The 288,358-nt window shown below is 33.3% G+C and overlaps 7 protein-coding genes across 7 annotated transcripts; 1 reads left to right on the forward strand and 6 right to left on the reverse strand.

Moving 5' to 3' along the window:
* The first annotated feature begins 9,324 nt into the window (after nt 1-9,324).
* LOC145330768 (SCO-spondin-like) lies at nt 9,325-56,718 on the forward strand. Its single transcript, XM_080175433.1, has 46 exons — nt 9,325-9,383; nt 9,674-9,778; nt 19,477-19,584; nt 20,075-20,138; nt 22,593-22,719; nt 23,555-23,632; nt 24,289-24,363; nt 25,379-25,489; nt 25,940-26,002; nt 26,120-26,188; nt 27,587-27,647; nt 28,083-28,167; nt 28,505-28,567; nt 29,759-29,867; nt 30,252-30,397; nt 30,574-30,742; nt 31,114-31,162; nt 31,473-31,580; nt 31,901-32,052; nt 32,611-32,685; nt 33,816-33,909; nt 34,503-34,657; nt 35,076-35,314; nt 35,537-35,620; nt 35,971-36,524; nt 37,058-37,193; nt 37,681-37,838; nt 45,358-45,510; nt 45,799-45,855; nt 46,332-46,425; nt 46,789-46,831; nt 47,008-47,111; nt 47,311-47,439; nt 48,727-48,815; nt 49,383-49,491; nt 49,747-49,817; nt 50,307-50,400; nt 51,172-51,256; nt 51,430-51,514; nt 51,931-52,025; nt 52,470-52,599; nt 52,790-52,881; nt 54,088-54,130; nt 54,745-54,814; nt 55,653-55,780; nt 56,046-56,718. The coding sequence occupies exons 2-46, from the start codon at nt 9,706-9,708 to the stop codon at nt 56,072-56,074; spliced, it is 4,905 nt and encodes a 1,634-aa protein (XP_080031559.1). The 5' UTR covers nt 9,325-9,383; nt 9,674-9,705; the 3' UTR covers nt 56,075-56,718.
* Nucleotides 56,719-60,775: 4,057 nt separating this feature from the next.
* On the reverse strand, nt 60,776-87,392 carry LOC145330769 (carbohydrate sulfotransferase 11-like). Its single transcript, XM_080175434.1, has 14 exons — nt 87,292-87,392; nt 86,855-86,958; nt 85,955-86,016; nt 85,462-85,497; nt 83,505-83,556; nt 82,738-82,862; nt 81,791-81,865; nt 77,481-77,588; nt 66,503-66,610; nt 65,827-65,934; nt 64,861-64,903; nt 63,908-63,976; nt 61,292-61,335; nt 60,776-60,973 (listed from the first exon to the last, which is right to left on the reverse strand). Exons 1-14 carry the CDS (start codon nt 87,350-87,352, stop codon nt 60,922-60,924), a joined length of 1,047 nt encoding a protein of 348 aa, XP_080031560.1. The 5' UTR covers nt 87,353-87,392; the 3' UTR covers nt 60,776-60,921.
* A 1,043-nt stretch (nt 87,393-88,435) lies between these two features.
* Nucleotides 88,436-98,477, reverse strand: LOC145330770 (uncharacterized). Its single transcript, XM_080175435.1, has 5 exons — nt 98,392-98,477; nt 92,425-92,484; nt 91,866-91,932; nt 89,048-89,082; nt 88,436-88,640 (listed from the first exon to the last, which is right to left on the reverse strand). The coding sequence occupies exons 1-5, from the start codon at nt 98,433-98,435 to the stop codon at nt 88,436-88,438; spliced, it is 411 nt and encodes a 136-aa protein (XP_080031561.1). The 5' UTR covers nt 98,436-98,477.
* A 9,240-nt stretch (nt 98,478-107,717) lies between these two features.
* LOC145330771 (uncharacterized) lies at nt 107,718-189,539 on the reverse strand. The gene is made up of 22 exons (XM_080175436.1): nt 189,511-189,539; nt 187,858-187,956; nt 186,985-187,093; nt 186,546-186,609; nt 186,271-186,348; nt 185,252-185,316; nt 184,536-184,664; nt 183,417-183,480; nt 182,452-182,495; nt 169,044-169,118; nt 168,204-168,294; nt 167,755-167,868; nt 167,229-167,282; nt 166,562-166,614; nt 166,218-166,263; nt 165,805-165,849; nt 130,653-130,738; nt 127,573-127,617; nt 112,399-112,445; nt 110,526-110,590; nt 109,607-109,663; nt 107,718-109,526 (listed from the first exon to the last, which is right to left on the reverse strand). Exons 2-21 carry the CDS (start codon nt 187,867-187,869, stop codon nt 109,618-109,620), a joined length of 1,332 nt encoding a protein of 443 aa, XP_080031562.1. The 5' UTR covers nt 187,870-187,956; nt 189,511-189,539; the 3' UTR covers nt 107,718-109,526; nt 109,607-109,617.
* Nucleotides 116,419-118,378, reverse strand: LOC145329931 (uncharacterized). Its single transcript, XM_080174401.1, has 3 exons — nt 117,777-118,378; nt 117,438-117,527; nt 116,419-117,264 (listed from the first exon to the last, which is right to left on the reverse strand). Exons 1-3 carry the CDS (start codon nt 118,235-118,237, stop codon nt 116,730-116,732), a joined length of 1,086 nt encoding a protein of 361 aa, XP_080030527.1. The 5' UTR covers nt 118,238-118,378; the 3' UTR covers nt 116,419-116,729.
* Nucleotides 189,540-194,004: 4,465 nt separating the features above from the next.
* On the reverse strand, nt 194,005-231,074 carry LOC145330772 (uncharacterized). The gene is made up of 8 exons (XM_080175437.1): nt 230,608-231,074; nt 224,307-224,375; nt 218,012-218,054; nt 209,420-209,508; nt 206,007-206,064; nt 201,776-201,819; nt 200,094-200,138; nt 194,005-194,107 (listed from the first exon to the last, which is right to left on the reverse strand). Exons 1-8 carry the CDS (start codon nt 230,850-230,852, stop codon nt 194,005-194,007), a joined length of 696 nt encoding a protein of 231 aa, XP_080031563.1. The 5' UTR covers nt 230,853-231,074.
* Nucleotides 231,075-263,265: 32,191 nt separating this feature from the next.
* On the reverse strand, nt 263,266-272,726 carry LOC145330773 (uncharacterized). Its single transcript, XM_080175438.1, has 4 exons — nt 272,664-272,726; nt 265,228-265,283; nt 264,847-264,944; nt 263,266-263,523 (listed from the first exon to the last, which is right to left on the reverse strand). The coding sequence occupies exons 2-4, from the start codon at nt 265,274-265,276 to the stop codon at nt 263,266-263,268; spliced, it is 405 nt and encodes a 134-aa protein (XP_080031564.1). The 5' UTR covers nt 265,277-265,283; nt 272,664-272,726.
* Between the last annotated feature and the right edge of the window lie 15,632 nt (nt 272,727-288,358).

Below are 288,358 nucleotides of genomic sequence, written 5' to 3' on the forward strand. Positions count from 1 at the left end.
TTCGTTTTCTTTGCAACTTTGAGGACTTTTATTGAATTGTAATTGGTTGGTTCATTTGGATAAGTGTCCAAAAGTTTCAACAATAATTTTTATTTACAGAAGGGGTAATTTTGTGTTTCATCATTGGCTATGTACATTAACTTATCGGCCATTGTTTTACCTTTTAGATTTGTTTTACCTTTTAGATTTGTTTTACCTTTTAGGGTTATTTGAAAAAATAAAAAATTAAGATTTAATTGATATTAATATTGTTGCGACACTTATGGATATTACTGTATTAGCTAATCTATATTTGTATCACCTATATTTCTAGAAAAAATGTGCTCCCCCCCCCCAAAAAAAATTCCTTTTGTTTCTTAAAATTAAAATTGAAAGTGAAGGGTATTCCGTATTCTCTCTGTCTGTATATGTGTGTATACATATATTGCGTTCCTGTTTAAAATGCTAAAGAATATGTCATTAATACCAGGGAAAAGGGGAAAGGAAAGTAAAATTTAAAGCAATAACATGATTTTGGCTGTCGGGGGAGGGGGATGTGTAAAAAATGTCTCAAAAAATTATAAGAATAGTTATTTCTCGCATCGTATTATAAACGGCTTTCCGCGGATATAGAATGTACAATTATGAGATTAAAACTAGATTTTTTAGGCCCGAGGTGCCGAAGGCACTTGCTAAAAAAACTAGTTTTAATCTTTTGATTGTACATTTTTATATTCATAGAAAGCTGGATATAATACGATGCTAGACATAGATTTTTCGTATGGATGAGTACCGGTTCCTATCCACCGGATTCGAATGAATACGAGAAAAAATCTTAACAATTTATGAGGGGAGAAAATGTAATATTCCAACTCCCTTGAGGGAGAGTACAAAATCCTCACCTCATAGAGTGCAAAAGCTTCAGAAAAGAATTTAATTGGGCTGAGATTTATGTATTCTCAATTAATCTTTCCATTACCCATCCTTTTATCTCCAAACTAAACCCATACTTTCTATCTTTAACTCATTATGTGTTGCATAAAATTAATGCTAAAGACCGAGGCATAGGACTTTTTTAAAAGGTTTCTAAAAGATAGTGTATTTGAACAAAAAAATATTTAGTGTTACTTAATTTAAGACTTAATCGACCCGCTAAGAAATAGCTTAAAACTATTATAGGACCAGTAGGTTTGTTTCCTAAAAGCAGAGCCTTATCGGATCAGGGGTTACCAAGATCTTTAGTTTTAGACAGACGGACGGTCAGAATTGAAAATTTATTTTGTAAAGTAAAAAGATCGTATTGCCGTTGATAATAATATTTAAATGTGAAAAATATTTAATAAAAGAAGTATAATATTTTTAAAAACATACACAAAATTACAAAAAGTTGAAAAATTTCTAATTTTATTCTTTTGTGTCGACTGATTACATTTATGTTGTGTATGATGGTAGATAAATGAATACGTGGTGATTTTACACAATGTGCCAGTTGAGCAATTAAGAACCCCCACTGATCCCAGTGTTAATTTTAAAGAATTGTGGTCCTACTTAAGGTCAAGTACTTACTATCAAGCAACCTAACCTAACCTAAAGTGATAAACAAACAAACTAAAAACTACCCCCGCTCCTGATTACAATTCATTTCGTTAATAGGAGAAGGACGGGGAGGGGTTATCAGTGCTCCACAAGATACTTTGTGTGAATGCGACGGATTTCTTGGCATAAAATTAAGAATCATGCCTACTTACTACGGGCCAGGCCCACAATTTACAACTTTATTGTCATGCATATAAACATAAAAGATGTCAAAAATATAATACTCTAAAAAATAAGTAAAAATCAAACAATTTGTACTTCCATTTTTTCAAATATTTTTCAATGATGTCTATTTAATGTATTGTTTATGTTTATGTTGTTTATATATTTTCATTTTAAAAAATTGAAAGAATTGATAATCTTAAATGAAAAATACCAGGAAATCTAATTATTTAGTAAAAAATCATATACCTATGGCAGCTATTTTTAAAAAGTACTAGAAATACCAAGAAAATTTTGAAAGTCTGTTAACTTTAAAGTTTGTCTTTTGTCTTTTTTTTACAGTATACATTGCGTTGGCTTACATTTAGTATATTCGCATAAGGCGCTCAAATCATGCATGAAAGGGAAAGATTTTAGGAAAAATTTTTTACAAATTTATTCTGTATAAAAGGATAATTGTATAAAGATAAAGACAAAGAACAAATTATGTCAAAAATGATCCATGTGACGTCATAAAATGAGGGATTATTCATCTCTTTTTTAGGGGTTTTCTTTTCCACTTCTCCTCTCTTCTCCCTCATTTGTATGACGTCACATGAATCATTTTTGGCACAATTTGGGCTTTGTTAATATGTACAATAAGTTAAATTTATATTATTTTTTTGGTAAAGGATGGGGAATAAGGGCGTGCGAAATTAAGGGGAGAGTAATTTTTGTTTAATTTTCTCCTTTTTCTCCGCAAAAATTAACCTTTTTCAACATCCCCCACATTTTTAGGGACAAGAGACCAGAATTCTGACAAACAATTTATAGAGAAAATTTACCCACAACCATTTTAACCCACTTCCCTTTAGTTACGATACAAAATAAGTTTTACACCAACATTACACTACAAAATATCTAAATTTTCAGGAATTTCAAGTGGAATTATTTTGCTGAATCACAGAACCTGATAGAAAAATAAATAGAAATATGTAAAGTTATTGCCGGAGGACGAGGGGGGGGGGGGGGGCTGTTAACAATAGACCAAAGGAAGTAATAGGGATATTGTTAGAATTAATTGTTCACCACTACGGGATCCATTCAAAATCATATACGATTGGAAAGATATCAACACTACGAAAGGAGCAATTTCAGGATATATAATTGATTTCTTCTAAATCGTGATTTTCTTTTATAAGTTTCTAGTTCTAATACTTTATAAAATCACAAAAATGTAGATTATAAAAAGATTGATTGAAGTATTATTGACCTATAATCATGAATAGCAAAGAAAGTAATAGCAATAAAGCGCATGAACTTAGACATTTTTGAGTTTTCTTTGTTTTAAAGTCTGTGTTGGCATTGGTGAATCTTTTCCACCACTTTTAGACATCTGTTAAGCAGTAGCAGCTTTCAAAATTGTAATAAAAATGCAACTGAGCTATTTGTGCTTTTTCTCCAATTTCATGATTTCTACCACACATAGCCTTCTTATTTATATTTTGGCCTCTGAAGAATACTGTAAATTTGTTGGACCATATCCGTTACCTGTCCTGCGGGGCTCATCTAACCTTTACTTAACCAAACTTAATCAACAATAAGCATAAAAAACGGTTTTTTAATCTCTAAAAAAAAATTAAGGTATCCGTCTAAATTTATTCTTTTCCCATTAGGATTACAGTATATTTAAATTCTAGCAGCCATATTAGGAAATTATGTAAACAAACAATTTCACTCATCATTTGGCCTTATTTCACATTTTTTAGAAGCGCAGCAATTCTAAATATGTATATATACATAGGTCCGTAAATAATAAGGGGTTTCTTTTGAAACTGTTATTGAACAAGACAACAAAAATTATTGCATTGGGAGAGTTTTAGCTGTTTGTCCCTGAACTTCGGTGATTTGTTAAATTTTCAAGCAGAAATTGATTGTATATTAAAAATTAAACTAATAATATGCAATTTATTTTCATGACTCTGCATCATATGGATATATTTAACCTTGTTAAACATGTCCAATATTCCGTTAAAATTTTTTTAAAAATTTATTTGTAGCTTTTATTAATCGATAAAATCATGCTTGCAGCTGGCTAATATAACGATACCCCTCAACTTCCCTTTTATATCATCCTCTCCCCTCCTACCGGATTAACGAACTGACCAATAAATGAAGCCTATATTAAAAATATAAATTGTCGACAAAATTTCCCCTGACAATATAACCACGTATTCATTCTTCAATTTGATATTTTTGATTCATAATTTTTTTACTTCACAAGAAAGAAAACATTTATGATTGCGAATTTTCAAACAAATTCTTATTTTAAAAAAGGAACTTGGTATTCTTTTCTAATTTCAAAAATAAGACTAACTTGACATACAGACTATCAAACTCTAAGGATCGAAAGCTTCTCTTTTTAAAATCAATAGTTAATAGCCAGTAATTTTAGTAAAATATTATATTCTAAATTTATTAACAAAAATGACTTTTCAATATTATTAAAGTATCATCAAATACATGATAACCAGACACACAATGAATATTTAAAAGGCTTATTCAAATAAGTAATTATTTAAAATTCTAATAAATGACTATAGCTAAATATAAGCAACGATGCAACTCTATAAATCAAACTCTTTATTTCCGTCTATCTGTCTGTCCATCCGTAAAAAATGTTATGTATTTTCTATCTACGAATCAACGCACTTTGTTTAACTGTCTGTCTGTTCAGAAGCAGCTTATAGAAAAATTACGTCCTACAATTTAAATTACCAATGCTAGGCCCGTAAACATTTTACCATTGGTAAATTAAAATGTATATTGGCCTATCATTGGTCAGCTAATCTCCTACTCTATAAATCACTTGGTCATTCCGTCGGTTTATCGAATCTTGGCATTTTACCATTTATATTTCGTAATTTAATTAAAATTCAATTTTCAGACATTGGGCAAACAAACCCTTTCTCCACTTCTCTTTTTGTCTTTTTAAAAAATCATTTTAAATGAGACATTTTCTTTGTATGGTATTGAGATTTTAGACTAAAGACATAGTTACATGTTTCTGTTTTCTGTAGACCAGTGGCTTCCTACCTAATATCTAGGACTTTTTATTAAAAGATTAGGGATGGCTAATCTATATATTTTTAAAGTATAGTTTTGCTCCACTCTAAACTAAAATGATATCTGTTTGGTTTAACGTTTTACAAGATCTTAGTGGAAATAAACATAAAACTTGGCGAATTCAATTAAAGACCTTGCCTAACATAAAAAACCTCTTTATTTTGAAACATGGAAATGAGAAAGGGAAACATCTTCGTTTTGTTACTCTCTGTTAAGTTAGGTTATATTGGGTAGAGGATAGCCACGCAGGTTTAAAGCACTACAGGTATAGGACCCGCAGGGCTATATACAACCTTAGGATTAAACTGCCAATCCACCTTTATTCAATTTAATTTAAAAAACAAGAGGGGGATCTTGCTGGCAAGGTTCTTTTAGGGAATGCTTTCACTTTATATTTTAGGATTTAATTTATCATTATCTTAAAAATATAGAACACACGAATCTAACTAAAATTGTCTATTTTTGTTTGAGACATTTTTTTTCTTCAGAAAATTAAGGATCAAACAGAAAACCGATGCGGGGCTTTATTCTGAAAAATAAAAAAACAGTCTAAGGAAAAATTCTTTGCAAAATATTTTTCATTTCAACATGACAGAATTTGCATTTTTTATTTATAATAAATTAGCGACTGCGTCCTTATCTTATAAGGTGAGAGAGATCTTAATGAAAAAAAAACTATAGGAAAGTAGCTGACCTATCTAAACCATGCACCAAAAAAAATTATGATTTACTAATATTAGATTACCTATCCCTTAAGTAATATGAATATTTACATCTAAAGTGGATTCATTTATTTTTTGTCTTCTTGATTTCTTTATAGAAACAGTGAGAAGCATAAAAAGCGGCACGTTCCCTGGAAGCATGTATAATTATATAGTAAAACACACCCATAATTTATCTTGAATTTGACAAAAATTTAAGTAAATATTTGGTAAAACTGGTTTAAAAACTGTTGAAAACAGCAGACGCTCTGAAATCCACTATTTTTTTTTTTTGGTCCACCACAGAAGCTCTTAATGGTCCCTAGAACCAAACTCAACATAACCCTGCTAAGGATTAGTACTTTTGTTTTTATAAGTAAGGCCAAGTAGGCATGGGGAGGGGGGAGGTGTATGCTCTAATGTGTGCTACGAGGAATATTTATAAAAAAGTTAAATAAGAAATGTTTTTCTATTTACTTTAAATAAGGGACAGTTTACATTTAAATTTAATAGATTTTTTGGGTATAGTCCTTTCCAAGACATCCCTCCATAAGGAGCGATTCTTCGTATTTTTCACAGTAGCTTTTCTCCTATTTCTAGCCCCTGCGGGGGGCTCTAACCCTGCGGGGCCAATTACCTACCCCTGTGGGGCAATCACCTAACACAATATAACCTAACCTAACCTAAAATAACCTATAAAAAGCCATTTTAAAAATACGAAGAATCGCTCCTTATGGAGGGATGTCGTAGAAAGGACTATACCCGATTTTTTTTAACTATTTGATGAGTTTCATCCTATGAAACTGACTGACAGACAATAAAAAATATATACAGTTAGACAAATGCTCACATAAAATATAAAGACATACAGACAAACAACTATCCTATTACTTTGTGCCATAAAAACTTACACCGTCCCTTTTCTGATAAATGAAGGATTGTTAATGAAAAGTGATTTTCATGTGTTTTTGTCCTCTTTTTAGGTTTCATATTTATCATTCTTTTGTCAAATAACTACAAATAATAATATATATGCTAGAGATATCCGATGCATAGATTTTCTACAATACTATAGATATTTTGGATAGTCTGTTTAACAGTCACAGACTGATAATTGCGATACAATGTTATAAATAATACAAATAATGGTCTTAAAAACACGATCTCTCAATGGTTAAATTAAAACTTTGGGAACTTATAGTAGATCATGATAGGTTAATCCTAACAAATAGTGTTTAAACTTTACAATCAACTTCTTTTGTCTATGAAAGGTATAAATTTGTTTATCATCAATGGGTTAGACATATATATATGATATCCTTTTTCGATAGCGATTATGACAGAAATTGTGATTTGTATTATGTTATAGTAAATTTAGGCCATGCTGTATAGATTTTATGCAACTATCTCTAATAGGCCTTATTTATAAAGTAATGATTTATTGTGTATGAATGTTATATATCCAAATCAATGAGAAGACATGGCTAAGACAATACCACTATTAAGTAGCGAAGCAATGAAGTATAGAAAATAATGGACTAACATACAAAAATAAATGTATATGTTAGATGCTCTTTGGTTAGATAGATTATTTGGAATGCTAAAAAATATCTGTACCTAACTACTACAGGAATCACAATGCAAAGTTTGAAATCGAAAGTACAATTCTAACATGCCTAAATTAACGAAGAAAGACATCCGTCTCGGACGGACAGACAGACGGACCTACCCTAATTATAGAAAAGATTCGCTTTTAAAAATTGCTACAACCAATACCGCCAGCCAGGCGGCAAATAGATAATGTCATTGCATTTCATACGTAACAGATTATTGTTACAACAGTATATAATTAACTTATAAAGCCTTTCATAAATTTGAAATATTTGTTCTTTAGTATGTTCATATGGAATCATCAATGTAAAATAAAGTTACTAATACTATACTTAAGATTTGAAACATTTTTAACATTATATCTTTAATTTACATATTTCCTTAATTAAAATCAAAGAAAAAATCAGAGAAATTAATTTTTAAATAAAGATTTGTATATGTGGTGTTAACTCCCTCAAGAAATACACCCCCTTGGCAAAACCCTGTGCACACCATTAAATAATTTAGATGTAAAGTGATTCTTCGAAATTTACCTATGGGTGTTCGTTCAATCCTTTTGCCTCTACTTAACACTCTAATAGTTTCATAGTCATCGTTTCATAGTCAGCTTTCCGCGGATATCATAATGAAAAATTATAAGATTAAAACCAGTTTTCGAGTGGTCGAAGTCCTGGGCTAAGGATACTGTTTTTAATCATATGATTTAATCTTAATATTCGTGGAAAATTGTCTGCAATACGATGCTATACATATTTTATTTCATTAGGGCAGAGAACCGGTTAGAATCCAGCGGATATTAATCGGTTTCGAAGCTATACTGGAAATATGTTTGATATATTTGTATATCTGGATCTTTGTACCGAAGCGACTTGAGATTACAATAAGTCCTTAACATCGTACTTACAAAAGACAAAATAACAAAAGGCCTAATAATTGAGATTTAATTTGGGATGTGTATTAAACACTTTACACTATTGTTATAGAAGCTTTAAATTATTTCTTGCTTGGCCAGTTTAGGTATTCTTCGAGGTGTCATAATATGTAAAAAAACATAATTTATTTTAAATAATACAAAATTGCATATTTTACAAATAAGCTGTCATTTAATGAAGGATTTATAAAGTATAAAATAGTTAAATGACATAAAAATTATAAAATAAAATTTGGTTCAATGTGACTGACCCCTTGTTTCAAAGCCCTATGACATATAGATACACTTTTACTTTGTGAAGAACATCTGTATAAATGATAACAAAACCTTTTTGACCATGGTTTTTAAAATATGTATATGGCAAGTAAATCCCTAAAAAAAATACTTTCTTTTTTATTCGTTTAATAAATAAATTGGTAGACAGTGAAGCATTTAGTTTTCTTTCTTATTTTAGAAATTTCATTTTGTATTTTGATTACTGGTTATTATTTTTTATTCAATTATTCATATTTTTTTCTTATTAGCAGGGATAGGCTATCTAAAAAGTACGACGTTTTCTCTCACAATACTGTACAATACAGAAGTTTGCAGTCACTTTTTATTTGGCGCGGCTGCGGCTGCCGATCCCTGGAAAACTTTACAAAGTGTTTTTATTCTAAAGTGATGTTTAGGTCAGCAAAGCCATGATTTTTAATGACAATTTTATAATCCATTTACCTATCCATGTATGCCATGTAGATGATAAGAGGAGCACATTAAACAACATTTATCAATTTCAGATATGAAAAGGTAAAATAATGTGAGTGTCTTCTGTGCGAAGGAGAAGTGTTAAGCAAAGACTAGGAAAGTAATAAGGATTCTAAATTCTTATATAAAAGTAACAGGATCTGTGTGTGTGTGTCTGCCTCTTGGGGCGTAGCCGCTAGTAAGGATTATGAGTACCACATACAACCTAATATTCAAGTTGTTACTTCTTATAAAAGAGTTGAGATGTTTTTTTGTCCTGTTGTCTTTGTGTGCCTATAAAAATATTCAATGAAATTTCTAATATCAAATTTGGACTAATACAACAATAAGAGGTAGGTTTTAAAAATGTTAATCATGGGAATGTGTACATTCATAGTATAAGAAACACAGAGAATAAGACTAGCGTTACAGAGAAACAGCCAGACAGACAAACGAACAATAATGTAAATTTGTTTACAAATAAAAACCAGAATCATTATACCTAATTGTGTCACCAGAGCTGTGTGTTAAAGAATCTCAAACCGTTATCCACCAAAATATTTTTTGTTACTAGGGATGTACAGATATAAAGATAACTGCTATAGTTAGTTCAAGTCAAAATCAGAAAAAGAACATGTCTTTTTCATTTTCATCTAACATTAGAACAGGAATTATTTCTGTGAAACCTTAAGCAATAAAAAAAAACAATTTTAGAAAAGTGGTTTTCAATTATATTTATTCTGTTGTCTTCTACATAATTATTTGGTTTGATAATAGTATTGCAATAGTATTGATCTGTAATTGAAGATGACAAAAACAAAAATTAATCCTATAAACCTATCTCTACATGCCCGGTAATTACAGTGATTTGGTTGAAAATAAGAATCTCACAAAATGAATCTCAAAGTGACCAAATTGTGTCTTTCTGTTCTGCTTTGTCAACAAGTATTCTTCGTAGAAGCGAGAGGTAAATAATAGTTATTTCTCGCATCGTATTATAAACGGCTTTCCGCGGATATAGAATGTACAATTATAAGATTAAAACTAGTTTTTTTAGCCCCGAGATGCCGAAGGAACGGGCTAAAAAAACTATTTTTAATCTTATGATTGTACATTTCTATATTCGTAGAAAACTGGATATAATACGATGCTAGACATAGTTTTTTTGTATGAATGAGAACCGGTTCCTATCCACCGGATTCGAATGAATACGGGAAAATACTTTATAAAGTTTGAAAAGCGAAGCTGTTCCACTAGTAGGGTAGCTGTGTCCGTCCTTAACTAATTGCTATGATAGTCAACTCGGTTATAATCATCCTATCGAAATTAAATTTTGAATAATTAGAACGTAACAGTTAGGTCAGAAAGTTCAGAATCAATTAATCATAAGATGATTCGATTATTCGATATGATAAGATTATATATAATTTATATTGATCAAAGGATTCTTTAAACTTTCATTTTTATCCTGCATTTACGACGGACCGTCAGACAAAGTTAGTTATAGAGTATCTACGCTACGAACAATTTAGATTTTTATAAGTTTATATTTTTGACCTTTAAAATGTGAAATAAAACATTTTGAAAAAAAATGTTTTAATAAAAATTTCTTAACTAAGATCTCAAATCTTGTTTTTTTTGTGTGTGTGAGTGTTTTAGTTGATTCAAAGTTAGATTAAGTTTTAATTTTAGTGTTTCAACTGTGAAGTTAAATTTGAGAATAAGTATGGGATGTGGCTCCTTGGGAAGTACATTATCCTCAAAAAACATTGTTTTCTTAAATTTAACTGTAATGTGATAAATTTTACCCCCACCCTTTTTTGAACGAAACTCGTTTTAGCAGTTTACTTTTGTCTCTCCGACCATAAGTCAGACTGTAACGCTATGGGGGAAATATGCATTTATCAGCTGCTATTCAAGATTGACGACTGAATTTTTTTGTGGAGATTCCCTACACCAATGGGCATCCAGTTTGTAATTTCCGTTAATTTGTCAGCCAAGCTTTAAAATACAAATATATAAAACATAAAAATATTTTATAAGGTTTCGTGATTTATTTCTGTAATATATTTCTATTCTTGATTTATTCCCATCCATGAATTCTTATGCTTCGCTACTTATGGATGTTGTCATTCTTTTTAATTTAATAAAGTTTAATTAGTTGTTTTTTAGATACATCTTTTGATTGTTTGATCTTATAGAATGATAAAATTCTTTTGAGGTTTATTAATTTGGTTATTTTGTTCATTTACACTTTGAAAGTAGTTTCATCCAGGGATAAGTTATAATCTATTGTATAAAATTATCGGTGGAAAAGTTTAGATACAGTTTTTACCAATTTATTAAGATTTATTAAATGTGTATAATTTAAGCGGATGGCCCTGTTAAAAACGTTTGGGGATCAGCATACTAACTATTAGCTAACTAAATCAACATTTGCTTAAAACGCGATCTGTTTGAAGTTAGAAAGGTGATAGGTTCTTATCCCATCCCAAAATCTTCATTTTTAGAGACTTTAAAAATTGGACCTACTGTACCTATTAGATTAGAAGGAATAACGCAATTCTTTACCATGCGCAGCTAGGACTTCACGTTAAAGGTCGTACAATCAAAAGAATTATTGACTGTAATATTTCTTAGGGACTTACTGCAAATTTTCAAACCAAAGCTAAGTTTGTGGGTTGCCCCCCCCCCCCCCCTCCCTAAGAACATTTACGAATTATCTAGGAATAGTCATAAGGGTTATATTCCACAGAATTACAATAACATAAAATTGCCTAAATAATTCAAATGTATGTGTTTATCCATGTAAATGTAATTATGCTGAAAATTGCATACATAAAAGTTGGGATTTCGGTACTATATCACTAAAATTGCAACCTGATTTATCTTGCAAAGATTTTGGTTATTGAATTAGTTAACAGCTGCCAGACAAACAGATCTTTGATTGAACAGCCTTTATCTATAAGTATTAGCCGTGCATAGGAACGAGATGAGCCAAGTTACAGGTGAAGGCATTTTCCCTAATCTAGATATTTATATCAAGTGCTAGACATATTACTAACTGTTATCATTTTAATATCTCTAATATGACGTGGTGTGGTCAATACTGACCCTGTCAAATTATTTACAAATCTTTAAGTAAAAACCCCTTGGTGCTAACATGCCTCATTTCCACGTTTTACATGGGTTAAAATATTTTTTTTCAAAGCAAAGATTTTCTAAATTTTGGATAGGTCTGTCCAAACATGGCAGGATTATTCTGTTACCGGCCTTATCTATAATTTAATGCCCCCTCACCTCACCCTTCCAGTATAGGTTTAATAAATGTTTCGTCCTTCTTATGTATTAATTTCAGTATATGCCAGGGCTCGGCCGCTGCACTTCAGAGGCCAGTAAGCCTCAGGAAATTCAACCTTTGACAACTTTAAAATTCAGCTTGAAGTCTAAACCTGACTCAAATATTGCAATTCTTGGTATATAGACTTAATAATGTTTAATAAGTAAAAAGAGGTAGGATATCAGACTCTCTAAATGTAAAAATTCAATTATTAACTATTTTTATCTATCACAATGTCCTTGCTAAAATTTGTATTTTCTCTGCTTATAATGTATGCGTAGACATTTTACAAAATTGTGGAAAATTTGGCATTTATCTAAAACTTCTTTTGGAAGGTTCATTACCAGAATATTTCCATTGTTTTTATTAGGTGCCCCCTTACCCCCATATTAACATATATTCGTGAATAAAACAAGGATGACAACATCCTAAAAGCGAAGCTCTGAAACGATATGACAGACGAACATTAACTTTTGTTGAGTGTCAGAACTGAATATACAAAATATGAAAATATGAGGTTTGACAAAATTATACCAACGTATATTGTTGCAAAACTTCTTAAATACAGAATTCTGTTTAAGGACATACTGACATTTTTAATACTTGATTATAGAGATGCTTCGCTCATAATATTGTACCTCATTGTAATAGGAATCAGTAATCAAAAAAATCAGATCAATCGGATGTTTTTATCACATAAAAAATTGTTATTAAAAAAGTAAAAAATCAACATGTTTAAAATGGACGTACGGACATTCTGGTAATGATTATAGAGTTGCTATGCTTTCTAAATCGTACCTAACTACTACAGGAATCACCATGCAAAGTTTGAAATCGATAGGACAATTATAACATGCCTAAATTAACGAATAAAAGCTAACTATCTCGGACGGACGTACGGACCGACCCTAATTATAGAAAAGCTTCGCTTTAAACAAAAAAACAATACTCAAGAGGGTAGAATAATATTCATTTAGGAGTTGTAATAGTATCCCCTTGCAAAATAGCATAAAACATGACTAGGTAGTTATTTATCAATCAATGAACCTATCCAAATTTCTTTTTAGGACTTTAAGATAAAAGTTAATCCAAGAGTTGGTTGGTTAAATTGTTTAAATTTTTCGAGTATTTTTTAACACAACTAGTACAGATTTTAATATTCTATTATGTATTTTCTTCTATTTTTAGCTCCTTTATTTTATAATTTCAAGGAGCAAGGTGTAAAATAGGATAATAGTTATTTCTCGCATCGTATTATAAACGGCTTTCCGCGGATATAGAATGTACAATTATGAGATTAAAACTAGTTTTTTTAGCCCCGAGGTGCCGAAGGCAGCGGCTAAAAAAACTAGTTTTAATCTTATGATTGAACATTTCTATATTCGTAGAAAGCTGGATATAATACGATGCTAGACATAGTTTTTTCGTATGGATGAGAACCGGTTCCTATCCACCGGATTCGAATGAATACGAGAAACATATGTACTTCAAGTTGTATGATGCTAAAGATGATCAATATAAGACACTAATATTTCAAATTTTGCAAATCGTGACAGAAAAAACGAACACCGTAAAAGTGTCTGACTATGACGTCAGAAAAAAATAACAATTAACTAATGAGAATCCAGTATTCACAATGGTAAAATATATAGCGGCCTCTCATTGGTTGATTGTTAATTTTTTCTGACGTCATATTCAGACACTTTTACGGTGTTTCAGAAAAACAACGGTTGTTCTGAATACAAAAAAAATGATTTGGAGGAGCTCTAGTATTAATAGTTTAAGATTAGAATATTTAATAGTAACCATATTTTGTTAAATAGTGCTTACTGGACAGTGCAATTTTATAGCTTTAAGTTTAATTATAAAATATACCATTAATGAGTGCTAGGCTTTGATCATCGATGCTTATTTGTTGGGGGGAAGGTAAATAGTAAAGAGGCCTGGGATGATAGGCCCATAAGGAAAGAGCTCAGGGGGGGGGGGGATGCGCGTGTTGACCTAAGCTTTGACCCTTTGACACCTTCTCTCAAATTGAGCTGTGGATATTTGATAGATTAAAACTATGTACAAAGTACTCAATAAAAAATTATGATTTATTATGGTCTGATAATTTTTCAATCTTAATCAGTAAATTAAAAAACGAAACAGTCTTTTAAAAATTTACAAAATAAAGGCAAAACATTTATCAGAACATTATACCTTATTGTCCAAATAATCACAATTTTTAAAGAAAAATCCATTCGATATTTATAACATTTCAAATTTAGTGTAGAAAAACCAAAAACAGGCATTTTTTATGAATAAGTTAGACTCAAGTTTTCTAATTGTACTTTTCTAGTACAGGAATCTTTACACAAATAATATGGTAATTTTAAAATGCTTTCATAGACATCTCACCTCTCAAAAATAAACATTTAAATGTAAAACAAAATATAACATTTTTTGGGCTTGCCTATAACAAATCATTGACACTTCATAAATTAAGTTTTAAAATCAGATTATGTTAAAAAATGCATTAGTTATTTTTTTAGGGCAATATGATATCTAGGAGTGGATATAAATATTCCATAAAATATATAAAGATCATTTAAAATTATGGTATAAATAGAAAAAATATATCCTCATATCTTCTGCCAATCATGAATAACTACTTGATGTTTTCTTGTTTTGTTTTTGTGTTTATTGCATTCTAATGTAAATTAATATCAAATTAGTTGAATTTGTTTTAACTTTTAATATTGATCATTTTGCTAATAATAAGGGATTTGGCTAATAACAATTTTATATCAATACTTTTATAGTAGATTCTTAGACACTTTCAAATAGTTGCAAACAACCATTGCTTGGATTACACGACCTTTGTCTGTAGGTACTAATTGTGCATGTTAAAAATTTACGGCTATTTAGTTATCCTTACCTTTTTCAATAATAATAAAAAACAACATAAATTATTTCCATTTATTTCTCCGCATAACTTTTCCCTTCCCTGAATATTCCGATTTCTAAAATTAGTTTAAAAAATGTATTCATAGTTCATGGGAACAACTGGGTCGGAATTTTACATAAAAAGAAATCTAAAAATAATTTAACATTTCGATAGAATTATTATTTTGAAATTTCCAAAATGATTTTTATTATTTAGAAAATGGACAAAAATTATAATTTTAACTTTGAAATTACTTCTAGATTTTATATTTTAGAAATCAAAATTCCTGTTTAAATGATTTGTTGTTGATTTGCGTGACAAGTGCAATAGAACCCTTTGCACCATTGTCGTGATAAAAACATTGTCTTTAGCTACAACCCCATGAGCTTAAAAAAATGTGGAGGTTTGATTTTTTACTAGAGTTGGGCGTCAACATGGGTAATAGCTTAAAACCATCATAGGACCAGTAGATATAAAGTATTTTTTCCTACTTTATGAAGAAATTGAAGAATAGACTTGCATTAATGAGAAGTAAGGCCTTAATTTTTTTTTCTAGAATATTTCACGCCTGAAATAGTGGTCCACATTATATTTATTTAAGATTTGTACATTATTTAGCCCGTGCCTTCGGCACCTTTGGGGCTAAAAAACTGGTTTTAATCTTATAATTGTACATTCTATATCCGCGGAAAACTGTTTATAATACGATGAAAGAAATAACTCTTAGAGGATTCCTCCCCCCCCCCCCCCTCCCTATATTAGCTTTCTCAGACCTAAAACTTAGCTTAACAGGAAATTGTGGAGCTTGATCGGTCAATAATTTGATCGGATTTGATAGTTATACTATAACCCACACAATAATATACTTTAGTAAAAAAGATATTTTAGCTATATTTTGTATACTCTTATTTTGGGGGGGAGGGAGGCTAACTCAAAACGCAATTTTTAAAAAAAAATTTGGGTTGTCTGCCCATTAAATTTTATTAACTTCTCAAGGTAAAACTTTGCACATGCCACTGATCTAAATACAAACAACAACAAATTAAAATGTATAAAACTTTAACACACCAATAGTGTGTCAAATTATAATCTAAAATGGAGAAATTTGGAAAAATGTTGAAAGAAAGATGGAGTGTGTCTGTCTGACTGGTCAAATTTACTCAGACGGGACATTGACAAACATATATAAAAGATTTATGTTATGGGGGGAAAAGCTGCTTAATGCAAATTTAACAACATCGCAAGTGGTAAGACTTAGGAAATATTTTATGTAGAGGATAATTCGTTTCTTGAAAAAGGGGTAATCCAAGATTCTTGTTGTTTGAATTATCCTGGTGTCTTTTGAAGTTATCATTTGGGCAAAATCACATTTTCCTCATAGAGTTAATGACAACAGACGGGCAGACACACAAAATTTGATTACAGAGTTGCTTCGCTATCAGATTATTGGCCTTACATTTTATAAAACAAAATAAAGACATGTATTCCTTTCTCTGGGATTAAACTAGACCCAGAACTAAAATTAAGGGATAAAAAAATCGTAAAATGAAGAAAAAATGTGCTATAGTTTCCAATTTTAAATGCATTAAAAAAAACATAATTAAAACTGGTATATTAAATGCAAAGCTGTTTTTCACAATTGAATGTTAAAAAATATGTTAAAAATGTTAAAAATAGATTAATAATCAAATGTAAGATTATTATCATTATAAATCTACTACAAAACTACTTGTACATTTATCTCTGAGTTATATATTGATGTTATGATTTATTATGTATTAGATTTTTTCATATTTCTCGAGTGATGATTACATTATTTGAATTAAGACGGATATACAAAGGAAGGATTGTTCAAGCGCTAAACTTTCTGTAATACGTCAGTAACGGAAAAATTGGTAAATTTGGGCATGTTAGAACTGTCCTGTGGATTTCATACTTAAATTTAATGATTGCTGTAAAAGTTATGTACAGTTTAGAAATAAAATGGTCATTCAAGGCTTAAGTTTTAATAATGATGCAGCCAGCAATTTGCCTATAAGCAGACTTTAAAGTTATCAATAAAGGCCTTGCTTCCTAATTAAAACTTGATGTAATTTTATTTTTAGTAGTAAAGTATTTCTACTTTTAGTATGTCATCGTCTGTAAATTCTGACAGCATTATCAAATTTAGGCCACTTACATTTTAAGCGCCATAGAAATTATCAGAAATTTTTTAAACAGAAATAAAACATGTCTCAAGAATCCGTATTAATTTCGATTGAATTTTATTAAATTGTTTTTTTTAATCATTCTGTTAAAAGTTAAAACATAGTCAGTGACTTTAACAGTGAATAACAAAGTATCGTAAATTAATGTGTTGTTATTTAGCTTTATAAAACTTTTCAAACAATAATTTGAATATTCAGAAATTAATATTTTAATCAACATAATAATCATCTTTATGTATAGTCCAATGTCTTATCCTTTAACATCACTAAATAATGAAAATAAGTAAAGGACAGAAATATCTATAAAATAGTTAGACTCTGCAAAGAACCTTTATTTGGTCTAATGAAAGTTCAAAGGATTATGACTTATTACAACTTATATTTACAACGAAATTAATTTGGAAAAAAATTACGATACCTTTATGTAATTTCAGCTGCCGTTGGGGGTCAACACATTGTAGAATATACCACCTCTGCTAGTTATGCCCTATTCCTATGTTTATTAGCCTTTTTACCTATACAAGGGGACGAAGCCGCTAATTTAATAAAGTCAGACAAATATTTTCTCCAAATATACTAAAATCTTCCGTCTCGACTACTTAATCTAAATTTTATCTAAATCCTATCTTGATTCAAACCAGGGATGCAGGTATAGATTAATAAAAAAAAACAAATGCATATTCCATAAAGTTAAAAGATTTTAAAAGAAGGTAGGGTGGGGGTGGGTTATTTCATTTCACTATCTTTTCAATAGAATGAAAATATGGAGTAATTAGATTCTTGGATTGAAAAAAAATTAAAACTTCTTTTTACAAATCTATAAATCCCCGATTTAAACACAGAAAGAATTTAATACACAATTCAACCAAATTCATCCAAATTCGCTCATAGGGCTCAGCAGCTGCGACACAAGCATTAAGGCAGCGACTGAAAAAAAAACTGAGCAGCAAGTGTCTTATTTGCCTTTTCTTGATTTTAAAACTTCACAACTTCTAGCAGTTGGACAGAATTCCATTAACTGCTGATAATGCAGCTGAGCAGAATTTTAACATCACCCGCGGCTGCCGAGCCCTATGAACATACAAATAAGAGAAGTCAATCATGAGAAAGGGATATTTTATGGCAGGGGTGTGGACCTTTCAAATGTTTTTTAAAAGATAGAAATATGATATTCCACTGAAAAATACTATCCCTTGCTAGCTTAAAACTATTAAAGCTGAATCCTGATTGGTTTATAAAAAAGTAATTGTGTTAAAACTTTTACATTAATGATTAATTTACATCAGGGTTAATTATGTTTATATAATTATGAGGCTTGTGGGATACATTATTTAACTATTCATTTTCAATTTTTCATATTAACAGCAATTAAATCAGTTTACATCAATTAGTCAGGAGCCACATCTCTGGAACCAATATTAGATATAGAAATCTGATATTATTGATCAAATCTGAAAGTTAGGTTTTTAAGCTGATTTTAGAAAACAGTTCTACCCAAGAAAACCTGTCAAAACAAACTATAAGCTTCCTTTTGTTATCAATTCAGGCGTAAAGGATTTATATCAAAAACCCAGAATTTTTAGTAGCAAAGCTTCTCTTTTAGCCTTTTACGTTATCGGTCGGAAATTCTGTAATACAGCAGTGAGTAGTAACTTTCCTATATGTTTATGTAACATAAAGTAGTGTTTATATCTTCTTCTATTATTGCGTTATCTTTTTATCTTTATCTTTCTTTTTCTGTCAAGATTTTACTTAAAATTTTTCTCATCTTTGCAAAAAGCAAAAAATATCGGTGTGTTCTTTGGTCGTTGTTTGTATTTATTTTGTGTTAAAATTGACCAACCGATATTTGTTTGAGTTACTTTCAGAAACTATTGAATATATCTGCTAAGATATCCTAAACTGGTGGCCCGTGTTACTTCTTCAATTTTCTATGAATTTTACTAATAATTCAGAGAAAGTTTTAGTTATATATTAAGCCTTGGGAGGATGGAAAGGTGCATCCCCCCAAAAATGAGACAAATGACCGATGATAGACCAATATCAATGATGAAATGTATACTGGCCTATGATTGGTCGTTTGTATTGTATGACGTCGTTTTTATTAGGCAATTTAGGCTGCTTTAACTAGAAGTACAGCAACTAGTCAAGCTGGCTGGCAGCTAATCATAATTATTGTATGTTTTTAGATATAAGAAAACTAAATCAAATTCCTGAGCCTTTCCGACGAACAGTGCGTAGAACTGGACGAGCCATTATTCCTTTCTCAACTAAATATCCAGATCAAATTATTCCAGGTAAAATTTACAGTTTCATGGTGCTTTTCACAAAGGGCCAAGTGAACCCCGAAACCCTTGTACTTGCTAATTTGAAATAGAAAAATAGGAGGATTATAGTTTTACGGCAAGACTGCCTGAGGGGGAGTATTTAAGTTAAAATATATAAAATACATAAAGTACAATCCTATTAAAAAATTGCGGTTCCTGTAAATGGCACATACAGTCTTCAATATTTTTTTAAAAAACATAAATGGTGTCTTAGCTTTTGGTATCAAGGACTCTCTAAAACACTGGTCCCAAAAACTCCTAAATATTCCGTTTTCATCTAATGTTTAAAAAGTGGTAAGCAGAGGCCTATTTAGCAGTTACACAGATCTTAAAATGGACAAAGAGGGATTAGATAATTATAGGGATTAATAAAAAGACAAGACAATAATAATTTATGAGTCATCAGGAAAATAAAAGACTTTCTAACCAATCAAGAGATTATTAAAATTATCAATTTCAGACGAGAGTGTATGTCTTCCAAGAGTAGATTGCTCTAAACCACGTTTAACCCAACCAAATTTGAGGTAAGCATATTTTATTCCAGTATGAACACAGTAATAGTGTCTGACTGATTATGACGTAACAAAAAAATTAGCCAATGAGAGGCCGTTATTGACCAATGGTAAAATTTATAGTGGCCTCTCATTGGCTAATTTTTTTTGTTACGTCATAATCAGTCAGACACTATTACTGTGTTCTTCCAGTATGCTTTAAAACCAAATAATATCCACCGGAATTAGAACCTATTCTGAATCATGGCGAAAAAGCATATGTCGTATCGTGCTTTTTATAGGGACCAACAAAACTGGAAATTATCTTATAATTCATCATAAGGCTTCCAAATATCTCAAGCTCTGTAAATTAATATCTCCAAAAACAACACAGAATTCAAACTGAAATTTGCTGATTTGAAATATTTCATTACATTTGGGTAAATCAACAACTATAGTTTACTTAAAAATCCAACCATACATATATTTGTTAAAGTAAGGAATAGTTATTTCTCGCATCGTATTATAAACGGCTTTCCGCGGATATAGAATGTACAATTATTAAGATTAAAACCAGTTTTTTAGCCCCGATGTGCCGAAGGCACGGGCTAAAAAAACTGGTTTTAATCTTATGATAGTACATTTCTATATTCTTAGAAAGCTGGATATAATACGATGCTAGACATAATTTTTTCGTATGGATGAGAACCGGTTCCTATCCACCGGATTCGAATGAATACGAGAAAAATATTTATTACATAACATAATAAGTAGCGCAGCTTCTTTTAAATGAAGACTATTTTTTTATAAAATCATTAGAATCATATACTACCACTTAATGATTAGCTTCGATAAAAAAAAAAAAAAAAAAAAAATTCAAAATATGTTTGATATTTTCATAAAAAGTTTGAAAAATGCGTTCATCTGCCTGATTGTTATAGTAAGGCAAAAAAGCTATTACCTTATTTGGTGATTTCTTCATTATAAAAAGGTTAATTTATTGTTGGGCCTTTGCAAGGATAGAGGGGCAAGTTTATAAAAGATTAATTAACTTTTTATTTATGCCTATTACTTTCAGTTACTTAGATTCAACCCCCCCCCCCCCTCTTACTATTTAAAAGAAATAAAATATCATATCTAATGTGTGTGCTTATTTGAATGAGGTTAGATGAAGTAAAATTTAAAGGAATAAACCGTAGAAATTAAGTTACTCATTAGGCTAGAAATAAATACGTTCAAACCAAGTCTTTGGAAGTCAGGGAGAGATAGGATTTTGGAATTCAATTTTACTGGTACCCAAAGTTTTATAAACACGTTCTCTCCTCCGTTGGCTAAATAACATTTGGAATATTTATTATTAATTGGAGAACCTAGCAATAGTGTCTAACTTTTTATCTTTGTGACGTAACAAAAATCGAAGGATGAGAGGGGAGGTGGGAAAGGAAACTCCTAAAAAGGAGATGGATTTTTGTTACGTCACAAAGATAAAAAGTTAGACACTATTACTAGGTTCTTAATTGGATGGTTTAAAATAATATTGATCATTCTTGAGGGAGTGAACGTCTGTAACAAAAAAAGTCCTATTTATTGCTAAGAAAGAGTACAATTGAAAATATATATTGTGTAATAATTTAAGTTCTATTGGCCAATCCCTACATTCCAAAGCTTTTCTAATATGATCTAACTTGTTTTTGGTTGTTTGCATGTGTGTGGGCATATTTCTAAAAAAAAATTTAAAAAAAAATATGATTTAGTTTTTAATGTAAATTTCTAAGTTTTCTCTTTTTATCATTCTTATTCTCTCTATATTTTTAAAAGCGAAGCTTTTCTATAATTAGGGTCGGTCCGTACGTCCGTAACGGATAGCTTATTTCGTTAATTTAGGAATGTTAGAATTGTCCTATCGATTTCAAATTTTGCATGGTGATTCCTTTAATAGTTAGGTACGATTTAGAAAGCGTTGCAACTCTATAATCATCACCAAAATGTCCGTACGTTCATTTTAAACATGTTGATTTTTTTTACTTTTTTAACAACAAATTTTTATGTGATCTTATCATTCGATTGATCTGAATTTTGGTATATTGATTCCTGGTACAACAAAGTATAATGAAATAAGCGAAGCAACTCTATAATCAAGTCCTAGAAATGTAAGTATGTTCATAAACATTATCCTGAATCAAGCAGTTTTTCAACAAATTTACTCACAATTTTGCTTTGACTCTTATACATTTATATTCTGATTATTCAGTTCTGACACTATTCAAGTGTTAATGTCCGTTTGTCCTACCGTTTCAGGGCTTCGCTTTTATGGATGTTGTCATCCTTGTTTAATTTATCTCTCTCTTTCTCATTTTTTAATTATCTATCTCTCTCTTTATCATTCTTTTAACATACTCAACCTCTTAATTAAAATCGCTATCTCTCTCTTTTTATCATTATTTATATTACTATTTTAATATATCTTTCTACATAATGTATTTTTAGAGTATCCCTAAATTCTGGCTCCCAGGGGCTGCTGTGGACAGGTCCAGAGGATGGTATCGAGGAGAATGGACCTGTTGACTTGCCTCCGGGAGCTGAACAACCAGATTCTACAGATTTTCTCTATGATGTAAGTTCATTGGTACATTGTTTACACTACACAGAAGGGCAAAGCAAAGACAACAGTAAAATGGTGTTTTGTGGGTAAACACTTTTCGTCATCAATATGAAAAGAATAATAAAATCAGATCGGGAATAAAACAGGCGGAAATAAGTTATCTATAATACAAAGTAACATGATGTCTGTCTGTCCATCTATCTGTCCCCACAGATCTCGGTAACCACTGAACCGATCGGATTCTAATCTTCTGGGTATATACCTATTGGTCCTGTGGTGGTTTTAAGCTTTTTTAATTTTTTTTTAAATTTTTAAATTTATTTTAATTAGCTCTTGGGGCAAAGCCCCTAGAGGCTGGGGGCGAAGCCGCTAGTAGAATATAGAGTAATTTGCAGGGCTTGCATCCGATTTATGCCACAGAGAAAACAACCATTCACAATATAAAATAATCAGCTAGAGGTCAAAACCTGATCCATCTTAGGAAATTTCCAAATGGGTTTAAATTTAAACCTTCGTTGGAACCTAGTAATAGTGTCGGACTGATTATGACGTAAGAAAAAAAATTAGCTAATGAGAGGCCATTATTGACCAATGGTAAAATTTATAGTGGCCTCTCATTGGCTCATTTTTTTTCTTACGTCAAAATCAGTCCGACACTATTACTAGGTTCCTTCGTTGTTTCAGCTTAAAAATACCAATCCCGATAAATTTTAAATCCAACATTTCCAAATTGACAGGCCGATGGATAATGTCTGTTAAACAGTAGTCGTAGACATCAAAAAGCTCACTTAGCCTAGAAATTGACATTTCTTACATAGAGAATAAACTTTTGATTTTCTTCTTGTAGGACACCAATGACATACAGGCAGTTGTTTCTGAAAATGAGAATATTCTTATTGAACAAATGGAGCAGGAATGTTCAAAGGTAACCTTATTTTGTAAATTGATCAGCAAAGCAGCAAGCCTCAAAGGGCACTAATAGTCGGAGGGGTGAGGGGGGGGGGGGGTGAAGGTGATGCCCACAATTTCACATCTTTAGTAATTAAAAAAATGTAAATCAATAAATTTGGTGGGGTTAATTTTTTTCTAGGGGTGATTTCACCTAGAAGGGGGAACATACCCTCCGTTAAAATAGTTGTAAACCTTTCTTAGACCTAGAAAAAGCTTTTCTTTAAAGTAGAACCGTATAGGTTAAGTGGTTAGCGAGATCCATCGCTACAGACAAAAAATTAAATTTTATAAAGAATAATAGATAGTTTCTGGAAAGTAAAATGATAAACACAAAAAAATAAAATAACCAAGGTTCCAAATAAAATTGTAATAAAAATTATAATAAATGAAAGGTTTCGTGAATATCTATCTAATTTAAATAAATATCAATAATTTATTTTGGACCTATAGTATTATAGTGCAGGAACATTCCGGCCACTATATTGGTTAAAGAGCGTGCACATTTTCCTGATTTTAACCGTCGAAATGCTTTGATTAAAATCTTGGGAAAATTATATATTATGAGAAAAAGTATCTAATAATTTAAGGTAATAAATCAATATTATATTAGATATTTTTTTCTGATTTTAGGACAGATCAGATTACTGTGGGAAGGATAAATCTGGGAGTTATTTGAGCAGCATGCATACTATGTGTACTTTTTGTGTAAGTTTTTAATTTTATTCTTTTTAAACAAAAACAAGGATGACAACATCCATGAGTATTGAAGCTCAAAAATTATGAATAGAAATCCGAAAAAAAGAACTATAGCGCATCGTTACTAATCGATCTAGCAACCCAACTAATAGACAAATATCAATTAAACTTGATGAAAATAGGTAGAATGTGAACTAAATCCCTGAAAATTTCAGCTGTCATCTTGAATAGGAGCCGAGAAAATCACGTTTCCTGGACGGACAAACAGACAAAGTCAATTAAAGAGTAGCTGATCTACTAAAAATGAAAGAACTTTTTATTGTATTATTTGTTACAACGATTATTGTATACACATATATGTATGGTCGGTCCGTACGTATTTTAAGGGTAGTTCTGATAATTTATTTTGGCATTGTAGAAATTCGTTTGAAATATGTTAAAGAGACACACGCTTTTGTTTGTTTACAGGATGTATAAAAATGTTCGAGAAGAGAGTGTCAAGGGACTATAATCCCTAAAAAAGAATTTTAGGTTGCCGTAGGTTAAAACCCCCCAAAAAAATATTACCCCCCCCCCCCCTCAAAAATAAAGCTTGGAGATGCTTAAAGATGTATATTAGTACAATTCCTAAAGCTTTGTTTGACATCCAATGCAATTTAAACAACATATTCATTTCTTTATTGATTGTTATATTGATGTTTTATTAATTGATTGATTTAGGGCATAGGAGAGAAATGCCCGCACTATATAGATCAAGCTAAGAATGATCTAAATAGTTAATTATTGATTGATTTAGGGGCTAGGAGAGAAATGTCCGTACTATATAGATCCAGCTTAGAATGATCTAACTAGTTAATTATTGATTGATTTAAGGGCTAGGAGAGAAATGTCCGTACTATATAGATCCAGCTAAGAATGATCTAACTAGTTAATTATTGATTGATTTAGGGGCTAGGAGAGAAGTGTCCATATTATATAGATCCATCTAAAAATGCTCTAACTGGTTAATTATTGATTGATTTAGGGGCTAGGAGAGAAGTGTCCATACTATATAGATCCAGCTAAGAATGATCTAACTGGTAGAATTATTAACAACAGACAAACTCAAGAACTTATTGTCCAACTTCATAATGAGGTAACTTTTTTAATGTTTAATTTTATCTGGTGCCATGATTCTGCAATAAAAAAAGTTATTATAACTATTATTCAGCGAATTGATTGCATTTGAATTAGTGCCGTAAAACTTGTTTTGCCTGTAACTAAAGGGAAGTGGGTTGAAGGAAAATTTTCACATAGAATTATTTGTCAGAATCCTGGTCCCTTGTCCCTGACTATTATTAGAGTAGCAGCATGTTAGAATTGTCCCATATATTTCAAAGTTGACTCGATAATTCCTGTCTCGGTTAGGTACAATTTAGAAAGCATAAAGGAACTATAAAAGTATTACCAGAAAGTCCGTATGTCCATTTTTACCATGATTATTATTACAAATTGCGATGGTTTGATATCAATGAGTTAACCTTTTAGTTTTGTAGAATTGTAGAATTCTAGTACGTTTTTAATTGTTATGTAATCTTATTTTTAGGTTCGAAGTAAAATTGCAAGAGGTGCCTGCGGCCAACCCAAAGCTGGATGTATGGGTCCACTAGTAAGATCTTATTATCTTTCTACCTATCTATCTATCTATTTATCTATCTATCTATCTATCTATCCATCTATCTTTCTATCTATCTATATACATATATATATATATATATCTGTACAGGTATGGGATGATGAGCTGGCACGAGTGGCACAGAAATGGGCAGACCAGTGTGTTGACGTGGATTATAAGGTAGCTGTGATTTAGTTCATATTTAAAAGAAAAGATAGACAAACACAATTATAGGGAAATAATTCTAAAGTTTTTGTTAGTGATAAATTTCTATAATGGAATATTTACATATTTTTCTAGAAATAAGGAGAATCCAAAATATTAAAGTAACAGGATGTCATTGTCATTTTTGTATGTACGTTATTATCTCGCAAACACTCAACGTACTACAATTCTCAGGAAATTTTATTATTGGTCAGGTTTTAGGCTAGTTGGCAGGAGGGAAGCTCGACAACGATCTTAATGAGCTGAAAAGAGTACCTTTGGGCTAGAGCGGACCAATTCTTTTTATTGAAAAGTATATTGATAATATACTTTTAAGGCATTAAAACTAAATTGATTGATAAGAAACGTGTGTGCATATGTATGGAATATACAGGGTGCAGTAAATAAATGTCCAATTAAAAAAAGAAATAAATAAAATTCAAAAACGTAAAATTCATTAAATTTTCAAATCACAAAATCAAAATCTTAATGTAAATCAAACATTGCATTTGGGTGAAGAAGGGGGTTTCAACACTCCCTTAAAATTAAAATTTGGGAGGCTTTTGTTTTAGTTTTTCCCTCAAGTTTTATAACTCCTTGGCAAATTACCGTGCACGCCACTGAAATCAAGATACTATTATTCAAAATGTCATTTTTTGCTCAAAATTTACACTAATTAGGGTTTATTTATAATGGGTTGTAAAGGATAATAATATTATCACTTTTCAACAAATAATGTTTTTTTGTATTCCTGGCCAATAAAGCCCAGAACCCTGTATTTATATGTTTGTGCGAAATCAAATTATTAACGCACATTAGACAGGCTTGTCAGAGATTATTTAATCTTCGGTGATTTCAATATTGTATACCTATTCTAAACTTTTACTTTTTAGTATTGAAACTACTCTATAACTTAAAATGTCTGACTCTATGTATCTGGAATGCAGTTAGGGGGAACGTTAATTTAAAATAGACTGCTGATTTTTTAAAGCCTTTAACAGTTCTGTTCGTTTGCAATGTCATTAAAGATTACTATGACAATCAATCAGTCTAAACCTGTATTTCTATCTGTCTATTTGCGGTATAAATGTATATATTTCTCAGCTGCTGTAGCAACTCTATAAGTAATTGTCTGTATGTCCTTCTGTCTGTCTGTAACTTCGATATTCATTAATTGCAGTGCAGAAAATTTTCCTTTCTTCAGTCCCCATTCAATTCCCTTTCTTTTCCCTTCTATTCCCCTTTCATTTTCCTTTCTCTTTCTATTCCCCTTCCCTTTTCCCTCATCTTCCCCTTCCCTGTTTCCTCTTACTTCCCTTCCCCTCTGCATCAATAATTTTTTTTTATTTGGAATTAATTTGATTTTGAGTCTAGGATGATTACAAGCGAAGAGATCCAAACTTATATCATGACCCTCACCCTCATAGAAAAGTTGGTAAGTAAAATTTAAAATATTTTCATTACAAAAATACTTCATTAAAATTAAACACACTTAATCATGATTGTGCTCTAAATTGCCATGGAAATATATTTATATAAAAAGTCACTAACCCTTTCACATATGATGATACGTTCTAAATTAATATCTTTATCCCTGATTGACAGACCGACAGACCAAGTAAATTATATATTGGAGGCTCATTGGTACATAGATTCTTTCTAAAATATCCAATGTATATATTGAAAAACAGCCAAAAAATCATATTTCACTCATAGCGATAGGAACTGACGGACGGACAAACAGACAGACAAATGACTAATAAAGTAGCTTGGCTATAAGAGAGAATAAAATGCAAAGATATTTAGGTAATTTAATTAATTGTTTAAAGAGTAGCTTCGCCCCTAAAACTAAAATTTCATATGCTTGCAGAAGACTTCAGTGATTGGCGCGGAGTTGGTCAAAGCGTGGCTAGAGATATTTCAAAGGGTTTCAAAGGAGTTTTCAATGTTACAAAGTAAGTTCATTTCTAACTAATGAATCTATTATTATAGATGATCAATCAGGCGCAATAATATCCGTCCAATTAAGATTCATTCTTATAATATGAGCACTAAATTTTTAGATAATGCTAATTTAACAATCAAAAGTTAATCATAATAAGTCCTACAATTTATAGCCAAAATGCGGCTTTAATGTAATTGTTTTTTTCTACACTTTTTTCATATGGGTCACCAAAATATTTGTATATTATTTACCCCTTATAAATAAAATAATATAGTATTGCTATTTGCATATATTAAGAATGAAAAAGAAATATGAAATATACATATTTAAAGATTATTATTTTTTAGTTTGGTTGGGCACTGGTTCAGACAAATAAGGTTATTCGATCCAGAAGGAGTTAAATCTTTTGGGTAAGTAAAGTAAATGGATATATAATATACGAAGATATATTGATAGGGGGAAAATGTCGTCAATTTTAACATGGACTTCATTTATTGGTCTGTTTAGTATGAGGGGAGGGGATGAGGTAAAAGGTGTCGATGTTGGGTATCGTTATTTTAGTCAGATGCGAGTTCACTTAATTAGAGTGCGTGAAAATCTGGTGCAACATCCAAGAAATAATATATCGATTGTAAAGTTTTTTTTGTAACTTTTTTTGACCGGACGAAATCAGTTATGAAAATTGGCTCTGAACTTACATATCCTAAGTTATCTAAAATTATATTTTCTATTTTCTTAAAGGCATAAATGTACTTTTTTTACAACTATATGATTATTTATATTATATATATACTTATATTTAGAACTGGTAAACAGTGTAGTCTTGGAGTTGGTTACTATACCCAAATATTTATATTATAACTGGTAATCAGTGTAGTCTTGGAGTTGGTTACTATACCCAAATATTTATATTTAGAACTGGTAATCAGTGTAGTCTTGGTGTTGGTTACTATACCCAAATATTTATATTTAGAACTGGTAATCAGTGTAGTCTTGGAGTATGTTACTATACCCAAATATTTAAATATTTAGAACTGGTAATCAGTGTAGTCTTGGAGTTGGTTACTATACCCAAATATTTATATTTAGAACTGGTAATCAGTGTAGTCTTGGAGTTGGTTACTATACCCAAATATTTATATTTAGAACTGATAATCAGTGTAGCCATGGAGTTGGTTACTATACCCAAATATTTATATTTAGAACTGGTAATCAGTGTAATCTTGGAGTTGGTTACTATACCCAAATATTTATATTTAGTACTGGTAATCAGTGTAGTCTTGGAGTTGGTTACTATACCCAAATATTTATATTATAACTGGTAATCAGTGTAGCCATGGAGTTGGTTACTATACCCAAATATTTATATTTAGAACTGGTAATCAGTGTAGTCTTGGAGTTGGTTACTTTACCCAAATATTTATATTTAGAACTGGTAATCAGTGTAGCCATGGAGTTGGTTACTATACCCAAATATTTATATTTAGAACTGGTAATCAGTGTAGTCTTGGAGTTGGTTACTATACCCAAATATTTATATTTAGAACTGGTAATCAGTGTAGTCTTGGAGTTGGTTACTATACCCAAATATTTATATTTAGAACTGGTAATCAGTGTAGTCTCGGAGTTGGTTACTATACCCAAATGGTTTGGGAGAACACAACCCATGTTGGCTGTGGTTGGACCCAGTTTCAGTATCGTGGTTTTCCTGTAAGTTTTTGTTTTAAAAATATCTACAGATAATTTTACATAATATTAAACAAGCTACTCTTCGACTCCAAATCACTGTCATCTCAGCTGTTATAAAAGATAGATTAAAATTTCTCTAAATCTAAGATTAGAATTATAGCTATAAAATTTTCTATTTGAATATTGTGTGAAGATCCTCCTAAGTCCTAACCAATAAGCTTTTATAAAACATTTGTCTTTCTGTCATTATAATAAATTTGCTAATTTTAAGTGGGAATGTTGTTAACTCGGCTGCTATTTGAAATATTAATCATCTATATCTACTTACATTCTTACTTTGTAAAAATATTTTTGATTCAGAAACTATCAGTAATAGTTAAATTTCTAGACACATTTATGATTTAGGGATATTTTGAGAATTTCCTAGTGTGTAACTATGGTCCTGCAGCTAATATCTGGAAGGATCCAGTGTACACCATAGCAGAGACCCCCTGTGATTGCCCCTGTGTAGACTGTGACTCTGAAACTGGACTGTGTCCTGCGAATCCAAGGTATAATTTGAAGTTATTTCTAAAGGACGTCCAATAACCGAAATTTTCTAACCATAGACACAATTTAGTTATTTATTCCAAGGAATCTTAAGTTAGCTCCCGGGGATAGTTTGGCCTATTTCATTTGTAAATCAAAGCCCTAAAGTTAATCAATGATAATAAATTTTTCTTTCCAGATACGCCAGCTGGTCATCTTGGGGTCAATGGGGAAGGTGCAGCCGGTCCTGTGGTGGGGGAGAGAGAGACAGAAAGAGATTGTGTACAGCCCCCACTGAGGATGGGAAGGACAGAGAGCCATGCCCCCTCTGTAAAGGAGATGGTACTGAGATTGAAAAGTGTAATACTAGGAATGTTAAAATCAAAATAATTCTTAATCTTAAAAAGTTCCTTTTTTATGTTAACCATTTTCAGTAAATACAAGGCACGATATACAATAGCCACGAATGAAAACTACAATTGTTCAAAACCACAGCTGTAGCTAAGAAACTGAAAAATTAGGCTGAACAGCATCTATTAATATTTATTTCTATGATAAAATGTTACCTTTTAACAGTTTAGATGTAAAAAAATTATCAATGCCTAGTGGTTGTAGTTAAATAAAAAAAGGGCAAGTAGTACGCCTTTTAAAAATTGATCTGCAAAGCCAAGAAATAAACCTGATTCTTAATTGGTATTTCGAATATTTAATTTGTTTGATTTTAACAATCTTACGTTACAGAAAATGCCCTGAATGGTCACAATGGACGCCCTGGTCAGAATGTTCAGGTAAATAATAATCAATTTTCTTCCAATCTTATTTTATTGTATTTTTTATTTTAGACTATTTCAAATTTGGTTTTTAGTCATTCTATGTATCTAAAATCTGCCTGCGGGGCCCATACCTGCGGTGCCCTGAACCTGTGGGGCTACCTGCCATTAAACTAACCTAACCTGACCTTAATTCAAGTAAAGTAATCCCCATTCCTCATTATTTTTAATATATTTTACATCTAGGTTGGAAGGGAGAAGGGGGATTATGAGTACTCAATGGGATACTTAAACTAAATTAATTAATATTGCAATTGTAATTATTTAGTAACCTGTGGAGAGGGAGATAGGACAAGACAGAGAGTATGTGGAGACGGATCAGAAGAACCTGGAGCGTGTCCTGGCGAGGCCATAGAATATGAACCTTGCAATCCAGGTAAAAAAACACTTTTTTCTATCAAATAAGTTACATGCGATTTTTATGAAAACAAGATAGATCTTCAAACTGAATTTTATATTAGCCATTATCCAATGTATTATATAAAAAACAATTCTAGCTGGTTTATTATGATGAGTAGGGAGGAGGAAGGAACTGACATTGTTTCTTTGCCTAGAGTCACGCAATATTTCTTTGCCTATAGTCAAGCAATGATGTTCAATTATGTCACAGGGGAATTTTAGGCTATTTTCCTACCTATAATGTTTCCTAGTTTATCCAGAAATTGTTACAATATCATGTCTAATAATCTTCTTTAGGTGGATGTCCCGCCTGGACCACGTGGACTCCATGGACTGAGTGCTCTGCTACCTGCGGGGGAGGATCCAGACAAAGGTTGAGAGAGTGTACAGTACAGAGATCAGCTGATTGTATTGGGGAACCAGTAGAAAAAGAGGAGTGTAACACACAGGTGATGCATTAAGATTTTGGTAGAGTGAGAAATATTTACAGTATTACCCCAAATACCGCCTGTTGAGCAATGAAACCCTACCTTTTCTTTTCAAATAAATGTTGAATAAAGGGTAGTGGAAAGTTTTTTGTTTCTTACTTTTTGGAAGATTAGGTTAGATTATATTGGATACTGGTATTGGATCCGGCGGTTTAGGAATAGGAATAAGCACTTATCCCCTCAGTTCTCTTATTTTCAATGTATTTTTAAAATAATGGAGGGGGGGAGGAAGGTCTGTATTCAAAGTTACCAGAGCTGGATCTTTAAATCACCACTAAAATGATTTAAAGATCCAGCTCTGGTAACGTTGGGTAAAGCACCATTTTTATATACAGCATAAAATAGCTCATTCAAGAAAAGTTTTTTTTTTATGCTATTACAAAAAGAAGCTGATTTTTCTAGACAACCAGATAATTAATTATTATAAAATGCAATATGCAAACAACAATTTTTCATCATATTTTTTTTTAATGAGAAATAATTTGAGAATCCAAAAGCTGACTGATTTTCTTACTTTAGGCCTGTCCTATCTGGACTGAATGGTCAGATTGGACTCCATGTACCAAGTCTTGTGGAGGTGGATCTAGAACTAAGGTAATATTATATCCAGTATGGCTTCGAAACCGATTACGATTACAACCCCTGGATTATAACTGGTTTTAAGCCACACTGAAAAACCATGCATCGTATCATATGTTTGAGAACTTTCCAGGAATACAAAATTGAATACTTATAATTTAATGAATACCAGCTTTGTTATCCCTGTTTAAATCTTATAATGATTTATTTCTTATTCGCGGAAGCGATAGATAACTATAATCAACCTTAATTCCTTATCCTTTATAAAAGCGACGCTTTTCTATAATTAGGGTCGGTCCGTCCGTACGTACGTCCGTCCGTCCGTAACGGATAGCTTTTTTCATGTTAGAATTGTCCTATCGATTTTAAATTTTGCATGGTGATTCCTTTAGTAGTTAGGTACGATTTAGAAAGCGTAGCAACTCTACAATCATTACCAAAATGTCCATACGTCCATTTTAAACATGTTGATTTTTTTTATGTTTGATTCCTGGGACAAAGTATAATGTAATAAGCGAAACAACTCTATAATCAAGTCCTAAAAATGTAAGTATGTCCATAAACATTATCCTGAATGAAGCAGTTTTTTCAACTAATTTACTTACAATTTTGCTTTGACCCTTATACATTTATATTATGATTATTCAGTTCTGACACTATACAAGTGTTAATGTCCGTTTGTCCTACCGTTTCAGTGCTTCGCTTTTATGGATGTTGTCATCCTTGTTTATAGTGTATAGACCATTTTAAACATATGTAAGAGATAGCACTGATCTTAAATTTAGCAATGTTATAATTGTCCTCTCAATTTCAAACTTTGTAAATTAATGATAGTACACTGTACATAATATTTTAAGAACGTTGTACCTCTAGCTATAATATTTTTTGCTATTTTACAAGTTTTAGTTATACTATTAACTTGAATTATAAAAGTTGAGTAATAAAATAAAGGAAAATGTACACTAAGCAAGTTCTAATCTCTTTAAATGGCCTTCTTATTAGACATTTGGAAATTTAAATTTCTCTTTCGATGATATCAGTTTATTTTTAAATAACCTAATACTTTTTTAGAAAAGGGTGTTTGATTTATATAGTAAGTTTTTTTAGCTCACTATTTTTTAACTTTATTGATTGAAATATTATAGGTTAGGGAGTGTGTATTACCCAAAGACGGAGGCGCCCCTCAATGTGATGGGGAAAGTGAAGTAACTGAACAATGCAATGAACAGGAATGCCCAGGTACGATAATTTTGCAAAATTCTTTTATTATTTACTTTTTTAACGGAGGTTTGTGTGTTTTGATGTGAGCCCTGTAATTAATTGGATTTCTAATAAAAATAAATTGTTAATAATTTTGAATTTTTATCTTACTAATTTGTAAGATTTGTGTATGTAAGAAAGAACCTTTGTTCTTTTACAAAGTTTTAGCTAGTTAATATGCTTGAAATTATTTAGTCTTTTTTGTAGCCCTTTCCTCTTCACTTTCACAATACTAAAATCATCAATAATATCTCATTCAAATTTTCTGAATGCATTGGATTAAATTAAATTTCGTCTTTAATTAAGCTGTTTTTTTTTTCTCAGTTGTTTAGCTTATAGAGGAACCAGAATAAAGTGCCTTTAAAAAATGACATCATACATTACAAATGACCAATGATAGGCCAGTATACATTTTACCATTGGTCAATTAAAATGTATACTGGCCTATCATTGATCATTTGTATTGTAAGACATCATTTGTATAGGCACTACAAGCTGCTTCTTAGTGAGACTGATTGGCCATCTGGGTTGATAAATCTACTGTCTAGTCTAATTCTTTCAATTGTTCTTAGATTGGACCCCTTGGAGTGAGTGGACCTCTTGTAGTGTAAGCTGTGGTGGAGGGTCCAAATCGAGGCAGAGAGATTGTGTCCTCCCAGAAGATGCCAGAGCAAACCTGTTGGGATGTATTGGGGAAGATTTTGAATCCATGGACTGTAATACACAGGTAATGTTTGTATTAAATGTATCTAAAGTTTTTCAGTAACAATTTCTATGAAGGTGTGTGATATTTATCTTTGTAAAGTTTTAAAAGCTGTTGATCCATCTCAACCCAAGTCTACTTTATCAAACTAGCATTTTTGTTCAGGCTAAATATATATTTCAAATCTTAAGGTTTTCATTCTTAATCGTTCTGTAAAAGAAAAAAATACAAATCAGCATATAATACATACAAAAGAATATTTTTCAAATATCAAAATTAGATATTTAATATTCAAACTTTCTTGTTTACTGATTAAATGAATTGTAGAAATACATATCATCTTTCAAAATAATGCAGTTAGAAATAAAATAAAAACAAATACCTTTTTAAATCAAAATCAGTTTTTATCCAGCAGAAGTAAATTTTTAAAACTTGATTATAGGTGTGCCCCGTGTGGACCGAATGGACTGAGTGGACAGAGTGTACAGCAACCTGCGGCGGGGGAGAACAAACTAGGGTTAGGGAGTGTGTACTACCCAAAGGGGTACAAGGATGCCCCGGGGATAATCAAGAATCAAGGAATGCCAATTATATTTTATTTTATTTTATCAAAACTAGGGTATTTGACTACAATAAAAAGAATACTTATTCAAAAGGTTGCGTAATTTTATATAAAAAAAAGTTATAGTATCTTAAAGAAATATTTCTTACTGGGCTTTAGGTAGATCGTCTATGCCCAAAATAACACACTGATTAATATGAGCCCCCGCCTTTCACAACAGATTTTTTATGGTGCTAAAAAAACTGAACAAGGATTATTGATATAGTTATTAATAAGTTTATGGATAATTCAAGGTTTCCTTTTTCACTTTCATAAAAAAAAACATGGCTTATTATTTGAAGGAAATGCAATGAAAATGTGTGTCCTGTTTGGACTGAGTGGACAGAATGGACAGAGTGTAGTGCCTCTTGTGGTGGAGGATCCAGGTATAGTACACAAAGTTTAATACAGACAGATTAACAGACACTATAATGCTTCAACACATTTACGTCCTACTTTTTAGAAAGACTGAAAATGTAATTTCTAATACTTTTAGCCAAAATAATTTTGTTTAAATGTGTGAAGAAAAAATGTTCACGAAGGCAAAATTTTAGAAAAAGAGTCCTATAGATAGACTAACTTTTTAAAGGCTATTGCTTTAAGGGTCCTCAGAAACTTACAGAAGACGAGAAAGTATTAAAACAATATAATTAGAGAAAAAATTCAAAATTTTGAAAGGCGTATACATAATTGTCATATAGTGCATTAAATCATACAGTCAATTTTTAATCTTCAGGTACAAAGTACGAGAATGTGTCTTTCCTGAAACTCGCGACGCCAACGGCCTGCCAGTCTGCCAAGGCCCTGACAAACTAACAGAGGCCTGCAACGAAAATGCTTGCCCTGTCCTAACAGAATGGGGAGAATGGTCTGCTTGCAGCGTGTCATGTGGCGGGGGAAATAGATTCAAGCGCAGAGAATGTGTTTATCCCTCTAAATCTGGTGAAACAGTCCCCGACAATGATTGCAAAGCAAGTCTTGAAATTCAGGAATCCTGTAATGACAATCCTTGTCCCGAATATGGCGAATGGTCGGACTGGACCCAGTGTACCAAATCCTGTGGCGGGGGAACCCGTAGAAAGGTCAGGGAATGCCAACTTCCGGAGGCCAGAGGAGGCGTTGAAGGCTGCGTTGGGGAATCAGAGGTTATAGAAACCTGCAATTCACAGGTGTGTCCTATTTGGACGGAATGGACTGAGTGGACCACGTGTAGTGCCACATGTGGTGGCGGGAAACAGAAAAGAAGCAGGGAATGTGTGCTGCCAGAATCTAGAGCCTTCCAATGTACAGGTATGATAATTGAAAATTCAGTATTCTAAAGTATTATGAAGGGTTTTTTTTCTTCTTAAAGTTAGAAGAGTTAATTATAATTAGAAGAGAAAACAACTTAATGGTTTATGTACTTCTTCAACCAAAAATGTTATGCTTTACATATACATAGTTTTGATATGTAATTACTTTATACAATATGGTAAAATGGTCAATACTGATAAAATGTTAGTAATATTTCTTACAAAGGAGAACATTACCTGGGTATAAAAAAAAAATTAAAACTTATCAGGGGACCAATATGAAGCATCCCCAAAATAGAGATACGAATCGGTTCAATGTCTAATCAGTACAATCGGACAGACAAAAAAATCTACTACTTCATATAGATAGAAATGCATTTCAACATACAAAAAAATATTATAATAACACACATATTCACATAATTTTATGCATGGTTTGGTACTTTCATAACCTGGATTGGCCGTTGCAAAAGCTGAAAGTATCATATAAAAGGTAGGACAATACTAAACTTAAAATATGTACTTATTAAGGAGAAAGTGAGGAAGAACGTGAGTGTAACCAGAACCAGTGTCCAGATTGGACTCCCTGGTCAGAGTGGAGTACCTGCACCAAAACTTGTGGCGGAGGAAAGAGGACAAAGCTGAGAGAGTGTGTCCTGCTCTCCAGGTAGAAATAATTTCATAGCAAGATAATTTCTTTTAAGACATGTGGTTTCCATCAAAGTGCTTGTTCGAGCTCAGAAACCCCCCTCTCCATACCTTTTATTTCCATAAATTGAAATTAAGGAGGGGATAGTTTTCTTTATTTGTGTATTACTTTATCTCTTAGGTTAGGTATTATTGAGTAAAGGGTAGCACTGTAGGGTTAGGGCACTTATAAAAAAATTTAATTTATCTTTAAAATGAATGGGTGTGTTTCATTTCTTGATTCACACATTTGAGGGAAAGCAACAGGAAAAGTCTACTAGACAAACAACCTTTGAAAAAAAACCTATTTGAATTCTATCCCTTAACCTATCCCCTCCCCTCCTTCTGGATGAACGAACTTACTATAAATGGACTGTATGTTAGCAACCTAAATTGTCTATAATCTTTTCCCTGTCAAAATATCAAAGTATATTTTACATCCATTCTTCCAATTGTGTTATTTCCAGAGGACTACAGTGTACTGGAGAAAGCGAGGTGACCGAAGATTGTAACACAAATGTTTGTCCTGTGTGGACAGATTGGTCAGAGTGGACACCCTGTACTAAATCTTGTGGCGGAGGGTCCAGGAGCAAGGTCAGGGAATGTGTCATTCCAAAATCTTTAGGTAAATTTTGTTTTTATGATGTTAGATAAGCTGATTAATTTAGGAAATATAAATGGATGTTACACCAGATTAACATGTACCCTAATGAAGTATTGCTTGTGTGGTATTCGGCAACCGTGAGCCATGCCTATGGCAACCCTGACCTGGGTTCGAGGAAGGGCCGAGGGCCCTCCCCCGAGTCCTGGGGAAGGGGTCTGCCGACCCCCTCCCTATGCCTAAAATTAATGATAGATTCTGACAGCCTTATTATGGTTAAGCTGTATTGTTAATTCCCCCCACCCTTTCCAGGGATGGGGGATCATTATTGCCCAAACTGACTATTGTATATGTATTATATTGATTCTGTTTATGATTACTTATTCCTATCTGTGTATTTATTGTTTGTTGTATATAACTTTAGTAAACCTTAGACCCTGAATAAAGGAACAACTGAATAGACTCTGTTTATTATTTAGTGATTGCTAGAGAAGCGTAGCTTCTCTATAGTATAGGTGTCCACGTCTGTTCGCACTGCCGTAGTCATTTGAACTCTGGTGTCTGCCATTTATCCTAGGCGGATACCACAACTTTTGGTGACAGCTGTGTGAGATTACGGCAAACCACAAGTGTAGAGCAGACGCGCAGCTGAGGCTAAGGTACTCCCAGCAGTGAAACTGGCAAAACTGACACAAGCAACCTGAATTACCCACCCTGGATAGCAAGGTCTAACTCTGTACCCGGCAGTCGTGGAAGCGAAACCTAGCGAAAGACCACTAAGTGTGGTGGAACCCGAGCTGCGAAGAGTAGCGAAATCGGACGAGAGACTGCGGAGAGCAGCGAAACTTGACTGAGAACCGCGAGAAGCGCCGACATCTAACGGAGAATTGAACGCTCAAGGGCTGAAACAGGCCTGCGGACGGGCTGAAACAGGCCAAATAAGTGCAAACGGCTGAAAATAGGCCAACATTTACTGCAAGAGATAGCAGGATCCGAACCAGCGGCGCTGCAGGAAGGGACATTCCCTGCCGCCACCAGCCGGATTCGGATACACGGCGCTGCAGGACGGGACATTCCCTGCCGCCGACAGGCTGAAACAAGCCAAATAGCTGCAAGCTGCGAGCGAAAATACGAGTGTAGTGTACCAAGCAGAAGAAAAACTACGTTAACTCCAAGTATCCTGAGAGGCTACAGCGCAGCCACCCATCTAGAAAACAGATATTATATCACAGTTTAGGGATTACCACCCTAGTGTGAAAGCTGAACAATAGATTTATGAGCAAGGCTTGGTAAACAAATTTGTTGTGTATTGTGATAAAGCTAAAAATAGAACAGGCTTGGTAAGCAAATTTGTTGTGTATTGTGATAAAGCCAAAAATAGAACCTAGATGTAATATAACAATGCATTGATAAACAATCTAACCCCCAAGCCTTCAGCACAACAGATACACCCCTTATCCCAACGGAAGGGGAGGGGCCCACCATCAATTGAAACAAATACAATTGAGGTGACATAACAATAAGCTCAGGATTAAGGAAAAGGCACAATCACCTCACCACCCAGTTACTTCAAACCTACAGCACCCCCCTCCCCATAAGGGGAAACGGACGGTTTTACCCCGTCCCCTCACGCGCTCCCCCTCCTACCCACACTTGAATAAGTCCGCCCACGGTGTGGAGATAGCGACCGGGAGAACAGAGCGCCATTTACGGGTCACGCAGCAGAGCTCGGGACGCATAAAAAATTCAACGGACGAATAAGACAAAGCGGACCAATGAGAGAGCGGATTGAGGGATAGGTGCGCGTTTTACCTGTGTGCGCAAATCTGACGGCGCGTAGGCGCATTGCAAGGAAAGGATATTTCACGCACACACACACACACAGGAGCGGAGCCACTCCATAGCATCCAAGAGATATTTTTAGAAAAAAAGACTTGCAAGCTCCTCCCTCCTATCTATAGTGTGATAAGGAAAACCAAATCAGTTCCTGACAGCAGTTCAGACCCTCAACAACTATCTACACCTACCAGCCTACTCTACAACTCAGAAACTAGTGACAAGTACTCTAGGTACACCTAATTTAAATCTTTGTAGTTAAACTACCAACCTAGTGATAAACAGTGTTGGCTGCTAGGTTAGAAAGCCTCAAGTGTAAACCACTTATAGTATTGACTTAAAACTTCGTGTCCCGCCGCTGACCCTCTGACCCGATGGAGCAGCCACAAGCGCAAGGAGGCGACCAGCTCCAAGGATGGCTCCAGGATGATCCCCAGCCGGCTCCAGCCGAGTACCGCAAGCTGATGCTGAGTAACCTGCCGGAGTATCGAGGACCGCCCAAGCAATCCTGGAATTCCCACATCCGGAGACTCGAAATGTCATGGGCGGCTTACCGTGTGCCCCCCCATGACACACTAAATCGCCGCAACGCCCTTTTACTATCCCTGGCGGGGCAAGCGGCGGAGATGGCCTCTCATCTGTTTGGCGAGGCAGGCCAAGCCTTGCCTTACGAACAAGTCAAGGCCGAGTGTGAAATGTTATTTCGTCCAGCCTATGAATCTCAGACCCTGAAGCAAGCCTTCAGAGATTATAGGCAACACTCGACAGAACCTATACAAGCATACATATCCACAAAGTGTGCATTGTATAGGGAGGCCTATAGCCACGAGGACCTTGAATTATTGATAGACGAATTAAATCATGGCATTCGTAACGCTAATGTGAAACGTGAAATGATGGGTCATGAGATCGCCTCGGTACCTGAGTACATGAGGCGAGCCATGTTTACCGTCACCATGATCACCAAGCAGCTGAAGGAGGGTGTGTGCCTAGTGGACGCCACCGACGGGCTCATGGGATCAGCCAGCGTCCAGTTGCCCCAATATGATGAGTCGGAGCCAATGGAGATTGGCGCCTTGGCTCCGGGTCTCCACCAGATGGGGAAGGTCGCCCCAGATGACAAGATTCCAGGCCACTGCTATTGCTGCCATGGGAAAGGCCACTGAATCCGAGATTGTCCTACGCCTATGGAGGTCAGCCTAGAAGAGAGACGCACCCAGCCACGCCGTGACCATCCTGCCAAATGTGACCGTTGCCACTACGCAGGCCATACGGCGGCCGAGTGCAAGGCTGACTGGGACCAGGTAGCCAGCCGGAGACGCGTCGCTGACAAGGGCGCCCCCTCAGGAAAGCCCAGCAGAGTAGCCAACATGGAAGGGAGCGCGCCCCCAGCAACACTCCAGCAAGCAGCCGCCCCCAACGCAGCGGGCCGAGCCGAAGGAATGCCGCAGTTTGGAACCATCCCAGCTAGGATCAACGTGCTGGGAGGAGCGGCTCAACCCAACCGGGTTGGCCTGGGCTTCAGCCTCAACCACTTGGGACCGGAGTTCGTGCAGCCCACCAACATTGCAGAGCCAGAAGTCCTGAGGCCTCAACCCTTCAGCCTCAACATGATGGGGCCTGCCAGACCGAGCCTACCCAGCAAGAGTGGAGGGGCGCTACCCAGCGCCACTGAGACGGTGTACGGGGAGGCCCTGGCGGCCGCTGAGCGAGAGAGGCAAGAGGCGCTAGCCAGTGCATCGGAGTCGATGTATGGGGCGCCATCCGGCGCCGCCACCTGGGAAGGACGAGAGGTGCGCCCCCGCACCCCCAAGCTGATGTTTGGGGCGGCAACCGCCGCCGCCACCTGCGATGACTGGGGGGTGCTATCCAGCGCCCCCACCCTGGTGCCTTGGGCGACAACCGTCGCCGCCACCGAGATACCTGGATCCTGGAACGAGCCAGCAGCCCTAGAGGAAGGGGTGACATCCGTCACCCCCAGTCAGCCAGCGCCACCAGCCAGCAGGGAGGGTCCAGCTATCCAGCAGCCAGCGCCACCAGCCCGCAGGGAGAGCCCAACCATACACCATCCAGCGCCCCCTGCCAGCCGAGGGAACCCAGCTGCCCACCATTCCCAACTGAGCCAGGATAAGTTAAATTTGACAAATGTATTGTATCCAAAGTATTGTAACCCTCCAGCCTTGCCTGTGCCTCCCGCACAAGAGGCTGGGGAGATTGAAATTTGGGGTTATAAGGACTTGCCTGTGCCACATGCACCTGAGTTCCTAGGGCAGGGGAGGGATGTAATACAGGGCGAGCCTGTGCCACACGCACTCCAGCCCCATGCCACTGGGCATGCCATGGACAAGGGAAGGGACCCCTTGGGGCTAGGGGAGCCGACACCCAGGCAGGCGCCAGTCGCCTGTCAGTCTGTCATTGGGGAGGGTATTGGGATGCCCCGGGCACCCAAAGATAACGCTCAATGGAAATTTATATCTAGCCAGGAGCAGCCTAGCAGTGTCCAGCCCCAAGAAGCAGCCGTGGCCCGAGCCGAGGATCCCCAGATGCGTGCGCGAGGTCGATGGCTGTCTGGTAGATTCTCACACTGGTGGATGGTTCTGTGGGGACTACTGCTCGCAGCCGTGTGGCCTACAACTAGCTACGTCCTGGTAGGGTGGGACTGTGCCAACCCCACCCATGTCACAGCCTACAACAAGGAGAAGATGTGTAGCACGGAGCCGCTACACCAGGAGGTGCCCTTGGGCCATGAGGTAAATGTCCTGCAGCAAGTCAAGATTAGGGAAACAACGGGATATAGCTGTCAACTCACCGTGTCCCAGTGGACATTTAGGTGTGGAGTATGGGGCCACCTCAAGGTGACCTCGGTCCCCACCCTCATGCGGCCAACCAAGATTGATCCAGAAACGTGCCGAGACCTGGCCAGGAACCGAGTCTACACTCTGCCAGGCAAGACCCAGCCACTGACGTTTCAGCTGAACCATCCCCTGTTCTTCACCCTCGATATGGTGGGCGCCTTGGTCAACAGCCCCGAGGGGGTGGGTTGTGAAGGGGAGGACGTCCATTTCGAGGGCCAGCTGTACCGCAATGAATTAGTGCTCCAGGAGCGACGGCTGCTGGTCAAGGAAGAGACCTATGTAGTCGAGAATGGACGGGTGGAGTCCCAGTCTGACCACCTGACCCTAGAGTGTCCCCATTCTGAGCTGTCCTGCATCACTGGGGAGGCCACCTATGTGTGGGACCACCTGGGGAGAGATTGCCCCTTGAGGCTGATCCGCAGCCTCCAGCCTAGCCTGGTGATGGATGCGTTTCTGGTTGACCATCAAGCCCAATTCTTCATCAACATGACTACCCCCACCTCAATAGTGAACTGCGACTTTGAGGCCCATGCCACCAACCACCCAGCATTGTTCGTGGCAGCCAACCCGGCCGCGGCAGCGCTGCCCAGAGTATCGGCCAGGGACGTGGATGTCCCCCTGCAGGCCCAGATACATGCAGGTTACATCGGATTTACCCTGGAAACTCGAATGAGAAGCACCGCAGCAGAAGAAGTAGCGGCCAATTGCTGGAAGCTCCAGCAACTAGACCCGGCCCATCCGGTGCGTGTCCAGGGGAGCACGTTCTCTGTGCTGAGGGGAGATGTATTGCTCCAGCTTACCTGCCAACGCAATAAATATGTTGTCAGGGAGAGCAATGAATGTTGGGACAAGGTGCCGGTGGAGCCCACAGGATTTGTAGATGCCGTGACAAAGGTGTATAGCGTCCACGCCACCAAAATTCCCTGCTCCTCCACCTACCCCCTAACTGTACACGCTGAGGAAGGCTGGATAGAGCTAACCCCCGCACCTAAGAAGAGGCCACCCCCGCTGGATACACCCAAGCAGCTGCTGACAGAGCCCTTGGATGACTTTAGTTCGGGAGGCTTGTATTCGCAGGCTAAGCTGAACGACTGGCAGCAGCTGCTAGCGTTCCCAGCGTATAAGGCCGCCATGCTGACCGGCCTGTCGTATGGCTCATGCGTTCAGCAAGGTAGCTGTTCAGCCACCGGAGACCATGGGATCGTGTCCTACGATATTGACCGACTGGCGGAGGAAGGAGAAGCAACCCTGGATGTCTGGGCTGGGTTCAGACAGGCTATTCACGAGTGGGGAGATGGCGCAGCCATACTGTGTTTGCTGTTGTTGATCCTCAAGCTGCTGGGAGACTTAACCATCATTTCCCTGGCAGCCGCACAAGGAGGTGTACGGGCCGCCATGAACGCGATGTCACAAGTGTTCCTGTACCACCCAACCTTGTATCGGAATGCCTTGGCCAGAGCCAGGCTCACCCATGCCAAGTCCCGGGACTTTTCAGTAGACTGGGATGCCATTCCTATCGGCCAGGAAGCAGCCGAGGAAATGGTATCCATGCAATCAGCCGATAGTGGGAATGACCGCCCAGGCAGGCCTGGGCCACACTCTGGAAAGCCCCGCGGCCCCTCGGGAGGCCAGGCTGTCGCTCAGACGGTCAACCTGGTAGCCAGTGCCCCAGCCGCTGCCAACAACAACCAGAATGCCCCGCTACTGACCGGCCCCGCAGCGGCTGTGCCCCACGCCAACCTGACACCTGCTGGCGCCAAGCTACGTGTCCAACTAAAGCCAGCCTCTACCTTCTATCCCACGTTGGGAGCCCATCAGCCCTGAAAATCACCACTAGGATTCCATTGAATCATTATCGCTTGTATATAAATTAGCCCTAAGGAGTGGGCCGAAGGCCTCAACCACTGTCGGAAGTCTGGCAGGGAAACCTCCTCCCAGCCTTCCGAGGGGAGAGTTGTGGTATTCGGCAACCGTGAGCCATGCCTATGGCAACCCTGACCTGGGTTCGGGGAAGGGCCGAGGGCCCTCCCCCGAGTCCTGGGGAAGGGGTCTGCCGACCCCCTCCCTATGCCTAAAATTAATGATAGATTCTGACAGCCTTATTATGGTTAAGCTGTATTGTTAATTCCCCCCACCCTTTCCAGGGATGGGGGATCATTATTGCCCAAACTGACTATTGTATATGTATTATATTGATTCTGTTTATGATTACTTATTCCTATCTGTGTATTTATTGTTTGTTGTATATAACTTTAGTAAACCTTAGACCCTGAATAAAGGAACAACTGAATAGACTCTGTTTATTATTTAGTGATTGCTAGAGAAGCGTAGCTTCTCTATAGTATAGGTGTCCACGTCTGTTCGCACTGCCGTAGTCATTTGAACTCTGGTGTCTGCCATTTATCCTAGGCGGATACCACACTTGTAACGGGCACAAATAAAGATCACCCCCCCCCCCCCCTTTACACAATAGCCTCCCCTCTTACTGGATAAACAAACTGGCCGATAAAAAAAAAACAGGGAAATAGCTACCTAAATTGCATACAACTTTTTCAAAGTCATAAAATCCATGTTTATTATAAATTGAAATACAGTAGTTGAGTAAACTTATCCCAATTTAGGGGCTATGCCACCGCAAGGGTTTGATTCCCTAAGAAGTTTAGTCGTAGGTTTTGGTTACAATTTTAATAGAAAAGTTAAATAGATATTTTTATTGTCATATTTTCAAACATTTTTTAAAAAAATGTTTTGCTACTCATGGACAAAATGTTCTTTTATATTCATGATTCTTTGATAAATTTGTTATATAAAATAACATGAGATAAGTTTCAGCAATCCTAAAATTATTTTAGGTGGATGTGAGGGTGAGGATATGGTACTGGAAGAGTGCAACCAGCAGACCTGTCCAACCTGGACCCAATGGTCCCAGTGGACCGAGTGTTCAGCTACTTGTGGAGGTGGCCAGAGACGCAGGCGCAGGGAGTGTGTACAAAGAGATGGAACAGGTATTAGTATTTTAGACAGTTTTCCGCGGATAGTAAAATATGTGGCATAAGTCCCGATGCAATATAACACACAAATTAATTGTTTGATTTTTTTTATGGTATTCTTTGTTATAAATTATCCATTAAAGGATGCTATACATTATTTGAAAGGAAGGGGATGGGATGGGGTTGAATTGAAATGGTGGATATCATAATATTTTGTTAGATGAATTAACCATTTTATTAGAGTAGGCGAAAATATGGTGCAACATCCATATAAATATATATCGATATTTATATTTATTGTAGACTGTGGGGAAGGCGACATAGAAGAAGTTGAAGATTGTAATACTCAAGGATGTCCAGGTATATAGATAGTTAGACATACAGACAGACAAAAAATCAGACATACAGACAGGCAAATAAACAGATAGATAGATGGACAAGCATGTCTATATTATTTTGATGAATAAACATTTAGAAATATAGACAGACAGACTGACAATAAGACAGACATACATACAAACAAACAAACAGACAGACAGACATACAGACATATAGGCAGACAAATAGATATATAGATTAACAGACAAACCTATATAAAATAAGATAAATAGATAAAGAGACAGACAGATGCACTTGCATATAGTTACATAGACATAAATATAAAATATAGATGGATTAACTGATAGATAGATAATTAGATAGTTAAGAATTTATGGTTTTGATAGAAAGAAACAGCAAATCAAAAGTAGACACCTTTTAGTAAAAAAAATAGATTCAAGCAAGAAATCAAACAAAATGTTTATTTAGATTTTTATATTGATTATTATTAAATTTAGGTTGGAGTGAGTGGACTCCTTGGACTAACTGTAGTGAGCCCTGCGGGGGCGGGTTTAGGGAGAGAGAAAGGGAATGTCTTATCGAAGGAGTCAGGTATACCCCTTTACTCGATGTTAGTGGGGAGAGAGAGGTGCCCCCACCCCCATTTTCAATTTTAGTGTAAAAGAAAAGGGGAGGGGGGGGGGAGTTTTATGAAGGAGCAGATCGTTGGAGAGTTGTAACCTCCCAAAAAAAAAAGTTATTAACTTTCCCAAGACCTATGAAAAGGTATATTGTAAAGGAAAACCATATCGGTTCAACGCCTAGTGAGATCCTTCGGTACAACAAGACACATAGACAGACATATTGTTACTTTTATATAAGTCTATTAAAATAACTAGTATGTCTAAATGTGTACCATAAGATCTCGCATGACAAACTAAAATTACTTTCATCAAACCTTTGTTTTCCTTTTAGATGTATCTGTGAAGAAGAAAAATTATGTGCAGGAAATTTTAAGGTATATATTTTTATCCTTCCTTTTATGACCAAACCAAATTTATTTTTGATTATGTTTAGCTTGGTATTTTCTGAACAAATTAAATTATTATGTTACGCCTTCTTTTAATTTATAAAGAGAGAGAGATAGAGAGAAGAAGGAGTTGCTTAGGTTATTTTCAATTCTAATTCATTCAGGAGGGAGAAACCTGCAATGTAGAGGCGTGCCCAGAGTGGACAAAATGGGGGGAATGGTCGTCCTGTTCTGTAACTTGTGGAGAAGGAACTCAAACTAGAAAAAGGTGAACAAATTCCTATAAAAATTGAAAATTCTAGAACTCCCGGCCTATGACCTAGCATCTAGGGACTTTTCTATTCGAAGAGATGGATAGGCAGAAAAATAGCCTTAAACCTTTATTTATTTCTTAAAAAACAGACAAAAAAAAACATTACTTTATATTATAGTATTTACAAATTCTAATAAGTACATTTATTGTGTAGGGTGTGCACAGGAAAAGGAGAGTGTGAAGGGGAATCAACAGAAACTAAAGAATGCAAGGACAGAAGCTGTGTGGCCTGGAGTCAGTGGACACCCTGGTCATCATGTTCAGTTACCTGTGGACAGGGCAGGTAGGGCTACATAATACCTGGAGTGAGTGAACACCCTGGTCATCATGTTCAGTTACTTGTGGAAAGGGCAGGTAGGGCTACGTAATACCTGGAGTGAGTGGACACCCTGGTCACAGTGTTCATTTACCTGTGGACAGGGCAGGTAGGGCTACATAATACCTGGTGTGAGTGGACACCCTGGTCATCATGTTCAGTTACCTGTGGACAGGGCAGGTAGGGCTACATAATACCTGGAGTGAGTGGACACCCTGGCCATCATGTTCAGTTACCTGTGGACAGGGCAGGTAGGGCTACATAATACCTGGAGTGAGTAGACAACCTGGTCATCCTGTTCAGTTACCTGTGGACAGGGCAGGTAGGGCTACATAATACCTGGAGTGAGTGGACACCCTGGTCATCATCTTCAGTTACCTGTGGACAGGGCAGGTAGGGCTACATAATACCTGGAGTGAGTAGACTACCTGGTCATCCTGTTCAGTTACCTGTGGACAGGGCAGGTAGGGCTACATAATACCTGGAGTGAGTGGACACCATGGTCATCGTGTTCAGTTACCTGTGGACAGGACAGGTAGGGCTATATAATACCTGGAATGAGTGGACACCATGGTCATCATGTTCAGTTACATGTGGATAGGGCAGGTAGTGCTACATATCATTTGCATGTAAACAATCTAGGGAAGCATATTGGGCTGTAAATTAGTATTGTATCCAAAGTTATATAGACTCGGTTTCTCATTCGTTGGCTTTAAAACTTAGTTGACTTTTTGAGATCTTGATAAATTAGTACAGACAGGCAGTGTACAAACTTTGCTAATAATTTGAATAATTATACAGAATTAGAATATTTGAAATGTGACAAAGTTCTTTCTTTGCTTTTCATTAAGCAAGTTTCACTAGCGATTGCTAACATCTAGGGGCTCTATATCAAAGGGGTAGAGTTGGGCAGGAAATTGCATAAAATATAAATCTCCCCTGAAAAAGATAACTCTATTGGTTTAGCGTTTGTCGAAATCTTAAGCTACAGACAAACAAACCTTACTACTTCATATTATACTAGCGGATGCGCCCCTAGCCACTAGTGGATTCTGTCTTTAAAGGGGTAAGGAGACTTAAATTCAAAAATAAAAGAGCCTCAAACCATCCCAGGACCTATATGAAGTTTTAGTGTAAAAGAGGACCATATCGGTTTAGCGGTTAGCGAGATCCTTTGGTACAAACAAACAGACAGACAAATACGCATCCTGTTACTTCATTAAAAGGATTACATATTTTATCTGTATATTGTAGGAGAGAAAGAAGGCGTCAATGTGGAACAACAATAAGATACCTGACCGAGTGTCCTGGGGATGATGTAGAGTTTGAAGATTGTCAACAAGGTAATTGTGATAATTCAATTTAATGTTTTGCAGTTGAAAATTATACATCAACAAGAAAATACGATTTTGCCCCAAACCAGCATTAAATAGAATCACGGATTACAACATACATATATGTAAGTATCAAATCACAAATGAATATGTTCAATTAAATTAATTGATTTTTTCACTTGAAGCCTGACCGACAGACAAACGGACATAAAAATGTATAGATCATATGCTCATATGTGATAGGAATCTTCATTAATCATTTCAGCTGCCCATCTTCAATATCAACCAAAAATTAACTTTATATCATTAGCGTTACTTACTGGCAGACTGAACAAATGTATTAATTTCTAGTCTTCAAATACAGATGAAGTAGCCGCAGCCGAGCCTTATGAAAAACAACAGTAGACCGTTTATCAATAATTTACAGCCCTTTCTTTAACAATTGACAGCCAGCTTACATCTCGTTTCAAAATACTTAGCTAAACAATTGAAGATTTTGAAAAAATACCCTAATATTCTTACATTTTAGTCAAAAGTAATTGATGGAAAGATAATTAATAGTGTAATTTATTTTAGATCCTTGCTCAAGCTGGAGTGAATGGGGTGGATGGTCTAGTTGTTCAGCAACCTGTGGACCAGGCTCTAGGTCCAGGTCTAGGGAATGTAGCACTGAACAAAAAATCAGGTAAATTATACTTTTCAGGGACTGAACTATACCAATTTCGACGATGTAATATCCTAAACCATAACTTTATATTAAGAATATTGAACAATTTAAAATTTACTTTTAGTACAGATGAACTAAAAAGATAACTACCTTTTCGCACCAAAATGTGTACATTTTTCCAGCAATAATGTGGTTGGATTGTACTTACGCTGTGTTCTTATTGGTCCAATTAAAGGATTTGGGATCTATACTTTCTAAAATTATTAATTTAAGATCTGGAGTTGTATCAGCTTGCCCTGGAGAGGCTGATCAAACTGAACCTTGTAATAATCAAGATTGTAAAGGTAAAACTTTTTCTCGTATTCATTCGAATCCGGTGGATAGGAACCGGTTCTCATCCATACGAAAAAACTATGTCTAGCATCGTATTATATCCAGCTTTCTACGAATATAAAAATGTACAATCATAAGATTAAAACAAGTTTTTTAAGCCCGTGCCTTTGGCACCTCGGGGCTAAAAAAAACTGGTTTTAACCTTATAATTGTACATTCTATATCCGCAGAAAGCCGTTTATAATACGATGCGAGAAATAACTATTTCAATTCATTATCAGTAAAAAAAACTTCCATCCTAACCCTACATTAGTAGACGAAAAATGCAATGATATCTTTATTGATATTTTAATAATTTTGCTTTCTTATTGACTATAAGGGTGCAGGAAGAAAAACCAAAGATAAAATAAAATAAAATTTAACAGATATTTAAAACCAATTTTGAAATTGAGGTTGGATACACCCCTCTTCTGCACTCCTCTGAATAAATATATGTTCAGGATGGACTAACTGGGGTGAATGGAGTTCCTGTTCTGTAACTTGTGGAGAGGGAACAAAAACAAGGAAGAGAGAATGCGCAGTTATCAATGCCAGGTATAAAATAAGGAATTGAAGCCTAATAACAGGGTCAAGAGATTAGGATTCTGACAACAAGTGGAATTCTCCCCACAACACACTTCCTTCTCCCCCCACCCCTTTTTTTACCCACTTCTATTTAGTTACAGTACAAAACAATTTTACGCCAACATTACAAAACAAAAATATCCATATTTTCAGCAATTTCAAATAGAATTTGTTTGCTGAATCCCAGCCCCAGCCTCCTACAAACAAACTAACTGAAATGAAATTAAAATTGTGTATATATTTTTACATCTATATGACAACCAACTCTTTACTGAGCCTGGTAATGAGTTTGGTCTTTATTGGACAAAGACAGTCCCCCTACTCTTACAATCAATCTCGCACATCTGACATAGCAGCAGTAGGTACAAATTGTAACGTTTTTAGATGATGAGCTGATTTTAGCTGATAAAAAACATGATAAAGGGGCACATTTTAAAAGCCTAGTTTAGTTTGCCTCAATTTCAAAATCTGTTGTATTTTTCCTGTTCTATAATAATCAGTTCTTTTAATCTATAGGAACTTAATTCTTTATTTTAAACTAGCGGCTTCGCCCCTAGCCTCTAGGCGGTTGGGTGTGTCCGACCCTCCAAGAAAATAGTTATAAACCTTCCTGGGAACTATGAGAAGCTACCCTGTAAAGGAGAACCCGATCGGTTCAGCGGTTAGCGAGATCCTTCGCTACAAACAGACAGACATCGTTCTACTTTGTATTATAGATTATAAGTTTAATCAAAATTTTAGACTCGGACTATTAAACACAGCCTGCCTTGGACAGTCAGAAGAAAGTGCCTCCTGTTCTCAACAACCTTGTACAACTACTACTCAGGTACAAACTTTATATAAAACCTTGATTTTTATTAAACTATGATTGGAACTCTCCCACAAAATGCCGATTGAGTAATGATAATTCCACTCCCTTATTTTAAAATAATTGAAAATAAAGGGGAGTTAGGTATTTATTTTTATATGCCTGTAGACATTTTAAAATGATTTGTTCAGGCTCCGCCCCCAACTGGAGACTGTGGTAAACTGAATCTACCAGAAAAATTTCTGGGATTCAACAGAAGACCAGCCACAAATATTGGTGAGTTTCTAATATTTCTATCACGGCTTAGAATCCGATTTCGGTTTTTGACCAAGGCTGATAATATAACTACTGTATTTAATTTTTATATAATGTATGTCTTTGTACTGTACCGATATGGTTCTCCTTTGCAATTTAGCTTGTTATAGGTCATGGGAAGGTTTATAACTATTTTAAGGAAGGTACCACCACTCTCCCAAAATAAATCGCAAAAAGAAAAAAAGAGAACCCCCCCTTCGAAAAAAACCTTAAAATATTTTCCACCTCAAGAGCCTCTAGAGGCATCTAGATTTAGATGTTTTTGTACACGTATTTTTTTACGCTGGCAACTATCAATAATAACATACTATTTAAGTAACAAATATGTTACATATTTACATTAAATGTTGTTTCATAGATGATGAATTTTCTTTTAGCTGATTGCGCCTGGGATTATTTTGGTTGTACAAGAAGACATGGTCAAACAGCGGAGGATTGTTGTATGTTCAGATACAAGAACTGCTGCATGATTGTAAGTCATTTCATATTTTGAAGCCGGCAAACAGCCACAATGAATCGCTTTAAAAAAACATAGTTTGATGCCCAATAATGTAAAAAAAATACTAATATTTAATATGGTTAATACAGAAAAGGATACAATTATAGAATCATGAATCATACTTTAATAGTAAGTAGATCTCAAGGAACTATTATAAATATAAGTATTGTTATTTGTCTATGCTTATTTTATATTAGATTAGGTTATTAGAGGGCAAAGGAAGCTCCGTAAGGCTTGTGCCCCTTAGACATTGGATTGCCAGGGAGGATAGGAACAAGTTTTTCAAAAAAAATTCACAAGGTTTTGGTTCAATGATTTGGTAGTGTACCATTTATTCTTAAGGAAAATTCCCAATTTAAATTTTTTATTTCTTTTCAGTCTTAGGAATTTATTTCCAGTGATCTATGTTTTCATTAGGTGATGGGAATGGCTCCAATAACAACAACAACAACAACTACTACAACCACAACAACTGAACCTGTTATTGATATAGACATAGACATTGATATTGGCAATCTAGAGAATCCTATTGATGATATTGACTTAGGTAAGTACTTTATTTTTTCAACATATTTTTTCTACTGCAAAAACTGTGTTATTAGTTAAAATGAAAACTATACAAATTTTTTTCTCGTTTTCTATAGCTATATAATAATTTATTTACATATTTTACTTAAGACTTTATTTTGGGTTCTAATGTAAATGATTGTTTAGATTACAATTACTGCATTTTTTAGGTAATGGAACTGGGGTTCAAAGACCAACAGACGTCAGGGAATCTCTTCAGTCAACTGTGACACAACTTGTACAAGAACAAGTAAAAACACAGGTATAATATCTACAGTCAACTGTGACACAACTTGTACAACAACAAGTCACAACCCAGGTATAATCTCTACAGTCAATTGTGACTCAACTTGTACACTAACAAGTCACAACCCAGGTATAATATAATCTGTGACACAACAACAAGTCACAACCCACAAGAGGTTCAGACATTATAGACATTTTTATTTTATAAACTTACCATCATAGAAGAAAGTCCAAAGCTATACAAAAAAAACAGACAACAGATATAATATAATCTCTACAGTCAACTGTGACACAACTTGTACAAGAACAAGTCAAAACACAGGTATAATATAATCTCTACAGTCAACTGTGACACAACTTGTACAAGAACAAGTCAAAACACAGTATAATATAATCTCTATAGTCAACTGTGACACAACTTGTACAAGAACAAGTAAAAACACAGGTATAATATAATCTCTACAGTCAACTGTGACACAACTTGTACAAGAACAAGTAAAAACACAGGTATAATATAATCTCTTCAGTCAACTGTGACACAACTTGTACAAGAACAAGTAAAAACACAGTATAATATAATCTCTATAGTCAACTGTGACACAACTTGTACAACAACAAGTAAAAACACAGGTATAATTCAATCTCTACAGTCAACTGTGACACAACTTGTACAAGAACAAGTAAAAACCCAGGTATAATATAATCTCTTCAGTCAACTGTGACACAACTTGTACAAGAACAAGTAAAACACAGGTATAATATAATCTCTTCAGTCAACTGTGACACAACTTGTACAAGAACAAGTAAAAACCCAGGTATAATATAATCTCTACAGTCAACTGTGACACAACTTGTACAAAAACAAGTAAAAACCCAGGTATAATATAATCTCTTCAGTCAACTGTGACACAACTTGTACAAGAACAAGTAAAAACACAGGTATAATATAATCTCTTCAGTCAACTGTGACACAACTTGTACAAGAACAAGTAAAAACACAGGTATAATATAATCTCTACAGTAAACTGTGATATAAATTGTACAACAACCTAGAGGTTCGGTTTTTTTAGGTAAGGTTTGACTGACTAAAGTTTATTTTGATTTATAGTGAAATTTGTAGAGATTTTTAAAGTTTAGCATAATAGAAAAAAGAACCAAAACGAAACAAAAAATGAATGTTTTTCTTACATTAATAAAACGATGTATTAAAATTATTTTTTAGTTGTTTGGTACAAGTGGTTTGAAGCAAGAGGTTGATAATCCAGGTAAAAATATAATTTAAAAATCTTTTTGCCAACTATAGTAGGTTTTCGAGGGATAACACAATGAACAATAAATTACCCTGGCTGTAGATTAAACATTCGACACAAGCAGATTGATTTTTGTCGTTGTAAATTTCATTCCTTTTCCGTCATATAACACCATTGACCATTTTTTCCATGACTAAATGACAATAATAAAGAGAGATCATAGCTGACATTGTATCAACATGCTAATGACATTATGACTACACCGATAAATCCCCCCTCCCCCCCCCCCCTCAAACAAAATGATAATTGAAAATAAGGGGGTTGGGGTTTAGTTTTTGGTTTGTTTATTTATTACTTTAGTTCAGATTTAGGTTGGTTTGTATTGGTTACTGGGTACCTACAAGGTTAAGCCACCGCAATTATAACCCCCCCCCCCCCCCCCCGTCCTCACTTATTTTTAATTTATTTCAAAAATATAAGAGGGTAGGGGATCATCGGTTTTATTATGGTGCTTTGAGTGAAATTGTGTAAAAGCAACCATTTATAAGATAACTACATTAATTTTTTACATGGTTTACACACTACTATAATGAATATAGAGTAGTTTTAATTCTATAATGTTTGTTTAGAATCCCGATGTAATGATGCCGGTAGAAGTCAACTAAGCCTCCTCCTACCTGATAATAACGATTGTACAAAGTAAGTTTCATTAGTTGGTTGATTTTCACATCTTAATCCTTTTATATATACTATTATATAAAGTAATACAGTTTCTTGTCTGTAGCTTAAGGTTTAATAACCACTGCTCGAGTTATTTTTTTAGGGATGCTGCACATATGTCCGGGATTGGTTTTAGGCTATTTCAATTTTCATTTTTAGAATTAAGTCTTGAGTTGGGTTTAGGCTATTTTTATACCCCCTTCTTACTTACAAAAATAATGTTTGTTTTATTCTTATATTTAAATGTCGTCGTATTTAGATACTATTTTCAAAATCATTTTTTTTTTATGAAAAACAATGTTAATCACAGAATTCTTATTGGTTTTTTACCAACAATATAATTACAATTATTCTAAAGAATTTGACTAAGAAACTGTAGAATATTTATAGCTGACTTATTATTTGGTTGACCTACCAAAATATGTACGTTTTCTATGAAATATTATTGGCGGATTGTATTAACAATGTTTTTCTATTGGTCCTTTTTACGGATAAATTTTTTTTAGACTTTCTATATTTATTGAAACAAACACTTATAGAGAAGCTTCGCAACAAAAACTGTATTTTCATAAAAATTAATATATTATTTTTTATGTTATTAATGAAATGAAACTTGCAGCAGGCTAAAATAACGATTTCCCCATTCCATCACCTTTAACCCATTATCTTCACTCATACTGGATAAACGAACTTACCAATAAACTAATTCCATGTTAGCAAGCTAAATTGAAAACATTTTCCCCCTGTCATTTTATCCACGTATATTCTACATTTATTATAATAGATTACGTTGATTCAATAATTTGAAATTTTGCAGGTTTATATCCTGCCAGCGCAGGTCTTCTGGCAGCTGGATAGCCCACCCAATGAGTTGTCCACTTGGAACAGGATTTGATGTGGACCTGCGAGTCTGTACAACACAAAGATATTTTGCAAGATGTGGAGGTATTCCTTTATCTTATCCGGGAGTAAAACCTAAGTCTTGCACAGTTTTATAGTTACAAATTAATTGTTTTTTAAAATAAACTAAAGGTTTTTGGTTTATTTTTTACGTTGGAAAGAGGGGTGTATAGACTTCCGCATGGGCTTTAAGCATAAATTTTACATAAAAATTAAATAAGGGGGAGGGGGGGGGGGGAACTACCGATTTATATGCTTATCAATCAACTGTATACAATTAAAATGTTATTTTTATATTTTCTATTTTTAGGTGGTGAGAGAGGTAACACACCAAGATAGAATATACTAATAATTAGATACAATTAATTCTGACAATGCCATATGAACAAAACAATGAAAGGGAAGACATCAACTATTTTAATCATATGATGTTTGTTTAAAGATGAAACGTTCAGTTTTTTACTTTTGTACATCAAAATTAGTTTTTACAGTAAAATATACAAACTTTTAAGTATTAGAGAAAAAGAGTTTAGACTTGAAAACATACAACTATCACATGATTAAAACAGTTGAAAATCTGTCCTTTTTTTGCGCTATAATTCACATTTTTCATATATTTTAGAAATATATACTATTGTAAATTTTAAACTTCATTTTTAATTTACCAAATGTTTGTAGATTTTACAGTATACATATACTTTAAAATTCTATTGAATTACTCTTAAAACTTAATTATAATTTTTTGCATGATTTCTAATAAAGTTACCTAACGTATTTTAAGTTACCATTTATTGTTTATGTTTTTTACTCATATTATAAAGCTTTTAGATCGTTTCATATAATATTAATATGGCAGCTACAAGATCTAAAACCTTAATATATCTTCCATTGTTTATATATCCATTTTGTGATTTTTTCATATATAAAATCTAGTAAATTTATTTTGTTTAATGCTTTAATCTAAAAATACATGATATACTATATTTTTAGTTTTCTTTGATTATTCGTAAAAATGGCCACCAATTAAATGGCCAATTGAAATGTAGATTTGATTATAAGATGAGGAACTTTGTCCAGAGAGAGATGGGACAATTAAAATTAACATTTTTGGGGACTTAATTTAATTAAGTGTTCAAACGTTTCAACCACTGATATTAATCTACATAAAAGGTATTTTTGTGTATCATCATTGGAGATACACATCAATTTATGGGCCATTGTCTTATCCCTTTAAATCCCTGGATTTTTTCTAATAATAACAATCAGAAAGAGACTGGACAATGAAAAATAAATATATCTATAAAAAAAGACCTTTTAGTATGGATTCGAAACTGATTAATATCCACTGGATTATAACTGGTTTCAAGCCAGACTGAAAAATTATGTATCGCATCGTATTATAGGCAATTTTAAACGAATAATAAAATAAAGATAATTGAAAATAAATACATGGGACTTTGGCCTATCTGGGACAAATACCCGGAATTAATCTTTTAATTTTTCATTTTACTTTCAGCGGAAAATTGTCAAGATACAATGCGTTGGCATTTATCCATATGTAGCGAAGGACAAAAAAATCATAGATTGACCAACGTACAAAAAGAATTATAAATCAAAAAGTCACAAAAAAATTTAAAAAGAAAAAGGAGGATATTAAGAAACACACGAAACATTTTTACTGAAATATTTATATGTTTTTTATTATTTCAGGGTTATTTTCACACAAAAATCGTAACGTACTGGCGAAAAGACAAAGTAAATTATAGATAAGATTTCGACACTAAAAAAGAATAGATGATAAGGTAATCCACAAGAAGCGAAGCGCAGATAAATAATGGATGTACTTACAAGGTGATTTAAAGCGTTGATTTTCAGCGATCATAAATTAAGAATAAAAAAACACGAAACCTTCTACAAATTTTGGGTATAGTCCCTTTCGTGGCAACGTCTTTTCAGATGCGTTTCGTCGTATTTTCACAGAAGCTTTTCCCCTATTTCTAGCCCCTGCGGGGCCAATTGTCTAACCATGCAATAAAACGCCCCTTAAGAGGCGTTGCCACGAAAGGGACTATACCCTAATTTTTTTATGTAGAATGACTATGAGACCAACCGAGCAAGTAATTGTATATTAAATCGATGTTCGAGAAAATTACATAAACCCACCCCCCCCCCCCTCTCCACCCTATCCATATAGACTGACTCACTGACAGTTGGACAGACAGACAAATCAAGCATAGAGTAGCTTTAGCACTAAAGAAGTACAAATATTCAAATACCTTATTTAAAAACTAAAAAAATGCGCCTAGTATATTTATTAAAAGATCACAGTCTAGTTACAAATGAATCAAATTAGGAAAATAACAATAACAACCAAACCAAACTACATGTATAGTAACAAGATAATTTTGATAAGATAATTAACACATTTCTTTTAAGTGGCTGTAAAAAATAACGTCATACAATACAAATGACCAATGATAGGCCAATACACTGACTAAATTGCCAATAGCAGGCCAGCATACATTTTAATTGACTAACAGTAGGCCAGTATGACGTCATTTTTTATAGGCACTATAAAAAGCTTTACATCATTGACCTAAACATATATATAAAAGCATAATATACAATATATATTACAATTGGATACATTTCAAACATTATTTTTATGTTTCTCCTATAAATTATTGAGAGGTTATTTCATACTTTATAGAGACTAATTTTTTTATCCAAACTTGATTTAATTGACAGACTTTTCCTTGCTAAAAAACCTGACAAAGACCAAATTGTGTCAAAAATTATCCATTTGACGTCATAAAAATGGGGGATTTTTCATCTCTTTTTTGTGTTTTTTTTCCCCTTCTTCTCTCATCTCCCTAATTTTTATGACGTCACATGGATCATATAGGACACAATTTGGTCTTTGTCAAAAACCTTGCTTCTTTATAAATAGAAAAAAAAACCTTGTACATTTCTAAGTTAAACATTCTTGGACACCTTCCCTCCAACTACACAGGTAAAACTTTTTGAAAAGGCAAAATCCTTTGTACCAATGAGACTCCTTAGTCATACATAAGTATAATAGAATGTGTAAGGTTTAGGAAAAATGAACTTGCAGGCTAGCCTAAAAAATGTTTATGTATATGAACCATTTAAGTGAAATAAAAGTTTTTTTTATAAACCCATCATCAGTTGAATAATGAATTAAGTAGTAAATGTCAAACCCACATTCCTAACCAAAGATTACACATTATTACCTAACTCCTGGCCTGAAAATGGCGGATGCCCTACTTATTTTCACCCTAATGAATGGGTTCTAGCAGTTAAGGAGTTATGATAGGTTAATTTATCGAAAATCAATAATTTCAGCAGCCATAAAATCTACCTGAAAGTCAGATAAACACATTTTATATTAGAATAAAAAATCTGTATCAATCTATTCCACATTTACTCAAATTCAGGATTTTTAATGTTGCATACTTAGTCTTACATTTACAGACTTTATCATAGAGATTCTTCGCTTTATATGAACTATTTGGTGGTTCTAGTGTTTACACAGTACACACAAACACAATCTTGTAATGGAGCCGTGTATGTTAATTAGATTTAATGCCTTTTGGTTAGCAAAACAATTTATCCTGCTACCTCAACATTAGACAATGTTAGGTTAGAAAGATCATAGCAGGGTTGGAGACTTTTATATAAATGGCCTACTTGAATAGTTACAGGAATACGACGATTGGCGATAATTTTCAGGTAAAACAAAATAAATTATTTGTAGATTATAATTATTTTAGAAAAAAGTGTTTTACTTAGTACAATCTGACCCAAAACAAAGGTTTACTAATATCAAGACGTGTTTTTGTTTGTAATTCTCATAGATTTTTCTTTTATACCTTATTCCTATGTTATGGCTCATGTCTGAAGTTAAAGATCTTGGAAATTGTTAGTCAGATTGCTTTCAGTTTTAAGGAAATCTTCATAAATGTCTTGGTGTAGTTTTAGACTATTATTCTGGCCTCCCCTAGAGGTTAGGGGCGAAGCAACTATTTATCTAAGGTAAAGAATAATGTACTGCTCTATTATTGTTAGGTCTATTTGTTAGATGGCTGTCTAGGTGAAACATCTTAACTCGATTATTCTGAAAGTCTTGCCAAAACTTTTAACAAACAGTTTTATAACAGTTCTTTAAATCTAATTTGAAAAAGCAAAGATTTTCTTACAGTAAGAAAAAATTTTAAAAATAGAACAGTCATATTTATTTTAATCCGTGACACTTTATTCATTTAGCGGATTATTCAGAAATTTTAGGTTATGTCATCATTTACACTGATAAACCTAGTTTTGATTTTTTGGCTCTGTATCTTTCTTAATCTTTTCTGAATACATTTTTTGAGAAGATTCCTCTGACCAAAATTAATTCAGCTTAAATTTTTTAGTTGATCGCTTTGCGCCTTAAGGATTTTTTTCATTCTTGTTTATAAAAAGGAATGCATAAACAAATGCAAATAAATAAAAAATAGATACAACACATTTGGATACATCTCATTTAGAGTTTGACAATCAAATTTAGAATTAATCTGAAACATTGATTTCCACTATTGAGTTGTGTATAGTACATAGAATGGCAAAAGATTGTCTGCATTATGTCGACATTATCTCAATTTATGTCGATAACATAAAAAGCGATCATAGCTGACATAATATAGACATACCGACAGTATAATATTTGCGGCTTTGCCCCTAACATTTAGTGGCTCTACATTTGAAAGGGTAGAGGTGAAGCTCTTTATAGTGCCTATAAAATAAGAGGATACTTTGGACAAATTTTTACAAAAATATATATCCCCGTTTTTTATAGGCACTCTAAAAAGCTTCGGCAAAAGGGGACTGAAAAATAGCTTAAAACCATCCCAAGACTAACATGGAAAAATTAAATAGCCTAAAACTATCACATGTCCTATATGAAGTTTAATTAGGTGAGAGAACCAAATCGGTCCAGTAGTTATTGAGATCTTAATCTTCAGACAAAAAAAACTTACTACTTTATATAATAGGATACTTATATATTGTTGACATAATAATGTTCAGTTTTTTTTACATAGCTGGCTATATTAGTAAATATTTTATAGAATAAAACATAACCATAAAAACTTTTTTCCAAAAATGTCTCTCTTTCAGATTGCTTGTTACAAATTTAAATAGTCTTGAACACTGTAGTCGAATAGCTCAAAATCCAATCTGAAAAAAAGAAAACTATTAGATTTTTTTTTACTGTATATCCTTTTTATGTCACAAAGCTACACCTACTAGTGGCGCTCTTTATGATGCCTATGAAAAAGGAGATAAATTTCAACACTTTTGGTCAAAGTATCCCGAATGACGTCATATTAGAAAAATCCATGACTTTAACATGACGTCATTCGAGATACTTTGTCCAAAAGGCACAATAAAGAGCTTCAAATGATGTACATTCCCAATTAGTTACATAAATACAGACATTTTAAGGAAATCTAAGTTTTATAGAACACCATGCGCGTCTCAATAAAAGGTCATTACCTAAAATATTGATACAGCTTTTCTATCTCGTATTTAGTTACCTCCTAAAAACCAAAGTTAGATTAGGTTAAGTAAAAGATAGAAAAGAGGGTCTCACATGGTTTGTGCCCCTCCCCCCCCCTCATGTGATAGATTTTTTTACAAAATGAGTGGGAGGGGGGGGGGGGGTTGTGGTAGTGGCCGAAAAATAGGTTTAAGTGGATGACAAAATTAATGAAAGTCTGTCTGTTTGTCTATGGAATTTCAGGAAGTATTATAGATTTCAATTAGATTCCCATACTTTGTAAAGCAATTTTGAAAAGCTAAGCTTTTCTATAATTAGGGTAGGTCGGTCCGTTCGAGATTAGGAAGCATATAGCAACTCTACAGTTTTTAATAGAAAGTCTGCACGTCCATTTAAAACGTGCTTATTTGTTTACTTTTGACAAACTAATTTTTTTATGTTAAGATTATCCCTTTCTTCTGATTTTTGGAATACAGATTCTTTTTACACCAAGGTACAGTGTTATAAGTTAAGCACCTCTATAATCAATCAAGTATAAAAATGTAAGTATGTCCTTAGACAGTATCATGTACTTAAGCAAATTTGCAACACATTTAATTACAATTTTGGTTAGACTTATGCATTAATATTCTGCTTATTCAATTCGGACACTCTACAAGTGTTAATGTTCGTTTGTCTTTATGTTTCAGAGCTTCGCTTTCATGGAATTTGTAATTCTTGTTTTTTTTTATAAATCTTCTTTTATTATTTTTCCTAAATATTAATTATTTTTGTCTCAAGCCACTTTGCTAGAGTTAAACGTTCATTTAAATGTATACATGTACTTAAAATATGTTCCTAAGTTTTTATAACATGTTTTTGTTACTTCATATGACAAATATTAGAAATATTTATAGACTAAGTTACATCATGCAACTTTTGGTTGAGAAAAATAAAGATGTTTATTCGCTAAAAAATTTTACACTAATTTATTTTTTTATTCTGTTAAACCACTTTACTTTACTTCAAAGTACAATTAATTTACTTTCCCATGAAGGCACTTTCTTTAATTCCCATTCTTTACCTTTTTAGTACAATTGTACATCTACTATATATATTGTTTTGTCTGTATGTCTGTCGGTCATGCTAGATAAGACGTAAAACTAGTTTTTTATTGTTTCATACTTTTTTCTTTTTTATCTCTCTTTTCTATTTTTTTGTTATGCTATTACAACTAAATATCTGCTCTATAAAACATCTTTGTCCGTTTGTCCATTCCATGATATTGTTGTGCTTTGCTACTTATGTATTTAGTCATCCTTGTTCCTTTCTTTCTGTTTATTCATAAATGTTTAGCTAAAGATTTAGACAGCTTTGCTGCTATTGGACGTAATCGTTCTTGCTTTTAAACAGGGTAAGTTAATAAATATGAATTACTTTAACCTTTTCCTCTATCCCTGTAGATTACTTTGACATTTGTTGGTAAACAATTGTGACAACTTAAGTACATAAACTTCTACAATATCCTCTTACAAGTAACAAAATATTTACTCATTTTGGATGAATTTATTTATAAAAGGGGGGGGGGGGGTTTAATGCAACCATCTCGTAATCAGTGAGCAAATGACACTTAGAATTCGAATTTCGATCTGAACTTTTGCATGAGTAATCCTTGGTAGGTCTATTTTCTCTAAATCGAACAAAAAGTTGGAAAAGTAACGGCTAGCGGCTCAGCCGTTTTTTGCCTATTTTCAGGGTAAATCCATCATCAATTACGTAAGAATCGACTTTTTAAAACATATTTTTGGTTTAATTCATGTTAAATGATAGCAATAACCAATTTTAAAACTTCTAGTACCAACAGCTACCGTCTAGAACCGTTTGATAGCGTTTTGGAGTAGAAAAGAGTATTATGTCGAGAGAGGTTTCGTGACTAATTTGCAGTATAATTATTTTCATAAATTTTCCAACTTTTTGTTCAATTTAGGGAAAATATACCTACCAAGGATTACTCATGCAAAATTATAAATGGAAATTCGAATTCTAAGTGCCATTTGCTCACTGATTACGAGATGGTTGCATTAACCCCCCCCCCCCCCCCCTTTTAATATTCATAGTTTATCTACTTACTAGCGGCTACACATCTAAAGGCAATTAATCTTTACTTTAAATTTTTTTATGAGAGAAAAAATATTTTCCATGGGCAATTTCTCCGTTAAGGGTGGAGATACTCTCCCCAAACTAGTTATATTAGAAACTTCGCTGTAAATTAAAACCATATCAGCCCAGCGGTTAGCGAAATCCTAAGATGCAAACACACGATATTCTGAATAGAAGGATATAATTCGGGAATAGTCCCATTCGTGGAAACGCCCCTTTGATGGGCGACACGTCGTATTTTAAAATGGCTTTTAATAGGTTATTTTAGGTTAGGTTAGCTAAATGCCCCGCAGGGTTAGGCAACTGGCCCCGCAGGGTTAGAGCCTACCAGAGGGGCTAGAAATATGTCAAAAGCTACAGTTAAAATATGAAGAATCGGCTACCACGAAAGGGACTATACCCTTTAATAATTCTGCTTTATTTCCTCTTAAATTCACCTTGTAACCATAATCCTTGACTGTAGATAGTTTTACCTTAAACATTTCCAGAGCTAGATCAGAGCTTTTTTGAGGGGCCGTTGCGTTGGTTGTTATTTCATCATCCTAATATGATAATAGTTACCTATCGCAACGAATTATAGACAGCTTTCTGCGGATAATGAAATGAAAAATTATACGAATAAAACTAGTTCTTTTGGTCCCGAGGCATTCAATCAAATGTACAAGTGACATGAAAGATAAAAACAACTCAATTCAAGTCTCGAAATATTTAGTATTTTTTGGAATTGAATAAGTTTAGTTGATTTATGTACTTTGGACTTTAGTAAAGTTTTAGATATATAATATGCCAGACAAACAGTAAAACACCATCCCCCCTTTTCCGAATTGAAATAAAAATAAGAGTGGGGGAGGGGATCGTTTTTTTTCTTTGCCTAGCCCAAGTGGCCGTAACCCTTCAGATCCTTCGGCGCCCAATCCAATTTAACCTAACCTAACCAGACCAAAGATAATAATAAATTCTCCCCTCCCTCTTTTACTTTAAATTATTTTTTGTGATAGAAGATGGGTTTTGCTTAACCCAGTACTTTTAGGAAAATACATTACAAAGAGCCACACATAGTTATCTTGTGACCAGAAGAGAAGCAGCTTATAGTTCCTATAAAAATGACGTCATACAAAGCAAATGACCAACGATAGGCCAGTATACAGTTATAATTGACCAAGGGTATGCCAGTATATAATTTAGTTGACTAATGGTAAAGTGTATACTGGCCTATCATTGGTCATTTGTATTGTATGACGTCATTTTTTATATAAGCACAATGAGCTGCTTTGCCAGGAGGATCATACCTCCAAGGCTCATACCTAGAATCTAAAGGGAGCTTATACTACTTTTCTCATCATGTCAGTCTTGGGAAAGAGGACAATTATAGAGATGCTACGCACATATAAAAAACTATATTAAAATATCTTTTTAAAAAATTTACCTTCTTATTTGAAATGGAGTCTGAAGGATTTGCACGTTTTATACTAAAAATATATTAATATAAAAACAATTTTTTATTATATAAATTTTATTGTTGAAGTATTTGTTAAAGAAGTTTATTTTTAATTTGACTTTGCCAAAAAGAATATTTTCTTATCTATATCTAGTTCTATAATCCCCTTAAACTTGCAAGTTTATTTCATACTTTATATTAAACTAGCGGCTAAGCCCCTAGTATATAGGGCACAAAGGGACTAAAAATAGCCTAATACGATCGAAGAACATGTAAAGCTTACCTAAAATGGAGAACCCAGAATCAGTTCAGTTGTTATTGAGATTTTAAACTTCAGACGAAAAAAAACCTTACTACTTTATATAATAGGATTAAGAATTGATGATGATGACAGTGGCGCGGTGACGCTTCGGGTACGAGTCCTCTACACTTCACCTTCTAACATAATCTAACGCAATCTATCGCCTAGGGTAACCAACACCCATCAGGCAATCAACATTTTGATTGCACGACCTTTGTATGATAAGTCCTAACTGTGCTTGGTAATGAGTTACGCATGTTTTAAGCTAAGACATTCCTCCTACTCTAGGACGAAGCCCATTTTGTTCCGAATTTGTATCACTTTTGAAAAGTGCGACTCCAGTTACGTCATATTTTTCTTTCCCGAAAAAGGGAAGGGGGAAAGAAAAAAAAGGGAAGGGGGGAAGAAAAAAGATATGAGAGAAAAGGGGGTTTTCCCCATCTCTTTTGAAGAGATTTTCTTCCCCCTTTCCCTTTTTCGGGAAAGAAAAATATGACGTAACTGGAGTCGCACTTTCCAAAAGTGATACAAATTCGGAACAAAATGGGCTTCGTCCTACTCTAGCTATCTTTTTCGCGCATCTGACATAGCAGCAATAGAAACCATTTTATCCTCCTTGGACTATCGGACAAAAGTTGTGTAATCAAAGTTACCTGAGTTTATCCTGAAGATTGCAGCTGTTTATGAGATATTCAGAGTCCTCGTTGATGGTTTCAAATTTGCTGACCAAATCATAATTAACAGTGCACGGTTTACATTGCCTAGAAGCAATAAAATAATTTCAACTAGTGACTGCGTTCAATGTGCGGGGTCAAGGGTGCCTCAAAAATTAAATTTCGAACTTTTTTTGGTGGGGGGGGGGGGGTTTAGAAAATTTTTTCTCGACCAGTAAAAACTTCCCTTAAAAATTTGCAGTCGTACAAACATTGTCCTATATTATAAAGTAGTAAGGTTTTTATCTTAAGCTGAAGAATTCGGTTTATGCTGGTCAAGATTGTTTTTGCTTTTCAGGGAAAATTTATTTATATCTTGGGGGTGGTCTTAACCTATTTTTGAAGCAACTACAAGTTTATAATAAAGTATAGACAGTTATGTCTATTTTTGTTTACATTACAAATTATCAATTAAAATTAAATACTGTTTGGCTAAGATTTTTCAGGGAATCTTTATGTGTGCCTAGGGTCTTTATTCATTAAATTCACTTAGATAAATGTAAATATAGATATTAATAATATCTGCAGTTAAATTCAGTAAAAGTGTTTGTTATATTTTGATGATAATTTGCATCTGCAGCCGTTAACAAGGGAAATTTTTGAATTTAGAGTTTACCTGGACAAAGGCAAAAAATGACTATCAATTGGTAATTTCTTGTTTTCACCATCATGGTTGTCGCGTCGAAGTTTTGGCATCTGATCCAGAATAAATGCAACCATCTCTCTGAAAATAGCAGAACTTAATAAGTACTCCTCAAAACACTTACAAAATTGTGGGTGCTTAAATTAAAGTCTATTTGTGAACCCACCCTCTCTCCATCAAACCCTCCACCCTCTGATATTTAGATTATTTAAATTTTCTAAAACAAATATTTTTTTAGACCTAGCAGGGGGCTCTAGCACTGCGGGACCCTAATATTACAAAGGTCTTCTAACTTTCACTCAACTTAACCAAGCAAAAATTTAATAGTTACTTCTCGCTTCGTATTATAAACGGCTTTCCTCAGATATAGAATGTACAATTATAAGATTAAAACCAGTTTTTTAGCCCCGAGGTGCCAAAGGCACGGGCTAAAAAGACAGGTTTTAATCTTATGATTGTACATTTTTATATTCGTAGAAAGCTAGATATATAATACGATGCTAGACATAGTTTTTTTCGTATGAATGAGAACCGGTTCCTATCCACCAGATTCGAATGAATACGAGAATAGTTATTTCTTTCATCGTATTATACTTTTATTGAATTTTGATTGGCTGTTTTATTAAGTTGAGTGTCCAAACTTTTTATCAACTAATTGTATCCTACACAATGGATATTTTTGTGTATCATTATTAGGAATATATATTAATTTATCAGCCATTGTCTTATCCTTTCCTAGACAAATTCTAAACGGGTATTAGAAACATTATTTACGTCATAAATTTCTTTCATGTAAAAATCATAAGAATAAATTTTCAAAATTTTGAATACGAGAAAACAAATTTGAAAATTGTATTCCAAGGATTCTATTTCAATTTCCGAAATAAATGTTAGTGGAAAAATGGATTGCCTTCGCATTTGAAATGTACATATTAATATTGGTTGTTGTAGGCTTGAGACAGATATCGTACAAATTATTTATAGCATTGTATTACGGTATTATAAACAGCTTTCCAAGGATAGTAGAAGTGAAAATTATGTTACAAATTCTAGTTTTGTTTGCCCCGAGAGGCAGAAGGCCCGGTGTAATAAAGATGGAATTAACATTATTTTTTAGTATTCGTAGACAATTTGGCTATAATACGATACTACACATGATTTTTTAGTATGGCATGGAACCGTTCTAATCCAGTAGATATTGGTCGGTTTCGAAGCCATACTAGAAAAGAAAACTACATTAACCAAAGACTAAGTAACTCTGTAGTCAGTTTATAAGAAGACTCCCGTTTAGACATTCTATCATTTGTATTTATGATAACACTTGTATTATGGCATTATATTGTTAAAGAAACATGGAACATGGGCTGTAAATTATACTGGTACCAAAGCTTTTTTATTTGGGGGGGGATAAAAAATGGGGATGGGCAAGGACGTTCAAGCTTTTTTTTATTTGGAGGGAAGAATTTGAAATTTAAAATTTCTGTGGAGGGAAGGGGGGATTAGCTCCCCCCCCCCCCCTTGGACGTCCTTCTGGTACCAAAAGTTTTATAAACAGCTTTTATCATTCGTTGGAATAAAAACTATGGACACTTTTAAAATTTTTTTACTCTTGATTTATTGACTGGCTGGCTCAAACTGCAGTGTTCATTATTGTCCATTGTCTAATCCCTTAAAATTTGTTTCATGTTATGTAATAATTCTCTTTTATCCTCATTGATTGTTAGATAAAACAAGGATGACAACATGCATAAAAACGTAGAACTGAAACGGTAGGATAAACGGACATTAACACTTGTATAATGTCAGAACTGAATAATCAGAATATAAATGTATAAGAGACGAAGCAAAATTGTGAGTAATTTTTTTTAAAGAACCGCTTGATATGGGATAATGTTTATGGACAGACATACGTACATTTTTAGGACTTGATCATAGATTTGCTTCGCTTAAAACATTATACTTTGTTGTCCCAGGAATCAATTTACCAAAAATCAAATCAATCGGATGATTAGATCACATAAAAATTTGTTGTTAGAAAAATAAAAAAATCTACATGTTTAATATAGACGTATGGACATTCTGATTATGATTATAGAGTTGCTACGCTTTCTAAATCGTACCTAACTATTAAAGAAATCACCATGCAAAGTTTGAAATCGATAGGACAATTCTAACATGCCTAAATTAACGAAAAACCTATCCGTCTGTGACAGACTTACGGACGGACGGATCAACCCTAATTATAGAAAAGCTTCGCTTTTAAAAACAATACAGAACAGCATTACGCCCATTACTGAAATTCCATTGTAAACCTAGCAAAATCTTTAATATCGTTTCCCATGTCAAAGTTTCCAGTTTGGTTTTGAAAGAGAGAGAGAGAGAGAGAGAGAGAGAGAGAGAGAGAGAGAGAGAGAGAGAGAGAAAGAGAGAGAGAAAGAGAGAGAGATAGAGAGATAGAGAGAAAGAGAGAGAGAGAGAGAGAGAGAGAGAGAGAGAGAGAGAGAGAGAGAGAGAGAGAGTGATAGGATGGGATTGAGGGTAAAATTGAGACTTCTAAAATAGAACTTTGATGAAAACTTTATGAAATCTTCTTTGAAAGTCTGCACCAAGGTTATGTTGGTCAAAAGTACCATACTCATTGTTCTTCTAGAAAAAAAAATTACATGAATCAACCTTAAAAAAATAAATTCAGGGAGGGAGGTGACATTGGGCTGTTTATTACAAAGTCCCCAAACGTTTTCTTATTCGTTGGCTTAACAACTTTGTGGATTTTCATTGACTATTGATTGTTTGGTTCATTAAGTTTCCAAATGTTTTATCCACTAATTGTAATCTAAAACCTGGGCAATTTTGTGTTTCATCAATTGCATTGTACAACAATTTATCGGCCATTGTCTTATCGGCCCTTTGAATCCTGCATAAATAAAAAGAGGTTTAGGATGAATTGAAAAACGACGAAAATAGAGATAAATAATTTCCCTTAAAGTTACTATCGAGCAAAGAAACCTCCCTCTCTCTCTCTTATATTTTTTAGATAAATTGAAAATGAGGTGGAGGGGATGTTTTTCATTTCTTCATGCCTAATCTCTTCTGGACCTATAACTCTGGTGCTCTAACCCTGCGAGGTTATTTTCAATTTATTACAAAATAAGGGGGAGGGGGGGGGGGGTTGTCTATGTATTTTTGGGGGGGAACTGCAATTGAAATCACATTAACATAGAATTTTAATGTATTTTTGTATAGTTTATAGACAGACGGTTATGAGTATAAGTTGCTAAGCTTTCATAATTCTACCTAATTGTAACAGAATTCATCTTTTAGGGCCTTAGCTCGATTTGATGAAATTAAGTATTCTTTCTGGACGCATTAATCTCAAATTTAGAAAAACGTTGCTGTTCAAAAATGACAACTTTTGTTAAATTACTTTGTCCCCTCCAATATCAATCTCCTCATCTGCAAATGTGTGTGTGTGGTAATACGACACCCATACGGACAGGCCGTTTACAGAGTTGCTTCGCTGTGACTTATGATAAGCAAACCCCCCGCACTAATCCTATTATATCACTATCCATCTCATGACCGCTGTTAACCCCGCACCCAGCGGTCAAACTAGCCTGCCTAAATGTGGGGAGGGGACTTGAACATGCAACTATCACGAGTCCCTCATGCGCTTATATAATCGGGAGGCACTGCCTCCCCTTTTACCACCGTTGCCCCCACAGCCTGTCTACCGTCGGGCGCTAAGCCCTAGCGCCCCACACCCCCTTCAAACCTAACCATTGTTATATTTTGTTGTATATATATAGTAAACATAACTTGTAAATATTATTCAGTTTAAATATATAATTTCTGTATGATTGAATCCTGCTTGTTTGTTTGGTAGAATACTTAAAGGCTAGGGCTCGTTGAATCCGAACTCGTTACCCCGTGGGCCGAGTACGCTCGGCTTACCAGAACTTGGTGTCAGCGTGTTTCAATCGAGCCTTACAGAAACTAGCCTATTCTACCTCTGATTGGACCCTTTGGCAAGTAAGGGGACAATCAGCCGCCAACTGACCCGTGAGACGGCCTTTTTAGGTCGAATTTCCATCATTTTGAACGCAATATGTGGGCCTCTGGCCTACGGCAAGCAGATTTAGCCTGCTAAAAGCGCCAGTTAAGACGCTTTTTCCGTGTCGTGTAGGAGTAGCGCTGGGTGCGCAGCCACGACAATCGGATAATTTAGCTCAGACGGCTACAAAACTGAGTCTAAATTGGCAAGTGTAGCTGGGACAAGCCCCAGGACACCCAGGCCAAACCTACGAGACAGACAGCTGTGTGCTGGTCTCCCTAAGAAGGCAATGTGTGGCTGCGAAGCTTCAGCACACAAGTAAGCCCTACCACTGCGACGGATAGCAGATTTTGAGCCACAGGCACGGCAGGACGGGACATTCCCTGCCGCTGCCTCCCAGGATTCGAACCCGAGGCGCTGCAGGACGGGCCATTCCCTGCCGCCATTTTTCGGGATTCGAACCAGCGGCGCTGTAGGACGGGTCATTCCCTACCGCCGTCACCTCTCTGAACCTTGCAGGACGGACATTCCCTGCTGCCAGTGCTTCCAGAATCACACCTAGAGCTCCTAGTGATAACAACACATCATTGTGTATGAATGTCAACCAAGTGATAAAAATAAATATAAAATTGTTGACCAAGTGATAATTAATAAGCTCTAGTGATTCGAAGCTACAGTCTAAGCCACCATGGTAAGCGATACCACCATAGCTGCGGTGCGGCCACCACCAAAGTTTCTGCCAACCCCAGCCGAACGAGAGGCCCCCTTGTCTCAAGGGCAGGACCTCCACTTCCCCTGCCATGTCAGGGTGAGGTTTCCTACTCCTGACCCTGCCCAGCATGTACAGGTTGATGCCATGATTGATTCTGGCAACCGTGTACCAGGGTCTGCTGTAATTTCTGAGCACCTCATGCACGCGATGGGCGTGCAACGCATGTTGATTCCGGACAACACCCAGATCCTGACTGCTAATGAGGAAGGCCAGCCCCTCCAGGTAATCGGAAAATTAAAAGAGTTATATATGGCAGTTTCACACACTCTTATACTCCATCTATACGACGTGACTGTGGTCCGGAATCTCTCACACCCTCTGAACCTAGGAGGGTATTTTCTCAAGGAGTTCGGAACTAGGCTCTGTTTCGACATGCAACCACCTTGCTTGTGGGTGCGTGGGGAGTTTATCCCACTCCGTGGCGTCCCCATTGACCGGGAGACAGCCGAGAGAGAGCTAAGCTATGAGGGGCCTCTGCCAGGCCCCCTGCCTGAGCAGCCGCGTGTGGTTGAGAAAGGCACACACTGGGTGGACGCTGAGCTCAACGCACACAAGGGAGCTAACCTGCTAGCCATGGGGTTGCCCCCAGTGCCCAAGGTGCCAAGGGAGAGCCTGCCAACAACGTTTCCTGAGATTGCCAGCCCTCCAGAACCAATCTTCTCCGCCGACATTTTTATCAACGGCCAGCCGTGTCCACCTGGCCCCCTCTACCTGGGACCTCCAGCCAGTCCACCAGCCAAGCCCGAGTCCAGACCCGTCAAGTCGCGGTCTGATGTACCCGGAGCCACACTCAACTCTCAGGCCCCAGCCTCTCCCGGCGCCGTGCCCGTCAAGTCGCGGCCGGACGCCCACGGAGCCAAAGCTGGACCCAGCACTTTGGCCTCTCCCAGCGCCGAGCCCGTCAAATCGTGGCCGGACGCCCCCGGAGCCACGCCTGGCTCCGACACGTCAGCCCCTCCAGAAGCCGAGCCCGTCAAGTCGCGGCCGGTGGGTCCCGGAGCCAAGGCTGACCCCTCACCAGCCACGTATAGGCTAAGCGCTGTCACTCCAACTGACGGTCAACCACCCCAGCTCCGCACAGCCAAGCGGGTGGTCCTGCCTGGCCGCGGGGTTATGGCGGTCCCTGTTGAGCTAGTAGGCCATCGCACCAAGGATGCCATTCAACTAGCTGCCCCAGAACAGAGGTTTGGGGAGGACCTTGTTATTCCAGAGGGCCTGTATGCCCACAGGCCTGGCTCTGCCACTGTGTTCAGAGTACTGGTGGTCAATGAGGGGGAGGTGCCCCTCTTGCTGGATGCTGGCCTCCCAGTGGCAGGGGAGCTGGTCAAACCTGACATTTTAGAGGTCTCTGATACGCCTCCCCCGCGTCTCCACTCGTTCCAAGAACCTGCTGAGCCTATAGACATGCAAGAGTTGTGGGAGGCCCTGGAGATGGAAGACAATGAGTTCCTACGCAAGGACCCCTTGCTCAAGAAGGAGGTCTGGACTACGTTGTCAGAGTACAGGGACGTCTTCTCCAATTCTACCCCCGGCTGCACAGATGTGGTTGAGTTGCAGCTGCGCCTCAAGCCAGGGACCCAGCCGATCCGCCAGAGATTTAGGGATCTGAACCCGCGGCAAGAGGCTGAACTGGAGAAGCAACTGGACACCTGGCTACAGGAAGGAGTCATAGAGCCGTCGGACTCCGCCTGGAGCAGCCCCCTGGTGCCCATCAAGAAGAAGGACGGGAGCACCCGCTGGGCCGTCGACTACAGGGCCCTCAACAAGTGTCTGGAGCTGGACAGCTACCCCCTGCCTAGGATCCAGCAATTGGTGGAACGAGCTGGCGGGCACCGTGTCTACAGTGCTTTAGACGCGGTGGCCGCATACTACACCATCCGTGTGTCTGAGGATAGCCGGCCCTGCACCGCCTTCACCACCCCCAGGGGCTTGTATCAATGGAAAAGGATGCCCTTTGGCCTGGCCACGGCACCGTCTGTCTATTCCAGGTTTATTGCAGGGGTCCTAAACCCACTAGGCACAGCCAACCTCCAGTCATACCTTGACGACGTCCTGACCTTCCATCAGGATACCTGGGCCCACCTGGCCAGGCTCCGAGAGGTCTTGGAAGCCCACCGCAGGGGAGGGATCCGCCTCAAGCCAGCCAAGACCAAGTTGTTCCGGTCCAAGGTGGATTATCTGGGTCACACCCTCAGCCGTGAGGGGATAGCCATGCAAGAGGACTATATTGACCGCATCTTGGACTGGCCAGCCCCTAGCACCCCCAAGGATTTGCTGGCGTTGCTGGGCTTCTTTGGGTACTACCGCCTGTTCATCCCAGAGTATGCAGACCTCACCTACGAGATGAATCGGCAGAAGACGGCCAAGGCCCTAACCTGGACGCCTGAGATGGAAGCCCAGCTGCTGCAACTCAAGGACAAGTTCCGCCAGGCCCCCATCCGAGCGCCGCCCAGGTTTGATTTACCAGCAGTGTTCCAGCTCACCACAGATTTCAGCAGCCGCGCCATCTCTGCCATACTGAGTCAATGCCAGGAGGGCAAGGAGAGGCTGATTGCCGCCGTGGGGCGCAAGACAACCGACCCTGAGACGCGCTACCCGTCCTGGAAGGGAGAGATGGCCGCCATTATCTATGGGATCCGAAAATTCCACGGCATCTTGTCCTACCGCAGCTTCCAGATCAACACTGATTCCTCTGCCCTGCTACAGATGAAATCACTGAACACATCCACAGGGATGGTGGCCCGCTGGCAGGAGGAGCTAGCGGCCCTAGACTTTACCGTCTGCCACAGGCCTGGCACCCAGAATACCAACGCCGACGCCCTCAGCCGCCGGGAAGATGCCAACATGCCAACGGCTAGCGCCGAAGAATTAGCAGAGCAGGCTGAGTATATCCACAACCTTGGCCAGCCAGGGGAGGCCGCAGCTAGCCGACCTCCTGCCGCCCGACTGGATTCAGCTAGAGTATTGGAAGCCCAGACACAGGACCCCCTCCTGCTCCGTGTCCGCCAATGGGTGGCTGATGGCAAGGCCCCAACCAAGGCTGAGCTGCGTGGCAAGGAGCGAGACGAGCAGCAGTACGCCAGCCGCTTCCCAGCCCTGGGGCTTGACGAGCACGGCTGCCTCACCACCACTGACCAGACTCTGACAGGAGAGAGGACAAGATACCTGCTGCCTTCGGCCCTCCAGCAGGACGCGTTCTTTCTAGCCCATGGGACCCCCATGGCTGGGCACTTTGGGATGGACGCAACTATCGCCCGCGTTGCCATGCACTTCTGGTGGCCCAACCTGGCCCGTGACGTCCGCCTGATGGTACAAACCTGCCCTGAGTGTGTCCAGAAAGTTACCAAGGAGAGGCTGAAGCAGGGGATCCACGTGCCCTCCCGCCAGGGGTATCCACAGCAAGTCCTATTCATCGACCTGGTGGGGCCACTGCCAGAGACCCCAGCTGGGAACCGCTACATCCTCACCTGCCAAGATGGATTCAGCCGATTTGTCAGCCTCTACGCCATCCCCAACAAGCGCACCCTCACGGTGGCTGAAGCCCTGTTGCACCGCCACCTGGCCACGTTCGGATGCCCCCTGAAGATCCATTCCGACAATGGAATGGAATTTACCGGCCAGGTATTCCAGGAACTGGCCTCTCGGCTCGAGATTGGCCTGACACATCCACCACCCTACAACCCGCAGTCCAACCGAGTGGAGAGGTTTCATAGGACGCTCAACACAGGCATGCGCCTGTTCCTAGACAGAGACGATAACAACTGGGAGCCACACCTGCCTGCCATCGCCTTTGCCTACAACACCAAGGCCTGCAGATCCACTGGTGTGACCCCGTTCCTGGCCTTCTTTGGGAGAGAGGCCAAACTTCCGGTGGACATGGTGCTACGGCTGCCAGAGACCGAATATGCTTCAGTTCCAGCCAACGTCCAAGCTCTGTTGCAGCGCTACTATGCAGTTTATGATGCCATCCAGCAGAAGGAGGAGGGAGCCATCAGGAGGAGCGCGGCAGCTTACGAAGGCACGGCCAAGTATGAGGTTGGAGACTTGGTCTGGTACCTGGCCCCCCGCCTGGTGCCAGGGAAGGCAGCCAAGATTACCAAGAGATGGACTGGCCCCTGGAAAGTAGTGAGGAAAGCTACAGAAGTCCATTATGTCATTAAACCTGCCTCTCCAGTAGCCAGGATCTCAGAAGTTACCGCGCATGTAGGCCGACTGCGCAAATACACTGGAGATGTGACTGCCCACCAGATCCCAGAAGACATCCAAGTTGACGTGGACGGCGACGAGGATGCCACCGAGCTGCCAGTTGGAGCGGCGGCGCCCGCAGCTAGCAACCCAGGAGAGTTCCCAGTGCACCAGCCAGCCGCAGCCGCCCCACAGCCTAGCGGCCAAGATCGTGACCCAGTGGAGGAAAACCTGCAGGAGCAGCCCAACGAACCACCGCCGCCGCCGCCCGCTCCAGAGCCACTCAGAGATGCCATCTGGAACCCTGACGCAGACATGGAGAACCTGCCAGCCAGCAGCGAGCCTGTAGGAGAAGAGCCAGCCACTGCGATGGAAGAGGCCGCCCCAGAAGAAGAAGAAGCCATGTGCCCCCTGCTGATGACAGCCATCCCCATCCGGGTAGGAGCCAGGAGGCCAAGCAACCTGAATCAAGCAGGCGCCCCCATGGAATTCTATGCGCCCTTTGCCATCACCATTCCACCCTTAGGAACCATCAGAGCCTGCCTAGGCCTCCGTGTCCAGCTACCAGCCGCGACAGAACTGATCCTGCAGACGAGGCAAAATTTCCAGCGGCGAGGCCTGGCCGTTGCCAACCCACGCCTAGAAGCCAACCAGGAGCTGACAATGCTGATCACCAACCACAGCCAGACCGAGCAACGAGTGTCCCAGGGAGCCTGTGTAGCCCGAGCTGTCCTCCATCGAGCTGTGCCCCAAGAACTGCCTGTCCGGCGCATGAGCCGGCTGTCGTATCCCCAGGTTCAAGGCCTGGTGGCTCAGGAGCCACGCAACCCTTGAAGGGGAGGTTGTGGTAATACGACACCCATACGGACAGGCCGTTTACAGAGTTGCTTCGCTGTGACTTATGATAAGCAAACCCCCCGCACTAATCCTATTATATCACTATCCATCTCATGACCGCTGTTAACCCCGCACCCAGCGGTCAAACTAGCCTGCCTAAATGTGGGGAGGGGACTTGAACATGCAACTATCACGAGTCCCTCATGCGCTTATATAATCGGGAGGCACTGCCTCCCCTTTTACCACCGTTGCCCCCACAGCCTGTCTACCGTCGGGCGCTAAGCCCTAGCGCCCCACACCCCCTTCAAACCTAACCATTGTTATATTTTGTTGTATATATATAGTAAACATAACTTGTAAATATTATTCAGTTTAAATATATAATTTCTGTATGATTGAATCCTGCTTGTTTGTTTGGTAGAATACTTAAAGGCTAGGGCTCGTTGAATCCGAACTCGTTACCCCGTGGGCCGAGTACGCTCGGCTTACCAGATGTGCACAAATTTTCCCATAAAAAAATCTACTATTTTATAAGCATAGCTTTCTGTGTGTAGGGACTGTCAGTATGTCCGTACGGACGTCTGCAATAGATAGCTCGAATAGCAAAAGATCTTTATAGTATCAATCAAGACCTTGAATGTTAGTATGTCCTGTATTTTATAAATATTAGGACAGATTTATTAGTATTTTGTTTATACTTTAATATATTGTTTAATATTATTTGTCAATATCCGTTTGTCTTTCGCTTTTATGGATATTGGCATCCTTATAAGTAATATACTACGTCTCAAGACTTATATAAATTATGTAAAAAGTTCATTGATACTTTAAAGATGAGATAGAATTAAGTAAATATACTTTTACTGATTTTCAGACTTTAATTACTTAACAGTTTAAAAATGTATAAGGTGACTTGAAACATTTTTTATTACTTTTTTTGATTAAAAAATGTTCCATAAAAAGCAATAATTACTTATATGTCGAAACTACCTATGTCTGAAAGTCCTCACTTTACATTATAATAAGCTATGTCCTTGTACAGGCCATCACCATTGTTTTGCATAGCATATTAATTAACAAGGATGACAACATCCCTGAGAGCCTACCTGAAAGTTGGAGTATCCTGCTCAATATCCGTTGTTCTGTACTTGTCTATAATGTTCTTTCTTAGTTCCAAATATTTGGGATTTCCTGTTGGATTGTACAACTTGTTCCTAAAAAAAAGATAATGCTTTATATTTCCTATCATCTATTTATTAAAGACTTAAGGAGAAGAGGAGGGGATAAGTTTGAGTCTCAGCCATAACCGCATCATAACTAAAACGTATAAAAATTTAACTATCACTGTGTTATTAACTATGAGCATTGCATATATATTTAAGCAATTTTGTGATAATTTTTTTCCTGCGCTTTGCTTTCTTGTATGTTATCCTTGTTGAATTCAAAATTTAAATCTATTTCCTCCATGACTTTATTTAAAAAAATATTTTTTTATTGAGATATTGCAAGTATTTCAGTCGTTTCCCAAACATGCCTTTACCTCTCCCCCACCCCGTACATGTCTGTCCGTGTGATAGTAGACTAAATAATGCCACATCATGCATCTGGTTGGAAGAGTGACGCAAATTTCAGATCTCAGTTTTCTCAGATTTACTATATTTCTCTGTAAGATAAAAGTGATGTTTCAAAGTTTATTTAATTCGCTATAATATAAAGATAATTTTTTCTCTAATCGCGAAAACTGGGATAAAAAATTTCCAACCTGACGCATGACAGCGTATGACCGAGAGACGTAGCATTATTTTGTTCAGTGTCTGTCCATTTATTCGTGTATTTAAAGAAATTATATATTGGATACTGTCATGCAATTGTAAATAATAAATGTAAAAATTAGATGACAAATTTTATAGATATAGCTATTGGACTATCCATTTTTCACCTTCAAAGAAGTTGTATCAAATTTTTTGCTTTTTATTTAAGATAGCTAGCCGGTTCTTTCAGTAAGTAGTAGATGTAAAATTTTTCATAGAATTCAGATATGCAATCGGTTTTTTTGTAGACCTCTTATTTTTAAAGTAATTTAAGTTTTTTAAAAAAATAATTAAGTCGGTTTTAAGGTACTAAAACGCAACAAAATAAAAGAAGAAAATAGCTAGTATGAACAAAAATAGTAAGATCTTTAATTTGACACCTTACTTTTAAAATTCTGTTGAGTAATTGTTGAAAAAATCTATTTTTTAACCTCGGTTTAATCAAAACATTAAACCTAAATATTTTCTCATACAGACATAAAAAATATGGGTTCATATATACCATTAGAATGAGAAAAATAATATGAATCCATTGTAAGCAAAATTGAAAAAGTTTTAAAAAATTGTAATAAAAAATAGAAAAAATAAAAAGTTTATTTTAAGAATTGTAACTACTAAACTAGCCAATCACAAATCGCAAAAATTGACGAATCAGGAAGCTTAACCTATAAGATTAACCTATAGAATTGCCAGAAAAAAAGGAGAACGTTCATACAATATATACAATAGATACTACAATAAATATAGTGATATTAAAGAACATGTAAAGAATGAAAAATTATGAACAAATATGCATCAGTCTGTTTATAAACTTCAAAACAATGCAGTTAAAAATACATTATTGTTTCTTGTGTTTAAAAAATATCTGCTACATTGCATTGTCTTTTGTTTAGGTTTGGTTCAGGTATGGTTCAAGCTAACCCTTTAAAGCCGAAAATTATGATTCTTAAAATAAACTTATTTTTTATTATAGTTTTATAAAACTTTTTCAATTTTGCTTAGAATAGATTCGTAATATTTTTCTGATTCTAAAGGTATATATGAACCCATGTTTTTTATGTCTGTTTGAGAAAATATTTAGGTCTAAAGTTTTTATTAAACCAAGGTTAAAAAAATAGATTTTTTCAATAATTACTCAACAGAATTTTAAAAGTAAGGTGTCAAATTAAAGATCTTACTATTTTTGTTCATACTGGCCATTTTCTTCTTTTATTTTGTTGCGTTTTAGTACCTTAAAACCGACTTAATTTTTTTTAAAAAAAACTTAAATTACTTTAAAAATAAGAGGTCTACAAAAAAACCGATTGCATATCTGAATTCTATGAAAAATTTTACATCTACTACTTACTGAAAGAACCGGCTAGCTATCTTAAATAAAAAGCAAAAAAGTTGATACACCTTCTTTTAAAATAATGAAAATAAAATGGCCTTTTATACCAAAATGTAATATTTTGTTCCTGTTGGTCTTATTAAGGGATTGATCATCTAGACTTTCTATATTTATTCTTTATGTATTACATGTTGATCTTCCTAATATTCCCATAAGACGTCTATACTTTTCTTCTATTTATCCCATGTCTTTTTTAGCCCTTATTCTTAAACAATCCTTTGTTTTTGTACAGTTTTTGGTATCGAGCCTACTTTATAATTTGAAATGTCCGTCTGTCTGTTTTTCTGTCTGTAAGAAGCTGTAAAGACAAGATTGTCTCGGCTGAAAATTATGCTAGAAAAGACAAATATCTATTTTATACAACAAGGTTTCGTGATTTTTTACTTTATAGATATTTTTGGACATTGAATACATAGACGTCCAAGGGGGGGGGGGTAATTTGGCGATTACCCCCCCCCCCAAATTTTTTTTTTTCATTTTACCCCCCCCCCCCATTTAAAATTTACCCCAACCATTTAGGAGGGGGTATTTACTAGGGTTGAGCCGGATACTTTTTTTGCCGGATACCGGATATCCGGCTGATTTCAAATGCCGGATATCCGGCCAATATCCGGTTATCCGGCCAAATTACCGGATAACCGGCCAAATTACCAGATATTAAAGTAGTAAAAAAAAATTTCTTCAGAAATCTTATATAAATTTACATAAAGTTAAACTTATTCAGAAAAAATATTCTTCTAGCTTCAATAATAAGAAAATTATAGCCATTTAAGATTTTAAAAAGCAGAGATTTTTGGTGTAAAGTATAAAAAATTATAGAGCCGGATATCCGGCCGGATAGTTTCAATATCCGGTATCCGGCCGGATATTAAAAATGGCCGGATATCCGGCCACACCGGATATCCGGCCCAACCCTAGTATTTACCCCCCCAAACAATTTTGGGGGGGTGTATACCCCCCCCCAAAAAAAAATCTCTAATAAAAAAAATTTTTGCGCGCATTTTTAATACTATATATTTAATAAAATTTAAATTACCCCCCCCAAAAATTTTACCCCGGGGGTAAATTTTAGGGGGGGGTAAACTAAATTTACCCCTGCCAACAGATTTCAGGAGGTAATTATACCCCCCAAGCAAATTTTACCCCCGGGGTAAAAATTTTGGGGGGGGGGTAAAAAAAATTTGCGGCGAGCTTCGCGCGCCATTTTACCCCCCCCCCCAAAAAAAAAAAAAAAGAAAAGCTTGGACGCCCCTGATTGAATATCTGAAACAGATTATAGTGCCTAGTAAAAAATGACGTACAACAATTTCTAATGACCAATGATAGGCCAGTATATATTGTAATTGACCAATGGTAAAACGTATATTTGACTATAATTGTTCATTTTGAATTGTATGACGTATTTTTTTATTAGGCACTATTAGCTGCTTTTGAATATCTGCTTTAGAAATCTGGCCGTTGGTCCATCCACAATTTTTGTGCTTTCTTACTTCCGAATGTTGTGAGTAACAGGATGTTTGTCTGCCCATAGAGGATTCTATGGGCGTAGCTGCTAGTATTTACTAATTTAAAAGCTTCCCTAGATTTAGTCAAATCAAAATTGATTGACATAATTGTTCACCATTTTTCCCTTTTTCATTTAGTATGGACATTTATCCCATTTCATAATTTGGTAAAATTGCGGTTGTACAGTAAGATCTCAGAACGTCAAAGTATAGTTATAAAATGTACAGATAAGTTTGAAATGTTTAAAGAGCATGTTCTATACATTTTGAAGGAAGATTCATCAAGTACTATTTCAAGAGTGTTGCTTATAATAGTTTTATCATAAAAAAATAATGTATGTATTTTGCAAAGATAGATAAAAGAACATGAAATAAATTACATAGTAAAAGCTTTAATAATGTTCAAGTAAAGATATATAGTAATAGTATAAGTTGAACACAGTAATAGTGTCTGACTGATTATGACGTAACAAAAAAAAATTAGCCAATGAGAGGCCACTATAATTTTACCATTGGTCAATAGCGGCCTCTCATTGGCTAATTTTTTTTTGTTACGTCATAATCAGTCAGACACTATTACTGTGTTCGTATAAGTTATTTATCTGTTTTTTTAGTTAAAATATTATTACTTTTGCAAGCTTCCTTTGTGCGTATTACCAACTAGTTGACTGAATTGCAGCGTAGCTTTGCTACAAATAATAGGTGCTTACCTGTATGCTGACACTAGACGTTCAAACGGATGCCGAACAATCAGAAATTTTACTGATTCATCATAAATTTTCTTCCTACAAAATAAAAGATTAAGTAAAAATTTAGGATTTTAGTTGCAAAGCTACTTTATAAATAGTTAACCTGTCTGTTAGTTGATATATAATAACAACATTGCAATTTATCGTCTCTAAACTTTCCTTTTAATTTACTTAATTTACTTTTTTACCCAAAGCAGTTCTGTTTTAGTTCTTAATATTGTTTTACCTAAATTGTATAGATAGTTGTAGGCTTTAAACCAGAGACCTCTAGGATTACTTATCTTATTTAGAGCAGGGAAATTTATAATACATCCGAATCTTTGTTCAGAGTGCTAAGAAAATATTAGAGCTCTTTTAAAATTTCCTTTGAATAACTGAAACTTTTTTGAAAAGTGCAAACTTATATTTTTCTCAGATTTAATCATTGTATGTGATGATTCTTCATAATTTTATCATAAAAAATTCTTGCAAACAAAAAAATTTTCTTCAAGTGGAAAGGATACCAAAATTTACATCTACGTACACACAATAATCAATAGAACGATATCTTTCCGTCTTTTCTGCTTAAACAGTTCTCCCGGTTGTACTTGAGTTTGCTTCATAAACCCAGGGGCTGCTATTCAGCCAATTAATTCCATTTGAAATTGCCGAAAATTAAATATTTTGTTGGAGTAAAGTTGGAATAAAAGTTGATTTTCTGTAACTGAAAGGGAAGTGGGTAAAAAGGGAAGGGGGTTAAGGGGAAATTTTCACTTATAATTGTTTATCAGAATCACATTCCTTTTTCCCTGCATATACCCTGTAGTATACCTGACATCAGTATTATTTGGAGGGGGGAACATATTTTTGATCCTTGTATGGTATTTTTTTGGATTACATGTGTATCCTCCCTATACCCTGTAGTATACCTGACATCAGCATTAGTTGGTTGAGGGAACATAGCTCTGATCCTTGTATGGAGGTTTCCCCAGGTGGTCCTCAGTTTGCTCCCAGACAGCTTGTAGTAATTCATTACCCATGTGGTTGAGGCCGCCTTCAATACACATGTTAAGGGGTTTAGTTGAGGGTGTCAACTGGTCTCTTAATGTTAAAATTAGCCGGCCTACCCCCCCCACCCCCCCAAACTCTCTGCATGCATCTGTATGTACAGATATATATTTTATTAAGTAGGACTTGGCGGCAATAGCTGTATATTTCGGCCCCTTAAAGAGCAAGCCCTGGCCTGTTTTCAATATAATTCGCAGACAACCGCACACTTTTGGACAATCTGCAGTCGCAAAACATTATCGAATATTTTTTTTAATCATAGAATTTAGAGGCTCTGCATTCGAAAAAGGAGAGAGTGGAAAATAAAAATATTTTTATAACCAGAAGAACATATTTAAAAATAACACAAACCCTTGCATGGGAATAGTTATTTATAGCATCGTATTATAAACAGCTTTCAACGGATATAAAAAAGAACAATTTTAAGATTAAAACCAATTTTGTTTTTTTTTGAGATGCGGATGGCAAGGATTACAAGACTGTTTTAAATATTATGATTTTTTCTATCAATAATCGTAGAAAACTGGATATAATACGAAACGATACATGATTTTTCGGTATTGCGTAGATTCGGTTTTAATCCTGCGAATATTAATCAGTTTCGGAGCCATGCTGGATAAATTATTACCTTATGTACAGGACAATACACCAGTCTTTCATTAATAGCCCATCTCAGTGACCTAAAGAATTTATCACATGAAATCATTTTACTAAAGTAACATGATGTTTGTTTGTCTGTGTGCCTGATTTCCTTTACAGGATAGCTTGTTATAGGTCCCGGGAAGGTTTATAACTATTTTTCGGGAGGGTACCACCACACTTCCCAGACAAATCACCCCTAGAAAAAATTACCCCCCCCCCAAAAAAAAAAAAAAAATATATTTTTAAAAACTAAAATGAAAAAATAACGTTGGGAGGGGGGGATGGTCGACCACTCCCCGACAAAATAAAAATTAGGGGCGTAGCCGCTAGTAAAAAATATAAGAGAGGGATGGGGGGGGGGTCATGACCCATACGTAATAAAAAGGATTTCTTGAAAAATGTAAATACAATTATTGATATGAAGCACCTATTGTTATAGAATATATGTTATTATTGATATTGGTTTTATAATATAGCCTTAAAACTCAATAACATTAGGTTATTTATCTGGTAAATATGATATTTCAGAATTTTTAAAATATACTAGTGCATGCGTTTATAGGTTTCTAGGGGCAATTTAAAAATAGAAAAAGAGGGTTGAACATCCACCCTAAATTTATACTTTCTGTGTAATTTTATCCCTATCAATCGAGCGGTTATCTTTCGGTGCAGACACACAGACATACAAACACTCTGTTACTTTTACAAAAACATAAGTCTATTTTTTTATTTACTCTAAAGTGTGTTATTTTTTTTATATGTTTCATCATTGTTTGGCCACAACTCAGTCGAAAATTATTACAAAATAGACCCTTTTCGACCTAAGATACTCAAATAGTTCCTTTACAAGCCCCATCAATCAGTTTTGAGATATCTCCATATTTTACTCTATGTCAGTGAGAATGATCGAGGTGTATTGGTATACTTTTGTTTTGTTACTTTTAGATGTTGTTATCCTTGTTTTATTTTCTTTGTTCTTTGTTCGTTAACCCTTACAGATCAGGGGGGGGGGGGGCTCTAAGAGCCCCCCTTCCCTCTAGTTTTTTTCAATGACATTTTTTTGTAGGTAAGCTAGAGAGCTATGACTTCAGGCCTTTTTAAGTTTAGTAATTATACGTCGGCAAGAGTTGATCTTATATGGATATCTGGTCTGCGTCGGTCGTGGTGTCCGGTCGAAGTGGGTTAGGTAGCACCAAAATTAGAAAAAATCTAAATAAATCTTAATTTCTACATTATGACTTTTGTGTATAAGGTAAAGACCTAAAATTTTTTTGGTGAATACTTAGATATCAATGAACATCTGAGAAAAGTGGTGTTTTGACCGTTTGACCGCTCCCTGGCCGATTTTATGACCGATTTTTTGTCTGGCTTATATCATAGACATACGTCATAAATATTTGAAGTTTTTCGGCGATGGTCAGAAAAGGTATTTTTTGGTTATGAAAAATAAATGTTCGTCCTAAAATTTGGTTATCCTAGCTTTAAAATTGGCCGATCTACTGCCGTTTTAATATTTAGCGGCTGGCCGCCGAAAAGTGGCTAAGGAGCGCTCTTACCGCTATGACTAGAAAAAGCAATTTTCTCTAAAATTACACATGAACCACCAGAAAAAGTGTACGTCTCTATATGTAACAGGAGCTGAGATAGAGCCCCCCCCCCCCCCCCCCCCGATCTTTTAAGGTGGGAATTGGGGCCCGATCTGTAAGGGTTAATCATATTAATGCGTATAGTTTTTTTTTATTGTAGCCACACATACATATGTAATCATTAGAATGTCGTACTTTTGAATATATGTCAGTTATTACCATTAAATGTTAATATGTATTGCCATATCGACATTAACCATTATATTGTATTTGGATAGCATCAATTTAGTTTAAAGCACAAATAAAAATTAAGGACAAGGCTCAAAAAGGCTCACTAAAATGAGAAAAAATACTTACACTTTTATTGATTCAAGATCAAATTTTGGTCCAATCCTAAAATAAAGAATAAATGGATACACTGCAACTAAATTGAGCGTCTGGCATTCAGTATTAGCAGGATAAATGCTTAGGCCCATAAACAGGTGGAACTTATTACTATCCACAGTCTTAAATTCCATTCAAAAGTCTGCTGGGTATAAAAAGTTAAAATAAACGGTGCCTAAATGTCCGAGGAATCAATTTGGAATTTACTAGCTAATATATTAGAGTAAAACATAAGATAGAGAAAGGGTTAAATAACTGTATCTACCCATCGCAACCCCCTTGTGCAACCTTAATATTGGGTCATTGAAAATCAACCAAGGGTGTCGCTTATATTAACACAGCTAAGTAGCATAAACTATAATTAAGAAGCAGAATAAAGAGGTCTTTGAAAAAGGAAGGGAGGTAGTTGTCTATATATACATCTATGCTATAGATCTGTTGCTAATATATAAATATGAAATTATACCTTTCACATTGTCTCCTCAGATTTTCCAAAACTTTATCTTGTTCGGGAGTTCGGGTAAAATTCTAAAATTAAATAAAATTTAATTTTGAAGGATTGTTGAACGCTCTAATTTCCCAAAGCAAAGGATTGAACTAGGAAATTTTACAGTTTATGGGCGTCTTTCTGAGAGGATAAAATTAAAAAACAAAGATGACACAATCAATAAGAAGCAAAGCAAAAAATGAATCGACAAACGGACAAAGTGAGATTTAATAGAGCAGAGGTGGATTCTTTAAAAAAATTTGCCCCACTAATCGCTTAGTGGGGCAAAATTGTTTTCGTGAAAAATCCACCAAAATTACATTAAAAATCTACAAAAATTAAACAAAATCATAGATGGGTTATTAACATAGGATTTTATTTAATTTTTGTAGATTTTTTTATGATTTTGGAGGATTTTTCACGAAAACAATTTTGCCCCACTAATCAATTAGTGGGGCAATTTTTTTTTAGAATCCACCTCAGATGTTCGGATGTTATAAAAGAGAAAGGGAAACGAGAGAATATTCTACAATTAATAGAAAACAACAAAACATTGAAACTGGGAATCTTCACTAAAACTTTAAACTGTCTTTTTTAAATAGCAGATGAGAAAATCACATTTTACACCAAGATGTTTACACTAAAGCTTTTTTATAGTGCTTATAAAAATGACGTCATACTGGCCAACCATTAAATTAAAATATATACTGGCCTGTCAGTCTGTGTATTTGCGTCATTTTTATAGGCACTATAAACAGCTTTGTGGTTACTTGCTAAACAATAATGTTTTCAGAATTGCTTCTACACTTTTTTCCAATTAAGGGAATAATCATCTGAATTACTTATTAATTTTATTATTTATTCTGTAATTTTGCTTACCATGCAGTTATGTTGAGGGTCAGGTGGGACATATGTTTCAATTGCCTCCCTTTTCTCTGCCTCAATAAGCTTTCGTGTTTCTTCCTTAAACTTCTGAAATTCACCTGAAACATGAATTAAAGCATCAATAAGATTAGTTTAAAAAAAACATTATTATGCTTTTCCAAATATGATTTTAAAATATGTTGAAATTCTATACTTTGACATATTGATATGATGCATCAAATTTCATATATATCAAAAAGACTTGAATTAACTTTCTACGGATTTAACAAAAATTGTATATATGCAAAAAATGATACGCCAAATTAAAAAAAAAGTGAAATATATATCAAAAACAAACTTTTGAATTGTTGTAAAGCTTTTGATTTTTTATTTATGTTATAAACTTTAAAATCCTTTGATGGATATTTTTACACTTCTCTTTTTAAACATACCTTTTTTGCCTTTGATGATTCCTTTTTCTCTTTTCAATTTTTTCCACTGTGGAATCCACATTTTACCAAGCTTTTTTTCGTCCAAGTCAATATTTCTTTCATTTCTGTCACAAAATATATGGATAATAACAACAAAAAAACATATTTCATCTATTGAAAGGGTTGTGTTGGCCCATAAATAATTTTCTGCAAAAAGTGGTGGGTCAAATCTTTTTTCAATGGTACAAACTTTCTAAATCTTACCCCCCCCCCCCCTGACCCATATTCAAGTAAAAGCAAATAATTTTATATAGTTCTAGGTAGAGAGACATTGGCCTGTAGGTGATTTTGTTGATCATAATGGGGAACAATGGTATGCACAGGGTTCTTTTGCAGGTTGAAAAAAAGGGAAGGAAGCCTTTTTATAATCTTATTTTTAGGGGGGTGTTAACACCCCCTTTAAACCCACTTTCCGCACTTTAAAGATTCGTGATATATATTGATTATCCTACGTTGTCTTATCTCTTAAGATCACTGAAAAGCCGTGATCTCTTTATGTATTTCGCCTGTAAAGATTTGACCAAAAATGTCTATTTTTGCTACTTATCCGTATTTTCCTGCCTGGAAGTATCTACTTGATTATCCTCGTCAGTATATTCCTGTTCGTCGCCACTACTCTCATCATAATATTCATCATCCTTGTTAATACCAACAACATTTTGTTATTGAAATTTGTACTACAATTGTACATTTAAATTTTAAATAAAAGTAACAGGATGTCTGTTTGTGTTGGTGTGCGCAGTGAAGGATCTCATTAACCGCTGGACTGATATGATTATCATTTACAGGTCCAGGGAAGGTTCGCAACTATTTTTAAGAAGGTTAACTCCACCCTCACAAGAAGAATCAGCCCTGTAAAAAATAATTCCCCTCTGAAAGATAACCTTTAAATTTAATCTGCTAGATTAAGTATAGAGAGGAAATAATTTTTACAATAATTATTGCTTACAATTCTAACTCTAACTAATTTATAGAAAATAAGTAAATCTAATGAAATACATTCATAGTAATATACACACATTTTCCCTATGAAAAATTCCAGTAATGGCCAATTTTTCAAAGAATACAGAGTTTAAACTGTTCAAAAACTTGAATAAAATGTTGGTCATTCCTTATCATATTCGCCACTACTCTCATCCCCTTCATAATTCTCATCACCTGCATCTTCCTCTTCAGCATTGTTTTCATCAGCAATGTATTCATCACTATCTTTGGAAGGTTTTGCTAATGGAGATCCAGTAAAAACATAATCCGGGTCGTATTCAAGACGACCTTTTCCCAAGGGCTCTACCTTGGGTCGTCCACGATTTCTGAAATAAAATTTATATCACAGATGTAACCTGTTTGAGCATGATAAATCCCCCTCCCCCCCTTTTTCTTGAGATAGATTTTGTTTGTTGGTTTTTTACTTTAGTTCAGTTATATAGGGTAGCCTTTGCTGGGCTAGGGCACTGCAGTTACCCCCCCCCCCCCCCCGAGGAAAAACACTTCGCTATCTTTAAAAATAAATCTAGTAAAATTTTACGGTCTATATATTTTAGACAAGTTGAAAATAACAAGGACAATTACATCCTGTAGTAGCAATTCTATTTGAAACCAGATGCTATACATAAGGACAAATAGTGAGAAAGAAAGAGAAGGGGATAAAGGATAGACAGACAGACACATCCAATTAAAGAGTAGCTTCGCTATTAAAAAGGTTAAAAAATAAATTTACCTTGTAGGAATAACTTCTTTTACATTTTCATTATCCTAAAATATACAAGAAATAAATTATGAAATAAAGTTATAGCTAAAAAATGAGTTAAATAAAATGCCAAAAATATGACATAGTTATGAACAAGGAAGAAAAACATTCATGGCAAACAATAGTACAGAAAAGTTAATTTAAGAGTATGAAGCAAATTGCTCTAAGGCATGAAATTACATCTATTACGACATTTATTATGTGCTAGTGATCCAAAGGGATAAGACAATGGCCAATAAATTAATCTACATCCCCAATGATGATACAACAAAATTGCCCATTTGTAATATAAGAGAGGTGGAAATGTTTAGACACTCAGGTTAATGAAACAACCAATCAAAATTTAAAAGTATTAGTAAGCCTACGAATAAGAATTTTTTTATAATTCTTTGGGGACTAGTGTAATAAACAGTCCAATGTTCCGACCCTCACTCATTTTGTGCAATAGCCTAGTTAATAAAATTTCAATTTTAACCTCGGTTACAGACAAATGTGGGGACGGACTTTCGTAATTCAAATAGTAGATTCGCAACAAAAAAAATAAACACTTAGTTATGTAACCGAATAAGTAGCCAATAAAAGCGGCATATTAAATAACAATTACGTATTTATATTCTATATTTTGTTACAGAACGTTAAGAAGTCAACATACATAATCTTTTTTTTATACTCTTTTTGAACAGATGTACTAAAAATGTATTTAAGTGAAGTGACTCTATAAGCATATGTATGGGTGATTTTGAGAAAGCCTAAAATGCTGCTAAAATGTCACGTGTGACGTCATTAAAATCCATCTCTTTCTGTGGGAGTTTTCTTTTCCACTTCTCCTCTCATCCTTCCCTTTTTATGACGTCACACGTGACCTATTAACAACATTTTAGGCTTTCTCGTGATATTTCTTGGGGGGAACCTTTCTCATCAAGTGGTTATAAACCTTTAATGTACCTATTTGAAGATTCATTGTAAATGTTATTGAGAACTATTTCAACTCAGCAGTTAGCAAGATCTTATGCAACACACACACACGGTTAATATCCTATTACTTTTATATAATGATAATACCTTATTATTTACAGTATATATTTCTAATGGGGTGTGTATTAATCTAAAGTGTGTAAAGTTCTGATAAAGGAATATATTATCATATTATGGAGAAATAGTTTCAAGAATAGAGGAATAAGCTAACTTTATCCCAAGAAATTCAACGACTAATAGCTGACTTATTAGCTATTCTTTGTCATATGCTCCACAAATAATGTAACAAAGCTAAAGTTTAACCTATATCTGACTCAAGGTACTGTTTTATATTGGCAAAATACATTAATTTTTGACAATGTGTATAAGACAAATTCGAGCTTAAATTTTTTTAATCAATTTACTTTTCCTTCCAAATTATGAATTGATTGGACGGATAGAAAGAGACTGAATAACAGACAGTAACATTGTTTTTTTTGCACATGGGACAAAAAAATCTCCACCCTGAAAGGGGAATCGAGTTGTAAATCATATGAAACCCAAAGCTTTTTTATGATCACTTTTTCTCTCATTCATTTGCATAAAAACTTTAGACAATTTCATTTGATATTGATTGAGAGGTACAAGTTAAAAGTGTTCACACTTTTCCACCATTATTTCTTTAAAGGTTGTAATTTTGTTCAATTTTATACATCAATTCATTACAGATTGAGAGTCTTAACCATTTAGATTCCTGCCGCTTCCCTCCCCTCCCAATTAAAAAAATGAACAGTAACTTTTCCTATTTTGCAAATCAAAAATAAAAATAAATTGGCCACATAAGTGGACCTAGATAGAATTCGAATTGAACAAGATTTGTGTTTTTAGCCTTTACTTTTATTTTTAACCTAGCCTAACATGAAAAAAACATCAAATTTAATTAAACAGAGAGAGTGGGGTGATAGCACTACACAAGCAAAAAAAAGGAGTTATGCCTAATATACTATTACTTTATTTATCTTCAATGTACATTATCATAGAAAAATAAAGCAAATCTATGTGGATGTCAATATTTTTTGCACATCTCCCTTACAAACCCTGTGAACCCTATTAATATAATATTTAATAAGCAAACATATATTAGAGATAAATAAACCCATGAGTAGAAAGGAATATCCAGGTATTTAATAATAGTTCAATCAATGTTAAAAGTTTAATTATTTCAAAAATAAATAGAAATAACAGACTAAAACATTTTTGTTTAAGGCAAAGAGTAAATCATTCCATAGAAGAAATAGAGTAAATACTAAGAAAATATATTTGTATATAGAAATAGCTACCAGCCCAATCATCTATAGGAATCTTTGTGGTGTATGGTACATAAATAAGTATGTACTCTATAGCTAACAACATTATGTACATATTTATTTATCTTTTACGCAAATATATGTACATATGTATAATATGGTGTACCTTGCTTTATAAAAAATATATCCTTAGCCTTACAAACGACTGAACCAATTAAGGTCTCCATTTTAGGGATGATTTGCATAGGTCTTAACTCTTAGGTTGGTTTTATGCTACTTTTCTGCCAAGAAATGTTTATATGTGTCTATGTATATAGTTAGAGAGATAGAGATAGATAGATAGAGAGAGAGAGAGAGAGAGAGAGAGAGAGAGAGAGAGAGAGAGAGAGAGAGAGAGAGAGAGAGAGAGAGAGAGAGAGATAGAGAAAGAGAGATAACTAACCCAGTTGAAATAAATAAACTCGTTTAATGCAGATTACAGACATCAACACACACTTATAGAGTAGCTTCGCGGCTGAAAAAAATACCTCTACTGGTTCTTTTTCTAAGTCGCTGAGCTTGGCTGTTACAACTTCGTACAGGTCCATATTATACCTTAATTTCCGCAGGGCTGACAACTTTAAGTTTTGGTGCACAGCTACTTTGATTTTTGTTTAATTTCTGTCCCAAAAAATATTCTATAAGTTTTCGTGTCAGTGTATTGCAATGCCTGTCCTTCTGTCTGTTATGCTAGGGTTGTCCGATTTTTTATATTAATTTATCTAGCTTTTATCCTATTTCTAGTCCTTGCGGGGAGCTCTAACCCTGCCGGGCCTATATCCTAACACTACGGGGCAATCATTAACATTTACCTTAATAAACCTAACCTAAGCTACTGTGAAAATACGTTTCTTTCCATCATCCCAATTGTTACTTCTTCTTACTTGTTGACTTTATTCTTATTGTTCAAATTAAACTAAAGAGTGAGCCTTGACTCGTATCGATGAAATATTCCATCGATTTAATAATTTATTATTTGGTCTGCTGCCACAGTTGTCCATAATATTTACCAAAAGTGTATAATAATAAATCATTGTCAACTGAAACCTGTATAATTTGTAAGGGCTGGCATCCTGTACATCAACTAATATACACATTATTCCAATACCTGTCGGGTTTATGTTTCAGCTAATTTATCAATTCTAAATCTTAAATCTAATAAAGCCATTGAAAAAAAAACAAGGATGACAACATCAATAAAAGCAAAGCTAAACAGACCTTACAAAATTTCAAAGTATCAATCAATTTAATATTGAACATTTTTTAACTAAAATAAAAAATATTAAAGGCAATTCTATTCCAAAATTACTTGAATACAGAGTTCGGATATACTTATACTTTTAGATTTGTTAAAGCGATGCTTAACGTTATGCCTAATATAGCTAGGAATCAATTTATATAGTCTATAAAAAAACTGTACATGATATTTGACAAAAAGGTACAATTTAAAAAGCATTCTTATTTATTATTAACATTATACTAGTGTTTATATTTATTTGTTCGACTGTCTTATTTTGAGTTTCGCTTCATGGATGTTGCCATCCTTGTTTAAAAGTGCCAGGGCAAACTTTGCAAAATAAATTCAAGTTTTCCCAAGCATAGAAAATTCTAGGATAGGAGACTATCATTTGGTACAGACCGATACAGACCCTGTTACTTTAATATAAGCGCTCTATGAGGTGAGAGGAAGTCAACCCTCCTATACAGAATTTGATAGAAAAATAGGCACTGCTACAGGCTACCTATTGAAGAATTTTTTTTTTAAATAGGCACTGCTACAGCCTACCTGTACTGCTAAAAATGGGGTGGGGGAATTTTTTTTTTTTTTGGGGGGGGGGAGTTGGAGGTGTCCCATCCCCTAAGAAAATAGCCTAAAACCACCACAGGACCAGTAGGTGTATTCGTTGAGTAGTAGAATCCAATCAAGATTTTTTATAGTTAGGCCCGGGTTAGAGAAATTGGGGTTTTATATGTAATTGACTTTTTAGAAGAAAAGATATTTCATGCCCCACTCACATCCATTTTTAGAAATAACCTCCCCCCCCACCCCTTTGGAGATCCAAGAAATACAAACTAATACTAAACAAAATAATTTACAAACTAATCTTATCCATTATGCTAAAAATAAATAAAAAAAGATTTAATTTACTGAATATGTTTCAATATCTGTGGACCAACCAGGTAACGTGTTACAGACAGGGAGATTAAACTTCAATGTCAAAATTTCCAGGTATCTTTAGGGATAAAACAATGGACGATAATTATTATAATCCCCTTGAATTGCTGGCCCCTAGTTTTATTGAAAAAATTAACATTTTTGTTTGAAGAATTTAAACACTGCTATTCGGAACCAACCAATAAAGATTATTTAACTGCCAATCTTTTAAGCCAACGAATAAGAACTTCATGTTATGAATTTTGGTTATCAGAAAAATTGCAAGTCCAATATTCCCTGCCTTCCTGGAAACTATATTAAAACTTAAAACAAGAATATATTCTTAATACTGAAAGAATGCATAAAAATTGCAAACAGTATGCCTAATAATGCATGTTAGAATCAGCCCATCGATTGAATTCTAGTATAGCAAGTTTTCTGTATTTAAGCAATTTCAGCAGATAACATTTTAGTATTCTAAATTTTATTTTGTTTCTTCAAGTGAATTTACTGATAGTATTCATATTGTCTTATTTATTAGCTAAGTACACTTTTATGGATGTTATGATCCTTGTTAATTTATTCTTTGAAAAGCCAACTATTAATTTCCATTATCTCATATTAGTTTTGTTCATATTAATTAATCCATTTATAATCTTAATGATTCATTTTTCCATACAATCTATTTTGAATATCCAAGCTGAAGGTCGTTCCATTTTTCCCAAAAGGACTGTCCTTGAAAAGAAGAAAAATAGAATTTAAAAAACCTATCCTGAAAATATTTCTTCTGTTATTGGGTTATTCCTCCCGTTTTTGTCAAATTATATCCTTTTCTTGTGGACAGTTCTATTAAATAAGCCAACCTAAACATATACAGGCAAAACAAACCTTAATAAAAACGGCCGACCTACGCTTTAAGAAAGCAGAACCCAATTGGTTCAGTGGTTATAGAGATCATAAGTTTCATGAGGATGATCACACACACTTCGTTCTAATTAGAAAAATAGTCCAGCCGTTGCGCTCCTAGTATCTACGGAGGGGGTAAAAATAGCCTAAAACTATATAAAGCTTCCATAAAAAGGTGCATTTAATCGTTTCAGTAATTGGCGGGATCTTAACCGACAAACAAAAAACCTTGGTTAAAATATTAAGATATTCCTGTTTATGCTGTAAATTATCTTTCATTATAACTTTGCTACTTTTTTTAAACTTAGAAGTTAGTAATTTTTTTCTAAACTCAACTTCAAATTCTCTAAAATAACATTATCCTGCATTTAAAATATGCAAAAATTTAGTAAATAATTTTAATCTTATTTAAAAGTTCAAATATTCTTATACTTTTTGTTCTGTAATATTTAAAATCATGCTATTTGCAAATATAATGCAGGAACTATTAATTTTCTTTATATTTTTTTTTTAAATGGTGAGTCCCAGTACGATTAGCAATGATAAATGATAACTTGGCAGTATTTATGCTGTACTTTATGAAATTTATCAGTTTAACATTTTTTGAACGTTCTAAGGAATAATCTTTTATAAAGATTAATTGATTTCCTAGTTTAAAGGTCCTCGCACTTATGGATGTTGTCATCCTTGTTTTAAGTATATGCTGTTTTGTTTTCTTCATTTAAACTTGAGTAAGAGATTGTCCAACTTAAGTTAGTTATATAGAGGTAAAAAGCAAATAAAGTTTAAGTTTTTCTTTCCCTGTACTTTTATTCTTTTGTGTCATAAATGTACTTTAAATCCTAACCTTGCATTCTAATAATTTCAACTTGATAAAAATGATGAAAAAAATGTTGAATAATGGCTTTGAATCCGTGTTATATCCGCTAGAAAACTGTGATGAAAATTATCCTGTATAGGTTTTCAATCCCATAAAAATAAAATTTTATGTCAATTTCTCTGTTTGTATATGAATATGGACTATTACTGTTAGCAATACTTTTTTCGATAATAAAATTTGGAAAAGAGTGTTTTTAAAAATATTGAAAAAGGGGAAGAAAGATATGAGAAAGATAAGAGAAGGCAATGTGGGAGAAAGTAAGAATAAGACAGAAGGACATAACAACTTATACAGCCGCTTTGCTACTAAAATCTTGCCTTTAATCTAGAAAATTAGTAGGTTCATAATCCTAATAATAAGAAATGAGAAGAAGGAAAATAACTGAAAATATAATGTAAAATGAATCCACTAGATATCTTCAGGGATCTAAAGGGATAAGACAATGGCCGTTAAATTAATGTACATCCCAAATGATGGTTCACAAAATTATCCCTTAAAGAAAAAAAATTGTGGTTGAAATGTTTGAACTTAATGAATCAACCAATCAAAATTTACCGTAGTCTAAAAGGTTGTTAAGCCAACAAATAAGAAAAAGTTATTATAAAACTTTGGGGACTCGTGTAATAAACAGACCATTTTCCCTGAGGTATCCTTATGTCTAAACCCTGTCTTACACAAAAATACAGGTTGTCTCAAATACAAATCAATAGGTTTATTACCCTTGATGGGTTGTCAAGAACAACAATTCGTTTAACTAAAAGAGGAATACCTTGCACACACGAAAATTTTTAGACGATATAATTTACAGAAAACTAGCTTTATCCTAAGAAGTTTAAGTATCTTTAGATGACTTGTCATATATGGATACAACGAAAAATAACTGCATTTTCGTAACAAAATGTGTACAATTTATGTCCAATTAACCGGATTGTATCTGCACTGAGTTCTTTTTGATCCTATTTACTGATCAAGTATCTAGATATACTAAAAATATTTAGGAGATACGGAAAGTGTTACGTGGGACGTCATGAAAATAGGTCTAGAAAGGAAGGATGAGAGGAGAAGTATGAAAGGAAACCTTTAAAAAAGAGATGGATTTGGACATATTTTTATGACGTCACACATGACACTTTCCGTATCTCCATTTATTTACAGACTAAAATCTATGTTTGGAATATATAAACAATAAACATTATTAATCATGTAAAATATTCTATTATTTAAGGTAGTTTAGTATTTTAGTTAAGATCTCTAACCACTGAACTGATTGAGTTCCACATTTTCAGATAGCTCTTCGTAGGTCGTACGATGGTTTTAGGCTATTGTACTACCTTCCCGCGATGCTAGGGGCTCAGCAACAAGTTACATGTAAAATAATTATAGGATCTATTAACGTTAAATTAAATTGTGAAAATTTGATTGGTTGGTAATAAATGAATGTCTTTCCACATAATGCATATTTTTTTCTCTTTTGGAAAGAATTAATGTGGATAATTTTCTGACCCTGTAGATGTTAGGAAGAAATTAACCTGTCAAAACCAAATCTTCCATTGGTCAAGTCAGACTAGAAATTAGGTTGCATTGGAAATACCAATATATTCTTGACAAACTATACTACTAGTATGGTTTCCAAACCGAATAATATCTGGGGGATTAGAACCGATTCTCAGCCATTCTGAAAAATTATGTATAGCATCGTATTATATCTAGTTTTCTACGAATATAAAAATGTACAATCATAAGAATAAGACCAGCTCAGGAGCCCGTGCCTTTCGCATCTCGGGTCTTCAAAAAATGGTTTTAATCTTATAATTGTATATGTTTATATCCGCGGAAAGCTGTTTGTAATACGTTGCGATAAATAACTATTATAGTAAAACTTTTTTCTTTAAGAATATCATTATCCCAGGATACTGTTTAAGGACATATTTACATTTTTAAGACTTGATTACAGAGATGCTTCGCTTATAATATTGTAACTTGTAGTAATAAAAACTAGTGTTCCAAAAATCAGATAAATATATCACAAAAAAAAACATTTTGTTAAAATAGTTAAAAAGCAAAATGTTTTAAATAGAAGTACGAACTTTCATAATGCAAAGTTTAAAATCAATAGGACAATTATAACATGTCTGAAGTAACGAAAAGAGCTTATCGAAGAGCGGACCGAACCTAATTGTAGAAAAGCTTCGCTTTAAAAAAAATATGCTTTATAGGTAATTATGAATACAAACATATAAACTAGAATTGGTTATCTTCAATTAACCATATTTGTTTTAACTCAGAAACAAATATAAATTGTATTGGAAAGTTAATTAATCTAACTTAATATTCTTGTACGTACATTGTAATTCTAATTCAATTCACAAATAAAAGAAAAAGTAAATAGGTTAAAAGTAATTAAATATTCGATTTATGCTTTAAGTCGTGTAAAGCCTCGGTTTTAGCGGCAGTAGATTCAGCAGTAGTTAGATCAAAATTTAGCTGTTGTTCAGGCTTTTAAAAAATGCGGCTTTTCGCGGCTTCATATATTTCAATTATTTAAATGTTGTTTTTGTATTGTTAACTATCGCAGTATCTTATTTAAATCAAAACCATTTAAATTGTGCAATGTACATTTTACATAAATTTAAATACAATAATAATTAATCTATCAAAGCAAATAAATTAATTTAAATTTTCAATCAATTAGGATTGTTCATTATTCCAGTATTTATATAAATTATCGCCCCTAACTTCAAGGGAAGAAAGGGTAATACCATAGTCTAAAATCATCTCGATACCTATGCGTAATCTTCTTTACATTTTCGGTAGTTATAACTTATCAAGATTTTAATGGAAAAACAAAAGCTTATTAATACTCTACATAATTATGCGTCTTTTTCCTCAAAAAGAATCATTTTTTTTCCGGAAAATATTTCGGACTGATATCTTTTAATTTAGAAATTTTAGAAATAAGTCCTTAGAGAAAAAAATCAAATACATTTTTGAAAAACATAATTTAAATTGCCTAGTTATAATCCTTTCTTCTTTATTAACCAAAGACTTAAAAAATAAATTAGCTGAAACTTTTCCTAGGGCAAAGAGAACAACATTTTTCACATGTTTATTAAACATTTTGTGCCTTTTTAACTTTTTTCAACAAATTAAAGCATTTCTGAAAAGTTAAAAGTCATACTATACAACATACCATACATTTTCTTTAGAAGTTTGAATTAAATTTAAAACATAACATATACAGTGTGTTTTTTTTTATGAGAACTTTTTTGATCAACAAAAAATGTTTAAGTTTTTATCTAAAAAGATTTAAAAAGTACAGTAAAATCTAAAATTTAAAACTTAGGTGTGAACATCTAAAAATGGTCTTAGCGCATTTTTCTTATGCCTAAATCTTCTACCCTTTGCAAGAAAAAAATGGATTCGACTTTGGGTGGCCAGTACTCCCTCCCTGGTTGAGATATGACCTTCAAACTTTGATATGTTTTAGTACATGTCCCTAATAGTATCTGTATACATTTCTATATCTCAACTTTGAAGTGTTTAGTAGCCATTCTTGCAAAAGGTTGAATATTTCAAAAAAGTTCTCATAAAAAAACAGACTGTATATAAATTTAAATATATGAATGCAGCGAATCTTTATGTTTCGTATTCTCTTCATGTTTGACTGTCTGTCCAAAATTACTTAAAACTTAAAATTCATGATGAAGAACAACTAGAACTATGCCAATAATAGTAGAAAGTTGCTATTCCAGTTTGGCTTCCAAATTGCAGACAATTTTCCACGAATATTAAAATAAAAATCATGAAAATAATACCGGGGCTTTATATTAGAAGGTGTATGGATTGAGCAAAACAAAAAATGCTCAAAAACAACGAAATAAGGACATTTAAAAATCATACAGCCTACACCATCTCAGGACCTATGCAAAGCATACCTGAAATGGAGAACTAAATCGGTTCAATGGTTAGCGAGATCCTAACAGACAAACACAAAAACCTTACTACTTTACTTAATAGTTTTGCTCTTTTTAACACTTTTTCAGCTATATGCATCATTTAAACATTATTACTTTTGCTTTCATATCAAACTTAAAAATAATGAAAGTAAAGGTTAAGAAGTACTTTTTTTAACATTTTAGCAGTTTTCTTTCACAAAAATAACTTTCTATCTATTAAAATAAATGTTCATTTTAAAATCACTTTAACAAACAATACGGACATTTAATGTTTAACATGTTTTAAAACTAAATTTCAAACTGGGTTCCGTGTGCTTCCACTTTCTCTCTTACATTTAACATTATGGTTTTGGGGTTAGGGGTAAGAAATGGGCTTTGATAATTTCAACGTCGTTTTTTACTGTGTAATCACATAACGCTAGTGCGCGACCAAAGCTGTTAGGCTTCTGTGATATTAGAGTATTTGAAAAACCCCCCGCTACAGGCAACCTGATTTGACCTAGTGTGTGAACGTGCGTGTGCGTGTGTGTGATTCGTATGTGCGTGTGTGTGTTTGTGTGATTCGTATGTGCGTGTGAGTGTGTGTGATTCGTATGTGCGTGTGTGTGTGTGATTCGTATGTGCGTGTGTGTGTTAGGGCAAAGAGACGGGGGACAATAGGCAGTTCAGTATACTAGTCCTGAAAGTTTTTAAAAGCGAAGCTTTTCCGTATGTCCATTTTAAACATGTTGATTTTTCTACTTTTTTAACAACACATTTTTATGTGATCTAATTATCCGTTTGATCTGATTTTTAGTATATTGATTCCTGGGACAACAAAGAACAATATTATAAGCGAAGCAATTCTATAATCAAGTCCTAAAAATGTAAGAATGTCCATAAACATTATCCTGTATCAAGCAGTTTTTCAACAAATTTACTTACAATTTTGCTTCGACTCTTATACTTTTATATTCTGATTATTCAGTTCAGACACTATACAAGTAGTTATGTCCGTTTGTCCTACCGTTTCAGTGCTTCGCTTTTATGGATGTTGTCATCCTTGTTTAATAACGCTTTCTTATTTGTTGGCTTTAAAAAGGGGGCTTTAGTGAGTTTTGATTGGGTTGTTTATTAAGTTGAGTGTCCAAATGTTCCAATCACTTATTTTATGCAAGGGAAGGGGTAATCATTGGGGATGTATATCAATTTATTTATTTACTATTGTTTTATCTCTTTAGATCTCTAGCTTTCTATTTATTTTCTGTGCATTTTTCACTCCTATTAAGGATAATTGATAAATACGGAAAATTTTATTTATGTTTCTGCGGTCAAGTGTATATAAAACCATTCAAACAAGGATGACAACATCCATAAAAGCGAAGCACTGAAACGGTAGGACAAACAGACATTAACACTTGTATAGTGTCAGAACTGACTAATCATAAGATAAAAGTATAAGAGTGAAAGCAAAATTGTAAGTAAATTTGTTGAAAAACTGCTTGATTCAGGATAATGTTTATGGACATACTTACATTTTTAGGACTTGATTATAGAGTTGCTTCGCTTATTACATTATACTTTGTTGTCCCAGGAATCAATATACCAAAAAAAATCGAATGATTTATCACATAAAAATTTGTTGTTAAAAATGTAAAAAAAATCAACATGTTTATAATGGACGTACGGACATTTTGTTGATGATTATAGAGTTGCTACGCTTTCTTAATCGTACCTAACTATCAAAGGAATCATCATGCAAAATTTGAAATCGATAGGACAATTCTAACATGCCTAAATTAACGAAAAAAGCTATCCGTTACGGACGGACGGACGGACGTACGGACGGACCGACCCTAATTATAGAAAAGCTTCGCTTTTAATAAATGTATGATAGATTTCTTAGATTTTCAAAACATTTTAGTGCAGAGATAGAGGGGAAAATGGGCCGTTTATTATTCTAGTCCCCAAAGTATAATAAGAACGTTTTCTTATTAGTTGGCCTAACAACTTTGGGGACTTTCACAGAATTTTGATTGGTTTGTTTATCAAGTTGAGTGTTCAAACGTTTCAATCACTAATTCTAATCTCCAGAAGGGGTATATTTGTGCTTCACCATCGGGAATGTACATCAATTTATAGGTCAGTGTCTTATCCCTTTAGATCCCTGATCATAGTGTTTATATAATCCTACCAATCAAACATTGATAATTTTTATTATAAGTAGCTCGGTAGTATTAGTAAGCTAATAATAGCTAAGATGAAAGAAAACAAGGATGACAACATCCATAAAAGCGAAGCACTGAAACGGTAGGACAAACGGACATTAACACTTGTATAGTGTCTGAATTGAATAATCAGAAGAGTCGAAGCAAATTGTAAGTATATTTGTTGAAAAAATGCTTGATACATGATAATGTTTATGGACATACTTACATCTTTAGGACTTGATTATAGAGTTGCTTCGCTTATAATATTGTTCTTTGTTGTCCCAGGAATCAATATACCAAAAATCAAATCAAACAGATAATTAGATCACTTAAAAATTTGTTGTTAAAAAAGAAGAAAAATCGACATGTTTAAAATGGACGTACGGACATTCTGGTAATGATTATAGAGTTGCTACGCTTTCTAAATCGTGCCCAACTACTACAGGAATCATCATGCAAAGTTTGAAATCGATAGGACAGTTCTAACATGCCTAAATTAATTAATAAAAGCTATCTATCTCGGACGGACGGACGTACGGACGGACGGACCGACCCTAATTATAGAAAAGCTTCGCTTTTAAAAATACGGAAGATTAGAGATCTTTAGAAATACACAATTTACCGAAAATTACATTTAATTTGTCAGCTAATTGACTTTTAAGATATCTGTGTTTATTTTTTTTAATTTAGCCGAAGAAATCGTCAATTTTCTTTATTTATAAGTACGGACAGATAAAGAAGCCAATAAAAAAAAAAAATTTTGTTTCCTTTAAAGTCAGCACAAAAATTTTTATAAATATGGTTTGCTATTTAAAAAGTTGCGTTTTACTCAGTTGCACACACACACACACACAAACACACACACTGAAGCGCCCTTAAACGCCCAATTATCCTAAGAGCACTGGAATGGTCATATATTAATCAAGATTTTGATAAGCAATGTGGACAAAAACAGGATGACAACAAAAAGAAAGTTAGACAAACGAACATTTAATTTATAGAGGGACAAAAGAACTGTAAAAATGAAATACTGTAATGAAGTCTCAATAATATATCGATGTAAATGTGTATCAAAAGTTCTTTATTTTGAAGACTTGACGTTAGAGAACATTTAGAAAAATTGATTCAAAAAAAGTAAAATAATCAATACGTAGTAATTTTTCGCTTTTTAATAATGTTTTTAGTAGCTAAGCTACTATATAGTTGCTAATGTCCGCCTGAAACTTTTGGGGGTAAACATGATTTTCTTGGTTTACTATTTTAGATAGGTAACTGTAATTTTATGTTAATATTTCAATTTTACTGCTACTTTTTAGCTGCTTTTGTCTTATGCAATTGATTTACATATAAATATCTAAAGGTAAAACAAGGATAACAACATCCATAAGTAGCAAAGCTCAAAAATTATGAATTAAAATCACGAAAACATAAAAATCTAGGAATCGATCTAGCACCACAATAGACAAATCTTAATGAGATTTGATGTAAATATGTAAAATATGAGCATATTCAATCCCTGATAATTTCCGTTGTCAATCCTAAATGGGAATCAAGAAAATCACAAAAACCTAAAGATTTTAATAAAACTTGGTGAAAATATGTAAAATGTACAAGTAAGTGATCCCTGAAAATTCAGCCCTCTGTCTTGAAAAGGAGTTGAGAAAATCAAGAAAACTTGAAAATCTAGGAATCGATCTAGCACCCCAAATAACAGACAGATGGATAAAATAAAGTATAGATTAGATGGGCATTTGTCATAGGTATCTTCACTAAAAACTTCAGCCGTCTATCTTGAATAGGAGCCGAGAAAATTACGTTTCCCCCATGTGTCTCATACGGACAGACAGACGAACATTTCAAATTATAGAGTAGCTTCGCTACTAAAAAGACATGTAGATTTTTTTTACATATGTAAAGTTTTTTTGCTAAATCAAATATGCTTTCGAAATTACTTAAAAGATTTCTTTGAATAATGTTCATTTACTCTATACTCTATTCTACTCTACTCTTTTTTTGCATCGCTACTTATGGATGTTGCCATCCTTGTTTAGTTTTTATTGAACTTTTACGATTATAACCTTCCCCCCAAATGTTTGAAAGTTTATGGTTATATATTTTTTGGAGAGAGCAGAATAACGCAGTGGCGTGCAGAGGGTTAAGACACCCTCCTTAAACCAAAATAGAGTGGGGGCGGGTGATCTTTAAGGGGTTTATTACAGACAATACCAACATTTGTCCCAAGTTTTAGAAGGGAAGGAAGGGACATTCGATTGCTACTTACACAGGTACCAATAGAATTATATAAATGGTTTCTCATTCGTTGGCTTGAAATCTTCTGGGTCTTTTCTAAAATCTTGATTGATTGTTTAAACAATAATTTTGTAATTTTGTCTGTCAACATTAAGGTTATTCATCAACTCATCGTCCATTGTCTTATCCCTTAAAGTCCCTGGGTTTTATTGAGATCCATTAAATCCTTTAATCCAGATAAAACCGTTTTTAAATCTAAAATTTCCAATTAATTTTAAATGATCCTGAGTTAGGAAAATTTCCTTCTCTATAAAAGCAAAAACTATTCAAAGATTGAAGTTTTTTAAAATCGCCCAAAACCATTCCGGGACCTATGGAGATTTAATAAAGTAGTGACCTCAATCGGTCCAGTAGTTATCGAAATCTTAAGCTACAGGTCAATTTCTCACAGCGTTCAATGAAAGAAAATTTTTGGGGGGTGGGGGGATAGGACTCGACATAAATTTGATGAGATAATGTCATAAAATCTTCAATTTCTTAGAACTTTGTTTGATGGAAAATTTCTAAGAAAATTTGCTCAGGTTTAAATTTCTCACAAAAAAATTACGAAGGGCTGCTGAGCAATCAGGTTTTAAAAACTCTGAAAGTGATGTAAAATATTGAAAGAAAGGTTAAGTTAATCTTAAGGAAAATGGTTTTGTGATTTTAGCAGTTTTGGATGTCTCTACTAGTGTTAATTATGACCTTTTTATTTAATACGCAGGAATCTAAAGGGATAAGACAATGGCAGATAAATTGATGTACAACACCAATGATGAAACATAAAAGATAAATTACAATTAGTGGTTAAAACGTTTGAACACTCAATTAACCAACCAGTAAAAATTCAATAATAGACCCAAAAGTTTTGAGTCAACGAATAAGAAAGCGTTATTATAAAAGCATTGTGGACTAGTGTAATAAACAGGCAAACTTTCCAACCTTCATGGTTATACCTGGTTTTTGACAAGTAAAAGTAAAATTAGAATGCTAAATCAAGACACAACTTGTAACATTCCCAGCATAAAAAAACATGGTATACTCGCAAAGTTTTAAATTTGTATTAACCATTTGTCATTGCGTGTTACAAACATAAGTGTTCTTGTTTTTCTAAGTATGCACTTTTCAATTACATAAGTATAGATTTATAGTTTTAAATCTGAAAAAAATAGAATTTCAATAAATTATGCAATTTCCACCATTTTCTAAAAATAAGTATATACCACATAATATTATATATCTAAAGATTTTTTGCATCTCAATAAAAAAAATAGGGGGGGGGGTGAAAAAAAGCTTATGAATTGATCCTTTTTGGACTGTTAATGAGGAAATTAAACAGATAATGATTAAAGGGAATGAACACACAATTTCAACGGCACGCCTTTAAAAATAACGTATTATAATTGATTTAAAAGGTTTAAATTTAACGTAGTTATTCTAACATAATAATAATATCTATGAAGTTCTTCTTTACATTTATTTTTTTCATTATAATTGAGTTGTTGGATTCCTCCCCCCCCCCCCCCCCCACTCATCCAACATTAAAGAGGCCTCTAAAGGCACAACCTCCATTAATTTATCATAGAAGCTATTAATTTCACCTTAAGTACGAACAAATAAACCCTCCATTTAGAAATGTTTTTCGTAGCAAAATAAAAAAAAACAGTGTTGGTTGACAAATCTATATTAAACTACTAATTTGGACATTTTACATATCTACTCTTTAACATCATATAATATAATTTTTGTATTCAACAATGTATATAGATTTCTTTCAAAAACTGCGTCTTCAGCAAGTAATATATATTTGTAAAAGTTGTCCGCGGATAGGAAAATAAAAAAATACAGGATTATTTCCTGTTTTGTTTTCCTAAATAAACAATTTCTATAAAACCATACGATACATTTTATTTAACCACGTTTTAGGTACCGGTTTTATCCAGTAAAAACTAATAGGATTTGAAGTTATGTTACAAAATTAAAATCACAAGCCCAACTAAGCCGCAGTTTTTGTAAATCTAAATTTATATTTTGGTATATACATCAGGTCAAATCTAATAAATTTACATACATTTTATTCTTTCTACAAGTATAAGGAATAAGTAAAAAGCATTAAGTATTGTGCTTTTTTCAAAACCTTATATCATTGGCCTGTACAAAATATATATTGGCTTCTATAAAGAATACTATCTAACAAATTATACAAATATTTTTATAGTATTTCTATGTATCAAAGTTTCATTAATGTGAGTAAATATAAACAAAATGATTATGTTAAAATATTTCTAATTCATTATTTAGTTCATGAGATACGTTTTAGGATGATAAATAATTTTCAAGAAGGCTTTTCTGTCTCAGAAAGGAAGAGAAATAATGGTGTTGTCTTGCTTTAATAGTTATTTATGGCATCATATTATAGACAGTTTTTCACGGATATTAAAATAAAAAAATCATAAGATTAAACCAGTTTAATTAGACCCAAAAAGCCGACAGTCCCGGTTAACAAAACTGATATTATTTTAAGTTTATTTTAATATTCGTGGAAAATTGTCTAAAATTCTATGGAATACATATTTTTTCTGTATGGCTAAAAACCGGATCTAATCCATCGGTTTCTAACTGATACTGGACAATATCTTTTTAGATGTTGGTTAATCAAGTTGATTGTTCAAACGTTTCAACCTATAATTAATTTACAGAGGGGGTAATTTTGTGTATCATGATTGGGGATGTACATCAATTTATCGGCCATTGACTTATCCCTTTAGATCCCTGATGGCAAATATAAAAATATGCGATTTTGACATTTAATAATGTGATACACATGCGGAAGGGTATGCACACCAAAATAAGAATTTATTAGCCCATTTTTCAACTCTCTATCTTTTGGATGAAAAATGTGAGCAATAAGTTGTGTCGCACATGGGGAGAAAGTAACAAGATCGAGTATGTCCATTGTTTAACTGCCTTAAAATGAAAGATTTTTAATTGTAACCAAATCAAAAAGCTTTATTCATTTTAATTTAGATAATATTCTATTTGACTTTAAAATGCTTCTTAATACTTCATTAAATAGCTTTATACCATCTAAAGACTTAATCTGAAAATAAATCAATTAAAAACCATCACAGTACCTCTGTAATGTTGCCTAAAAAAAAGAACCCAATCGGTTCAGAAGTTATTGAAATCATAACGCAAGACTAAAAACCTTACTTATTTACAAAATAGGATAGTCCAACCAAAAATAAAACTTATAGAGAAACTTTGCAACATAAAATACTTATTTTGCTCTTTCTTGGAGAAAAAGAATTTTCACCCATTTTCTTAAAGTATGGTAATAAATTTAAATTACAAAATTTTGTCTTCTTTTTCAATTTTATATTATAAGGTGCATTTTATTGGAAGTTTTAGAAAAAAAATAGGAAGTTTTTATGTGATTCAAGGCAGGTTTTAAGCTGTCTGTCTGGTAGGGGGGGGGGGGGGGGGGCGGGATATGTGGAGATATGAACCGAGAAAAACCACGAACCCCACAAAATAACATTTCTACTAGGAATAAGCTATAACCAACAAGCGAAATAAATCTAAAATAATATTTGGGGGGCAAATGGATAGCTCGTCAATTTTACGATGTGTTGCCCCCCCAACGACAGCTGAAAAACACGTATAGGTTTCGTGAATTTCTTTCGAATTAATTTCATTGTTTGTACAAGCTGCATTTCTACCCTTTTATCAATATATTTGTGTGGGGTGTTTGAACCGGTTCCTGAGTAAGGTAAAGCTCCTCCAGAAGGCTAGGGGCGAAGAATCCCATGGTTGTATAAGAAAAAGTAATTATAAGAAGAAATATTTGTAGAAAACTTTGAAGATATCTCAAAACTATGGCACTGACAGAAATATAATATTGTGTACAATTTTCAAGGGATTGGTCATTGGCAGCTAAAATATTCCTGTTCAAATTTAAAATATTTTTTGCATACTTTGATATTTATTAATTCCATGTGGAAATATTAAAGTGACAGAGGAAGCAATGAAAGATTATTTAGGAAATAAGGATATTTGAAATATACTAAATAATATTGTATTTAATCCTTTTAGCTATAATAGTTGAAATATATATATATAAATTATTGTTTGAATCATTTTGGTCCCTTTCCAACCATCTATGTACACATAAATATACTAATAATCATTTCTAGCATATTATTATAAACAGATTTCCGCGAATATAAAAATATTTAATTATTGGATTAAAACCATTTTTTTAGTCCCGAGATGCCGTAGAAAACGGGATATAATACGATGCTAGACATAATTTTTCTGTATGGCAGGGAACCGGTTATAATCCACCGGATGTTAATCGGTTTCGAGGCGATACTAAGAAATATTATTATTGCATTGTTTTCAATTTTTCAAAAATTGAGGTAATTAAACATTTTTAGTATTTTCAATAGTAACCTAATAACTTAAATCATTATATTATAATGTTAATAAAAAACAGCAATTTTTGTGAAAAAAAGATAAGATCTTAAAAAGCATAATAGAAGATTTTATTAATAAATTTTTCTTTGAAAGTTGTAAAGTTAAAGCTGCTTTTAAAAAATGTATATTATAGAGATCAATATAGTCACAACCATATATATTCAAACTATCACTAATATCATTTAAAATTCAGTTTTCAGGTTTAAAACATAACAATCTACTTATTTTATCAGAGTTTTTCGAAACACTTTTTTGAGATTTGAAATTTTTACTTTATTTTAAGCTGAAAACTGAATATTTCTAACAATCATATTATATCTTGTTTTATTTTACTAAACTAAACAAATAACAAAAAGATATATCATCTAAAATGTAATTTTTTACTGTTTTGAAATAAAACTTTTTTTTATGAATAAATAATTACAGAATGTTATTGATCGCATCGTATTATAAACAACTTTCTACGGATATAAAAATGTACATAAGATTAAAACCAGCTTTTTTAGCCCCGAGATGCCGAATGCACGGACTAAAAAAACTGGTTTTATTCTAATGATTGTACATTTTTATATTCATAGAAAACTAGATTAAATACGATGCCATACATAATTTTTCATTATGACTGAGAATCGGTTCTAATCCACCGTTTTCGAAGTCATACTGGAAACGACATTTCTTATTGTTTGACCTGAAAGAATTTTGTGCATCATACTTACTGATTCAGTCTGATATTAATTTGTATAAAATGCAGAAATATTTTTGATTCCAAGTTTTGATATCAAATATAGTTATCAGAAATTTAGTTTCACTTTGTATAAAGCTGCTATGGAACAAATAATTTTATTCTTGTTTGCATTTGTTTTGTTAGAAATTTATTTTGTTAACTTTAGATAAAAGTATAAACTTTAAACTTTAATTAAAACAGTCTATTGAGTTTTAAATATGTTTTTTCTCATTTCAAATAACTTTGTTCAAATTTAAATTTTCAATTTAAATGTTTTATTAAACTTTAAATGTTCCAATACAAATTTAAACTTCTTAGGTTTTTAAAACTTTTATTGGAGAGTTTTATATAATGCTAAAAGTTGTTATAGGTAAAGTTTGTATTATTTTTTTCAACAAAGACGTTGGTATTGAAATGTAAAATAATATTTTGCAGTTTTTAACAATCTTAATAATCACGTTCTTTACTTATTTGTTCCTTTATTTTTATGTATTAAATATCGAGGTACTTTTGCCTATAACAAGTTTTATCATTATTTGTTATGTATTAAATAAAGTTTTAATGATTATTTTTGTTGTATTGTTATCCAGAGTCTAAATATCCACTATCTCTTGTTGTATTGTTATCCAGAGTCTAAATATCCACTATCTCTTGTTGTATTGTTATCCAGAGTCAAAATATCCACTATCTCTTGACGTTTCATTTGACCTTAACAAAATATTGGGTTATACTCAGGGATATTAAGGGCTAAGACTAGGGTTGGGCCGGATATCCGGTTAGGCTGTATATCTGGCCATTTTCGATATCCGGCCGGTTACCGGATATTGAAACTATCCGGATACCGGATATCCGGCTGATTTTTACTGCCGAATATCTGGTAATTTGTCGGATATCGAGCGTTGGCCAGATATCCAGCCGGATATTGAAACTATCCGGATACCGGATATCCAGTATCCGGTATCCAGCCAAAAAAGTATCCTGCCCAACCCTAGTTAAGACAATACAAGATAAAATCATATATTCTTCAATATAACCTTCTTCAGATTAAATTTGCTAGAATAGTTTGGACACTGCTATTTTTAACCAACCAATCAAGATATTATAAAAAAAATCAAAGTAAATAAAAGGTTTTAAGCCAATAAATAAGATATTGTGTTTCTTTAAACCGCTATTCTTAATTCTTAATTTTAAAAAACATAAATAGACAATTTTAAACAATTATAAAGGTACATCAGAGTTCATTTTTTGTAGAATTTTTATTTCTTTCATATTTTTCTTAAATTCAAATGAAAAAAGATGAAAAGAAGAAAAGTGTTACTTTGTTACTTCATCAGGGAGGGACAGAACATTTGACTTTAAATTGTATTGTTTTATAAACACGTTTATAATTAGTTGAATTAAAAACTTTGATGACTTTTATTTCAATATTGAATGTTGGTCCAAGCAACAGAGTTATAACCTCTCAATTTTAATATACAGAAAGGGTAATTTTGTTAAACATCATGGGTATCCCCCCCCCCCCAAAAAAAAATACAACCTTCAACCATCCATTAATGTTTTAACTGTTTACCTTGTGTCCAATCTGATAGGATAACCATGGTGAAGCTTCATCCCAGTGTAGTTCATGTAGTCATACTAAAAACAACAAAAATCTGTCAAAATATTTATCAAAATGAAAAAATCACAAAATCTCAACATGATTTTCATCTGTTGTTTGGGGGAAACACTTAGTAAAATTGATTACATTTGAATCTGCCCCCTATTATTTCCCTTTTTTTAAACTAGATCATGGACCTTATAGTAGATGTGGTTTAGGTTGTATCGACGCCCCCAGAAAGGCGCAGACTTGAAAATCTTTTATTCCATCTAAGTTGAACTATACAACTATATAGAAAATTAATATATACCCCTAAGAGCATTACATGTAGACCGACGGACTACTTGAGTATAAGAAAGTATGCTCAATAGTCAGCAGAATCTTTATTAAAATTTGAGATTAAGCCATATATCCCTTAATTTAAGAGATGAAAATTTCCCATGTAAAAAAATCTCTAATTAATCTCTTTTACATTTTAGGACCTAGAAACAAATAGTTTAGCTTGCTTCGATAACAAATCATAAAGCATAATTAGGGCAATTTCATTGTATATAGGCCGTAATTCAAAATGCTTTTTAAATGCTTAAAATTATTATTCAAATTTAAAAAAAAGCTTAAAACATCATATTGTAAATTCAAATTGAAATAGTTTGTTACTCTCCTAACATTTAATTGAAAAGAATTTAACTCTTCACATTTTAAAATAAAAACTTCAAAGCAGATAAAAAGGTTCATATTTGTTGACGTCAAATTAAAGTAAAGTGTAAACATTTAGGTAAGACAAAAATTGTAGAAAAAAAAGTAACAGCATTAATTTTTTATCATGTAAGCCAAATTAAAAGAATAAATGCGGATGACACTGGAGACACTAGAGGTAGAAAGGGAGAAAATAACTGTATCTCCCCATCGCAACCGCCTCCGCCTTGTGCAACCTTTCTATTGGGTCATTGAAAATCAAGCAAAGGTGTCGCTTATATTAAAACAGCCAAGTAGCAGAAAATAATTCAGAAGCAGACGAAAGAGGTCTTTGAAAAAGGAAGGGAGGTATTTATCTGTATATACATCTATACTATAGATCAGTTCTCCAAACAATAATGACCTCACATTTATAATAAAATCTTGACAATCAAACTCTTTATTTTAATTTTAACAAAATTAGATTTAGTTATAGAAATGTTTCGCTTACAATGAGACTAATCGTCGTAGGAATTACTATTTCAAAAAGCAAACTAAAGGATTTTATTAAATATCTCTATTTTCTATCACACAGCAAAGATATAAACAAGGACAAAAATATTTAGAAGTATGGGTAGGCTGTTGGATATATTTATGGAGGGAGGGGACATTGGACTGTTAATTACACTAGTAAAAAGTTTATAGTAACTTTTCCTTATTCATTGGGTTAAAAACTTGGTTGGTTAATTAGTTTGTGTGTTCAAACGATTCAACCTATAGCTTAAAATATGTAGCACACCCGCTCGTTGTTGGGGAGCACAGGTTCGAATCTCGGCTTGAAAATGCGAACTAACTAAAGACGTTAAGAATGGTTCCTACAGCTGATATGTCGGGTTCGCGAAATTAATAGTTATGGTAGGAGAATACTTTAGCCCATATCAGGCACAACTCATAGTTAAGACTTCCAGACAAAGGTCGTGCAATCAAAGAGTTGGTTATCTGTAGGGTGTTAATTAAAATACCCCGGGTGTTTGGACAGAAAAGAAGATATTTGGCTCCCCTTAGTTATCATAAATGGGATTGACGTAAGAGTGTCATGGATATCAGCCTAGCCCATATAAAGTAAATTGTAGAGTAGCTTCTCAGCTAAAAAAAGAGTAAAGAAACTTACATCAGAAAAGTTGTAATCAGCGGGAGTATTGTTCAACTTGTCCTGAACTAAAATAAAAGGATCAGTTCGATAGTCATTATTTTTATACCTAATTGTCTAGGTTAGCCTACAAGACAGACCCATAAAATCAAAATACTTATATTAAACACGACAGTTAAACATTAGTTTTAAATACAATAGTCATATTTTCGTCAAAATTGAATGATTTCCAATTCTAGCAGCCTTTAAAGTTCATAGATTTTTGGAGATATTTGAATCTAGGAACATTTTTACCATGAACTGTTCCAAAAAAAGACTCTAGAACCGATGTAAAACTTTAACAATTAGTGATACATACATACACTTACATTATACTTAATGTAAACGTACAAAAATAACATAATCATATAAGTACTTATTTTTACATTTAATTACGTTTTTACTGTTCTCACTTATAATTCATGATTTAATCAAGGCCATGATAGTTAACCTTGTTTTTTATTAGATTTGTTAAAAATTCTGTATGTATGTACCATGCATAAACCCTACATAATCGTATCAGGTGGAATTTCAACAATTTTAAATTTTATGAACACATTTTTATAATATTAAACCTTATATTTTAAAATGCTTCAGATTACAATGTTAGGAATTCTATATATTTAAAATGTATTTTTTACATTTTTATAAGGATATTCTTATCTAAGAATGAATAAATATTTAAACATTTTAGTTTTCATTCGTTAATAGTTTTAATGCTTTGTTTAAGTCATATTTGCATTTTTCAAACAAGCCATTGTATGACTGCCCGCAAAGGGGGCTAGTAACCCCCTTTCCTACATTTTAAATTATATTTTAAAGCAAAAAATAATTTTTGTGGAGGAGACTAAAAGGGGGGAAGGTCATTATTATTATTCTTTTGCAAAGTAGATAGCAACCCTAACCCCCTGCCCTCTCACCCTGGAAATAATGTAGACATTACTAACCAATGTCATTATAAATAGTAATTGCATTAAGAAGAATGGTCTAAAATTATGGTGGAAGGGTGAGGCAATTATTTATATCCCACCTCTCGAGAAAATAGCCTAAAACCATATCATAATCATAAGTAGTTCCCAATCGGTTTAGATATTCATATTAGCGAGATTTTATGTTTAATCCATATGGACGGACAAACAGACATTGATCTAAATTGTATTAAAGAAAAAGTAAGTAGCATATGTAAAGATTAGTTATACCAAATACCTAAAAGTATAGGATACAAATAAACTTCAGTACTATATCATATGTTATTAAATATGATATATATTTACATACAAGATAAATTTTATCATAGATATATCCCTAACATATATACCAATAAAATTAAGATCATATATCATGGGGGAAAAAGAGAAAATATCAGGTTTTTTACATTTGATGCATTGTACATACATTGCTAAAAAGCATTATCGATGTAACCTTATCTGTATCAAATTTTAAACTTAAGACGGTGAAAAGTACCTAGGTTAAAGAAATTTACTAAATTTGTTTTTGTTAATTTTTAAGATGTTAAAATGTTAGCTGCACTTCTTATATTCATAACTGCTCCTGTTACGCTATAGTCAATGACCAATATAATGCTTCCTTAATTAAAAAAGCAATGCTTTTTCGATTTAAACACAAAAGACAGAGCTTGTGACCTCTTTACTCAATATGAGAGATAATAAGTTACACTATATATGATATATGGAAGGTTCAAGCAGTTGTTTTTAGTGCCCTATGAAAATGGGGATGTCACAGCTTTTGGACAACATATTCTATTGACGTCATAGTATAGGGAAAGAGATAAGTTATGGAGTATTTCTTAACGTCAATAGAATAGGTAGATCTAAAGCAGTGACATCTATCCCTATTTTGTTAAGGCACTATAGATAGACAGCTACAAGGTTTAATGAACGTACCAAATACTCTCTCAATAACCGGTGACATGAGGAAGGACATAGTTACTAGAGACGCGGCCAACAGGATAAAGGTTAAGGCACCGCTACTCACTGCAGACAAAATTCTTTAAATTACCAGGAGATTTAAAAAAAAAAGATTTTTAATCTTTGTAATATGTTTCTAATATTCTAGATATAAAACTAAACTTTTTGAGAAATTTTTAGAACTTTTTTTAGTTAGGTTAGAAAAGCAAAAGTAATTTACACCTATTTCATGATCACCCCAATAAAATCTTTTCCCTGCGGGATGCTACCTCGGCGGGGCTGTTTTAAACTTTACTTAACCAAACCTAACCTAAAATAAGCCAAAAAAAAACCTACTTTTTTCAATGTTCTTTATTTTTGGTCTAAATGCAATTTTTGAAAACTTTTTCATTTTAAAACCTTTGACAATTGTATTTGAATTTATTATATAAAAAAATTAAAAGTTTCCTTTATAGTGAAATGATTAAATATAGCTTAGTAAAAGTTAACTCTGAATAAATTTGAATCACCAATAAATCTCTCTTTGATGTTGCTGAAAAAAGTTGATACACAAGAAATTTTGTACAATGTACAAACATAAAGTTAAAGCAAAATAGTTTGTCTTCAAATAAAAACCCATGTTTTTTCTCATGCAAAGTGGATTCCCACAAAAAACAAGTAATTGTTAATTGATTATATTAATTATTTTTCAGGTACTTAAATTAAAAAATTACACATGTTTTTTTAACTTCAAAATTCAAGGGTATTTTTGCACCAAATATGCTTTATCAACCGAGATAATTTAAGAAAAGCAAATATGCCTTGAGGCCTTTAGCCCATCAAGATAATAAGCACATGTTATAAAAGTTTATGTGAGATTACCATTTGGAGTTGACAAGTTTCAATTCTATTACATCAAAATTGATTCAATTTACCAAGAAAATTCATTTTCTCATTTTGGCAGCAAAATGTCTCTAAAACTATAGTCTAACATAGAGTCTCAAGAACACACCTTTATTATTAATTAATCAATTGATAAATATCAGAAAAGATCTATCTTTCATTAAATAATCTCTCTTTTTCAATCTCTAGGTTTCCATAAAAAGTTACTATCAAACACCCACAATTTTGTTATTGCGGCACTGCTCAGAACTAACGTGGTCCTTGTTCAATCTTTATAAATGGTTTCAAATCCATTACTGAAAAACGTCATTTCTTTTATGTAGAATATTTGCTGGAGACTAAATCGGTTTTCTTTCATAGATGAGTATTAAATAGATTGAAATACCTTATAGAATGGAATTAAAATTGGTTAGCCTGATAAGAATTGAAAGAATTGTTAATTTAAAGCAACTGCAACATTTAAAGTTTTCTGGAATTCTTTTCAAAAATAGCATAAAAGGAATAATTTAGTTGATTTATTGATTTTGTTAAATTGATCTTAATTGATTTCTGTCAGATGAATTTTATTAATTTGTTTAATTTTCTCCATAGTATTGTTTAAAATTTCCTATGATGGTCGCTCTCTGTCTCTTTTTCTCCTCTTTGGGATGTAGCTTCAGACGTAATTCTAAGATAGTTGCAGACTTACATCCAAATTTTCATCCATGAAATGTAAATAGTTTTAGCAATGTTCAGTTCATAGTAATTGAATAGTGTAATTTGTTCGATGTATTGGAAAAATCTGTGCTTTGAGAAACAAATCTTTTGTAATATAAACAAGGATGACAATATTTGAAAGTATCAAAGTAGAACTAAATCATTTATTGTCAAACAGCAAAGTGAGAAAAATATTTAGGCGAAAATTGAAGAAAAATTGTATAGAATACCATAAAAAAAAACCTATATTTAGCATGACAGACAAACAGAAAGACAGGAAAATTATATAATGGGTATATAATTGGTACAGCAAATATTCACCAAAAAGTTTTTGTTGTTTATATTAAATAGCTGCTTAGAAAATCATGTTATTCCTTTCGTTTTTTACAAACATACACACAGATGTTTTAAATTATGGAGTAGGTTTTCTACTAAAATTGTAAAGATACATTGTGTATTCCAGTATCAGAGTAAAATAATATTTGGATATGCCTTCCTGAAGTATATTCTAAAGGCAACGAATTAGGACGGGGTAGGGTTGATTGTATTCCTGCTACACTAAGCACATCTACTCCATTATCTAGGTAACTACTTGCAACTCTGTATAAGATTGTTCTTGATATTCCCAAGTTTTTTTTATATTAATTCTAAGGATTATGCTGAAAAAATTCTTATACATTATGAATAAGATTCATTCTAAAGTTTTACTTGCAAAATAAAAAAAATATTTAAATTTAGAAAATAAAACAAAACAATAAATTTACAATGCATACAAACATAATCAAAGTTAGATTAATATAAATGCATTCATATCCAAGTTTTCCTTGAAGAATTCAGCAGGGGATCAAAACTTTCAACATCGGATGAAAATCTTGGATTCAGAGACACGCTCTTCCCAATCTTGGAGAGTCTTGGTCTGCTGCCTCTGTGAACATGATGATCAACTACACTTGTTGCGTTGGAAGATCTTCTGGAATATATTCTTGAATCTACTGATGCTCTTCCCCCTCTTGCCGGTGAAGCAAAGGAAGCTCTCCTGCTGTGTATTAAAGTTCTACCCTCTAAGTAACTTGATATGTCTGAATACAACATTGGAGATATTGATACAGATCGATTTCTTCCTACTCCATCATTTCTTGTGATTGGTAATGCATAGTAAATAGAATAGCCTGATCCGGTTTTCTTATTCTCTTCCTGATCCTGTCTGCCTAAACTGGAGGAATTTTCAATTGGATATGATCTTCTAGCGCCAGATCTATGAGTATCAGGCACTGTATCATTTGGAGATAAAAATCCGGAACTGCATGAATTTTCTGGACTGTGGACTCTTCTTTGGATCTCTCTAAAAAGCAAATATAAAATCTTTTTATTGTAACTTAGTTTTAGTAATTAAACTCAAAAGAAAATCAAAATTTGTTTGCAATAGATAATGAAACATCAAGTTTTTTAACATTCTATCAAAGAAAGTAAGTAAATGTTTTTTTGCTATCTAAAGATAAAATAATTAAAGATTACCTAAACATTTTTTCAAGTCGTCTCTGTTCTTTAACATGTGCATCAGGCACTAAAGAACTATCTTCACTTCTTAAACTTGTATAGCTTACCCTGAAAATGTGTAATTCATCAAAATTTATTATATTGAAGGCAAAATCAAGGAGGGTGGATACACCCTCCCAGGAGTCCATGTCCATTTCCCATCACTCTCTATATCAATGGTGAAGAATTTATACCCCCCTGATACACCCCCCTAAAACAGCCAAGGGAGTTGTCTAGGTAAAAAATCCACAACCCCAAAATTATTTTATATGGTAATTATAAAAAAAGGTATAAATGTAATGAAAAAAAAATTATTACCTAAAATCATCCTTGCTTGCAAGCTGACATTGTTGGGGAGTTGTAGTTATGGGTACAGCTATACTTTTTCCTCTCACCATTCTACATCTTTTCTTACCAATAGAGTTATACTGATCTGCAGTATCACTAAGATATGCTTGGGTTGGTGACAGAGAACTTTTTCTCTCTAATGTTGGCTGGTGTGTCACCCTTCTGTGATCTTTCTTATCCTTGACAGAACTATTTCGCCTAAGGCTGATGGGTTCATTGTTTGCAGATTGGATTAGGTTAAATTTTGGAGTTGAGCTATTTTGGACAGCAATCTTTTGTGCATCATTGACAATTGTGTCATCTTCTTCAATATTGATAATGGAGTCATTATTTTGTTTAGTGTTTGGTTCAGTTCCTACAGCAACTTCCTTTCCTTTATGACTATTCTTCTTGACTAAACAATATTGTGAACCTTCATTGTCTGGCTCCATGACAAGAGGTTAGTTTTGCAGCTGACTCCACTGTCAAATATATATAATATAAACTCTGTTTCATTACAGTGACGGAAAAAAATACACTAACTTAATTTTATCTCTACTTTCATCTACAGAAAATAGTCTGAAACTTTGTTTTAATCTGAAACCATATAAATTTGCATAATCTAGTCTGATGGATTCGCATAATATTTATGTGAATGTGTGTATATTGTGTTGTAATGCATATTCAACAACAAAAAGTCAAAGAATAGTATCTTGAAGTTAGTAATACTGCACAAATAAGATAAAAAATACATGCCCATAAATATATATTGCAAAAAAAGAGAAAAACAAAGTTGAAGAGTATCTTTTAAAAATTTTTATTCTAGACAAACCCATTAACAATTAAGTGTTAAATACTAACCTTTTAACAAAAGATAGTTTCATAAACCAATATTTTTTAAAAATTAATTTTTATGATTTTAGTTATAATATTTGTAATGTATTAACTTATGATGTTTATTTGGTTTTTCAAAGTATTTGTATCTAATATAAAATTGATTTTGATACAAAATGCACACTTATTCCATCACATTAAACATCAAAGATTTGAGTAAAAAGTTTTTGCATAGTTAGTTTGTAAGTATGTGGAGAATTTCAATATTGGTTCTTGTTTGCAGATTAGGTTTTTTGGGAATATTTCTAAAACTTTGCCTTGTAAAGTTTTGGTAACTAAAATATTAAAAATTATCTTAGAGAATAAAAAAAATAAAACCTTAACTTAAATTTAATTGTTAATCTAATAATAATATTAATGGCTTTAAATGTCAATATATTCAATTATGACGATAAGAAATATATGATAATGGTTATTTTATATTTAGTTTAACAGCACTTGGAATGTGTATGGAATAGAAAAAATGTTACTTTCATCTAAAGGAAAGTATTAAAACCTTTTGGAAAATTTTTATATGGATGTTGTGACATATTTTATTTTTCTTACAGTTATAATTATCTCAAAAGCACATTCACACAAATATGAAACATGAACCAATAATGAATAAATTTAGAAACTATATAGTAAGATGTATTTGTATGTAACTCATTTATCGAAAAAAATCTAATCAGTGAGTAAGAGACACTCATAGTCATTGAGGAAGCAAGGATAGTTGTGTACACTAATAGCGAAGCATATAAATATTACAATATCTAGATTGAAGGAGATAAAAGAAAGGCATCAAAGAGAAAATATAAAGATATACTAAAAGGAGAGAGATAAAGAAAAATGTTATTGTAATTGCCTATTTAATATAATAGGTATATTCTATTTTTTCCAAAGTTTTGACCATCTATAATACAAAGTAGAACGATGTCTGTCTGTCTATCCGTCTGTCTGTCTGTCCGTCCGTCCGTCCCTTGAGATCTCGGTAACCACTGAACCGATCGGATTCTACTCTTCAAGGAATATATCTACTGGTCCTGTGGTGGTTTTAGGCTATTTTGTTGGGGGGTCAGACACCCCCAATCCCCCAAAAACAAAAAATCCCCCCCCCCCCATTTATTTATTTTATTTTTTATTGTAGGGGATTTCCTTGGTCCTTTTACGTATTTCACCCAAATTTTTTTTATCCCCTCTTGGGGCAAAGTACCTAGAGGCTAGGGGCGAAGCCGCTAGTATTAAATAAAACACCAGAAGCAACGAAGTCAGGGATCTAAAGAGAAAAGACAATGGCCGATAAATTGATGTGGATCCAGATGATGAAACTTAAAATAACCCCTTTTGTAGATCAAAATTAACGGTTGAAACGTTTGGACACTCAATTTAATAAACCAACCCATCAAAATTCAATAAAAGTCCCCAAAGTTGTTAAACCAATTAATAAGAAAATGTTATTGCAAAACTTTGGTGATGAAATGACGTCATTACAATTAACCCTACTTATAGAGTATTGCGCTCCAAATAAAAAAGGAAAAAGAAAAAACACAAAAATACTAAATGTACAATTAATATTAGATGAGGATAAAAGCTGTCTCATTTAGATTTCTTTTTAGATAAGTAAGAAAAACATTTCTACACTCAACTCTAACCTAACACCAAGTAAAAACAGTTTTTCTATATTTTAATCAAGGTGTAACAAAACTTTTTGATATTTAGGTTAGATGTTAATTCCTTTCTTATGAGAAAAATGTTTTTAAATGAAATATAGATGAAGTTGATAAGTTGGGTAAGAATAAACAATTATACATTAATTTTTTTAAGTCTTCTTAAAATTCTTTGTTGGGAGTTTTATCAAATCCTAGTGGATTGGTACAAACCAGCAGTGTCAAATTTCCGCCAACATTTGATTTTGTTTATTATGATTGGGGTTGTAAATCAATCTATAGTCAATTGTCTCATCCCTTTAGATAATAATAGAAAAGATATATAATATATAATAAATAACCAATCAATAGAAGAAGAACCAATACCCCTTTGCAACTAACATAATCTTGATGTATGAATATTTATAGAATATTCTTATATTATGCTATAATTTTTCATGCAAATATAAACAAACTAGAGTTGGCTCGATATAACTATATCTCGCTATTGGCTAGTGTTCTATAAGTATATATCTATTTATCTATTTCTCAATAAATCAATTTTCCGCCCCCGCCATTACTATCTAAAAAAAAGTAGTGAATATTTGATAATTTAAATGATTTTAAGATTTCTTCAATTATATTTTTTTCAGTTTACCATCACCAAAGGGTTATTATGATTAAAATTTTAGTTTCAATATTTGAACACACAGGAAGTGTCGCCACAATCGAATTCTTTTAAAACAGAGTTTTCTTAAATTTATTATATTATAAATTTTAATTTTCTTTTTTGTGATTATAAATTAAATACATCAATATAATGTAAATAGCAACATGAAATGAAAAAAATTAATTTCATTTTAATAAAGTAAATAATGGGTCTTATTGTGTTGGGCAATGAGAGTTTATTATGGATTAAGGGGGCACTATGAGTTTTAAACGATTATTCCTTGGAAAATTTGAGCTCATTTATAGACATTTATTTCCTATAAAGATCTGTCATGGATCTTGAAGCAATAAAGCAGGCCTTTTTGTAAATGTTAAAAATTGGAAGAATCTATTAAATAAAAGTAATCGCAAATATACTTAGTAAATAAAAGTTATAAATAAATATATCTTTTTTAATTTTAATATTGAAAAATACTATTTGACTTTTTATGTTGAATGTACATTAACTTTCACAGTGAAAAACACATTATAAATAAATGATACTAAATATAAAGTTATTGAATAGATTGGCACACAATGTGGGTAGGTGTTCAATTGAAATAAATTCGGTACTGAGATATAAATGGAGATTTTCGGGCACAGAGTAGAGTAGAATAAATAGAGAGAGGGGGGGATGTATGATAAGCAGAACAGAACAGAGATCTTATTTTGGTTCCTTTGGATTTGATTTCTTGTTGCAACAGTCATCTTCCACCTAGGTCAACCAAAATTCCACTGTTATGCTGTAGTTATGATAGCTATAGGAACCACATCTCACCTGAGCTAAAATTATCCATTCCCCCTTGTTATTGAACATGTCTAACCACAACCACATCCCCCCACCCCTATCCAAAGTTATTTCTTTTTGCTCTTGTGTATGTTGCTATTTTTCCCTTTTCCTTCACAACATTGGATGTTCTTCTCCACGAGAATACAATTATTCGAGGTTCCTGATTTGTTCAGGCAGTACAGTCAATCAAGAAAATAGTAAAATTGGCATTTAGAGGTGCTTTAAAAGAAATGGATGTTTATCACTTTTATAGATCATTGATAAAAAGTTATTCTATACATCAAGAACTTCAGAGCTTTTTTTATTTAGGGGGAGAGGGGTAAAAATATTGGAAAGGGGTAATTTCTTAAGTGTGTTTCAACATTGCCTGCAACGAATAAACACCGTGTCAGACATTCCATGGCAGTTGAGAGTATTTAGAAGAATACCAAGGCATGCAAAAGAGACAGGAAAATACAACACCTTGGATTAGAATCGGGAATAGGTGTACATCATTTAGTAAATAGCCAAAACAAGCCAACATATTAGCTGAAATTAACAGTAAATTTTTTTACTGCAAGGAAAAATAAACTCTTTGAGCAAGATTTAAAAATGCAATATCCAAGAGGTTGTTTGTCCAGTAATAGAAAAGCTTTTCAATGGCACCAATATTTGACAATTTATGGAATTCATGATCTTACATGAGTAATGAATTAGTTTAAATTTGTTTATGACAATTTTGAATGTAATACTGCTGTTATATGTCTCTCTAACTTCTTGAAAGCCCATGTGTTCAAAATGTCCGATTTTTTAATATTCACCAATAAAAAAGAAAGATTTTGTTAATGTTCGACAAGAAGAGAAACAGTTTTCAAAAATAAATGAAGTTTCTTGAAAAAAATATATAGAAATAACTACCTGCCCCTTAATCTATAATAATCTAAGTTGGTAAAATAACTCTTTTTCTTTTCTCTTTTATTGTAAGAAAATTAGTGAACCAATGCAAGCAGATAATTACAACCAATATTGCTAATTTTATCCTTACAACATAAATAATACAAAAGTATGAAAGAATAAAAAACATTCTAGAAGAATTGATAGAACAATGATGGATAAATTAATCTACACCCTTTCTTCTTGAAATAGTTACTAGTTACCAAAGATTGAATAAATTTTTTGTTAACATAACCCTATCAAACACCTAAATTAAACTAAAGCTTATTTTAAGAAAGTCATTGAAAATTGCTGCACTTTTACTTCTCCCGTTTGAGCTTTAAAAGATAGCTTTCTACAAAAAAAAACTATATTGTCTATAAATAACATAATAGTTGTGTGTAGGTAAAAATAGGAATAAGAAAATAATTGGTGCATGTCTAAATACTTTAGGATAAAGTAATAAAAAATGCTGAGGAAAAACTAATCAAGTTGCTGCCAAGTCCAAGGGTCAAACCGAACAATTTTGTCATTTGCAACTTCTAATTGCAGTTTAGTAGGGTAGTGTTAAATTTTGAAACACTTCATCATACTAAAATTTTTGTAACTACTGTTGCTTTAAAAGGCCTGCATCATAAATAGTTGGATTGAACATATTTCTAAAAATAGGTACAAATTTTGTAATAACAGTTATTTAATTTTATTTTATTTCCAGGGCTTGATTTTCGAAGTATAATACTGCCGTCTGTGGCCGCAGATTGCTGAATTACTGGTTATGACATTAGATTTAAACACTAGAGGTCTCCATCCCAAGGGCCTTGTGACCTCTCTCAATTGGGTTTTTGGAAATCAACCAATAGTGCCGGAAATATTAACACAGCAGAAAACAATTTGCTAACAGACGAAAAGGGTCCATGGAAAAGGGGACAAGTAGTTATCTCAATATACATTTATACTCTATGTAGATCTGTTGTTATGACTGCAAATTTCCAACTTGGAAAGCTGTTTGTTTACATACTTATCCACATATGCTGTAAATGTTCTGTTGTTCTGGTTAATGAATATGTAAATGTTTGTGTGAGATACAATTATCTTTCTGCTCAAACAATGATACAACCAACTACATCTTATTCCCAAAAACAAAGAAATATTTATCTATTGGATTACAGTAACAACTAACCATAATATTTTAAGTATTGAATCTACTCTATAATCTAATTTTACTGACAGTCGTAACCCTATGGGGGGATGTGATTTTCTCGGCTGTTATTTAAGATACATACCTGAAATTTGTTTTGAAGATTTCTTGTACCAATGAGAAATTATTGAAAAGATTTCTTGGTCTTTATAAAGCCATCGTGATTTTCTATGATTAATTCCATAGTCTCTATATCTCTTTTTTGTGCTTCTCTAATAATAAATGTTGTAATCTTTATTTAAAAACGATATTGTGTTCCACGGATTATCAAATCTATTAATAACTATCTTAACTTAAATCACTTTAAAGGTCAATCTTTCAAAGAATAATAGGAATAATAAGAAATTCAAGCTTTACTTAACATTTTTCTTACATGCATTATGTATTATTACCATATTACTTTAGCTTTAAACTTGAACATGTTTTAGACTTGAAAAATAATTAATGCAAATCTTCGAATGGTACTTTAATCCTATCTTAGACAATTTAGTTTCTTTTAACTGTCTATTCAAGCAATGTAGAATATCAAATCTTTTCTCAGATAAAATGTAAAAGTTACCTACACTTTTAATTCTTTTACAGCTCAAATATCACTGTATAATATTTGGGATTTAAAATAGTTTTTAATCATCATAATTTGACAGGTTGTGGTTTGCTCAAGTCAGATAAAAAAATTTTATACCTCTTATGCAATTATGAGATTTTGTAGTACTTTAGTGCGTAAGGTAACAAGTACCTCCGAGAGGAAAAATTGCCAGCTTAAGATATCTAGCTTAACCAAAAAAAAGATAAAAAGCCTCCTTTTAAAACTTCTTTTATCTGCAGGGTAGTATATAAATAATTCATAGTTCAATCTAATCCTGGATGGATTAGTGGGATTCTTAAATACAGATAAAGGTATCTGACTTTGGAAAAAAATTGATTTAAAATAAGCATAAAACTATATCCTTACCCCTTAGGAGCTTATATATTTAGTAAGTAATTATCCTCCGTTCTATCCATATAATAACTTTAGACCATTACAAAAGGTCCTTGAAAATTATGGTACAATTAATAAAAGTTAATTAAGATGTCTTACTCGATAGACAAACCTATTACTTATTATTACAAAAATATCTTTGAAAATAAATGTTTCTCAAGTTACTATTCCTAAATCTCTTTAATCTAAATCTTTTTTATCTCTTGATCTTGTAATCAGAAACTAACAAAGGTTGCACTTCTTTTCTTAGATTTATCTGTGCTTACATCAATAGCCTCTAAGGGCTTTGTCCTAGTGGATACACCCAAGTTCTTTAAGAGCAGAGTAAAGATAATTAGTAAATATGATAAATCAAAACTTAGATTTATTATAATTTAAAAGTTATAATTGGTATCAAAACTAAGAACTTTAAAAAGCAGTCATGATAAAACTGCTAACAGGTAGAACAACGTTAGACCACAAGCGAGCTTTGAATTATTGATTATGTTGCTTATTGTAGATTAGGTTAGGTAAAGCTATGGCTAGATCCACCTGTATGGATCAGAAATAGTTTTTCTTCAAATTAAAAAAAAAAAAGAGGGTGTATAAACATCCTAGACCCCTCTTTTGCATGCATATGTTTGAAAGGCTATTGTAAAATACAATAAATTTGATCAAACCTACATAAATAAAAATAAATTTACATCTAGAACAAATAACTTTTTATAGATTTTTATTTTAAAATTATTGATAGATGATTTAAAACCTCATATTTTCTCTTTTTCATTCTAAATTGAAATACTCTGTTAAAATTATAAACAATAAGGTTGAATAATAAGCATAATGTACTGGGAGGGAGAGGACATTGGAGGGTAAATCAAATTGGTACCCAAAGTTTTATAAACATGATATCTTATATGTTTTCTTTAAAACTATGGGTACTTTTTGTGAATTTTTATTAGTTGTATCCAAACTAAAGGGGAATATTTGTTCATAAACATTGACGGTGAATATAAATTTATCGTCCATTGTCTAATCCCTTGAGGTCCCAGATAAATATTAATTTTATTAAAATATACATAACTACAAACCGTATGATTATACAAATACACAAAACAATTATATAAAAATATATGTAAGTAAAAAAAACTCTTTTTCTGTGCTCGCTTACTATCTGTTAGTTAATTCCAGAAACTGTAATTATATTATCCTGGCTTAATGGAAATTTTGGTAAACAGTATAGTTCAGGTTTAAGAAGTATATACAAAAATCCATACAATTTTCCAGTAGATTAAATTTTCTAATCTTTGTTAGGTACATATCAAATATTTTTTTTATAAATACAGAAATGAAATAATAATAATATTTTTATTGAATTTTTTGTTTATTTTTATCGTTATACCTTCATTTTGAGGGTAAGGAAAAGGTTGTATGTAAATAATTATTAGTGTATGTATTAACATATTGAGGCTTAGTCTGCCTTTTAGACGGACATAATTATACTTTTTTTATACATAAACCTTTCATTTCCTCAAAATATCACTTTTTTTACAACATTGAGCTTTGCATTTATAGACTAGTCTCAAGGAATTCTAAATATCGCAATCAACTAACTATTTAGTTGCACAACTTTTGTCTGAAGGTGCTAACTGTTTATTGTAATAAATTACGCCTGTTTTATGCCAAGACTTTTCTCATACTCTACTAATTCCTGTCACACATAAAATATAGTAGCCGTAGATAAAGTTTTTAACGACTTTAGTTGTGACACGGTGTTATATAATCTAGGTGTTATATATGTATATTTTAATAGCAAAGTTCTAAAAACCTTTCTCTAATTATACCATAAATTGTTTTTAGGTAAATAATTATAATGAGGTAATTCCTGAATGACTGATGTAGCGTTTCCTAAAAATATCCTGAAACTTATTAACACAAATATAAAACCAATAATAGTCAAAATCATATGATATATTTTCTCGTATTCATTCGAATCCGGTGGATAGGAACCGGTTCTCATCCATACGAAAAAACTATGTCTAGCATCGTATTGTATCCAGTTTTCTACGAATATAGAATGTACAATCATAAGATTAAAACCAGTTTTTTAGCCGGTGCCTCCGGCACCTCGGGGCTAAAAAAAACTAGTTTTAATCTTACAATTGTACATTCTATATCCGCGGAAAGCCGTTTATAATACGATACGAGAAATAACTATTACAGTATGGCTTTAAAAACGATTAATATCTGATAGATAAGAACTGGTTCTCAGCTATGAATTGTGTTTCAGTATATTTTTCATTAATATTAAAACAAAAATCACAGAACTGGTTTTAATCTTATGTTTTTTCCTTTTAGTATCCCCAGGAAGATGTCTGTAATACGATTCAATAAATAACTTTAATGGTTTGGGTATAGTCGCTTTCGTGGCAACGCTCCTTAAGGGGCGATTCTTCATTTTTTTCACGGTAGCTTTTCTTCTATTTCAGCCCCTGCGGGGTACTCTAACCCAGCGGGGACAATTACCTTACCCTGTGGGGCAATCACCTAACCCAATATAACCTAAAATAACCTATCAAAGCCATTTTAAAAATACGACGAATCGCCCCTAGGGAGCGTTGCCACAAAAGGGACTATTCCCAATGGTTTTTAATCATATGATCCAGTTAATTTAATCACAAAAAAAAATATTTTTGTCTTACCTATTAATTTCTCCAAAACAGGTGACATCAAGAATGTAGCAGTTACTTTGAAAAATTAACATATCAAAATTTGGAATTTAAGATTGGATTGCATTTTTAGCAGTTTACAATAAGTCCGAGCTCTAGTCCTATTCCACGTCTAGGATACAACTTTACAATTTCAAATTTATGATTTGACGCTAAAAATAACCAATCACACTTCTCCTTTGTCATAAAGCAACCAATAACATGCTAGCATTTAGATAAAGAAACAAATGATTAGTTTATTTTTGCGGCAAATTAAGAAATTCATTAAAGTTCATGACTAAAGATGTTTAAATGTAGTATGTTAATTGTAAAACACAAAAAGGAAAATTTGATCTATAACAAAAAAAACTAGGCTGTGCAATTAAAAATTAGTGCCAAATCAAAATTAGGTAAAATATTTTAAATCAAACTAAATCTATAGATGAACAGCAAAGAAAAACCACCCTTCCCCCACCATGATAAGTCCTAATATATAAATATTTCATTTTCTGTAAGAAGTCTTAAACTTTAAATTGCAGTTTTTTACATTTAAATGCATGGTACAATATATTCTAAAAGTTTACTTTTTCTTTTATTGCAGTTTTAAAGATCTTCAAAAAGCTTCTTTACAAAGATAAAATGTACATGTATAGACCAACCCTCCTCCCCCCCCCCCCTACACACATCAGATATCCAAGTTACATGTTAAGCAGGGAGGGATGGGATTCAAATTTTAAAAAAAATTGTTTCAGTTGTAATTGTACACAAATTTAGTGTGCAAACTTTAAACTCCAGATTTAAATCTACAGAAGGGTTTACAGAAGAGTTTACATCAATTTATCATCCATGAGGTCTTATCCCTTAGGATCCCTGATTTTAGGTATAGAGATAAGTTTATATTAGTGTGTGCAGAATACAGATGTAAAATAGAATAAAGACAAGGAGTTTAAAATAAAGTTTTAAATCCCATAAGCCCCCCCCCCCCAAAAAAAAAAATATTTCCAATTAGGTTGTTCTCTTATAACACTTGTCATGAAATTAAGTTTTCCATTTTGCTGCTATGTTTTCGAAACTATGTATTCCTAACTGTTTCATATCACATTTGGGACCCATTTCTTATAATAGGAGATTCTTTTAGTCATAGAATTTATTTTATTGGGGAATTTATAACCTATTGTTTTCCCACCATTTTTGCCATGTAAAATTTGTATGGTTAATCTTGCCAAATGAGATAATAGTTATTTCTTTCATCGTATTATAAACCGCTTTCCGCGGATATAGAATGTACAATTATAAGATTGAAACTAGTTTTTTAGCCCCGAGTTGCCGAAGGCACGGGCTGAAAAAAACTAGTTTTAATCTTATAATTGTACATTTCTATATTCGTAGAAAGCTTGATATAATACGATGATAGACATAGTTTTTTCGTATGGATGAGAACCGGTTCCTGTCCACCGGATTCGAATGAATACGAGAAAACAGGATATAGCAAATCAACTATTGGCTATCCCTTCATTGTTAGGCTAGACACAGAGCTAAACACAACACACCTAAATCAATATTATTACAAAAACTTAAAGGGAGAAAATAATGTTATTTTTCATGTCTGCATACTTATTAGAGGAACAACAGTTTATAGAAATATCGTAATCTGAAATATATTTGCTAAACAGTCATAGAACTCAATCAACTAAGAAAAAGTTTAAGTTTTAGATAAAAATGGACAGAAATATGGTCTCCAAATGAAGTTTTTTATAGTGCCTATGAACAATATGCACTATAAACAGCTCTTCTTAAAATTGCGCCTGAGGCCTGTGCTCTACACATAGGTTCATAGTTTTATTCCATTTTCTGGCTTAACCTTAACAGTCGGGTCGTCTTTTTGAACAACTTATTATTTACCCGAGATGACTAGAAATTTGTATTTGTTGTCCCTGTTTAATTTTATCGAACAACTTCCCTCCCCTCTCCCTTTCCATAAAATGTTAAAAAGAATACAGAAATATTTTGATATTTTTAGTAGCAATTAATTATTTTTATTTTATAGGGAAAAATATGGTTGTATATACTTTAAAATAATTTTTTTCCCTAGTATTACTTTTCGTTAAATCAGATTAGGTTAATTGAATCTGGGATTATATATCAATGAAGAAAACGAATGAACTATAATTGAAGTCTGAAGACTAACTACATATAAGTATAAAATGAAATTCTTTTTTGTAAAAGTTAAAGCTAAGCACCTTTTTGAATTTAGAAATTCAGAATAAAATATTTTGCTTTGAAAATGGTATTAGAACAGAATAATAATGATAAGATGCAAAAAGTATAAATGAATGAATTCAAAGAAAGGAGCATTTTAAATTCATTAAAGAAGAAGAGGATCATGGAAAGACAATGAAGTTGTGAGTTTGGTCGTATTTTCACAGTAGCTTTTCTCTTATGTCTAGCCCCTGTGGGGCATATTTTCTAACACTGCGGGGCAATCATTAACATTTACTTAACCCAACCTAACCTAAAATAAGAGCTATTGTGAAAATACGATGAAACCTGCAACTTCATTTTCTTTCCATGACCCAAATAAGGTTGCAAGCAAAGTATGTGACTTATTTAAGTTCTGAGAGAAAAAAGGTTCACAACATCCAAAGGAAGTAGAGCCCAAACCTCAGCGATGGACAAATGGAAGTGAGTTATAGATCAGAGATTCAGTAATCATAAAGAGATAGAAAAAAAATTTATGATGACTAAATAGAACATATTTTAAACTTTACAATTGTTTAAGTCTTTTGTAGAATGTCCAACAGACCACGGACCAAGAAAAATATAAAGAGGATGTTTATTGGTGAGGGTAATATTCCCAAATTAATGATACGTAAATTGTGGCCAAGAAAATCTGTGTTTTTCCATATCGTTACAGATTCACTGACTAGTTGACACACAGACAGACATGCAGTAGTTATAGAATTACTTTGCTTCTAAATAAAGGTGTTATTATAGATTTGTTCGAATTTATTGTTTACTGTAGGACAATTACCTAGTTGGGAGTTTTTCAATTATTAAAATTTTGATATGTTAACCTAGAGAAGAGGCGAGTAGAATAAAAGTTAGAGCTCCCGAGGTAATGATAACTGTGGCACGTCGTCTTCCTTCCTGTTCCTCCTCCTCCTGACCAATCACAGTCCGTTACCAATTTCATAGGCTTTTAGTAAATCATCATTTTTTTTATTTATTTGATATATATTGTCTTGAATATTTGACACTAATTATTTTCAAGTTTGGAAATATTTTACCAATCTGTAATCTAATTTTAGGATATGCGGTTTATACTTAGTAGTAGATACAAACTTATGGCTGTCCCCAAACATCTAGGAGCTCTGTATTCAAAGATTGAAAGATAACCATCCAAAGTCTTAAATATTAAAATAAATCCACTCTGGGAATTGAAGCTTTCCTTTATTGGAGAACTCAATCAGTTCAGTAGACATTGAATTCCTAAGCAACAGACAAAAAAGCTTACTACTTTATATTATATGATTATTGTTTTGTCCATCTGGCTGCTTAAATTATGGAAAAACATTATATCTGGCTACTATCTCCCAACTTGATTCCCCAATTTGCACCCAGTCAATAACTGTATCGGTCATAGATCTGTAGGCAATACTATCATAGACATGGTATTTCTTTGTCTGCTTTAATATCATTTAAGATATAACAAGAGCATGAACTTTTAATTTAAAGAATATTATTTTTACAATAAAAATGTAATATTTTTGTACTGTTGAAAGATTTTACCAGTTTGAACAATTTAGAATATAAATCCAATTTGTGGAAGTTTGTTTACACAAACTCTTTATGAAAACCACACATGCTACAAAATTTGGGCAGTGCAGGAACAATAATTTATTTCATTTTCTATTGCTAGTGATGGTATGAGAGAAGGAAAACTAATACTGTGTGTATCTGCCTAACTGTGATGGTATGAGAGAAGGAAAACTAATACTGTGTGTATCTGCCTAACTGTGATGGTATGAGAGAAGGAAAACTAATACTGTGTGTATCAGCCCAACTGTGATTGTATGAGAGAAGGAAAACTAATGCTGTGTGTATCTGCCTAACTGTGATGGTATAAGATAAGGAAAACTAATACTGTGTGTATCTGCCTAACTAAGATGGTATGAGAGAAGGAAAACTAATACTGTGTGTATCTGCCTAACTGTGATGGTATGAGAGAAGGAAAACTAATACTGTGTGTATATGCCTAACTGTGATGGTATAAGATAAGGAAAACTAATACTGTGTGTATCTGCCTAACTGTGATGGTATGAGAGAAGGAAAACTAATACTGTGTGTATCAGCCCAACTGTGATTGTATGAGAGAAGGAAAACTAATGCTGTGTGTATCTGCCTAACTGTGATGGTATGAGAGAAGGAAAACTAATACTGTGTGTATCTGCCTAACTGTGATGGTATGAGAGAAGAAAAACTAATACTGTGTGTATCTGCCCAACTGTGATGGTATGAGAGAAGGAAAACTAAACTAGAAAATGTAGGAGTGATAATAGCGTTTACCGCTATTCTATACCTTGCGTTATCAAAAGGGCAGGTTTTAACCTATCTATCCTTTGAAATTAGAAGACGTACGTATCAGCCTTCCTACCTGCAAAGTAATCCTTTAAATGTTGGTTCAGTATGTAGTTAATCCTAGTCCCGACTCTCAAGGAAACCCAATTCTAACCGATAAGGTCCTCCCTTACTTAACGGCTTGCCACTAATTCCCTCGACAGTGTTATATTCGAGCTAGGTAAATTATAGAGTAGTTTTTAAACGAGTTTACCAATTATTAACTAATTCCTATTATTTTATAATTTTATTTTACAAGACTTAATTTAAACACAAAACAATCACAAGATATTAATCAGATTTTAATTATATTACAAGATCTCAAGATTTAATAATATTAGATATATATAAATGGTGGAATAATACTTATGAATTAATTTACAAGACAAAACAATTCAAGATTTAATGATATTGGATATATAAAAGGTGGAATTGTATTTATGAATTAAAGGACAAGACAGAACAATTTAAATTCAAAATGGTTGCAATAATTTAGAATTAGACCAAACAAAATTATACACAAAACTTAATTAACACAAAATATTATCAATTAATGTATACTTAATTACAGGCGTGATAGGTATACCTATCTCAAGGATTCTTAATTACTTAAGTATTAATTACTATTCAAAGTTGTTTCTTTATTTTAAAATAATAATCAATCAATAGCGTCGGACTTTTACTGAGGCTTTTAAAACAAAATCTTTTACTTAATGCTTTAGCTTAAGATTTAAATTAAATAATCAACCAATGGTGTTAGACTTTTACTGAGGCTTTAAATTAATGTTACTTAAACTTTAGCTTAGGATTTAAATTAAATAATCAACCAATGGTGTTAGACGTTTACTGAGGCTTTAAATAAATGTTACTTAAAACTTTAGCTTAGGATTTAAATTAAATAATCAACCAATGGTGTTAGTCGTTTACTGAGGCTTTAAATAAATGTCGCTTAAAACTTTAGCTTAGGATTTTAAAATCAAAATCAACCAATGGTGTTAGACTTTTACTGAAGCTTTAATTAATATTACTTAAAACTTTTGGCTTAATAAAATAGTTATCAAATGTCAATTATTTCAGGTAATCAAAATCAACCACTGGTGTTGGGTGTTCCTTTGGATATGATTAAGGTAAATTTAATCAAAGTTTTAGAAGTAAAACTTACGAGGTTCTATAGTTCAAGAATTAATTTTCTATGGACAATGTTCTACAAGCAAGATGCTTTGCTTTTGGTGGCTGTGAGAAGAGTGAAGAATCTCCAGAAATCTTTGCCTTTTATACTTTTTGGGGACGCTTGTTGCGCCCCCTAGACGTCTGGTTCTAACCATAATTAATAGCCATCTTAGCTATCTGTTGCTGTAATTGTCACATATCAGACGTCTAATTTTTATGGTTGTTGGTTTTAGCCGTCTATATAACTGGTATTTTCACTTTTTAGCATGGTGAAATTTCGCATGCTAGACGTCTAGTTTTTGATCTGTGGATAACTGTTGTTGGGGTTGTCACTTTTCAGGGTGAAACTTTCCCTTTTTTCACTTTCCTTCTGTCTAACAAGTGGTTTTGTTACTGGGTTATGAACCCTGGTATGTGACAAAGTTCATTGACTTCCTAATATAATTTCCTCTTGACAACTATTCCTTCCACCAAAGGCCTGTAATATTTTAAGTTTGATTATAAAGGAAATGGTTACGGTTTTCAAAATTAAAGATGTAATAAAAAAGAAAGAATAAAAGAATTATTGATTTTGAACTTTTTTATCCTTGTTACTTATACAATATATTAATAAAACAAACATTTTATAGGATACATTACTTGGATGTTTTGGACAAGGTCAGCTATGTTAGAAGGTAAGTGTTTTAAAGCTTACTTTTTACATTATACTCCTCTTTACAAAAAAAAAGAGAAAAAAAATTAATTGTCTTGCCAAGTATATTTTTTTTTGCATAAAAAGAGAAAGAGAAAAAAAAAAAATTTTTTATGTAGTACCTGTAATACTAAAAATTTGGTAATTTATTCCTTGCTGTGGGCAATGATGATGAGGCGGGAAAGCTCTGCTAGTGTGATCTTGTAGGCGATCCTGCTGGGTAGTATCAAACAACAGGCTCCTTGAGGCATGCAGTTGAGGAGCTCTCGGAAGGTGATGGATGAAGACAGGTATAATCTGTAGACTGTTTCTTCATTGGTTTCTGTGAGCGTTCTGATGGCCTGCAGTAACTCAGGCAGGCGATATGCACGGGAGTAAGTTGACATTTGCATCAATAGGTGACGTTTTGCTGGCACAGTGTGGTTGATCAATGGCATGCTGGGCAGTATCAGGAATCGTGTGGTCATTTTCTCCAGGTACTTGGTGGAGAAGTTTGGAATTGTGGGTAATACTTCTCGGTTGGCATGATGCCAAAGGCTACACATTTCTCCTTCGGGTGTGAGAGGGTATCTTTTTGGAGGCTCCATGACTTGGAATTTGAAATTGTTTAGTGTGACACTGACGATAGTGCGATCTTGGTGTATGTGCTTCAAGGAAGGAATCCACGAGTGTGGGCAACTGGTGTTGGCGAGTCTCACCAAGTTTGCTCCCTGGCTGTATACCATGGTTGGTACATAAAGACCCTGCGTGACGGCGTATGAGGTTGTTTGGGCCTCATACACCGTCAGCTGGTCTGTCACTAAGTCCCACGTGCATGATTTAGCTGTGCCCCTGGAGAAGCTTGATACATGGCTCAGCTGGTATGTTTTGATTATATTGTTGCTGATTATTATCTGGGGACAGCTGTTTTTCAGTGTGCTCATACCTTCTTGGTTTACTTTCGACATGTCCTTCGTTATCTGGGGGATGTTGGTCATGTCGGTGTTTATTTGCTCGACCACAGCCAATGGGGGAAGATATATCATGTTGACGAAAAATGCCCTTTTTTCATTTAAGTTGCTGATTGTGAAGCTGTCCATGAGTTTTCTTTTGAGTGAGTAGATCTTCTTGCGCTTGGAGGGTTGTTCTGCTGAGGGTATGGGTGGCCTTCCTGTAGGGGTTACCTCTGTATTTTTGGGCGAGTTAGGGGCTGATATTATGTACTGTGGGCTTCCCGGAGGGGTTTTTGGACCAAAATTGGGTTTATAGGACGGCGAATTTGAAGGTCCCGGGGGGCAGGATTCTGGGGACTTTCTAGGGGGCGTGCTGGTGCGTGCTGTGCTTCTAGGGCTTGGGGGGTTGTAATCGGGTGATGAGCCACGGGGTTTTGTCCACGAGTAAGTCTTCTTTAAGCGTTTATTAGGGGCGCCGCCGCCTGAAACATTTAAAGTATAAGTTTTATATAATATCACAGTTAGTTTACATTGTATCACATTGAGTTATAAGAAATTTGGGAGGAGCTTTGCTCTTTTACTAAAATTGAAATAATATATGTTTTTATCAACAAAAATGATATTTGGAGAGATAATTTTTAAATTTGTTTACATATGATTTTTGGCAGTGAAAGGTCAATGGGGAATAATTTATATTTACATCAAAATATAGTTATTTTGTGGTTAAGATTTAGCATAAGTTTAACAATGTTTACTATGAAGTGCAGGGGTTGGATATTGGAAGATATTTTCATATTTAAATTGAAAGAAAATTTTCATTTTTGATATTACAAATAGATTTTATTGGTAAATTTTAATATTTTAATAAGTTGTTAAATTTGTAGGGTGTTTTAAATGGAAAATAAAAAATAAAAAAAATATATATAGATAGGATGAGAGATAAATATTTCAGTGTAGTCATAATATTACAAAAAAAATGCAGGGGGGGGGGGTAAATGGGAAATAATTTTATGGGTCTCCAAAAGAAATATTTATAGATAGGATGTGAAGATAAATGTTGCAGTGTAGTTAAAATAAAAAAAAATGCGGGGGGGGGGGTAAATGGTAAATAATTTTATGGGTTTCCAAAAGAAATATTTATAGATAGGATGTGAAGATAAATGTTACATTGTTGAAAACTTACAAATTATGGAGGGTTGGGTAAATGAAAAATAATTTTTTTTTTATATCCCCAAAATAATGTTTATGGATAAGTTTTAGCGATAAATGTTACAGTATAATCAAGACATTACAAAATGTGGAGGGGGGGGTAAATGAAAAATAAAATTTTCTATATGTAAAATAAGCCTTTATAATTGATGTGTAAGGAGAAATATATTATTGGAAAATTAAATATTTTGTGTAATAATAACTTTTAGATTAGCTTGCCTACAGATTATCAATTATAAATGATAAATCTACACTTTTTGTTCGGTTCAAATTTTTAATAGGCTATTTGTTAGCGAGAGATAAATATGAAAAATAATAGAGTTACCTGATTTTTTAGGACTTGTTGGGTCCAGTGGTACTATTTCATCGTCAGACTGAAATAATAGAAAGGTAAGGAAAAAGTAAAAAAAGAATATTATTGTGTAGATGGGAATAGTAAAAAATTGTGGATTGAAAACATTATTTATAATTTTGTAAATAAAAAGATAAAAAAAATGAACCAATATGGTTTAAAGGTGTGGGTGAAATAAAAGGTTTAGGGGTAGGGGGGGGAAATTTATTTTGGACTAAATGACATATTTTAGTGATTCTATATGAATCTATTATCGGGTTAAATTACATGCTTTCTATATATTAGGATTATACTAAAAAAATTATACTTACAAAGCAGTCATATACTGGATATTTCTGCGCCATCATTGAAAATGAGTGCTGTCTTTTTTCCTAGCTTGTCTTTTCCGGATCCTAATGAGTTAAGTTCTGAAGATCTTGGAGCCGTTGAAGGAGTGGTTCTAGATGGAGCTGGAAAATCTGTCCCCAGGTAATCTGTAAGACATATAATATGTAAGGAAAAAAAAATTGTATTTTTTGAAAATATCTATTTATAAAAAAAATTCATATTATTTTAGAGGTTTCAGAATTGACTTGAATACGTGGTTGCTTATCGCGATTCTCGTCCTTGTCCTTCTCTTAGTCTGCACGCAATTGTGCATGATTTTCGTTAAGTTAGGAGGTATGTTTCTAATTAATTAAATATTTAGGGTAAAGGATATATATTTACTTTTCTATCAGTATTTTAAATTTCCTTATACGGAAAGGGGGGTTAAAATAATGCATGCGCTGTATGCCGCGTAAAATTTTTTACTAGTAATGAACTAAAATTCGCGTGGGTTTCATTGTTTATTATAAATCATTGGAGTGAGGATATTATTTGTAAAAAAAATTTTATTTTTAGCGTTGTTTGAGCGGTGTTTTCGAAGGACTAACAATATTCGGAGAGTGGAGGAGGGAAATGGAGGCCATATTGAAATGAATCCGTTGAACCCTGCTGGACCTAACATTTACGACGATGTCGAGTTTTAATCAGTGAATTCAAATTGTATTTAATAAAATTATACAAGTTAGTTTAAATAAGAGGTCAATAGAAAATTTGAGGATTTTATTATATTTAATATAAAAATTTGAAAGTAATTTGGGTATTTTTATATGGTAAAACTTGTATAAATTTGTGAAAAACGATTTAATCTGTGTGTGTTTTCTATTTAAAATCATTATTAAAAAAATTCACCTGATTATTTTCAGCACTTTAGTTATAAAGTTGATTTAATGTTTTCAGCAAGGCAGAGTAATGATTAACATATGTGATTTTAATTATTAAAGTAGTTTTCACTGAGTATTGTGTCTATCTTTTTAACTTTTGTAACTGTTTTCTTCTATGATTATTCACTATAACTTGATTATGTTTTTGCTTTCAGATTTATTTCGCGATTATGGACATCTATAGTGTGTTGTTTGATGTTCAGGAGGAGACTGGGGGCGAGGAGCTTGGGGTCGGAGATTTTAAGTCGGAGTTTGAGGGGGATGGAGGCAGCGGAGGGACAGTGTTATCTGGTGGGGCTGGAAACACTCTGACGATAAATGTGGTGGTTGGGGGCAGCGTTTTGGCGATCTGCGTTTTCTCAATGTAAGTAAAAAAATTTTTATTGTTGGTTAATATCGTTATTTTTAAAAACAAAGTAACAGTCCAGAAATTGTTTTTGTGTGAAGTTGATCTTTGCTAATTTTGTGTTGGCTTCAACAAAGAAGGGTGTGTTTTTCAAGTTGACTAAATCTATATTTAAAATTCCATTCGGGAAGTCTATTGCTTGTAGTAGTAAACCATGTTCTAGTTGAGGGCGTTCAAGTTGAATTAAGCATAAAAACCTCTCATCAAAGTTGATCTCGATCTTGGAATCGAGCTTGGTGTGGCCTGGCAGGATTACAAATGATGTTAGGGAGATTAAGTAGTAGTCCGCCTTTATTTGTTCTATTTTAAAGTATGGCGAGCCGTGAATTATTAATTCATACATCTAATATTTTTCTTTGTTGTTTTAGGTTGTTGAGGATGCTGTTCAAGCACTTTTGGAAACAATCCACCGGTAAGATTTGTTTTTAAATTTCGAATGGGAATTGGGTTTGATTGTTTAAAATGAAACGTTTAAACAGGTAGTCTATTAGTTTGTAGGTACCATAAATGTAAAATAATACGGACGAGATTAGGGCCGTCACTAAAATAATTGCTACAGGTAGTAAAAATAGGGTTGCTATCAGAATACCAATAATTTGGGCTGGGTTCAGTTCATCAGTATGGTTGATGACAGTTTTCATAGATTGAATGTTTTTTTTTTTAGTCGCCAACCGTGAGATCGATGTTGTTGGGTCTGGAGGTGCTGCTGATGAATTAATCCAGGTACATTTTAGATTCTGGAAAAGAAATAATTATTTTGTCGTTATAATTAAAAGGGAGATGTATTAAAATCAAAAAAGATATACAATTTAAGAGTTATAATGCAAGAAAATGTACATAAAAACGAAATATGGAAGGAAAACTTAAATATATAATATTTTTTTAGCTGGATCCTGTCAGCGCTAAGACCTGCACCCAGCCCCGCCCCGGACTGGTGAGAAAGGTAAGAATAGGGTTTAATTTATTAATGGTAGGTAGTAAAGCTTTAAAGAATATTATGCAAGTTTATTCGGTTCTTAAGAATACTTTATTATTTTAGAGGTTAACTGCGTTCGAGCCCAGGCGGATTAATTTTGTAAGTTTGTATTTCATTTATTGGTTAGGGAGGGGATTTGGAAGGATATTAATAAGTAGTTAAAATAATTGCTTAAGTTATTTATAGGTTTAGTTAGTAAATTTCTCGATTAAAATCTTATTTAATATTTTAGGATGAGGTCTGAAGCGCCTGTTAGTTTTAAAAGAAGAATTACCACTGATCAAATTTCAACATAGTTGGGGGGGGTTCAGTTTAAATTGTTTTTCTTCTTAAAAAACTAGGGCTAAATTTAGGTGAATTACATAAGTAAAGATTTTCGATGGGTTAAGTTATTAATTTGTTAGGAGGGTTAAGTTTAGGGTACGTATTTAATTTAGGATTAGCAGTTGGATAAGAAAAAAAATATGTTGGATTGTATTAACTTTTAGGGGGGGAGAAAATAGGGGGGGGGAGGTTGTAGAATAAAGGATTGTAGTGGTTTAGTATATGAATGAAAAGAAATTTTACAGGATAAAAGGAAACGAAAGTAAAAAAATTATGGGTAGGTATTTAAATACGTAATTTTAATTGTAAAATTGTTCGGAAAGATGGGGGTTAAATTTGGGGGGGGTAATAAAATTGAAAGAATTAAGATTTCTTTTCGGGCGCAGAGATTTAAGTTAGTATAAAATTAATTTGAAGGTGGAATATTAAGTTTGAAGGAATTAATATTTCTTCTCGGGCGCAAGGATTTAAGTTAGGACGAAATTAATTTTAAGGTGGGATATTTAAAATTTAAGGAATTAATATTTCTTCTCGGGCGCAAGGATTTAAGTTAGGACGAAATTAATTTTAAGGTGGGATATTAAAATTTAAGGAACTAATATTTCTTCTCGGGCGCAAGGATTTAAGTTAGGACGAAATTAATTTTAAGGTGGGATATTAAAATTTAAGGAACTAATATTTCTTCTCGGGCGCAAGGATTTAAGTTAGGATGAAATTAAAAATGAGAAAATCTTTACTAGAATGTTATTAACCTATGTATTAAGTATGATATATATTTTTAGAGGAAAAGACCACTACATTCCTGACAACTGAATAACATTTTGTTTGGGGGGGGGTGGTTTAGGCTATTGAACATTATATCTTAATATTGATGGGTAGCGTTAGATTTATTATTGTAATGAAACTAAGTGTAAAGAAAAATTTATCAAGGGATTTGAAGGGAAATTTAAAGGTTGTAAAATTAGGGGAAATTTGTATGGAATAAGGATTAAGATTTTAGTGTTTTGAAAGAAATTTTAAATAAATTTAGGGGGTTAATTTACTTTATGCACTATTATCAGGTTTGGAATGGCTTTTTCTCAAAAAATAAAAGAATTTTAGTTTTTGACTAAATTCTTAAAGTTATTTAAAATAAAATATTTAAGATTTGGTGTTTAAGATTTGGCTTAAGTTAAATTAAAGGACTATTTCTGTTTTTTTTTTTTTTTAATTCAAAATTTGATATTCAAAATTCCTTATTATCAGGTGTGTGTCTCAAGGTTTGGACGTCCTGGAGAATTTATACCGTAATATTTTAAGAAAGTCTTTATCTTCGAAATTATGAAACTTAAATATATTTGGTAAGTATTTGCGTAAAATTTAAGTAAAAGCTAAAAATGGAGTGCGTCATTTTAATGGCGTGGGTTGGATGGAGGGTTTAAATAAAATCGTTTAAAATTTTAGAATATTCTTCAGGAATGTTAACGAAAGACACACCACTGTATAATAACGGAAGTAAAATATGATAGATTTTAATTTATCATTAAATTGATATTGGTAAAGACAAGGAAAGAAACTTGTTTCGAGATACATTAATTTAACACCTATTTGTATAAATGGAGGTAAAAATAGATTTTTATTAGCTTCTTAACGTTCGGAAATAATTTATTTGAATAGATGGTTAATTAAAGGGAACAAGAAGAATTATGGGTGTTAGTTAAGTGCTATGTAAATCAAGTAGCGTTTAAAATCTGTTGTATTAAGGGGAATCATTCTATTGTACTGTAAGATTTATGGGTTATGGTGTTAAAATATTTTGAGAGAAGCTAGTGGAAGTTTGTATTTATCTTCATTATTTTAACAAGGATGTAAATTTTCAAAATTTTATTTGTAAATATGTAAAGTTTGTATAAATTCAACTAAAATTTGCAATTTTTAAAGATTTTAAAGTTTAGAAAAGATCGTTTTTATATATATTATTAACATTCTTGTGATAAAAAATTGTACCTAAGAAATTTGTATATAAAAGATTAGAGCATTTGACTAAATTACGCTTATATTTCAAAAGAACTTGTACCTGTTTTTAGTAATTATGTGACAGAAATTTATGTAACGTTATTTTTAAAACGAAAATTAAAATAAAAGTGGTTTATAAATAATTCACGTTTTCTTTTCTTATTATAACTGTAAAATAAGTAATTAAAATTTGATAAAGAATTAAACAAGAGAGTGTAATAAAATAATTTTGAGGTAAATGTTTTCTTATGAATATTGTTTGATTCTTTATAAATGTTTTCGGAAAGATTAGAACTAGTTTTCGCGAAAGAAAAATGATTTAAAAAATTTTTCTACTTCTTTGGAATAAAAAATTGTTTTAGATTTACGGAAATGTCGAGGTCAGGATTTATTTTAAAAGATCATAAAGGTTGAATGTTTTTAAATTTTAATTGAAATATTAATCTTTAAATGGTCGTTTTAAAAGATAAAAACGATTAATCGATTGCGTCTTTTTTCTTTATTCGATAATACCTAGTTGTATATTTCCGACACATAAATTTTAATGTAAATCTGCTTTTAAGATCTCGTTAAAAAAAACTGATTTTATGAAAAGAAAAGGTGTTATAATAAACCAAGTTGAAATGTAATACCTATTTATTTTATTTTGATTAAGATTAAAAAAAAGGTTGTATATATTTTGAATATGATTCTAAAATTTGTACTATTAATTGGTTGAAAGTAAGATTAAGTTTATTGAATAGGAGCAGGTTAGTATGAATACAATGGGTGAAAAATACATTGTAAAATTTTGGTTAGGAATAAGTAGGGGCAATTTAACTTGTGTGTTTAGTGGACCAAAAAAGATTTATGGCACGAGGATACAATAGGCTTGTGCGGAGGGGAGGGGGTTATAAAATTTATGGGGTGGTATTGAGATATTTAGATAAATATTGTAGATTTCGTTATCTTTATGGTTATAAACATTATTTAAATGGTAGATTGTAAGATTTATGTTATGCGGTAGATAAAATAAATATTTGGTAAGAAAATTGACAAGAAGTTTTCATCTGCCGAAAATAGATGTAGAGAAACCGTTGGCCAAATAACTAAAGATTTATGTTAGTAATCAAGGAGAACTGGAAATTTGGATTACAGGATGGAAATAAGTTAACCGTTATTGAATATTTGTTTGCAAGAATGTTCTATAAAGCTTAGATTAGAAAAAAAAATTCTTTATAGTATGGAATTTATCTTATATGTAAATATTGGATCGATTTTAACATGTAGTTATAAACGGGTTAAAGGTATGAATAATAGAGCTTGGATTTCATTAGAGGAGAGCGGTGAGAATTGCGTGTTCTATAATGCTTAGGATTTAATAAAAATAGGTAATAATGCGATTAAAGAAATTATTAGATAAGAATAGAAGGTTTAATTTTCTATTTCGTAGAATTATAAGTTAAAAATGCTTCATAATACTTAATAATGAGATTAATATACAGGTGAGAAGTTAATTCGAACTGTTCGTTACTTTGATAAAAAAATAAATGAGCGTTTGAAGGTTTAATGCAAAGCGTGTTTTATATTGCTTAGTAAAAAAAATAAAGATTAGGTCAGAGATTTTTATTTATATGAAAATAAAAAGGCAGTGTTACAATTAAACAGATAGATAATAAGGTGATTAAAGGTTTAATTTCACGTATATATATAAAAAAAAATATTATTAGGTATGTAAAGGGGAAAATTATTTGCTAGACGCGATAACATGTTTATGTATATTAGTAAAAGATTAAGCGTGTTCTATACAGCTTAGGCTAAATTAGAATGGATCGATTCCAGTATGGGTGGTATGTACACAGTAATTGTTAAAACTATATTATACAATAATTAGGGTGGATCGATTTCGAGATTAGACTAATTATACTTATAATTATTAGGAGGGGTTAATTATAAACTTGATGCTTGGGACTTAAGTTAGTTAATCAATTAATATGGCGGATATTAAGGAATGTAATTCAATAGAAATGTGCTTAGATGCATTGAATTATTAAAGTGTGTAGTATATAGCTTAGATTCACTCATATGATTAGTTTGAATTGGTTGGAATCGATAAAGGTTTAATAAAAGAAAAATATAACAGAAATAATGTACAATAATTATATTAATAAATACACAAAAAAATTGTAATTTAAAGAGTATCATTTGTCGTATTTCTAAAAAATGTGTCGCTATAAAGATTGATGTCAAATCCAAATTTTTTACGTTCTGAAATAGACATAGCATCAAAGAATATGTAAAATACATAATAGAAATAAGGCAGATGGTTTCGGAGGATGAAACTAAGTACTCTAGGTGCGAAATTTATTGTAGGATTTAGCTGTTTATAAATAATAGCGGCATTACATAAATTAGTAATAAAAATGAGGTCTTTATGTTTTATTATGATCTCTAGATTAGGTTTTAAGATTCTATCTCTAAAAAGATCTTTTTCAGCTGGCGTAAGGTGTTTAAATTTCATTAAGGATCTGTCCATTATTTCGTCAATGTTCAATATATTGTTTCTGATGGTGCTGGATATGTTATACATCTGAAACAAAAAAAAGAATTTTTTCTTACCATTTTAAGAATATTATTTTCCATTGGAATTCTTTTACAATGACGTGTAGATTTGAAGAAAAGTTTTTGCACTATGACTACAAGAATACATACTAATCCTACGGCTGAAATGTCAATTAATATGCCTACGTAATTATCTTCAACATATTCAGGAAATGTCAAATTATTTTTAATTTTATCTTCTTTTTTCTTTAAATAATTTGTCATATAATCTATTCTATTGTGAGAAAATGAAGATTCCTCGACATCTTTTGCTGAGTTACGCTTGAAGGATACTAAACCAATCTCCATGTCAATGAATGATAATTCACCATCAAAAGTTATATGCACAGGTAAGTCTGATTGAGCTAAATCAAGATGTAATTGATTATTTATAGCATTTATAGTTAATTGGCTGGCTTTATGTAGCAGAACTCCTTCATTTGTTGGTGTAAAGGTGTTTGATGGGTTATATTGGAATTCACAAAATTTTAATGTATCATTAAAATTTTCTGAGTTTAAAGCTGTTAGACATTTATTAAGATTTATCCTTTGTTTATAAGATAAAGATTTATCTGATGGCTTAGTATATTTATGTAATGAAGGGTCAAAAAGATAACCTTCTTCTAAGCCAAAATTATTATAGTATACAGGAAATAGTTTGTTTCCTGATTTTTGGTTGTGATATTCAATCTTTTTAATATAATACGTAGGTATACCATCCCTAATAAATGAACTAATTATTTTAATGTCTGTTTTAGGTGTGTTGTATTCAAAGGTCGAGATGGCAGAGGCCAAGCGGTCTGTGATTATGTTCTGTTTGGCTTGTTTTATGGCTTCATAATATGAGTCCAGGTTAGTAAATAAATAACTTAGTGTTTCTTGCATAAATCGAAATTGGATAATAATTGATGTAAAGGATTGGCCGTTGGCTTTAAAAGCGTCCCAATTAGCATATTTATCAAAGGTTAATTTTGTGACCGCATTTAAATAGTCTAATGCATTAAGGGTATCATTTAAAAATTTTTCAGATACTTCAAATTTACCAAATTGGTGGTAAGGCGATGTAACATATGGTGTGTAATATTGCTGTAATTCAGTAAATTTTTGGTTTATTTCCAAAATTTTTTGTATCTGAGTATTTACTAATGATAAATGTACATAATACTCATTTGTTATTAGCGTGTTATATTGTAGGTCTGTACTTGGAGGCAATGGAAATTTTGAATTTGCTTGATCATAAATTTTGAATACTGTTGTATTAATTTTGTTAATGTCAGGTAATTTACATTCAAGTTTTATAATCGTTTCAAATTTATAATCATACATATTGGTAGTAATAGTGTCGATTAAAAAAAATTGCAAAGAAAATATTGAAGATGGAAGGATTAATATTAATAGATATTTTAATAGAATTATGAATCAAAAATCTTGATATCAACTTTTGAATTAAAATTTACCTTTTTATTCTGATTTTGTGCTTTTTTAAGGGCTGATCTTGTTACAATCTGTTTGTCTTCGTCGTTGTGGTCTTCAGGTAGGTCAACGGGCTCTATGGGGACAACTCCGTTCTCAAGTTCCTTAACAATTGCAATTTCGTCGTCAATAATTTCCTCAGGTGTGTTAAATATTTCTTCAAGAACTATATTATCTGATAATAAAAGATTATCTAATTCTTCTTTATTTATTTCCTCATACTTTTTTAGGCAAATATTTTTAACAGAAGGGGGGAGGGGGTCAAATAGGGGGTCTGAAGGAATGTATTTTTTTATCTCATTTCTGTTTCTTCTTAATTGTTTATTATTTAAATTAGATATAGCTTTTACTACTACAGCTTTTTCAGGGAGTTGTACAATAACAAAGGGTGTTTGATAATAAGTTGTTTTTAACGGTCGTGTATTACCTAAGATTTTGGATTTATCTTTTACAAATACAATGTCTCCAATTTTATAATCTCTGGTAATTCTGTTTTTGTTTTTGTATGTTGTTCTATCTACATTAACTTTTTCAATTTTTAATTGTGCTTCTTTCCATATTTTTTGTAGAAAGTTATGTTTTTCTTTTATTTGGTCAATGTGGATATGAGCATTAGGATGTATTTTAGGTAGGTTATCTGATAGGAGCGGATTTTCTGACAAATGTACACCTGGTCCAAAGATGAGTTCAGCTGGAGAGTAGCCTGTTTTGTGAATTTTTGAGGTATTATGCAATAGACTGACAGAGCAGCAGAGGAAACTCCAATTAAATGACGGACTAATTGCCAAGACTTTTTTGAAATATGTTTTAAAAAGTCCCACGTACCTCTCTATCCCTCCATGGGAAAATCCTGAGAAGGCTGAGGAATAAAACATTCTACATTTTAAGAAAGCTAAAGTTGAGATTGTCTTTTTTGATACAAAGAATGGGGCGTTGTCAGCAAGTATGCTTTTTGGGTGCCAAAATTGAAATATGTAATTTTGAAAAATATGTAAGAATTCCTCGCTTGTCTTGTTGACTACGGGGAAGCAATTAATGAAATTTGTAGCTGGACATTTTACAATCAGTATATGTACAAAACCACTACTACTAGGAAGACTTTCTATTAGGTCCATGTGTAAAATTTCACCTGCCTGGTCACTGATTGGATAGAATCCTAATTTTTCATTTTTGGAGTACTGATTTACAAGCTGACATGCATAACAAGTTTTTGTAAACTTATCAACATATTCTTTTAGGCGAGGATGAAAGTAATTTTGGAGATTAAGAATCATTTTATCTTTGCCAGAATGGTTCGTAGCAAGGTGAGCAGAAGCTATATATGCATATAATAGCTTAGAAGGAATATAGAGTTTTGGAATGTCATCTTTGTCAATGTAATATAAAAGTGCATTTTTGATTTTGTATTTGTTATTGTTATGTACATAAGTGTCTTCCGTTAATGCTTGGATGTAAATGTTTTTGTATTCTACTTTTTGTTCATCAATAATTCTTTGAGTGGTTAGAATTTTTTCTAAATCTTTCAATGGTTGAAAGATTGAAGTTAAATTTTCAATTATTTTATTGTATGAAAGACTTGAGCCTAAAACTTTTTTGCTGAGTTTTGTCTCTTTAAAATCTTTTTCAAATTTTTCTCTAGAGATTTGAGATAAAAGGTTAATGTGTACTTCAGGAATGGAGTATGCTGTAATGTTGTTGACTGATAATGATTTTTCAGGTTTTGGTTCTTTGTACTCAACAAACTGTGGATGTTGTATTACCCATTGGGCCCAGTCGCCAATGGTCATCTCCTCAGCAGGCATATTGTCATCTAAGCTGTCCTTCACATACAGAGGTAATTGTATTTTTACTCTTTCATGTTTTGGAACTTGAAATTTTCTGCTTAGATAATCTGCTGGATTATTTTTTGAACTTAAAAATGCTAGTGTGACAGTTTTATGGTCATGTTTAATAATTAATCCCCATCGTTTCATTTTTCTGCATGATTTTGTGACTCCTTCATTATACATCCAGAGGACTGTTTTATTGTCACATAATGCTAGAGTTGGGTCGAAGCCTCGAAGGTGCTCCGTAGCATGTAAGGCATCCAGAAGTGCATTAAGTTCTAGAGTATATATAGCATTACTTTCTACTGTTTCAGGTATAGATTTTGTGTGGTAGCAGATAATCTCAAAAGTTCCTCTGTGTTTGCTGAGCTGATATTCTGGGTAAGAAATATTTATTGCTGGTCTTACAATTAGGGTGTCTTTTGATTCATAAAGTAGAAAAATGAGGGGTGCTGCACTTTTAAGTTTAGGTGCATTAAAGATAATTTGTTTTTGGTTATTGAATTTATCTGTTGAGTTTATTATTATTACTGATTTGTATAGTACACGTGCCAGAGCATCAAAAACATTTAAATCTTTGTCTATGGAAATTACTCCTTTTTCCATATTTTTAATGAAATCTTTCATCATATGACGGTTTGACATGTATGTGTTTTCTAAAATCTGCGGGTGGAGGATGTGGTCCCTAATATAGGTCACCATTTTCTTACAAATTGTATTGAATTCTGTAGGGCAATTTGAGACTTTTAGTAATAATTTAAGACTATGACTAAAAGAGTTTTTTACATCCTCACCATATCCTAAAGTTTTATCTAATAAATATTCATGTTTAGGTGGTTGAGATGTTTTTAAATCTGCCATGAATGCTTTGTGAGATTGATCTGCTCTTGGATAAAAGATAGGTTTGTATGGTAATTTTAAATCATAAATTATTCTGTGTGTTTTATCGTCCATGTTGATGTATTCTGGGACTTTTAATTTTGGGAATTTTGCTGGAATAATTTGTGCTAGGACGCAGCTATACTGAGAACCTGATGCGCTAGCGGCATCTGTCATAAGAATTTTGGGAACTCCAGGTTGTACAATTTTTGAGTACAATGGAGCTGAAGATAAGGTTTTGTTTAATTCTAAAATTACTTTTTTATGTGAATCTTTCATAATGAATTTTGTTTTATCACTTGTGAGTGCTGTTATGTGTTTTATGTCTTTGAATACATCAAATCCACAAACGGTTCTGAAAGAATTTAACATACCTAAATATGATTGCATACATTCTTTAGATTTTGGCATGGGTGCTTGCAACACTTTTTCTACCCTTTTGGGGTTGGCTTGTATAAAGTTGTTGCATACATACCATCCCAAAATGTTGATTTTGCTTTTACAAAAGGATGCTTTTTCTATGGAGATTTTACATTTGTGAAAAGCTAAGCGAGAAACTAATTTTTCTATGCATTGGAAATGAAATTTAACACTTTCTTTATAAGTATCTTTTGCAGGTGTGAAGACAACAATGTCGTCGTAGTAGGTGTCACAGAAATCTAGGTAATCTGGTAACATAAGAGGATAACCATTGTCATCAAAGATTATTGTATTATTTTTATCTCTACTGGGAACATGATTAATGATCATATCTGTGAAACGAGCCAATATAGATGGAGAGCTGGCCAATCCTGTACATAGTGAATTCATTTGATAGGCTCCAATTTGTGTTGCGAATTGGGTGTACTTGCAGCAGTCTGGATGTATGCTTATGGAATTAAAAGCATTTTTTAAGTCTATGACACTGTAAAAGGAAGCATCTCTTAATTTATTAAGGATTGAGCTAACCGTAGGTATGAGTGGAGGCTCTATGGTTATAAGCTCGTTAAGTAGTTTGTAATTAACAACTAATCTTGCTGTTTGAGCTTTATTTGATTTTGCAATTAAGAAACAAGGACTAGCAAACTGACTGAGTTCTGAACCTGATGTGCTGGCTTTGCTGACAATGCCAAGCTTTTCAAGAATTCGAAGAATTTCTCTTAACTGTTGCAGTTCCATTGGAGCCAGGTAATAACATTTTCTGGTTTTTGGGAGAGAGACATGTGGTTTAAGTGTAATTTTATAAAAACCAAGAGTGTCGCTGATTTTACCTGCATCCAGAGAGTGTAGTGATATTATTTGTGGATATTTATCAATAAAAATGTCTTTTATATAAGGCCAGTGTTCAGCATCATAATTGTTTTCTAAGATAATATCTGATGCATTTTCGTAATAATTTGAAGGAATTGAAAAACCTGAGGGTTGTAAGTCTTCAGGTACAATATCTTTAGTGTTTGGCTTAAAGCCTAATTGTATGGTTTCATTATCATCAAGGAAAGAATCTTCCTGTTCTTTAGTTAATGTAATAGGTGATTCCTCTATCCTATCCCTTTCTTCTGACAAGCTATATTTTGGATCTTTAACGTCATTATTAATTGCATCTGGGTTACCTATAAAATCTTCTGCAAAGTTAAAGTCTAAATTAAAAATATTTTGATCTATGTTTGCGGTCTTAATTTTATCATCTATATTTTTTAGAAGAGTAATTTCACCTATTGGAGTGATTGAACTGTCAAGGAAAGAGACTTCATGCAGTAAGTTAATTTTATTCTCAATGTAAGAATTTATGGAGATATGATTTATAACAGTAAGTTCCTGGCTTTGTTCAATGAAATCTACATATCCCTGGATTGCGCCATTATAAGTTGTAGGTCCTACATTTTGAACTTTTGCTATTACAGACATTTTATTTCTGTATCTTTGAACAAAACTAGTTGAAGGAAAAATTTTAATATTATAATGCTGAGAGTAAGGAATGTGGTCCTGACTTATAATCACGTGATCGTTTTCTAAAAATTTTGAAGCTGGGGATAATTGAAAATAGATTTCTGTTATTTCTTTAGGTTTAAAATCATTAAGAAAAACATGAGCTATGTTTAAGTTTTCATCAGTATCAAAGTAGCTAGGAACTTCCTCTTCTAAATCATTTGATTTGTATACTATTGGTTGCATATAATTATCATCTTTAAGACTTTTAATAATTAAGTTTAAATTAAGAAAATCTGTTAATGATAAAATAACTGGGTGTTTGCATTGAAATCTATCTTGGAATTTGACAATGTACAGTTTAATAATTTGTGGTTTATCTTTATAATCAAATTTAACTTTAAAATCGATCGTTCCTAATAAAGGTATTTTGTGACCCGTGTAAGACTTTAAACTAATATTTGTAGGTTGAATCATGTCATTCCATTCATCATCATCGAAGTATGGAAACAAATCTTTTAAATAAGAAAAAGAACAAATAGATAAATCAGCACCTGTATCCAGCATAGAGGTACATGATCTATAGTCATTATTAGTTAGATGTATTAACATTGGTATATAGAGTTTTCGTCCATATGTAGGTTTTAGATCCATAAAAATAAGTTGATGCTTGTCAGATTTTAGGGTGTTTAAAGAAATCACATTTAGTTGCTATTGTGATTTAATTCGATTTCTATATTCTTGATTCACTACTTTCATATCATAATCCCTGTGTTTTCCTTCCCTTTTGGCTTGAATAAAAGCGGGTCTGCGAAAACATAAGTGTTCAGGATGGAGAAGTTTCATTTCATTTTTTGTTGCTTTAAGGCAGATGGTGCAAGGTACATTTGTTGGTGGCTGAACTTTTAATTTACCATTATCTAAACGCATTTGTCTGCATCTAGTTGATTCATGCCCAAATTCACCGCATAGAGGGCAATTAACTTTATTTTTATATTCTTCTACAGGTTTATTGTGGTGATATTTGTGAGAACCAAAATTATCGAAGAATTGGTCTCTAAGACGTTTAGAAAAATTTTGCGGATTATATTGGCCATTTTTATATTGGTTATGAGGCTGTTTACTATAGCTAGCATTGTTAATATTATTATTATTTTTATAATTATTATTATTCCTGTAATTATTAATGTTATTTCTGTTGCTATTATTATTTCTTTGGTAACTTTGACCAGGATTATATTGTGGCTTTTTATTTATATAAGAAGATTGATTATTATAATGATTTTTATTATTATTATTGGAGTTATTTGAATAATTTCTAGAGTATTGGGGCGTCCCGCCAATATCTAATGAATTTATATAGCTCCTGTTATAATTAGAGAAATTGGATCCATTATTATAAAATATATAATTATCTTCTATATCGAGATTATTGATGAAGTGCCTATTATTTTTATAATTATTATAGCTAGATTTTGCATGATTATTGTTATTATACGTAGATCTACGATTTTCATCAAAGTTTAAAGCATTTACAGAGTGTCTAGGGGTATTGTATTTGCTGTAGTGTATAGACTTCATAGGTTTGCTAGCATAAAGTTTTTCTAATTCTAGATCTATGAGGTCAGAATAAACTTTTAATGAAGTACTAAATTCAGCAAAAGATGCGTTACGGCCGTAGTAAGCATTGCACTCTTTTTCGGCTTTAAGTACGTACTCTGAGCATTGGCGGGGCAAAGCTTTCTTTAAGGCACTTATGACTTCAGCATTAAAGCATGAATTTCTGGAGGTTTCATCATGAATAAGTGCCGCACGGTTCCCTAATTCAAGAATGTCTGATTCAATACTTGCTAAAGTTGAATTAGGGGGAGGGTTATATTGTAATAATTTATCTCTAGCTTGGAATGGATTTATGCGAGTATCATATTTTTTTAACAGGTTTGAATAGATATCGCTAATAGGCAATTTTGAGCTTATTTGATCAGATATAAACTGATAAGGTTCGTTTGTAAAACTTTTTTGTAAGAATCTTTTAAATTCAGCCTCTGATAAACACATGTCCTCCTGAAACTCGTTAAGATTTGTTAAATGTTCAGCAATGGAAGGAGAGGAAGGACTTTTAGTGTTGAATTGTTTTTTTGGAAATAGATTATGAGCTAAGTTTCTTTTATACTCATCATTAGTTAAAATGTCTGTAGGAGAATATTTTGAAGGGGCCACTATAGTTTCCATGGTTGTAAATTTTTTATCCGCTGTATAATTTTTTATTAAGTTATCTAATTTTAATTTTTCTTCTCTGATTTCTTTTTCAATGCGTTTTTTATTTTGTTGTAAATGTTCTTGATAATCATTACTTATGTCTTCTATATCAAGATTTGGAGCAGGAATGTCAGATTTTTTACTCAAAGCAATTGAAGTGCTAGCTAGGTTTAAAAGTAATCGACCGATAGGGTCTTGTAATGTTTTTGCCACATTTTCAGTAATTAGATTATTATGATGATCATCATTTATTAAATTATTATCTGCATTTTGAGATTCCATTATGATTGACCCCGCCTGTGACGTAGGTCTTGAGGGGGATTTTTCGCTTCTTTTAAAGATGCTTGTCATATTTTGACTTAATTAGTTTTATAATATTTTCGAAAGTTAAGAAAAATTGATTTATAAATTCAGCAAAACTTTTTAACAATTGTATATTAAAAATAGATAAAGCTACTAAACCTAATAAGGATACAAAAATAATAAAAGATAAGGCAATACACTTACCTAAAATTTTGAATGTTTTTCAGGTAGAAGACCAAAGATCGTTGTTTTGACGGGACTCTTCTCTGTTGATGTTGTGGTGTTATATACCGGATCCGTCAGAAATCACAGGTCTCCTTAATATTACAAAGAGTTATTATCACAGAAAGTTTTCACAGCAAATTAGAAATACTTATTAATGGTGTAGAATACACAATCCGATAGGAAAAGAATTCGAGAACTATGAAAAAAAGTTGGAAAAGAGTTTATTAGTAGCAAATTAAAGTTATAATGTCAATTAGAATAAAAATAAGAGGTATCCTTTGAGTTATATCCAAAAAAATAGCAAAATTTTCAAGTGCTTTATCAGATTTTAAATTGTCTAATTCAAGTTTATAAACTAAATTATTGGCTGTTAATTTAGTGTCAATTGACGCAATTAAAAATAGTAAGATGATAGTATAGATAAGTTGTTTTGTCTTGTATAAGATATAGATTGTCAAAAATATTAAGTATATATCAAGGAAGTCAATGTTCTTGGTAAAATGCAATGGGTCCGTATAGAAAAATAAGGTAAGAGAACTTAATTAAAAATTTTCTTAATAATTCTTATCTATCTAAGATTCAAAAGGACGTCGCGCCACCTGTAGGAGTGATAATAGCGTTTACCGCTATTCTATACCTTGCGTTATCAAAAGGGCAGGTTTTAACCTATCTATCCTTTGAAATTAGAAGACGTACGTATCAGCCTTCCTACCTGCAAAGTAATCCTTTAAATGTTGGTTCAGTATGTAGTTAATCCTAGTCCCGACTCTCAAGGAAACCCAATTCTAACCGATAAGGTCCTCCCTTACTTAACGGCTTGCCACTAATTCCCTCGACAGTGTTATATTCGAGCTAGGTAAATTATAGAGTAGTTTTTAAACGAGTTTACCAATTATTAACTAATTCCTATTATTTTATAATTTTATTTTACAAGACTTAATTTAAACACAAAACAATCACAAGATATTAATCAGATTTTAATTATATTACAAGATCTCAAGATTTAATAATATTAGATATATATAAATGGTGGAATAATACTTATGAATTAATTTACAAGACAAAACAATTCAAGATTTAATGATATTGGATATATAAAAGGTGGAATTGTATTTATGAATTAAAGGACAAGACAGAACAATTTAAATTCAAAATGGTTGCAATAATTTAGAATTAGACCAAACAAAATTATACACAAAACTTAATTAACACAAAATATTATCAATTAATGTATACTTAATTACAGGCGTGATAGGTATACCTATCTCAAGGATTCTTAATTACTTAAGTATTAATTACTATTCAAAGTTGTTTCTTTATTTTAAAATAATAATCAATCAATAGCGTCGGACTTTTACTGAGGCTTTTAAAACAAAATCTTTTACTTAATGCTTTAGCTTAAGATTTAAATTAAATAATCAACCAATGGTGTTAGACTTTTACTGAGGCTTTAAATTAATGTTACTTAAACTTTAGCTTAGGATTTAAATTAAATAATCAACCAATGGTGTTAGACGTTTACTGAGGCTTTAAATAAATGTTACTTAAAACTTTAGCTTAGGATTTAAATTAAATAATCAACCAATGGTGTTAGTCGTTTACTGAGGCTTTAAATAAATGTCGCTTAAAACTTTAGCTTAGGATTTTAAAATCAAAATCAACCAATGGTGTTAGACTTTTACTGAAGCTTTAATTAATATTACTTAAAACTTTTGGCTTAATAAAATAGTTATCAAATGTCAATTATTTCAGGTAATCAAAATCAACCACTGGTGTTGGGTGTTCCTTTGGATATGATTAAGGTAAATTTAATCAAAGTTTTAGAAGTAAAACTTACGAGGTTCTATAGTTCAAGAATTAATTTTCTATGGACAATGTTCTACAAGCAAGATGCTTTGCTTTTGGTGGCTGTGAGAAGAGTGAAGAATCTCCAGAAATCTTTGCCTTTTATACTTTTTGGGGACGCTTGTTGCGCCCCCTAGACGTCTGGTTCTAACCATAATTAATAGCCATCTTAGCTATCTGTTGCTGTAATTGTCACATATCAGACGTCTAATTTTTATGGTTGTTGGTTTTAGCCGTCTATATAACTGGTATTTTCACTTTTTAGCATGGTGAAATTTCGCATGCTAGACGTCTAGTTTTTGATCTGTGGATAACTGTTGTTGGGGTTGTCACTTTTCAGGGTGAAACTTTCCCTTTTTTCACTTTCCTTCTGTCTAACAAGTGGTTTTGTTACTGGGTTATGAACCCTGGTATGTGACAAAGTTCATTGACTTCCTAATATAATTTCCTCTTGACAACTATTCCTTCCACCAAAGGCCTGTAATATTTTAAGTTTGATTATAAAGGAAATGGTTACGGTTTTCAAAATTAAAGATGTAATAAAAAAGAAAGAATAAAAGAATTATTGATTTTGAACTTTTTTATCCTTGTTACTTATACAATATATTAATAAAACAAACATTTTATAGGATACATTACTTGGATGTTGCATTTTGGACAAGGTCAGCTATGTTAGAAGGTAAGTGTTTTAAAGCTTACTTTTTACAAAAATTTCTCTTGTTTACTCTCTCTAATGTTTTCAATGTCAAAATAACTCACAAATCATCAAACTTTTATTTATTTTTTAAGGAGTAAAGTAAGACGAAAATAACTCAAGACAGACATCCAATTTTTTAATACAGAGATATTAAGGGATAAGACAATGGGAAAAATATATACATCCTTAATCATAATTAAACTAACAAAATTACTAATTTACCGACAAGAATTATTGGTTGAAAATTATGAACACTACTATTTAGTTACAAAAAGTATCCAACTTCTAATGTCACTTTCAAATGCAAAAATGTTTCTATTCTCTACTAATCAATATTGCTTTGTGTTTGGAAAAATTTGGTTTTGAAATTTCAAGAACGTTTAAAATTACCAAGAATTATTTGGATTTTAAATGGCTTTTGTAGGCGCACGGATAGATGGATCTTTTCTGCCCAAAAGGTATCACCAAAAATTTCATATATGTAACAATTTTTCCATTATGGTTTCAATATCCGCTGGGTTCTAATCTATACTGAAAAATCATGTATCGTATATATACAATCACAATATTAAAACCATTTTAGTTAGTTCGGCATCTCGGGGCTAACAAAACATATAATTAATCATTTTAATATTCACGGAAAGCTGTCTATAATACGATGCGATAAAGAACTACCTATCAATGTCTTCTTCATTAACTTTTAAATTTTGACATTGTAATATTCACTAATATCAATCTATTATTTTGCTTAATTCGTCATTTTTCAAGCTGGAGAACCTGCTAATAGTGCTTAATAAAATGAAGTTATACAATAGAAATAACCAATAATAGGCCAGTATATATTTTAACATTGGTGAATTACAATGCATACTGGCCTATCATTTGTCATTTGTATTGTATGACGTCACTTTTTATTAGGCACTATTTGCTGCTTCTAAGATGTAATTAGTGCAAAATATCAGTAATCATGTTTTTAGTGTAAGTACGAATGTGTTAGGCAATCTTACGACTGATTAAATTTATCAGTTTAAGCTTTGAATTATGAATGCTATGATCCTTGTGTATATATTTTGCTTGCCTAGATATTTATACTGTCTATAAATATCAGGGATCTTTAGGGATAAGGCAACTTACGGTACATTTTTGGGCATTAAAAATGATTAAAAACAAAATTTCCCCTTCTGCAAATTGGTTGAAAGTTTAGACATTGTTAGTAGTGTTCCAAAAAATGAAATGACGTGTTTATAAACAGTGGAGTGTGAAGCACTTTGTCTAGGGGGGGGCATTTTGAAGATTTTGTGAAATTTTGCCCCCCCCTAAAGCAAAGTGCCCCAGGGGGGCACTTTGTTTTAGGGGGGGGGGGCATTTTGATTATATATACTAACTTTAAATAAGGGCGTTTTAAGGGGTAGGATTATTTGATTATGGGCCTTCTAGTTCTTATCCCTTCTTCCCCATCCCTTCCCCCATTCCTATTTCCCATTTATATCCCACATCTCTTCCCCCCCCCCATCCCTTCTCCCCACCCTGCAATGACCGAAGGGAAGGGAGCTAGAAAGCATCTTTGAAAAAAAAAGTATAGAAGACTATTTAACCTTCCCCCCCCCCCCCCACCACAAAACATTTTTTATGGGTGGAAGGGGATGTTATAAAATTTCAGCAGGAAGGATGAATAACCCCATTAAAAAAAATTGGGGGGGGGGAGATAAAAACACTCAGGATGACAACATCTTTAAGTAGCAAAGCACAAAAAATCATTGATAAGAATACAGACAAGTAGATTTAAAGAGCATCTGTTGAAATAAATATATATTTTAGGTAGAAAAAGTCATAAATCCTTTTTCCTGTATGTTATGTGATGACAGTCAAAGTAAATTACATACTGGATGCTCAAAACAGCGAGAAATTAAATTTTTTAAATATTATAATCCACAAAAAAATGTATCATACCTTAAAAACCAAAGATATAAAGAACTATGTAAAAAATAAAAAAAATTACTTGTCCTTTCATCTACAGATATAAAAATCTCTTAGAAATATGGAAAACTTTGGGGTATAGTCTCTTTTGTGGCAACGCCTCTTAAGGGGCATTTCGTCGTATTTTCATGGTAGCTTGTAATAGGTTATTCTAGGTTAAGTTAGGTCAGGTGATTTCCACGCAGGGTTAGACAATTGGCCCTGCAGGAGCCATAAATAGGTGAAAAGCTACTGTGAAAATACGAGGAAATGCACCTTAAGAGGCAATGTCACAAAAGGGACTATACCCGAAATTTAAAAGATACAAAAATAGCCAAAAACGTCCTGAAAAGCAGTCCGACCTCCATGAATTTTTAATAGTTAATTATACTCCATAATGATGGGAATGTTAACATTAAGTTTTAGCCTTCTATCTTTAATTGCAGTTGAAAGAATCACATTTCCCCCTTAGCATTACGTACTGACAGCCATAGTGAATTATAGAGAAGCTAAAAAGTTATATCAACCTATCCTACCCTCTTTAAATGGCACTTTAAAACTCTGTTAATTTTTGATTAAGTGGTGTTTCCAAGGATTTATAAGGGCTGTGCGTGAAGCACACCTAAAAATATTTACTCCCCCTATGAACTAAAATCAATTAAAGACAACAAGAGTGGCGTATTTTATCAAGTTAGGAATATAGAGTGTAGTTAGTTTTAAGGGTTTTCAATGAAAATTGCCATAAAAACATGTCTTTTTGTAAGGGTATGACCACAAAAAAAAGATAAACTTATCCTGAAAATAAAATGACATCATATATAGTTGTTCATTTAGACAGACATACAGTGTTGAGAAAAAGGCTTAGATAAGTATCAACGCTGTTTCTTTTTTATATAAATATACAATGTGATAAAAAGCAGAAACCATTTGGAAGGGCGCGAAGCACAAATTTTTCTCTTCAAATATGCAGGGAGGGAGGGGTTTTTGGGCTATTTATTATACTAGTCCCCAATATTTCATGTAAAATTTTCTTTTTCGTTGGCTCAACAACTTTGGGGACTTTAATGGAATTTTGATTGGTTGGTTAATTAATTTGAGTTTCCATACATTTCATCCACTAATTGTAATCTATATAAGGGGTAATTTTGTGTATAATTCTTGGGGATGTACAAAATTTCTTTGGTAAAAAGTTTATATTATACAAAATAAAATACCTCCTTTTACCTGGTTTGTTATGTTCAGTGAAAAAAGATTATAACCTAATTTCTACACTAATTAAAAAATTTGGTAAGGTTAAATGAATAGTAAATGTCTGTTTGGCGCGAAGCGCTAAAAATTTTTTTTTGTGAGTATTTCTTGATCTTTTATTTGGAAACTGGGATAGTTTTGCTTTTTGTAGAGTAGGGGGCAAAAAGGGGCATTTTTGTTGACCAGGGGGGGGCAAAATGGGGCATTTTTCAACATTTAGGGGGGGGCAGTGGCTAGGGGTGGGCAGGGGGGGGCGTTTTGGTCGCTAGGGGGGGGCGATTGCCCCAAATGCCCCCTTCGGTTCGCACGCCACTGTTTATAAAACTTTGAGTACAAGTATAATTTACAGTCTAATGTCCCCTACCTTCCTGATATATCCTACTAAAAGATATTAATTGATCACACCTTCCTTTATCATGATCAAGACATTGTTAAAAAGACTAATTTGGTCCTAAACTTTAAATTGTTTACATTTCTGTATCATGTATTATAATCTAGAATAAGGTCTATATCAAAAGCCTGATTGATTTTGTAATGTATCTAAAAATTCTTGATTAGATGTGTGAAATATATTTGCAGATCTAAGAATAGATCTTCTTGGTTGCATTAGGATTGATTATGTATCATAGATTAATATTAAAGAATAGCCTGGTAGTTCTTTGTTGCATATATTTTATGATACTATTTTTGTGAAATTTTCTTATCTAAAGACTCTCCATGTCCGTATATTTCTTTTGAAGTTCTTCTAAATATCTGTTCTTTGCTATGTAAGGATGTTGTCGTTCTTGTTTATAGGTAAAATATGACAAATATTTCTTTAGGGCATGTCCTTGGTTGAGATAATTGGCATTGTGTTTAAAACTGTTTAATTATCCGTCCGTCAGTTAGGAACAAAATTGGTGACGCGTGATTTTCTCAGCTTCTATTTAAGATAGATGGATGACATTTCTTGACAACATTCCCATCGTTAAGGATCATATTTAACTTTAAATTCCATGGCGGCCGGACAGCTTTTATGCAGCTTTCTAGCTGCTTTTATATTTTTCATACATTTATATTTATCTTGTTCTTATACATACGTTTCTTGAAATAACTAAGCTAACGTTTGTTATCTAAAATTTTCTTTGGGCATTTTGTATAAGAATCTATTTATAGAATTTATTCTGCACATTTATTCTATTCTGGATTAAAGCATATGGTTATAAAGCACTTTAAGACATCACAGTTTAAAGCTAACTTTATTTCCAGGCTTACTAAATTTTTTAATATCTAAAAGAATAGTTCTTTGTCTTTAGTTTTGATGAAAAATCTATCAGTGAACTCTTTTGAATTTAAGGAAAGGTGAAAATGCCTAAAAACAAGAACGATGATGCCAGCACAATGACAGATGGCAGGGAGGGAGAGGACATTAGACTAAATATTACACTGGCACCTAAAGTTTTCTAACCACAAAATTTTATAGGTTGGCTCTAAAACTTTTGGTACTTTTAAAGTATTTTGATTGGTTGGTTCAACTACCAGTAGTGTCTAAACTTCACAACCGATAATCTAAATCTTGTTAACAGTAATTGGGGAACGACACCTATTTATCGTTCATTGTCTTATCCCTTAAGTTCCCTGCACAGATTGCCACTAAAAAAACGGCCATTTTCCTTTATAGGAAGTTTGCAAATATCAGGGATAAGGGATGGGAAACCTGGCCGAAAATTAGGTCTCAGCCTCCTTTTAAAAGTGATGGGGCAACTTTTCTTTTTTGCCTATAAAATCAACTCATTTTCGCCAGTTCCTCATTGGCTGTAGGCCAATATCCAATAACCTGAAACTTGCTTTTAGCATTAACCAATTATTAATAACAAACGCGTCCCCCAGTTCATTATTGGCTAAATTAATTCAAGCAAACATAAATTTCTGCTATTAGAAAGACAACAATGGAAAGTTTCTGCTATCAGAAGGACAACAATATATATGACGTTCAATCACATCAACTTTTTATTAAACCTACACATTAATAAATGTCCATATAGCAAAACATAAATTGAGAGATCGTTTTTTGAAGACTGAGTAGGATTCAACATTTTATACTTTAGAACAATGTGAAAAACTCATTGTCTTTAGACAATTTAAAAGTTACATTTCATGTGGAATTGATAACCCACCTAAATAATTACAAATACAAAACTAGTTCAATATGTAAATAAAAGTGTACTGTGTTTTGTTAAAAAAAAATTTTCATTAATTTTGGTAAAAATAATGCACACTTAATTGAACTTTTCTGTTAATATTTAACGTAAAATTAATTTTTTTAAAAATTCTTAATTTATATGTATGCTATGGAACAATTTGTTGATAGAATGTTACCCATGTACTTATTCAAATCTACTTAATTTATTTATTAAAGCTGGGGGGCTAAAGCGGTGTTCATTTCTAAATACAAATTTTGGGGTGAAGTAGATCCCTCCTTAAAATGTTTGAAAATAAATCAGATTTAACCATCTCAAAAAAAACTTTTTTTTAAATGGGGGGGGGGGTGGCGAAATAATGACCATCTTAACGGGATTCTACTTAAAGCCACTAACAAATTGGTTCTTTGAAAAGTTTTTATTATATTTTGTGGAATCAACTACCTGAATTCTATTCTATACTTTTTTTCTTTGCATTCATATAATAGCTATTTCATCATTGTTCATAGTTTTCAAATCTAACTACTGCGTCATCCCGAAACTAGTTTTTTAGGCCTAGTTGGAAAATAGGCCTGGAATAATATTTTCTTACGTTTCCCATCCCTTATCCCTGGCAAATATATAAATGTGAAAAAAAGCCTATATTTACAATGAATTACGGAAGCTTGTCTTCAATAGATGATCGTGATTTACAGAAGGACAAACGTGAACAATTATAGAGTATCATTGCCACTGAAGAAATGGCTTTTTTCTTTTAAAGAAGGGAAAAGGAAATAGAAATGTGATTCTGAAAAACAATTCTAAGTAAAAATTTCCCCCCAACCCCCTTTTCTTTTTTACTAACCTTCTTACCAACTGACCTTTTATTTACAACAAAAAACAAGTTTTACACAAACTTTACTCCAACAAAATATTTTATTTTCGACAATTTCAAATATAATTAATTGGCTGAATAACAGCCCCTGCCTTTAAAGGAAATTTACAAATATATAAATGTGCAAAAAAAAGCCTATATATACATCGCATTAGATGAAGCCTAGGTTAAAAATACGTTCTAATAAATTATCTGTAAAACAAATTTTAAACAAAACTTTTCTAAATTTTGTTCTGTTTGTACATCCAAATGTCCGAAAGGTTTACACGTTGATTTTAGAATTGCTTAACGTCTTATAACTTTGGATAAAGATTGAAGTTAATCATACATGATAAGACAATAAACGTTAAATATATGTTTACCCCTAGTTATTTAATTAACCATACTTTAAACAGTTAGGGAGTTGAATCCATTTTTATAGAAGCAGAAATATAATCTATGATTACGGTTTTGACCCTCTAAAAAACGTAATCTACCATTCCATTTTCCCCTATCTTGGTGATGATATCATCAACGCTGATACAATTTTTGAAATATACCATTCCAAAGTGTAAACCACCATTCCAGTTTCGCCTCTCTTGAAAGTGGAATGGTACATTTCAAAAATCGCATTGGCATTGATGATATCATCACCAAGAGAGGCAAAATTGGAATGTTAGATTACAAAAATCATATCGGCGTTCATGATATCATCACAAAGGGAAGGGAAAGTGGAATGGTAGATTACGTTTTTTAGAGGGTCAAAACCGTAAGCATAGATTATATTTTTGCTTCTATAAAAATGGATTCAACTCCCCAACTGTTAAATTAGATTATTGATCTACACTGCTAGTTTGTACAATCTTATCAATATATATGTTACCTCAACGCACGAGATACAGAGTTTAAAATTTCAATCCAATGGCTCATCCCTCCCCAAGCATCAATAAAGATTCAGTATAAGGGTCTCTTTTTACATTCAAATTTTTAAATATATGATGATATATTTATCTGGGTTAAAAATGGTTATCTATTTTTACCAATACATGTCTTTAGTCCATAGAAAATATGCTTTTTGATGTAAAGTTTCTATTTATGATTTCCAACGTATTTGAACTTTAGGAAGTAATATACTTTATATAGGTAAAGTTAACCTTTCATTCTATTAATTCATCAATATATTGTATTTACTGGATATTTCGGGTTAAATAATAGTTATTTCTCGCATCGTATTATGAACAGCTTCCCGCGGACATAAAATCTAAATTTTAAGATTAAAATTAATTTTTTAGACGTTTTTTTAAACGTTTAAATAATTTTTTTAAAATTACATAAACATTGTTTATGGTTTGCCTATTTTAATCTTAAACACAAAATCTAAGAGGCGAGTAAACTTTAGTATAATCCTTAAAAACCTAATAACCAATTTTAAGCTACATTTTTTTAAATTTTTGTTGTGAAGATATTCTACAATTTCAATCTGTCTTACTTGTCATTAATTATACCTCCCTTTACATTAATTATTATTACCCTAGAATAAGCAGGAATATGGTATAGCCAACAAGTGAAATAAATCTCAAATGTGTTGCAACCTATTCCTGGTTGCAACCAACAACAACAGAAAATCCCGTATAGGTTTTGTGATTTATTTTCGAATTATTTCGTTGTTGGTATAAGCTGTAGAATAAGCATCGAATATCACAGCTAGCTGTAAAGTAATTTATGTTTTTTTTTCACAATATTTTTTTTAGTTTCTTTAGCTTGAAGTGAAAGTGGTGACAATTTTTAAGTATCCAACCCTGAGAGGATGTATTCAGGCTGAAAGGAAAACTTATGCCAAACTTTTTGAATAATTTATTCACAAACCTCTAAACTCAAGAATAAAATGAAATAGAATGAGAAGTAGCAAAAATACTCTATTATTGTTTTAATTTATTTTTTTCGTCTCTTTCTCCCTTTCTTTTTTTCTTCTCTTTATTTTTCTCTCTCTCTCTCTCACTCTCTCTATCTCTCTCTCTCTCTCTCCTAATCTTATTCTAACTCACTTTCTTTTTCTCTCTCTATCCTTCTATATCCCTCTCTATCTACTTCTCTCTGTCTATCTTTATCTCAATTTCTTTCTCATTCTATCCCTTTTTTGCTTTTCTCTCTTTTGTCTTTTTACCACCCATTTTTTCATAATTCTTGCTTTTAAATTGAATAATATTTCAATGATTATAAACCTTTATTCCTGACTCCCCCCGCCGAATATTTGTACTGGCCGCGAACATGTTTAGTGACTCATAGTCTTAAAAACAGTTATTTCTCACATTGAATTATAAACAGCTCTCCGCGGATATAAAATGTACAATTATAAGAATAAAACCAGTTTTGTTATCCCCGAGGTGCCAAAGGCACGGGCTAAAAAAGTTAGTTTTAATCTTATGATTGTACATTTTTATATTCGTAGAAAACTGGATATAATACAATGATAGACATAGTATGGCTAAGATCCGTTTCTAATCCACCGGATGTTAATCGGTTTTTGAAGCGACATAAGAAATAACTTTACCTTAAAAATATGATATGTTTTCTTTCCATTAAAACTTAATCTTTGTTGTTGATTTTTTTATATTTTTTTTTAGATACATAGTATCTCTTTAAATGTTATCCTCCCTTACTTATTGAAAAATTCTAACAATGTTTCTCATGTTATTCTGAACTTTATTTAAATTCTTGATTTTCCCACATTACCTAAAATTATTAATATTTTTATTATATGCTGAATATTTGTCTTTTGCGTGGTTAAATATTACAAATCCAATTTTAGTTTTCCTTTCATTTTAATAATACTTATCACTTTCTAATGTTTTGTATACTATTTTCAATATAATTTTACAATATTCTAAACTAATACAAACTTTCATATAATTAGGCAATCAAAAAAACATCTATAGTTTCTATTTCTCAATTCATTTTGATATAATTGTTTTATGAAAGATCAATTTAATTTTTTATCAATATATATTGTTAATCTTTATAGATTTATGTTGGCCGCTCTTGAAACAATAACTATTAATATAACATTATGCAAAATCATCGTAGAAATCTAAGTTCTAAGAATTGATTCAATAGGATAATTATATTATATTAAAATCTGGAGACAAAAACACCAAAAAATTGTAATGTTCAAATTAGACAAACAGACGTTTTGATTATGATTATAGAGCTGCTACGCTTTCAAAATTGTACCCAACGTTTCCCAGAACCGACTGACCGAAAATGTAGTAAAGCCTTGCTGCATATAAAATGAATTGTATAATATGAAAATTTGAAGAAAAAAATCTAAAATTAGAATACAATTAGAAACTGTTATAATTCTGTTGAATAAAATTAGCATGTCTAATGCTTATATAACAACTTGAGTCTCAGTATTGAGGTCAATATGTTCAGGGGAGGAGGGACGTGGTGAACGATGCATCGGCGCTAAAATTGATTTCAATCTTTTAACAATGAGCAACTTTGCTTTGAAATGTATATGATAGTTTCCGAGATAGGAAGGGGTGGGGGCGTGGAGCGGTCCTTTCCCTTACTCGTAATTAGCAGTCTATATTTGCTCCATTTGGCAGGTTTGAAGAAAAATGATAGTAAAAATATCTTTTGGATATATTTAACTATACTTAAAAGATTATTTAAAGCTTCTCTAAAACCCCTATACAAATTAGACCAACAGTTTCCTGGTTCGTATTAGCCTCATATACATCTAATAACTCTGAAACTTCAATATACTCTAATATGTTTAATATTTGGAGAAATTTGGAAACCTTTTTGTAATAAGTCTTACAAAGACGACTTTTCTTTTTACCCTATAAATTCTTATTTGGATTTTTAGCTACATTTCCAAACACTAGTTTTGTTAGCCCAGAGGGACCGAGAGCACGCGCAAACAAATTTTATTAATTTCATGACTATTTCAATAATCCTGGAATATCAAACAGATAATCAAGCGGATATTAATTGGTTTCGTAGCCGAACTGGAAAATTGATAACTAATTAAAAAAAAGTTTACAACAAGTTTATAATTTTATTTGGTAAGAATTCCTTTTGGCGTTTAAGTTTGGCAGCTAGAGATCTTCTACTGGACCTAAAAAAATATTAATTGACTATTTTTCAATTTACTAGAAAGTTTATATACATATATAATAATACATACTATGTTTTGTTTATATGAATATGTATAGGCCAAAGGTATGTTTTTTTATCTATTTTTAAAACAATCCTTTTTCTTATAAAATAAAATAAAAAAAATCGAATGCTTCTTTTAAGTCAAACTAACAATAATTAGTTTTATTTTAATAAACTTGTGAATTTCATAACAGATAATCAATAATGAAAATGAAAATAAATCAATCCAAATTATGCTTGATAATAAGATTTAGAAGCTGCTAATTCTAAGGAGGGGGGGGGGGGGCGTGAATTGATTTAAGGACATTAATCCAACAACAAAATTACCTGCTAAGACCAGAACTACTGTGACTTCTATTATCACCATCTACTTCTAAAATAAAACAAATTGTAAATTTGCTTTATTCAATTCAATATTAAAAATTTCAAAAAATGAATTAATCAAATTCCATTATATATGTAAAAGTGTTAAAATCTTAAGAGACTTTTATCTTATTTTGATTAAATCATACAAGCTAATAGTAACTTTCCCACCAATACTTTAATCTACAGACAGACGTAATTTTGTTTATCATAATTGGGAGCACAAATTGTCAATTCTTTTCACCCTTAAAAACTCGGATATAAGATCCAGCCGTTCCTAAAATCTTGATATACAAACAATCAATTACCTCTAATGATTTGGCCGGCTGATAATCCATAATCGTCAATATTCATAGTGTCACTAAAATTAAAAAATATTTTTAAAATTTCTTTTCAGCACTTATACTCTAAGACTAGATATGTCCGTATGTATGTAGATTTTATGCTAGTCTATTTATATTTATATAAGTACTTGAAATATCTTATTGTTCTCGTATAAAATAAATTTATGGACTTTATTTGTTTATTATGTAGCAGAATTTTTGTCTTATAACATTTTAGCTTTTTAAAGATTAACATAGGATTAATGATATCAAATTTAGATTTTAAAATTAATAAATCTTCTGGGGCTTGGCAGCCGCGCGTCGGCCGTCTGTAAGCCTCTGGGATATCAACCTTTTACAATTTAAAAATATGCTAGATTTTTAAATCTGACCCAAAAAGATTTTCAAAAAAATTTAAACAGGTATAAATTTGAGGCTTTTTGGGCTAACGAGCGGCACCGAGCCCTATATTTTTCATACACCTTAAATCAAAAATAAGAATTTGATAATTCCATGGGCATTTTACCCCAAAAATAGTTATAAACCTTTCATGGATAAATAAGAAGCTTTACTGTAAAGGAGTTTCATGCGAGTCAAGAAATTAGTGCGATCTTTTTGTACAGACATAGAGACATCCTGTTACTTTTCTTACCTATGATAAAGTTCAGCATTTGAAACTGATTTACTTCTACTTCTGTTTATTTGCCTAAAATTTAAATTTTAAAAATAATAATAAAAAATATACACAAGATTAATAATATCCATAAAAGCTAAGTTTGAAATCGATGGGACGTTTTTACCATGTTAAAAAACGTTGAGGATGTGGGGACAGAAAACAGACGTACGGACGGACCAAATCTAGACGTAAAAATATGGAAATCAATTAATTCATTGACTCTTTTGAATCAAATCCCATTATATAAAGTGATAAGACTTTATTATATGTAGCCTAAGATTTAGATAACTACTATACCGATTCTTCCTTTAAGGGGAGTTTCATATATGTACCGGGATGTTTTTAAGCTTTGTTAATCAAAATAGAAATTTTAAGATAGTTTTAAGCTATTTTTCTGTCTTTCAATAACCTTTTCAATGCAGAGTCTCTAGATGCTAGGGGCGAAGTCGCTATTTTTTTACATATTAGTATAAAATACCTCAAAACACATAAAGCATCATACCTGGAGTCCTTGACAAGCCTTTTGGGTGCAACAGAATATCTTCTCGGAGGAGCTGAGATTGTAAAGTGCTGGGTCGATGATATTCTGTCTGGATGGATAGACATGGATCTTTGCCTTAAATAGTTAGTCATCGCATCGTATTATAGACAGCTTTCCGTGGACAAGAGAAAGGAAATATTATAAGATTAATTTAGACTTTTTGCTCTGAGAGGCCGATTGCCTAAGCCAACAAAACTGGTATTGATTTTATGATATTTATCTTATTATACGTCGTCAATTTCTGTTATACGGTACAATTTATGATAATTCAGTCTGCCTGAGAAATGGACCTTATCTAGGGGATCTAGTTTCGAAGCCACAAATATTAATAAAAAATTTGGCAATCTTTATAATATGCATAGCATTGTTCTAGTATTAACACAAGCCGCGCAATTTGAATTTTTGCACACCTGTAATATCTCTGTTTTTGGTCTGAATCCGGGGGTGACAAAGTACTCTCCAGGGGACGGAACACGGAGGGATGGATAGAACATCGACGCCCTGAATTGTAAGTATATTATAAAGTATGAATTTTTGGGTATAGTTCCTTATGTGGCAACGCCTCTTAAGGGGCGTTTCGTCGTATTTTCTCAGTAGCTTTTGAAAGGTTATTTTAAGTTAGGTGATATTAGGATAGGTGATTTCCCACAGGGGGGTTAGGATATTGGCCCAACAGGGTTATAGCTCATCGCAGGGCTAGAAATAGGAGAAAATCTACTTTGAAAATACGACGAAACGCCCCTTAAGAGACGGCTTCACGGAAGGGACTATACCCGATTTTTTTTAATGTGTAGACGCATTTTTTTATGAAAGAAATGTCCCACTTCTCGTAGAAATAGCTGAAAACCATCCATGGCATGACCAGTAAGTAATAATGACCATAACTCAATTTCAGCAATAAAGCTTTGTGGAAACAGACTTACGAATTAACAGACATTCTACTTTAAAGAAAAAGAATTAACAGGGACATGAGCTATATGTAACTCTACCCTGTCCTGATAATGAATTGTGTCTTTGAAATCGGCTAATAGCATCGGAAATGAAAACAAAGTATAGTCCCTATAAAAGAACAAAAAGCAATTTGCTTACATACCAAAAGGGTCTCTGCTAATTGGGGCAGGTAGTATTCTGGATTATACATCTATACCTACACATTTATTATCCTACTTTATATTATAGATAAAATCAGAATTATTGGTACCAAAAAGATCGCCAAAAATGAACAATAAAAGTATCAGAGATTTGTCTACCTTTTTTATCATAGCTGTAGGATTTGTTTGGAAGACTGTTTCTGTGTTCTACACTTGGAAGGCCTCTTAGCGAATCTAAATGAAACATTGGAAAATCAGTTTGTATTATCTTATTGAGTTAGATACATAGACATATAATTAATTATTCACCGAGATGAAGGGTGCGTTCAATAAAAAGAAAAGACTATGATGGGTAATCTGGGTAAATTAATCCCTGTTTTTGTTAACAATTTGGGATTAACAAAACTGGAAATAATTATATATTTTTATAAATTACTATCCACAGAAAACTGTCTATAAAAAGAAGCAATAATAATAACTAATACAATTCTTTAAAATATTGCTAAGGTTGCACTTCACTGTTTATGGACATATTACCCTTGTTATAGGATACGATATGCTTCGTCCCTAGCCTCTTTGGGGATGTCGGTGGAGGTCAGTAAAATAGCATAAACCATTTGAAACATAAAGAATCTCTGAACCTGTTCGGACCATCATTTCAAATCATTAGATTCAGACAAAAATAACCTTACTACTTTAAATAATAGAATCTCTGAAGAAAATGTAATACTAAATAGCATATTAGTGAGACAAATTAAATACTAATAAGATCTGATTGGGAGTGCATACAATCTCACTAAAACGGAAGAGAAACTATTTATATGAAATCCTTTAACCAGCTCAAAGGCTTATTTTACTTTTTGATACATTTTCAACTTGGATATGTAGCGTATTTATTGTTAGTTTTGTTTATTGGGGCCAAATATCTTATATATCTTAAATATCTCATAGAATTTATCTTTAATTTACCTAGATGTTTCAACAAAACTTTATGGATTTGATCGAACCTCCTGATTTTTTCCATTATACAGAAATAAAATACTAATTTTCTATTCTTTACATTCATAACAAAACAAAAATGACACAATTCATAAGTAGGGAATCACAAAAAATCATGGAATGGACAAACGGACATAGTGATTTACAGCGGAGATGATCAGTTTTCATAAACAAAGAAAAAATGGAGAATGTGCAAATCACAAAACTTCTAAAAAAAATAAGGTTGATGTCTTTTGAAGCATGGCCGTCAGACAGACTGACAAATCAATGTTTAGATTAGAAGCACAAATGTCGTAGCTATCTTAAATTGCAGCCGAAAATATCACATTTCGCCCGTAGCGTTACGGAATGACTGACTGACAAAATAAATGACGGACGAAATGACTGACTGATGAACTGACTGACGAAATGATTGACTGATGAACTGACTGATGAACTGACTGATAAACTGACTGATGAACTGACTGATGAACTGACTGATGGACTGACTGATGAACTGACTGATGAACTGACTAATGAACTGACTGATGAACTGACTGATGAACTGACTGATGAACTGACTGATGAACTGACTGATGAACTGACTGATGAACTGACTGATGAACTGACTGATGAACTGACTGATGAACTGACTGATGAACTGACTGATGAACTGACTGATGAACTGACTGATGAACTGACTGATGAACTGACTGATGAACTGACTGATGAACTGACTGATGAACTGACTGATGAACTGACTGATGAACTGACTGATGAACTGACTGGTGAACTGACTGATGAACTGACTGATGAACTGACTGATGAACTGACTGATGAACTGACTGATAGACTGACTGATGAACTGACTGATAGACTGACTGATGAACTGACTGATGGACTGACTGATGGACTGACTGTAAACTGACTGATGAACCTACTGATGAACTGACTGATGAACTGACTGATGAACTGACTGATGAACTGACTGATGGACTGACTGATGAACTGACTAATGAACTGACTGATAACGCTCAATACACCCCCCTCTCAGACAAGAAACCGGTCAAAGCTCTCAGAGGCACCCTCCGAAAGCTGAAATGTAAACCTAAAGACTCTAAGGTTACATTTACACCTGCCCAGACGTTAGAAGCCATCAAAAAGTCCAAGAGTTCCAGAGCCATAGGACCTGATGGCCTGTCCCCGATTATGTTAAAGAACATTGGTCCAAACGCCATCAATTACCTTACCAACATCTTTAACATATGCATGGAAACATCTGTCATTCCCAACATTGGAAGAAGGGTAAGATCATCCCTTTGCTTAAACCAGGTAAACTTGCTGATAAAGGCTCCAGCTACCGGCCAGTATCCTTACTGTCTCCAGCAATTAAAATCCTGGAACCCCTCATTCTCCCTGCTGTCACTGAGGCAGTAGAATTAGCAGATCACCAGCATGGTTTCCGCAAAGGTCGCTCTATTGGTACAGCCCTCCAGAGTATTCTGGACCACATTAACAGAGGCCTAAACAGAAAAAAACCTGTCCACAGAACCGTCAGTGTTGCCATTGACCTGTCACATGCATTTGACACGGTGGACCACAACATCCTACTGGACGACATTAAACATCTGAACCTAAATGATTACATAAAATGGTTTTTATGTGCATACCTGAGAGGCAGACAAACCTACGTTGTATTTAGAAATTCAACTTCTTCATACAGGAAAGTTAAACAAGGGGTACCCCAGGGTGGAGTTCTCTTCCCCATGTTGTTTAATTTATATATGTCATCTATGCCCTCCCCCCCTGGTAACATCAGACTAGAAACATATGCAGATGATTCCAACATCCTGAATTCCGGCCCCAAGATAGAACCGATTGTCGAGGAAATAAATCAATACTTGGCAACCCTGAACATCTGGTTTAAAAACAGGAACCTTGAGATTTCCCCGTCAAAATCTTCAGCTACACTTTTCACAACATCTTCAAATGAGTGTAACTTAGATCTAGATGTTCAGATTAACGGAGAACAGGTACCAACAGTCAAGAAACCAATGTTCCTAGGGATCACATTTGATAACCTATGAATGAATTCTGAAACAAAGCTCATGAAGGTCCAAGCACATTGTGAGATGCTTAGTAAGCAATTTCTGCTGGCGACACAGAAACCGAGCCACCCTAACAAAGTCGATCTCTCTGCTCCCCCCCCCCCCCCTCCCCGTCAGATGAAACAGACTCTGTCCTCCAGATTTGGACCTGAAATCAGGCAGATGTCCCGACCTGATATCCCTGAGGAAGAGTTTAAAGGGAAGCTCAAACTAATTCACACCAAGTCTGTCCAACAATCAATTAATGAAATGCTGTCCTAAACAGCATACCCCCACTCATCCATGCATCTGAAAAGGAGCTCCCCAGATGCACCAGAGCCACATTAGCCCAGCTGCACTCTGGATACCGCAACTACCTGTACAGTTACAAGGCCCGGATCAATCCAACTATACAGGACAAATGCCTACTCTGTTTAAACCCTTCACACACAACGACACACCTGTTTGATTGCCCAAATAACAGGACCGACCTCACTGTCTATGATCTATGGAACCGACCAATGGAAGCTGCCAGATTTCTGAACCTGGCCACACGTGACAACGACGATAATGGATGAGTAGAAATGGGCTAAACAAACAAACAAACAAACAAATGAACTGACTGATGAACTGACTGATAAACTGACTAATGAACTGACTAACGAATTGACTGACGAACCAACTGACGAACTGACTGACTTAACGACTGACTAACTAACGGACTGACAAACAAAGTGAATTATATACTAGCTTCGCAAATAAATATATTTCGTGACTGTCATTTTAAATTGAAATATTATTATTTTCCCATAATAAATTTGACTATGCAAGGATGAAATGTAATCGTACTTGTGATAATAATATAATCTTTACAATTTCATAAGCTTTGATTAAATTAAATATTTTGATACTTCATATAATAAAATAGTTTAGTACATAACATCCGAAACTTTTTTTGCATCCTTCCTAATTTAGATAATATTATAAGTAACTAATCAAGTAAGAAAAACCTTTCAATTTTTTAAATAAAACTTATTTTTCAACATTTTTGTTTTTATTTTTAAATATTTAAACAAAATCTAATATAATGAAGGGTGATCTCTTAGAACTTTTAACACTAAGGTGGATACACACCGCTCCCCCCCCCCCCTTCTACATGCTTATGAATGACACTTTTTTAAAGGGTGTGCAAAAAAATGCATACATTTTTAAAATTGAAATTGCGCGGCTTGTGTTAATAGTAGAAAATTCTTATGCATATCGTTAGAACCGTTATGAACTCTAGTGTTTGAAAATATAAGAACGAATCCTGTGCTACGTATAGTTAGGGAGCTACGTGGTGAAATGTTCCTATTGCCTTAAAACTTGAATTGCGAGTAAACCAGAAAATTAAAAAAATATTGAAAAAAATAAACCTATTTTTAAAGCTTTATTTGTATTTATTTGTCATACAAATCTTCTAATTGAATATGAAAAAATCTACGAATATTTGTACTGAAATCATTCTTTTACAATGGATCCTTCAACAAGGTATTAAATAAAAGTTGAGATTGAAACTTTTATGAATAAGTACCGTGGAGCAAGCATAAGAGAGGTTAGACAATATTTGAAAAGTGGATCTGCATCCCAGGTATGAAATAATCTTACAAGACAAACTAGATCTTCATTCCTGGTGAGAAATTACACTAAATGCCAAGAAACAGGTTCGTCGTTAAAGCATAGAGGATTTAATGGGCGGGAGAAAACAAAAAAGCAAAAAGCTTATTCATTCTATACCAACAAGAGCAAAGGCCATAATACAGAAATAGGAGATCAAATCTTTAAAAATGATTATTAGTTATTCTGTGGTAAGACGGCAGTATACGGACAAGCCTTTCATAGAGTTGCTATGCTGCGGCTTATCAAATTACAACCCAGCGCTAATCCTATTATCACCATTTCACCCTGGCCCTCTGGGGCCTTGCCGAGACCTCACAAGCAGCGGTCAGATTGGACATCTCTGATAGTGGGAGGGGCGCGGCCCCTCTACAACCCCAAGCCCCAGTCAACTGTCTTACCGGGAGATGCCTGCCTTCCCCTTACTGAAGCTTACCCCACAAATATCTACCGCAACAGGGCTCCGCCCTCATCTCCCCACACCCCCTTCTACCTAACCTATGTTATCATCTAATTTTGTATATATAGTAATAATCCTATTGTAAATGTATTCAGTTTAAAATATATCTTTGTAGTAGTAACTACTGCTAGTTCTTTATTGATAGAATCTTTAAGGCTAGGGGCTCGTTTGACTCGAACTCGCGACTGTAAGTTGAAACGCTTCAACTTACCACAACTTGGTGTCAGCGTGTTTCAATCGAGCCCTGCTAAAACTAGCCAATTATATCTCTGATTGGACCCTTTTGCAAGTAAGGGGACAGTCAGCCGCCAACTAAGAAGCCAACTGACCCGAGAGACGGCCTTTTTAGGTCAATTTTCCATCATTTTTGAACATATGACGTAGGCATCTGGCCTACTACAGGCAGATTTGGCCTGCTAAAAGCGCCAGTTAACGGCGTTTTCCGTACCGTGTGGGAGCTGCGCTAGGTGCGCAACCACGGTGATCGGATAATTTAGCCCAGACGGCTACAGAACCGAGTCTAATTTGGCATGTGTAGCTGGGACAAGCCCCAGGACATTCCCTGCCGCCACTACCTGGATTCGAACCCGCGGCGCTGCAGGACGGGACATTCCCTGCCGCCACCACTCCAGATACGAACCACCGGCGCTAGCAGGACGGGTATTCCCTGCTGCCGCTGCCTCTAAACCCAACTGTGTCGCTGGAACCAGCCCAGGACACAACCTACCGGCGCTTGCAGGACGAACATTCCCTGCTGCCACCGCTTCCAGAATCACCCTTAGAGCTCCTAGTGATAATTACACATAAGTGTTTCCAACTGTCAACCAAGTGATAAAGTATTAATTGTTGACTTAGTGATTTAAAAAGCTCAAGTGGTTCGAAGCTCAAGTGTAGACCACCCCCAGAGGTTTGCACTCACTATGGTAGGCGAGAGCACCATAGCGGCGGCCCGGCCGCTGCCGCAGTTCCGCCCGACACCGGCAGAACGGGAGGCCCCCTTGTCCAATGGCCAGGACCTCCACTTCCCCTGCCATATCAGGGTGAGGTTCCCCACTCACGACCCTGCCCAGCACGTACAGGTTGATGCCATGGTTGATTCTGGCAACCGTGTACCAGGGTCTGCTGTTATTTCCGAGTCCCTCATGCACGCAATTGATTCCGGACAACACCCAAATCCTGACCGCTAATGAGGAAGGGCAGCCCCTCCAGGTAATTGGGAAGTTAAATGAGTTGTATATGGCAGTTAGTCATACTCTCATACTTCATCTGTACCACGTGACAGTGGTATGGAATCTCTCGCACCCACTGAACTTAGGGGGGTACTTCTTGCGTGAATTCGGAACTAGGCTTTGTTTCGACATGCAAACCCCCTGTCTGTGGGTGCGTGGGGAGTTCATCCCCCTCCGCGGCGTCCCTGTGGACTGGGAGACCGCAGAGAGAGAGTTGAGCTACGAGGGGCCCCTGCCAGGCCCTCTGCTGGAGCAGCCGCGCGTAGTCGAGCGAGGGACACACTGGGTGGATACTGCGCTGAACGCCCACAGGGGGACCAACCTGCTAGCCATGGGAGTGCCCCCAGTGCCCCTGGTGCCCCTGGAGAGCCTGCCAACGACGTTCCCCGAGATTTTCAGCCCTCCAGAGGCCATCTTCTCTGCAGATACCTTTATCAATGGCCAGCCGTGTCCACCTGGCCCCCTCTACCTGGGGCCCCCAGCGGCCCAGCCCACTAAGTCGCGGTCAGCTAAGTCCGAGACCAGGCCCGTCAAGTCGCGGCCTGATGCACTCGGAGCCGCGCTCGGTCCGCGGGACCCAGCCACCCCCGGGGCCAAACCCGTCGTGTCGCGGTCAGCTAAGTCCGAGACCAGGCCCGTCAAGTCGTGGTCTGATGCACTCGGAGCCGCACCCGACCCCCACGATTCAGCCACTCCCGGCGCCGAGCCCGTCAAGTTGCGGCCGGACGCCCCCAGAGCCAAGGCTGGCCCCGCGCCAGCCACCACTTACAAGCTGAACGCCATCACTCCAGCCAATGGCCAACCACCCCAGCTCCGAACGGCCAAGCGGGTGGCCCTGCCTGGGCGCAGCATCATGGCTGTCCCTGTTGAACTGGTGGGACACCGTACCAAAGACGCCATCCAGCTGTCTGCCCCGGAACAGAGGTTTGGGGAGTACCTTGTCATCCCAGAAGGCCTGTATGCGCACCGGCCTGGCTCCGCCAACGTGTTCCGAGTACTGGTGGTAAATGAGGGGGAGATGCCTCTCCTGCTGAACGCCGGCCTCCCCATGGCAGGGGAGCTGGTGAAGCCCGACATCCTGGAGGTCTCCGATGAGCCTCCCCCTCGCCTCCACTCCATTCAAGAGCCTTCCGAACCCCCAGATATGCAGCAGCTGTGGGCAGACCTTGAGATGGAAGAGAACAAGTTCCTGCGCAAGCCTGCTCAAGAAGGAGGTTTGGACTATGCTATCGGAGTACAGAGACGTATTCTCCAACTCTACCCAGGGCTGCACCGACGTAGTAGAGCTGCAACTCCGACTAAAGCCGGGGACCCAGCCGATCCGCCAGAAATTTCGTGATCTGAACCCCCGGCAGGAGGCTGAGTTGGAAAGCCAGCTGGATACCTGGCTGAAGGAAGGAGTAATAGAGCCCTCGGACTCAGCCTGGAGCAGCCCCCTGGTGCCCATCAAGAAGAAGGACGGGAGCACCCGTTGGGCTGTCGACTACCGGGCCCTCAACAAGTGCCTCGAGCTAGACAGCTACCCCCTGCCCAAGATCCAGCAACTGGTAGAATGAGCCGGGGGACACCACGTCTACAGTGCCTTAGACGCGGTGGCTGCATATTACACCATCTGAGTGTCCGAGGATAGCCGGCCCTGCACGGCCTTCACCACACCTAGAGGCTTGTACCAGTGGAAAAGGATGCCCTTTGGCCTAGCCACCGCACCTTCCGTCTACTCCAGGTTCATTGCCGGGGTCCTCAACCCACTGGGCACGGCCAACCTCCAGTCCTACCTGGACGATGTCTTGTCCTTCCACAATGACACCTGGGCCCACCTGGCTAGACTCTGAGAGGTCTTGGAAGCCCACCGTCGGGGAGGAATCCGCCTCAAGCCATCCAAGACCAAGCTGTTCCGAGCCAAGGTAGACTATCTGGAGGACTACATCGACCGCATCCTCAACTGGCCAGCCCCCAGCACCCCCAAGGACCTGCTGGCGCTCCTGGGGTTCTTCAGGTACTACCGGCTGTTCATCCCGGAGTACGCCCACCTCACCTACAAGATGAATCGGCAGAAGACGGCCAAGGCACTGACATGGACAGCTGAGATGGAGGCCCAGCTGGTACAGCTCAAGGATAAGTTCCGCCAAGCCCCGATCCGAGCGCCACCCAGGTTTGACCTACCAGCCGTGTTCCAGCTCACCACGGACTACAGCAGCCGGGCCATCTCCGCCATTCTCAGCCAGTGCCAGGACGGCAAGGAGAGGCTCATTGCCGCCGTGGGGCGCAAGACGACTGACCCCGAGACCCGCTACCCGTCCTGGAAGGGAGAGATGGCCACCATCATGTATGGGATCCAGATATTCCATGGGATCCTGTCCTACCGCAGCTTCCAGATCAACACTGATTCCTCTGCCTTACTACAAATGAAGTCACTCAACGCATCCACAGGGATGGTAGCCTGCTGGCAGGAGGAACTGGCGGCCCTAGATTTCACCGTCTGCCATCGTCCCGGCGCCCAGAACACCAACGTCGACGCCCTCAGCCGCCGGGAGGATGACAACATGCCTGCCCTGTCCGCTGAAGAATTAGCAGAGCAGGCCGAGTATCTCCACCACCTTTGCCAGCTAGGGGAGCCCGCACCTGGCAGACCCTCCACAGTACGTCTGGACCCGGAACGAGTCCTGGAAGCCCAGACCCAGGATCCCCTCCTGCTCCGTGTCCGCCAATGGGTGGCTGACGGGAAGCCCCCAACTAAGGCCGAGCTCCAGGGCAAGGACCGAGACGAGCAACAGTACGCCAGCCGATTCGCAGCACATGGACTCGAAGAGCATGGCTGCCTTACCACCACTGACAAGACCCTGACAGGGGAGAGAACTCGGTACCTGCTGCCTTCGGCCCTCCAGCAGGACGCGTTCTTCCTGGCCCATGGAGCCCCCATGGCTGGACACCATGGGATGGACGCCACTATAGCTCGCGTCGCCATGCACTTCTGGTGGCCCAACATGCCCCGCGACGTCCGCCTGATGGTCCAGACCTGCCCTGAGTGTGTACAAAAGATCACCAAGGAGCGGTTGAAAGCCGGGGTACACGTGCCCTCCCGGCAGGGGTATCCACAGCAAGTCCTGTTCATTGACCTGGTGGGGCCCCTACCGGAGACGCCAGCCAGGAACCGCTATATCCTCACCTGTCAAGATGGGTTCAGCCGGTTTGTCAGCCTCTACGCCATCCCCAACAAGCGCACCCTCACGGTGGCCGAGGCCTTACTGCACCGCCACATAGCCACATAGCCATAGACACATCCGCCGCCCTACAACCCGCAGTCCAACCGAGTCGAGAGGTTCCACCGGACGCTCAACACAGGCATGCGGATGTTCCTGGACAGAGACGACAACAACTGGGAGCCGCACTTGCCTGCTATTGCCTTCGCCTACAACACCATGACTTGCAGGCCCACAGGCGTGACCCCATTTCTGGCATACTTTGGGAGAGAGGCCATGCTTCCTGTGGACTTGGTGCTCTGGCTGCCTGACACTGAGTATGCGTCGGTCCCAGCCAATGTCCAGGCCCTCCTGCAGCGATACCACGCCGTGTTTGACGCAATCCAGCAACGGGAAGACGGGACCATCCGAAGGAGCGCGGCAGCCTATGAGGGAACGGCCAAGTACGAGGTTGGAGATCTGGTCTGGTATCTGGCCCCCCGCCTGGTGCCAGGGAAAGCAGCCAAGATTACCGAGAGGTGGACCGGCCCCTGGAAGATAGTGAGCCAGGCGACGGACGTCCACTACGTCATCAGCCCCGCCTCTCCGACAGCCAAGATCTCAGAAATCACCGCGCATGTTGGCCGGCTGCGCAAATACACGGGAGATGTCACCACCCAGCAGATTCCAACGGACATTCAGGACGACTTGGACGGCGACAAAGACGCCACCAAGCTGCCGGTCGGAGCCGCGGCGGTGCCATCCAGTGGACCAGGGCAGCTCCCCGTGTATCAGCCGGCTGCCGCAGCAACAGAAGCCCCACAGCCCAGCCGCCAGGATCGTGTCCCGGTGGAAGAGAACCTGCAGAACCAGCCCAGCGAGCAACAGCCGGCGCCGCCGGCCCCAGAACCACCCACTGATGCAGTTTGGAATCCCGATGCGGACATGGAGCCCCTACCTGCCAGCAGCGAGCCCCCAGGGAGAGAAGTTGCCACCGAGATGGAAGTAGCGGCCCCCGAGGGCGAAGCAGAAGCGATGTGCCCTCTCCAGATGACAGCCATCCCCATCCGGGTAGGAGCCAAGAGGCCGAGCAACCTGGACAAGACAGGCGCCCCTATGGAGTTCTACGCGCCTACTAACATCGTTGTCCCTCCTCTGGGAGCCTCTAGAGTGAGCCTGGGTCTCCGTGTCCAGCTACCCGCTGAGACAGAGATAGTTCTGCAGACAAGGCCTAACTTCCAACGCCGAGGCCTGGCCGTCGCCAACCCTCAGCTGGGAGCCAACCGGGAGTTGACCATGCTGATATCCAACCACAGTCAGACCAAGCAACGAGTTTCCCGAGGGGCCTGTGTAGCCCGAGCTGTCCTACACCGCGCTGTGCCCCAGGGAGAATCTGCCGTCCCCCACGGTTCAAGGCCTGATGTCCCGGTGGTCCCGCAGCCCTTGAAGGGGAGGATGTGGTAAGACGGCAGTAAACGGACAAGCCTTTCATAGAGTTGCTATGCTGCGGCTTATCAAATTACAACCCAGCGCTAATCCTATTATCACCATTTCACCCTGCCCCTCCGGGGCCTTGCCGAGACCTCACAAGCAGCGGTCAGATTGGACATCTCTGATAGTGGGAGGGGCGCGGCCCCTCTACAACCCCAAGCCCCAGTCAACTGTCTTACCGGGAGATGCCTGCCTTCCCCTTACTGAAGCTTACCCCACAAATATCTACCGCAACAGGGCTCCGCCCTCATCTCCCCACACCCCCTTCTACCTAACCTATGTTATCATCTAATTTTGTATATATAGTAATAATCCTATTGTAAATGTATTCAGTTTAAAATATATCTTTGTAGTAGTAACTACTGCTAGTTCTTTATTGATAGAATCTTTAAGGCTAGGGGCTCGTTTGACTCGAACTCGCGACTGTAAGTTGAAACGCTTCAACTTACCACAATTGATTACTTCTTTGTTTGTTGTTAGTTTGTTAACTTCTTTGTTTGTTGTTAGTTTGTTAATAAATTAGTTAATTTTATAATTTTTCTTGAATTCATTGTTTGAAAATAAAAAATAAACTCGTTTTGCAATTTTTTATTCAATCTTTTTATACTTTGATATTTGATAATTTACTCGCAAGTTAAGTTTTAAGGCAATAGGAACATTTCACCACGTAGCTCCCCAACTATACGTAGCACAGGATTCGTTCTTATATTTTCAAAAACTAGAGTTCATAACGGTTCTAACTATATGCATACGAATTTTCTACTATTAACACAAGCCGCGCAATTTCAATTTTAATAATGTCCGCATTTTTTTGCACACCCTTTAATTTCATAATTTAAGGTTTTTATATTTTATGGTAAATTTTTACATAAATTTAAAACCCAAATATGATAGATAAATACCATAAAACAAAGATAAATTTGTGTGTACTTGTATTTCAATAAGCTAAAAGGTTTTGAAGATTTAGCCAAGAAGGTTTCATATATTTTATATTAAGCCTGATTATTTTCATATTAATATCTACTTAAAGAATATTATGCAGTGTCTAAAATAGTCATTATTGAGACAACATGTACTTTCTATCTGCATTTTTGTTTACCCTAGCTATGACTAGCAAGTCAGTATCTTAAGGGATAAGACAAAGGACGAGAAATTGATGTATCAAGACCTAACTTTCCCTAGATTATACCTTATTGTTACAAAATCAAATTATAAGGTTTGATATAGATTTTTAATTTACAAAAAAAGCTAAAAGATAGATTGCTGTTGGATAACCATAAATGTAGAAAAGATTTAACATGACAAAACTATCTTTAAAAAAAGCTTTAGGGCCAAACTTAGCTTTTTTCCTCTGGTTGGTAGAATATGCAAATGAATTATAATTCAATAATTTCTTCAGTATTCTGAAAAGCTGTAAGGTTAATAGGTAACCGGATATCATAGTAACAGGATGTGTGTCTCTCTCACTAAGCGCTTAACCCATATGGCTCTTCGTTAAAGTTAAGCTTTTTATAAGTATTAGGAAGGTTTGAAACTAATTTTTGGAGGGTTACTCGGTGCACCTAAGAGAAATCTCCCCTAGAGAAAAAATTGGAACCCCAGTATTTCTATTTTTAATTTCAAAAATTGAAAATGGAAACTATGCAACTATAGACTGCGGAGCCCTATAAAAAAAAGTACATGTCACTGTCCATTTATGTATTCCTTTATTCCAACATATTTTTGTATAAGTTAGTTCAGGTCTGCTTGATTAAGATTTATGCACATAAACTCTTTGTAACATACACCCAGGTGGAAGTATTTTTAAAAGCGAAGTTTTTATATTTTTTGCGTACCATATAGTGGTTTTCATTAATTTAATAATATTTCGTTTAATATCATATGCGAAGCATCTCTATAAGAAAGTCCTAAAACTGGAAGTATAAAATTTATATAAAAGGATGAATTTGTCTGTAAAAGAGGTTTTTCTTAATATATGAGGTATATAAGTTATGTCAAGTGAGGTCTATTTTCATATATTATTACATGTCCAATTTTCCAGTTATATATGAACTAGAACTGTATTTTAAATTTATTATATCAGATTACTCTTCTTTTAAGGGGCTAGGGAGATATCCTCTTTTAAAAAGTTTGGTGATAATTTGAATAAATAATACTGTTTCATCTCACTTTTTTGAACACGAATTTGTTGTAAATATTACAATTTATGCAAAAAAAACAGATGATAAGGAAGTATCAAAGCACAAAAAATTGGATTGACAAACAGACAGTGAATTATGTTCCGTGGCCATAAAAAAAGAGAGTATTAAAAAGAAAGAGGAAGATGGATGGAATTTATATTCAAATATTGTTTATAATAAGGGGATTATTGAAAAGGTTTAGCTTTGCGAGCAGCTGAGTAAATCCTAATTCCCACATAGAGTTAAAAGCGGACAGACAGGCAAAGTAAATTATAGCGTAACTTTGCTAATAAAAAAGCCATTTAACCTGATTCAATGTTGAAATCCAGCCCAACAACTTTACTTCTACCACTAAAATAAAAATGTTAATAAAAGTAGTATTTTTAGTTCTGTTAACTTACCACCCCTTTACTCTAATTTCTTTTACTTTTTCACATAACTCTTATAAAACATGGAACATTACATCAAGTACAGGCGAGTTTTCATAAAAAAAATTAAGAGAACAAATTTGTTTGAGACACATTATATTATTAATTACCAAAAGGTACTAAACGTACAGACAGTTTATTCCGTTCGTTAGCTTAAAAACTTATTAGAGGATGTACATCAATTAATCGTCTAAAGTCTTATTCCTTAGGTGATGAATGTCAGGTGCGCGATATAAATAGTTAGTATGGGGGATGCCTCGGCCCATATAAAGGCGCAACTTAATACCAGGCACAGTTAAATCTTTACTGGCAAAGATCGAGCAATCAAAGGCTTGGTTGTCTGTTGAATGTTAATTAACCTAATAGCCTTGCGTGTTAGAGTATCGCATCCCATTACAATCGTAAGAAGCTCTGATTCTCTAGATGATCATTTATAAATCGAAAAAGAATTCCTCCCTAACAAGGTAAGATATTCATACACTAGCGGCTACGCCCCTAGAGGCCTCTAGTGGCATTTAAGTGTTTTCATTTTATTTTAAATATCTAATTTGAAAAATAATTTGTCTATGTTATCAGCTGTTAAATTCATGTCTCTACGCAGCGCGACACTATGCGGCGGAAATATTTTAAAAAAATTTTCGATTTTATTGTGATTTCTCTTGGGAGGGTGGTGGTACCCTCCCCCAAACCAGTTATAAACCTTCCCGGAACCTATGAGAAGCTACCCTGTTAAGGAGAACCCGATCGGTTCAGCATTTAGCGAGATCCTTCGGTACAGACACACAGACAAATAGACAAACAAACATCCTGTTACTTCAGTATAAGGATTTACTTAGTCACTTACCTATGAGATCTTGATTGTTTCTTTTCAATCCAGGATTCCAATCTTTCTCTCCTTTCTCTGTCACCTTTTTTAAAGGGAAAAATAGATAAATAAAGATAAAATTAAAAATAGATAAATCATAGACATAACAAGGGTGATAACATTAATAAGTAGCGAAGCACAAAAAGCATAAATGGGAATGCGGACAAGGAGACTTGATAAATTAATGAATAGATTCATTGAAGAGAAAAAATATGAAAGACAGACCGACAGAAAAAAGTAATTGAAAACTAGATGCTCATTGGTTTAAATTTCCTCATTAAAATTCAGTCATTATCTTTAACAGCAGCTGGAAAAATATGGCATTGCTCCCATAGCGTTACGAACTGACGGGCGGACAGACAATTGAAATTATAAAGTAGTTTCGCTTCTTTAAAAGTGTCTTAACCTCTTTTCGAGGAAGCTTTGTGTTTATCAAGATCGAAATTAATTTCCTTATTCCATAATTCCAGTCCAGAAAAAATGTCGTCTTTGTTTAACTTTCCTAAAGAGTTGTGGCATTGTAAGATTGTTTATGTTTTGGTAATGCCACGCACTTCTGATTTACATGTGTGTGGATAAAGACATTCGGAGAATTGAGTCGGGCCTAACATTGGTCTCAGAGTGCGTGAATAACCCTGGTATGCCAGGTGCTTAAACCATAAGAACTTCAGGTAGTTTTTTCTTCATTTTATATATAATTGTATGGCATATAGGACGGATTTATTAAGTTTTAAGGCTCTAGCCAGCTACACGTGAAACTTTATTATGATTCAAATATTATGTTTTAGTAAGTTTTATGTGCTTATATTTATGCATTTAACAATGGTCTATAAACCAAATAATTTTCCTTTAAAGCCAAAGTACCCAAAGATTCTTTAACCAAAAGAAAAAAAGATTTTTTTTAGTGCTCAAAGTTTTAAGTTAACGTATAATATTTTATTCTGTTTATTAATTGATCTTGTCATTTCAGGACTTTGAAATAGTTTGTGTCAATAAATCTATACTCAAACCTGCTGTTGAACTTGATGGTTCCTGGTATTGGGGGTTTTGCCTTGAAAGACTAAGATCTCTAGAACTTCCCGCAAATTCGGAAGTCACACTTAACCAAAGTGTTATAGTTAAGACAAAAAGAAAGTGATGCAAAATGTAATAGTTTATTTATCAATCTATAATTTCCTTCGTCTGCAGAACCTGGGGTTTGCCTCCAGCTACCTCCACCCCGTAGTCCTGAAAAAAGGAAAAAAAGCGTCCATTAAATATCAGAGCTTCTCACAATAGACAAGAGGAAATATCGAAAGACAGAAATAGAGAAAAAGAGAGTAAATTAATCAATTAAAAGAGAAAGGGAGAATGAATGATTATATAAAAAATAGAAAATCACAAAACCCTCAAAAAGATTAGGATACTTATTATGCATCATAACTCACAGATCAACAGACCTAGTTCGTTGTATGCTAGATTCACATTGGTGTGGGAATATTTGCAAAATAGCAGACCAGTATCTAAAATAACAGCCAAGAAAATCCCGACCCTCCTGCAATTGAAGGGATTGGCGGACATTTGAAATTAAAGATGAGCCCTGCTACTAAAAAGACTGCCAAGTCCATTTCTAAAATAGTTTTGTGAAATCTAGATTATAGCAAACATGTACAGAAAATGATAGCTAATAAAATTGCATTTTTGTAATATCCAAAATTTATACTATCCAAAAATAACAATATTAAACTGATTAATCTTACAGTCAGACGAACCGAGTACGTTAGACGTATTGACATAAGTGACTTAAAATTTGTTATAAAAACATAAAAACTTACCAGCACTAGAATGTCTGCTTGACTTGCCACTATGGACTCCTGGATCAGTATCACTGTACGAATCCCTGAAAAATTTAATATTAAACTGTTGAAATACACTTCATTACCTCTCAAACAAAGCTTTGACGTCCTTACACATATTCATCTACTCTTACCTGATCCTGTTATTACTGGTTTACCCTAGCTAGTTACTCTGGTGGTCACAGCTATAACTATTCTTACCTGATCCTGATATTACTGGTGAACCCTAGCTAGTTACTCTGGTGGTCACAGGTATAACTATTCTTATCTGATCCTGTTGTTACTGGTAAACCCTAGCTAGTTACTCTGGTAGTCACAGGTATAACTATTCTCACCTGATCCTGTTAATACTTGTAAACCCTAGATGGTTACTCTGATGGTCACAGGTATAACTATTCTTACCTGATCCTTTTATTGCTGGTGAACCCTAGCTAGTTACTCTGGTGGTCACAGGTATAACGATCATATTATTACTGGTGAACCCTAGCTTGTTACTCTGGTGGTCACAGGTATAACTATTCTTATCTGATCCTGTTATTACTGGTTAACCCTAGCTAGTTACTCTGGTGGTCACAGGTATAACTATTCTTACCTGATACTGTTATTACTGGTGAACCCTAGCTAGTTACTCTGGTGGTCACAGGTAAAACTATTCTTACCTGATCATGTTATTACTGGTGAACACTAGCTAGTTACTCTGGTGGTCACAGGTAAAACTATTCTTACCTGATCCTGTTATTACTGGTGAACCCTAGCTAGTTTCTCTGGTGGTCACAGGTATAACTGTTCTTACCTGATCCTGTTATTACAAGTTAACCCTAGCTAGTTACTCTGGTGGTCACAGCTATAACTATTCTTACCTGATCCTGTTATTACTAGCTGGTGAACCCTAGCTAGTTACTCTGGTGGTCACAGGTATAACTGTTCTTACCTGATCCTGTTATTACAAGTTAACCCTAGCTAGTTACTCTGGTGGTCACAGCTATAACTATTCTTACCTGATCCTGTTATTACTAGCTGGTGAACCTTTGCTGTTTGCTCTTGTTGAGGCAGGTATAACTGTGCCAGTTGAAATTCTAATGCCAACCAAAAGTTTATTTTTCGTTATAAAAACATTTCTTCAAATTTGGATACAGTTCTAAAATGTGTTATGGTCATTTGTCCCCTAAAAATTATATTTAGTAAAATTATAACTTATTAAGTTATTACTATTATGCCAATCTCTATAATTCAAATACTTTTTTAATTGAATAAAATAAAACTGATGTTATTCCTGCTATCATCAGATTCACCGCTGGAAACTCGACTCTTGGGTGCTGGAGATACTCTTATAATACCTGTAAAAAAACACAATAGTTTTGCTTTTAAATTTTAGTTTTAAAATGAAATACTTATGCACTTAAGACAAGGGGCGAAGAATAAGCATGATAAACTGTAATAATTAGTAATACGACGTCACTCTGAAGTTTAAGATCTAAGAAACCGCTGAACCGATATTATTCTCCTTTTTATTAGGCCAATTACCAATGTAGGTTAAACACAATGTAGTAGGAAGCCTCTACCTCTCAAGAGACATCTTCTATGAAAAATACCCCCTTCCCTATGACAAAAATGTATCTTTTTTTATTTATCCCCCCCCTCTACTCCTCAAGGGCCCCTAGCAGCCTCTAGTGGCACATCCTTTGGTAATGTACTACCAACGCCTTTATTACCTGATGAGAAAGCAGAATCATAATCATCATATTTGGACATTTTATGAGGAATCCGGCTTGTGTAGAAATTTTCATCTTGGCGCGAAAATTCACCAAGAGTTGCTCTTCTCTAAATTTAAACAAAATTAGAAACTTAAAGATATTCAACGTGGGAAGGCATTAAAGTCATGGATCTAAAGAGATAAAACAATAAATTGATGTACATCCCCAATGATGAATCACTTAAAAAAACCTTGGAATGGTTTGGACACTCAAATTAAACAACCCATAATTGGGTACAACAATGAAAGTACCCAAAATTGTCGAGCCAACGAATAAGAAAACGTTATTATAAAAGTTTGGGGACGTGTGTAATAAACACCCCATTGTCCCATCTTTCTTTTTTAGTTCAATATTAGTTCTAAAATTGATAAAATATGAGGCAAAAAAAAACCAACATTTTGTCTGTTATTTCTGTTAGTACAAACTGTTGATGTCCAAACTTTCCAGCTGATAATATTGATCTACGTAAGGGAGACTGTGTTTATCAAAATATATCATCCATTGTCTAATCCCCTAAGATCCCAGAAAGTAAGTAATTTAAGTGGTAAGCAATAATAGTCTATTTAAGGATACAATTAGTTGCCTCCACACAAAGTACCTGTTGAGCATTATAAACCCCCCTTTCCCCTACTCCCTTATTCTTAAAATAATTTGTAATTGTGGAAAGTTTTTCCCCCAATGTATAATCCCTACAGGGGGACCTAACCCTGTGGGGCTATCCAGTACCCAACCTAAATTAAAAACTAACCTCCTTTTAAATTTTTTTTTTTAAGTGGGGGAAGGATTATCGGTGCGAAAGCGCCCATAATTATCCTGTTTAAGCGTACGTACCTTTTGATCCATAGCATGAACTCTTGAGTGTCTGTGGTGATGATGCGCACTTCGGGATTTCCGACCCTCTATATCATCCACTTTGTTCTTACGTAGGTACTAAATAATAATTATTTGGGTTCTATGTCATACTGAAAAATTATGTATAGAATCGTATAATAGACAATATTCTACGAATAATAATTATTACACTGATAATATTGATACCAGTTTTGTTAGCCTGGGCCTATAAAACGATGCTATGAATAAGCATTATCGGAATTTTCCGTTGTTATTAAATTTCTTCAGGAAGGCTCCAAACTGGTTTTAAGCTTAAAATAATCGTATTCGGAGCTTATATATATTGGCAATTTGTTTATGTAAAAAAACATGGCTTTTCAATAACTACCATTATACAAAATCTAAACCTATATTGTGTAAGATATACATAAAATCAAAAACAAACTTTTATCAAATTAGGATTTGTTCTTTGTTTAAATTAAATTTGGTTGGGTTAAGCAAATGATATAAAAGACCTCTAAAGGTTAAGGTTTCACTATAAGAACATTTTATTGGAATTTTTTGCCCTTTATCACATAATAAAGGAACCAATTACAAAGGTATAGCTGAACAAAAAATGGTAAGAACCACCAACCTTTTTGACATGTTAATGTACAGGGAAGATTTATTTTCTTATACACATTTACACTTTATCAGAGAAAAGGGAATTGGTATGATACAAGGCCTTTGTCAGTCATTAGAAGTTATAATATATAAGTATAAATTTTACTTGAAAGCATAAACAATTTTAAAAATCTGGATTTTTGGCATTTTTGGCTAATGGCTTCACCCATAGCATCCATTTACTTACTAATAAAATATTTCTATTTCTGGGGAGGGGGGGGGGGTTGAAATGGGCGATAATTTAATAAGGGAGAGTGTGTAAAATAATGTGCAAATAATAAAGCCTCTTGTAGTTTATTATGGGGATGGGGGAGAGGGGGGTTGGTTAAACTCTAACATATTTTTTTTCTTTATCCCTGAAAAAGTAATATTCACTTACTCACATTCACAACTGTACTTTTGAAGACTGATGTAATATATAAAAAAAGAGTTAACTTAATTTGACTTACTTAATACTAGATTAGCTACCCTATAACTAGAGTTGGTCTATCAGTATTCCTCAATGTTATTTTGTTTTTATCTGAACCAAATCTTGATAGTAAAGGGCATGGTGTCATGTCTTAATGTCCACTGACAATAGTTGTCTCGAACTCAATAAGTTGCATGACTTGTCCAAGGCATTCCCCTTATTAATGCCGAGTATCTGACATAGCAGTAGTAGGAACAAGTTAGATCAGGACTCGAACTCATCACCCAACAATTTTAATGTTGCCGCCAATTGTTTTATTTCCACCCCTTCAATGTAACGCATGAACATTTCTTTAAAGGAGAAAACTGAGAAACTCTTTATGGCACTCAACTCATAGTGTACAATAGTGATTCAACATTTCATATTTCAGACTACTTTCTTTATCAATATATCTTCTTATATAATTTCTGACAGCTTTGCTACTACTGGAAATAATCATTCTTATTATGTTTATTCCTCTGATAAACTGGTATGCTTAATCGCTGAATGACATACTTTTGAAAAATAAATGAAACATTTACCTTTCCATTTTGAACAGATTGTTCACATAGCTCCTAGTAACAATTTTATTAACCTCTGATTAATAACTGATGGAGTCTTGATAAAAACGTAAAGTTAGGCACTTGTAGATGAAATGACGTCCAAGCTTTTTATTTTGAGGGGGGTAAAATGACGGTTTCAAAGGTTTGAAGGGGGAAATTAAATGTATTTTTCTTATTTTGAGGGGGGTAAAATGAGGAGTTTCGATGTTTGAGGGGGGAACACAGCCCTTTACCCCCAACTCTTGGACGTCTATGTGTAGAAGGTCAATATATATTAACTACTTTATACAATTAAGCATTTAATTACACGACTTTTGTTCTGCATCTTATAAACTATATTTTTTTCAATTTCTAATTAAAAGAATATAATCTTTATAGAACACAATATGCATACGATATTACTTTTTGTAATTTTATGCTTGTAATAGAAGGTAAGACAGGAATCAGGGGATAAGACAATGAATGATAAATTGTCCAACACATCCATTTATTATAAACAAGATTAAACTTTCTGTAAATTAAAATTATTGATGGAAAAGTTTGGGCACTGCTATTTTAAGCAACCCAATAAAATTTATTTTAAGTCTTAAAAGTTTAAAGCTAACAAATGAGAGAACATATTCATTAAACTTTGGTTCCAGTATAATTTACAGTCTAGTGTCCCCTCCCTGAATGTAATTAGATTTATAAAAGAGTAATTGAATAATTGTACAGGAATAGTTATTTCTCGCATCGTATTATAAACGGCTTTCCGCGGATATAGAATGTACAATTATAAGATTAAAACCAGTTTTTTAGCCCCAAGGTGCCGAAGGCACGGGCTAAAAATGGTTTTAGTCTTATGATTGTACATTTTTATATTCGTAGAAAGCTGGATATAATACGATGCTAGACATAGTTTTTTTCATATGGATGAGAACCGGTTCCTATCCACCGGATTCGAATGAATACGAGAAAAAAAATCATAATACATTGTAAATATCCCGTGCATTACGAATTGAACATCTTTACTGAAATAAAGATTACTAAAATGATACTATAAAAAAAATTTCCTAAAAATTTCAAAAATTCAAAAAATTACAATCGTAATCTTAAATTATTTACCGTGCATTATTAAAAGGAAAACAGTAAAAGTGTCTGACTATGACGTCAGAAAAAATTAACAATTAACCAATGAGAAGCCAGTATTCACAATGGTAAAATATATAGCGGCCTCTCATTGGTTAATTGTTAATTTTTTCTGACGTCATAGTCAGACACTTTTACTGTTTTCTATTAAAAGTTTTCTGTGTAAATAATGTTACATGCAAAATTTTTAATTTAGTAAGATCTCTTGGACGACAGAAACACATTGATTAATATTATACTTTAGCTCTAAACTTTTAAAATCTAAGTTTTTAACTAATGCAGTTTAAAAGATACCAGAGCCTTCGTCTATACTTATCAATGGGGTTAATGATATTATCTTGCTGCATAATTAATACCTCTTGTGAGAATATCTAGGTAATCCTACTGGTATGTACGCATGGCCAGAACAGCAAAAGGTGTCCTAATTTTTGTCAAGATAGATCTCGTAAATTATTGAACTATTCTTTAAATTTTCTGGCCCGAGGCTTAAAGAAATACTGCCCCGACACAAAAAACAACACTTTTTTAAACAAAAAATCTTGGAAAAACATTTTGTCACTCTTTCTTTCTTAGAGCGAAACCCTTGGAGGCTAGAGGCAAAGCATAATTGTGAATAATGAAACAATTATTTAACTTCGACATAATTTTGGTTTTCTCTGATTCTATTTTCTGTATATCTTAGGTTTTGAAGACATTGAAGTAACACCAATTTACCCAGGGAGTAAGGGAGGGGACAATGGATCGAATATTCAATTTTTAAGGAGTCACAGACTTTGGGGACTGGCTTAAAGGGAATGTGCACGAATACAGCAGATTCTTACTGATTTTGGGGACTTGCGCATCAATGCCCCGCTAACTTAGCTGAGCTAGTTTTGAATATGCAGACAGAAAAGTTTGTATTTATCGCTGGTTTTAACAAAAAATTTTTCCCCAGAAAATGTCTTTTCATGTATAGAAACTCTACTGTGATATTTATGTATTAAATAATCTAAGAACCGCTTGAATTTAAGGGTCCGTTATAAATTTATCAGAAGGGTTGGGGTAGTTCTAAACAAGATTTTTCTAGTGATTAATTACAGAATGTTTACTACATTGTGATGTGTTGATAATTTAATTTTCAAGTAAATGATTTTTTTCTTAGAACTAATTTTGTTCTAAATTAGGTTACCATGATCCCCTTACAATTTTGGTAAAATTTTCTTGATAAATCTAGTTTTCATTGCTTTTCAGCGAACCCTCTTAAATTGAATTAATTGCCCATTGTCCCCTCCCTTACTCCCTGAATTTACCACATCCCTAAACTGCATAATTTTTTTAATAGAAACCTCTCTACAAGTAGAAAAATCGATATCTTTAATTTTTTATTATTAAGGTTAAGGTTCATGCCTTGACTTACAAACAGGCCTTTGTTTTATTAACCAAATTCCGCTCCTTTCACGTGAAAACAATTGTCAAGCCTTCAAACCCCAGATCTGCTGCAAATTGTAAGCAAATACTTTCTCTCATTTCTTGGTCTATATTTATCATTGGTGTTAATGTATTTTAATTATTGTAGTTATTTCCTTCACTAGCTAATTTGTTAAAAGTCAGTGCTTTAGATTATTCTGTTTTGTTTTCTTTTGAGAGAATATTAAATATGTCAAATGCTGGCTCATTATGGACATAAAGGGTGAGCAAAAAAAGGCGTACCTTTTTAAAATTAAAATTGCGCGGTTTGTGTTAATAGTAGAAAAATGTTATGCATATCGTTAGAACCGCTATGAACTCTATTTTTTGGAAATATAAGAACGGATCCTGTGCTACGTATAGTTAGGGAGCTACGTGTTAAAATGTCCCAACTGATGTAAAACTTGACTTGCGAGTAAATTTTAAAATATAACTAAAAATTAGAGAAGATATTTTGCAAAAAGAGATGCCTACATTTTTTAATTTCAAATTGCGCAGCTTGTGTTAATAGTAGAAAAATGTTACGCATATCGTTAGAACCGCTATGAACTGTATTTTTTGGAAATATTTGAACGGTTCCTGTGCTACGCATAATTTAGGAGCCATAGGGTAAAATGTCCCAAAATTTACTCGCAAGTCAAGTTTTAAGTCAGTTGGGACATTTTAACACGTAGCTCCTAAACTATGCGTAGCACAGGAATCGTTTATATATTTCCTAAAAATAGACTTCATAGCGGTTCTAACATTTTTCTACTTTTAACACAAGCCGCGCAATTTCAATTTTAAAAAGGTACGCATTTTTTTTTCTCACCCTTTAATTACCCCTGATTTCCTATTAGTTTTGAAAGTAATGGTTCTTGTTTTTGTTGAAAGAAGTTTGAATATGGTAATGTTATGTATCTAAATCTTTCTCCATATTGGCCTAGGCATTCACATAAAATAATCAGGGAGGGAGGGAGGGAACATCGGGCTGTTTTTTTAAACTAGTTTCCAAAGTTTTATAATTACGTTTTCTTATTTGATAACTTAACAATTTTGGCGACTTTTATTGAATTCTTATTGTTTGGTTCAATAAGTTGAGTGTCCTAACGTTTCAACCACTAACTATAATCTACAGATGGGGTTATTTTGTGTTTAATCATTGGGGATGTACATCAATTTATTGGCCATTGTCTTATCCCTTAAGATCTCTGTAAAAAAAATTCATTTCAACACAGAAATATCATTTTTTTTCAAATCTATATATTTTATTTTTTTTATCCTTCTGTAAAGTTTTGTGTATGTATGTCTGTCTATATTTCTATTCCTGAAATTAAAGGGGTATGGGGGCAACCTTTTACACTAATTTTAGTTTTAAAAATCAGTAAAAGGGCGAAATAAACACACAAACATATAGACACCAATCCTCTTTTGCTTAAAGATTTCTAAAAGTAAAATAATTACGCAAAAATGTCAATATTTCTAAAAATGTATATGTATGTAAAACAATTTTTCATTGTCGACATAAAAAATAATTGTTTTGTGAGGTTAATATCAGGACATAAGAGATAAGCAATAGCAAAAAAAGTGTATGACTAATTAAAAAGCATGAAATAATCCAATATGAAAAATCGCACTCCACTGTTTAGAGTATCTAAAAAAACATTAATTATTTTGCACAATTCAATGAGAGAGGATAGGGGAGAAATAATTTTTTTTTTGCAGTTTGACATTGCCATATTTATTTAGAGTGGATTTGACTTAGCTATGTGTCAGCCATCAGTAAGCCGCAGGACAATCGTTAAATATTTACGTTGTGATGATCCTTTATTTTAGTAAAACTTTAATCGCCTAAAAAGATTTAAATTAGCGGCTGGTGCGTGACTAGACAACCAGTAGACGTTTTCGTTACAGTTTCCCTTAATTCCTGGTTAGCAAGAAATTATTTTCTGAGGTTAATATAAATTCCTGAAATTCTGGTGAATGGATTTGACGTTGGATTCTTCTAAACATTTCCTGGACCCTGAAAATAAAAGAAATACAAGAGTAAGATGAAAAAAAGAATGACGGCAACACCCATAAGTAGCAAAGCATAAAAATGTTAAAAGATATTTTGAAAGAAACATTAGGAGTAGATGCTTACTATGTAACCTTAAGTAATTTTTTATATTAGCAAAGTAGGGAAAATCAGACTAAAAATGTCATAGATATTTTAAAAATAAGAATAATGCTAATTGACCTTTCATCTAAAGACACAACAGGAAATCTAATTGTAATACTATTACCCAGTCCAAAAATGGAGTGGGGAAAACTACTACATATATGTAATACAACCCGAACCAGTATCACACCAAGCCTGCCCTGAAAAACTATACAATTTTTTTGTCAATTACCCCCCTCAAAAAGGCTTGGACGTCCTTGATTTCAAGTTAAATTTTACTGACTACCTTGTATAATTTTCATAGATAAAATCAACTAAATTTTAAACCCTTTAATGCTAGTTTGAAAAACTTAAATGAAATATTCAAACTTTTGTCCGAACAAGGACAGATAAGATCAGGAAAAAAAATTATATCGTAATTCAGGAATAGGTAAATGGAAGTTAGATAAAAATTTAAAGATATGACAAGATGAATGAATTGAATTGAAATAAGTGGGGGGGGGGGTAAGGTAAGGTAAGGTACCTTAGGTAAGGTAAGGTTACATTGGGTACTGAAAACAGCTACCAACCTTCTTACATTGTGTTAATGAGTGTTACCGGTGCTTAACACGCACTTTGTGTGAAAGCACCAATCTAATTAATCTGTTAGGAGCCCTAAACTTTTAGTGCATAAAACCTATGGGCTTCTTCTTAAACTTACTTCACCTAACCTAACCTTAATGAAGTATTTCAAATTAAATAAGGTTTTGTAAATGACATTGTATGGATTTTTATAATTTTTTCATTTATCTTTATCCCCCAACAAATATTTAAAATATTTTGAAAATTAGATGAGGGCTAGATTATGTTAAATGTGATTAAGCTAGTTTAGCACCAAACAGTAGTAAGGTAGTTCTGCAAGGTTTATGTCCCCGTAAAGCTTGACATTAAGATGCAGTGAAATACCATGCATTTAAAATTCATTTGTCTTTGAGAATATTAATCCCTGTTAAGATTTCTTGTGTTCGTTTGTGATTTAAATTTATGAGGAAACTTTTATCTGATTTGACTTTCAGCTAGTGTGATCAAAATTTAGAAAAATTGGATGTTGCATTTTTAAACATTAAGCTTTTTCTTTTCAAAGACTCTTCTTATAGTATTTTTTTTTTCTTTTAAGTGATCACATATATCAATTATCTTTTTAAAATCTTATATTTTTATTTTGAATGATTATATCTTAATTTTAATATTGATTCTAAATATGTTTAGTTAATATATTAATTGACTTTGATCGTTATATTTGTGTATAAAAAAAATAAATTTAATTTTAAAAGGGCTATTAGAAATACAGACATAACAAGATTCAAATTTGAAATTCTGTTTAATATATAGATCTGTGTTTCTAAAAAAAACTCTCAAACTCAGATTCAGCTAACTTTGATTTCTTTGTCAGAATTTTATAAACTTAAATTTTTTCTAAATCATCTAAATTATATGTAAATTGCGGTAATGATTATAAAAAAAACTTGAATTTAAATATGCATTATAGGCAAAAAATTACTTGATGAAACTCCTGATAAATTACTTTTTAATCACTTAAATTTTTACATTAAAAGTTTTTTATGCATAAGGGGAAAGAATAGACGTAATACTAAAACTACACTTTTTCGCATTTAATTCTTCTGCTCACCTAAAAAGTTCATTTTCCTAGAAATACATGCACAAATTTGTATCTCCCTATCTCTTTTGGCTAACTAGCGCCAGGCCTCTAAAAAAATCAACATACAACGTCAGCACGGGGGTTTTAACGATTTCTCAGCAATGTGCAGGTTTTTAGCTCTTCAACTTAAACATATAAAAAGACGCTAAAAATTGTGAAAAAAGACTCGCCAGCGCTAGTCTCGGTTCAAAGATAACACAGCATACTTTTGACGCAACAATCTAGCTTAAAGGCATTTTCTAATTTGAACAAAAATATGCAGAACACCTAAATTTATCTCAAAGCAATTCTCCTATGCATTTAAATCGTTTTTTTTTTATAAAATAACGGGATTTCAAAACTGCCCTTAAGATTTTATGGATATCATATAGCCTTATATGTTTAAGTTGAAATGTGCAGAAGAGCTAAAAACCTGCACATTGGTGAGAAATTGTCAAAATCGCCGTGATAACGTTATATGTTGATTTTTAGAGGCCTATTTAGCCAGTAGAGATAGAGATATAAAATTTTGTGCATGTATTTCTAGGCCCCTGAAGTAAATTTTTAGCAGAAGAATTAAATTCGAAAAGTGTATTTTGACTATTACATTTATTAAAGATTACAAATTATACATATAACAATAAATCTGGAGTTAAATGAACAATTGTTGTTTGATATGTAAGTATAGTCATTATATCATGTCTATAAAATAACAGCCATTACTTCTTGCTAAGTTTCCTTTCTCTGAAAGGAAATCTAAGTTTGCCATTTTCTTTCTCTTTTAGGATTATTCCTTTCCCACTCTTCATATAGAAATCTCTATGAATTCCGTTATCATAAACTATCGGCTCCGCCCCTAGAGACCTCTCTAGATTATTAAGGTTGGAGGATGGAAGTCGAACAACCCCTTTTAAGTTTTAGTAATAAAAAATGTAGGAGGGGGGTTCTTTTAGCAACAAAAAAATAGTTATAAATCTTCCCAGTACCTATTCGAAGCTAAATTTTAAACATGAACCATATCTGTTTGGTGGTTAGCGATAACCATCGGTACAGACACAAAGACAAACATCCTGAAACTTTTATATAAGAATATATGAGTCTTATAAAGCTTGAATGTGATGCAGGTTCTTAAAAGTTATAAAATCGTGTGCACGCCTGTATTAGAAGGAATGGCTGAGAGAGCAAATATGCAATAAACATATTTGCTTTTCAGATCAATTGCATCTTTTCTTTTTATATTCAGCATACGTTTATTTTATACTACTAAATTAAAAAAGAACTTTTTTTGAAAAAAAAATGGAAAGGGGACATTGGGTTATTTATTTAATTTTGATTGGTTGGTTCATTAACTGGAGCGTTCAAACATTCCAACCAAAAAAAACACAAATTGTAATTGTACAGAATAGGTAATTTTGTGTATCATCATTTGGGATGCACATCAATTTATTGGCCATTGTCTTATCCCCTTTTTTATCTCTGGGAAAAAACTATTCCTATTCCGCTCTTGAACAATAATTTATTTTCATATACCCATCTATTGAATTCAGTTCAAACTCAAGTTTAAAAACAAATACCTAACCAGTTTAAAATGGACGCTTTCTGGTGATCCCATTATATAAAGTAGTAAGGTTTTTGTATGTAGCTTATTATTTCCATAATTACTGAACGGATTGAGTTCTCCAATTCAAGCATTGCGTAGGTCCTAGGAAGGTGTAGGCTAATTAAACTTTTAGATAAAAGTCTTTGGATGGTTTTAGGCTATTTTTCTGCCCTCTCTGCCTCTGATCAATTTTACTGCTTGTTTGTGATTATTTATGTCATGTATATATGTATGCCTATTTTACTATGTGTCATAAAATAAATATTTCATTTCATTTTCATTTTTTCATTTCATTTCATTTCATTTCATTTCATTTCATTTCATTTCATTTCATTTCATTTTTCATTTCATTTCATTTCATTTCAAATATAAAGCGCCACATGCCAGGGGCCCAGTTACTAGTGATTATACTTTTATAATTGTACCTTACTGGTACAGAAATCATCAAGCTACATTGTATAGTAAAACCATATCGGATCAGCTGTTAGCGAGATCCTTCGTTACAAACACACACACACACAGATCATGTCACTTTATCATAAGAATTTGGCGCTATTAATTTTACATTTATTTGTCGTTTTTAAAGAAAAGTATCTTCTTTGATTTATTGTAAAATGCACTTCATTCAACTGTTACCTTTTTATTTGTACTACAGAAATACTAAGGAAAAATAATGAAAGAACAAAAAATTCTTCCCAAAAACTTTTATAGCAACTTTCTGCCATTGCATATTGGTTGCTTAAATTGGTTTAAAGGGGGGAGGTTTTGGAGACGTTCTACAGAGAACAGAAAAATAACATTCCTCTCCATCATTTTAAACTATCAAATTCAAATTTCATCGTATTATAGACGGCTTTCCGCGGATATAGAAAGTACAATTATGAGATTAAAACTAGTTTTTTAGCCCCGAGGTGCCGAAGACACTGGTTTTAATCTTATGTTTGTACATATCTATATTCGTAGAAAGCTGGATATAATACGATGCTAGACATAGTTTTTTCGTATGGATGAGAACCGGTTCCTATCCACCGGATTCGAATGAATACGAGAAAAAAAATTACGAGTTTATCAAATGTGTACTTTAGAATTTTTGACAAACTGACGGATCATGTTTAAAAAATATATGCTGGATGCTTAATGGTATAAGAAATCATCAAAAAAAATACAGCCTTCTTTCTTAAATATAATATTAAAAAACACATTACACCTTTAGTGTTATTGACGGACAGACAGACAAAGTTAATTATAGAGTAACTTTTCTACAAAAAAAAAATAACAAACATAAGTCATTGCTTCTTTAGATGTAATGAGAGAAATATTGGCGGATTTTAAAGAATATAAATAGATAATCTAGACACAATATCTACATCAGCCAATATGATAAAAGTGGAAGAACAACGGGGCAATGGTATTGGGTGAAATTGTGTACAGATTTTGGTAGGATTGGTCATATTTTTTTCATTTCGTTTGTGTAATGATTTAGCTATAAACTTTCGTAAAATAAAGCTTTTCTTGGGTAAATTATATCGTGTAAAAATTTCTTTCCTAGCATAGTGAGAAGCACAAGATAAATTATATAATAAGTTACCTATGAAAATAAACATCCACATATATTTCAAGTATTTAACCATAAAATACAAAGAAATAGGAGCTTTATTAAAAACTATAGTATGTTGTCACACTTGTATATTTTGAGTTTGAATTTACAAAAGTTAAATATATCTTTGAAATTAAATTCTTTTGAATACTTTAACATTGTGATCCAGAGATTGCGAAACTGTGAAAATAGTAATTACATAATTTAGCGTAACTGTTCTACATTATAAAGTTTATATGTCCCTTGCTCTTGATAGGTTAAAAGAGTGTACATAAATTATCTACAGTATGACCCTCGAAAAAGTATTTTTTAGCATCTGCAGCCCTTATTTCTCAATGAATTATTTAAAAATGTATATGTCCTTGTTCTCTATAGATTTCCAGATAAGTAGATATAAAAATTCTAATTTTACCTCCATTAAAAGAGTGTACATAAATTCTCTTTTTCTACATACAACTGATCACACCAGAGATATCAAATAAAATAACTAATGCTGCACGGTGCCTCCATTATTTAAACTCAATACTATCCATGGCTAGCTATATAGATCGTTCAAATAAAGTGTTGGAAGTCTGATGCTATGGATGTTAAAATGGTTGGATCGATTAAAAACATTATCCTATATGACTCTGGGGACGATTGATAACACCGAATGACGAACTTACATCCCAACAATAGTAGACAACTAACCTTTTGATTGTATGATCCTTGCCTGAAAATCCTAATTGTTCATTGTAATGAGTTCCGTCTGTTTTGGGCCAAGGCATTTCCCCTTTCTTTTCTTTAATTAAGAGTCTCACATCACATGGTTATAACATGATTTGGGCAGAGATTCGAACCTAACACATCCCAAACGAATTTGAGCGGATGTGCTTTGTGTTGTGCTGTTAACCCAAGTCTTTACGAGGGAGACAAAGCATAGACTTTAAATGCATCATTTAAAAAAAAAGTATTGTTGTTTAAAATTACTTACCTTGCCAATTCTTTAAGATCTTTAGAGGGCTCATATTCAGCTTCCCTGAAAATAAAAAAGTTTAATAAAAATTTATTCAGTTTTTTATTAAGGCATGAACATTTTGTTTTAAATTGATCAATGGCTTTGATTAGAATCAATAATCATGACCATTTTGAATAATCAAATTATCAAAATATTAAATAATGTAAGAATTTTAATAAATCTATTTTAAGCAACCTACATTTTAAGTTTTAATTAAATTTTAGATTACTTTTTAAGCTTGAACTTTGCTTTTATGGATGTTTAAATCATTGTTTATAGAAATTGTTGATTTAGATAACTTAATTGATAATAATAAAGGTGATAAATTGGTGTAACGCACACCTCCATTGATGATAAACATAATCACCCCTATTGCAATCAAAATTATTGGCTGACAACTTTGGACACTTCAACAAATAAGAGAATGTCTTTTAAAACTTTAGTTACCAGTTATCAACTCCATCCTTACTATATTGAAGATAAATTAAAATTCTGTACCAAACCTTAAGTTTGGATTAGCATGAGCTTGTATATTTTATTCGTTGAGTTTTTACAAAATAACAAAAAATAGAAACCTTATTTTTTATTTAATTTGTGTTCTTTTAACATGTTTTTAAACATATGGGGATTCAGAATTGAATAGTTTTTTTATCGCATTGTATAATAAACAGTTTTTCGCGACTATTGGGATGAAAATATTAAATTAAATCTAGTTTTGCTGGTACCGAGAGACCGAAGTCCAGGGCCACCAAAACAGGAAATTATTTTAGGATTTTTATTGTATCTTACATGGACTAATTTTTATAATACAAAAAAATATTTTTAGTGTGGCTCCGAACCGGTTTTAATCCAGCAGAAATTAAACTGAGCCATAATACTGCAAAAGTGATTTTGCTTCATTTTGTTTGTAAGAACACCAATAGTCTATTCAAATTCTCTTGTTTGAAAAATCACAAATCAAATTTTCAAAACATGAATATATTTCATTTCAAATCATTTACTGAATAACGAGGAAAACTATAAGAAAAAAAGAGAAAGGACTAAATCCTTCAAAATTCTCTAGGCTAGCATATGAGAGCATAACTCAAGACTTTAAAAATGGTTAACACTGCTGCTAGTTCAGATGAGTGACATTAATTGACTGAGTAGGGGGGATTGCCTTGGCCCAGGCACATGCACAGTTAGGACTTCCAGACACATATCGTGCAATCAAATATGTGGTTGTCTGTTGGGTGTTACTTAACCTAATACTCCGGGTGTTTGTACAAAAAAAATAAGAAATTTGGCTCCCCTCAGTTATCCTTGGTTGTTAGACCTGACGTTAAAGGTGCCAAGAATAGCAGTATCGCTTGTTTTAGGTAATTGCTAGGTAAGCCTTCTAATACTACTACAATACTAAAAGCATCATCACTTCTTTAACTTTCTTTAACAATTAAGAGTAGTTATTGCACTTAAGAATAATTTAATGAACGTAAAACTAATCTGCTCAATAATTCCAATGTGTAAATCTTATCCTTTGCAAAACGTCGGTAAATATTGGAAGTATGAAAGGATTGTAGATTGATTTAAATCCCAATTTCTTATGCAATTTCTTTTACAAATAAAATAAAGAACAAGAATAAGACTTGTTGTAGAGTAGCTGCGCTTATAAATATTACCTTAGCTTCTTTTCCTCTGGGTAGAGCAGACTACTATAGTCAACCTAAAAACGATAAATGTTATCCATAAGTAGCACAGCATGAAAATATTTTTTTTGGTTCCAGGTCAAACTGAGGTGTCCCAAACGTTGGAGAGGACAAACGCAGGAGTGTTAAAATATTAATTTAGGCAAGTATTTCTATACAGGTTAGGTTAGGTTAAGATATGAATATACAAATAAGCCCCCCGCAGGGGTTAGGCATATAAAAACCTAAAATATGGGTTTAAAATAGGTTAGGTTAGGTCAAGTGTCCACTCCTGCGTTTGTCCACTCCGACGTTTGGGACTCCTGCGTTTGTCTTATGACCTTTTTTAATTTTTTTTTTGGGGGGGGGATAGCGGGGAGTTGGCAAATTAAAACCTTAACGCCGTCGATAACTAACGATCAAGTGGTCCCTTTTTGCTGTTTCATGGGGGTTTCACTAACATACAATGGGGGTATACAGGGAATTGTGGTGGATTGTTGACCTAGGAGGGTGTATCCACCCCCTTATATTTACACCCCTTTTCTGCACTTTAATAATAAGGTGCTTTCCCTCAAAGTGCCTGGTAAGCACATAAACTACCCCTCCCACATATCATTTTTGAAATAAATCATTTTAATTTTAATGTCTAACCCCTGTGACAGTGCCCTATCCCTGAAAGGCGGTGACCTTTCCATGCGGGACTAACTGTGAGTATGCACTTTAAGGGAATAATATCTTTTTGAATCATTTGATAAAAATGAATTTGTTCATACGTAAATTGTTACGTATGAGCCTGATCAAATATAAACAAATTATAGTAAAAAGAATAATAGCACCAAGTAAGGTTGAACAGTTGCAAGAATGGTCGTTTTTATTTTCTCTTAAATTGACAATTTAAGGTAAATAATTTATCCAGTTTATCGTATCTTTATTTTATTGTAAATTCTAAGAGCAAGAACGATTATGTCCCATAGTAGCAAGGCTGTTTGAAATTAATTAGGCAAAATTTGTGGTTAATGAAAGGACGAGGAAAGTAATGGGTGAGTGATGAAATAGTTATTTATTGCATCGTATCATAGCAAGCTTTCCGCGGATAATATGATGAAAAATTGTTAAATTCCAGTTTTTATGGCTCGAGCCCACTAGACTGGTATTCAAATTATGATCTTTGTTTTATTATTTGTGGAAAATTATCTGTTATATTATGCTATAAAGGATTTTTAAGTAAGAACAGGTTCTAAACCAGTGGACATTATTCGGTTTGGAAGCCATACTGGAAATTGAATTATTTGAAATGATAAAAATAAGAATCGACAACCTCTAACATTACTAACAGTTCGACAGATAGATAGACTGAAGGATAAACACATAATACAATTATAGAGTAGTTTTGTTAAAAAAATCTAGAGTTTTTTTTAAGATAGTCTAAATGATTTCAACTCTTTGACTGTAAGGGATTCATTTTTTTTCTTGTAAAACAGCAAAAAAAAATATTTGAAACATAAGTAGGGAAAAACTGATTTTTTTTTCTTTACTTTAATTGAAAATGAAATATTGAATAAACTTAGTTATAACTTATATCATACAGAGAGTGTAGGTGTTCTGTAACATAATATCAACTTTAAATTGGTGCGAACCTACATTTAGATTTTTATAATTTTTATTTGAATTTATTACTGGATAAAGTCTAAAATAGTCTTTAATTTGATTAACAAGAATAATTAATATTAGCTTACTTTGATTTTTTCTTCAAAATTTCTTAAATGTGCTTTTAGTTTTTGGACAAACTTATATTTTCCATCTTTTTAAATAAAGATTTAAAATATGCAGTTTTTATAAAACTCCCTTTTAGTGTTATTTTATACATTCCCTAGAGGGTAAGATCAATTTATAATGTACAATATAAAATCTTTATACTGCTAAAATCGGCGATATCCCATAATAAATCGACTAGATATCTATAATACAAAGTAGAACGATGTCTGTCCGTCCCTTAAGATCTCGGTAACCACTGAACCGATCGGATTCTACTCTTCAGGGTATCTATCTATTGGTCCTGTGGTGGTTTTAAGCTATTTTCTTAGGGGGATGGGACACCCCCAACCCCCCCCCCCAAAAAAAACACCCAAAAAAATCCCCCCCCCCATTAATTTTTTTTATCACCTCTTGGGGCAAAGCCCCTAGAGGCTAGGGGCGAAGCCGCTAGTATGGTATATTGAAGCAAAGTAACTAAATCAGTAGTTTAGGTTAAGGAAAGTTGCATACTGGTCTTTGAAGGGTTAATCCCCCTTTTCTTCAGGGGTTTGACAAAAAAATATGTTATCGATCATACGACAAAAAATGAAAAACAGCTTTTTCCAGTACGTTACTAATACTATAATCCTTACAATAAATGGCTTTCTGTCTGTTTGTACCAACGGATCTCGCCAACCGCTGAACCGATATGGTTTTCCTTTACAGTGTAGTTACTCATAGGTACTGGGAAGGTTTGTGGCTATTTTGGGGGAGGGTAACACCACAATCCCAATAAAAATCGCAACAACAAAACGGATATTTTTAGTATCTAGCTAAAACTATAAAAAAACATAACTAAATAAATATTTATTGTAAAAAGCTGAATTTCACGTAGATTGAAAAGAAAATATCTTAAGTGCCCCTAGATTCTTCTAGGGACGTAGGCGCTAGTTCTTATATATTTCAATTAAAATATCCTTTTCCTAAAAAAATATTGCAAAAAATGAAAGAACATTAGACAGACAAATTATTATTATTTTATTTGTGATAATCAAATTAACCTATTTAGTGTTATTGACCCAAATAATAGTTATACTGTCTGCAATATATTTGGTTTTACTTCTATTCAAATATAACCAATACTAAAGTAGGGTTTTATGCCTTTCTTGTAGAGATGCTTCGCTTATTGTACCTTGTTGCCCTGGAAATCATTGTTATGAAAAATCATATGAATAGGAATCATACCAAAAATTGTTGTCTGTTATCAATTATAGAGTAGGTACGTAAAGAACCTAATCATAGAAAAGCTTTGCTTTTTAATTTAACTGGTGGGTCACAACCCAGTGGCAACCTGTTCAAATATTTACTCAGTCTGTGCCAATTCAGCTATAAAGACATAATAATAAGTGTATTTTAAATCACAGATAATATTTTTTCCTTATGCCTTGTTGCCGCTGTGGAATTGGATGCCCTATCATTATGGGGCTAATACAATACATTTGGAACCCCAACCCTGAGGGGTTACCTTGTTCCCAATAGAATCGAACTAAACCTGGACCCTGATCTTTTTCAGAAGTTTCTCTGATTTGCTCTTTTACGGAAACTTTGAAGACAATATTACAATTTATTTTAATTTGAGCACACTTATTTTTCCCTTTTTCTTTCAAAATTAAAAATTTGTATTCTATTCAACAAATCTAAAATATCAAAAATTTCATAATTTTTTTTTATTGTTTTTTGTTGTAAATTTGATGGGTTGCTAATTTTTTATCAAATTCTTTTGTGTTTTATAATTTAAATTTGTGTATTTCTTGGTAATCCAAATTGGCGGGGGCCAGTTTTAGTTAGAATTTTATTATTTGATTCAAATTTTAAAGCGAGGCACTTCATAATTAGGTTTTGTACGTCAATATTAGCTCCATACCCTCTCAAAAGAAAACCATTCTGTCCTCATTCAATTTCATTAGTTTATGTTTACTGGAGACTACGCCCATAGAGGTCTCTAGGGGTATTGAAGGGGGGGGGGGGGAGGTTGAATTCCGTCCCCAAATTTTTATATTGCTTTTAAAAAAAACTTTCCAGGACCTATGAAAAGTTAGTTTGTAATTGAGAACCATAACGGTTTAGCAGTTAGCAAAGATCCTTCAGTATACACAGACACAGTCTATGTATATGTAAGGCTAATTTCATAATAAAATCATTTCAAGCAGTAAAATAAAACTCATACTACGTCTAATTATTTTGCTATACTTAAATAATGTCATCATTTTTGCTAGTCCTGTATCATAGCAATAAGGTTTAACCAAATTTTAAAAAATTAAATTAAATTTGTAATAAAATAAATTGCATTTCAGTAAAACAATTAGGTTTATGTACTTTATGTATTTGCGAGTTATTTAGGTTACTTAATTTATGTACGATAACGAACAAAAATAGTTTAAAACTGTAAGTAGAAAATAGTTGGGGTCAAAGAATGACTATAATTACTAACCTGAGAATCATCGTTAGTTCTGGTTGTATAGAAACTCTGCACAGCTGTTATAACCGTCCTAAAGTTATAAAGATCAATATTTACAATAGTTCTGGTTGTATAGAAACTCTGCACAGCTGTTTTAACCGTCCTAAAGTTATAAGGATCATTATTTACAATAGTTCTGGTTGTATAGAAACTCTGCACAGCTGTTATAACCGTCCTAGAGTAACAAGAATCATTATTTACAATAGTTCTGGTTGTATAGAAACTCTGCACAGCTGTTATAACCGTCCTAAAGTTATAAAGATCAATATTTACAATAGTTCTGCTTGTATAGAAACTCTGCACAGCTGTTATAACCGTCCTAAAGTTATAAGGATCATTATTTACAATAGTTCTGGTTGTATAGAAACTCTGCACAGCTGTTATAACCGTCCTAGAGTAACAAGAATCATTATTTACAATAGTTCTGCTTGTATAGAAACTCTGCACAGCTGTTATAACCGTCCTAAAGTTATAAGGATCATTATTTACAATAGTTCTGGTTGTATAGAAACTCTGCACAGCTGTTATAACCATCCTAAAGTTATAAAGATCATTATTTACAATAGTTCTGGTTGTATAGAAACTTTGCACAGCTGTTATAACCATCCTAAAGTTATAAGAATCATTATTTAAAATAGTTCTGGTTGTATAGAAACTTTGCACAGCTGTTATAACCATCCTAAAGTTATAAGAATCATTATTTACAATAGTTCTGCTTGTATAGAAACTCTGCACAGCTGTTATAACCGTCCTAAAGTTATAAGAATCATTATTTACAATAGTTCTGCTTGTATAGAAACTCTGCACAGCTGTTATAACCATCCTAAAGTTATAAGAATCATTGTTTACAATAGTTCTGCTTGTATAGAAACTCTGCACAGCTGTTATAACCGTCCTAAAGTTATAAGAATCATTATTTACAATAGTTCTGCTTGTATAGAAACTCTGCACAGCTGTTATAACCGTCCTAAAGTTATAAGAATCATTATTTACAATAGTTCTGCTTGTATAGAAACTCTGCACAGCTGTTATAACCGTCCTAAAGTTATAAGAATCATTATTTACAATAGTTCTGCTTGTATAGAGACTCTGCACAGCTGTTATAACCGTCCTAAAGTTATAAGAATCATTATTTACAATAGTTCTGGTTGTATAGAAGCTTTGCACAGCTGTTATAACCGTCCTAAAGTAAAAGGGATTATTATTTCTAGTGCTGGAAAGTGTCATGTGTGACGTCATAAAAATACGTCTAAAAAGGGAGTAATTAGACGTATTTTTACGACACTACACATGACACTTTCTATGGTTTCTCTTTATTTATGTACAATAGCAACTGATATTTTAAATTTTCATCCATATATAAAAATAACAAGATGTTTGTTTGTCTGTCTGTGTGTACCGAAGGATCTCGCTAACCCCTAATCTGATATGGTTTGAGTTAACAGTGAAGCTTCTTATATGTACAGGGAAGATTTAATGGCGAATGTACTTCCCCTCTCCCAAAAGAAAAATAATTTCCCCATCCCCCCCCCCCCTGAAAAAAAAGAATATATAAAAGTATATTCACTTTTTTACATCTAAGACTGAAAGTTAAGTGCGAAATAGGCCAGAAAAAAAAACATCAAGATTTCAATAAATTAAAACTGCTTTTCTCTCCGTCTTTGTAAGTTTATCAGTTCTTAATTAATTTTGAAATGTAACACAAACAATTTATTCTTCGTACACTACCGCTAAAAAAACTATACCAAATAGCAACAGTACTATCTATTAATTTAAAATAATCTATAAAGCAGTTAGTTGTAAGACTATTGATAAAAATGAAAATATACAACTTTTGTGAGAAAAGAAAACTTGTTACTTTTATTGATTATATTTTTTTCTATTTAATGAAAATTCACAACTATTATATGTCTATTGAATAAATTTTGGCTTTAAAATAAAAAATTTTCTGTCTTTGAGTTATATAATGATTCCAAGGTGAAAAAACATGATCAAAATCATCATATTCTATTTTTTAAAATAATTTTGCTAACATAAATGATTGTTGTTTTATATAGAGAAGGTAAACAATTAAACTAACTGGAAGGGAAAGTAATTATCATCCTCTACCAGTCCTGCAGATAAAAACATTTCCAATATGGCTTCCAACCCGATTAATATCTGCTGGACTAGAACAGGTTCTCGGCCATACTAAAAAATCATGTATAGCATTGTATTGCAGACAATTTTCTACGAATATTATAATGAAAACATAAAATTAATACCAGTGTTGTTAGACCAAGACTTCGGCCCCTTGGAGCTAACAAAACTAGTTTTGATCTTATAATTTTTCTGATATCCGCGAAAAGCTGTCTATAATACAATGCGGTAAATACTAATTCTACCTTTCTAAGAGTCTGTCCTATTCAAGTTGAAAATCAAAGGGGTATTTAACGTAAAAGACACAGTAAAAATATTTACTTCAATACCAAAGCTAAAAATGTATGCAATAATATGACGATTAATTCAGGACTTTGGTTAGATGAGGTATTAAAACCATCCTTAACTTTTTATTTCACCCTTAAACATAATTTTATTTAATGATTTTTAAAGGTGCTATATTCCCCAACCTATGTTTAACTTAGTTTAGCACCCTAAAAATTATTGCTAAGAGGGTAAAAAAGAAATAAATTTCACCCTATTGCTTATTTTGTACTCCAAGCACCTGTGTTACCCCCCCCCCCTAATTGTTTCCAACTTTTGCGGTATAATTCTATCTTGAATGATTAAAATATATTTTAGACGATAATTCAAATTAATCAAACCTCTATCATCAACCCAACCGCATAAGTTTGTTTATAATAATACAGAAACAACTTTGTGGATTGTTTTTTATACTTTTCTCTGACTTACTTATTTAATAATAATTACAGTCACTTTGAATATAACAAAGCATTTGATAAAAATGTTTGATTTAAAAGTAATATAAAAATGGATAAAATAACTTTATAGGAACTTTAATTCTTCCTGGTATTGTAGGATGTACGAAGGAAGGCGATAAATAATTCAAATATAGTTTAACGCTCATAAATATTTAGATAGATTTCTCTGGTTAAGATATAAGATATTATCTAAAATTGGACTTTTCAGGGGTTTCAAAAGTTAATATAATTTGAGTTGGCCCCTTTTTGGACCTTTTTCTGGCTGCTATCGATTAGAGATAAAGGACATTGAATTTTCACCAAATTTTAAATGGCATGTCGACATATGAGATAAGCTTAAGTTTAAAATTTGAATTCTCAAAGATTATCACAGAAGCCATTCAATGTGTGTTGCAGATCTGGAGGATCGGTACCTGCAGGATCATACCTGGAACCTGTAATCAATCAGGTAAATTGTGCACATACCTTGGAATGATGGCTTGTGTGAGTGGAGCAACCGCCATAACTCTCTTCTTTCCACTAGCGTCAACCACAACCAACACTTTAGAGTCACCCTGAACATTTAGAAACATTTCAAATTCTTAACCCTCAACAGTCGGGGGAGAGACGACAAGATACATACAATAATTAATATGTACATTCCTAATGATCATATTCAAAGTTAACTTCTGTAGATCAAAATTATTTAAAGTTATACACCAACCAATTTATATTTCATAAAAGTACCCAAAACTTAAGCCTGAAAGACTAGAGAGCGTATTTATAAAACTTCGGGTACAATAACAATTTACAATCGTATGCCCCTCTCCCAATAAATAAATCAAAATAGGCCTAATAAAGACTAATAAATCATACTCAAATAACAATTCTATCTTACTAGGGAACCTCACCTTTATAGAACGATCCTTTCTTTTAAAAATATAGATCTTGAATTAAGAAACCATTATCAAATTTATCTTTTTTGCAATGTCACAACAATTACACAAAAAAGTGCAAAAAATATAAAATTGACGGTAATTTTGAAGAAATAAATTGCCAAAAATTACTTCCTTATTTGACTAAAATTTCTTTACTATTTTCGGGAAAATATTTTTACATTATTTATTGGATAGGATAAGGAAACAAAAAAACCAAATAGTGTATTTATATTTAAAACTGCATATGAAGTAAAAGGTAACTAATTTTGTGTGCTAAATGATTTACATGAAGAACAGTACTGAAAAAACTGAAAATTTTACACACAGGTGGTCGGGAAGAAACATCAAAAGTGGGTTAAATCTATCTTGGTTTTTTATTGTAAATTTTGAGAATTTCATGGAAGATATTATTTTTCTTTCTGGTTCGTAGCCATTTTAAATCACTGAGGGGGCATAGATGTAAATCTATGAAAAATTTAGGATACTGCATTGTAAGTTATCTAGACCTTTTTAACACTGACTGAAAATATATTTTAAAAGACATTGGCTATGCTGCAATTAAAAACCATCATCCTTGCATGAAAAAAAGCTAAGAAATTATACAAGAAATTAATTTTGTATATAAAAGAAGTGCTAGGCCGCCCAAGGCTTTATTATTAACTTTCTAGACTTGTTATTTGTATTCGTGTTTTCACATACTAAATAAAATTAAGAAAGTAGCAAAACAAATTTGTTTATCAATCAAACAATAAGAATTAAGGAAGATTTACAAGTACTTTTAATTTAGTTTTAGTGTGCAGATGGGGGTTTATCCACTTATCTGGAAAAATACACCCTTCTACACCCCTCTACACCCTAAAAACAGCTATGGGGGGTGACAGGGTAAAATAAATTCTCCCCTATCCCTAATTTAAGGAGGGGTAAAAGTTTTTAGACAATTGTGTATGTTAATTATGTAGGGGGTGGTCACTGGTCACCTGGGAAGATCCATCCCTCTGACAATAAAAACACACCTCTCTTGTTGTCTCAATTACAAGGCCCCCTCGATTTGGGTTGAAATGGGTTGTCAAAAATCGTAATGAAGGTGTGAAAATTTGCGAAGCCTACCTCCTGGTAAAACAATTTACACGCAACTGTTCAGACATCCAGATTATATTTAAAACTTTGATAAAATTGATATAAATATATTATTTATATAAACCAATACTCTGAGCCAATAATTGTAAAGTTGTATGAACACTACTTAAGAAATAAATTTTCTATATCTTGGTTAAGGTTGTTTTATTTCTACACTGTAAAAATTATTCTCATAATTAAAACTTTCATTAAGATTATTAATAAGAAAATCTTTTATGATTAAAAATAAAATTAACGTAACTGTTTATGGAATTTTTTTCGTTGATCGAAACTTTTCCAAAATATGAAATACCCAAAAAAAAATAAAAAGCACAGTTATCGACATAAATTTAACCAAAATTGGATCACTTTTGGTGTTTATTTTAGGTTAGATTATTTAATTATTTAATGACATAACTAATTGTCAAATATGTGGGCACAGCGGAAAGTGTTATGTGAGACGTCATAAAAATACGTCCAACAATAAAGGATTAGAGGAGAAGTAGGAAAGGAAACCCCTAAAAAAGAAATGGATAATAAACGTAGTTATGACGTCAAACATGATACTTTCCACTGTTCCAATTATGTGAATTGATAAATAGTATTACATATCATGTCAGCCAATTTTTATCAAAGCCATGCTATTAAAAAATTATAAATACTGTTAAAATATCGACAAGTGCTTTTACAGTGTGTATAGATTTGACTCGAATTCTGACACACTATTGCAGATAGACTACTCAAAAATGTTTTCAGGCTTTTAAGAAAAAACATCGAAACACTATATTATTTACTTGCGACTTCATGTTTAACCTCTAGAATTTTCGGGGAAAAATAGCCTAAAACCCCCATACAATTGCATCTTTTCATCTTTTTTTATAGTAGTGAAGTTACTCTACAATTGATTTCCATGAATCCCGGTCTGTCTGTGCAAATACACTCTATTATCTTTTACTTTATTGCTCCTGAAGAATTTGCATTTCTAATTTTATTAAAAATTCCTGTATAAATACTCATTTATTTACTTTTTATAATCTTCTTTGTAAGAATCTGTTCTTGTTTTCTCTAAAATGGTGCATTGTCAACATTTTCTTATTATGTTATTTTCAGGGATTTTGAGGGATGAGACAATGCATGAAATTTTTTTGCATATCGGCAAAATTATACATTTTGTAGATTAAATTATAGATTGAATAATTTGGACACAACAAGTTTGTAACCAAGCAATGAAAATTCAATAAAATTTCCCAAAATCTTAAAATTAACGAATAAGATAACGTTGTTATCAGTTCCCTTCTCCAGGATTTTTTCTTTATCATCAAAACAAACATTACAAATATTGACCTGAGCTAAACTTGATTCTCTGTTGTTTTTCTTATTATTTTAATGGGATATATTAATTCTATTTAACTAAAATTTATATTTATCTCACTTTGAATTTTCTTGCTTGTCTGTTATATATTTTGTTATATAGTTTGTCAATCTGTCTTCTTTTTCTTCAAACTAAATCTTAAGGTTTCTAGTAGTTAAATCTTTATGTTTATCACATTAACAACGTATAATATATTTATTATTACGTGGATCTTACACCAGGTTATCATGAACTCTAATAAAGTGAAACTTGTATCTGGCTAAATTACCGATCAACCCCCCCCCCCCTTTCCCCCATAAACCTCTTTTATCCCATCACCTCCCCATGTTTGACATATAAGAACATTTATGTAACGCAAATACACTTTTACATCAATATATACAAAATGTTTTTATTTTCACTTCAGATTTAGACCAGTGTAAAATTATGAAACAAAAACAAAAAAAAGATGTTTTCTTTGCTAAACTTTAGATTAATTTGATTTCGAAGAAAGTTTTAAAACCTTTTGTAATGAAAATTGAATTATAAAATTAAGACAGTACAGAAATAATATTAGATTTTCATTACTGGTTGGTTTACAGCAAAACTTTGGGCTTTCCAACAATCCTTCCTACTTCATTTTTGCTAAAAAATATCCAAATATAAAAGAATATTTGGTCGATGGCCATTTGTTTTAAGGGTACTACGTCAAACCCTAGATACGTCAAACAGTAGATGCGACAAACCCTAGACACGACATACGCTAGATACGACAAACGGTAGAATGCGACAAACACTAGAATATGACAAACGCTAGATTTTTTCTAAAGGGGACAAACAATAGATACGACAAACGCTAGAATCAATCCTTATTATAAAGTAAAAGGATGGTTGCTTGTCTATACCAAAGGATCTCACTAACCGATGAACCGATCGGGTTCTCCTTAACAGGGTAGCTTATCATAGGTCCCGGGAAGGTTTAAACCTATTTTGGGGGAGGGTACTACCACGATCCCAAGATATTTTGTCCCTAGAAAATATTTAAACCCCCCACCCCCAAAAAAATTGTATTTAAAAAATACTAAAATAAAAATGGTGTTGGGGGGGGAGTGGGTTGAAAGTTTTAGAAGAAAGTTTTCTTATTCGTTGGCTAACCAACTTTTGGTACTTTAATGAATTTTGATTGGTTGGTTTAATAAGTTCAAAGTGTTCAAACGTTTCAACCACTAATTTTACGCTATAGGGGATGTACATTGATTTTTCGGCCATTATCTTATCCCTTTAGATCCATCCAATGATAGTAATAGGTATGAATTTAGTAATAATTAACAAAAAGAACTAAATTCTAGTGTATGTCGCTTTTAGTGTTTGTCGCACTTTAAAAATTCTTCTGTTTGTCTCAAATTTGAAAATTCTACTGTTTGTCGTAGTCTAGTGTTTGACGCATCTATTGTTTGTCTGTCTAGCGTTTGACGTATCTACTGTTTGACGTACCTAGTGTTTGACGTAGTACCGTTTTAAGCTGTTGGCATAAGGTTGCACGTCTGTGAGTTTGTATCTATAAGTGTTTAAAAATCTCGCTCACTGCATGTCCGATTAGGTTGTCCTGCTAAGATAATCTTAATGTGTGTCTTATGGAGGATTTTTACATTTTTAAGTAGTTTCAACCCTCTCGAGAGAAATAACAGCTAGCAAACAAATACACCCCACTAACATATTTAGTTTTTACTTTTGCTTTTACTAGATGCCTATAATATCCTGAATCAATTTCAAGATAATTTTAAAGCTGCCCTGAAAAGTACACAAATTAGGACCACCATTTGACGAAATGCCTTACTACTTCGCCCCTACCCCCCCCCCCCTTCCCCCTTATTTGTTTTTGTTCAACGGTTACCGAGATCCTAAGCTTCAGACGGACAGGCAGACATCGTTCTTCCTACTTTGTATTATAGATGATAGGGAGGAAATCTAACTCTAAAATTATATAATCTCTGTCTTATTAAAGTTTTCATAATATCAACTCTGTCCAGATTATTATATACCCAGGGAGGAAGAGAACATTGGACTGTAAATTATGTTCGTCTCAAAAGTTTTATAAAACGGTTCTACGTTCGTTGTCTTAAAAAATAGGGACACATATCAAATCTTAATTGCGTGTTACAAACATATTTACATAACTGGTAATTTTGTTCATCATGATCGGGGATGTAAATCAATTTATCTTCCATTGTCTTATGTCTTATAGTCCCTGATAAACCCTAAACATTTCCCAAGACTCAATTTAGAGAAAATTAATAAAGTTTTGTCGTGCCGTCTCTATTGGGATGTTTCTTAGTAGTCAGATAAGTCCAGGAATAAAGCTACATAAGATAAGAAAAAATGTAAACAAGAGGGGGGGGGGGGGGAGTTTTGACACATTTGCGGAAACAGTGAGTATATAGGCTTTATCTTTAGTCTAAGAGGATAGGTTATTTGGGATAAAATCATTCTCATATGATAAATTTTCCCAAGTTTAAGATTTTTTGGATAAGCCATAGAGAAAAAAATAAAAGAGAGGAATCGAAGCAACTAGAAGACGAAAATAGGCAGTGGGTTCAGAGGCCTACTCAGCGCTGTTGCCGCGCTAAATTTTATTGTTATTCTACTTCTTTTCAAATGGGAGGATTAAAAATAATATGTAAAGCTTTAATAATTAGAATATAATATTTGAATTAAAAATAAAATCATATGATTAGATATATTCGTAATAATGTTTTAATTAAAAATTAAATAGAATTTTATTTTTATTTGAAAAAAAATTTTGCATGAAAGATGAATCCTTCCATTTCTAAAAAAGGGGAAATTTTTTTCATAATAAACATTCAGCTGATTCTGACCGCCCATGGCTGTTTGCTAAATATTGCTTTTCTTTTTATTCACATTATTATTTATAATTGACATACAAAAAGCCCTGGGCGGCTTTTGATTTTTGTCTGCTAGATTTTCTATAAAAGTTTAGAGATGGGGAAGTAGTATTTTACCATGAAAAGGAGGAGTATTCATCCTCTTATCCTTTTTCCTTATGGGATAAGCCTTTAAATTCAGGAGCTGCAGGTCTCCAGGTGGTATCTGGAAAGGTAAAAATAAAAATTAAATTTTTGTTTGAAGAGTTAGAGGTCAAGTTATAAAAGAAAATATGCATCTCTTTTTTAAAAAAAAAAGTTTTCATTTTTGCCTGTCTGGAGACCACCTGGAGGCCAGCAGCCCCTGAACCTGAAAGACTGCAGCTCCTGAACCTGGAGGCCTAACCAAAAAAGCTTAAAACTTGGGAAAATTTATCATATAAGAATGATTTTATCCCTAATAACCTATCCTCTCAGTCCAAAGAAAAAGCCTATACTCACTGTTTACGCAAATGGGTCAAAACTTCCCCCCCCCCCCTCTTAATAACTATAAATTGTGTAAACGAATATGCAATATATAATATTCAATATTATTTATTTCTACAAGTAAGTTCATTTTACAATGGGTATAACAACTATAAAAAGACAAATCCCTGCTAATTTATAAATAAGTTATACATCTTAAGTTAATAATCAGCTAGATGTTGTAGATTTTTTATTTATTGTATGGTTGCATTTTTTTCACTGTTAAAAGGGATATTCTCAAATAATCATTAATTTTCCTCTCTTTTGTGACAAAGTAAGATAAGTATTGAATTTTAGGTACTTGGCATAAATATTTGTGGATAAATTTTAAATCTAATTTCTGTGCATGTAAAATTGACAAACATTTGATACATGGTTTTATATTATTAGACTATTTTTTTGTCTCTTTGTGTAATGGTTTTTAGCCCTTTATATACATAAATTAGATGAATTTTTGACATTTCGTTGCAAAAATATATGTTTATTTTCCCTCTAATTGAGAATTTTTACCCACACCCCCTTACCCACTCAAAATATAAAAGCATTGATGCCCTGGCATACAATAAAAAAATATTCCCAAATACTAAACCCATACGATAAAACTCACATTATCTTTTATCATACGATAAAAGATTTTAGTTAAAAGTTTCTCCAATAAGTTATAGGAAAAGGTCTAGTAAGACACACAAAGTAAACTTTTATACTTTTTACTACTTTTTGCTTTTGACAAACATATTTTGTAAGAAACAAGGACAGTGCAATGACGTTTTTTAAGATAAAGGTTAAAACAGGACAGACATTCACAATCACTTATAGAGTATTTTTGCTTTTTTAAAACATAAGCATATCATACAGACAAAGAAAGACACAAAAAAGAAATAAACAGAACAGAAAAGGGAAGATATTCTAGTCAAAACTTTAGGACAAAAATATGTATATGTATGCATATAAAACTATATAGGATGTTGGGTGGGGGGGGGTGGTTTAAACGTCCAAGCCCACCCTCCAAACCCCCCTCCCCCCCCCCTATTCCGTTTCCGTATTTATTTGTGAAAAAGGTAAAAGACTATAACCAACTTACATAACTGAGAGTTGAAATTTTGAATCTCTTTCCTGGCGGGCACAGGATGCCAGAAAACCACCTTGCAGGGCTATTCAGATAAAAACCGCGAAATTTAAAATTGTTAAACGAAGTATTAGTTATACAAACCGGACCACCCTAGGACACCTATAGAGTATCTTTGCTACTGTAAAAAAAAGAATATATTTATTCCTTACGTGTTAGGATTAAATATAAAATGTAATAGAATGATATAGATATGAGAAACCAAAATCTATTATTATTTCTCTGCGTTTTTGGTTTATGGAAAGAAATATATCAACTGTACATTAGAGGTCCTCAGCTTTTGAGATATTTTTTTGTTTAAAATTAAAACTGAGTCTACCCTTCCTCTTTTCACGTACTGTAGGTTTACAGCCCCACAGGAAAATCATTTAAATTATATTAGTTTAGATCTTGAAAATGCTTAGTTCTTAGAAGAAGAAAAAATAGATTCTCAGAACAAAGAATGCAGAATCTTAAAATCTTAAATTTAAATTTTAGTTTAAAAAAAATCAACCCAACATTAATTTTACACGGGATTAGGGTGTATTTTCTCTTATGAGAGGTAGTGAATTACCCCGTATCAATATAGAGAAGAAAAATTAAAGAGGTTATCCCCCCTTTCCCCCAATATAAACTATAACCTTCGGATAATTGACGGAATATATATCCTGAAAAGTAAAACCAAAAAATCTAGAGTCTAGCGATGTCATTAGTTTCGTCCGTAGTCGTACAGACAGACAAAATTCTGCTCTGTATTATAGAGTATTGTAGGGATTTGTACTCAGATATAATCAAATCCGGAGGTCCTCTAATGTACGTATGTATACAGATTTTTTATGGAAATGAAAGAAATTGTTGACTATTGATGCGTTTGTTCGCCTTTTAAACAGCCAGACGAATAAAACTTTAGGGGAGTGTAAAAAAAAATTAGCAATTCAAAAATTCCTTGACAATTGTTTTCATATATATGAATATCTGAATATATTTCCCTCTTGATTCAGTATTTCACCCTAAATATAATCCGCCACCGCCCTATGGTTATAAATGAAGGGGGTGCAAATATTTTTGAATGCATGCCACTGATTTCGCACACCCCTGGCTAAACCCTGTGCACGCCACTGATTGTTACAGATTCTAAGTGAAGAAAAAATGTAGATTTACCTGTCCAGCTTTGTGTAATTGCTCTGGCGGTATCACATTCAACCTGACACAAATTTTAAAATAAATAATCAATTAATAATAATAATAATGGATAAGAACAAAAACAAAACTTTTAGTGAATGTCGTCCTTTAAATTTTATGCGAAAATGCCACGTACAAGGAATTTTTAAAAATCTCTAAATATACAATAGTTTTATATATACAGTCTTTAAAAGATTGTTCGTAGTTGTAATTTGTTTAAGAAAGCCAATGATATAATGTACGGATCTAAAGTGAAAAGGCAATGGCAACTAAATTGATGTACATCCCCAATGATGATACACACAACTACCACTTAACTGTAGATTACAATTAGTGTTTAAAACGTTTGCATACTCATCTTTATGGCCAACCAATCAGAATTTAATAAAAGTCCTCAAAGTTGTTGACACAACGAATAACAAAACGTTATTATAAAATTTTTGGGGACTAGTGCAATAAATAGCCTAATGTCCCCTCCCTCCCTGGACATAATTAGTTATTTTTTTTGTAAAAATAAGTTTTAATTTTTTTCAATTTGTGCATTTCCCCAGTTTGAAAATGAATTTCCGACTATAAGTCAGTCAAAGTCGTATTTCGCTTCCATATCCTTTTATTTACAAACCTTTGTTATATGTCCTTTTCAGCAAAATTTTAAATGATGTAATTTTCTTATTTTTTAAGCTAGAAGAACATTTTTTGTTAGGAAATGTTTATTTTTATGTCAATTTTATATTAGAAATCACAAAATATAAATTTTGGCGGCAGCAGCTGTGCTTGGCTGCTGTGCAACTACTGCAATCGGCGATCAGCGGGAAAACTTCAAGGGATTTTCACAAAATTTTAATATTTTATATATTTTATGTGGACTTATTAGGAATGCTTAAGTTTAAAATTTGAAGTGTCTAAGTCAAAAATTGCAGTCACAGGAGCCATTTAAAGTTTGCTGGGCCTGGAGGATCAGGACCTGGAATCTGAAAATGACTTGGACACCTATATTTCATATTAGGATGTACTACTAGATGCTAATTTAGTATTATGTAACCATAAATACTTTGTTTAAGTCAAAAAAAATATTTTTGCTTTTTACCTGGATGTTTCACAAGAAAAATAAGACCTAAAAATCGCATATATCCTAATCACTGAGCAATCAAAAGTAAGCTGAATATCTTGTAACAGGTTTATTTGAAAAAATAATTATATTTTAACAGCAAATATTACCTTTGATTTCTTTATTAAAAAATATCTATAAAATTCTGTGTTTGGTAGTCAACGGTTTTAAGACTTTGGTTAAATTTTAAATCATCCAGAGGTGTATTATATCTATAAAATCAAGTGCAGATTCCCGCTTTTGTCTCAGAAAGAAAAATGTCCAAAATTGACCCACCCTATTGAACATAGATATAAACATCACGAATCCTTTTCCATACATTATGATTGGTAGTTTGTAGCATGACAGACGAACCATGAAAATTATATGCAGGATGCTCATTGGTTTAAGGAATCTTCACAAAAAAAACGAGCCGTCTACTTTGAATAAGATTTACATTTCTCCCTAATGGTTTCATACAGACGGACAGACGAACGAACTTTTTGAATTAAAGAGTTGCTTTGCTACGAAAAATAAGCATGTATTTAGAATATGACAATTTTTATTACTTTATGTGACTTTTTCATGCTCAATAGAATATTTCTTTTTGAGCAGGAAAACAAGGACAATTTTATTACAAGAAGTGCATCATTAATAAGCTGTAAATTATAAAATTAAGAAAAATAATTGTAACCTGTTATACAGTAAAAATATATAAAATATTTCGTTATGATTAATTTTCATTAAAATCCTTACTCTTGTCCCTGAGGTTAAAATAAAAAGTGAATAAGATAAGTTTTCCCTTTGCAAGTCCTTTCAAAAACTTTGGTATAAAAAAAGCCAAAGATCTTTTATGCACGTTCTGTCAGGGATAAATAGATATCTTTTTTAAAAATTCATAATCACTAGCAGCTAGCTATTTTATATTTTGGGGGGTGTGGTAAAAATCATAAAATTGATAGTAACCCAAAAATGTAAAATGCAGGTTTTAAGCTAATTTGAGGCTGGATAGTGATACACCTTCCAAATTTCCAATACTTAACCATTTTCCATTTTATAAAAACAAGAGCACTATTATTTATGCCTGTATTCAAAGAAAAAAAATGCATATATCTATTTAAATTCACTTGAAAAGTTGTCATATTCCATACTTTAGAATTATAACCATATTGTAAAATTGCAGCACAACAGTAGAGTGATATTATACTGGTATACAACTGTAATACTGTGCTAAGGAAAGGTCTCTGTAACCAGTTTAGAAAGTTCTTATCTATCACATGAAAAGAGATATTTTTCTGCAGGATATATCTTTCAAATTAAAAGTTTTTTAGCTATACATCCACATACACACACTCATACACGAAAATGGTGCTTTCACTCAAAGTGCTTGTCATGCATTGAAACAACCCTCAACATTTTTTAAAAAATTGAAAAAAAAAGGGGGTTTGATAGTTCTTTTCCTATGCCTATTGCCTAACCCATGCGGTTCTACACAGTACCCAATTTAACCTAACCTAATATGATCTAAAGAAATATTCAAACAAGCGAAAACATACCCAACCCCACTTTTTAAAAGTATTTCAAATAAGGGGGAAGGGGGTCCGACCTCAACAAATCACTTTGAGAGAAAACTCTATAAAAATTGCCTTAAATTTAATTTATAATACAAAACTTATATTTTTAATTGATTTCAGACATTCTTCATTTAAATGGAAGATACATTGATATGTAGTTTCAATTATAATAAACAATTAGAATTTTGTATATCAAAATTATTTTTAAGTTTTAATAAAGATATACTAGGTACCCAAAGTTTTAAAGCTTACAAATGGGAGAACTGTCAAACAAATAATATAGCTCTTACACAGTAGTAAGTACCCATTCTTTACATTTCTAAGATCAAAAAAAATTTCCAAAATTCAATTTACGACACGGTTCAAATACATTGGTTAGAATAATAACTTAAAGTTTGAATTAAAATAAATTTTGTTTTATTTATATAGAGTTCTGAAGTGTTTTTATATCATTAAAACAAAGAATATTTTGTCAAACTTATTAAATTGGAGAACAATTAATTAAATGAAAATATTAATAGAAGAAAAAATCACAAACTTATTACTAATAAAGCTCTTCTAAATTCATCTTAACAATAAGAATTTATCATAAAGTAATAAAAAAAAATATATATATATTATTTAAGTTTTTGTTTTATTATTAGAGAATTTTTGCTACATTATATGTAAAAAAATTAAATGGAATCATGACAAGTTTCATGATTATCAAACTTTTCAAAATACAAACTTCCTCTTACTTTTTAACGTAATGATATATACCATTATTATAGAAAAGCCTCCCTAAAAAACAATAAATTGAAAAAACTTGCTTCTACTCAATTTAACACAGTAATTTTAAATGCTAAACCCAATATCTAATCTTTGCTTCGCGTTTAGATGTAAAGATTATCTAGAGTTAGGGTAGCAGTCCGTCTGTCTATCCGAATGTCATTTCACGATTGTAACTGTTGCTATTAATTCTACGCAGTAATAAGAAGTGGGCGTCAACTTAAATGCATAGATTCTACGCGGCAAAAAACAAAAGGCAGAAACAAACAAATATGCTTGCAGTTAATCAAATAATTACTTTAAACATATTATTTAATGAATATATATTAAGATTATCTTTTTTATTTTTATGAAACTATTCCTTGACAAATTGCTGATGCTGCTCTAATTATGGATAAATTGTTCTTGTATACAGTTAAAGAACTTTTCTCGTATTCATTCGAATCCGGTGGATAGGAACCGGTTCTCATTAATACGAAAAAACAATGTCTAGCATCGTATTATATCCAGCTTTCTACGAATATAGAAATGTACAATCATAAGATTAAAACCAGTTTTTTTAGCCGGTGCCTCCGTTTATAATACGATACGAGAAATAACTATTCTCGTATTCATTCGAATCCGGTTGATAGGAACGTGTTCTCATCCATACGAAAAAACTATGTCTAGCATCGTATTATATCCAGTTTTCTACGAATATAGAAATGTACAATCATAAGATTAAAACCAGTTTTTTAGCCCGTGCCTTCGGCATCTCGGGGCTAAAAACTGGTTTTGATCTTATAATTGTACATTCTATATCCGCGGAAAGCCGTTTATAATACGATGAAAGAAATAACTATTAAATCCCTACAATTGATTTTGTCCCCAAGCCCCAGGGATCTTAAAGGATAAGACAATGGGCGATAAATGGATGGAAAACAAAAAATCATCTACAAAATTATTGTTGAAAAGTTAGGGCGCTACTAGTTAGGGACCAACCTATCCTTAAAAATACTCAAAGTTTTTGAGCCACTGAAAAAATGGTCCTAAAGCTTTCAGTCCAAAGTTACCTCCCTCCTTGCCAAAAACCCCCCAAATCTAAATGCAAAAAATGTTGCAATCTAAATTGGTTTGCCATTACATCTAAATTGGATTGATTCCTACCAGCCATTACTCTTACCACTTACAAAGGAGGTAGAGGTTTAAAAAGACAATTATGTTCAAAAGTAACAAGGCTATTTTAAATTTTATATGAAAAAAATACGGTTAAACAAAAGAGAATTAATGAAAGAAATGGATAGAGAGAATAGTAAAAAAGAATCAGAATAGTTATTTCTCGCATCGTATTATAAACGGCTTTCCGCGGATATAGAATGTACAATTAGAAGATTAAAACTAGTTTTTTTAGCCCCGAGATGCCGGCACCGGCTAAAAAAACTAATTATAATTTTATGATTGTACATTTTTATATTCGTAGAAAGCTGGATATAATACGATGCTAGACATAGATGAGAACCGGTTCCTATTCACCGGATTAGAATAAATACGAGAAAGATAATTTTGGTATTCCCTAAAAAGTTTTACCTTACATTTAAGTACAAACCTTAGAACATACATAGGGGCAGAGAAGAAAATCACGGGGAACTAAAGAAGAGGGAAAGAAAGGGGGTTTTGAGGAGAATTAAAAATTAGGTAACGTGAGGTAAGTGTTACTATTTGGACTTCTGTAAAGGAGCATATTCATTTAACATTACAGACAAAAGATTTATAGACAGACGGACAGACGGACGGACATTCTAAATTAATTCATAGGTAAACAAAAGATGTGCTAAGAAAAATCAATTGTTACTTATTCATAAACATTTTAACAATATAAAAAAAAACTTTTCTTTATCTACTTTGACCAATCACCTTTAAAATGGTTTTCAAGAGATTTATAGAATCTAGATTGTTTTCTGCTTTGAAGTTTACTACGGAAAAAATTAACCCATGCAACACTAAATAAAATGCAACCATTATGAATAAACTCGTTCTGCCATTAGTTATTGGATATGTTATTTTAATTGACCAATGGTGAGATAAAAATCAGCTTTGTTATATCACTGATTTTACTAAAAAAACAGTGTTCAAACTTTTCAACAAATAATTATAATGTGCAAAAAGAGTTATTTTATTAATTCTAATTACAGTCATAAAAAATTATCGTCCATAAGTTGGTTCATTAATTTATTGTCCATTATCTTATCCCTTAAGATCCCTGATGTAAATCTATGCATTTTTGAAAAAGTAAATGTAGAAAAGAAAAGAAAACTAAATTTTTGTATTTTAGATTTAAAATAAGAATGTAAAAAAAATTATCTTTGGAGGGGAGGGGAATTTTTTTTTTTGGGGGGGGGGAGGGGGGTTAGTTCACCCCACTATTTTAATTTTAGTTTTAAAAGAATTTTTTTATTTTTTTTTGGGGGGGGGTATTTTTCATTTTTTAGGGGGTTGGCGGTGTCCCACCCCCAAGAAAAAAGACCTTCCCGGGACCTATGAGAAGCTACCCTGTAAAGTAGAACCCGATCGGTTCAGCGGGTAGCGAGATCCTTCGCTACAAACAAACAGACAGACAGACAAACAAAAAGACAGACAGACATCGTTCTACTTTGTATTATAGATGTATATACATTTCCATTGATAGTAACATAAAAAAAACATAAGAATTACTTTATTGTCCTCGAGGGACCGAATGCTCGGGCCATGTAAACTGTTTTATTTTATTGTTCATATAAAATTTTCTATAATGATTTTTAAAGATACCTAATAACTGGTTCTAATCCAGATGATATATTCGGTTTTGAATTATTTTTTTAAATATTACCTATGATTAGAAGGAACGCTTCTACTCCTAAGTTGTTGTTCATCCTTCTCTTGCAATTTTGAATCGAATCTGAAACATAGTCATTTAACATAATATTAGTATTATATTTAGCTTTCTGCGGATATGAAATTGAAAATTATAAGATGAAATCCCAGGCCTTGGCCCCCTGCCTCGCGGCTAACAAAATTTAATGATTTTTCATATGCTAATTCTAATACTTTTTACAGCATGGCTTCGAAACTGAGTAATATCCGCTGGATTAGAACCGGTTAGTGAAATGAGAAATCAGATAATTATGAACAGTTTTGTTTGCTCATAATTGCCTAAAACAGGAATTAATCATTATACTATCCACGGAAAGCTGTCTATAATACGATGCGATAAATTCCATGTAAGAATGTACCCTTTGTAATCCTATTAATAAAGTATTGGCTTATAGCATGGTGCAGTAGATAAATATGTAATAATAAATAATACGATTATAATAAGAAAGAAGAATAGAATGATCAAAAAAGTATTCTTTTTGGACTTTTACATCATAAAATTATTCGGTGGGGGGGGGGGGGGGGGGAATCGTATTTCCAACCCCCTAGTGAAATAAAAAACTGTAAAAATCAACCCTAAAAATTTTTCAATAATAGGATATTCTATCATTTGAACCAAATTGATATTTTTGTTTTACTTTTACGTCAGGTCCAACAAGCTAGGATTTTCCTTTTCTGTTCAAACACCCGGGGTATTAGGTTAAGCAACACCCAATAGGCAACGATCTCTTGCATGACCTGAACTGTACAAGGTAATGTGTTACGCCTGTTTTGGGTCATCTGACATAGCAGCAGAAGGAACCGTCTTTAACGTTAAGACGCAGTGTTACGCCTTAATTGTAGAAAGCTTAGCTTAAAATAGATTTATAATTTATTTATTTACTTTTAAAATATAAATCTTCCACCATTACATAAAATCGTCCAAAAACTAGGAAGTTTATTTCTTATTCTATTGAAATATGTAAATTTTATCCAACTTTTTAGATTTAGAAACTTTTGACTTTTATATAGAATGAATGACCCAAAATAAATTTACTTTAAAAATACAATAAAAAATACTAGATAGACACTTTTTTGTTACACATGCAGGATTGATGTCTGTCCGTTTGTTTGTTCCATAAGATCTCTGCCGGTTCACTCCCCCCAAAAAAGTTTGTGTTACTATATATTTTCAAAACAACATTATGGGGTGCCCCCCTTCCCCTCCTTTAATGTGCCCCTATAAGCCACCTATATAAATCAGTAAAGCTTATGTTTAAGAGAATGAATATTTTAAGTATGCATTTAGAGCACAATGTACTACTTTGAATTTCTGTTTTGTTTATGTACTAAATCTACACAAAATAGCATTAAACCTGCCCAGTGCAGTGCCCAGGACGATGTAAAGCTTAACAATTTAGGACTGATAAATAGTACAACTGTTTAAGGTATCTTAGAAAACACACAAAAGCACTCGAAAAGCAATTATGTAATTGCTTCGTCCCTAGACTTTTAATGGACGTACCCATTAAATAACAAACCAAAGATTGTGTTTATGAAACTCTGTGTTAGAGCCCTATAGTTGACATCGACAGCATGTTCAAGTGGGTGGGAGGGGATTATTCTTGGTCCAGTCAAATATTTTAAGAATTTATCTATTTCAGTAATTGTATCAATCATTCAAATACACGTTAGTAATATGTATAAACGAATCATCTACAGAAATATCGATGCACTTCTTAAATATTCATCAGTATAGATAGATGGATAGTGCAGACTTTTTCCTCAAATTATTCAACAATAAGATGTTTATTGTGTAAATCATTGTAATTTTGATTGAACGACCTTTGTCTGAATGACTATTTGTGTCACACACCAGACATAACAACCGTATGTACTATCGTCTCTAGTATACCACGGTGTAGTAAAGATTCGAACCCGACACCTCCCCGACAGTAAGCAGGTACGTTTAAATTTAGGGGGTAGGACAATTTAAGATAAATGTTCTTTTTAGTGTCTTCTGACATTGTTTCAAAAAGGGTGGGGCTGTTTCAGTGATCAACAAGACTCTTTAAGGGGAAAACGCCTTATTATTAATTATTAAATTGGCTGAATTCCCGCCATTTTTCCTCCTTGATTGGTACAAGTAAATTGCATTATTTATGTTGCCAGAACATTGGAGCTAATATTTAATTGTGTTGAATAATTACAGGCACAAAATTATGCAATCATATAGTTATTTATCGCATCGTATTATAGACAACTTTTCACGGATATTTAAGATAAAAATTATAGGATTAAATCCTCGTGGCTAACAAAACTTGTATTAGTTTTTTTAACATTCGTGGAAAATAATATGATGATCGTGGCTGTAATATGATGATATACATTATTTCTCAGTATTGCCAACGGATATTAATCGGTTTCGAAGCCATACTGTAAAAGATTTCAGTCATATATTATTACAATTATGGTCTGTCAGTCTGTTTACCTCTATGGCTATTCCTTAAACAGTTAGAAAGGTACAGGTGCAATTTTGAAAGCATAGCAACTCTATAATTCTTTCCAATTTTCCATGAGTTATCCTATAACCATTATTTATAAAGTGATTCCTTAATACAATCATGTTCCAATTGACGCAACTCTATAACCAAGTTTAAAAATGGTAGTACGTCGATATTAAATATTCTATATTTAAGCTATTTAACGGCATATTTACATAAATTGTTTTGTCAGATTTTAATATAACATTCTATTTCTTCCTTCTATATTTTAGCTTCGCTTTTATGGATAGTGTCATCCTTATTTGTGTTACATTTCTGCAGCTTTTTAAAAAGTAAATTTGTTGCATAGAAACTAAGCACAGTATTTACAAGAATTGTTTAGTATTTATTCTACGCTAAATTACTTCTTAGAAAAGAAAGATCAAAGTAAAGAAATTTAGAAGAGCATTTAAATACAAAACAAAACATAGACATTAGGACGATGTATAATCTGTACCACTTTTGCACCACTTTTGATTCCTGTGACGGCATATAAATGAGGTAGATGAGAGGAGAAGTGGGAAAGAAAACCCCTAAAAAGGTGATGGAGAATCTCTCATTTTTATTACGTCACAGGAATCAAAAGTGGTACAGATTGGACTTCGTCGATATTAGATGTGATACTCAAAATACACATTTTTCTAATTTTATTTTTCTGCTAACATAAGAAGTTATTTTAGAAGTCTAGAAATACATGTACCAAATTTTATCTTTACAACTCAACAGGCTAACTAGCACCAGGCCTCTTAAAAATCAACAAATAACGGTAGCACGGCGGTTTTAACGATTTCTTAGTAATATGTAGGTTTTTAGTTTTTCTGCTTATTTCAACTAAAACATATAAGGCCAAAGATTTTTAGCAGACAAATGAAATTCAAAAAAGTGTATTTTGATTATCACATCCAATGGAGATTTATAACAGTTTTTTTTATTTTTCATTTCAAATCTTTTAAAATATTTGTAGTAACAAAGCTACTCTATAAGCGTCTGTCCTTTTGTCTGTATGTAAAAAAAGGTAGTTAGAAAAACATATAGTTTCCACTTTTAATTTCAAACAGCTTTGGTGCATTCTTAGAATTCCTTAATCGGCAAAAAAAATTCACAATTAAGGCTTTTTAAAGCAAAGATTTTCAGGATTTTGTAGTTTTGCAGCTTTGTAGTTCAAAACGTAATATACAATTTAGGGTTGGGCCGGATACTTTTTTGGCCGGATACCGGATACCGGATATCCGGCTGATTTCAAACGCCGGATATCCGGTTATCCGGCCAAATTACCGGATATCCGGCCGGATAACCGGCCAAATTACCAGATACTAAAGTAGCAAAAAAAAATTTCTTCAGAAATCTTATATAAATTTACATAAAATTAAACTTGTTCAGAAAAAATGTTCTTCTAGCTTCAATAATAAGAAAATTATAGCCATTTAAAATTTTAAAAAGCAGAGATTTTTGGTATAAAGTATAAAAAATTATAGAGCCGGATATCCGGCCGGATAGTTTCAATATCCGGTATCCGGCCGGATATTGAAAATGGCCGGATATCCGGCCACACCGGATATCCGGCCCAACCCTAATATACATGCAATAATTTATTGTAGTTATCTGTTACCTTACAGTTTTTCAGTATTTCTGTATAAAAAAAATGATTTTAAATGTACTTTTAGTACTTTCCAAACAAAAAAGCAACATAACTCATAAAGTACTTAAAAAGTAGAGTGGAACCAAAGTCTAAAAAAAAAGGAAATTAAATTTGCTTCTTTGGTATAACACTGTCATATTTTAGGAGGGAAATCAGACTCAACAAAGTTTGGCTACCCAGTCCCCAATAAAACTTAATCTAACCTGGCCATGGCCTAAAGTAACAAACAAAAAAAACAAACGAAAAACTACCACCACGATATTATAAAAATCAGAAGGCAGTCCCTTAAAATAAATTACTAGTAATTGAAGTATGACTAAAGGCATATTTTAAAAATTCTAACACATTTTTGGTGAATTATTCCATTTTCTAAAATAAATGTCCAAAATTCTTAAACTAATACAATTTTGATTTTAACATAAACATAAGATAATTCAGAGAAAAAAGTATTTACGCCAAACAAATCAAAAAAGCAGATTAATGTATCTGTTTATTTTTCACTGATACTTTAAATAAATAAATATTTTTATGCTTTGAAAAAGTCCGGTAATAATTTTAGCTTTAAATGTCATAGATTTGAATAAACTTTCAATGAAAGCGCCAGGATACAGGGATTTAAAATGGGCCATTAAATTGATGTACATCCCCGATGATAATACACAAAATTACTACTTCTGTAGATTGTAAATTTTGGTTAAAACGTTTGGACACTCAAATTAATCAACCAACCAATCAAAATTCAATAAAAGTTGTCAAGCCAACAAATAAAAAAAAACGTTATTATAAAACTTTAGAGACTAGGCTAATAAACAGTCCAATGTCCCCTCCCTCCCCTGGCAGGATGTATTTTTGTATTGAAAGATCTCGCCAACTGCTCAACCGACATAACTCAACTTTATATTAAAACATCGTATAGATTTTTTGATTTTTTTTTGAAAGGTCAAAACGACCATTTCAAGATTAATTTTCTTTAGAAAATACCAAACCCGTTTGAATGTTATATATTTTTATAGATTACCTAAAGGTCTCTTGAGGCGCAGCAACGTGTATCTTATAATTAGTAAAGCATGGGGTTTCTAATAATGAAAAGTTTGCATGCTTTTAAAGTTCTACCTTAGGTTTAAAATCAATAGGACTATTCTAACACGTCTAAATAATCAATGCTCAGACAACAACTAGAATGCGTTTTCTCTTTTTATTTCAATTTATAACTTATTTCACATAAACTTTTAAACAAAATTTTATGAAAACAATAATCTTAAAATTTGTCTACAATTAGGGTTAGTCTGAATACTACCTTCCTGAAAGCTCTGATTGTTTATTTAGGAATGTTAGAGTCAATCTATCATTTTAAACTTTGCTTCAAGATTCATGTGTTAATCACGCACAATTTAATAAACATATCAACAGTCTCTAGATTAATGTTAAGCGCTTTTGCCCTACAAAATCTCTGAATGTTCGTTTGTTCAACTGTTTGATTTATTAGGCTTTGCTTTCATGAATGTTATCATCCTTGTTTTTAAATAAAATATATTCGTTTAACTTTTTCTCGCTTAGAGATTGTATTTTGTACTAGTGTATTTAAATAATTTATAGTCTAAAAGCTTCATTTTTCTATTTCTTAAACGAAAAAGTAAAATATGTTTCAATTTTTTATTCATGTCTTTAAAGATTTCGTAACTGGTTGGACGGTTTGAATACTCCGTTGAATGTAAAGGTTTACTGTGGTCTTTGGTATTTTTCTATCTAGGCTATGTTGGAGGAAAATATCCCCCCCCCCTCATCCCAACAACCCCAACGCGAGATACATTGATCAAATTCATACTAATTTGTAAAAAGGCAGCACGACTTTTTTAACATTCAAATTGTATGAAGCATATAGTTCTTATGGGGACATGTGATTTATTTTGCCCAAAACAAAAGCTATTTTATTTTTTAAATCTAAGAAACAGGGCTCGGCAGACGCCTATTAATCAGAAGTGAGCTGTAGGGACATCGAAAGGATGCCTAGACCCCTTTTCTAATATAGCAGTCTGTTCATTTTTTAATCACCAACTTCTAATTATATGCGGCTGCCGAACCCGAAATAAATTTACCTAGAAAATCTAGCAGAAGTTGGACCATAGGTCCTACCAGGCGTCCAGTTTCCAGGTAGAGTCTCTCTGACCGGCGTCCAGTGGCCAGGCTGCGCTCCAGGCCTCCACTTGCCAGGTATCACTCTGCAGTTACCTTTTCCAGCTGTCAAACTGCCAGATATGGTTCTTGGTGGCTCGTTTTTATCGCCAATATTTTCGGCAGCTTTTCGACCACGCTTAGCAAGATCAAATTCAACACTGTGCATTTTTTCTCTTTCTCTCTATCTCTCTCTCTCCTTTACTCCTCCTGTTACCCTCCTTCTTTGTCTCTCTAATAATATGTTTCTCTTCTCTCTATCTGCCTCTTTCACCTTTACCGACAATTTTTCTCTTGGCTAAATTCTTTTGGATACTCTTTCTCTCTACTTCTCTTACTCTTACTTTACTTTTATATTTAAATTCCCTATCTTTCCCTCTCTCTCTCTCTCTCTCTCCCTCTTTATCTTTCTATATCCTTCTCTCTCTCTCTATCTCCCCCCCCCCTCTCCCTCTCTCTCACTCTTTTTCTTTCACGCTCTTATCTCTCCTTGTCTATCTTTTTCTCTCCGTATAATTTATTTTCCGTATTTATAAAATATAAAGAAGTGGGGTATATTCCTGTGCTCTATGAAGAATATTTTTGTTGTCTTCCCTGGCGTCAGTCACCTCTGCCACCAATCTATCTGTTTCTCTGTCTCACCTTTACCTCATTATTATTCAAAGTTCTGACATGGCAGAATAAAAAGCCATAAAAAAAAAACAATTATGGTAGATTTTTTTGCCCCCTCTTAACATTAATGCATTGGGAAGGCACCAGGAATACAGGACAATGGACTATTTGTTGACCTCCCCCCCCCCCAATTATAATCATCAAAATTACCCTTATAAAAAATAGACGTGGAAAAGTTTTTTTTAAGAATTAATAAAAACCTATTAAAAGTTATTAAGCCAACAAATAGCAGAACAAATTTATTAACTTTGGGGGTCATATAATTTACAGTCCATTATCTCTCCCATCCATGGGCAGGTACAAAGTTATTTTGAGGAAGGTCTAATAAACTATATTGTTTTGACCTGGGACCAAAACATAATAATAATTTATTCTAGCTTAGTTGGTCTTTTTATGCATTTTTTATACCAGGATAAATATAACAGTAATACTTGATTGATAATTGAATAAAAAGAATACACCAAAATATTTATAATTGATATAAACAATACATATTACAAACATTTGATATATAAATATGTATAAATAAGATACATATGAAATAAGGTTTTTCTTAGAAATTTTTATTTTATCTTTTATCTTTTATTTTATCTTGTTATTCTTTACTAAGAAATCAATACTGAACAAGGATGACGACTTTCACTAAAGCTAAGCTCACAATTACAAAAATCAACTTTTTGACAACTTAAGAGTGGTAACTTTACTATAATATATCTGGATCATGGAAAGAAAACGAAGTTTCGGGTTTCGTCGCGTTTTCACAATAGCTTTTCTCCTATTTCTAGCCCCTGAAGGGGGCTCCAAATCTGCAGGGCCTATTTTCTAACCCTGAGGGGCAATCATTCACACTTACCTAACCTAACCTAGCCTAAATAACCTTTTAAAAGCTACTGTGAAAATGCGACGAAACCCGCAACTTCGTTTTCTTTCCATGACTCATATATCTTGACAATCCTAATTTACTGCTGGTTTTGTAATAATCCTTAAAATCTTTTTTTTCTATTATGTAAAATAAAGTTTTTGTTTCACAGTTTAGACCTTGTTACGCTTAGGCTATTTATCTATCCCTTTCTTGTACTTCCTAATACAGATCCTCTATATACTAGGGGCGAAGCAACTAGTAATATATCTAACAGATTCAAATTTAACTATGGAACTGAGTTAATTGTTGCATTAGAGTAAAACACTAGAGGGGGAAGGATTTAAATAACTGTATGTGCCCACCCCGTGGACCCTGTGCCAACTTTGAATTGGGTCTTTGAAAATCGACCAATAGCGTGGGGAATCTTAACACAGCCAAGTTGATGCAAAAGAGCAGAAAGAAATTTGTTACCAGACTATAACAACAAGGGGATCCATGTAATTGTCTGATATATACATCTATATTTATAGATTTATTGTTGTTGCCAAAAATACTAAAATATACTTTCTCGTATTCATTCGAATCCGGTGGATAAGAACCGGTTCTCATTCATACGAAAAAACAATGTCTAGCATCGTATTATATCCAGTTTTCTACGAATAAAAAAAATGTACAATTAGAAGATTAAAACCAGTTTTTTTAGCCCGTGCCTTCGGCACCTCGGGGCTAAAAGAGCTGGTTTTAATCTTATAATTGTACATTCTATTTCCGCGGAAAGCTGTTTATAATACGATGCGAGAAATAAATATTAAAAGCCATTGTGTTAAAATTGAACGAGTTCTCGGACTAAAATCAAGATAATATTCATGGAGAAGCTTTGTTGCAAAACAGGATTATTGCAAACCGCAAGTTAGATCTGACAATTCTTATATGCTTAACCCTTACAGATCGGGGGGGGGTCATATTGACCCCCCCTCTAGTTTTTTTAATGTCATTTTTTTTGTAGGTAAGATGGAGAGCTGTGACTTTTTAAGTTTAGTAATTATGCGTCGGCAAGAGTTGATTTTATTAGGATATCTGGTCTGTGTCGGTCGTGGTGTCCGGTCAAAGTCGGTTGGGTAGCACCAAAATTTAAAAAAATTCTAAATAAATCTTAATTTCTACATTATGACTTTTGTGTATAAGGTAGAAACCTAAATTTTTTTTGGTAAATACTGAGATATCAATGACCTTATGAGAAAAGTGGTGTTATGACCGTTTGACCGCACCCTGACCGACTTTATGACCGATTTTTGTCCGGCTTTTACTACAGACATATATCATGAATATCGTGGCTTCTATTACAGCTAGAGACCTATAATTTTTTTTGGTAAATTCTTGAGCAACAATAAACAGATAAAAATATTAATTGGCGCCGCCAACCGCCGTTTTACCGCCGTAACCGCCGAAAATGGCGGTTTCCGTTATTTGCCGTTTTTCGGCGATGATCAGAAAAAGTAATTTTTTTGTTATGAAAAAAAAAAGTTCGTTTTAAAATTTGGTCATCCTAGCTGCAAAATTGGCCGCTCTACAGCTGTTTTAAAATTTAGCGGCTGGCCGCTAAAAAGCGGCTAAGGAGCGGCCTGACTGCTATGACTAGAAAAAGTAATTTTCTCTAAAAATACACATGAATCACCAGAAAAAAATTTTACGTCTTTATCTGTAACAGAAGCCGAGATAGAAGGGGGGGTCAATATGACCCCCCCCCCGATCTATTAAGGTGGGAATTGGGGCCCGATCTGTAAGGGTTAAAAACATTTATCTATCGACGACCCCTGTATTGTCGTTGTAACTAATTATAAAAAAGCTTTGCTTAAAAATAACAAAAAAAACTTTTTTGTGTAAAGAAGTAAGAATTATATATGAAAAATAGATATACTATGTTGTTTGATAATAAATACCATCAATATTCAGATAACCTTTTCATATTACTTAGTTATTTTCAATTAAGAAAATATGCAATAAGGTATAACTTGTTACGTCAAGGCTTTTCCACAATTAGGGGCTGTCCTTCCATGCGTCTGTAATGAATAGCTCTTATATCGTTACTTTAGGTATTGTTGTTGTTGTTGTAGCCATGATTGTCTCAACCATGACACTTTGGTTGAGTGTGACTTCCGAATTAGCGGGAAGTTCTAGAGATCTTGTTGACGTACACACAAACCCCCAATACCAGGAACCATCAAGTTTCAACAGCAGGTTTGATTATAGATTTATTGAGGCAACTATTTCAAAGTCCTGAAATTACAAAATCAATTAATACAAATTTCCAGTTTTTTATAACCACGTAATCTTATTTGCTTTTTAAAATCATTTTTTTCTCTACGGTTAAGAATCTTTGGAAACTTTGGCTTTAAAGGAAAATTATTTGGTTTAATAAATCATTGTTAAATGCAAAATAAAGCACATAAAAAATTACTAAAACATAATAATTAATCATAATAAAGTTTCATGTTTAGCTGGCTAAAGCCTTTTAAACTAAATATAATCGTCCTATACACCATTCACTTTAAATAAAATTTACAAATTCTACCTGAAGTTCTTATGGTTTCAAGCCCCTGGTATACTAGGGTCGTTCACGCACTATGAGACCAATGATAGGCCCAACTTTGTTCTCCGAAATCTTCACACACTCACATATCATTCAAAAGTAACGAACGTGGACGCATCAAAATATAAACAATCCATGCCGCGTCTCTTTAGAAAAGGAAAGTCAAACAAGACGACATTTGCGCTTAATTTGGGATAATGAATAAGGAATTAATTTCGATCTTGATAAACACAAAGCTTCCTCGAAAAGAGGTTAAGACACATGATTCTCTGAAGTTAGGACTCATATGCACACGGAGACTGGAAGTGAAAATCCTTTGGCCAATCTTAGATTGGTAAGCTTCGCGCACAGCTGATTGTATTCTATGTTACATTACAAGCTGACCCGCAATTCTCCTAAAAGCTACTCAATTATTACATCGACCTGGCCTAGAGTTTTGGCAGGTGTTCCATATTAAGCCACCCTAATTAATGGCACTCTCATACAAGGAGCATGGATGAGGGAAAGCATGATTAGAGCTGCATGATTGGTAGAATCCTAACTTCCTACAAATCTCCCCCCTTACAACCCTAGGGCATCTTAGGGAAGGTTGCGTGATTATAATCTGACAAATTGCGACAGCATTTGTCAACCAAGTACAAAGTCTATGTGGGGACTAGAACTCGGTTTCTCCCAACCACAGCGTAGTGCGCTAACCACTACACTATGAGACACCATTCACAGAATCATTTCTGTAGTATATATCCTTAGTTTCATTTCAAAACTTTAGGTATAAATCCGTGGAACCATTTAAAACTTGTCGATTTTAAACTTTTTATAATTAGGGTTGGTCCGTACGTCCAGAATGATTAGCCGTTTTCGTTTATTAAGACATGTTAGAATTGTTCTATCGATTTTAAACTTTGCATGATAATTCCTATGAACAAGAAGCGTAGCAATAGCATAATCCATCATCCAACATGTTAAAATATAACTTTGCTGTTATTGATGTTGTCATTGTAAATAGTTATTAATAAAATAGTTATCAATGTAAATACGTAATAGAAAGCACTAATTATAAATAAAAGTGTCCTTAGCTGACATATTATTCACTTAATACTATTCTATTAGCATACTTATGTAAATGACAGTACAAAAATTACGCAATTAATTTTGATGTAATTAAAGGTTATGCTAATGTCAAATTGACTTAAAATTAATGTTTTCGTTAATTATTTATCGAACATGTATAAAACAAGACTTAGATAAAACACAACATATAAATTAACAAGAAAACAAAAACGTACTAGGGGGGAGGAAGGTACCTTCCAAAAAAATTACAAATTATGTGAACTTAATTTATTTCTTGTACCAAAATTTTACAAACAGATAGTTGTAAGTAGCGTTACTACTATTTTTTGGTTGCAAAGTCAATTTATTATTTAAACATTTCAAAACTTAATTTTGATAAAAACTTTAAATACATTAAGCTTAACTTAATATTTCTAAACGAAATCCTATTAATTTTTTATGTTATTTTCTGATGATTAAAAGGTCATTACAAAATCTTTAATGGCCAAAATAAATAAATCCAATAACATCTGCATATTTTAATCTTAAAGGCAGATGAAATTGAAAGACCTAAAAACTCTTGTAGAAGTTTAAAGAATAGCATAGACAGTTTTAAGCCCATCCTGTATGCTCATGAATGATAAAAATCTGCCATTATATACTTATTTATCAAGAGAAGGTTGCGTGATTGTTTTGTCAATGAGAGGTTTTGAGATTTCAAAAACAATATATTCAGAAGATATAAAAATAAAATAGTGAACTAATTATGATAAAGTTTGATAAAGCCATATACTAGTAAAATTGTAATATTATTTTACAATTTCAAATATACAAGTTTTCATTTTTGTTAATTATAGACATTAGTATGCTAAATATACTTCAGAACAAAACCAAATTAAAAACATCTTATTCTAATTAGTATATGTTGCATGCAGTACAACTCTTGAATGTATTTTTTTAACATAAAATAAAATTTTTATAATAAAAAAATAGGGAACTATTAGAATAAGGAAGAAACGACTATCTAAAGAATTGTGTTGTATTTAAATCTTACACATAAAATAAATGGGCTTTTTAAATTGGTCTTTTTATTATTCTTTAAAAAACAGTAAATAAGGGGGAACAGACTTTTTCAATTGTTATATGATAATCGTTCAATATTCTAATTTTTAAAAAAATAGACATCAAGTAATTTAATGTAATATTTTTACTTAATTTATTTTAAAAAAGAACACACAATGTTTTATTGTTGTTCATTTTTTCAAACAACCATTCTAAACGAAAAGTAAACCTATACTAACCAAAAATACAAATGTAATACTAGATTTTAATATTGTCAAACGCATTGAATTTAAACAGCTAGAATAAACGATGTGATTAAAACAAAGTAGTGGGGATGTTTTCACATAAATCTAAAAGGAAAATACGAGATTACAAAAGCACAGTAGTTTAATTTTAGTACTTATTTATAATAATTTTTTCGCTTTTATTTAGTATGGTGGGAGGTTACCCTCTCTCCCTTCATCTATTTATGAAAAAAAAATGAAAGCCGAAATAGTTAGCGAGATCTTTAGCTTTACCCGGACAGACGAACAAACATCAACAAAAAAATTTAAACATTGTTTTTTGAGCAAATCAACATTAGCTAAGAGAAATGAATATGGATTATCCTTTTAAGCTTTTTATTTAAATTACTCATTATTTAAATATTCCTAGCTAAATATTTTATTCATTAACCTATTTAGTTCAAAGCCTTTACTTTTAATTAGCATTTAAATATGAGAACAAAACAACGTGTTTTCATTATCTGAATGTAATGTTTAATAAAGCTTTACACAATTAACAATTAATGTTTGTTTGACTAATACAAAGCGTTTGAGTGAATTCTATTTTATTCAGAAGCTTTTCTATAATTAGGGACATTATACAGTATACATCATAGTGCAAGGAAGTTCAAGAGAGCGGTATTTTTAGTTGTGCGATAAAACAATCCCATCAATTTAAAGCTTTTTTCAAATATAAGCTGAAATTAACATTTAAAAAAGGAAATAAATATCTATTAGACGCGATGGCATATACAGGTTTTTACAAGGGGTGTATTTCTTGAGGGGTAAAATATGGAAAATCATCCCTTAATAATTTAAATTCTGAGATGGGTGTCGACACCCCCTTTCAACATGCATATGTTTGTGATTATGTTGACCCTTTTAAAATGAAAGTTGAAATCAACGTTTAAGAAAGTAAATATCCTCATATAAAAGTAACAGAATCTGTGTCTATCTGTCTATCTGTACAAAAGGATCTATGTAACCACTTAACCAAAATGGTTCTCCTTGAAAGTGAAGCTTTTCATAGGCCCTGAGAAAGTTTATAACTGTTTTGAGGGTACAACCACCCTCCCAACAATATCGACACTAAAACTCCCCTCCCCTCAAAATATAATTTTCTTTTCACAGAACTAAATAAAAATACGGGGTCGAATTCAACCCCCCAACCTTCTAAAGTATCCCTGTAAAAAGGGCCTCTAGGGACGTAGTCGCTAGTATATCTATAATAGAAGCTAAATATACCATATTTCTATAAGGAAAGTGGATTCTTTGTATTTTTGTCGTAAGTTAAATGAGTTGCAATGGATTAGGGTGCAAGCGGCGGAGCTTGTCTACATTTAGGATGTGTCCGTCCGGTCTTTCTTGCTGTGTAACGGATAGCTAGTTGTTTGGTGTTGATGATTATTTTAAAGTGACAATATCACAGCAATCATACTATAGATTTTATACTTATAATTACATTAATCAATTTTAAAAAATTTAAAATTTATTTTATCCTGGCTAAAAATTTCGGTGCAATATTTGTATTTTTGAATTAACACCAATTTTTTTCCCATAATGGAAAAAGAATTATCTTTAAGCATAATAATTTTCTGTATTGCTCTAGCTTTTACATTTTTTAAAAAAATTACGTGAAGCTTTTATATATTTGTTGTAAATGCTAAAATTACTGTCTATTTAACTTGTTGAATAGCTGCTGAATGAATATAATATACACAGATATAATAATAAATAGTAAATTATAGAGCAAATGCTCTTTGTAAACTGAAATTTAACTCTCTATCTAAAAGAGCAGCTGAAATATTATATCCTACTATATAAAGTAACTACAGATTTCAGTAACTACTAAAACGATTGAGTTCTCCAATTAGAGAAGCTTCACATAGATCTATTTTTTTTATTTTAATATTTGATTGAAGTGTTAGGATAGTTTTAGGCTATTTTCTAGCCCTTATATGCTAGGGGTGCAGCCAGTAGTTTCCCATATTCAAATCAAAAGTGGAATGGTCGGAGAAATCTACACAAATAATTCAGCCGTTTATCTCAAAATAATGATATTTCTCTAAAATGTAACAGACATTTATTTTGAATTATAGAGTAGCTGCTTTTCTAATTACTTGTTGCTTGTTAAGAAAGAATTCGTGATTAGAAGAAATATAATAATAACCAAAGAAACAAGGTGGTTAGGTTACTCTCAAAGTGCTAAATAAAGCCCAGACCACCCCCTTCATTTGTTTTTTAATTACTTTATTTAGGTCAGATTAGGTTAGGTTATATTGGGTACTGGGTAGACACTAAGGCTTATAACAGCCCATCATGAGCCCCGCATGGTTAGGTCTCTTTGCAGGAGTTTGGCATAGGGAAAAATACGACCTCCCCTTTTTCAATTTATTTCAAAAATGAGGAGGGGGTTTCAGTGCTCCATAATGACTTTAAAGGAATGCACCAACAGAAAAATTACTTCCTAACAACTTTTCAAGGAATAATAATAATAAACAAACTTTTCCTAAATACAAAACTTTTGAGTAATATCTTGATATGTCTGTTCGTCTGTCGTTCAAAGATTATTTTCAATTAAACATTAGTTAAGGCTTTTAAAAGGTGTAGATTAATACTTATTTTTTAAAATGTATTTAATCTGCTTATGAGAAAAAAAATTTTAACAATTGCCTAAAACCCTTCCAGGACAATACAATCACAATAAAAATAGACTTATAGGTCCATATGTTTCTGAGATCTTACAAGACACTCTGACACACATCTTGCTACTCTAGAAAATGTAATTCGACTATTATATGCTAAAATGTTGCACCGCCACCGAATTGATAAAAATATAAATATGTAAGAAAATCACGAAACCTTTGATGCGGATAAATAAAAGAAAATACTATGGTATAAGTAATTAGGAAGTCAGCTTGGCAAATACTTATGCAGTATATTCAATGAAACTCTTGCCTATGTCTAGAGCGGGTAATCTAACAAATTCCATGTAAAATTTTTTTTTAATATTTAATGTTTTTGCACTTTGTTAACTGGAACCATCTCTATTTAATTAAGATTATTGAATCACACTTATTAAATCAACAAAATATTTTTTTTTACACTTCCTTTGTAGACAGGTTGGTGGGGGGGGGGGGGAGATTAACAAAATTTGCCTTTCCACTCCTTCAGAAATTATAATATAAACAAAGAAAAATAAGCTTGCAAAGTTGCTCAAAATTGCAAATCTAAATGCAAGGACGTCAACTGGGGGTTAAGGGGGGTACTTGGGTGTTTAAAAATCTTTGAGGTCACCTAAAAAAAATAATTGGGATTTAAGACACTTTTTTTAAAGGCTAAGTAATCTATTTATATTCAACTCCAAATAAAGTTGATTTACCCCTCACCCCCCCCCACCCTCCTAAAAAAAAGAACAATTTTACCCCCTGGAAAAAAAATTGTGTGGGGTAAAAAACATGATACAGAAACCCTAGATTCAACAAAAGAGCAAAAGTCTGCCCTAGACATAACCTACTAGCTTCATGAACCAAACCACACACTGTGTATAATATTATAAAGTTACTTACACATATTATTCATAAATAAGCTAGCAGTTGATTGATTATCATAGTTTTTATGCTAGTTTAGCGTTATGTAAATAAGTAGTCACCAATATTTGTAAGGACAATAATTTTATTAACTGATTTTTTTTACGTTTCTGCTTGAATGATGATTCCTGTAAAAGTAAGGTGAAATCTTTAAAGTTTAGCTCCTCTACAATTATGATTCTTTGAATAATTAATTATCTTAAGATGTAAAAAGAAAGTGTCCCATTTATGATTCCCTGTACGATAAGACACAATGTTAAAGGCATGATATGTATATCAGAAAGTTTTTTAAAGCACAAAATCTAAACTTATTTTAGAAATCATATTAAATATAAATTTTTGCTATAGTATTATATTTTTAAAAACCTACCTATATATTAAAAAATATGAATGCATGAATCTATTGTCCATTTATTTATCTATCCCTCGTATTTTTATCAATTGTCTACACGCCTATATCGGGTTCTTTGGTCAAGGAAAATTAAAAATTATATCTAAGTTACTCTCTAAGTATTAGCTGCTATCCTGTTGTGATATGTGGTCATTTAATTATTTTTAGAACCCTTCCCTCTATGAAGTAATGGTTTTCCTGCATATTATTATAAACTAATAATATCCAGCAATTTAGGGACTCATATTTTGAAGAAGGTAAAGAAAGCTCAATTTTGAATAAAACTGTTTTTATACCTTTTACTGTCACTATTTCAATAGGTAAAAATGATTAATTTAAATTTCAATTCATATAATTTATTTTTTTTTTATTTTATTATAGACGACAAAAACCAAATTGTGTCAAAAATGATCTACATATGTGACGTCATAAAAATGAGAGATTATCCATCTCTTTTTTAGGGGTTTTCTTTTCCATATTCAACATTTCTATGACGTCACATGGATCATTTTTGACACAATTTGGTCTTAATCGTCTTCAAACATTCCTTCAAAGTCCTTTTTTATAATTGCCTATACCTTACAGCTGTGAGAGATATTGGAATAGAATAGGCTAGTCTAGGAGAGACAATATAATTTATAACTATGCATCAGAAATATTCATCAGAGTATTTTATCATGTTCAAAGACAAAAACCACAACATATAAGATAAAATATAAATATCAACTATTTCCAATTTAAAGTCTTATAGCTTTAATATGACTTAAGCAAAGTAATTTCTTAATAAATTTGGCCAAAATATTCTATTAATGACTTAAGGAAGGCAAGATACTAAATGTTAAAAATGGATTTATTTGAAGATATTTTCTTTCTATCTGAATTTCTGCGAATCCCAATGGAAACCATTATTTCAATTGAATTTAAATTTTTTATTGTAAGGCTCTAACCAATAATTTTAATCTACAGAAAGGGTAATCTTAATTAAGGGCGTGCCGTACAATAACGTATTTTATCACTAAAGATTCCTTACTCAAGTGGACATTAGTCAATTTAAATACTCCACTGCATACACTTACATTATATCATTATCTGTTTCTTAGTATTATGCCCCTACCAGACCAGATGAATCTTAGTTTCCGATTTTGTACGTATCACCCTCACCCTATCTCAATATTTACCACTAGCTAAAAAAAGCGTAAAACTTCCCAAAAAAATCTAAATATGAAAAAATAAAATTTTGAATGTATAATGTATAAAATCATAAAATTATGTTTATCCTTTCCCTTTGACCGAAGTAGCTGAAAATAGCTTTTGCAATAGTTTGGTTATCTGTCGTACAACTATGGAAATTAGGGTCAAAATAGGTAATCAATTGTATGTTTATTCCCTACCATGCACTTTACGTTTCTAACAGCTAAGCTAGTCTATGCTTTGTCTGTCCGTCTGTCCGTCCTTCAGTATGTAAAGAAAGAAAGACAGCTTAATTTTTTGTTATGATTTTCTATACCAATAAGCATCGAATATATAATTTACTTTGTCCGTCGGTATGACCAAGCATTTTTGTATGTATGTTTGTTTCTTTGTTCGGTAAGATCTTGCAAACTGCTTTTACTGATCGTTCTACAATTGTCTTGTATTTTTAACAAGGATGGCAACATCAATAAAAGCGAAGCACTGAAACGGTAGGACAAACGGACATTAACACTTGTATAGTGTCTAAACTGAATCATCAGAATATAAAAGTATAAGAGTCGAAGCAAAATTGTAAGTAAATTTGTTGAAAAACTGCTTGATACAGGATAATGTTTATGGACATACTTACGTTTTAAGGGCTTGATTATAGAGTTGCTTCGCTTATAATATCGATCTTTGTTGTCCCAAGAATCAATATACCAAAAATCAGATCAAACGGATAATTATATTACATAAAAATTTGTTGTTAAAAAAGTAGCAAAATCAACATGTTTAAAATGGACATACGGACATTCTGGTTATGATCATAGAGTTGCTACGCTTTCTAAATTGTACCTAAATAAAACAGGAATCATCATGCAAAGTTTGAAATCGATAGGACAATTCTAACATGCCTAAATTAACGAATAAAAGCTATCTCGGACGGACGGACCGACCCTAATTATAGAAAAGCTTCGCTTTTAAAAATTTAATAACTAGGGGTAAAGCCTAAATATTATATTTAGTGTTGACAAACGATATCATGAAAGGAGATACATATTAATATGCCAAACAAAAGATATGAAAAAAGTTTCCAGTGATTTCGCTTATAACATTAATGGACTATTAAAACCCAAACCCCCTTCCCCTTATTCTCAAATCTTGCTGGTGAAATTTCTAGTTTATATTAGGGGCTCTAACCCAAGGACAAAGCGTTTTCTATTTTATACTCTAAAGCATTAGTTGCAAAATGAGTGTTTGGGAAATAGGAGGCCTAATCAAAGATCTTAGAATAAACAAATATCTAATTTTTAATTATTTCATCAATAATGTTAATGTTTAAAAATTGGACAATGATGTGGTTTCACCCTGTGTATGTATAGGTATTCTATCCTATAAAATGTATTTGGTATGTGTAATATGCGGCATACTTTACTTTTAATGGCATCATCTGTATTTTTTACAAAGAAGATAAAGTATATTTTTTTGTCTGTAGCTTAGGCTTTTTGATTTAGAACTGATTTAGAAAAGATTCACATGGGTTTCAGGATGGTTTTAGGCTATTTATATATGTCCCTTATCCCTTCAAAGACACATCCCCTAGGCGCTATTGGCTCGCTGCTAGAATAGTAGAAGTCAAAGTATTTTTTTATAATTTTTACCATGGGGGTGAATAACGCCCCCCTTTGCACACTCTTGAGCTATCCCTATATAGAAAAGTTAACAAAAATGCTAGTTATGTATAGATAAACATAACTATAATATTTCTTAATAAAAATTATATATTGGTACATTTAGTTTTGTTATTATGTACAGAAGCGTGCTGTCAGGGGTGTATCGACCCCTCTATAGCCCTCTATATCCCCTTAACAAGGTTCTACAACAACCCCTTGAGGCAGACAAGGGGTTTTGAAGTCTCACCCTCATTAAATAAAGTAATTTCAAGAAGAATATTAAAGTTGCTACTCTATAACTGTTGCCGAAAAGTTAGTACGACCATTATTAATTTATTAAATTGAGAGCTTTGATTTTAATGTTTTCGTCATCCCTGTTACATTTGTAATACATTTGATATAATTCTTATTACATATATAATTCAATATAAAAATTTGTCATATTTAATATAGAATTAACATGAAAATTACAAATTAAATGAATATGTAAATTTCAAACGAATACTATGTGTATATAAATATCATATATGATATAAACTTAAATAAGATAAATTGGCGTTTTCCCTTAAAGTGCCTTGTAGAGCATCCTCCCCCCCCCCCTCCCTTATTTTAAAAAATAAGGGGAAGGTTGTAAAATAAAAGATTATATGCAAACTAATCACTTACCTCACTCCTTTTCTTTAATCTAATCTAAAATTATGGGGAGGATTTTGTGCTCGACTGGCGATTTGAATGAAAGCTCCGAAAAATTTGCATAATTTAAAAATACACAAATCATCCTGCAAATTAAAATTTGTATCATACGTATTTTTAATCAATACACCTTATAATTAAAATAATACTATTTAAATTTCTTATACATCATATATAGTAACAATGTTTTTAGCCCATTGAATATTTATAAATACATGTGACGCAATTATAAGGTTTACTTATTAAGATTTCATCCACCCGATGAAGACTGATAAGGACTAAAGAAATTCCCTACCTTGTTTTTCAACAATGGAAGAATAATGTAGGCTGGCAGCTATGACCAGCAAGCAGGCTATCAATATTACACCGGTCACCCCGCCTATCACCTTAACAAGAATATATTCAGGCTGGCAGCTATGACCAGCAAGCAGGCTATCAATATTACACCGGTCACCCCGCCTATCACCTTAACAAGAATATATTTAGGCTGGCAGCTATGACCAGCAAGCAGGCTATCAATATTACACCGGTCACCCCGCCTATCACCTTAACAAGAATATATTCAGGCTGGCAGCTATGACCAGCAAGCAGGCTATTAATATTACACCGATCACCCCGCCTATCACCTTAACAAGAATATATTTAGGCTGGCAGCTATGACCAGCAAGCAGGCTATCAATATTACACCGGTCACCCCGCCTATCACCTTAACAAGAATATATTTAGGCTGGAAGCTATGACCAGCAAGCAGGCTATCAATATTACACCGGTCACCCCGCCTATCACCTTAACAAGAATATATTCAGGCTGGCAGCTATGACCAGCAAGCAGGCTATCAATATTACACCGGTCACCCCGCCTATCACCTTAACAAGAATATATTTAGGCTGGCAGCTATGACCAGGAAGCAGGCTATCAATATTACACCGGTCACCCCGCCTATCACCTTAACAAGAACGGTAACATTAATTACAGCGCGGTGGTAATCAATCATATTAATCAAGATAGGCTCACACTGCTTTGATCAGTGATCTTCAGGGAAAAGACAATGAATGATAAATTGGTGTTTATCAAGCGAATTTAATTTATATTATCATGTACTTAAATAATTGTTTGAAACCTTATTTCTTTTTTCTATATAAAAAAAAAACACTTTAATTGAAGGGGTGGGGGCATGAAATTTAACTTCATAAAAGAAAAAAATCTTTTAAAAGAAGTTGTATCAACTTTTTTTTTATAGCTATCCGGTCCTTTTAGTAAGTAGTAGATGTAAAATTTTTCATAGAATTCAGATATGCAATCGGTTTTTTTGTAGACCTCTTATTTTTTAAGTAATTTAAGTTTTAAAAAAAAAAATTAAGTCGATTTTAAGGTACTAAAATGCAACAAAAAAAAGAAAGAAAATGGCCATTATGAACAAAAATAGTAAGATCTTTAATTTGACACCTTACTTTTTCAATTCTGTCAGGTAATTATTGAAAAAATCGGTTTTTTTAAACCCACGAGAATAAAAACTTTGAACTCAATTTTATCATTTCACAAGTAAAAAAATATGGGTTCATTTATACCTTTAGAATCAGAAAAATATTACGAATCCATTGTAAGCAAAATTGAAAAAAAAAAGTTTACAATATAGTATATAAACTACAATAAAAGGAATTATATGAAAATATCATATTATATTGTACAGGCAACGTCTTAACTTTTGAATTGAGTATAAAAATGGGAAGGGGGTATAGAGGGGGTAAAGAGGGGGTAAAAAAGGGAAGACGATAGTGTTGCCAGAACAAAAAATACAATTTGCCATTTTTTAATTTTTTATTTTTTTACTTTTTTTCAATTTTGCTTACAATGGATTCGTAATATTTTTCTGATTCTAAAGGTATATATGAACCCATGTTTTTTATGCCTGTTTGAGAAAATATTTAGGTCTAAAGTTTTTATTAAACCGAGGTTAAAAAAATAGATTTTTTCAATAATTACTCAACAGAATTTTAAAAGTAAGGTGTCAAATTAAAGATCTTACTATTTTTGTTCTTACTGGCCATTTTCTTCTTTTATTTTGTTGCGTTTTAGTACCTTAAAACCGACTTAATTATTTTTTTTAAAAACTTAAATTACTTAAAAAATAAGAGGTCTACAAAAAACCGATTGCATATCTGAATTCTATGAAAAATTTTACATCTACTACTTACTAAAAGGACCGGCTAGCTATAAAAAAAAAAGTTGATACAACTTCTTTAGGAAGTATTTGAAATTTATAATATTTATGCAAAAAAATTTAAGCCGAGTTCTAAAGGTGCAAAACTCAGCCTAGCAAACTTTTAAATTATTGACCTATAAGACTAGAGAATCAGTTTGTTAATAAGCTGTGGCCTTAATATAGCCTTAAACCATTCCAAGATAATGAAGAACCTAGGAAAGTAGATTTAAAGGTTTGTAATAAGGCATTTATTATGCATATTAATGTATGTCGTTGTCTAGAAATTACAGTAAACAGTCCTTTTACAGTGTAACGTTTAGACAGACTGACATAACTTATATAGAAGCATATATTAATAAAGTTAAGTTTAGATCAAGTGATCTGAATTCTATTTCTTCTATCTCTAGTTAGGGAAATGGATGAAGAATATACTTGGATATTATGATAAGGGAAAATTGTCGTCTTTTTTTGCTTGCTAATATAGAACTAGTTTATTGGTCATATCGTCTATCCAGTAGGAGGGGATGGGAAGGAGTAAAGGGATTGGATGTGGGGTATAGTTTCACGCAGCGAGTTTCACTGTATTAGAGAACAGGTGTAAGATCCAAGTAATAATATATCCATTGTTAAGAAACTGTTGGACAAAAGCAGTGCATATTTTTTCTTCAACGAAACAAATCTTTTCATCAGTTTTAGATTAATAGTAACAAACAAAGTTAATTAATTTTATACATTATTACTATAGATTATTCGCCAGGTAACCTTTTCTGGACAAAACATATAAACAAAGTAACAAAAAATAATTCTCAAAGTAAAAGAAATAAGATGTTTGTCTGTTTCATAAGATCACAATTGAAATACCTAAAAATGGAAGAAAGGGGTGAGGCGTATTGTACTGATAATTAAAATCATAAAACGTTATCTTATTCGTTGGCTTAAAGAATGTGTGTACTTCAATCATTCTTGATTTATTGTAGAAGTGAAAATTTAACAAACTTTTCCAAAATTGACAATAATCTATATATTCCTGGAAGGTGTTTTCTGTTTATCATCATTGGGAATGTAAATATCTTTTTTCTCAATTGCCTTATCCCTGAAGATACCTTTATGAGTGATAAATACAGTTTGCTTCATGTATCAAATAAGCATGTAAATTCAGAGTAATTTTAAAACATTAAAATTTGCTTTCACAAAAAGTTCTTGTTGATCACTGATGACCAAATCTCCATATTTTTTAATAAACTAAAAATAAGGAGAGAATATTTTTTCTCATACTAGGGGCCCTAACCCTGCAAGCTTATGAATGCCGTGCCTAATATAACCTAACCTAACCTAACCTGAAGTCAAAAATACACAAGAAAAAAGAGGGGGGGGGGGGGTAATCAATGCTCAACAAGGATCTTCAATTCAACTACAAGTAGGAAATAAATCACGAAACATTACAAGCAAAATTATTTTCACATTGTGTCATACAGACGGGCGAACGTACAACCTCTAATTATAAAGTAGCGACGCTACTAACAAATGTAGGATACTTACAGTTTGCTCTGTGGAATGGTTTGAAGAGTTCATGGTTTGTGGAGGTATAACGCTCAGCAGTTGCTCGTATTTCTAAAAATGTAAAAGTTAATTTTTGCATCGTATTATAGACAGCTTTTTGTGGATATTATTTAAAATTATAAAATTAAAACCAGTTTTGTTTGAACCGTGATACCAAAGGCCCAGTATAACAAAACTGGTTTTAATGATTATTATTTTTTGTGGAAAATTTTCTGTAATACGATGCTATAGATGATTTTTCAGTATGGCTGATAACATGTTCTAATCCAGCGGTTATCAATCGATTTCGAACCATACTGAAAACATTGATATCATTCTATATTCACAGAGAGAAGTGACAATGTACCCCCCCCCCCCCCCCTAAAGTTTAAAAACTCATTCATGCATTGAAAAATAAAGGGATTGTAAAAAGATTGGATTGTACGCAGCACTCACATTTCAGTCATTGCCTGTCTGAAAGAGGTCTAGTTTTTAGGAAAGCATTAATGTTTTGGATGGTTTTATGCTATTTTCCGGAACCTTGAACTCCCAACTAGTTGACTATAAAAATGCATACCTTCGTATTCTTTCTTCTTTTCTTTCTGAAGTTCTCCTTTTTATCTGTGGACGGTTCGTTATCTTCATCACTAAACAACAACAAAGGGGTCAGGTGCAGTTCACGGTATTATGACACAATACAATCTGTCCAAATTTTGTATTACTTTTGCGGAACATGATTGCAGTTACGTCATATTTTTCTTTCCCGAAAAAGGGAAGGGGGAAAGAAAAAAAAGGAAGGGGGGAAGAAAAAAGATATGGGAGAAAAGGGGGTTTTCCCCATCTCTTTTGAAGAGATTTTCTTCCCCCCTTCCCTTTTTCGGGAAAGAAAAATATGACGTAACTGCAATCATGTTCCGCAAAAGTAATACAAAATCGGGACAGATTGTATTGTGTCCGTTATTATGTTCCTGGTAACGATTATCTCCAAAAATATATGAACATTAAAGGCTGCTCGCGGCAAAACGGTGGAACATATAGACTTTGCTCGCACAGAATTTATTCCTTGTTAATTTAAAGTATTTTTTTAGAAATGAAATTTTTTTGGAAAATAACTTAGAAATCTAATTTCATTTAAATTAAACTGAAGTTCCAGAATTAATTATCTGTACATATGTTGAATTCGGATCATTAGATGTGAAGACAATCAGCAATAAAGGAGTATGTGAAATATTTTAATTCTTTTTTTCAAGTATTCAGAAAAAAGTCAAAATTTTTTAACAAATTTTTTGAATTAATAAATAATTTGCCTTAAAAAGAATTTGGTTAACATGCAAATATTCAGTTTTAGCAAAAATTTAGTTACAAAGCGAAATTTTTGGAAGGAAATTTATTCTTCAGGCTATTTTTATGGGAGAGTGGAATTCCCTGCCCCAAAATAGTAATAAATCTTTCCGGAACTTTGTTAAAGGAGAACCATACTAGTGGTTATTAAGATCTTAAGCTTCAGATACACAGACTTACTTTTATATAAAGATGCATGTTGTAAGCACCTATAGTAACTAGACCTCTCTCCACGCACCTTGAAACATACTCCGCTTGTGAATGCGGTGTAAAGCGTCCAATCGCCCATCAGACAACCAACTCTCTGAGATGCACGACCTTTGTCTGAGAAGTCCCGACTGTGCATGGTAACGAGTTGCGCCTGTTTTGGGCCAAGGCAATCCCCCCACTCTAACTATTTACATCGCACATCTGACATAGTAGCAGTGGGAACCATTTTCAACGTCTTTAGCTATGACGCGGTGTCGGACCGAGATTCGAACCTGTCACCTTCTAGACGACGAGCGGATGCGCTACGTGTTGAGCCACGGTCGCGGGTTAAGCACCTATAGTAGTATATTAGTTTAAATTTTTTGAATCCTTTATTCATGCTAAGAAACCTTTAGGAAGGAAGGTGGGGATAACAGAGGCACTAAATTAATTCTCTTCATTTAATTTCAAACTAATGAATGTAAGATAGATTGATTTAGAACTATCAAACATTTTGATTTAGTCAAAGTGCCACAAATTCAAAGTTTATTCTAGCAATCATTTTGGAAGCACTTTATAAAGCCTATAAAAAAATGACGACATATAATTCAATTGACAAATATTAGGCCAATACACCGACTAAATTACCAATGGGAGGCCAGTATACATTTTAATTGCCCAATGTTAGGCCAGTATATGGAGACATTTTTTATAGCCACTATAAAAAATTCTTATTTTGAAAAAAAAACAATGTATCAAAATAAACTGAGTTTTATTATGTAGAGTATAAAAATTATCTAGTTCATTCAATTTATGACATATTTTGTTGGATAACTGAACGTATTTAACCATCTGGCCTTTAATCCAAGTTAATCTATGAACCCAGTTCTTGACTTATGTAAATTATTGTATTGAAATTGTTCTATTCCTCCCAATTCACAACTTCAACTCGTACTTTCAATAATAGCATGTTCTTTTTTTATTCGAAAATTGTGTTAGAATATTAAAGGGTAAAAAATTCAAGTTTTGCTTTGAATAGGTAATAATGCCCCAATGTAATTTGATGTCTTTTTGTGTCTAACCACCCGGGGAATTAGTTATAATTAGTTACCCAACAGAAACCCCATAAGTCACAGGTGTACATGGTAATGACTCGCGCCTGTTCTAAGCTCTTCCTATTAATCATTAATGTCATCCCTATGATATAGTAGCAGCAGGAACCATTTTTAATGTCTCCAAGCTAATGTCTTACAAATTAATGCAAGGGAAAATTAAAATGGAAAGAAGGATATAAATAATAATATTTACTAAATAACATCGTAGAAAGCTAATATTTATATATAGCTACATTTCAATTCAGAAAAAAATACTATTAAATACCTTTAATTAGCTGTTAAGAATTAGGAACAGATATTTATTTCAATGTGGCTTCCTATTAGTTGGGGTTTTTTTTGAAGCATGTATTTGTTTTTAGCTTTCTATGATATTTGAAGAGTCTAGATCCTTGGGTTACAAGATAGCATCTGACATAGCAGAAGTGGAAACCATTTTTCAACCATCTTTAGTTATGACGCGGTGTCAGACCAAGATTCGAACCTATCAACTTCCCGAAGACGAGCGGATGCGCTACGTGTTGAGCCATTTTTTACTTAACGTTGTAAAACTTTTAAAAAGATATTCGCTATCTATACAGAAGCTTACCTGCAATATCAGAAGATTTATACAATGAAATAAATTTTGACTTCATGCATAAGTGTGAAAAAAGGAGAGTAGCTTATTTCAAATTATATCAATGCACCATTTAAGTATTTGTACAATCTACGTCAATAAATAACTCATTAAAAAATCATTTTAATAATTACTTCCCCACCCCCCTTTTCTATCCTAATTCACTTGTGGCGAAAGTTATAAGGTCGAACCCCAACATTAAAAGTGTATTTTCAAATATACAATGTACATATCTTTAATTCTTTTTATATTAATTTTAGTATGACTAGTTGGTTTATTCCCTGAAAAATAGCAGGGCTCAGCAGCAGTGCGTCAGCCGCCTTTAAGCCTCGGGGAAATCAAACTTTAACAAATTCAAAAAAACAGCTGGAATTATAAACAAGACCAAAATATGGCTATCCCTCTTTTCAAAAAAAAAATCAAAAACCAATCCAAACTGATTAAAATTTATGGCTTAAGTGCAGGTGATGCATGACTTCCGAGCCCTGAAAAATAAAACCCAATAGGCCCTTTAGTTACAGAGATATTTAGGTTTATCCGAATGGAAGAACTAACTATACTAGTTGTACATTAAACTAAAATGATTGTGTTGTTATCCAATTTGACATACAGTTTTAATCTCTCAACATTATATCATGTGCAAAATATGTTTGCATACGTTTCTAGGATTTAAAGTGTGAGAATTTTTGAAAAAAAGGTATCATAAATAGCTTTAAAAAATCGATGAAGTACCACGTTTTTTGTGATTTAATATATTATAATATATAAGATATGTATTTTTAAATTGATATTGATACTTCTAAGACATTTAAGCTATATGGGTTTTTGCCATTGTTTTTTTTTTATGTTGTCATCATCATAGCTAATACCTTGTTAAACTTTTTTTAAAGCTACTCCTTAACTAACTTATATTATATACTAATGTATCTACATACCATACATATATGTTTTATTCCTGATGTAAATCTAATTCGTTTTCTTATAACATTTAATTTGACATTGAAGATAAAAAGATTTATATTTCCAAATTCTGTCACAATAAAAGTTTAATGTTGGAATTTTATTGAAATTAATCTGTTTACTTGAAAGAACTATATCCATTTTAATTGTACAATGGTTACAGTAGTAAGTAATTTTAAAGAATAATTTGATTTTCAGAGAAGCTTTTGTTCTGGCTAGATTGTAGTCACTAGCAAACACTTTTATAACGAGGAAGACAACATCCATGAAAACTCTAAGCTTATAAAGAATAAATCCTTAGGCCATTAAAATATAAATGATATATTTCAGCTGTCTACCTTTAAACGACGCTGAAAAACCTGCTTTCCTCCTTTAAACTTGGATGTCTCCTCAAGTGTTTCGCACAGAGACCGACGGTCCAGGGGAGCTTTAGAGTAAATTCTCATTGGTTAGTTAAATAAAAACAAGGATGACAACATTCATAAAAGCGAAGCACTGAAACGTTAGGACAAACGGACATTAACACTTGTATAGTGTCTAAACTGAATTATCAGAATATAAAAGTATAAGAGTCGAAGCAAAATTGTAAGTAAATTTGTTAATAAACTTCTTGATACAGGATAATGTTTATTGAGTTTATGGACATACTTACATTTTTAGGATTTGATTATAGAGTTGCTTCGCTTAAAATATTGTTCTTTGTTGTCCCAGGAATCAATATACCAAAAATCAGATCAAACGGATAATTAGATCACATAAAAATTCGCTGTTAAAAAATTAGAAAAATCAACATGTTTAAAATGGACGTACGGACATTCTGGTAATGATTATAGAGTTGCTACGCTTTCTAAATCGTACCTAACTTCTACAGGAATAATCATACAAAGTTTGAAATCGATAGGACAATTCTAACATGCCTAAATTAACGAATAAAAGCTATCTATCTCGTACGGACGGACGTACGGACGGACCGACCCTAATTATAGAAAAGCTTCGCTTTTAAAAATCAGCTATCATTAATGACAGCAGAGTTAATCACATATCCTCGAAAAGACGAACAGTTTCAATTGAGTTATAGAGTAGCTTTGCTACTAAAAAGAACTTACTTTATAAATCTGACAGTTCTGACCGTTGGAGCTCCAGCCTTCAGATAATAATAACTTTTCTCGTATTCATTTGAATCCAGTGCAGTGGATAGGAACCGGTTCTCATCCATACGAAAAAACTATGTCTAACATCGAATCATATCCAGCTTTCTATGAATTCAAAATGTACAATCATAAGATTAAAACCAGTTTCTTTTAGCCCCGAGGTACATAATTGTACATTCTATGTCCGCGGAAAGCTGTATATAATACGATGCGATAACTAACTATTAAAGCATTTCAATTCAAACAACATTAAATTGGAAGAAGCAATCGGTTGTTAGCATTTTGCAAGATTTTATAGAACAAACACAAACCTTACTACTTTGTCCTATTATTAGAGTATCCATCCTAGGGGGTTTATTTGAAGTTTCATAACAAAAGCTTTATAAATGTCTTATGGTGGTTTTATAATATTTTCTTCACATTCCCCTCCCTCCTTCAAAAATAAAGGAAAAATAAAAAAAATTAAGAAAAAGTTGCACAAGAAAAAATGTTTAATATGCACATTAAAGAGTAAATAAATGTAAAAACTTAGATTGGTTTTCTGATTTATTTTGATGTCAACTTTTCAAATTTGATCTTTTTTTCATCTTAACTTGTGACTTTACCTCAAAGACTATTTTTACTTATTTTATTATTTAAATAGTAAGGTTATTTTGTTTGTCCGTTAAGATCTCACAAATTATTATTCCCAGGAAGGTATTCAGCTTTTTTTTGAAGGATTATGATGAATTTAAGTTAGAGGAGCTACTACTAGTAAGTTTATATAGGCCTTTTTTTATGTAAAAACATTATATATATTTACTACATCAATCCTGCTTTAAATACTTGAACTCAAGATTAGACAGCCGCTTTTAAATATTAAATTATCATGAGCGGCAAGAATGTATTGAAAAATGGCAACTCGGGTGCGACTGTATAGTTTTGACTTTTTTACGAAATCTATTTTTTGCCTTTAGCCGCCGATTGCAGCTAGCCATTGCATATTGCTGACTTAATAGCAGCAAGCATAAATCAGGGATTAGAGGGATATAAGACTGTAAATTCAACTTGTAACAAAAAGTTTTTAGGGTACATACTCTTATTATTTGGTCCTAGCTTTGGGTACTTTGATAAATCTTGACTTGTTAATACAAACTTTTCCACCAATAATTTTAATCTATAGAAAAGGTAATTTTTCAGTAATTTTTCATGCATTGTCTTATCTCTTAAGATCCCTATTAACAGCATTATGCGGATACCGAGCCCATTATTAAGCATGTTAATTTAAAATGCAAAAACATAATAAATATGTAACATAATATATTCTCTTCATACCTTTGGACAGGCACTTTTATTCTTAAAAAGCAGGACAGTTAACTTAAAAGTTACTTAGCAAAAAATTTGTTAACCCTATTTCGGTTTCTTAGTTCGAGTGCAAGGTATACCAGTTATCCGCCTCTAAAAAGGTGCAAAAGTAGCTTTAGAAATACTTTTATCAATGTTCTTTGTGGTCAGGTACTGGTCTTTAACTGGTTTCGAAAGACTTCTGTGACCTCCAGGTTTAACAAATCCGACTTTTTAAATAAATAATTTTGCATATCTCTCTCTCTCTCTCTCTCTCTCTCTCTCTCTCTCTCTCTCTCTCTCTCTCTCTCTCTCTCTCTGTGTCTCTCACTTTCTCTCTCTCTCTCTCTCTCTCTCTGTCTCTAACTCTCTCTCCTTCTCTTTCTATTTATCCATCGAAAATTTTGTAATGCATCAAGCTGTACTACTTAATACATCAATATCCTTGTGTTTCATATTATACTTTTTGGCCATAAGCCCTAACATGAGTGCACATAACTTAATTTCAAAGAATATCATAATTTTATTCAGTGCCACCTGCAGGGAAAAGGTTTCGGAACAAAGACAATTATGTCCATGCGTTGTGTTTGTGTGTGTGTGTATGTGTGTGGGTGTGGGTGGGTGTTTGTGTGTGTGTGTGTGTGTGGGTGTGGGTGAATCAGAATATTGAAAAATAGGTATTTTATCCAGAGAGATAGGGGACAATGGGCTGTTTATTACCTTAGTCTAAAAAATCATATGATAACGTTTTCTTATTCTTTAACTTTTTAACAACTTTGGTGAATTGAATTTTTGATTCAAACGTTTAAACTACTAATTCTAATCTACAGAAGAGGTAATTTTGTGTATGGTCATTGGGGGTGTACATCAATTAACCGACTAATGGCCCTTTAGTTCCCTGTGTTTTATCTAAAACAGTCAACTTGTAAAATTTTTCAAGCATTTTATGTTTCAATTCTTGAAATTCGCCAATAAACTAGAAAACTATTTATTTTTCTCAAATGACGCAAATATTAATAATGAAAAATGTGGCATTGCTCCAGTTTTTCCATTAGAAAAATATGTGTATATTAATGCAATGCAATGGGAGGGAGAGGGAAGTAGTATAAAAACTGAAAATTCACCTTAAAATTACAAGATTTTAGCCATATTTTTAATTCCTATTCTAAAACATTTTGCATTATTTTTTCTTCAAAATTTATCTAATATTTTTAAGGAAATTAAATCTGTATTAAAAAAAAACAAAGATAGGTTTATTTTGTTATTTTTATCAATATTGAATCGTCAAAAAGATGTTGTTTTTAAACTGATGGATAAGAAGTGCATTTGGTGTATCTTTACAAAAACAAAACATAAGCTCAACAAAACCCAACAAAAGAAAAAAAGATTACCATAGCCTTCTTGAGTAGATATATGTTTGCCTGTTCTTTCTGTCTGTCTATCTGTCATACTGTCTGTCTGTCCTTCTGTCGTACTGTCTGTCTGTCCTTCTGTCGTACTGTCTGTCTGTCCTTCTATTGTTCTTTATGTCTGTCTATCTGTCGTACTGTCTGTCTGTCCTTCTGTCTGACTGGCCGTCTGTCCTTTTGTATGTATGTCCGTCTATCCTTTTGTATGCATGTCCTTCTGTCTGTTTGTCCCTCTGTCCTTCTGCCTATCTGTCGTACTGTGTCCTTATGTCTGACTGGCCTACTGTCGTACTGTCTGTCAGTCCTTCTGTCTAACTGTCCTTCTGTCTGTTTGCCCCCCCCCCCCCAAATCTTCTGTCTATCTGTCGTACTGTCTGTCTGTCCTTATGCCGTACTGTTTGTCTGTTCTTTTGTCTGACTGGCCATCTGTCTTTCTGTCCGTCTGTCTGTCCTGTAATGTCGATATCTATTATATTCTCTCTTATGTATAAATACACTAAAAAATCCTTACATTTTCTACCATACCCCCTCTTTCTAGCTGTTTATGTCAATCTACATCAATGTTTATCAAAATCAATATAACTTAATCAAAAATATCGACTAAGTTTAATTGTCAACATTCAAGAACTAAAAGTCATTTTCCTGAACTGAAGTATCCACCGCTCTGCCACTCCCCACACTGCCCCCGGACACACCCGCCAAGCCACTCCCCACACTTCCCCCTCCGGAAACACCCGCACCCAATTCTTCACTAACATAAACATCTGCATCTATAATGTATAATTTCTTTCTTTTTTTAAAAGCAAAGCTTTTCTACATTTAGAGCGCACATGTAACCTGACATATCTGGTTTACAAACATTTTTCTATTTAGTTTTTAACTTTATATGGAGATTCCTGTAAAAATTAAGGATAATTTTAAAAATGTCGCAATTCTATAGTGTTACAGGAATGTCCGTACATACATTTCATTCATGATAACCTTTTTAATTTCAACGATTTTTTACCACTAGATATCCACTAGAACCACATATGAGAAAACGTTTTTATGGAACTTTGTGTAACACTATAATTTACAATACATTGTCACCTCCCTTCCTAAAATCATATATGATTATAGATTATAATGTAATTCTGCTGTTATTGTTATCAGAAATAAATTTCAGTGAGGTAAGAGACATTGGGCTGTTTATTACACTAGTCCCCAAAGCTTAATAATTTGGCTTGACAACTTTGGGGACGTTTTTTTGTATTTTTAAATCATTAAGTTGAGTATCCAAATGTTTCAACCATTAAGTGTATTCTATTGAAGGGGTACTTTTGTGTATCTTCATTGGGAATGGAAATCAATTTATCCACCATTGTCTTATTTCTTTAGATCCCTGAATAAATCAAGTAACATGTCCAACCAGCAGAATAGTTTTCCAGTAGATTAAGTATCTGTAACCCTGTGTTGTATCCCACAAGTGTCTCTAACCCTGTGTTGTATCCCACAAGTATCTCTAACCCTGTGTTGTATCCCACAAGTATCTCTAACCCTGTGTTGTATCCCACAAGTATCTGTAACCCTGTGTTGTATCCCACAAGTATCTCTAACCCTGTGTTGTATCCCACAAGTATCTCTAACCCTGTGTTGTATCCCACAAGTATCTCTAACCCTGTGTTGTATCCCACAAGTGTCTCTAACCCTGTGTTGTATCCCACAAGTATCTCTAACCCTGTGTTGTATCCCACAAGTATCTCTAACCCTGTGTTGTATCCCACAAGTATCTGTAACCCTGTGTTGTATCCCACAAGTATCTCTAACCCTGTGTTGTATCCCACAAGTATCTCTAACCCTGTGTTGTATCCCACAAATATCTGTAACCCTGTGTTGTATCCCACAAGTATCTCTAACCCTGTGTTGTATCCCACAAGTATCTCTAACCCTGTGTTGTATCCCACAAGTATCTGTAACCCTGTGTTGTATCCCACAAGTATCTCTAACCCTGTGTTGTATCCCACAAGTATCTCTAACCCTGTGTTGTATCCCACAAGTATCTGTAACCCTGTGTTGTATCCCACAAGTATCTCTAACCCTGTGTTGTATCCCACAAGTATCTCTAACCCTGTGTTGTATCCCACAAGTATCTCTAACCCTGTGTTGTATCCCACAAGTGTCTCTAACCCTGTGTTGTATCCCACAAGTATCTCTAACCCTGTGTTGTATCCCACAAGTATCTCTAACCCTGTGTTGTATCCCACAAGTATCTGTAACCCTGTGTTGTATCCCACAAGTATCTCTAACCCTGTGTTGTATCCCACAAGTATCTCTAACCCTGTGTTGTATCCCACAAGTATCTGTAACCCTGTGTTGTATCCCACAAGTATCTCTAACCCTGTGTTGTATCCCACAAGTATCTCTAACCCTGTGTTGTATCCCACAAGTATCTCTAACCCTGTGTTGTATCCCACAAGTGTCTCTAACCCTGTGTTGTATCCCACAAGTATCTCTAACCCTGTGTTGTATCCCACAAGTATCTCTAACCCTGTGTTGTATCCCACAAGTATCTCTAACCCTGTGTTGTATCCCACAAGTGTCTCTAACCCTGTGTTGTATCCCACAAGTATCTCTAACCCTGTGTTGTATCCCACAAGTATCTCTAACCCTGTGTTGTATCCCACAAGTATCTCTAACCCTGTGTTGTTTCCCACAAGTATCTGTAACCCTGTGTTGTATCCCACAAGTATATGTAACCCTGTGTTGTATCCCACAAGTATCTCTAACCCTGTGTTGTATCCCACAAGTATCTGTAACCCTGTGTTGTATCCCACAAGTATCTGTAACCCTGTGTTGTATCCCACAAGTATCTCTAACCCTGTGTTGTATCCCACAAGTATCTGTAACCCTGTGTTGTATCCCACAAGTATCTCTAACCCTGTGTTGTATCCCACAAGTATCTCTAACCCTGTGTTGTATCCCACAAGTATCTGTAACCCTGTGTTGTATCCCACAAGTATCTCTAACCCTGTGTTGTATCCCACAAGTATCTCTAACCCTGTGTTGTATCCCACAAGTATCTCTAACCCTGTGTTGTATCCCACAAGTATCTCTAACCCTGTGTTGTATCCCACAAGTATCTCTAACCCTGTGTTGTATCCCACAAGTATCTCTAACCCTGTGTTGTATCCCACAAGTATCTGTAACCCTGTGTTGTATCCCACAAGTATCTCTAACCCTGTGTTGTATCCCACAAGTATCTCTAACCCTGTGTTGTATCCCACAAGTATCTGTAACCCTGTGTTGTATCCCACAAGTATCTCTAACCCTGTGTTGTATCCCACAAGTATCTCTAACCCTGTGTTGTATCCCACAAGTATCTCTAACCCTGTGTTGTATCCCACAAGTGTCTCTAACCCTGTGTTGTATCCCACAAGTATCTCTAACCCTGTGTTGTATCCCACAAGTATCTCTAACCCTGTGTTGTATCCCACAAGTATCTCTAACCCTGTGTTGTATCCCACAAGTGTCTCTAACCCTGTGTTGTATCCCACAAGTATCTCTAACCCTGTGTTGTATCCCACAAGTATCTCTAACCCTGTGTTGTATCCCACAAGTATCTCTAACCCTGTGTTGTTTCCCACAAGTATCTGTAACCCTGTGTTGTATCCCACAAGTATCTGTAACCCTGTGTTGTATCCCACAAGTATCTCTAACCCTGTGTTGTATCCCACAAGTGTCTCTAACCCTGTGTTGTATCCCACAAGTATCTGTAACCCTGTGTTGTATCCCACAAGTATCTCTAACCCTGTGTTGTATTCCACAAGTATCTGTAACCCTGTGTTGTATCCCACAAGTATCTCTAACCCTGTGTTGTATCCCACAAGTATCTGTAACCCTGTGTTGTATCCCACAAGTGTCTCTAACCCTGTGTTGTATCCCACAAGTATCTCTAACCCTGTGTTGTATCCCACACGTATCTCTAACCCTGTGTTGTATCCCACAAGTATCTGTAACCCTGTGTTGTATCCCACAAGTATCTCTAACCCTGTGTTGTATCCCACAAGTATCTCTAACCCTGTGTTGTATCCCACAAGTATCTCTAACCCTGTGTTGTATCCCACAAGTGTCTCTAACCCTGTGTTGTATCCCACAAGTATCTCTAACCCTGTGTTGTATCCCACAAGTATCTGTAACCCTGTGTTGTATCCCACAAGTATCTCTAACCCTGTGTTGTTTCCCACAAGTATCTGTAACCCTGTGTTGTATCCCACAAGTATCTGTAACCCTGTGTTGTATCCCACAAGTATCTCTAACCCTGTGTTGTATCCCACAAGTATCTCTAACCCTGTGTTGTATCCCACAAGTATCTCTAACCCTGTGTTGTATCCCACAAGTATCTCTAACCCTGTGTTGTATCCCACAAGTATCTCTAACCCTGTGTTGTATCCCACAAGTATCTGTAACCCTGTGTTGTATCCCACAAGTATCTCTAACCCTGTGTTGTATCCCACAAGTATCTCTAACCCTGTGTTGTATCCCACAAGTATCTCTAACCCTGTGTTGTATCCCACAAGTATCTCTAACCCTGTGTTGTATCCCACAAGTATCTCTAACCCTGTGTTGTATCCCACAAGGGCTTTGTGATCTTGTGGTCCCAGTTGGAAATACATTTTCTTTACATTTAACTTTTTGATCAAATGCAACAAAGAACGTTTTTCCTACATATTGTTAGGAAATTATTATGGCACCCCCAGGGTAGGGGTAAATTTTAAATGGGGGGGGGGAAATCGCCCCATTACCCCCCCCCCCTTGGACGCCTATGGTTACGCCCCCTAGAAGCCTCTAGGAGCACTCAAGGTGGGAGAGGGAAGTGGACCCCCACCCAAATTTTTAATTGAAAATTTTTTTTAAATCTTTTTTTTTGGGGGGGGGAGCATTTTTCCTTTTAAGGTTGGAGATACCCTCCCCAAAAATAGTTAAAAATCATCCCTGGACATATAAGAAGCTTCACTATTCAGCGGTTAGCGAGATCCCTTCCCTATTATACTTTGTATAATAGGATAGCTTCAAGGAGTTGCAAGCTTTTTTGGAAGGGGTGGTTACAAAATCCAAAAAGGTATATTTTAAGTAAGATGGGGTATAAAATAACGCATAAACCCAATCATTTAAAATATTTGAAAAACTATGGTATTGAAACCTTGGAGCATGACAGAACTTTTTATGGGATGGGGAGTAAACTTATTTAAATTATTTGAGGATTGGGAAAGGGGGGCGGGGTAATGAAATGTTTGTTAATGTTAATGTTAATGTCATGTAAACATAAACATAAACATGGACTGAACAATCAACTTGTCAACTCAAGGCCAGACTCTTGGCCCTTCACCTCATACCCGTGATACAGTACATTACAGGCAACCAACCCTTTGAGATCTGGAGATCCTAACTGTGCATGGCAATGAGTTGAGCCTGTTTGGGGCCAAGGCATTCCCCCTACTCTGTTTTTTTGATTTCCTGTGTCGAACAAAGCAGGTAGGTAACGTTAACATCTTTGGTATGACGCGGATTTGAGTTGCACCCTTTCCATCAGTTTCCTTGACACTTTAGTTAGAACTTGTGGGTAATTTACACTTCATACTTAAGGGTGGAGAGTTAAATTGATTTTTTTGATCACGGTGTTATTGCGACAATCAATGCAACCAAAGCATGAACATGATGCTGTATCAGCAATGACTGAAGCCACATCAAATCCTAGGGAGTTTTCAATCAACCTAGGATCTAACATGACTCCTAGTCGTTGAACTAACAAATGCCACTAATACACTAGTGAGCTACTACACAATGCTAGTCCACAAGGACTTTATAATCAACCTATGACCTTACAGCGTTTTTGGATCACTAGTGCACCATGCCAAGGACCACCCATGCATACCTGATTTGGGGCTATGGCTTCCCCCCTACTCTTACTCCAATCTCTAACGCCTGAAAGAGCAGCAGTAGGTACTGACTTTACATCTTTAGTATTGATGCGGTCTTGGGACTCGAACCCGACACCTCCCCAACAGATAAGCGGACGTTAAACCACTGAGCCATATCTGCGGGTTTTAATTAAGTGTTTAGAATTCCCTGGAAGTCGGTCTGATAGCACACTTGTTCCAAAACTCTTCTAGGGGATAATCCCTTCAATATTGAGAGAGAGAGAGAGGATATGATACCAAAAAGATTTAAAGCCAATATTATTATATATTTCTGCCTCTAGACTAAATTATTTTACAATATATATTCTATTTGATTTAAAGATTCATATATATATTTTTTTATCTGAATGATTAAATGAAATATATGTAGCATTTTTCATAAACATAAATAAAGGTATTTATATTGCATTTTAAACAGTGCAGTGGATAGAAGTAATAATAAACTCTAGATTAATTTTACTCCCAAACTTTATTAACTAGTTCTGTCATTGAGAAGCTTCAAAAATTTAAATGATCTTAATTTACAAAGTAAGTTAATTATAACTATGTACAATTATTTTTTAGTAGTTAAAAAATCTTAGCAACTCGATAATGTACAAAATTACCAAGTCTTACCATCCTGTAATTAGGTAATTTTCATGGGTTTTGTTCAGACTTATAATTTATGTATGTCTTACTGTTTCATTCAATGAGCTTGATGTTTATAGATGTTAAAATCCTTGTTTTTTAACTTTAACAACATCTTATAAATCATCTTATAAATTTAAAAGAAAAAAATTCCTTGATTCTCAGTCTGGTTATCATCATTGAAAGTATCAGAAGTTACATGGTGAGGTGCATGTTCCCCTATAGACTGGGTTTCCAGGGCGCTGGGAGCTTGTTCCCCCACAGAGTGGGGGTCCTGGGTGCTTGGTCCATGCTCCCTCACAGAGTGAAGGCCCTGGGTTCTAGGAGCATGGTCCTGTGTGTCCCAATCAGAAACAATGGAGGCTTCTAGTACTGAAAGATCTGGTTCAACATCCTAAAAATTATTAAATCTAGTTATTTTTTTTTAATTATGACAAAGACCAAATACCAAATCCTAATTTTATACTAGTTTTTTTGTGCAATGTCTTTTGGTTCTTTTGGTTATATATTGAATGTATTATGTACATAAATCATGTATCTTTCCTTTTGCAATAAGAAAATAAATAAGAAATAAAGAATAGCGATTTTCCTAATTAAGCATTTTAGGTTATGTAAGATTTAAAACTATGACTGTTTTGGGGTAATTTTTTGTGATATTTTCAGCTAGCATAATTTCTGATGTCTGATGAAAAGACGCAGGATGTCTGTCTATGTGTCTGTATGTTTGGATTTAATAAAAGATCCCGCTTGTTCTGTGCTTGTTGTATGTAAACCATTATATAAAAGTACCATGTCTTTATATTTTTAAAAAATCTCGCTAATTGCAGAACCTAAACACCTGCTTGAAGTGATGTATTTAAAGTACTATGTATGTCCAACTATATAAATAATTCAATTTTATATAAACAGAAGAGCTGACGTTAGTCGATTTGGACAGAGATATATGATTACTAAAAAGCACTATAGAATAAAGGTTTACTAAAAATTTATCAAATGAATAGAGATCAATATTTCAATAAAAAAATTTAATAATTATAATGGTACAACCTAAATAAAATGTTCCATCGAACAAATAAAATATTATTCATTGCAATTTTTATTTACAAAGCAGGTACGATTACTTAAAGCACATTGTAAATACATGGTTTAAGTTGGAGATGTATCAAAAAATAGGAATTATATAAGCTTTCCATCCGATAAAATCAACATGAGGGGGAGGGGAGGGTGTTAAACCTGCTAACTAATGCTTCAGATTATTTATAACTTTCCGTACTTTGATAACATTAAAGTGATATTTGTATCAAATGTCAAATTGTACAAAATACTATCTTTAAAAAAAAGATTATCTAGTATTGAGACGATATTTGACTCTAAGTGCTTCTTTGTTGAAAAAATACCTTATATCTTTTAATTAGTTTAACATTTTTCTAACCCCCTTCTCACCTACTCAAACAAACGCCCCTGAATTGTTAAATTGTTTAACACCCCCATTAAATTTTAGGTAGTGTGACTCCACCCTTGGCCGTTTTAGGGGATGTAGACCCTTGTCAATTGGGGGTATATAGTGAACATTTAGGGGGTTGTATCCACTCCTCTTAATTTTGCCAGGGGGTTGGATAGTGATACACCTCTCTGCTTCAAGCCTCTAATTTCAAATTATTTAATTTTAAAAAATTTGATTCACATAGACATCCTACATTTTTTCCACTGAACCTACCTCAGGAGAATGAAGGGCGGCTTCGATATCGCAGGTGAGGGCAGATTGATGAGTGCTAGGTACACGCTGGACTTGCGGTGACATTGTAGGCGGGGAGTCTACGGGCATCAATGATTTGTAGCAGTATATTAAGATAGTGGAGGATAAAAGAAATAAAAAAAGATATATATAGGAAGGTAGACTAATTATGAATAATGAGGGAAGCAAAATTCCCCCCCCCCCCCAAAAAAAAAAGTAAATAACTACCTAAAAAAATGATTTTACCGCGAGGTCAAAAATATTAAATGAGTGTTATATTTCGGTGGAATAAAATGGGTTTAAAACAGCTCCTTTTCTATATTTCCTCCTTTTGATCTAAATATTATGCTACAAACCACATTCCTTGGTCAAATTGTTGGTCTCTTACAGCCAACAATATTATATCAGTCATTACGCACCTAGATAAAATTAGGAGAATCATGGGAAAAAAAATTAAGTAGCAGGTTTCGTATTTTCACAGTAGTTTTTCTTCTATTGCTAGCCCTAGCGGGGGGCTCTTACCCTGCGGGGCCTATTTCCTAACCCCACGGAGCAATAATGAACATTTACCTAATAAAACCTGAACTAAAATAACCTATCAAAAGCTACTATGAAAATACAACGAAACCCGCTACTTCGTTTTCTTTCCATGATCCAAATACAATTTATAGTTTAAATCATAGCTTAGAAGCAGCAGCCAATATCTTTCAAGGGCGGCTATATCTGCATCGAATCTGCGAAGCCTGATTTGAAAATTTAAAATATATTTTTTTAGTATAATATTATTAGAGAAGCAAGTAAACGTAATCATAGTATTACTGATAGTAGACGTATAGTAGTTGATAGTAAAAGGAATCTTCTCAAATAATTTTTTACAGGTTTTCTTAAATAGCATTCTAGAAATTTACTCCTAGGACATATGTAAAGCTTCCCTAAAGATATAAATTGGTCGATATGAAATAGACTAAAACCATAATGGGACATATGAAAAGCTTTCTTAAAATTAATGACTCAATCGGTTTAGTAGCTATTGAAATCTTAAGGAAACCTTACTCCTCTATAAATATTAAATAGGATTTGTATTTTTTTTATTTAAATCCATTAATCAAATTCGAATCAATAGCGTATTTGTTTATTTCTTGTCTGAAATGTATTTAAAGAAAACATAGATTATGATTTATGAATATTTGTGTAATATTTTCAAATAATATAAACAAAATGTCTGTTTTTAGTCAATGTAAATATACAAAAATATATACATTTTTTTAATCATATTTTTTTTAATTTGGACTATATAAAAGAAAATCACAGCAAGATACTTTAAAATTCAATGAACTTTTTTTAAAATTTTAGTTATATTGATAAAGATTTATTTATTCTCTTTGAAAAAAGTTTTGTTTAAAAATAAGTTATTATTAGTGGGAATCACGAACGAAGATAAGTGTCTCTAATGGTATTTTTTTATGTCAGGCTTATGTAAGCTTTTAGTTAAGTATCCCTATGAAGTTTCTAAGTTATTGTTAAGTATTCCAAAATGTAGTAATGTTAAGTAAGACTTAGGGAAGCTTTAAGGTACCTTATGAAGTTTACTAGGGGTTCCTATTTTGTTCTTAGTTACATTAAGTTATGTCAAGAAAAAGCAGGTTTGATACACAAGTACCTTTTTGGTTATGTCTTAAAACAGCCAATTGTTTTTTTTAACTAAAATTTTTTAAAAATATTCCTATCTTTTTTACGTTTTTGAGCACAGTCCCTTGTAAATTCGGCCACATACATCCTATCTGTGTTATACATAATAGCAAGTAACCATCTAAAGCCTCTTTAAAGCTATTTTTTGAATTTTCTAATAATAAAGAATGGTTACTTAAAAATATTTTTATATGGTGATTTTTTTAATAGAAAATATGGTAAATAAAACCCCCAAAATATATATAAAAAACACAAATCATATTCAAATATTGGAAATGGGCAGGTGTCCTAAACATTTGCAAATTATTTTTTTTCGTTAAAATGAATGAACAACAAAATAGATGTAATCATTTCATTCTACATTTAAAGAGTCATAATTCAAAATTTATTACAGTGAGTACACTTTTAGTTATTTATAATGTTTTATTTTTTCTATTTATGTAGACGAAAAAAAACTTTACTCTAATTAAGACTTATCTTTCATATTTTTTTATTTTATTTCTTAATTATTTAATTAGGGTTACATAAAAATACTTAGGCATACTTAACATATTAAAGGTATCTTAGCTAGTTAAGTAAGGTAGAAAGCAAGTACAAATTCTCATTCAATCCAGGGAGGGAGGGGTCATTGGGCTTTCTAAAATATTATATAAGTCCATAAATTTGTATCATAACGTTTTCTTATTCAATAGCTTAATAACTTTTGGGACTTTTTTTGAAATTTAATTGGTATGTTCATTAATCTTAATATCCATCCGTTTCAACCACTAACTGTACAGGACAAGGACGTCCAAGCTTTTTTTATATGGGGGGGGAATCAAAATTCAAAAATTTTGCCTAGGCATCCAAAAATTAAATTTGGGCGGGGTATCAATTTATCTACAACTGCTTTATCCCTTTAGATCCCTGATTTCATCTACATTTAACTGATTGATATATTCATTTGTGTTCCTTCATATGCGCTAAAATCCTTATACTAAAGTAACAGGATGTTTGTTTTCTGTGTGTCTGTACCGATCGGGTTCTCCTTAATAGGGTAGATTCTCATGGTTTCTGAGAAGGTTTATAACTATTTTGGGGGAGGGTACAACCACCCTCCCAAGAGAAATGACAAAAAAATCGAAATTTTTAAAAATATATAGGAGACTTAAACGTAACATAAAGAGAATTATCGTAAAATAAAGAAGTAATGTAGAGAAATAAAAACATCTAAAGTGCCACTAGAGGCCTCTAGGGGCGTAGCCGCTAGTTTATAAATAAAGTAAAAGGTAATTACAATGGTCATAAAAAAGAGATATAATCAAGGGAGTTTGAAATATCTTGCTAGCTTCTGGAATGAAAAGGTTTCTTCTCATGGAAGCTTCTTATGTGCCATTAGTTATATTTTAAAAAAGGAAACTTATTCATGCTTTAAAAAACTTTTAAAGATACTAAAAACTGTTTTCATGTGCAGTTCCTAGTCCAGTCCTACACACACACACAGACATACACCCTATCTTTTGGCTACCCCTCTAAAGATATTAGATTTATATGAATTGCTTCAAAATATTTTGTACAGGATGATTTTTAAACGCGAGGCTTTTCTATAATTAGGGTCGGTCCGTCCAAGGTAGATAGCTTTTATTCGTTAATTTAGGCATGTTAGAATTGTCCCATTGATTTCAAACTTTGCATGATGATTCCTGTAGTAGTTAGGTACGATTTAGAAAGCATAGCAACTCTATAATCATCACCAGAATGTCCGTACGTCAATTTTAAACATGTTGATTTTTCTACTTTTTTAACAACAATTTTTGATGTGATCTAATTATCCCTTTGATCTGCTTTTTGGTATATTGATTCCAGGGACAACAAAGAACAATATTATAAGCGAAGCAACTCTATAATTAAGTCCTTAAAATGTAAGTATGTCCATAACCATTATTCTGTATCAAGCAGTTTTTCAACAAATTTACTTACAATTTTGCTTCGACTCTTATACATTTATATTCTGATTATTCAGTTCTGACACTATACAAGTGTTAATGTTTGTGATTTTTTGAATTATATTTCGTTATTGGTATAAGCTGGTAATAAAAAGCCCATTGTCCCCTCTTTCTCTATTATAATTAAACATGTGATGTTTTATTAGCAATTTTCTTAGCACAGTAAAAAAAAATTTTCAGTGTTCTCTTTTCCCTAAATCAACACTTCATAATAGATAGGCGAAGCATTGCCGTAAAAAAATGAAATTAAAAATAAGTCATTTAAAGCTGTCATTCAAGTTTTGAAGAAATAAAGGAACACCAATAAAGAAATTATCAAGTAAGAATTATTAAAAGGTATAATCTAGATACATACTCCCAAACTCAGCCAATAGGAATACAGGGGAGGATCAATCTACCATATATTGGATAGAAAGTAAACAGAATTTGGTTAGAAAGAGCAATTATCCTTTCATATCATTCCCAAAATGAATCAGCTATAAATAGTCTTTCATAGAATAAAACTTTGCTTTGGTTAATCTTATGGTTAAAAAATTCTTTCCCTCGCATGATGTAAAGCATATGACATAACATATATAAGAAGTCATCTTTAAATAGTTAACTTTCTTGGGATAATGTTACCGCTTTGGAAATTCCTTATTAAGTTTCACAAATTATTAGGCCCGATTTACCATCTAGATCTACTATATCTATTGGTTCATTATACTATACTTTTGCACTTTCTTTGTAGAATATTTTTTTAAAGGTTATTATTTAAAACAGCTAACTGTTCTTTTAGCTTTAAAAAAATCATAAAATTGTATAGCTTTCATTAGTTTTTAAGTATTCAAGTCCCACACACACATCCTGTCTTTGTTATACATAATAGCTACAACCCCTCTAAGCTTTAAGTTTAAGTTTTAAGTTAATTCGACTTTGGCATATCATTGTTTGATAAAACAGAAGAAAAAAATATAATTTAACATGATAAGTTAAGGGTGAAATGTTTAGTTTTCTAATTATTTCATCCCCCCTTGTATTTGTTTGCTAATAATAGATTGATTAAGCTATTAATAGTAAGTTAAAGTTATTAAGATTCTGCCAATTAATGCAAAATTTGGCAGATAAAAATATTAAGAAAAAAAATTAGTATAACAAGAAATAAGAAGCATTGAATAGTGTTTCATCACAACACAAGGATGAAAACATCCATAAGTTGCTACGCACTTAAAAATCATTGCTGAAAAAACGGACAAAGTGAGTTTTTGAGCAGACATAGATGTCATATGTTAAATCAAAAATCAAAAAACCTTTATAATTATTTACTTTTAGTATGACGAATAGACCAACGGACTAAGAAGATTATGCACTGGATGCTTATTAGTAAAGGGAATCTTAACAATAAAAATAATAGTAGCATAGAAAATCAAATTACGGACGAGATGGAGGGTACCAGAGAAATTTACAGTTCAATGTTCCCTACCTGTTATAATATTTTCTAAAATATTTCATTATCCTTATCTATAATACAAAGTAGAACGATGTCTGTCTGTCTATCTGTCTATCTGTCTGTCTGTCCGTCTGTCCGTCTGTCCGTCTGTCTGTCCGTCTGAAGCTTAAGATCTCAGTAACCACTGTAACCACCAGTAACTCTACAGGGAATATACCTACTGGTCCTGTGATGGTTTTGAGCTATTTTCTTGGAGGGTGGGACACCCCCACCCCCCCCAAAAAAATGAAAAATACCCCCCCCCCCCCCCCCCCAAAAAAAAAAAAATCTAAAATCTAAAATACGAAAAATTAGGTTGATCAAACCTCTTGGGGCAAAGCCCCTAGAGGCTAGGGGCGAAGCCGCTAGTGTTATTATAAAGTATCAGGATCTCTGTCTGTCTGTATGTTAGGATCTCACTTACCGCTAAACCAATATGGTTCTCCTGATTCTCATAGGTCCTAGGAAGGTTTATAACTATTTGGAAAATCGAATTGAACCCCCCACCACTGCAAGTCCCCCAAGAGGCCTCAAGGGGCGTGTCCGCTAGTCCTTACATGAAAATAACAGGATGTTTAATGTGTGTGTGATAAATCAGCCCCAGAAAAATTACCGCCAAATATTTTTCTTTTTCTTTCAAATGGAAAGGGGGACGATTTCCCCTACCTCAAGTGCCTCTAGTTTGTAAATATTTTAAAGAACATTATTTATCCGTGTCCTTGGGTGTGCACAGGATTTATCCAAGATGCCTTCTCAACGTTTATGCAATAACAAACACATGATGGGGAGAAGAACAATAATCTACATAACAAATAAAAAATTAAGATAATAGTATTCAATAGTTTTTCTTAATTCAAATAACTTTTGAAATTATCTCTGTATAAAAATTACTTTCTTTACTCTCTCTCTCTCCAAATATTGTCTAATGTTTAGCTTTACAGTTTTAACAGTTTTACTTCTAATCAATGACATTTGTACATTCTACTAACATTATGACATGTTTTTTCTCTCAGGAATTCATAAAATAAAACACCCTAAAGCTTAACCCTCCTGACGATGAAATAACACCCCGATTTTTTTCTTAGAACCCCTTGCACGCCCTTACTCCTAGACATCCTTAGAAACAAAATATTTTTGGTTTTTTTCTGAGCCAAATCTTGCATTCTAAGCCGCACGCGGCTTATCGTTCTAAAAACATCCAACCCATTGATTACACTATGACTGTCTAAAAGTCGTAATTGTACGTGGTTTAGATTATATTGAGCCAAGACAACTTTCTAACTCTAATTAGCAGTAGGAACAATTTTTAACGTCCTTAATCATAACGCTACTATGGTTAAAGAAACGGATCCATCACCTTCCCAAAAATGAGTTAATGTGCTACGTTTAATACCATATTGGACTTAATCGTAACTTATTTGCTATTGTCTTGTCCCTGAGAATTGCATGAATGAAAGCTTCTGTGAAAGGATTAGATGTATAAACTCAATCTCTATATATATATATATATATATTATATCTCTTCCACGAGTAAACACATAGGTATTTAATTATTATTTTTAAAAGTAGCGTAGCATTTTTGTCCATTAATTATCATAGCTTTACAGACAGACCTACGGACATTAGAGATTTTCATTGGACAGAGACATAATTTCATTTTTTGTTTCTATCTCTAATAGAAGCTAAGTAAATAAAAAGTTTCCATAGATAATTCACAGGAATAAGATATATCCAACAAGCTTAATATATCTTAAATACTATTTGGGGGGCAGATGGAGAGGTCGTCAATTCTACTATGTGTTGCCTCCCAACGACAGCTGAAAAAGACGTTTAGGTTTCGTTATTTTTTCCCGTATTAATTACGTTGTTGGATATTTCATGTCTCTTATAAAAATTTTGACAGACCAACTGATCAATATTAGATATAGAGTATACTCATTAAGGAATATTTTCACCAAATAAAATCAGCAGTCTATGTTAAATATCAACTGAGAAAATTTAATTTTCACTAGTTTCTTACAGATAGAGACCTTAATACAGCTTCGCTATTTTCGACTATTTTTCTATCAATTTATTCTTGAAAGTGCTCTATAAGATTATTTACATTTCATGTGCAGAAAAAAAAGATAAGAAATATTTTATTTAAATAGATAGATAGATAGATAGATAGATAGATAGATAGATAGATAGATAGATAGATAGATAGATAGATAGATAGATAGATAGATAGATAGATAGATAGATAGATAGATAGATAGATAGATAGATAGATAGATAGATAGATAGATAGATAGATAGATAGATAGATAGATAGATAGATAGATAGATAGATAGATAGATAGATAGATAGATATATAGATAGATAGATAGATAGATAGATAGATAGATAGATAGATAGATAGATAGATAGATAGATAGATAGATAGATAGATAGATAGATAGATAGATAGATAGATAGATAGATAGATAGATAGATAGATAGATAGATAGATAGATAGATAGATAGATAGATAGATAGATAGATAGATAGATAGATAGATAGATAGATAGATATATAGATAGATAGAAGATAGATATGTAGATAGATGGATATGTAGATAGATAGATATATATATATGTAGATAGATGGATATGTAGATAGATAGATAGATAGATACCTGGAAGAGAACAAAAGTATTTACACCTCTCCCCCAGTTTTTATGCCGTTTACATCATTTTCTGAAATTAATAATTTACATATTGGGCTGTTTTTAATTAAATATCTATTCATAAGTTGAATAAACCAAACTTCAATCGCCAATTTTAAACTTTGAAACATTCCTATGTAAAAGTAATTTCTTCCAAAAAGAATAAAAATTGTACATACTACTGTTATGTTATAATCTTTTTTAGCCCAGAAGACGTTAAACCTAATACATGTAGATCATGCAGACAAGATACTTAAAGTAAAAGATTCCTGCCATTTTAGGATTTTAATACAATTATGAACAAATTCTCGCGAAATTTTAGATGATTTTGTGATTCTGAATGATGCGATAATAAACTATCAAAATAAAGTATGTTTTTTCAATTCAACAAAATTACATTGCTTTGAGGTTGTGCATTTAACTTAAAATATTTATAAATGAGGTTAAAAATAATTATTTGACATTAGATCAACTGAAACTAAAATTATATGTGATTAATTATTTAATTTGTGTACTTTAGACTTTAACAAAGTATTTGACAGTGTAGTTCATTGAAATAAACAGAATTTTAACACAGAGAGAGGCGACACTGAAATTGTACTAAAAACACCTTCTTTCATACTTTGGGGGCTTTAAAAGATTTTTAATTGGCTGGTAAAAACTAGTAGTGTCCAAACTTTTCAACCAAAAACTGAGTTGTACAAAAGGGGTAATTTTTGTTATCATTATCAATTCTTATGAACTCAACTAAGAATGGTCAAGAAAAACTCTTGATGGAAAGTCAATAAGTAAGAATATTTAAACAGTTTCATGGAAACATTTCAGAAAGATCTGCATTAGTTCTTAAAATGCATTAACAGTTAGTGGCATCAATGAGGATACTTTCATACAACATTTCTCAAAATTCAAATTGTTGAAACTTTTCGTTTATTCGTTTATTTTGATTGCCCATTAGTTAGCGGGTTCGAGGTAAACTTTTGCTTTAGTAATAGTATTCAGGGAGTAAGGGAGGGGACAATTGATCGAATATTCAATTTTTAGAAGTCTCAGACTTTGGGTACTGGCTTAAAGGGAATGTGTAAGAATTTAGCAGTTGCTGACTGACTTTGGATACTAGCGCACAAAATGCTGCTAACTCGTTTGTTAGTTTTGAATATTGCAGTCTTGCAGACAAGTATCAATAAACTTAATTTGTTATGATGTGGCTGGTTTTAACAATTTTTTCTCTCCAGAAAATATCATTTCATAAATAAAAAATTTTTAAATTACAGAATGGTTACGTCAGTCTGATGTGCTGGTGATATAATTTTCAAATGAATGCTTTTTTCTTGTAACTTTCTTCCTATTTTATAGTTTTCTGTATTGTATTAACTCTCCCTTTACAATTTCCTCCATATTTTCTGGATTTATCTAGATTTAAGGTCTTTCAGCAAATACTTTTAAATTGAATTCATTGCCCATTGTCCCCTCCCTTACTCCCTGAATAGTATTAACTGAACATGTCGCTCAAGTAAACTCCAGGAGACAACCAATCCTTTGTTTATACGACCTTTGTCTTAAAGACCTAACTGTGCATGTTGCACCTGTTTACTGAAAAAGGCATTCCAATTACTCCTTATATTAGAGTAAAAAGGCATAGTATGCAAAATCTTCTTTATGATCCTCTTTAAAATGAGAAAATTAAATTTGATAAATTAAATAATATAATTATGCTATAACTTTTTGTTTCTTTTTCTTTTTAAAAAGTTTATGTACATAAAAGTATTTGTATATACATCACTGTCATACAATTTACATAAATTTTACAGAGGACAATTATTTTGAAAAGTAAAAAATCATATACTATTAGATAATTAATTGGTGAAATTTGGTAGGTATCTACCCTCTAACCCGCGACCGCTCGTCGTCGGGAAGGTGATAGGTTCGAATCTCGGTTCGACACAAAAAATTGTAACTATAAATATTCCACTCAGTTGAATGTTTATTAGTGCTCGATTCTCGGCTTTAGCTATGGGTCATAAACAAAGACGTTAAAAAGGCCATTACTTTGGACAAAGGTGAATCTAGATTTTAGGAAATTTCTAGGCCAATAAAAAGACATTACTCATCAAAACATAAGACTAGGACAATTTTTTTTCAATGGTCTAAAAATCAACGATTTGATTATCTGAGGGGACTCTTTGTTTTAGAATACATCCCTCTCCCTGAAATTTATATCCTTTTCTTCTTATCCTTATATCAAGTTTTTGCAGGATTCCTTACATAATCCTATAATTTGTCAATGAACCATAAAAACGTCCACTATCCTATTATAATTAATGAAAACTTATAAAAAAAGCTTGGATGAGAAAAAATACTCAAAGTTAATAAAATTAAATCCTTTCCCTAAAAACAGAATGAGGGGTGGATATTTTATACAAATTGGCGTAACAAGGAAAGTGATGGATAATCCTTCTTTTTTAAGTACCGTAGTGCATGCATTTTTTATACCATACACAACACACCTTCATATATATACCTTATTTTTTTAATAGCGAAGCTGCCTTACAACTTACTTATTCCGCTATGGGAAAATAAGATTTTCTCGGCTGCTACTTTAGGTATACCTCTGTTTTTTATTTTCTGTTTTATAACTATGAGTATAAAACATCCGTGACGATTAAACTGTTTATGAACAGCTTTTTAACCACTTGTTTCTTTATTTTATTTGTTTTACATATTTCATATTGTTTTGTGGTAACTCCTGAGATCAGAAAGACGATTAACCTGATCAAAAAGCATCTACTGAATATGTTATCTATAATACAAAGTAGAACGATATTTGTCTGTCTGTCCGTCCGTCCTTACGTCCGTCTGATGCTTAAGATCTCGGTAACCACTGAACCGATCGGATTATACTCTTTAAAGTATATACCTATTGGTCCTGCGGTGGTTTTAAGCTATTTTCTTGGGAGGTGGGACACCCCTAACCCCCCCAAAAACAACCCCCCCCCCCATTTTTTTTTTTTTTGCTGAAGATTTCCTTGGTCCTTTTTGTTTTGTAGAAGATTTCCTTGGTCCTTTTACGAATTTCGCCTCAATTTTTTTATTACCTCTTGGGGCAAAGCCCCTAGAGGCTAGGAACGAAGCCGCTAGTTACATATATAATATGTCTGCATCAAGACTCTACAAAATGTCCTAAAAAATGAGCCGTGAGACGTCATAGAAGGGGGAGATGAGAGGAGAAATGGGAAAGGTAACCCCTTACAAAGAGTTGGATCTAATGACGTCACACGGCTCATTTTTTCGTACACTCATATGTATCAGATATTCTGTGTCAACCTTCTTTCTTTTTCAGATGTCAAATACAAAATATGATGTATGAGGCCTAATGAATATTAACATAAACTTTGGTATTTATTATTTTTATTTAAATATTATATTTATTTATGCAACTAATATTAAATATTCTTTTATGAATTACAAAAATATTAAGAAAACAATTAAAGACATCCAATAATATGGATACTTTTACAAGGAGACATTTGAGGAAATACAAACTTTCCCGAATTTGTATTACTTTTGAGGAACACGACTCCAGTTACGTCATATTTTTTTTTCCCGAAAAAGGGAAGGGGGGAAGAAAATATCTTCAAAAGAGATGGGGAAAACCCCTTTTTCTCCCATCTCTTTTTTCTTCCCCCCTTCCCTTTTTTTCTGTACCCCTTCCCTTTTTCGGGAAAGAAAAATATGACGTAACTGGAGTCGTGTTCCTCAAAAGTAATACAAATTCTGGAAAGTTTGTATTTTCTCAGACATTTCAAAGATTCATTCTAAAGGTAAATTCAAAAGTCATAAAAAATTGATTCAGTTCAATATTCATTCAAACGAGTGGCTTCGCTCAATTTACTTTAATAAAATTTCAAATGTAAAAAAAGTAAGTAAGTTATCCTACTTGATATAGAAGACTGATAAAGTTGTATTGGAGTTGGGAGATATTGCCCCCCCCCCCCAAAAAAAAAAAAAAATCCACCACCCCCTCCCGAGGCCTTGATATTCCTATAGAAAAGTATTACCTAATGTTTTTAATTATATTATTAGTAGATGCAATTAGTTTAGCTTATCCCTAATGAATAGGAATAGACAAGCTTAGTCATGAAATAATATCTTTACAGCTAGTTATAATCTTAAAGTGTGTGGTAACTAGACCTATTACTCAAAATACACCTTTTCGAATTTAATTCTTCTGCTGACCTAAAAAAGTTACTTTTGGGGCCTTGAAATACATGTACAAAATTTTATCTTTCTATCTCTACTGGCTACCTATTGCCAGGCCTCTAAAAAAGGTCATTTTTGAGATCTCGTTATTTCAAACAACAATTTCAAATGCATATGAGATTGGCTTGGAGATTAATTTAGGTAAGGTGTTCTGCATATTTTTTAATTATAGGTAGCGTTAGGTAGCCAGTAGAGATAGAGAGATGAAATTTTGTACATTTTTTTTATAGGCCCCTAAAGTAACTTTATAGGTCAGCAGCAGAATTATTAAATTCGAAAAAGTGTATTTTGAGTAACAGGTCTAGTGGTAACCATGCAAAGCAACTCACCAGGGTGAGGGCAACTAGGCAATGAAAAAAGGGGAGGCAAGAATTCTCAATTTTAAATTAGGGGGGGTGTTACTGTTGACAGCCCCTATCGCACACCACTTTGTACATAATATGCATCTTTAATATCTAACGTGCTGTTACTCTATATTTGTAAATTTCTAAAATGGTTTAATTCTATCACCTTCCACTTAATGGATATTCTAATTCTTGTTTTAATTTTTAATGTTCTAATAAAAGAATAGAATAAATTCTAATACTTACCTTATTTTTCAGTGCTTCCTATGAGCATTTAATCGTTCTTGTAAACCTAAAACCAGGAAAAAGCTTAAACTTATTTACAAACATTGTACAAACTAAAGAAACAAAAATGTTATCCAACAATGAATAATTTTTAATTTTCCTCATGAATTTGTAATTAGAAAGGGATATTTGATATAAAATGTATTTCTCTGTAACTAAGTTAACGCTTGAGAAAGCGATCATATAAAATAATCGCCTCTTAAGAGGCGTTGCCACGACAGGGATTATACCCAACTTTTTAATACAAATTGGGTCCCAGTATAATAAAGTCCAATATCCCCTCCCTGGCCTGTTTACTAAGGTATCCAAGATCCCTGGCCTGTTTACTAAGGTATCCAATATGACGGATTGCTCATTTTTTTCTAATGTACAATCTGACAATTGGGTTTATCTAGTGTTAAAGATTTTTTTATTAAAAAAACATAAATTGTTTATTAATATGCCTGGTTTTATTTTTACCAAAATATAACTCCCTATCCAAAGTTTATGCATTTAAATAATAGTGACTCTTTCAGTGGTTAACTTTATAATACAAAATGTCTTTTAAGGTATTTCTTTCCCTCGAATGTTTGTGCAACTTTAGGGGCGTTTCGTCGTATTTTCACAGTAGATTTCCTTCTATCTCTAGCTCCTACGGGGGGCTCTAACCATGCGGGGCCAATTTCCTAATCCTGCGGGGCAATCACCTAACCTATCATTAAATAACATTTCAAAAGCTACTGTAAAAATACGATGAAACGCAGATTAAGAGGTGTTGTCACTATACCCGAATGTTTGAATATGTTTTACCAAACTCAGTTTTTTTTGTTGTTCCAAAAGTGACTTTAAAAGTTTATGCATAGGATGCTATGGTTGTTAAATTATGCTTGATCGTTAAAAGAATCCTCTTTATCTCCTTGTATTTGTCCTTTTTTTCTGTTTTATCTCTCTATTATTAAACACCTACCATTCGCAGACTGTCACATATTAGAAAGAATATAAATCCATTATACAATCTATGCCTTTGTAAAATTCTATTCTTGTTTTTTTTGTTTTGCAATTCACTACCAAGTTAAGTAAAGTTTGATAATTTTGTTCTATTTATGAAAATGATTTTTCATCGCCAAGCAATTGGAGAACAATAGTGGCTACTAATCTTTAGAATACTAAAGTCGCAGCAATAACAAGCTTTCAGTATAGGCTTATTAAAGTAAATGCAACTTTCTGGCAATGAATTATTTAAGACGGCAATTTTTATGCGCTAAAATATTATGTTCGGCAAGAAAAGTTTATCACATAACATTTGTTCTTTTTTAAATTATACTTAACATGCCCAAATTTAGCTCTGAAACGGTAGGACAAACCAACAATAACACTTTAAACTAAATGAACATAATATAAATGTCTAAACAAAATTAAAGTAAATTTGTTGCAAAACTGCTAAAACTGAATACTTAAAACAAGGAAACACTTACATTTTGAGGACTTTGATTATTGAGGTGCTTTACTTATAACATATGACAATTATAACCTGTTTGAAATTAAAGAAAAGAGCTAAATGTCCCGGTCGGAGGGACGGACCCACCCTAATTATAGAAAAGCTTCGCTTTTAATAACACATAAATTTTTCTTTAAAGAATTAATTTTGATCCGTTCCCTCAAAGTGTCGAGGAAGCAAAGACTCCCTTTAGGGAGACATTTTTTCCTTTATCCCTATGGTGGTCTATAACATTGCCATAACAAGAACCTAGTAAAAATGACTCTGATTATGACGTAAACAAAATTAACCACTATAAATTTTACCATTGGTCAATTACAGTCTATACTGGCCTCTCATTGGCTAATTTTTTACGTCATAATCAGTTTCAGACACTTTTACTAGATTCCTATAACAATAACATTGCCTCATAACAAAAGTGAGATTATCCTGTACCCAATATAACCTAATTCAAGAACTACCACACCATAGACGTCCAAGGGGGGGGGGGAGTAAAGGGGTGATTACCCCCCCTCCCAAATAAAAAAAAGCCTCTATGAAATAAAGATTACCCCCCTCCCCCCAATAAAAAAGCTTCGACGCCCCTGTACCACACCACTATTTTCATTTTATTTTAAATCTTTCTACGCTCTACTATGTTTTATCTAAAGCATTTAATTGTTAAAACCTATTAAAATTGCAAGTATTTTTTTATTTCCTTTAAAATCCAATTTAAAAAGGATGCACGAGGTGACTGTAGAATTAGGAGAATGTTTTGTTTTAATTTAATTGTTCTTTTATTGGTACAAGAGAAGGTAAAATTGGACAAAGAACATAATTGTTTTTTAAATAGCATATAACCATCAATTTTTATATATTATTTCATAATATAAAGTGCAAAATTTGAGTGTGTTTAAAATAGACATATTATTTTTTTAGTTTTTTTTGTCAATAAAAAAAGATTTTTTAGGGAGGGGGGGGGGGTTTAAATCCGCATTTTTAAAAGTTTTGGTGGGTGGTTAATCTGATGTATTTACAAAAATTGGTTTTTAACATCTACCCCCCACCCCCCATACTCCTCTATGAACAAAAACAAACTTCCAAATTTAATTTCTAAATATCCTACTTTCCCTTTTTAATAATTTTGCAAAATTACTATTTGTACAATAAAAAAGATTTCTTATAAAACATTAAAAAGTGAATTATGTTCCTAGAATTGTGAAAAAAAAAGGAAAACCTAGAAAATAATAAAAATTGAAAATATTTTGGGGGGATCTACAATAAAGGTGAAGATTAGGCAAAATGCAATAAGCAAAGCATCTCTGTAATTAAAATGTAAGTATGTCCATATTTAGCAATCTTATTCTAAGCAAATTTTTCTTTATAATTAGTGTATTTTTAGGCTTTTTAATAATAAATATTTCTTCAATATGAATAATTATTTTGCTAATGCTCGTTTGTTAAACCGTATGATTTCATTCAACTTTGCTTCTATGGATGTTGTCATCCTTGTTTATTATGTTTGTCTTTTTTTCATCATGTAATGTTTGTTCACTGTCTTTATAAACTCTGTGTCTCTACACAAATATAATAAATGTTTATATGTTTTAATGCTTTTTTCAAAACTAGCCTCTAGGGGCTTTGCCCCAAGAGGTTTGATCAAACTAATTTTTCGTGTTTTAGATTTTAAAGAAAATTTTTAAAAAAAAATTTGGGGGGGGGCGGGGGTAGTCGACCCCACTATTTTAATTTTAGTTTTAAAAAGAATTTTTTTTTTGAATGGGGGGTATATTTCATTTTTGAGGGGGTTTTGGGTGTCCCACCCCCCAAGAAAATAGTTATAAACCTTCCCGGGACCTATAAGAATCTTCACTGTAAAGGAGAACAATATCGGTTCAGCGGTTAGCGAGATCCTTCGCTACAAACAAACAGACACACAAACAAATAGATAGACAAACATCGTTCTACTTTGTATTATAGATTTAAAATGACCGCTCGTCTATTCTCCGTCTGTCAGTAACGATATAGGCGAAATGTGATTTTCTGAGCTGTTATTTCAGATAGGCGGCTAAATTTTTTAGAATTAAATCAGTCCGTCGGTCCGTTGGTGATGCTACAAAAGACCTATAGAGATTTTATTTTAAAGTTTTATTTTATTCTATATACCTTTTATGTCCTCTAAACGTCTGCTCTATAACTAATTTTGTCAGTTTGTCCATCCAATAAACTTCTATCATTGGCTTTTGGATGTTGTCAAACTTATAGTGTATTAATACTGTGTATTATACATGATATAATATGGAATAAATAAGTTGTTTACTATTAAGAAAAAATGTCCTTTTCAGACGCTTTTCGTATTTTAGATTCTGTTTGCAAATTTAGCCTAAGCGTATTGTCTCAATGGTTTTATTTTCTAACAATTTTGTCAAAGCATAATTACTTTTCTTTTACTTTTAACAAATTTTTGTAAATTACAATTGTCTGTTGTAATATGCTAAGCTAAAATATTCCATGTTATATTTGTAGCAACATTAAAAGGATAGACTTTTTAAATGAATATATCCTTGTATAAAAGTAACAGGATGTTTATGTGTCTCGTTAAGCTAAGGATCTCACTCAACCTAAATAGTTTTCCTTACAGTGAAGCTTACTATAGATTCAGGGACGATTTATAACTATTTGGGGAGTGGTACCTCCACCCTCCATAGAGAAACTGCTTCTTACCAAAAATAAATCCCCTAAAAATTTGTCTTTTCAAGCTAAAATTCAAACCCAAACCCCTCCCCCATTCTCTTAAATACCACTATAGGCTACTAGGGGCGGAGCCACTAGTATAAAAGCATTGCTGCTCTACTGTAATGATATCAATATAAACCTAAATAGTTGCAAATATTGAACAAATTTGCAACAAAACAATAACAACATGTGTGTGTGTGTGTTGGTGGGTGTGAGTGTGTGTGTGTGTGTGTGCAAGAAAAACATGAAAAATAAACAGAAATCAGATGTGGCTTATGAGACCGATGAAGATTTTGCAATCAGGGCTGAAAAGGATTAAACATCTTTTTCTTATTAAAATTGTCTGTAATACGATAATATACATGATTTTTAAGTATAACTGAGAAATGGTTCTAATCCAGCGAATATTACTCGGCCATACTGAAAATAATATATTGTTTTTAAAAGCGAAGCTTTTGAACACAGTAATAGTGTCTGACTGATTATGACGTAACAAAAAAAAATTAGCCAATGAGAGGCCGTTATTGATTAATGGTAAAATTTTTAGTGGCCTCTCATTGGCTAATATTTTTTGTTACGTCATAATCAGTCAGACACTATTACTGTGTTCAAGCTTTTCTATAATTAGGGTCGGAACGGATAGCTTTTTTTCATTAATTTAGGCATGTTAGAATTTTCCTATCGATTTCAAACTTTGCATAGTGATTAATGTAGTAGTTAGGCACGATTTATGTTTACGATTTTTTTTACTTTTTTAACAACAAATTTTTATATAATCTAATTATCTAAATATAACTCTATAATCAGGTCCTAAAAATGTAAGTATGTCCATAAACATTTTCCTGTATCAAGCAGTTTTACAACAAATTAACTTACAATTTTGCTTAGACTCTTATTTATTTACATTCTGATTATTCAGTTCTGACACTATACAAGTGTTAATGTCCGTTTGTCCTAGCGTTTCATAGCTTCGCTTTTATGAATGTTGTCATTCTTGTTATTTTAGAAAACATACTTTTAAAACAACATGTTTAGGTTGAAGTAACAACATTTCTCTTTTGACATTGGACAAAAAAAATTAAGCTAATTTTTAAGAAAAAAAACGAGAATGATAATAATAATACCTATTTGGAAAAATAAATTAAAGTTATCTAAAGATTTTTTTAATGTTGTATAATATAACCTTTTAGCTGGCATTTACTTTATTTAAATGTTTTTTTGTTAGTTTTATGTAACCATTTTGTATTTCATGGTCAACTTGTACTGTAAAATAGCATTCACAAAAGTATTAACATCAACCACTAATTATAATCTACAGAAGGGGTAATCATCATTGGGGATGTACATTAATTTGTCGGCCATTGTCTTATCCCTTTAGATCCCTGCATAAAATAAACCAAAAATAATTGGAAAAAAAACAAACTTAATTTTAATTTTCTCAAAATATTCGGATTGTCATATTAGACTTATATTTTTTTAATTGTGACAGGTCGCTCTCCTTAGGCTTACAGGTGGCTGAAGCGAGGCTGACGAGCCATGATTATTTTCCTCAAATGTGTATCTGAAGTAAGTTGAAAGTAAGTAAGGCTGATTAAAATTGTATAAAGTAAAAAACTATTCATGTAAACACATTTCAAATATTCCAGTATAATCCAGATAATCCTATATGTACTACTAAAAGTGCTGGATATTTGTTTTGTGTGTGTGTGTTTATGTTCAGTAAGATTTCTTAAATGTCTTGACCGTTATTCCCCTCCCCTCTTTCCTCAAGTTCTTTCCTTGGTAGCTTTACATAATTGCCAGGACGCTTGCCCACGGAAGGAAGGGGACATTGAACTGTAAATTAAACTGGTATCCAAAGTTTTATAACAGGCTGAGCGTTATCTTATTCCCTGGCTCAAAACTTTGGATACTTTTAAAATTTTTAATTGGTTGGTTCCCATCTAGAAGTGTTAAAACTTTTTTAATGATTTTAGTTCATATAAGGGTAATTTTTTATCAAGCTTGAGAATGTGTAACAATTTATCATCCATTGTCTTACTCTTATCCCTTAAGATTACTGATTATAGGCTAGTTGGAAGGCCGAAAGTACAAATTACATCTTTATTTTAAAAGCTTCAGCTTCAGACGGACGGACAGACATTATTTTACTTTGTATTATAGATTATCCAAAAGAGTCTAAACTGACATTAAACTAAATAAATCTGACTAGTACCAAGTTACTTTGTTTAAGTAAATATCTGCATAGGAAAATAACTTATTTACTTTAATTTGTTGGGTAAAACATTTTGTACATTCAACTAATGGATGTAGAATATACGTGGATATTATGACAGGGGAAAATTGTCTTCAATTTAGGTTACCATTTCCCCTGTAATGTATTGGTCAATTCGTTCATCCAAATTTAATTCACCCTCCATTGTTTCAGCCCTGTATTCCTGAAAGTCAACAAAACTAAGAAACCAAAATTAAATTAGGCTTATGTCTCTCCTTTTCTTATGTTCTAACATAGACTACTATAGTTGTACAGCTAGGCAGCTAATATTCAGTTGCTTATGGAACAAAGAACACTAAAAGGCAGTTTCCTACATATTAGGTTAGATTTGGCGCAAAAAATATATTGAAAGAACCACGCATGGTTGGATATCTTTCCCACAAAAATAAGGTTTTCTCCTTCAAAATTTGTAATTGGGGGAGGGGATGGGGGGTCGTAGTTTTTAAAGCTATTAAATATAAGTTGTAGGTCGGTACTTTTACTTTGGTCGAATTGAGTGAACAGACAATATCATCAAAGAGGATTCCTGTGATTAAAGGTAGTATGTTGCAAGGTCTATAAAACTTCTATAATCGTTGGCAATAAAGATGTTGATATTTCCTTCTACTTCAAACACTTTTAGTAGCTGCCCCCCTAAAATCTACGGACTTTGTGTATTCAGGGGTAAGTAAGAGCAGAAAAATAGCTTTAAACCCTCCCATGACTAAATTTAAAAATAAGATAGCCCTTCCTCGGACCTATCTGAAGCTTCCCTAAAATGAAAGATTCAATCAGTGCGGTAGTTTTAAGCATACTACTTTATATCAAAAAAATTATAAACTCAAAATAAATAATCAAAAAAATAATCTTAGAATGATCAGGGATAATTTTAAATAAATTAATTATGTCTTCATATGTAAGTTTGTTTATTTTGACATCTTGAATTTTAGGCAATTTTATAACATTAATAACATCAAATTTTAGTTCAGCTATGTAAGTAAAATTATCGTTCTCAAATATTTAAATCGCAGATTTTTTAGATATTGTAATGTTTTTATTTTTGTTGGAAATTTATTTATTTGATATTTTTTGATGACTTTTCTCGTCACACAAACAAAATATATATATAAAGAAAGTTAATCCAATTTTATAAGAAAAGTTTGCAGTAATGGTAATCCTACAAAATAGTTTTGACAATCCCATAGACTATGAAAGTTGAATAAAGGTCAGGTAGTTTATTTTGCTTTATTTAGATGTTACAAAAATACTTTTTGCTTTAACATGATATATTTTGTAAAAGAAAATAAGATTTTTCACTTTTAAATAAATAGATCAAAACCCATTCATGAACAAAACTAACACTAATGTCTTTTTCGCAGACATCAACAAAAGAGTGTATAAAAAAAAGTTGTACTTTTAAGTGTATTAGCTGGTGCTGTGTAGATTATGTATAAGTTAAGTGTCAAAAAAGTGTGGTATTTGAAGATATGTTGAAAATATAAGTAAAATTGTTGTGTATGAAGGATTTTGTGTGCAAACCTATTAACTCAAACCATTCTTTACTCCTTAGTAGCGAAGCTAATCTGAAGTTCACTCTGTCCGTACGTCCATTCTACCTTCTGTCTGTTTGGCCGGGTAAGGTGAAACGAAATTTCCTCAACTTTAATTACTCATATATAGCTAAAATTTAACGTAAATATTTCTATGACTTTTGCTGATTTAGTCTACCCATAATTTTGTCGGTCAATAATGTAATGAGAGTCATTTCATTTTTACAGATGATATATACAATTCGAATGAACTTGGATATCTACTCTATAACTCACTTTGTCTGTCTGTCTCTCTATTAATAGATGATTTTATTTCTCCGGAAACTGAATAAGGAAATATTTATGAAAAATAATTCCTATGATTACTCATAACCTACTCTATATCTTACTTTGTCCCTTGTGTGTTGGGTTTCATCATATTTTACTATATTGTATATTTTTATCATTCAATACAATGGACGTTACCATCCTTGTTTAAAGAAGCATTTGCATTAACTGTACAAACAGAAGACTTATTTCACGAGTTTTTAAGTTATTTGTAATTAGAACATAATATTTTTACAACTGTTTCATGGATGTTTAATATACGTGGATATTAGGGCAGGGTAAAAATTATCGTTAATTTAGGTTGCTGTTTTCCCCGTCATTTATTAGTCAGTTCGTTTCACCAGGAGGATGGGAGGGATTGGAGTAAAGGGAAGTGGGATGGGGTCGTTATTTTAGCCCGCTACAAGTTTCACTTTATTGGAGAACATGAAAATCTGGTGTAAGATCCAAGTATTAATAATTCCATTACTATAGCGCAGAGCAACAAAGCTAAGAATTGTTCTTTCAACTGGAATGATTGAATATTCCTGTTACAAATAAGTATAACAAAGAAAATTGTTATAATCGATGTATTTAAAAAAGCGTAACAATGTCCTTAAGAAGCAAAGCCTTAAAAGCTTTTAAATGAAAAAACAAAAAATGCTATATTATTATTATATTTGTTAACATAATATATTATATCTATTCCTGATAAACAAGGATGCCAACATCCATAAAAGCGAAGTACTGAAACGGTAGGACAAACGGACATTAACACTTGTATAGTGTCATAACTGAATAATCATAATATAAATGCATAAGAGTCAAAGCAAAATTGTAAGTAAATTTGTTGAAAAACTGCTTGATTCAGGATAATGTTTATGGACATACTTACATTTTTAGGACTTGATTATAGAGTTGCTACGCTTATTAAATTATACTTTGTTGTCCCAGGAATTAATATACCAAAAATCAGATCAATCGGATGATTAGATCACATAAAAATTTGTTGTTAAAAAAGTAAAAAAATCAACATGTTTAAAATGGACGTACGGACATTTTGGTGATGATTATAGAGTTGCTACGCTTTCTAAATCGTACCTAACTACTAAAGGAATCACCATGCAAAATTTGAAATCGATAGGACAATTCTAACATGCCAAAATTAACGAAAAAAGCTATCCGTTACGGACGTACGGACGTACGGACGTACGGACGGACCTACCCTAATTATAGAAAAGCTTCGCTTTTAAAAATGCTCTTAGTTAGGTTAGTGTGTACTCATTTTAGGTATTAAGCTAAAAATGTTTACACAAAAAAGCAGTAAAGATTTTTTTGTGGTTTTTTTGAATGTCATCTTTTTATTTTGTTAAATGAGAAAGATTTTTAACATGTATTCTATGTATCTATTAATTCAAGACGGGTTGTCAATGATCACCTAAAATAGCTGGGGGGAAATATTGGAAGCATTTTATAGTGCCTATAAAAAAGGAGATAAATTCAAAACATTTGGCCAAAGTATCCTGAATGACGTCATATCAGAATAGTCAATTATTCTAATACGGTGTCATTCGGTATTTTTCGACCAAAACTTTTAAAATTCATCCCATTTTCGGCGTTATATAAAGCTTCAAATTTTGTAATCTAATCACAAAAAAGTGCTCAATTTTTGCTGATCAAAAGAAACACTTAAACGTCGGAGGCTTAATGAAAAAAAATACACAACAATAAAAGAACATGTAATTGGTACTAATTATCCCTAATTATAAACATAGGGCGGGGACATTTATTCTGTAGAATAGGGAAAATATACCAGTATAAGTTTGAAAGCTTCACATATGTCCGGAGCAGTTTCATTTTATTTTTAAAGTATAGGGCTTATTAATCAGACAGAGAGAGAAAGGGGACAATGGGTTGTTTATTACACTAGTCCCCAAAATAAAGGACTTTAGCGAATTTTGATTGTTCCAACGTTCCAATCTAAGGAAGGGGTAGTTTTTAAAATCATCATTAGGGAGTAATTTATCGTCCATTGTCTTGTGTCTTCAGAACCCTGCTTATTAATATTATTAGTCATGGCTAACAATGCATAGACAAGTCTTAGTATATTCCAAATTTCTTAATATTTACATGAACATCATGATCAAAATGTACACTAAAGAGTATCTTTTACTACCAAAAAGTGAATATAAAATATTAAATGATCTATTTACATTATCAGGGAAGAGGGGGGTGGTGCATTAGACTGGAGATTATACTGGTCCCAAAAGTCCTAAAAGGAACTTTCTCTTTTTCATTGGCTTGAAAACTTTGGGTTCTTGATTGATTGGTACAAACTAGCTGTCACCAAAGTTGTCCCAACATTTCTACCAATAATTTTGATTGACAGAAGGATCAACTTAAACACGAAGAAAGTCCCTCAAACAATAATAAAAACGAGGGATTATCCATCTCTTTTTTAGGGGTTTTCTTTCCCA

This window comes from Acartia tonsa, chromosome 10, assembly GCF_053477335.1.
Source record: "Acartia tonsa isolate MP-2025a chromosome 10, ASM5347733v1, whole genome shotgun sequence".
NCBI lineage: Eukaryota > Metazoa > Arthropoda > Copepoda > Calanoida > Acartiidae > Acartia > Acartia tonsa.

Excerpts from the sequence above, each read along its gene's own strand:
- LOC145330768 (XM_080175433.1), top strand. The coding sequence starts at position 9,706 with ATGAATCTCAAAGTGACCAAATTGTGTCTTTCTGTTCTGCTTTGTCAA. Across the intron at positions 28,568-29,758 it reads GAAGGAGTTAAATCTTTTGG|AACTGGTAATCAGTGTAGTC; the intron begins GTAAGTAAAGTA and ends ATTTATATTTAG. Across the intron at positions 35,315-35,536 it reads GTAATTTTATATAAAAAAAA|GAAATGCAATGAAAATGTGT; the intron begins GTTATAGTATCT and ends TATTATTTGAAG.
- LOC145330769 (XM_080175434.1), bottom strand. The coding sequence starts at position 87,352 with ATGTGGATTCCACAGTGGAAAAAATTGAAAAGAGAAAAAGGAATCATC. Across the intron at positions 82,863-83,504 it reads TGTATTGTCCTGTACATAAG|GCGGCCTCAACCACATGGGT; the intron begins GTAATAATTTAT and ends TGTGTATTGAAG. Across the intron at positions 61,336-63,907 it reads TAGCTCTGGAAATGTTTAAG|GAGGTAACTAAATACGAGAT; the intron begins GTAAAACTATCT and ends TTTGGTTTTTAG.
- LOC145330770 (XM_080175435.1), bottom strand. The coding sequence starts at position 98,435 with ATGTTTAATAAACATGTGAAAAATGTTGTTCTCTTTGCCCTAGG. Across the intron at positions 92,485-98,391 it reads GTTGTTCTCTTTGCCCTAGG|TATTGGAATAATGTGTATAT; the intron begins AAAAGTTTCAGC and ends AAACCCGACAGG. Across the intron at positions 88,641-89,047 it reads AAAGAAGTTATTCCTACAAG|AAATCGTGGACGACCCAAGG; the intron begins GTAAATTTATTT and ends ATTTTATTTCAG.
- LOC145329931 (XM_080174401.1), bottom strand. The coding sequence starts at position 118,237 with ATGGAGCCAGACAATGAAGGTTCACAATATTGTTTAGTCAAGAAGAAT. Across the intron at positions 117,528-117,776 it reads GCAAGCAAGGATGATTTTAG|GGTAAGCTATACAAGTTTAA; the intron begins GTAATAATTTTT and ends ACACATTTTCAG. Across the intron at positions 117,265-117,437 it reads CGACTTGAAAAAATGTTTAG|AGAGATCCAAAGAAGAGTCC; the intron begins GTAATCTTTAAT and ends TTTGCTTTTTAG.
- LOC145330771 (XM_080175436.1), bottom strand. Across the intron at positions 182,496-183,416 it reads AAACAATCAAGATCTCATAG|TGGTAGAAGTAAAGTTGTTG; the intron begins GTAAGTGACTAA and ends TTTTTATTTTAG. Across the intron at positions 127,618-130,652 it reads TCTACTCGCCTCTTCTCTAG|TAACTGCTACATTCTTGATG; the intron begins GTTAACATATCA and ends AATTTTTCAAAG.
- LOC145330772 (XM_080175437.1), bottom strand. The coding sequence starts at position 230,852 with ATGCACAGTGTTGAATTTGATCTTGCTAAGCGTGGTCGAAAAGCTGCC. Across the intron at positions 224,376-230,607 it reads ACTTCTGCTAGATTTTCTAG|ATTCGATTCAAAATTGCAAG; the intron begins GTAAATTTATTT and ends ACTATGTTTCAG. Across the intron at positions 201,820-206,006 it reads GAACTAACGATGATTCTCAG|GTTGACTATAGTAGTCTGCT; the intron begins GTTAGTAATTAT and ends TATCGTTTTTAG.
- LOC145330773 (XM_080175438.1), bottom strand. The coding sequence starts at position 265,276 with ATGACTGATATAATATTGTTGGCTGTAAGAGACCAACAATTTGACCAA. Across the intron at positions 264,945-265,227 it reads AGACCAACAATTTGACCAAG|ACTCCCCGCCTACAATGTCA; the intron begins GAATGTGGTTTG and ends TGATGCCCGTAG. Across the intron at positions 263,524-264,846 it reads CCGCCCTTCATTCTCCTGAG|GATGTTGAACCAGATCTTTC; the intron begins GTAGGTTCAGTG and ends AATAATTTTTAG.